This window comes from Abrus precatorius, unplaced genomic scaffold (genome assembly GCF_003935025.1).
Source record: "Abrus precatorius isolate BTA unplaced genomic scaffold, Abrus_2018 Scaffold7, whole genome shotgun sequence".
NCBI lineage: Eukaryota > Viridiplantae > Streptophyta > Magnoliopsida > Fabales > Fabaceae > Abrus > Abrus precatorius.
In genome coordinates, this window is record NW_020874417.1 from 30,050,468 (window position 1) to 30,338,825 (window position 288,358).

A 288,358-nucleotide genomic window follows, 5' to 3' on the forward strand; every position below is an offset into this window, starting at 1 on the left:
AAACTTATTATTGAAAAATATTATAACAACGAATTACTATTTAGATAAGTTTGATTTTTTATAATTAGTTACAATACAATATAATCATATTTTTTGTTTAGAGAGTTTTTTTAAAATCTTATTTCATCCAAACACTGCATTTAAAAAATTTTATATTATTAATGCACTTTTTAATATATAATAATAATAATAATAATTTTAATTATAAATTAAAATTTATTAAATGTTACGTAAAAAATTATTAAATTATGACCAAGAAATTGTGGAACAAATACCATTTTTTTAGTTTTTAATAAATTTCACTGAGCTGAAGTTAGCAAGGAGAAGTTAGCGGAGGTAGAACTTGAATCAAGAGGAAGCAATTATGATTCTCCTTTGAATTGAAATTTCTGGGAAAACTAGTGCTCTTGCACCGCAATCAGCTTCTCAATGGCTCAGATTCCCAATCTGGACAATGCTCCTGTCAATCTCACATCCATTAGGTCAATTTCTCACTCATCCTCCAATTTATTCCAAAGATCATGATCACGATTTACAATTTAATTCTAACTTTGAATTTTATATTTCTCGTTACGTTCAGGGAACAGTCCCAAAAGGAGCTCGTCAACATCCTCAAGAATGTGATAATTGCTTCTGAATTTCACCTTTCTTTTTTCTGATTTGAAATTAGATTTAATGTTTTAGTTTTCCGTTAATTTTGATTTCGCTTGCTTTCACTGTATCGGCATTGAACACTGACTTTGTAAGTGTTTGTGTTTTTTATCTTGTGTTCTCGAAGGTTCGAGGAAAGAAGTGTTTGGTCATTGATCCGAAGCTCGGGGACTCTCTTTCGCTTATCATACAGACGTCCATTCTTAAGGCATTTTTCTTGCCCTCACTTGTTTGCTGGGTTTTGTTTATTTAATAGAAAATCCACACAAAAATACCCTGTTGTATTTTTTTGGGTTACATTTTAATACAATGTTAGTTGGTTGTTTGATTTAATTTTAATAAAATCTAACATTTCTGTGTGCCCACACAGACAAAAAAGAAGAAAAATCATATTTCTTTTACCAATAAACTGTTGGTTTAATCTTTCAATGATATTGAGAGGTCACACTGACTTACAAACAGGAGCATGGAGTTGAATTGCGACATCTCTCAGCTGACCCAATTCAAACTGACAGCAGCAAAGTTGTTTTCCTTGTGCGCTCCCAGCCTAAATTGATGAGATTCATATGTTCTAATATTCACAGTGATGTATCAAAAGGACTACAGAGAGAATATTATGTTTATTTTGTCCCCCGTCGCACTGTTGTTTGTGAGAAAGTAAGCTCTCCTTGGAAATGAATTCATTTCCATTAACTTGCAATTTTTTTCTTTGTAAACATGATATCGGTAGGTCAACACTACAAATAATTATTTTTCTTGTGCAGGTTCTTGAGGAAGAGAAATTACATCATATGATTACAATAGGGGAATATCCCTTGTATATTGTACCAATGGATGAGGATGTTCTATCATTTGAACTTGATCTTTCTTACAAAGTATGCTGCATATTACTACTTTGGCTCATGCTGATTTATTTATTGAGTTTCTTTTGGTGTTATGATTGATTGGCTTTGGAATTTCTTGCATTTAGTATTACTTTGACTTATTACTTATTTTGTTTGCCTTCTCTTTGTGGTAGGAATGCCAAGTTGATGGGGATACAAGCTCACTTTGGCATATTGCAAAAGCCATTCACAAACTTGAGGTTGTAGTTTTTGGATACACAGTGTTGTTGATTTTTCTTAACTAGGAAGCTTAAGACTTAGAAAGATTAGTATCAAACAATAAGGGAGATAATCTGATAGAACTGTTCAATTATGAAATGTCATCAACATCATAAACATGGAACTTTACATGATTCTGATGTGTGTTTATGTATCTTCATATAATTGCCTTGTTTGATTTTATCTTGTAGTTTTCTTTTGGAGTGATACCAAATGTGAGAGCAAAAGGAAAAGCATCTGTGCGTGTTGCAGACATTCTAAATCGAATGCAAGCTGAGGAACCTGTTAACTCAGCTGATGTAATCATGCTTCACTCTTTTTCTTTGCAAGCCAGTTAGCATATCAGAACAAACAAAAGCAATGTTATTAAATCTTATATAATTTAAAATACACCCTACAATCCAGTGATTATTTTCTCTTTGTCTGTACAGATGGTTGTGCCAGAGATAAATACACTAATCCTTTTAGATAGAGAGGTACATCCTGTGTTCCATCTTGTTTCTGTTCATAATTTTAGTGTGTTTATGGATTTTCTATTAGGTTCCCTTGTACTGTGTAATTTATGAATTTATTTGTTACTGCTTAAAGAGGGCATGTCCATTTTTCTCGTATTAATTCATAAAAAAAATTTTAATTCAAGATTTTTGTCCATTAATGAGATTGACTAATTGGAAGTTAAACCCATGATTACTAGTTCTTGCCACACCTGTGCTTAATTTTTATTTTGCAATTAAGTTGTATTTCTCTTAGTTCCTGCTATTCCATTTGTTTGGATACAAGTGGTGCCCGCACTCCACATTAATGATGGTCATTGAATTTGAGTATGCTTTGAATGCAGGTGGACATGGTTACTCCTCTGTGTTCCCAATTAACATACGAGGGGCTACTTGATGAGGCAAGTTAAAGCAGAAGCAGCCTACCATTTATGCATGAATATTTATGGCATGAAAGATTTGATTGCATCATTATTTGACTGGACTTTTCTCTTGAGAGTATCCCCTAAACAAGTTTGGTTATCTTAATAATCTCTTTTTCCTTCAATTCTTCATGATATTTTAAGTTAGAATATTGAAGTTTCTCTACTGCATGCTTTGGTGATTTGGTCAAGGAGTTTTAGAGTTATCTGTAAGCTTCATAGAATATTGTAATGGCATGAATTGATCTTGAGAAAATATTATTATAGTATATGCCAAATTGCTAATAGGTTTCAGGTTTGAAATGATGGCTATTTCTATTGTAGTTTTTGCACATCAATAATGGTTCTGTGGAGCTTGATGCATCTATTATGGGTCTTCAACAAGAAGGAAAAAAAACCAAAGTTCCACTTAATTCAAGGTAAGTTACTTCTCACTTGCTCTATCTAGTTAATAGTTAGTGATGCAATAAGAGACTGTTTTTCCTGTGACATGACCAATTTATATTATGCCTTTTATTACTTTTTCAATCTTTAAGTAAATGAGTAGGCTTCTTTGTCAAATATTCATATTATCTCTCTGAGATATTTGCTGATAGCCATATTCTTATTTGATTCATAAAGATTTTCTGCTTGATCAGTTGAACCAGAGCATAATGTGTGTGTGTATATATATATCATGTTTTAGAAGCAAACTCTAGCAAAACAAAAGGGACTAACCTCTTTCTTGTTGCATTCTCTTTTTAGTGCCATTTAGATAGAATCCAATGGCATAATTGATCCATGTTCCCAGACCCACCCAATTGGGGCAGTGTTTGGTTTCTAGGTTATTGTTATTGTTGTTGTAAACATGATCTCAACTTCAAAAAGATTTCTCTTATTTCATTATTTTCTTTTTTTATTTGATTGAAGAAAATTGTTATTTATTTGATTTAGTTCAATGACATCTTGTGATCCATGTAGCTGACCTCACCTAGTGAGATATGGCTTGGTTGTTGTTGTGATATTAAATAAATATATGGTACTGAGGGCTTTTATGTTAAGCAGTAATTGAGATTTGTTGGAATTGAAACTTTTATGCAATGGGTACCTTGAATATCAGTTTGCATGTAATTAAATTTTAAGGGGATGTGAACCTTGAATGGTGCCTTTGTTAGAATAAAGTATTTTTCTGTGGTGGTATAGTAAAAAGAAACATCTGTGTTTCCTGTTACTCTTAGTCCTCTTTTCAGTCATAGTTCAGACACCCATTTTTCGTTCCTTTACATGTTTTTATTTTCCTTTTGCTCATACTATTTCCTAAAATAATGTTTGCTTGCATGGTTTGTGTTAGTGACAAGCTTTTTAAGGAGATACGGGATCTCAACTTTGAAGTTGTTGTCCAGGTTGATTCAATTTTACCACATATCATAGTGATGGTTATCTCTTTGGCACTCTTGTAGTTCTATTTTCTTAGTTGCTGTCTGCAGTATTGCAGATTTTGCGTCAAAAAGCTACATCCATGAAGCAAGACTACACAGAAATGACAACTACTGTAAGTTGTTGGTGTTATTCTTGGACATTGATTTTGCAAAAGCAACTATTCTGAAGCCAACTTTTCATGTCAAAGTAATCACAGTGGATCCACTGAAGTTCTGTTGTTTCCTCTTATTTCTTTGGAAATATAATACATTATGTTTTCAAATAGTTTTACTGCTGTACTTTATCTTCATAGATAATTTTACAGTTGTATGCTTGTTTGATGGATGCAAATTGCAATATTTAAGAATTAAAAAAATATATTGCTTAAATAAGTGTGTGTTGCTTCAACTTATTTTGAAAAATAATTGCTTATTTTTGCTAGCCTTTTGAGAGAGCTTTTAAAAAATAAACAACAATTTCTCCACAATCAATCCCAACCAAGCATGCACCAAGTGTGCGTGTTAGAAAATTAAAATGGATTTTTAAAGACTGCCTAATTTCTAATATACAACTTTCCACGATATCCAGACACAGACAGTTTCTGAGTTGAAGGACTTTGTGAAAAAGCTGAACTCATTGCCAGAGATGACTGTAAGAACAGTTATGTTGTAATTTTGACATTTCATATAATAGGATTCTCATAGTGAGTATCATAATATGCTTTAAATTATTTCCCCAGAGGCACATAAATCTTGCTCAGCACCTATCAACATTCACATCAAAGCCTTCATTTCTTGGGCAACTTGATATGGAACATACAATTGTTGAGGCCCAGAGTTATGACATGTGAGTTACTTTTTCATGCAGAGAGCTTGAAGTGTTGAACGGCATTATTTTTTTAATTAAGTTTTCTACATATTTATGATGACTAGGTTGTGATACTTGGCTTTCCTGTGTTTTGGAGGTGGCTGATGTTAAAGTTTGTCAATTTGTTCTGGCTATAGCCTGTTTTTTAATTGCTTGCCTCAATTTTGTTGGATTCATTGCAGAACATAAATTGCATAGCTTTCCTTTTAATAACTTGTATTTAAATACCATGTTTGGAAATTAAATTTAGAGCTCCTCCTACTTGAAAACTTTACATTTCTTGTTCACCATGAAAATTTGTTGAATTTTCTGTTGAAGCCGTTTTATGCCCAAAACTTCATTCAATATCAACTTGCACAGTTAAAACTTAAAACCAAGTTGAAGCAAACTTTATGAATTTGCATTGCACATATGAATAAACAATGAGATGCTATTTGGGAATTCTAGCGTCAAATGCTTTGTTTTATTTATAAACAAGGTAGTGCATCCAGCATTCCAGCTTTGATTAATTCTTAACTGCTTACTAAGATTAATTCTTAACTGCATAGGTTATAATATGAAGGTGTTTGACATTAGCATATGATATAAACGAAACAGCTTATACTTTATGGATGAATTTTAAATTACATGGAATGAACTTATAATATGAAGGGTTGATTTGCAAAACCAATTAATAGGATATTGCTATCTGTGTCAGTGTCTGTAGTTAACTTGCTGGATGCATTACAGTTCAAGGATTGCTGCACATACATAAGTTCTAATAATATGAAACTTATCTCGTTCATGTGTGCAGATGCTTTGATTATATTGAAGAATTGATCCATAAGCAGGAGCCTTTAGTAACGGTCTTACGCCTTCTAATCCTATTCTCTTTTACGAATTCTGGGTTGCCGAAGAAGCATTTTGACTACTTCAGGCAAGCTTGCGTGCTTCATTGACACTTTATTCTATTCCTTTTTCATATGTTACTTCTGTATACCCTTAGATCACTAGCCTATAATATTCCCATATTTCTATTCATACAATATGCTAGCAGATTTTATTTTTGGGTACTTAATGTTTTCTTGTATATTTGTAACTCACAAATTAGGAGAGAACTACTCCACAGCTATGGATTTGAGCACATAGCAATGCTAAATAATTTAGAGAAAGCTGGACTATTTAAAAAGCAGGTATAATACACTAGTTGTTAAGTTGCAAATTCAAATGGATTTATGTATTTGTTTTTTATTAATTAACTCTTATTTTGCATGTGATCCTTTTAGGAGTCAAAAAGCAATTGGCTGACCATAAAACGTGCTCTGCAGCTTGTGGTAGAAGACACTGATACGGCCAAGTAATTTCTTTTAGATGATGTGATCCTTAGCACATTATTATGTTTTAAAATTTTCAAATAAGTTCATGATTACAATTTAGATCTTCTGTAGAAACATGGTAATGGATATGTTTGTGACATAAATAAAATGTGGTGTACATTTTTTCATTGTGAAATAATAGAAAATACAGAACTAAGCATCCCTGATCATTTATATGTGGTCATCTCTTTTAAGTGTTAAGGTTAATTTGTTGTTGCAGTAATAAATTTGCTGGATTTCTAACCATGCTTGCTCTTCTGTTGTTTCTTATGTTTATTTATTTATTCTCTGTGGATATACAACCATAATTTTGCCATTGTTTAAAATTTATTCATTTTGCATTGACAATTAATGATGCATCTTGCATTCATAGTATTTTTTTTGTCTGCATGTATATAATGCTTCGATCTAAGCAGATGTATGCATGAAGTTCTTGCAAAACCTCTCTTGGGGCCCTTTTAAATTGTCATTATTGATAAACAACTGTTATGCAATTATCTACTTGTTCTGTTTCCCTTACTTACACTTGAAATGATTTCCGACTAGGACAGTCCCAATGATATTGCCTATGTCTTCTCTGGATATGCACCACTAAGCATTCGACTGGTCCAGCATGCCATTCGGTCTGGATGGTAAGTCTGAATCTCTTATACTGAAAGGTCTTCCTTGCTCTTGCTGACTAACACTCTTAATTCATTATTTTCCTTTAACCATAACTGTATATAAATTTTATAGAGATGTTGAACTTATGGAACTATAAATCTCGTATAATGCTTCTATGTCTTAGGTGGTTTTTGTTAAATGCTTTTCTGCTATTAAAAATAGATCAATGCTGCCATAAAGTCTAGTTTAAAATGTTAAATACCCTGCACTGTCGGTAGGACATTATTTTTTTGGTGAAAATATGACAACAATCAGATTTCAATAAAATATACTAACTGGTGTATGTTTTATGGGCTTTGTATTAGGTATGTCAAAATTTGGTAATTTAATGGGCAAGGCTCCAAAGATTATTGCTGCCTGTACATGTTATTGTGTATTACTCTCAGCTGAGGGTGGATTCCAATGTTTACTTGATGCAATACCATTGTTGCTCAGCTCCTTAGCTCATTAAAAAATTGAAGGCTGCTGGATCCTTTTGTTTTTGTTATATTTCATTGGGGAAGAAAAGCAAAATACAAAGAGGATAAGAGAACCTTACTTGAAAATACAAAAGAAACGCCTAGAGATAGAGTCATGTGACAAGGCATGCCAACATCTCTACATGTCTAACAAAGAAACACCTCTAAACAGTCCATATGATAAAATACAAGGATGTTTGATAATAAACAGCTATTAATACCCAATTACAGTATCTTAACTTTTATTTTTCTCAAGCTTCACGTTTTCCCTTTTGGTATACTATCACATGCAAATACATTTGCTTTTGGTGGAATAGATCTACTGATTGGTTCAGTGCTTACATTCATTTTTAAAGTGAATTATGAATTTCTATGCTTGGGTCATGACTCGTGAATGTGACCTTGGTATTTGACCAACTGATGCATTACTGAATGTGATGATTGATCTTTTAGGCGTCCTGTTGAAGAAATTTTGAAACTGCTGCCTGGACCTCATTTGGAAACCAAGAGGGTTAGTACTTGTCAAGTTGACCTATGGAAAACTTTTGCAACTCATGTTATAATTAACTTTTACTGAACATGTTTTCTGATGTCATGTTTCCCTGTTCTTGAACTGTTTGAATGAAAGTCACATTATCCAGTATTCACCTCTCTCTGTAGTTATAGTTTTTAAGTTTTGCTTGGTCTATTGCTTATACAGGGTGGATTCTCAAATAGCCCATCATTTGACACCTTATCGGGGGTTTCAACCGGCATAGCTAAGTATGTTTACATCAGTGCCTGTTTTTAAATTCTGCATCTTTTCATTTGTCATTTGCTAATTGCGACTAGTATATCTACCAGAAAAATGTCAAAAATTCCAGAAAATTCAGCTTATCATTGCATGTAAAGTTAAATCACTAAGATAAACATTTCAAAATTATAGCAGCTAATAAGGTTAGACAGATCCAACAATGTATTCTCTATTTTATTCTGAATCTTTTACTTGTGGTTGTGGACGACATCAATTATCACCAAATGTGAGGTTTGATGGCTGGCCAAATTTCCTAGCTGGATGAAAAGATTACAACACTGTTTTATTTGCTTTTAGTTTTTTGGTAATAGTAATAGGTTCTTGTAAAGGAAAACTTTTAGAGCTGAATGGTTTACATTTGACTTTGGTTTGTCAAAATTTACTCAAATTCTGAGTCTCAAAGGATGAAATCTTGTAATTTTGTCAATTACCTTTTTTTCTTTTTGACACTTCACATATTTCAGAGTACCTGATGGAAGGCGTGCCCTGGTGCTTGTTGTCTTTCTTGGGGGTGTTACCTTTGCAGAGATTTCTGCACTTCGATTTCTCAGTGCTCAGGTGTGATAACAGCTGTTGCCCATTTTTTATATTTCTTAGACAAGTTGTTAGTTAGCCAATGCATTCTTCCTATAATTTAAATCTACTTTTTCAATACTGTTATCGGTCCATAATATATCATGTAAACAGACTTCCCTGTTCAGTAAATTTTTGTGGCCCAGCTGATGAGCTTTCTTTAATTATGCAAGTCTGCAGCTGTCCTCTCTTATCTTCATTCTTTAGTAAGAAGAAGCACTAGTATAGCGGAGGATTACCTTATTCAGGACCTTATTTGTTGTAACATGATGCCAAGAATGATTAAATGGATAAAACCAAAAAGGGTAAAACTGTTAGGTTCAAATAACTAAAGTAAAGGTTTTATTATAAGTTTAGTCTATAGGACTAAGATTAACCAATCAATAAGAGTAAGTTTTTGTTAAAAAGATAGTATTTATTACACTTTTGTATCTCAAATATAATAAATATTTTTTCAATAAAGTTTACTACTTTTAGTTGCTTAAACTCAACTTTATGGGATAAGATTAACAAAACTGTTAAAATAACATCAAATCCAACCAAAGTTGAGTGCATTTCTCTAGTACACATCGTAAAAGGATTTTAAAATCAAATCAATTCCTATTTTATAATTTTCCAATAACAAAATTTCATTTATGAATCAAATCAATTCCTAAATTTTGTTTTCCAAACATATTCTCAGCTAGATTCACCAATGAATTTTTGACACATCTCTCTATGATACATGATACTGACTCAAATGATGAGAGACTGAGTCTAGGAACATTGGAACATCAAAATTCCAGAAGACTAGAGTTGATTGGGTCCTAGAATGGAAGGATAAATATAGTGCTGCAAACAAAATGGGTTCTAGGAAAAAAGTTGGTCTTTAGATTTACGTTACAAGATTTTGCTCTCAAGAAAGAGACAAACAAGGAATGGAGTGAGTATTAATATGGATCTCTCTAGAAGGAAACACTAGAAAGAAATCAAGTTATCACCATAATGATAATTCACTGGAACGAAGCAGTAGATATTTTACCATATATCCCCCCTCAAATTGGACTAGATACTTAGACCTAATTGGAAATGGATTTCTTTTAATATCTATAAGGGCTTTTCCAAGCTATCCCAGTAAGAGAAAATAAAATTGTTGGGTGAGGGAGAAGAAATAATTTACAAGGGCCCCGTGGGGGATATGGTTTTGTAGAAGAAATGAGGGAAATCTATTTTGGACTTTATAGTAGCATATCTGATAGTTAGTATCGTCAAAAGTAGGATGAGCATGTTATTACTTTAACAAATAGGGACACAAAAATAATATCATTCAAACTTTGTTTCCAATAGCATGGTGGTATGAATGCTCAGAGTACACGTTTGTTTTGGTATACGTTTACCATACTGGTATTGATTTGGTTTACCATTGAACAAACCCCCGTGTATGTCTTGCACTGGATAATTTAGTCTCTCCTTCCTTATATCCCGCTTTATCCAATCGACTATAAATAAATTTTCTTGTTTGGTTCTTATCTCCTAAATCTTGATATGGTTTATTTTGCAGGAGGGCATGGCATATGATTTGATTATTGCGACAACAAAAATAGTCAATGGCCAAACCTTGGTCGAAACATTTATGGAAAAGCTAGGCTGATTAATGTGTAGTTTATTTTGGTTATATCATCTAGACTCTAGAGTGCCTTTGTTAGTTTAGGTGAGTTTATCTTGATGACGCCTAACCAGCGCTATGCCTAAGCGAGTTCTTCTAGGACGATGCTGAACTGATGCTGTGAAAAAAGGTTTAGTAGTGCTATAAAATCCTCCGCCGTTGATTTTCTAAGAGGAACAATTAGGGGTTTGGGAACCTAGTCCTTGGAGGGGACTACTTGTAATTAATAGTTCGAGAACTTTTTTCTCTATGCTCTATTTCGGCTTGTGGCAAATGATTGAGCATTTTATGCAACGGGTTTGCGTTCTTAATTTTGGTTGAACGGCGGGGATGTCCATTGCAGACTTTGAAATCCCCCTTTGAATTGTTTTACCAACTATACTTTTGGTGTGGAAGCCTAAAATTATTTATCATCCTCATCACTATGTTAAGGTGTCATAATGTTTTTATAAAGATATGGGATCAATCTCCGCTCGGGTGTCACCTTGACCCTAGTCACAAGGCGATTACATGTTATATTCTCTGCATGTTTGTAATTATTGATTTTTTTTCTTTTTTGGTTTAATGTTTCATTACTAGATGTACGTACGAATGATGCGTTATAAATAGTCCGATAATGTTTCTTTTATGTGCTAACATGAAAGATTGCTCAGTGACAGAGCAAAGTTCAGTCTGGTTTGTGTCTACAAACTAATGTGTGCGCATATTTGAGTATAGTCGAGGTGTTTGGACTATAGACGCTGAAATCAAGACGAGAATTTTGCATGTGGTAAGAAAAGGTTTGGTGTCAAACTTAGTAAAATGATATATATATATATATATATATATATATATATCAAAAGTTGATTTTATCAATTAAATTGTTAATTCATGTAATATTATCACAGATTATGTACAAAAAATTTTATATGATTTAAATATCCGTTGATATATAATTTAAGAGTAATTATTTTCTTTTTTCATTTAATCTTGATTCTAAGACATACATGTTTAACAAACATATCTTAAGTAGTATTAAATATATTATATTAAATACTTTAAATTATTATCAACATTATGTATTAAATGTTTTTTTAATGATTATGAGATAATAAATTTTCTGACAACTTATTTTTATACAGGACCTAAAATTAAATTTTAGCTAAAATGCTTACAGTGGGTTTAGTAGGTTTTACAACCAAAATTGTATCATAAAAGTTATCATTTACTGCAGCAGAAAGTTTAAAAAATTGCTACCTTTACCTGAGTCAAAATTTATTACATTTTACAACATTTCCCTTTACAGACAAATGACAAACATAATACAAAGTTCCTGCACAATTTGCCTGCTTATCTTCCAGCAACTAAAAAAAAAGAAGAGAAGGAATAGAGTATTATCCCAGACTACTCGGGGCCATGGTTTATAAATACATAATTTTCTAATCTTCTATGAACAGTACAATGAAGTAACACCCAGACTAAGAATTTTGAAAATTATCATTTCCTTCCATTCGCTGTAAGAGGTCTAATATACTTCCAGCTTTTCTCTTAGCTCTATCAGTTCCATTTTCTGATAATTCCTGTAATGCTTCTTCTGCACCATGCTCCTTTGCTAGTTTTAACTGCAGTACATCTCCCGTGCAAAGTGACCACAAGACAGCAGCAGCATTCTCCCGGTTGCGTGGAGATCCGGTTCGTATAACATCAACTATAATAGGGATTGGCTCAGCCTGACCAATTGCTATCCTGCCTTCATGATGGCTTGCAAGAATTGCCATTATAGCTAGTGCTTCATCTACCATCCCACCTCCAGCATCCTTCAGAAATTGTATCAGTGGGGCTACTATGCCGCCTTTTACGGCTCGTGCTTTGTTTCCCTGATATATAGACAGATTAAATATAGCAGTAGCAGCATCCTTCTTACCTCTGGGAGTACCTTCACAAAGTAAATTTATAAGAGCAGGGATAGCACCAGCTGCACCTATTGCAACCTTGTATTCATCTAGAACGGATAAACTAAAGAGAGTTGCAGCTGCATTTTCTCTCGCCTCCATGCTTCCATTTTTCAGTACATCTACAATATCTGGTATAGCTCCTGCATTTACTATAGTTCCTTTGTTACTCTCATTAATGGACAGGTTGAGAAGTGCTGTAACAGCATGTTCCTGAGTTCGAGGATCTGAAGAAGACAACAAATCTACCAGAAGCGGTATTGCTCCTGCCTCAGCAATACACACTCTGTTATCTGCATTCCTCTTAGCCAGCAAACGGAGCTCACCAGCAGCTGCCCTTTGCTGTTCTATATCATTACTCATCAGTTTATCCAATAAAGCACTAATGGCAGTTTGATCACAGTCTGAAAGGCTGCTTCCAGATTTCTTTGCTCTACAGCTACCTTGCTTCTTTGGTAGCTCAACACCATTGCTTTCACACCATAAAGCTATCAGACTCTTCAAAACATAGTTAGGTGTAAGGGCTGTATGCAAAAGTGTCTGCTGTGTCTTGGGACAGGTTTTATGACCAGCATCAAGCCATTTCTGAATGCAGGCTCTTTCATATGTCTGCAAAAAAGGTAGAAAGTTTATGAATAATCATAACTAATACCATTAGAACAGTGTTGTACACAGACAATGTTGAATACCTGACCAGTAGAGACAATTACAGGATCTTTCATTAGTTCAAGAGATATGGGACATCTAAAATCATCCGGTATTACAGGAGACCTGTGCTTAACTGAGACTTTTTCACTTTCAGTGGCGTCAGTTTCAGGATTTTCTGTGAGCACACAGTCCTTTAGTTTCCTAAGAAGGGACGAGATCATTTCTAAAGAGTCCCCAAGTTCTCCGCTTGTGCTAGTAATAACCAATTCATGTAATTCGCTAGACTCTTTCTTTAGGTCATTTATTGTCCTAAGATGCAACTTCTCAGAAAGTCTTTTAAGTATAGCAGGATCAGGGTCTTTTTCTTTCTGTGCTACTGCCATATCCAGGTCTAATTGTATATCAGCAAATTCTGTTTGAGCTTTGGCTCTTTTGAATTGAGCATGCACCAATTCAATCTGAGAAAGATTAAAATAGTTGTGAAAAATATGGCACACAAATGCTGCCCCTTATCATTGCCAAAAACATTACTCAGAGAAATTTAAAAGCACAGCAATGAAATATAATCAATAGAAATGATGCCAAAATATTTGAATTGCCATGGAATTGTATAGAGTATTGCTAGTCTCCTAATGTATAATAAAAATTACCTGTTCTTGAACTTCCTCTGATATCTCAAGTTTGTCATATGAAATTTCACCCAGCGCAGCTTCAATTTTTTCGGTTATTTGTCGGAACTTACCTGCCGTATCAGTCCTCCGCAAAGCCTGCACATGTAAACAGTAATTAGATTAAAATTAACAATCAGGATCAATTAACATGTTTGGTAACAAAACTGAACCAGAAGGCATAGAGCATCTGCAGATGTTATAATCTCTTACTCTAATTTAACAATATTCATCCACAATGAAATATGAAATAGTCAGCTAATGCACTTTATACATATCAAGAAACTTGCACAGGAATGGCCTGGTTTCAGGAATGCACTATTTTATACAATTTAAACTTCATACATCTTTTCTGTTCAGTTCATAGGTTTTCCTGAGGACTATGCAGATTAGAGAAAATAAAAACTGATGATCAGACTGATCATGTAAGAAGAGAAAAACATACTAAAGAGTGCCTTTAGTAGATTCATGATGTCATCATGGTGAATATGAAATATAGAAATAGGAGTACCACTATATATAATTCATAATGAAATGAAAATAAGAGCTTTTATAATTTCCACGAGTTTAAAAATCCTCGCTATATTTCTGATATTTCAAAGCCATGTGAATAAAGGAGTTATTTTTCTAACCGAAAGAGCTTTGCTATATCCTCCTAATAATCCTACATCTACTTTATAAAGTAAACATTAAATGAAAAGGTACATGCATTTAGTGTCTTGAAAACATAAAACATATTTAATTCTTTCTTCATTTAATAATTCAGATGATTATAGGTATAAAAGGTGAGGGAATTTAGAATGCTTTACTAGATATCAGTATTCTATTTTGTTTTAATTGACATAAGAAAATATATATGAAGCTGCTAGGTAAATATTTACATACAAACATACGCACGTGCGCCTTAAATTCAGAAACAACAACTTAAGTAGTTGGATACTCCTGAAATTGTACTTGGGAACTAGTGCATACAAATTAGACTCATGCACCTTGTACCCACACTTCAAATTCAAGAAACAACTCCCACTTAAGTAATAGGTATTCCTGCAATTAAATTGGGGATTTTTTTGCATATACACACACACACGAACACCTTAGAATTGAAGCAAATGAAAACATTTTCTAACAACGTCCATCAAGAAATATACTGGTAGAAAGCATTGGCATCTCACATACAAGAAGAAAAGAGTCCCACCAAAAAGAAAAGGGAAAAAGCGTAGCATGAAGCTTTGGTTACTGTGAATTTGGCACAGGCAAAACATCTAACAATGTTTAGTAGGATACAGGCAAATCACAAAAATAGAATTTTATTCAACATCAATCTCTCGTATTAGGAAAAAAAAAAGAAACAAATTTTCATGAATTTTCTCCGCTTGAAGAAAATCACAAAAGCACACAAAAAAAGAAAAAAGAAAAAAAGAAAAAAACAGAAAGGCATACCTGATAAAGCTTACTCCCTTGGTTCACAGACTTCAAAAGGGTCTTAGCTGAATCCAAAGCAACCCTGAGAGATTCAAAGGCTTGAAGCTGTTCATCGCTTAAGGACTCATCACTATCCTTGAGTTCCTCAAACAGAGGACTCAACAGCTTCACCCTGCGAACCAAATTCCCATACATAGTCTTGCAAAAGTTTTGGCATTCTGGCAACCCAGAAATGTCCTTCACGGACTCAATCAAATGACCCACAACAACGCCCTTCGAGTTCTCGCTCCCACCCATTTTGACACACCAAGAGAAAAAGTCAAAGCTACAAACTTTGACCACGGGATCAAGGGTGCTTCAAATTTGAAAGGTGATTTAGAATACCCAGATGAGGGAACTGTTGGAAATGATCGAAAACGAGAAGGATCACGGTGGAGAATTAAGACCCACCGTGGATTGAATGGAGCAGAGGGAGAAGGTTGTGTTGAGAGGGAATTTGGGAAAGAGAATTGCAACTGGAATTGAAATTGGATGAAACTAGGAATGGAATTGGAATTGAAATTGAAAAATAAACGAAGAACAAGTGTTTATTGTTTTGCATTTGACTTTTAAGGAAAGGGTCTTTGCCTTGTTCCCAGTTAAGACTCAAGACAATGAGAGAACCAATGATGATCCCCTATTCCCCTTCTCCTGTGGTTTGGCAAAATGTTTTTTCATTTTTTTAGTTTGTGTAGGAGAAAGATTTTTTCCCCCGACCAAATTGCACGTAACAAAATAAAAGAATTTAAAATAATTGATAAATATATGAATCATGATTCGATTTTTAATTTGTATACAAAACACATTTTATTAAAATGTATAAAACTTGCTTTAATGTTTTTTTACGTTTTAAATAAATTTTTAAAAAATACCTTAATTTATACTTCAATTTAACATGATAAAAGTATATATAAATTTTGAATTCATTTTTTTGTGAATACTAAGTATGTGAACTTTATTAAAAAAATAATAAAGATATTAATTATAAAATTTAGTGTTAACTGCACGTGCATTGTATAAATTTGAAAGAAATTTGTTTAAAAAATAATAATATAATTGTAACAAGTATTCTGTAAATTGTACTAGTAATTTTCAATTTAAGCAAAAATTTAAAATATAAATAAGAGAACAAATATATAGTTAAGTTAAATAAATAAAGAAAAAAAATTATGAATAGTTTAGATTTAAGAGGAAAAAGACATTAAAAAATGAATGACAGTTAGCTTGAGAGTATAAATTATTGAAATTTAATATGATAAAATAATATAAAAAATTGAAAATATTCAAAGCTGGAATTTGAGGAAAATATTTTAATACATAAGGAAATTTTGAAAAATAATTAATAACGTTAAAACTTTTAAAAAACATTATAAATAGGTGTTAAATAATAGTAAAGCCGCATGTTACAGGAAAAAACAGATTATAATAAGAGATGTCCTCAATTTTTTTCCCTTTAAGGAACCATGTAGTCATACAAATAATTAAAAAATTTAATCTACTAAAATTTAAACTTATAAACTATTTCTTCTTCACAGAACAATATATACAAATAAAAAAAAATTAAGGATCAAAACAACGAATTATAATTTGGAAATCTGGATTACCTCAAGTTCTACAATGATTGGCTTTAAATTCTTCATCTTTTGACAATTTAAGTTTTTAAGGTGAATTGTCAAATCCAGAAGACTTATTATAATTGTATTAATTTGTATGCATTTTGAAAATTTTCATTTTAATGATGATTTTAAAATTTCTTATCAGACAGTATATATGTATCTAGAGAAAACGTTCTCGAGTAATGATTTGAAAATTTCCCATAACAGAGATGCATTTAAAAAATTTCCAATAAATTTTACTGATAACAGAGAAGCATTTTGAAAATTTCCAATAAAACTTTGCCGACATGTCAACTACGTGTTACATCAAGACGCGTGGCCAGTCACTAAAATAAACGAGAAATTGCAACCCTAAGTTCCAATTTTATTTTATTCAAACAAAATTGAATTATAAAAAAGTGAAAAAGCAAAGACTCATTGTACGTCATTTTCCATTTGACATGTTCTGTACTCAATAGTCATTGCCAAACTCACCCTTAGCCATCCCGAGTTGGCTGCGTAAAAGAAATGTAAGTGTAGGTCGGATACATACACTTCATTAAAAGAATTCTTAATGTTTTAAAAACTTATGTTATTGATTATATAATATACAATTTTGTTAATTCAAACCTAATTGGTAGCATAGTTTCAGTTATCCGAATATATCAATCAAGCCTTTCTTTTTTCTTGGATCAAGCTTAATGTTAGCATTGGGTAAATTGTAGGAGTTTACAAAGACAAAATGTGCAAATACATTTTTTTATATATATAAATGATTTGAAGTTACACTTTGATTTAATTCGTAGTCTCAAAATTTTAAGCTTTAACTCGTATAACGAAATAAATATCTATTTAAATAAACATTTATAATAAAGTATTTATTTAATAAACTATTATCAAATATAAACTTATTTATAGAGATATACAGTAAAATTTACTGAAATAATGTAAAAACTTTAGTAAGTTATAAATTACTTTCATAAATTCAAACAAATTCTTTCAAACACCTATGCTATAGTCTAAAGTAGTGGTATTAAAATTAGAATTACACAACCACCAACATCCAAATATGTTCAATTTAGCAATGATTTGTGGGTCTTACAAAGCATGGGCTACAACAACCAAATGCATCGTGCGTTTCACTTGGCATTCTTCATATTACAATCTTAATTAAAAACGAGGCATGCCAATCAATAAAAGACAAGGGATATGAAATCATAATAGACATGACTCATATTTGTGGGTTGCACAAAGCATGGCCTAATATATATCACCTATCTATCTGACATGATGTCCATGACATTATTACAGGTTGATTAAAGACCACAGATATCTAATCACAATATACATAAACATAACCCATACATTACAGCATTGAAGGATCCCAAAGCAAATGCTGATCCTTTACTGAACTGCAATCTGGCTACATCAACTAACTGATGGGCGAGGCAGTCTTTTAGCAATTTCCTATGAAAAGAAACATTTCAATCGTTAAGCCTAATGGGAATGCCCAGGAGGATGTAAAATTCATATATATATATATATATATATATATATATAGGAAATGATCTTCTTACACTAATATAAGTTTAAAAACTCTTATATTCAATCTAAACCTTTTATTTAACTTACATCTAATTATCAATAAAATAATAAATTATAACTCGTTAGATGTAAGTTAAATGAAAGACTTAGATCAAGTGTAAGAGTTTTTAAACTTATATCAGTATAAGAATCCTGCTCTGTATATATATATATATATATAAAGGTGTCGAGAAAAGATACACTACTCATAAAATCAAGGAAAGACATCATCATTATAAGACGGGTAGACCAGCAAAAGCCAAAATTAAGGTTCTATTTGGTAAAACTAGCTATAATCTTATAGCTTATTGAATTAAAACTGTTTAGTAAAACTATTAATATAATCAGCTGAAATGTGTTAAATGACTAAAAGAAGTGTTGAAGATTATTTTGCATGAGTGTAATTACTTAGAAGGTTAAGGATAAAAATAAAATAAAAATTATTGAAAGCTAGTTTTCAATAAGTTAAACGCTACTTGAAGTATCTTTTCATAAATTAGCTTTCAAAAGCAATAAAGTTCTTATATTTTTTGTCTACTAAACAGCTCTATTAACTTATTGACTAAAAGAAAAGAAAAGAAGCTCATGTTATCAAATACAGCCTAAATACTACACTAGCAATTACCATTTAAAGTCAATATTTGAGGCTAAGAGTAAACAGTGATGATATCTACTGCATGTTCAAGTTATAGTAATCATCCAGGTCTGGAGAGTAATTACCAAGAGAGAAATAGAGAGAGAGGAAGAAGAGACGTTATCTATACAAATATGCAGTCATGATTATAGAGATTAAATATTAGTATGTTGATCTTTATCCTACTGAGGTTAACATGGCAACAAAAGGATAGTAATAAAACTTACATGAGTAACATGACATCAATCAAATTCAGCTCAACAAGAATTTTAAATTTTGCAAGATGTCTGTAAACAAGTTAGCTGACAAATCAAGCATGCTGACACAAATTACAATTTAAGATGCACTTACACCACACCAATGCATTTTTGACAAGGGAACAAAAAAGAAAGAGAAATGTTCCTGTCCAAAAGCTGCAGCTTATGTGGTAGTGACTACAGGAGTTTCTCATGAGATTACAAACCTAGGATTCAATCATAGCCAGATCACTTGGTCAACATTTTAACCTTCTGTCCACTTCCCCATAGAACAACATAGACCTCCTTTTAAACCCAAAAGAGGGGAAATGAAAAATTAGTAGAGATCCTAATCAAATTCAAGGTTTTGTTGATATTAAAATACTCCTTGTAGGCTACATCAACCAAGTAGTAAAATAAGCACCTCTTCAATTGAAACACAACAAAATTAACTAATCTGTAACTAATGTTATATAGCCTGAATAGAGGTACCAATCCAATTCAGGGATCTCTCTCAACAAATTTTAATTATTATAGGTCAAAACAGGAAGCACTTTAGAAAAACACATCAATAATTTTTTCTTAATCATGTGTTGTTAATTTCAAACCAAAAAAATCATGTTTGGTTGCAAACTACGCTTATTATCTTTCTTTTATATCCTCAGTGTATCATCAGCAGGCATCCAATGGTTGTTATTCTTGAGAGGCTTGGTCCTTTTCATATGTAGGAGGCTACCTAGCATTTGGTGATTTCCAGCATGCTTGTTTAACATGTCTACAAATAGCAATCATGCATAACCTTAAAATGTGACCCAGGCCATTATTCTAAAGAGGTTTTGCTAGCCTTCTGTTTTCAGTTAACCCCCTGCATCCTATGTATTTCAAGACCAAGTATTACATTATTACCTTTGTCAGAAAAGATTCAATCTTGGATTTTTGTAGGATGGAATTCCTACTCCAAGATCATTTTTTAGCTCCTCCAATAGGTTATATGAGTTTGTTACAACTATCTTCAGGCAGCAAGAACATCATGGGGAAGTTTGCTAGTAGCATAGTCAACAATGTCCTAAGAGACCAAAGATCAGAGTTAAAACTTAAAATTTACCACTAGCATAGCCGCTGGAAAATCCCATAGATTTGCAAGTCAAATATCAAACAGAATTCCAACAGTTCCTTAACACTTGAGCATGTTTTGACTTCAGCTTCTTGTAGCTTGAGTGTAGATCTTACATTAAACAGAGTAAACTTCATGCCACATGACTAATATCAAAACAGGATTATATCATTCTGGCACCTTATATTCAATCAAAAGAAACATGGATTCCCAAATCATTTTATGATACTTCTTTTATGTACAAAAGACAAAACTGTGATTGTAGATTCAAATTAATTGTAGAATTTGCCAAGGTAAGATGTGATCACGTCCATTTCTAATTGCCATAACAATCACAACTGCTGACTACTTCCTATTGTTCATCCATTCTCATTCTTGCCAAATACAAACATGTCATAATTAATATTAAAATCTAGTAACAGGAAGGAAGTAAATATCAACGTACCTCAAACAGTTCATTTATATTATCTGCTGTCTTTGCAGATGTCTCTATGAAAAACATGCCATTCTTGTCCGCATAGTCAATGCCATCCTTTATGGAAACAGTAAAGCAACTACATGAGAAAAATGAGATATTTTGTTCATATGACAGCTATATTATTGTGGACTGTTGCACTACCTGGGCAGCAACTTCCCGCTTCTCATGAAGATCAGCTTTATTACCAACCAATGCCATCACTATATCAGGGCTTCCATGTTTTTGTAGCTCCTATAAAAATACTAATATTTCAGCTGCTAAAACAAAATAGACAGAAAACGTAGAAGCTTAAAGCTGTCCCTATCAATTGATTCGTTTTAGTATATAACATTTATATTATATTATATTATATTATGCACGTGTGTGACAGCATAATGTCAGTACATTCAAAGAGATGCATATTATGAATTTGTTACAGAGAACTATTTGCTATTTTTTTCATTCTCCGGATAGCTTTTCCAACATATTATTCCTTAGAGAGTGTTCAGATTTTTTTCCGACTCCATCATAACCCAATAAATGCAATCTCGTTTGTGAAAGCAAAAGTGAGGGAAAACAGTCCATTGCAATCTTCTGTACATATTAAATGAACCTTACATGCAAATATTACGAACATCTTGTGGCTTTCTAAGTGTAATGTGAGACATCTTAATACATATTCCCTAGTTTTAAGAAGCTAAATCAAGAAGTTGAATCAAACAAGCACTTAGTCTATAATATATTGCCTACTTTCCATAGTTGTCTATGCATGGGTAATCCTTATGTGCCTGTTACTAGTACTTGTCACGAACACTTAGGTAAGTAGTAGATATATGTTTTTCTTAATTTCACATCAAATATACTCAGATAGATCGTGTTCAATGCATTGCAATAAGCAGATATCACTCCAGCACACGTCAATCAATGCAGCACACCAAGTTTTGCAATTATATTGTTTGGTTTACTTCTAAATAAAACAAACTGCTACTTTCATCTCTTCAAATATTATGCTTTAGGTATTTTTGCTTACTTGACATATCTTTTGAGCTTTAATTTGTTGGAAACTAAGAGTTAGAACATTTCAAAAATTTTATTTTTCTTATGACTTAATATTGTTTATTATTTTATATTTTTATCCTCTCATATCCATACTCTCATTTTAAAAATTTTCTTACACCTCGTACTGCACCTGAAGCGGTTCATGCACTTTTTACCCATACCTATGCAGCCTAGAAACAGTATAAATTGACCACATACTGTAATAGGATGAAACAAATTCCTACTGCCATTACAATCTTCTTGATTTATGCCAACTCAATCAGGACAAGTTTTCAGCACCAGGAATTGTTTCATTAACATATTGATGGCCATTGCAGAATGCAGACAAAACACAACAAAGCATATTTTTTCATCTATGGTTGAGACTTCCATCCTCGATGTATACTTATGAGCATAAGTAATGCAGATTTACATGGAATTCGAATTTTACTTTTCAGATCTTTTAGAGCCGATAGCTTTCTGCTCCTTCAAATTTTCAAGTCAACATTTCATTCCCGAATCCCTGTCTTACCCCTTAACTCTCAATCTCTCATCTATCAATACAAAACCTTGTAGTATGAGAAAGCTTTCAATTCTTGTACATCCCAGTCCACATCACCATCATCCTATTCCAGATCAAAGAAGAGCATCTGTGTCTTTAACTTCCTTGTTACCTTGTGCTAGGTAGGCATATTGGCATCAAGTCATGATACACATACATCTAGAGACTTATCATTACCAAATTACAATAATTATAAATGATGAACACAGATTAAAATAGGATTACATTTTATTAATACTTGTTCAGTTCCAGACTATATATAGGGAGCTGTTTCTTATTCATATCATTTGAAATTTCAAATAACTAACCAAACAAGAAATGACAACATTGACTGTGAAATAACTTGAAATATACCTTAACCCAGTACTGTGCTTTGCTGAAAGAATCTGGGCTTGTTATATCATAGACAATAACCGCAACTGCTGCACCACGGTAATAGAGTGGTGCTAATGCAGCATACCTGAAATAGATTATGAGCAATCAAATTTTACTTCAGAAAGTATTTGTTGTTGAAATAAGAATTGAGAGAGGGGGGGGGGGTGTTATGAGAAGCAGAATATATAGTTGAGCTCTCCTAAAGATTTGTAAATAGATATGCATAAACTGGAAAGATAAATGACAGACCTCTCTTGACCAGCAGTGTCCCATATTTCAAACTTGACTGTTGTAGAGTCTTGCAGAGCAATTGTTTGTGACAAAAAAGAAGCTCCAACGGTTACCTTACATTACAAAGTCTACAACATATAAGAATACTAACATGGAATAATTAACATATCAAGAACACAATAAATTTATGTCATGACCATACAAGGAAAAATTACATAAAAAAATAGAAGCAGCATATTTTTACCTTGGATGTAGGATCAAACTGACCACGAACAAATCGTAGAACAATACAGCTTTTACCGACACCAGAATCACCTAAGAGAACAAGCTGTTTTTGGTGACATTAAGGGTTAGTTATTGTTTCCTTTAAAGGTTAAACAAGGAAATATTGGCGGTATTACAGAGTTTGTTATGATTTAATTTCAGCTAAATCCCTTCATCCTTCCAGGACTTTTTAAAGTCAAAAGTGTTACCAAACACAGAAATTCCAGTGTGCTATATCAGTATTAATTCTCAATGGTTTACATAAACACTTGTATTGATTGGTCTCCTGGCCCTTCACCTCTCTAAACTCCTATTCTAGCAGAACTGATTGTAAATTTACAATTAGACAGAATAGGAAGGATACCTAAATAATATTTGTTTGAAACTGGTACTTGCAACCTAGCAGGTACCAGATAGTGTGACACAAAGGTTACAACAAATATTAAATTTCTATCTATGATCATATGGAAACTGTCTATAAAATAAAGACAAAGGTAGTATCAAACACTAGATTTTCGTCAATTGCCATACATTTCCCATTCATTCATTATGTAGATTGAAGACCATAATCATATTAACAACGGCAATCTATTTTGTCAGAAGATTAAATTTCCACCTAGTTAGTCATATCAGCATTCTTCACTAATAAAAGTATCAAAATTTATGACAACCATAGTTATTAGCACGTTATAGCAGTGCAGAGTGACCATGGGCAGCTACAAAGTTTTGAATAACAGTGTTTTATAATAGAGGCCACAATTGTGGCCAAAATAGTAGATGTAACAGTGCTAGAGTGCGGATTTTTAAAAAAACATTCTTCACCCTCAAAACAGGGTCGTTTTAGGGAGGGTTTTACGGGAAAAGTCGAGAATTCCCCCCCCCCCAACCTAAAGACCTAATTGGATGTAGCTTCCCAATCCAAAAGAACAAAAATGAACACAATTAAAAGTGCATTTAATTCAGTGTTTATTATAAAAAAAAAAAAAAACCGTGTCCTCTTTTTTCTTTAATGTTTTTGAAAATTAATCGTTCAATCATTCAATAGACACCAGTCTAATGCCAGACACCAGATGATCACAATAACTCAAAATTAATCATTCACAGCAAAAAAATGGAAATTTCCCCAGATTCCCTCTCTTAATATTTACTTTTTCAGTCAACAACAACTCTAAAATCTACAAGAAACATGCATATGAATGAAACAATGTTGAAAAAGAGGGGGGGGGGGTGCGGAAATACTTTCCTAATCCTTTTCAAATTTAAAGAATTAAGCAAATTAAAACATCAGCAATCTAAGAACTTTGCGCATAAAATACCTTGACCCTTAGATTCTTGGCGTCTTGCCCTCCACTGTTCTCGGAACTGGGTCGACCCATCTGCCACGAATCCCTATCTGAAAACACAAAATTTTCCCCCCAAAACCCCATCAGAGCTAAAACGCAGTAATTGCTTCTAATGACCGAACCCCATTAAACAAAAACACCAAATTTGCAAATCAAAACCACAATCAGTAAAAATAAAATAAAATTTTTTCAACCCCTTTTCAGCCCCAAAGCTAAATCAACAAGAAAATATGAGAATTTCATTACAAGTCTAAGACTTTACCATAAAATTTACGAAGAGAAGAAAAGCCAATATAGATAGAATTTGATTACCTGGAAAAGAGGAGCCGCAACCCATAGCGAGAGGAGGGGTTTTCGAAATTCCAAATGAGCGCAAAAGGGTCCGTTAATAAAGAAGAATCGAAACTTGAAAATGTGACCCTTTTTATTTTTGTTTTGCTTTGTTTGTTTGTTCCCACAAAAATTGGTGGTGTACCAACAAAGCACAATCTGGGAAAGTTGATCGTTAATGGAAGCTTGAAAATAATGAAATTCTGGCGTGGTTTGCACAAATATTGGCTTCTCTTATCGTGCCTTTCGTAGGGACGAGGATTTCCACTTCCACTCCTCCTAAAAGTAGAGGCCAATATAGAAATATTTTTTAATTCTTTTACACTATTTTTTTTTATTTTGTAGAAGTAAAATGAATTTTAAATTTATATTCAAAAGAGTGTTTATTGAATTTATTTAGTTTTTAAATTGTTTCAATGAATTTCAGAGAGAGAAAATTGGATTTACTATTTTATTTCATAAATTTTATCCAAATTCTGAAAAAGAGAGAATTTAAAAAGTCAAGAGATAAAAAAATTGTCACATTTTAAAGTATTAAGAAAGAATTATGTCGAATGCCTTACATGAAAAAAAAAAAAAACATCCAACATCAATCTTATTATTTTAAATAGTTAAATTATTTAAAGAAAAACTAGTATTATATAATTATTTTTTATTTAAATATATTTTTTTACACACTCACAAGTATATCCATGTAATATACTCTAAATCAAATAATTGTTTTGTTACTCTAAATATGTATTAAAATATTATTTAAGAAAACTAATTTAGTCATTCTCATACTAATTCAATAAAATGTATATATTTTATAACAAAGTTTCACATTACCTTGTAGAATTATTTTTCTTTTTTACTTTCAGAATTTGAAAGTCGTATTTTGATGGTCCCAATCAAGAGCTTAAAGGTAACAATAATTTTTTTTGCAGAAAATAATACTGCTTTTATTCATCAGATTTTTAAGTCTATAAATACACCAAAGGAAATAACTGACTACCTAGTGATCCTACAAACAAGGAAATAAAGCATAGAGGGAAATCAATTTTTGATAAAAAAAAAGTAAGACCGATTCTTCCTCTTTTATTGAAAGCAGTGAAATACCGAAATCCTTGCCTCCCCTTTGACCCAGCTGATTTCGGTTTAGTTAAGGTATCTTGGGTTGAGTTTTTTTAATCAGACTGGTCGATTAGCATCAATACTCCCTCTATTGCTAGGAACCTTGTCCTTAAGATCCAGGTTAGGGAAACTGGAACGCAACTACTCTTCATCTTCCCAAGTTGCTTCCTCGATAGAGAGGCCCTTCCATTGCACCAATAGTTCTGACTTGAACTTAGACCCCTGCTTCATCCATTGTATTTCTAGCACTTTCTCCGGCTCTAACTGCAGACTTATGTTTTCCCGTAGAGGTGGAAGTTTCCCTTTGATTGGTGGATCTGTCCCTATTCTTTTCTTCAATAGAAAGGCATGGAAAACATGATGAATCCGCAATGCTGCCGGTAATTTCAGCTTGTAAGCCGCTTGTCCAATGCGTTCTTCCACCTGAAATGGATCGAAAAATCGGTTTGATAGCTTCTGTGATGTCCAACGGAAGACAGATTGTTGCCGATAAGGTTGGAGGTGAAGAAAGACACAATCGTTGTTGTTGAAGTTGATGTCTCGCCACTTGGAATCAACAAGTTGCTTCATTCGATTGTTTGATGTCGCTAAATGCTGCTTAAGTTCACTAAGTAGCTCATCACAAGCTGCTAACTGCGCATCCAACTCATCCACCATTGTAGAGCCTGTTTCATATGTCAGAATATGGGTACAAGGCTTGGAAAGGTGCCATACCAATAGATGAATAAAACGTGGTGTTATATCGGTATTCTGCCCAAAGAAGAAGAGCGCTCCACTACTTTGGTCGATGATGAACAAAACATCACGGATATTGTTCAATGCATCGATTAACCATCTCTATTTGGCCATCAGTTTGAGGATAGTAGGCGGATGACAGTTGTAGTTTAGTCCCTGACACTCTCCAAAATTGTTCATAGAAATTGCTGACAAAAATCAGGTCTCTGTCACTTACAATTGATCACGATATTTCGTGGAGTTTAACCACATATTCCATAAACTTGGAAGCAACAAGCCTAGCTGAGTAAGGGTGAGTCAATGGAATAAGATGAGCAAATTTACTTAACCTATCAACAACCACCATAATTGATGTATGTCTGTCTGATCTTAGCAACCCGTCCACGAAATCCATGGAGATATCCTCTCATATCCGACATGGAATAGGCAGTGGTTGGAGCAATCCCGCCGGTAAGAGAGATCCATACTTTGCCCGCTGACAAACATCGCAAGCAGCAACATATTCTCGAACCATGCAATGCATAAATGGCCAATAAAATTGTTGAGACAGGCGTTTGAGCGTACGTAGGACACCAGAATGTCCTCCTCTCGGTGTGTCATGATATTCTTGTAACAATTGTTTGATTAGTGGGGACGCAGGAGGTACAACAACACGGTTGTTGTAGCAAATCATACCCTCCCTCCAAGAATATGGTTTGCCGAGACTTTGCATGGCCAATGCCACAAACTTTTGAAGATACGAATCTGTTGCAGCCATTGCCCGGAGTTTGCCTCATATCTTTGCCTATTGAATGAACAACCCTTAAAGACAAGGGCTCTCAGGAATTCGGGACAGAGCATCAGCCGCTGAATTAGAAGCTCTAGGCTTCTATACTATTTCATAGTCGTAGCTGACTAATTTTTCCACCCACTTTTGTTGTTCAGGTGTTAACACCCACTGCTCTAGCAAGTATCTTAGACTTTGTTGGTCCGTTTGTATTGTGAAATGGCGACCAGTAAGTATGGCCTCCAAGTACAGATTGCAACAACAATGGTCAACATCTCTCGTGCATATGTAGACCAATTTTTCTTCATAGGACTCAATCCTTGACTCATGAAAGTAATGGGTTGTCCCTTTTGGGTTAGAATAGCCCCGATGCCTTCACCCGAAACGTCTGTTTAGATAACAAAAAGTTAGGTGAAGTTGGGCAGGGCAAGAGTGAGCGTTGTTGTCATTGCTCTTTTGAGTTTCATGAACATTGTTTTTGTCGTCTCATCCCACAAAAACTTTCATTTCTTGAGCAAATTTGTGAGTGGTCTTGCAATTACCCCATAGTTACGTACAAACTTTCGATAGTAGCCGGTTAGGCCCAGAAAATCACGAACCTCCGTGACGGTCGTTTGTCTTGGCCAATCCAACATTGCTTGAATTTTTGCACGGTTGACTTTTACTCCTTTGCTTGAGATGATATACCCCAAATACTCGAGTTCTTGCTGCCCGAATGCACATTTTTTGAACTTAACATGCAAGCAATGTTGTCGCAAAATGCTGAAAACTTCATATACATGTTGGAGGTGGTCCTGCCATGAGGGGCTGTAAACTAATATATCATCAAAAAATACAAGGACAAATTTACGGAGATGTGGCTGGAAGATTGTATTCATCAATGCTTGAAAAGTTGAAAGAGCGTTGTATAAGCCGAAGGGCATCACTAAATACTCATATTGTTCATTGTGGGTGCAAGAAGCAGTCTTGTGCACGTCGTGTGGATGAACATGTAACTTGATGGTATCCGGCGGTGAGATCGAGTTTGGTGAAGAAGGAGGCCCCGTGTAACTCATCAAGCATATCTTCCACAGTTGTTATTGGAAAACAATCCTTGATAGTTACTTCATTGAGTGCTTGATAATCTGTGTAAAATCGCCATGATCCATCTTTCTTTTTTACAAGCAGCACAGGTGACGAGAAGGGACTACAGCTTGGCTGGGTAAACCCAGATTCCAGCATGTTCGACACTTGACGTTCAATCTTTTCCATCTGAAAATGCGTGTATCGATAAGGATGAACATTCACTGGATTGGTTCCTTCTTTCGAAAGGATATAATGTTCAACCTCCTGCTTCAGAGGTAACTCCCGAGGTTCATCGAAAAGCTCTGCAAACTTGTTAATCACCTTTCTCATTGTTGTCGGTACTGGTGACAAAGTGGTCTACTCCTTGTTGATGCAGAGAATGAACAAGGTATGTCCCTGTCTTGCTTCTTTAAAGACCTTGTTGGGTTTAGTGGCTCTAATCGAGGCAGCTCCCAATCCGTGCAGTACGTAGTCCTTCCCGAGCCATTTGAAAGCCATCGTTTGAGCCTTCCAATCAAACATGGTGGTTCCCAATTCTTCTAACCATTGGATCCCAAGAACAACACCTAATCCACACAATGGCAGCACATATAGTGTTATAGGGAAACTAATACCGTGCAGCGAGATTAGTATCGCCTCATAACGTCCTTGGCATGTTAGCGACGAGTCACTGGCAATACGAACAGTGAATGGTGTTGTAGGGGAAACAGTGAGATTCAGTATTTTTGCTGCTCTCTCACTGATGTAATTGTGAGTTGATCCACTGTCAATGAGGGCCAATAGGCGATGTTTCCCAATCGTCACCTCTACTCGCATAGTACGAGGAGTGTCCCACCCAGTTAAAGGGTACAAAGAGATCTTCGGTTCCTTGGTCTCATTGTCCTCGGGTTCATTAGACCCCTCTTGTTCTCCTTCCATCAGTAGTAATTGCGGTTGTCGGCACTTGTGCCCAGTGGTGTATCGATCATTACAGCTAAAACACAGTCCTAGGCTTCTCTTCTTTTTAATTTCATCCCAGCTCAGCTTCTTAGGATTCATACCTGTGTTTCGTGCTTGATAACTACACGGTACTAGACTGCTCAGTTGACTTCGCCTTTGCCGTTGAAGCAGTTTATCTCGCATCTTGGCCAGCATGATGGCTTCCTTGAGTGTCTTAAGCATGAACATTCTGATTCCATCCGCAATGGATGGTTGGAGACCTCCAATATATATCCCGACAAGTGCCTTTTGGGTCCACCCATGGACCTTGTTCTGAAGCCATTCGAATTCCCGCTAATAATCCCTTAAACTGCCATCTTGCTTGATCTTGGTCAGGGCTTCGTCAAAGTCTTCGCATTCGGTGGGACCAAAGCGTGCCCACAGTGCCTCTTCAAACCCCTCCCAAGTGATCACTGCCGCATCTTCATCATAAGCCTTTTTCATAGCCTGCCACCATTCATTGGCGTCGTCGTCAAGATGATACGAGGCATAATGCATATGGTCATGTTTTGGTGTATCTTGGTAGTCGAAAAACTGCTTGCCTTTACTTAACCACGATGTTGGGTCACCTATGGTGAAGTGTGGAAACTCCAGCTTGGCTATCTTGGATTGGAACATCGGTTTTGGGTGGTCAGGTCGATTGGCAGAGTTCTTATTTTGGCTCCCTTTTGGTCATTTCCTGCGATCCGAGTTGGAGCTGACGTGAGTGCCAGATAAGAATTTCATGAGTCAGTTCAGCGATGTGTTCAGGATTTGAAATTTCTCTGTCAATGCAATCTTCAGCTGAGCGAGCTCATCCTGTACAATTCTGAGTCCGACTTCAAATGATTCAATCCTGTCTTTGTTGGTTCCCATCTTGATACCACCACGAGGTGGTCTAGGTCAATAATGAGTAAGGTGATAGTTGCAAGCTTTGATACCAATTGATGGTCCCAGTCAAGAGCTTAAAGGTAACAATGATTTTATATTTTTTTTAGAAAATAATACTGCTTTTATTCATAGATTTTTAAGTCTATAAATACACCAAAGAAAATAACTGACCACCTAGTGATCCTACAAACAAGAAAATAAAGCATAGAGGAAAATCAGTTCCCAATAAACAAAGTAAGACTAATTTTTCCTCTTTTATTGAAAGTAATGAAATACCAAAATTCTTACTTCCCCTTTGACCCAGCTGATTTTGGTTTAGTTAAGGAATCTTGGGTTGGTTTTTTGAATCAGATTGATTGATTCACATCATATTTAAATTTGGTTAGTTTAAGTTGAGCTGATTGCACCAATTTAAGAGGCAAAACTCTTATAAAAATTATTTTTCCATTCAAAAACTTGAAATCAAGATTTTTAAAAAAATTATTAAGTATTGGTGTATCTAAGACTTATGTGGCCCACCAAAACTAATAAAAGTTGCTTGGTTTCACTTACATTATGTTTAGTTAGATAAAATAAAAGAAGTATCTTTCCCAAGGGTCCATCAAGTGAAAGGATTGTGTATATATATTTTTATATATATTTAAAAGCTTATTTTTATAACAAAAAAAAGTTAATAAAAAAAAATATAATCAAAAGTTTAGATTTTATTTAACCTAAAATTAATTTTTAACTAGTATAAAAAATCATATTATCTATTTATATTTATTTATTCTTTATTCTATTCATCCAAATAAGCAAAGGAGAAATTTCTCTACTTTATCTATTTTTATTTCTATCCGTTTAAATAATATATTTTCTACTTTATTGTTTTTATTTACTTCTCTCATATTTACTTTTTTAATCTTATTTCACTACTCATATAAGCAAACGCAAATTTTTAAAATTAAAACAGAGCATAAATATTAGATTAATTTTTTAGTTTTTTGGTGATAAACAGACTAATTGGTGGGCTTGCACTGCCGGAGCCCAATACTGGATTTGGGCCAGCCAAATTGACATCAAGAACTAAAAATACTAACAGGCTAATTGGTTTGAGTTACTGAAAGATGAAGCTCATTATAGTCTATAGAGGTTGGTGTCATAACTGTGTGTGCATGATATTCTATTATTTGAATCATTTTAGCCATCTTTCAAAGTTTTGAAGTCACCAATCTGAAAATTAGTAGTTTGGGTCGAGGAATGCGATTCTTTCTAGAACACAAAAAATCAGAAATGGAATATATTGTTTAACAAACAATATTTTATGAATTAATATCTTGTTCTGCATATTCGATTCGATTTTTCTTCTTTGCACTGAGCCAGTTACTTTCAACATCAAACATTGGTTAGTATCTAGAAAATACCTCATAATTTTTCTGATGATATCTTGGAGTAGTTTTTGTTTTCATATTTAACTAAGATTATTAGAAGTCTGGTACTAGTATAAATAGAGATTAGTGCTTTGTCTTTGTTATCACATCGTTCTATTCAAAAGAATATTATTTAGTTCTCTCTTTTTCTCCTTCCCTACTAAATCTCTATGGCTTCATGTACCAGTCAATGTTCATTAATTCCAAAGGTGACTATTCAGTCTCTTAATTTTATTTTTTTTCTTGCTATTATAGGCTTCCAAATGTAGTTCTTACACTTAGACAAGTTTTAATTTTTGCTGTATAATTTTTTGCCAGGAAATTTCTGTCGATGATCATTTCAGTGAAGTTTCTTCTTCCTTGGTCAATCATTTCAGCCATTTTCCTGAATTATTCTATTCAACATTGTTTATCTCTCCAATATCTCTATTATCCCTGCAATATCTTTATGTTACATGTTTGAAGTGTTAATTTTTAACAAGCTTAAAGTTCAATTAAGTTTTGGAATTGTGGAATGTTGATTCAAAATGTTCATTTACATTAAACCATCAATGCGATATCAGAATCAAAATCAGAGTAATTAGGATTAAATTATAATATCATTAACTATTAGCTGGCCCAGTAAAATTAAAACAATACAAAATATCCCTTTCCTCTTCTCCCCCAGATGCATTGCATTATCAAATTTGCATCTCCCTGTGACAACTTAAGCCTTTTGCTTTCTGCCATATCCAATCAATATAAACCTACTTAGCATGTTCAATTATTAAGTTCTCCATTCTCTTTGTTTCCCCTTCTCTATTTAGAATTTGCTTACTTTTAAACTAGCCATTGATAATTAATGATCCATGATTGTTCACTGGTGAGTGAAATGAAACCAATCAAAGTAGTTGTAATCCCCAGCTTGACTACAGTTGGAGTGGCTTTTATATCCATTCTGGTAATAGCAACACTATTAGTAAATTAAAATGAAGATATATTAAATCAATGAGCTTATTTTTCAACCTTGTAGTTTCCTGCTTTTTAAAGAATTGTTTTAAAATTTGTCAATTGAACAAACTAATAAAGCAATGAATATTTACCATCCAAATCAATTATCTGCTCTTTCAAAGAGTCATTTTCATCTTTTCAGAGCTTGCTTTCCTTCTTCAAGGTATTATTTCACATGTCATGTTAGCTTTAAGTTCTTTAAAGGAAGCATAATTGCTGAAAACTGCATTGGAGAAAGAAGCATCCAGGCATTAGAGTTAGAAATGAAACACATGCGATCAACTTCTTCCTCTTGCTCATGAGAGATAGAGAGCCCTTCCTCGTCCCAAGTTGCAAATATGGTTTTTTCTTTTTCTTCTTGCTTTTTGTGATTGGTCTTTAAGTGATCATTTCTTCAACTTTCTTTTCAGGTGGCTTTAGCCTCGGTTGATTTCAAACTTTTTTTGGTTCTTCGTTATTCTTTTCTTCAGTGTTTTTAAATTTCTTGATCACGAAATCAACTTCTTACATTCAAGAATCAAGGCTTTGAAATGGATGGTTCATTGTCATCAACATACTCTTTAATGGTAGGTCTAAGAGATGAAATTCGGCACATATCTTTATCTTTAAAGAAAATTTACTGTATCATATTCATGAGTCAAGAAGTTGCCTTTCAGATCATCTAGCGTCGTGACATTGAGGTCTTTGGGCTTCACAATTTTTCTCACAGGTCAAAAATTTGTTAATTTGTGTAGTCATATTTGAATTCTTCAGAGGGAAAGAAAATAGAAGCGTTTGAGGGTAAGAAAAATTCTACATTCTTGTTCTAAAAAATATTGAAGGTAGTATAAATTGATATCATCATGCTTCTTTATAAGATTTTTTTAACTACACTTTTTCATACCCTTTGAGTTTAAGGCATCTTGACATTGCAGATCGATTCTATTTGATTTGCAGGGGTTAAATCTTTGTGGGTGATCTCAAGTATATTTCATTCACTTTTTCTAACACAAGTAGAGAGAAACACATTTTATTTATATTTTAATGTTTGATTTTTTAAAGTTGTACTTTTCAGCATTGTAAGCTTATATTCATATTCATCATCTCTGAAATTTTTTTTAATAAACACCCAAATCCCTAAATTATTGTTCACAATTCTAGTATATACGGTATGATATCATTTATATATGCCTTCAAATAAAAGTATAGTATGAATAGGTAAACGTTAATCAATATTTAGGAAATAAAAATATTTTTTTATCAAGAGTTTAATTTAGATGTATTAGTAAAGTAAAAAAATTATACTATAAATCATTTAGGAATTATTGTAAATGTGACTTTTAAAATATTGATGATAAAACTTAACTCTTCTTAATTATATAAGAATTTATTATTAGATGAAAATGTAAAAATAAAAATAAAAATTATACTGTCAATGTATTTTAATTAATTTTTCATTAAACAAAATATTATTAATGTATTTATACTATGATTTTTAATTAAAAAATATGTTGTATTCCTTAATTAGTATTTTTAGGACACTTATAAAAAGATTTTGTAACTAAATATGTTAAATTTGAGGATTGGATTTTAATTTTAATTTTTTTTTTGCATAAATTCAACGTGCATAGCTGTGAATGCGTTGGATCAGTTACAGCACAACTTAGTACATACTTGTTCTAATTAACTAGTATACAAATTTTTTACTTTTAGAAAAAATATACATATTATTTAATAATTAAAAGAATAAAATATATTTTTATAAATAATTACATATATAATAAAATTATTTTAAATAATAATTAAAAAAAATATTTTGACTTAACTCTTTAACATGTATTAAAATGATAAAAATTTAATAAAATTAAATTATTTTAAAATAATACTTTTATCAGTGTAAAAAAACTTTAATCAAATATCAATAATCAATATATATTAATAAATTATAAATTTAAGAGATAATTAAGACTCTCAAAGTAATTTTTAAATTTTAAAAATAGAAAAAATAAGATAATTTTTATAAATATAAAAATAAGTATTCACAAAAAATTTAAAAATTTATATAAAATAATAATTTATGTAACAATTTTAATCTCTAAAATTTAGAACAAAATTAACAAATATAAAAATAAAAAGCAAAGTTATTGTAATAAAATAGAGCATAATTCACATACCATTACAAAGAAGAGTAGCTTTGCTGAATATTTCACTTCCTGAATTATAAATTATTGTTTATAATATAAGAATTGATTAAAAATAATTATATATATTTTATCTATGTGATAATATTAGTTAAAATGGTTGTTTGACATGACTCTGACATAAATGTCTATTTTGTAATCTTCATCTTTGAAAACTAAGCCTGATATGGAGAAAAAATATGTATATAATCATTAAATACAGGAAAAATTTATTAGGAATCAATGTGGTATTGTGTGCATAAAAGATGGTGGCTGTGGTGGCCCCATAAAGCTGGAAGCTCAAAATAATAATTAGGGCAAAACTATTTTTGGCTAACCTAAGGACTGATGATTAGACCAACCAACCTCTTAGGAGACAATTCCACCTCAAGTTAAAATAGAGAAGTATGGGTTATAATGCAACTTTTTTAGGTCATTAGTTATAATGCATCTTTAAGCAACAGTTCTAGACATATGGTAGGCAAAGAATTGACTCATACCTCGTGTGCATCTTAATTAGTCTTGGCAAGAGCATTATAACATCCTATTCATGTCAGCTTCGTGGTAAAAAATATTTTGAAAAAGAGAAATTGAATTATAATGTATTTTTTTTTATTAGATGGTGTGAGAATTAAATTTTTTAATATTAAAATAAATAAGACTACCACTGCCCATGTTGATCAATGAATCCTAATGAACAATGATCACACACTTTTATTTTATACACATGCATTCTAATTTTTTTTAAAAAGGCAGATTTTTATTTTAACAATCAGGGTGGAGAGATATTATAAAAGAAACGTAAATGATTACTATCTTAAAAAGATATAAATATAGTACTAATGTTATTAGTTACGAAAGTTTTTATATAAAAATTGTTAATTTGTTATGAGGGTGTAATGACTAATATTGCACTTTTTAAGACAGAATAAAGTTTAAAAGTAAGTAAATAATCAATAAAAGGCAACAACTTTTTATTTTTTTTCTAAATATCATTATTATTAAATCAATTATTTCAAATGACTGAATGAGTGAATTGCTTTAAAAAAAAGTAATAGGCTGTAAGAGAATGACAAAAACAACAGTGTATGGTTTTTTTGGGTAATGAATGTGAGTATTTTCTTTTAAATGAGACTATGTTTGTATGTTATTTTCTATTCATTTAGAGGATTAGGTTTGTTAATAGGAGCTTGTCTCCCATAAAATGGGAAATCACAGTTTGAATCTTTACTAGACAAGCACCAACAGTTAATATTTGGGATTTATTTTTAAAAAGTCTTATAAAATATAGTTTATGACTCTTATATATTATTTTCAGCATATTTTAATAAATTTTATTAATAATTTATAGCATAAGTGATTATTTAAAAAATTTATTGAATAAGCATTTAAATAAATTATATATTCATGCGCACTCTTAACTCTGTTTCATTGTTAAGTAAAATTTATTTCTACAAAAAGTACTAATGAAAAAATGACAAATTCATTGGCATATTTTAATTTCTACACTAATGACATACTGAGGAGATAATAGTAATTTTTTTTTATTAAATTACAATTATACAATTAAAACATACAATCATTACTTTTTTTTTTCAAACTACATATATTATTTGTCAGAAACAATTATATTTTAGCTGTGTATGACAACTACATGCAGCATAGCTACAATTCTATTTGACACACACTATATATAAAAAGATAAGAAATTATTTGTGCAACAAGTTCAGGGTTATTATTATTACAAAAATTCAAGCTTTTTAAGAAACAATGTATTATTAAACAACAATATTAAAAATTTTACTTATTTTTAAAAAAATTTGAGTGTTATTATTCTTGAAGCATTAACGTTTGGGAAAGATAGATGAAAGTTTATCATTCTTGAATTTTGAGGCTACCTAAAAACTTGGTACTAGAATTGCATCTTATTCAACAACTACCATTAATTATTAACTGACACTTCAATTAATAATACTAAGCTGTGGATAGATTCAAAGAATCTTAAAAATTTAAAGTTTCATTTGTTCTGTTGCTTATGATGTTTGTTCTAAAGTTGTTTATTGACCTATACCTAATTAGGTGTGCATGGCCGAAAAACAAAAACCCAAATAGCTACGAGCAATTTGGCATTAATTGTTTTGTATGTTGTTTTTGTATAAGCTGTCACTGATTCTTCTTTCTTACTGCTACTTTGCTGGAAATGCATGCACATTAATGGTTCAATGAACCAACATCAGATAAATCAATATTCAGTGCCTTTTCCATTTTTTTCGTGAATTATCATTTCACCTAACACCTGAACGGTTTTATTAGGACTAGCATTTTCACTGCCTTTATGGCATATTTATTAAAATCAATCTAGATACTTTTATATTATTGCTTTAGATTTTTTTATATAAAAAATATACAAAATATAATAATATTAAAAAATAATTATATGTTATAAATTTATAATCTATTTTAAAAATATCTATACTGTTAATAGGTAAATTAATGTATATTAAATAAATGAATATATTTACTTTTATGAAAAAACAATGAGAATCTCTTGCTAACAAAAATTTTAAAATTAATAAAAATATAAAAAAAAAAACTGATCAATTAATACATCAAAAAAGGTTAATCTTTTATATTAATGATAAAAATATTTACAATTATTTTTATAAATAATATTAAAGATAATATATTAATTTTATTTTAAAGAGAAAAGGATGTATCTTATTAACTTAAGATTTCTTATGATTATTTACATAACTTTTTAATTAAATTTATTAAAAATTAATTGTGTTTTTTCTTCACTTACATAATCATATAGCTAATAATATAAATAATCTAGATCTAATTAAAATCCTTATAATTATATTCCAAAAAGGAATGCATAAGAAAGAAATTGATATTAGATAATACTATTTTTTTTTATCATCCAAATTTTTTTATAATTTTTAACCGATATTTTATAAAATTTTATAAGTGCTTATTATTTTCTCTAATCAATTTCATAAAAAAAAACATTATTGATACAGTTTTTCATGTATTAATTAATATTTGTTTATATTTTTATTTATTATAAATTTCATATTAACGAGATACACATTCATTATTCATATACTTCATTCAATTATTTTTTAAAAAATAAATAATTTATCTATCAAAATTGTTCTGCTCTCCAGTCGATCCTCAACAAAGGTCAACGTGGTTGGTAAATGTGAAGGTTTTTAAATATCTTGATAAGTAATTCATGACTGAAAAAGACTACTTAAAAACGATGTTGATTAAAGAATACTTTGATACTTATAAATAAAATTATAGAATTCTTTTTCTCCCCATCTTTTCTACTAAACCAAACTTTAATATGGCCTTCTTATTAAAATTACAATTAGCTACTTTACTGAATTGCTAAGATATTGTTAAATTTAAATACTTTTAATAAAAAGTAGAAGCATGTTGTATTATTATTTTTAAATTAATAAATTGTATAAATTAAAAACTAAATAATTTTATTATTTATAATAAATATGTATTATATTAAGTATGGGTAAATTAGAGAAATTATATTTTTAAAATAAAAAATTATTAAAATATTGAAGTTTAAAATTAAATTAAATTTTAAAAATAAATATTCAACATAAAAGAGGTTACATTGTATAATATTTTTTTTTAAAGAATACTCTCATTTAAATAATAATAATAATAATAATTTAAGAAAATTTGAATTTAATATATACAAGTATACAAAATTTCCTTTTTCTTTTTATCTTTGAGCTAAAAGTAATATTAGATATTTAAAATTAATTCTGTTCACAAAAACTTTTTTTCTTCATTGATATTATATATCTTGTCAGTTTTTGCTGCCATAACATAAAGTTATTTGATATAATGATTTTACATGGGCCCCTCTTACGTTAATTAGTATAATACATTTGAAAAACTGTTAAGTATTGCGAGAAATTTATGCAATTAAAGTTTTATTTGGATAGTAGGAAGAGTGTGTTTAGATATAATTATTTAAATATGTGAATACCATTTTTTTTCCTCCCAAGAATTACCTTCAAATTTTTTTTTAAAAATAAAATAAAATAAAATCGTTTTACAGAAAAATAGAAATTTTTGAAAAAAAACAAGTTTGGCTCACAGAAACGGAAACCTGCAATATACAAATTCATATCCTTACATCAAAAATTGATTTAAGCATGAAAAAAAGAAAAAACTCAGATTCATATAGAAATTTTTGAAAAAAAACAAGTTTGGCTCACAGAAACGGAAACCTGCAGTATACAAATTCATATCCTTACATCAAAAATCGATTTAAGTATGAAAAAAAGAAAAAACTCAGATTTTAGCGTTTCGTAAAAACTCTAAATAAACCCAATATAAAATCTCAAGTAAGAAATTCGAAGAAAAGGGGTAAATCTTTTAGAGGAGATAACGAATTTCTTTGAAGAAAGATCTAAAATAAAAGAAGGAGAAGAAGAAAAACAATTTCTACCATTTTGTTGTCTTCTATTGCTGGGTTCAGGTACTGCCTTCTCCTCTTAACATAAGTCTTACATTCATTTGTTGCTGTTATGACTTAATTTTTTGCTATGCGTAAATGTGGAAAGTAAGATAAGAAAAGATGCTTTACATTTATTTATTGCTGTTATGGGTTAATTTTTTTTGGCTATGTATGGATGCGAAAAGTGAAATAAGAGGAGATGCTCGGTGTATTTATTCAATAGCTTTGGTTTATTTATCTATTTAAAAATTATAACATAACGTTTAAAAAAAAAAAGGAACTTGAACGTGAGGCTCGATGCTATGTAGCATCTCATCTCAAATGCAACATCCAACGCCATGCACCTAACAATCATATCAAGTCAAAGTTCTGATTTACGTTACTCTTTTTTTTTTTTTTCCTTCTTCTTTCTTCTAAATGATTTAATAACAAACATTAATCAGAAATAAAAAAAAAATATTAAATAAATTGGCCGATTAAACTTAGCACTATTATTTTACTTATTTTATTATTATTATTGTTAGGCATTTTTATTATTATTATTATTTTTAGTTCAAATTACTATTATTATTTTCTTTTAAAAAATAAGATTCTTATTTTTCATATTTATTTATTTTATCTCAAATACAATATTTTACTATCTATTTATTTTTATTATTTAGTTTTTATTTTTATTATTATTCTCATTTTATTTTTTTAATTTTATTTTTACCTTATTTATTAATTTTTTTAAGTAATCATAATTAGCATAATAATAAGGAATGATTATAATTGACTTAATCTTAATATATTATTTATTTTACTATTTCATCATTTGCATCTTTATTTATTTATTTTCTTTTTATTTTTATTTTTTTGTGTATTTAGTTTTATTATTATTCATTGTATTATATAATTTCAAATATATGATGATGAACAAATAATGTTTTCAATTTAACAAGTAAATAATATAACATAATATTTACATTAATTTATAGCATCAACGTGTAGCTTATTTACCGTTGTATATTATAAATTGATAAAGTCTACGTGTACCTACGTTACCGAGACTTTAAGTAATATTAATTTATCATATGTTATCTTTAATTAATTATAAAATTATCTTAATCATCAATCAAAATATATTTCCTATAATCACTATTTTACTAATCAATCAATTTAAATAAAAATTATTTTATTAATACAATAATTTATAATGCTAATGTGTAGCGACTCTACCTTTACGTTTATAAATTGTTAGAACCTATGTATACTAACGTTACCTTGAGTTCTATATAAATTTATCAAATGAAGTTTTAATCTTTTTATTAAATAAATTTTTAATCAATTCAAAAATATTTCTTCCTTTTATTAAATAGAATTAATTTCATATTTTAAATTTTCTTAAGTCATATTTCAAATTTTGAAAAATTAAATTACTATCATTTCTTCATTTTATTATATAAATTTTTACAACATCAATGTGTAATTTACATTACCTTTGATTGTCTAACTATTATAAGAGATTTATGTTTAACTTCACTATCTTAAATTTTCTTTTAATATTAATCATAATTTAAATATAAATTCAAATTTTTTATTTACAAAAATAAAAACATCTTTTATTGATTTACAATATAGTTGTGTGATCTTCCTTCACCTTCCATATTATTTCTCATTGGATACGTGTATAACCGCGTTATCTTGTATGCTAAAAATTATCTTTGAAATTAATTTTAATCTCGAAACAAATTTTTTTACTAAACTCATAATTCATTTTAGATAGAATTACGTGACTTTGAGTTTCCCATTGCACCCTGGGATACATAGGAGCAGGAACCAGACCCGTCAAGTCAAAATAATTTTCAAAATAACCTAAATAATATCTCAATAAATAATATTTCTTCTTCTAAAATAAAAATAATTAATGTTTAGGAATTAAATAAATATTTTTCAGAATTTAAATAAATTTGCACAATTAATTTTAGGTAACTGTTTTAAACGGACGTTGTGAGGTGCTAATACCTTCTCCACACGTAAATGACTCTCGAACTCATTTTTTATTTCAAAGATCATATTATTTTAAAAGTTTTTCCAAGATTTTCTTAAAATAAACTTTGGTGGCGACTCTTCTGATATCTTTGAAAATGTTTTTTGCTGTACCGTTGCGACTGTCCGGTTGCGACAAAATATTTTGTTAATTATTTTTAACTGATAATTTTTCATAATTTTAACAATGAAATTCGTTAAAATAAGTTAAAATTAACTTATTTTAATAAAATATAAACTGAAAAAAGCTTATTAAATTTATAATTTCTTTCGAATAGATATTAAAAAGTTAACCGATAGATAAAACCTAGCTATAAATTTTTAAAATTACAAAAAAAATAAAAATAGGAATTAAAAGTTGAAGATAAATGAGTTAATTATTTAAATTAAAATTATTTAATAAAATTAATTGATTAATTAGCTTATACGTATAAAATAAGGCAATATGATATATTTATTGATGCATGTATATATAATCATTAAAATTTTGATAAATCCATTATCTTATAAATATCGTGTGCTATTTTGATTAGAAGAGAATTAATTAGAAGAGGGTAAAAAATATTTCTAGAAATTAATAATATAAAAATTAATTAAAATACTATAGTTCACAATGTATAAATATCGTGTGCTATTTTCATAGTTTCTCAAATAAGAATTTTTAAGTTAGTGATTTTTTAACCAAACATTTTAAATATTTTTTTATAAAATAAGCTATCCGACTAGTTTATAAACTAATTATCTTATTATCTTCTTAAACACACACACTAATGTAGACAACTAAATATAGTAAGACCTGGTCATTTTCACTCAACAAATATACTACATTTAAAACAATATAACTAATTACTGAATTCATTTTATATCTGTTATAAATATATTTTAAAGTAAAAAAATATTTTAAGAATAAAATATGATTATAACTGTTAAATAAAAAATGATGAATTTAAATTATAGGAAAATGTGTACTGTAAAGTTTTCTCTGGGTAAACACAGGAGGAAATCATGATATTGAGAAGTGGCACATGAAGATATTGTGGGACCACTCTAAATAATTTTGGGTGAAGGGTTGGAATATAATTAATTTCTTAATTTATTTCAATGACAAAAGAGATAAGGTAATGAAAGTGAAACCCTGTCGTTCCAAATGAATGAATGACGGAAAGTGAAGAAAGGAAATCAGTGTACTTTTTTTTTTCTTTGTTACTTTTACCAAGGAATTTCAATTAAAAGGATGAAATTTAATGTATTAAATTTAAGTTATGTTCACTTTTAAGTGAGACCTCAAATTCAAATTTTGTGTATGAAAAAACTATTAAGAACATTAATCACACTTTGTTGTAAAAATTCTCAAATTGACCATGGTTGTCCTTTTTAAATGATATTTGTAATCTAAATAAAAGAAGTATTTTGTTCTACAAATACAAAAGTTTTGCATTATTGTTTAATAAATATGATATTTTATACAATTATCAGTATAGTTGCATTTATTCAAAATATCAAGATGGAAATAAATAACATTTTTAAAAAACAAATAAAATATAATTTTTAATTTAAAACTATAAACAAAATTTAGGAGTTAATAAGTACGTATTGTAAAAAGCAGTTATCATTTTTGTTTTCATTTCTAGAAAATATAAAGTAAAATTATTTTCTCAGGATAAAAAAAAACATGTACTGTTTTTTTTCCTCCGAACCCCTTCATATTCATATGTCCTAAATAAATATTGAACACGTGATAATTAATAAATAATTATGTTTTTAAATTTTCAATCTGATGCACGTACTCCTAAAAATTTTATTTTTTTAAAATGGTAGAAATTCCATAAAACGAACGTACAATTTGATAATAAATTTTAAATAAAATCATAACTTCAATTATGAATTATAAATAGATATAAATTTTTAATTAAGAATTTAGCTAATCCATTAATTAAGAGATTGTTAATAATTTTTTTATTAAAAATTACTTTAAGGATATATTAAAAATAATATTTAGCGTCTATTAATGACAGTTTTTAATAAATAAACATTTCAAATTTGTATTCAATACTATATGGATAATAATTAATATTTTCTAAATTTAAAGCCATTGATCATAGATATAATCTTTTTATATGTAATAAACTAATACTATAAAAAGTCATATTCTAATACACCAATCATTGTAATTGTTAGATTTGTTCTTGTGCGTATAATATTAATTGTCTAATGGAATTTTTTCGTTAGTAATTGTATATGAAATTCTAATACAGCAAAAAGAAATTTATTGTTGTTTTTTTTTGTAGTGTTTATGAAATTATTATTTAATATTGATATATCATACGTATATTTATAATTTCTATACCAATAGATTGAGTTATATTAAATAAAAGTTTATATTGACAAGAATAAGTCTATCAATTAATTTACTTAATAAGTAATAATTTTCCCATATTTAAGTTTAACTAAACAAGCTAATATTTTTTTATGTTGAAAGTTTACATTAACTTTTGATTAAACTAAATTAAGATAGATAAGCTTATTTAAAAAATAAATATAAAGAAAATTTTATCTTTTCTAAAGGTCTTGTTATTCAATACCGGCTAAAGAATAAAAATATTATTTTTATTAAAAAGTGTTAAATTCATATTAAACATTATAATCAATTTATTTTAATAATTTTTACTTAAAAAATACGTAATTTATTTTTTGTAATGCATTAAATTTTGTAATTTTTAATAAAATTTATTGATTTTATTAACCTCATTTTTAGGTTGAATTTAAATAATTACTACTAATAAAAAGTTATTAAAAATTTATATATTATATTTTATATCTTTAATATAATAAATAATTTTTAATAAAAATAATCAATTTTCATGCTTAAACTTATCATTAAAGCTGATTTTAACAAAAATAAAAAGCATATTATATATAAGTTGTTATTATACATCTTTAAAAAAATTATTTGTATAAATTCTTAATTTTAATTAATATCCATAAGATTTATGCTTTGAAGTTAAGTTTTGACCATTGGCTCATAGCTAGCCACAAATTTCCTCCATTTTTTTCACCTCTTTCTATGTCACTCTTTATCAAATATTATTTGTCACTTCCGAGGTTGATGGCCCATTCGATTCTGTGCCTATTGTGGACAATTATTCAAAATGCAAGTCTTTGCATGGGCCACAGTTTTGGTACGTAGCTTATGTTCAGGAACAAATTCAGTAACTCGTGTTTATACTCTACGACTTCCATCATTATAATTAAGCTCTGTATTTATATTCATTTTTAAAATATACTTTGATAACATGTATTGAACGTATTATAAACAAATTTTCATGAAAAATGTGGATGAAACTTACGATTTACTCAAACTTGCACTAAAGAAATCAATTTAAAAACGTACCAAATTATATATGAACTATGAAATATAATTGCTCCACACTACTAAACAAACAAAAGCTATGCATATATTTGTATCTTTTTGGTTGCATTGGACAGATTTCTATCACAAAGTCTTGTGATTTGAATATGAGAGATTGATCAATCAATGAATGATTTAAATCATGGTTTCCATATCCACCGACTGATCTGATCTTTGCATTTTGTATCTCCAACTTGAGTGTGTCAACATGCAGCAAATATGATCAATCAAACTTTAAGTACTGTGGCTTATGCATTTTGCCTGTGCAAGATTTAGGGCAAACTGTTGTCTCTAAAATGTTTGGACAATCCTAAAATCTTGTAAGAACACAAGAAATACTTAATGATTGACGTGTTTGAATGTATTTTCACCGACAGAATGAACAAAATTAAATGGAAAATTGCAGAAACAGGAATGAATTTATTTTTATAATATTGAAATATTACACAAGAAATGAAACAATTTTGTATATATTATCATGTTTGTTTGAGAGTGACTTTAAATAGAATGAATATCATTGTCAGCTAAGTTTATCTGAGACCCTAAAAAATTTCAATTAAAGGGCTTTTGAAAATGTAAACTATATTTTAAAAAAGTGTTTAAAATTTATTTTTTTAACTTATTGTGATGCAAAATTGATAATTAAATTTACATAATCAAATTTAGAATTATTTCTTTCAAAATAACCAAAATTTTCAATTCTTTTGACATATCTAGACACAAATAAGATTTGTTAACGAAATTTTAAAGAAATTTTTACAAAAACTTATTATAACAAAAATAGTTGTAGTTAATGATATTTTATAAATTATTTATAAATAATAATATTAAGGAAGTAGTCAGTTCCTCTTGTCATTTTGTAATTTGTTGATATCTTCTCAAATCATTGCAACTTGAGTCCAAACATGACATTTTAAATAAATAAAATTAAAGAGGTTGTTATTTAGTTGAACATAAACATTTTCTTTACGATTTAGAGATGCTGTCCACTCTTTAATTCATTACCGTCTTTAGTGATACAAATTACAAGTTTGATTATGTGACAATAATGGCATGCAAATTTGAATACGGAATGATCCATTACTCATATCTTTTACTAGGAGACCATTTAGTTGGAGATTAACTCTCATTTATCTGTTCTGGTTTTTGTTTATACTTCATTAATGTGTAATGAAAAATACAAAACAATCACTTATATTTAATAAATTTAACTTAAATTTTTTTATTTACATTTTAAAATTTATATTAAGAGGAAGAGAATAGCTTTTACCTCATGATTGATGATTCAGCCTTTTCTCCTGTTTAAACAATTTGAGCATCTTTTTGAATGATTAAAGGTATGAATGCATTGCATGAGTGGCTGGTGATGAGTATGCTTGGTAGCTGTGACTTTGTTATTACATTACAACTGGAAATTCTCTGGAATTTTAAGGAAATTCACTTATTTTGATTGTGTTCACGCCGGAAATTCACTCAAAAGTTTCATTCCTTTTATATATCAATAACTTTTCATAAATATTAAATTTTAATAATTCAATGAATCATGTAATATATTTTTATAATAATAATGCACGTCAGATTTTAAATAAATTAAAATATTTATGCATATATAATTTTATACACAATATTTAGTTATAATTTAAAAAGTTTATTATAAATTAAAATGAAGTCTTTATGAAATATTAAATACTCCTTAAAAATTATAACAAATCACTAAACCCAAATCATCAGCGATCTTCATAATTTAAAGATTGACTAAGTCAGTCACTATAAGGACTTAGAGATCAAGCTTTCAAGTGAAAAATTAATCTATCAATGTTTTCACAAACATGGCTTTATACGCGGGTTCTAAACTATAATGATTCTTGGAATCTTACTTTTTTAGAAAAATAAAATTGTAAAATTAAGAGTTTCATTGAAAAGAAAATTATGAATATAAACTTGAAAACTTATAATCAATTGGAGTTGAATCTAAGAAAAAGGGTTTGATCACCATCAAACGACGAATTGCGATTTGAATTTTCACTGTATATCTTCGCATTTAATGTCTCATCATACTTTGAATAAGCTATTATCTCAAGTGAAAAGTATATATCAGAAAAAAAATTGAAAACTTGTAAATTAAAACATTGGTATTTCCATTGCCTTTATATGAGTCTATTTTGGAAACTAATATCAGTGCGGCTAAGGTCGCTACTTGCTGACCTAATTGCTGATGACAAACAAAGATTAAGAGGGAAAACATTTTTCTTAAAATTTTTCTTTTGTTTATCATTCCTTGAAATGCATTCAGATAATTCTTTGGTCACTCTCACTCTCAATCAATTGATATCAAGTTGTTTTAATTTAATTAGTAATTTTTATGGAATAGGGTAATTTATTTATTTCATTTTTTTTTTATCAAAAACTTTAAAATAAAAAAAAATATATCACTTTAACGTGATTTTTTTATATCTAAGTTCATGAACTTTAAAAAAAAATATTTCAACTTTATAATTTTTAACTGAATAAAATTTTATATATATATATATATATATATATATAAGTTTTAGATAAAAAAAATTACAAACTCTTCCTTAAAGGTGTGAATTTTTATCACCTATATATTATCTTTTTTTTTTTACCTAATATAGAGCTTTTTACTCATTTTTTACAACAAATTTAAGTTTGAATATAAAGTTTCGTTAAATTCTAAAAAGCATACTTATAATAATCTTATTTTCTTTAAGTAAGATTACTTTCTACAAAAACAAAATAAAATAAAATTCTATAATTTAGAAAATAAAAATAAAAATAAAAATAATCCTTTGATTTGCAGCTAAGCAACATGTAACTTCCAAAATCTTAAAAGTTACAACACAACACTAGTTTAGTTTAATTACTCCAGTAAATATTAATGTCACAAAATTTAAAGTTAATTAGAACAAAATGTTTTTGGTCTTACAACAAAGGGTAAGGTAATTTGCATTCTCTTTTATACAATGTATCAATCAATTTAGAAAACAAACCTAATATTGAAGAGAAAGAGGCAGCATATATGCCTAACTATTTGATAATATAAAAAAATCAATTCGATAATGATAGGATAAGAGGAGAATCCAGAGAATGGTATATAATATGGGTGAAACAACTAGAAATCTAAAATTTTGAGAATCTAATTATGTTAAAAGTTTGGGATATTGGTTTCGCAATGGTGCTCAATTGCTCCATGACTCCATGTTCATTGCAAATTGCTATGGAAGCAGCAAGACAACGACGTGTGCTTGGTGGTTGATAGACGCGATGATGCTGTATGTTTGTTTCGGCGGCCATGGAGACACAAAGCAACTTACATATCAAATCAAAATAAAAAGCAAAGACTCAAATGACAAATCACTTCATTCTTTTCTTTTTCTTTTTAAATAAAATTCATATTCAAACGGCTCCATTTGTCTCTAACCCCAATAGTTTTTTATAAATAATTTCAACTAATTCAGATTAGGACAGAGATGAAGCTTAGTTTTTTCTACGATCACATGCGAAACTTGGACTATTCAGTTAATGTGCAACATTTCAACACCGCTTACTTTCTTATTTTACTCATCCAAAGAGGAAGCTAGTGTACAAAGGAGCCTATAAAGGAGCTATCTGTTTAGCTCATTTTTACAGTTTATGTATGTTGCAGTTGAGCCCAAAAAATAGATAATCCCATCCACTTAGTAAGATATATCTATACCACATAAACTAATGTAACATTATATACTTTCATTCCGTGTATTTATTTAATAAAATTAATTAAATTCATAAAAATTTTATAATTCTTTTCAAAATTTATAAAAATAAGTTTCATATTTTGTGTATACAAAATTATTTTAAAAAAATAAAAAATAATTTATCCTTTTAATGTGAAATTATTTTTAAATAGTAAAAGAAATTTCTACTGTAAAGTGCAAACATAGCACATGACAAAAAAGTTTTAGACAATTATTTTTAATTTATTTTAATATTAATTATTAAAAATAAATAATCCTATAATTCTTTTTAAAATATCATATTTTAATATATAATATTTTCAAATTATATATATATATATATATATATATATATATATATATATATTTTCTTCTTCTTACACTCTACTTTATAATTTTTTTTATTTCACTTTCAATTTTTTACCCATTTACTTTGTTCATTCTACAATTTATATCTAAATCGAAAGTAAAGGTAGCCTGTATACACAGCCATGTGCTCAACAGATCCAATAAGTATTAGTTCGGAGCAATCCAAGTAGGGGCTACCCTATATTCTTGGGAAAGAAGAGTACAGGATCTAAAAGCTGCTAGGAATATTTAAATAAATTTTGTACAACGTATATATAAAATTATCTAAAATTTTGGCCACTTTTTCTTAGAAATATTTAAATAAATTTCATATTTCATGTATACAATCTAAAATTTTGACACTTATTATTACTTTTTAAGTTTCGTCTATCAATAATATAAAATTATTTGAAAAATTCATCTTTTTAATGTGTGAAACTTTTTGATAAATAATAAAAAAATGAAATTTTACTACCACTATAATATAATAAAAAAATTATTAAACAGAAAATAGTTTAATTTTTAAATTTTTTAATAATTAGTTATTAAAAAATAAATAAGTCGATAATTTTTTCAAAATTTCATATTTTAATATAAAATATTTTTAAATTATATATATATATATATATATATATTTAATCTGAACATTTTATTTAACTTACTTTAACAATAAGTGAAATAATAAATTATAACATGTTAAATGAAAGATTCAGATTAAGTATAAGAATTTTTAAATTTACACTATTATAAAAAATTATGTTATATTTTTTTTACACTTTATTTTACTTCTTTTTATTAGACTCTCAATTTTTTTTCTTTCTACCTATATACACCCTCAAACAAACAAAGTATTAAATAATAATAATTTATATAATATTTATATTTTATTTACCCTATTTTTATTATATTAAAATATTTATACATTTTTAACAATTTTTTCAAATTTCATCGCTTTATTCATTTTAGAGAGTACTATAAAATTTATTAAATAAATTTTATATATTATATATATAAAATTATTTAAAATTTTGACATATATTAATACTTTTTAAGCTTTGTTGTCAATAATATAAAACTACTAAAGAAACAAAAAACAAAAAAGTCATCTTTTGAACGTGTAAAACTTTTTAAAAAAGTAACATTTTTTTTTACAAAGTGCAAAACCAACACAATGACATGACGAAAAAATTTTAAACAAAAAAATAGTTTAATTTTTAAATTCTTTTAATAATTAGTTATTCAAAAAATAAGCCTATAATTTTTCTCAAAATCTTAAATTTTAATATATAATACTTTCAAATTTTATATATATATATATATATATATATATATATATATATTCCTTTTACATATTTTATATTTATTTTTTTATTTCACTCTCAATTTTTTTTACCCATTTACATCTTTAAACAAAGTATCAAATAATAATTATTCATATATTATTTTAGATTTTATTTACCCCGTCTTTTTATTATATTAAAATATTTATTATATTTTTAATATTTTCTTAATGTCCATCACTTTATTCATTCTACTTTTTATATCTAAAATAAAGTTAGTCTATATAGGCAGCCATGTACTAAAAAGATCCAGCATCAGTTTTATGAGTTCTATGCAAGAGCAATCCAACAAGTATCAGCTCTGTATAGGAGCAATCCATCAGCTAGCCTATATTCTTCGGAGAGAAGAGTGTAATATATCTTTTTAAAGAGACAAAACAAAGGGTCTTTCAACTTAAGAATATTTAAAATATTTTTTAAAATAAATTTTGTACATTGTATATATAAAATTAACTAAAATTTTGATACGTGTTGTTGCTTTTTAAGCAATACGAATTATTTAAAAAATAAAAATATAAAAAATTTTAAGACAAAAAAATAGTGTAATTTTTAAATTATTTTAGTAATTAGTTATTAAAAAAACACATAAATCTCAATTTTTAGTCCAACTTTACTGTGAGAGAAACGTAGGTTATTTATTTACTTTTTTATTTATATTTTCGATTTTGAAAAATGTATTAGTTGTAATTTTTATTTTTATTTTTTTCTATTCTTAACAGATATATTAAAAACATGTACGCAGTCAACTAACAAGTATTATATGCGTTGCATGTGCACTAACAAATATATAACTTAAATAAGTTTTTGATTTTTATAGATGTTGTTGCGTCTAAAATTTGCCTATATAATTTTTTTTATTAATACTTAGTCCTTAATATTCTTAAAGGGTCAAATATTAGTTTTTATTGTTAAAAATACTGTCAATATTTTTTCATGGGAACTAATTTTATTTAACCATTTAAAAATATTAAAGACTAAATATTATTAATTTTTAAAAATATTAATTCTAAAAATAACAAGATATATATAGAGACTCAGAATTCATTTAAGTCTAAATATATACAGTTTGTGAAAGAAATTATAAATGTAAAAGATATTAATAATTTTTAATGATGGTACACATACAGATTAAGAATAAAACATATTTTCGTTTTTGAACTTTAATTGACTTGATAATAAAATATTATTTTAGTTATAATTTACAACATTCTCATTAAACTTAATTTTAAGGAAATTAAAAATTTCATTGATTAGATCACTCAGAGAAAAAAGTTATTTTAATTTAATATAGAAACTCATAAAATATGTGTTGTAAAATGAAAAAAAAAACAAAACAAAACAAAACTACATACAAATAAAAAAAAAGTATAAAAACTATCTTGTTTTATAGAAAGAATCTACCTTAGATTTTGTTTCAATTAAGGATGAGAATACTTATTGTTGAAATAATTGAAGGAAAGAACCAGAAATTGTTTAAGGTTAGAAGGTAATGCCGTTACCAAAGGTAAAAGCGACATTGAAGCAACCCAACTTACCATATCTTCTGCCTGGAAATGGCTACCACTTCAATTAATGTAGAGTTTGATTGGCTGGCTAAATTTTGGTGGGGTCAAAACATTATTTCATTCCATAATTCATTGATTAAAATGAGACAAGCTAACCTCACATTAAGGTTCTGGGTTTCAAGAATTTGAAAAACTTTAATTCTTGTCATAGCTTGTCAAACAAGGATGGGACACACAACTACCCGATTCTTTAGAATCCACCATTCTAAAGTCCAAGTATTTGCTACATTATTATATATGAATACTTTTCTAGGACTAATGTTTTTTTTATTATTTGGAGAAGTTTGTTGATACTGATGGATATCATATTGAAAGGCATCCTTAAATAATTTGGCAGTGGATAATCCATTAAGATTCGAACAACACCCATGGATCCCACACATCCTTGCTTCGCGGTCATTCTTACTGGCTATTTTGGTATCACACGTTATGCTACAAGGTTTATGTTGTGCAGTACGTGCCATGTTTCTCTAGTTCTCTTTCGGTGCCCAAATTTATAAGGACAACTATAGTTAAGCTCACAATTTAGGCAATTTTAGCTTTATATATCTCCCTCAATGCTAATTACTTAGCTCATGCATGGGATTATTTAGATCGAGTGGGTTCCTCTGTAGTAAAATCGTATTCTGCCTTTATTCATTCATGTTAGTAAATAGTATTCATGTGTAACTTATCACACTAAATCTGATTAAATATCTTGTGTCTGATAAAGCAAAGTAAATTTCAAAGTAGAATTGAATTTAGTAGGATAAGATACATAATAACTATTGCTTTCATATAAACCAATAAATGATTTATCATGTCAAATATTGCATGATTTTATTACAAAAAGTTAAATTCAAATTTGATTTTGTTTCAAAAATGTTAATCTAGTATCTTTTAGTTGGCAGAGAAGTGTCTCTTGATACACGTCTTTTTGGAATACAAACCAAACGTCCAAACACAAAAAACACTGTACGAGGAATTGAGATTCATTTTCATCGAACAGATCCAAAATTTTCCGTGAGTGATGTGAACCACATGGATGAAAAAAAGGCCAGATTGCCAGGTAGATTGGAAAGAAGTGGAGAATCATTGGTCCAAAATTGCAATAAACGAAGTTTTAAGGATTGTTAGATAATAACGCGTTTCTGCTAGACTAGTAGATATTCAGCCACAAACCAAATGAATTTTAGTGGTGACTGTAATTATCAAAAGCTAATTTCTCACTTTTGAATTTCTATGGCGTTAAAACGATCAAAGTCTGTCAAGTTGGGGACTTTTCAATAGTCCTTCACTCATCTCTCAAAACCCATTCGTTGAAAGTCACTCCTGTCAAAACTATCGATTCCCTTCACAATCATTCTAGTCTGATAAAGAGAAAACGAAAAACAAAACCTTAGCTTGATTAATTACTAACTGTAAAAAGCATAACAATAGTTACTATTTCATTTCCTTCAAAATCCTCTCACCAAATTTCTATCCTAATGCATACAACATATGTACAACACACAATCACAGAGCATGGAAGAAATTAACATTCATGGGAACTAAATTTTGTTTGCTTTCATTCTTGCCAACAAACAAGCATTGTGATGCACCTCCTAAGGATATAGAACCTTGCCCTTTGCTCCTTAGCCAACCTATTACATCTCCTTCCAAAGGATCTAAAGGGTTCACAAACATGCTTAGTGCACGAGCTTATGTCTTCTTGCTTCATCACTCTGAATGGTTAATTAATTCCTTGTGATTCTTCTTGAAGTTGATGCAACAAATTAAGTGCTTTGTGCTACGTCACAGAGTGAGGATTGAAGGAAACAAGAGAAAGAAAAAGAGAGAGGCAGAATGGGAGTATTGAGGTGAAGTTTGCAACTATTTTGGTGGTGTGATTGTGAGGGAAGTTTGTGCTTTATAGGTGTGGTGCACGAGGGGACTTGAGCTGATTTGGGTTTTGTCTAAGTTTGATGATGATATTTAATTATTTACCACCCTATGCGAGTTCCATATTACATACATGCCACAGCCTATGTGGATTAATAAACCAATAGCATTGCCCATTCGCATCAATTGGTATACATTGTGTATTGATTCCAAGCCCCATCTTATCTTCGGCAAGAATTATTGATACGTCAAACTATTTAATTTTGCTGTCGTGTTATTTCAATTATTTTTTTAAATAACTTTTATTGTTTTGATGGAGTTATTTAGTGAAAATATAATTATATGTGAGAATAACATAAATCTAAAAGTTGAGGTGCAAAAATTATAAATTTATCCCCATGTATTTTTTTTTCTATCGAACCACTCAAATAAGTGTATGACTTATGTCTATTATAAATAAATAAGAAAAGAACAAGATGAATATGTATACGCAATTAGTTTAAACCATATAATTAAGTTTAACTATTTTTATGCTAAGTTATTTTTTTCCTCCCTCCTTGGAACAAGTAAATCTTAATTTCTTTCTCACTACTTTTAAGGCTGAGGAGATGAATATCTATATAAGAGACTTTGATACTTAAGTTAAAAGAGAATTTTTTTAAATTTAAGTTTGTATATCTGGGAGTAAATATGTACTTAGAAATATTTGTTGTTCTCTCCTTTTAGGATTGTCCTTTCTTTGTCATGTCGTAAGATCCTTTGCTTCCTTAAAATCACACACTTATCGTTTGTTAGTAATCTCGTCACCATTGTTTTGTCAAAGGAATTTAGGTCTTTAGTTGGGTTGGACCATACCGATGTTGGTTGCGTAAACACACCGAAGGGCAAATGTAATACATTTTTTTGGCACCTAACTTTGCAAAATATTGAGCAACATGCATTGGTAATACATATTATGGAATGGTTTTTTAAACTGAAGGACACGACGGGGTATTTTAACTATGTTTCAGAAGTGGAAAAAAAATTCATATAAATAATATTTAAAGTTTTACAAGATTGGATGCTTTTACTTTATTACAATATTGAGGATGTTTTTACTTTATTTTAGATAATTCGTGAAGTAAAATATACGATAAGTAACACATATTTTTAAATTAATTTAAAATAATTTTTAAAAATAATTTATTGTAAGTTAAATTAAAAATATATGATTATTATATTTATATCTAATTTAAAAATGTCTTTACAATGTAATATAACTTAACAGTTTTTGGATCAATTAATTCTCACTAAATAATTTAAAAAGCTTGTGTGATAAAGATTGATATGTGATAATGTCATCAATCTACACTAGACTAACATCAAATAAATATTCTTAACTTCGATTAAATATAGTTTAAAAAAGAACAAGTGTCCACAATATATGTTCCATCGTTGCACAATTTATATACTTTACCCTTTGCAGAACTTACAATGAACATTAACTCACATTTGAAAATTTCATTATTGAGCAAACTCTGTTCAATGACTCACATCAATGTAATGATGAAAAATCAAATTAAATAATAAAATAATATCTATATAAGAAAAGAGACTTAGGTTGTCAATGTTGATGAGAGCTTCCATAGACATAAAGAAGGACTTGTGGTAAAAGTTTTCTTTCAAATAATTAGCATTGATTTTTCAAAAACTTTTAGTTATGTGGTTAAATCTGTCATATAGTAAGGGTGATTCTCACTCTTGCCCTTTCCTCTTATTGGCCTATTCATCAAGTAGACATCACTAATACATTTTTGTATGGAGACCTATAAGAAACTGTGTACATGGTTCATCGTCTTGACTTCTCCACCAAATATAAGTCTAAAGTTTATAAATTGAACAAAGTCATTTATAGCCTCAAACAAGCACCAAGTTCTCGGTTTCACAAACTTAGTCTCACCCTTCAACAAATGAAGTTTAATGCAATAAAAAGTGACATGTCTTTATTCACTAGATTTACCTTTACTTCTATAACTTTAATAGTCATTTATGTAGATAATATCATTATTACAGGTAGTTCTAAATCTAAGATCACTTCCTTGGTTTCAAAACTAAATACTTTATTCTATATAAAAGACTTTAAAGCCTTACACTATTTTCTTGGCATAGAAGTTCAATACAACAAAGATGGTATCCTCTTCTCCTCTCTCAGGCCAAATATATTAATGAGCTTCTTTGTAAAGCCAAAATGGATTATTTTAAACCTTAACCTAAACCTATGGTGGCCAACCTTAAACTAACAGTCAATGGATCCACTTATGTCCCTGATCCATCCTTTTATCGATTAATAGTTGAAGCACTTCAATACGTGACAATCACTGGACTTAAGCTTTCCTTCTTTGTCAACAAAGTTTGTCAATTTATGCACTCCCCTCAAGATTATTGGATAGTTGTGAAACATATCTTGAGATGCTTGTAAGGCACTGCCACTTTTGGACTCCACCTTTGTTGCCCTTGGCTTGGCTTTTGTGATTCTTATTAGAGTTCAGATCTTAATGATAGAAAATCAATCGCATGATGCAATGTCTTCTTGGGTTCTAATATCATTTCATTGTCATCAAAGAAACAAAATATAGTGTCTTGCATTAGCACTGTAGCTAAATATAGAAGTATAGTAGTTGTTACTATAGATATCATGTGGTTTCAATTGTTGTTAACTGAATTAAGAGTACCTTGTTCTCTTCTTCATTGTGTTATGATAATTTAGGGGTTGTCTCAATTGTAACAAATCCTATAATGCACTCAAGAACAAAATGTTTTAAGTTGTTGTAGAAGGACAACTTCAAATTATTCATCTTTTTAACATAATATCAAGTAACTGATCTTCTTACCAAGCCCATTTGATATGGTTCTCAATTTCTCTCCTTTAGAAGCATATTCATGGTTTTCTCTTTTGAATCCATGAGTTTAAGAAGGATGTTAAGAGAAAAGAAAATAGTTAGTTAATTAGCAATCAATTAGTATTATAGTTTTACAAATCTATTTAGTTATAGATATAGCTTATATGTTAAGTTATAAGAGATAGATTGTTATCTCTTCATTTTATATAAAAAAAACTATGTCCTCTTCTCTTTGAAATACAATAATATCAATCATCTTCTCTGTCTATTATTCTTCTCTCTTCAAATTTTCTTTATGCTTAAAGTATCTATTAGAGGTCTAATCACAAATTCCTTTTAATCCAACTAATCCATTAGAATTACTTTATCATACTAGAAGAACATTGCCATTAGAATAGTATTGACCCTTTCTTTTATGCAAGGTGTTATCACCATTTTTTATAAGAAACTGAGAACATTATTTGTATATCATTTACTTATTTAAGATAGATAAATAATAGAGAATATAAATAAAAAATTGAATTCTCATTCAAAATAAAAAAAAAGTTCCTTACAACAAATATCCAACAGAAGAACGTAATATTACATTTAGTTCATAATACTCAAAATACATAAAATTATACTACATAACTCCTTCTATATGAAGTCTCAAAATATAAAGAAAATGACTTTAATGTAAAATTACTCGACTCCAGCCTTCTAGCACTTCTTCACTGACCCCTCAGCTTGTGAAGTAGATATAATACTTACTACATCTGCTTATGTACCACCGTACAATCATCACAATACACACACAATAGTAGAGATAGAAATGCAAAGGTGAGCTTACAAAAGAAAAATTATATATATATATATATATATAGTAAATTATTACTCACAGTAACAACGTCATGCATTCTTAGTCCATCTAATGCACAACATGAAAACGATTTCAACAAGTTTCATAGCCTAAGTAATCCAGAAGAAACCGAGCCAGTCTGGGAGCGACCTATTCTGATATCTGGATCCAGCATAGCATAGCACAACTCAGCATGCTTTATTGTTACACTTCTACCCATCTAAACGTGTAACTCGACTCTATAATGATGCAAGACATATATCTTAGCATGATGTAGCAAAGACAAAATCATATTCTCAACAGCTCAGCTAAAATAATTCATAATATTTTAGTCAAATCTCAACTTTTAAAGTCAATTAATAGCAATTACAGCATAAAAAATAACTTTTATCCAAGAAATCTGACAAAATTATCTCAAAATTTCTTGTAATAACATACTAAATCGTTCTAAACATTATTTAATAGTTAATAACGATTCATATTAAATCTATCAAATATTACTTATTTTAAAGCAAGATTCACAAAAAATTTAGCTTTACAATGAAGTTTATCCTAAGATATCATCAACTATTTATAAGAAAGAGAAGAAAAAGATAAATAAACGGTAAATTTAACTTTAAATTTATAGAGATTTACTTTAAATCTTTCAGAATAGGTGTAAAATCTTAAATCTGACAATAAATCTAAGTTTAGAAAGGTTTAATATGAGAGAAAATAGTGATATATGGCCTTGAGTCTCTCTAGAACCTTTGAAAAGTGTGAAGAAGTGAGAATTTCCTGCAAGAGGCAAAATTTCAAAGAAAAAAAGTTTACACTGTTCATGCCAAAGTTACTATTTACTTTTTTTTTTTAACTTCATCTAAATCTATTCCAATACCAAATAATCTTTCAATTAACATTTAACAAGTACAAAATATTATAGGTTACTTAATAATAAATTACAAGTTTGACACGAGTTACAAAATAATGATGTAGTAAATTAATTCATTCTTCTAACAGGTCATTATGCATTGTTTGGAATGACAAAATCAAATAAGAAAAAGGTAAAAAAAATAAAATAAAAATACAAGAATGAAAGATAAAATAAAAAATCTATCACTTAAATAACTATAAATAAATAAATAAATAAAAAGAAAGAAATTACATTTGAAGAGTGAAAAGAAAAAAAAAGAAAATCATAAAGAAATTATAATCATAATAAATATAATTTAATTTAATTAAATAAGAAAACCAAATCTTTTAATACAATAATTTTTATTTTTAAATATTTTTAAAAATTTGACAATAAAATAAAATAAAATAAAAAAATAAAGGAAAATTCAAGTCTTTTTTCACGGTAAGAGATAAGTAAAAATGAAGATAAATTTCTCTCTTTGTTTTCCTCTCACTGAAAAATAACGTAATCATATGAAAAATTACTCTTGGTACACAAAATCATCCCTCTTAAATTATTTTATCTCCAAATCACTTCATCCAAATAAAGCTTTAATATTCTCCCTCATCGTTGTGCTATTACCAGACATTGAAACAAAAGCTTATATAAAACACATAACTACGAACTACTCTGGTTTCAAAATTCGTATGACATGAACCATTTATAGTAACTTTTTTCTTCAATATTAACATTGTAATTTCTTTCCAAATGAATGAGGTGTCCCTACGCTATTTAATTGTTTTCAATTTGTCTTTGCTAGTGTTTCTAAACTGCTAACAACATATTTTAAATAAGATTGGAAAAATAAATAAAAGAGGCTAACCTTTTTGTATTTTAGTCAGAAGGGACTAACACCTAAATCTGATAAAATACACAGTTTGATTCCCTTCAGCTCCTCCACCTTATTTTAGTCATAAATACACCATCATCATCATTATTATTATTATTATTTTGGAGTACGTGGAGTATTTACCTCTATGAATATGACAATATTATTAATTTCAGAGACAGAAACCTCAAGTCTACTTGTTTATATGATTCGCAGATTGCATAAAAAGTGGTCGAAAGAAATTGTTTTCTTTCTCAATTCACCCTGATCAAGCTTGAAAGCTTGATTTCATAATTTACTTTTTGATTATCCAATAGATTTATGTGATATGTCAACCTTTTTGTTTTCTTTTGAGTAAGTTACACATTTTTCTGTGGAGAAATGTTATCCTTCTCCTTTTTGAGAGCTTCAATCTATTATACTTTAATCCATTTTAATACAAAAAATATATATAATATTCTTAAACAATAATGAACGAACATCCTAGGAAAAAGTGTTTATTTTACAACTTTTAGTATTACGAGAAGTTGAGTTTAGGCGATTTATTATTTATTTTAAGATTTTACAAGATTAAATAACACTTTAAATATGTTTCTGGTCTACTTTAATTTGGAACTTTATGCAAAATAACTATTTCATATTCATCTCTCGACAAAGCTGTGTAATTTTTAAAACTAAAGAGGAAAAAAGAAACAGTGTTGTTGGTTCGTGAAACATAATTTGATAAAAAGGAGGCCCAGTTATAATATTTTGTTCTTGGTCAAGTAGTCTGAGCGAGGCCTTTAAAAATAAGGCTTTTGAGCAGGGCTTTTGTAGGCCCCAGGAATTCTTGGCATTTGTATAGTATGTAGTTTGTGAAAAGAGAAGGGTTATAATTCTTGGATGTCTTGGTTATTATTAAATTTTTTAACTTGTCCAATTTTTATTAAAAAATAAAAAATTGTAGTATAATATTTCAAATATGATTTTTCTTTTATTCAAACCACTTGCCCTGTCATACACTATTACACTTTGGCTTTCTATCTCTATGCTTTTAAGTTTAACCTAGGAATTTAACTACTTGTTCATCGTGTATATACAAAATAAGTTGAAATATAATTTTAATACTTGCGCATAATATTTATTTTTAATTAATCCCTATTCATAATTACATATAGTTATCTTTTATTTCGTCATTGCTAATGTTATAATGCTGGAGTTTTAATAGTAAGAATGTAATGCCGTAATTTTAAAAACAAGCCATAATTTAATAAAAATAAATTAAGATATTCTCATAATAAATAAATATATAAAATCAATAATCAATCTATTAAAAAACTATTTATAATTTTTATAATTTAAATTAAAAATATTAATTATTATTTTTTGAAAATGACTAATTTAGGAAAATGATATATGCTGAAGTTTGGCCCTCTCTTCAACATTCCCCAGATGTCAGCTATGACGCCCTGCAGAGGTGATGTGATGTCTGGGTGGCTCTATATCAAGCCACTCCAAATCATGATTTTGTACAATAGAAAGCTTTTAAACACATTTTTATTAGTTAAATAATTTTTAAAAAAAAGACATTAAACATAATTTTATTTGTCTATATGAAGTCTTTAAACAAATAAAATTATGTGGTAATCTAATGGGTCCTAAAAAACATTTTTCTTTTTGACAAACATATTTAGTTATGATTGTAATGTCAACTATGTTGGGAGACAGTGCCCCTTAAGTTCGGATCTAGCAGGGTTGTATGGCCTTTTCAATCATATTTAAGCAGCCAAAACATCTTCATCTTGTTGCTTAGCCAATACACAATCATCATTTAAATTAAATAAAGATCAACATTGATTCCACATGTTTAATCCCGTTCAAGCATTAATATTTATCTCAAGTTACTTTTCATTCATTGTTAATTATAATATATATACAGCTAGTAAAATGAGTTGAATACACAACTCTAATTCCATTTTTTTCTAGTAGTTTTCATAAAAGATAAGTCTGTCAGATAATATCATTATAGGAAATAAAATTCTTTTCTCAAATATCAAATATAATTACATTCACTAAGATACTCTGCACAGTAAAGTTTCATTGCTAAGAATATAGAAAAATACAAAAAGCGAATGGTGCCAGCAGGGCACGATAAAGTGTATATGAAAATAAGAAAACAAAAATAAAAACTTCTTTACATCGCATTTTAAGATATTAAACGAATAGAGGAATGAAAAAAAATGATTAGTTATGTGATTGAAAAAAGACAAAGATAAAAAAACAACACACTCATATCCTTATAAAATTTAGACACTTTTCTCTTGTAGTGATATGGGATGATGAGTGTTACACCTAATACATTTTTTTATCATATATATTTAATTAAAGATTTAGTTAAAAAACAAAAAATTAAAGATTAAGTTATTATGATCATAGTTTTATTATTAAACATTTGTTTATATAAATGATGAGTGTTTTTCTTACCTTTAGACAAGGTCTTCGATTCTAATTTCGTGAATGAGAAATATAAATATTTAGTAGAGCTGTTAAAATAAAGTTTAGCTCCTCATTAGTTTATAAAAAATTAGCCTCAAAATAATTTTAAGTTACCATAATTCGATTTACTTTTCTTGCAATCGATACTAAGTTAATTTGTAATGAGTTACGTTTAATCCACCTTTTTATTTTTAAAAATTATTTTATCATTAAATTTATTATTTAATAATTAGTTAGTATTTACTGTTAAGTATTAAATAACAATGGTAAAGTTATACGAATTTTTAAATAATTTTTTAATTATTTTGTTATTTTTGAAAATTATATTTTATTTTTTTAATGAGCCAGCTCATGAACCAACCACCAAATTAATGAGTTAAACTGAGTTTATTTTTTTCTTAGTTTATTAATTATTGCGTTTAATCAAGTCAAGTTATCTCATTTTAGAGCTTCACTTATATATATAAATGTAATGTTACATGTTATTTTAAAAGATGGTTGATATGACACAATAAAATCACGAATAAGTCATGATAATATTTAAAAATATATATATTATATGGATCAAAATTAACAAAAATTCATTGACAAATTTAAAATAAATTAAATTATATTTATAAAAATTAAAAATATATTTAAATTTTTTTAATGAATATGTGTTAGTTAAAGTGAAAGGAGTTTAGGTTATTTAAATATGCTGAATTGCATTCAATCACGAAATTTATACTGATAAAAGAAACACTATTGAAAGGGATTTATATTTTGGTGTCCGATTGTACTTTAAAAGACTAATTTCTCATCTATCGAGAAAAAATCTTTTGAAAATAAAAATATTTAATTTAACTAATTATTGCTATTTTTCTCAATTAAAACGGTTGATTCAAGTAATGTATATTTAAATTTTTTAAAACAAAATTTTGAATTCAATTTTATATGTTATAGAATAACCCTCATAAAAAAAGTTACTCTATCAAACTATAAATATTCTTAACTCAAATTAGAAAATATTATATTTTCATGTTGATCCTTAATTAATTGACCAACCTAAATAATGCAATGACAAGCTGTTTAGCAACACTTTCTTTTTCCTTCTTTTAAATTTTACAAGCTGTCTTTGCTTGGCAATGTTTTGGATGTGTATGGTTTTTCTACTTTTCTTTCATTCTTCTTTCATATTGCCACTTTTTGTTGGCCACCCATGAACATCAGTAATAATATGCAACAATTATTACACTTTTATATTTATTTATCAATATGTAAATATTCAACATCATTCTACATAAACCAATTTGACCTGCTTTCCTTTTTAGTGAACATTGTCATTCCCTTTATAGCATGCTACTGATTGAGATCAATGATCACTGTGAAGCTATTTCTAAAGTGTATTATTATTTTATTTTTACATTCGGAGTGCATTTAAGTGTACTATTTAATTAATTGTTTATTTAACTGTTTTTTATATAACAATTTATATTGCAATTTTGATCATAAAATTTAATAAAATAAAGTATATAACTTATTTTTATTAAGTTATACAAAAAATATATATTAAAGTAAATTTAAAATATATCAAATTAATACTTTTTATGATTTTTTAAGAATTCTTCTAAATGTTCTTTTATTAAATCAATTATGTTTATACAGACCCATTAAATTTTGGAAGTAAGAATGGTGAAACATTCGTTTTTTTTTAATGATTATTTGGAGGTTAAACAACTCAAAACACATAAGTTGTAATGCAAAGTTTGTTCAATGCCAAAACTTCTAATAATATATCGAAGCTTCACAAGCATTATAAAAAAGAAACGAAAAACAATGTCCATACACAAAAAGAAGAACAAAACCTTGAATTTATTTATTGTCATATTGGAGTGTCTTTCGCTGTTGACAGCTGTAATATTTTACCGTCGTAATTTCTCAATATTTTTCAAATATCAAATTCTATATATATCTTAGAACAGCAATATAACTTCTATCCGGTAACTGTGAAAACTAATTATTAATTTCGAGGTATTATATATATATATATATATATATATAAACTAAATTATAGGTATTTTTTACATAAGATGATATTTTTTAGTCAAGTAAAAGTGATATGAGACAACTCCTTTAAGTTTAATATTTAAGATTGTTCTTGAATTCATTCCTATGTTAGGTCAACCTCTAACTAGGAGCCTAATAAATGCACACATTTAGCACTTCATATAATTTTATTACAAGAAATTGTGGTCATAGGTTTTTTTTTTTTTTTATTAATATTAAGTATAAGAAATACTCATCCCAAAATCACAATAAAAGCAATTATGAAGATTATAAATTATAAAAAATCATAAAATAAATATAGACCTGTTATAAAGCATATATGTAATAACTTCTAAAGAAATTACAATTTGAAACTTTTTAATGATTCTACGTATCATATACGTTACAAGAGAAACAACTTATTGAAGAGTGTGTTATAATTGTGAATTATGTTTTGTGTATAACGTTCTCCACTACTAAATTTAGATCCACACTAACTTGTGAAAAAATGATTACATTTCTATGCTTCTAAATACTTCTAAATTGTGATCATAAGTTATGCTTATAATCATAGATACATAGGAATCTTTGGCAATTATGCTATATACTAATGAGTCGTATCACTTACATCTACGCATTATTTAGCCAGTAATATTTTATCTAATAAGATATCTAATAAGATATGTAATTTATTTCTACTTTCACTTTGTAGTTACAAACATTAAGTATTATATCTTCTAAAGAAACATTCTCTTGTTTTACATTTAACCTTAGATATCGATTCTGTGACGATATTTTCTAAATGACATTGGACCTCTTATTGGATTCAGTATATATAGATGAGATCAAACATTATATAAACATCACAATTTTTTTTAATATTTAATACAATTAAAAACAATTATAATAGACAGTGTTTGAATAATTAATATTTAATGGTTAGGTATATCAAATAAGAAAATGTGGTGTGAATTTGTTAAGCCAAAATTGATTATAAAGTTTACGGTGATTCCTGCAACACACTTGAATTTTTGTGTTTATTTAACTCATCTGTTTATCCGCTACAACGTTACACCATTCCTGCAAGAGTGCTTGTAAAAAGTGTTGGCTATATGGTAAAAATCAGATTAATGAAATTTATACAAATTACGTGATAGTTATACTAAAACACTGATCACGGTAACAATCTAGCACACCACATGTACATTAATCAAAGGCAATCATCCATTTGTACCCATTTTGGCATACAAGTTTTCACACTATGATCACCATTTCCCTCTATTCGTTTGCTCTCACCACACAACATTGCTCTCACTAAGAAAGAAAATTTATTAAGGCAAACACTGACTACTAGTTATTTACATGATGCATCTCATACAAAACGCATATATAACTTCATGCATGTTTAATGTTAAATCAAGTATATATTATAGATAGCATCTACTCAAAATCATTTTGAGCTTAGTACGTATATATTGTGGGAATTCATTTATTTCCCCATTTATATTTTCCTTTTGCTTAATTCCTTTTAATCATCATCATCTTGCCAGCAAAGAAGCATTGTGACACACCGCCGGAGGATATAGAGCCTGGCCCTACGCTCCTCCACCAGTTTAATGCATCTTCTTTTCAAGGATTTAAAGGGTCCACAAATGTGCCCGTTGCTGACGTTGTTGTCTTCCTTCTTCATCACTATATATGAAATATTCCAAGCTTGTGCTTGATTTTCTTGCTGCTTCTGAAGTTGATCTAGCAACTTCTTGGTGCTTTGTACTACGTAAAAGAGTGACATTTTAAAGGGAAGGAAATGAAAGAAATATAAAGAACATGAAGAAGGGAAGCAGCATGGTAAGTGGATTTCCAAAATCTAGTTTTGGTGGATGGATGTGAAGTATATATGTATGATCTACTTGTTGTTGTACTGGAACTTTTAGGGAAAAGAAATGCTACTTCATTTAAGCATGACACACAGAATAACAAAACATTTATAGTAGTGCTTAATGTCACATAAGAATAAAGGAATTGGTAGCGGGAAACCTATTCAAAGTTTACAAGTGTTGCCTTACGTGAAATATCTTGCATTATGTGGATCAATTTCCTGTTTGCTTGAATTGACATAGGATATTATTTCATTATATAGCTGTCATACAATCACTTTCTTTATTGATATTTAGCTAGAATTATTGGTAGTTTAAACTTTATTATTTTTCTCCCCTGTATGTTTTACTTTTAATTTTATACATATATGTGTGTGTGTGAAAAAGCAATATCTTTGCATTGTCTTTTACAATAGTTGTCAGTCGAAAGAATCAGCAAAATAGCCAAATAATTTGTCGATTGCAAAAATAATGATTGTGGTTGAACAAACGATGCTATTAATGAAGAGGCATTTTTCCGTAGTTGTAGGTTTTCAAGTTATTCTAAAAAAGAATACATAGCTTAAAGTTGACTTTGTAAAGAAGTTTGATAAAAATGGTAAGTGAAATGCAAAGCTGGGGGTGGAAAGTAGTAAAAGATTGTAGAAGTTATTGAAAAGTAAATGACTAGAGAGTAAAAATTAATGCAAAATCTTGTATTCGATTGGTGTGATTGGATGCTTTATATTTTATTGTACATTTAGTATTTATAAGCTAAAATTACTCGTTAACTCTCGCTAATAGCATCTTACCACATTCTCAATCATTAAATTCATGATTACAAACATGTAATATCATGGTTAACAACTAAACTAAGATATAATGATGATAACTACATCTTACATAAAATTACAACAATTGACTATTATGGTAAGATGATCATCAATTGATCACATCAACCGCATTCTTATTTGGGATTCATTCAATGTGTAGTGTGCTCTTAATCCTCAATCCTCATTCTTTTTACCATTGATTATTGAACAGTCTCCTAGTTCAATTTGTAGTTTTATCCCTAAAATATATAAAAGGTATTTATGTAATTGTGCTTCCTTATTCTTTCACTTGATCAAATCTAACCTCTAGAACTTCTCTTTAGCAATTAGATATTCTACGCCCAATATAATAACCTCAAGGCCCATTAATTTGTAATTCAGCCCAGTCTAAAACTATCTCTTTCAGTTATCATTTGAACAAAAATATAGAAATAAAGAACAGCTGACAAAAATCAACATTTATCATTTGAACTCGCACGCATCAATTAATAACCTTCTCAGTTAACGTTTCCCTTTTGACCAAAAATTAATGTTGAAGTGTCCCTTGGCTTGTATTTCTATTAATTTTATTTTTGACTAATCTTCATATTGATTGCCCCACAATTCGAATAACTCTTCTGCTTACAAACTGTTTTTTTATTTTTTTAATAAATTGAGTTCATACTAGTATACATAAAATAGTAAGTTAGTTTTTCTTTCGTGTTTCTTTAAATTACCATTATTTTTTTAAATTTGAGAGAGTCATTAAGTCAGTGAAAATATTAATTCACTTGTTTAATATAATCAAACATACGATAACTAAATATATAGTTTTTAGTATTATGAAATATATTAAATAATGGTCTATCATAAAATTATAGCGTATTTAAATTAGGTAAAATTTTAAATGTTTTAAAATATCATATGCAATATAAAATATTATACTGATATATCCAGTTTCACCAATGTAAATGACATAATTTTTATACTACCAATAGTTTTATATAAAATATCTCAATTTAACTATTAAATTTATTTTAAAAATTACTTTAATTATTTATTTTATTAAAACATAATCAATTTTTTTTTTATATATTTCAACTTCTGTTTGTTTAATTCAAAACATAATTATAGTTTAATCCATATAATTTAAGGGCTGCTTCTTTGAGTTTCTTTAAAAAATATTTAATTGAAAAAATATGCTTAAAATATTTATAATATTTTAAAAAAAATAAAAATAATAAGTTTTTGAAAATCTAAAAATATTTAGTATCACTAAAAGAGATAAAAATATATGAAATAAAATTATTTTTCAAAAGTTGAAACAAATGTACCTTAGTTGAGTTTGTATTGAGCTGTTTTTTCAAAATTTCGTTAGAATTTTTAACATACAAATTCATTTAAATGAAGAAATATTATTTAATCAAAATACATCAAACAAAAATCTAAATTGATTCATTAAAACATATTACATTTGAATTTATTTCACTTAAGATGTTGGATTCAAAATCTGAAATAAACTGATATGATTTAGTTAATATTTTAATTATTTTTTCGATTTGCTTACAATTTTTTTTATTTTCAACTTGATTTTTTGGTTGATTGACAGGTTATTTCTATTTTAAATACCATTATGTATTAATAAGCCACCATTTTGGCGGCACCGCAAGTGAATCCAAAATTAATAACAGAGTGTCATCATTTTGCAATAAAAGCCTACCTTCTTGTCAGACAAAATATAAAAGAAACATATTTTTTTAATATCAGTTCTCAATTTTCTTAAAAGAAAAGTATTTTTTAGTAAAGAAAAAATTAAAAAGATAAACTACTTATTTAAAATTAAAAGTTTAAAATCTACGTATCAATAATTATCTATCGATTGAAAGTACAGAAGTCTCAAATTAGTTGATTTACTAAATAGTTACTAAATTAAATTCGTTAACAATATAATATACGAAAATAAATTTTGTATATGATTATGAATATTTTATAAAATAAAACATGTAAGTGAAATTAATTTTAATTTTTCTACTATATTCATCACTCATTAATAATTAGATTTTAAAATCAGTTTATAATAGAGTCAAGTGGAGAGACACGTTATATATCCAAAATTTAAAATAATTAATTTTTATTACAAAAACTTATAACATCTCATATTAATAACGTATTAAATTTTATAATATTTTATTTTTTAATGAAAATTTATTATATATGATATTTTATTATATATCCTTGCACGTGTCCAAAAAATAGTTCAGTTATTTATTTATTTTTGCAAATACAGATTCATGCGGTGAAATTACCATCCGTACGTGTTTTTTGTTTAGGTTTGATCGCATGCTATATATTTTTCACACAAATACATAGCATTATTATGATTTTTTTAATGAATTCTACTCCTAAAATTTAATGAATCTTTATTTAGTATTTTTTTTATAAAAAAATTACACAGAAATTGTACATATATTTGCGAAGTTTCGATGTTTGAGAAGTTAAAAACAGTTGGACAGTGTATCCATGCAAGGAAGAACAAACTTAAACATGAGATAGAGGAGCTAGGCAAAGAAGAAAGTACTCATAACATAGATTACTTGATTCATTTTCAAGTAGGTAGGTTACATTATACTTATCTCACAGTACTATTGAAATACCCTTTAACATAGCTGGAGATTATACACATATATGTATGTTAAGTATGATTATACATTTTAACCAAAGCTTTGTTCGTTCAATAAGATGTTCCATTGCTTAGGGTCAAGGACCATTCACTACCTTGCTTGAAGAACATGTTGATCCTAGAGGCTGATAATTAATGTATCTGCTTGGGGCAGAAGAGCGTCGAAACCCTTTTGGCAAACAAGCTTCCACGTTCCCACCTTGGAAGCCATTTCTTCCATGACCCTTCTTAGTCTTCAAGTTAATGTACTTAGGAACATTATGTTCCAAGGGTCTTGCTGCAGCCACACAAAGTGTGGAACAGCCACTGTTGTTGTTGGCATGAGGGTTCAAAAGTAGGATAAGAAGGAGCATAAACTTGGAGAGAAAAATGGTAGACATTTTGGGAGTGTTTGAAATTTGATTTGTTATTATGCTTAAAATTTTTGTAGGTTTAAGTGTATAATGCTTGGATGAAGGTTAAAGGGGGAAGTAGGGAAGTCTTAAATAGGCTCATGAGGAGTAGAAGTAGAAGTAGATATGACCAACTCATTGCTAGCAAGGCATTCTTTGCTTATTCAGCAAGAATTGTGACTTTGTTCACTTTTTCAAGATGCAAGTAAGACTGCTCGTGCTTTCCATAACTATCTTCTTTAATTACCTTTGACCATCCAAACTATTCTTAATTATTGTTACATTTTTGTGATATTCCTAAATGAAAATGAAACATTAAAACTCAATATATATTATTCAATCAACTTCCTCTATTTTTTTTTTAATAATTTTATAAAAAAAATGTCAAGAATGTTTCATTAGATAATTCTGCTTTACAAATATTATTTATTAGTACTTAATTTACATCCAACCATGGAAGACGTGTGTGAGAGAGATTTATACCATCAACAATGGTTCATTATACAAAATTGAATCCCAATTAAAGTTCATTACTCAAAAGGAAAATATTTGCTTAGGGAAATCTTGGAACAGTTGACTTTCAACAACCTGATCTTGGCACATGGAACCATCTTATTGGGCCAAGTGGTGCGTAGTAGCTTACCTGTGTTAAATTATTAGTTGTGGCCGGTCCCTTATCTATCTCGTATTGCCTTACGTGTCTTCATTGCTTTTCTGCCACGTGTGCTCTCTATCATATTGCATTCTACGTCGGATCTTAGAATTCACCAACCTGCCAACCGGTGTATTATTAATAGGTAAATGCTAATTTGGACATTAATTAAGAAATTGAAAATATAAATTTGTTAAAAATATTATTTATAACTGTTCTTTAGCATTTCTTATCTTCTAACTACTATCTTAAAGAAATTAGCTAGCAATACCCTTATTAATATATGATATTAAGTATGAGTTTTCTGAAGAAATCTTCACAATCGCACTAAATTAGTTTAGACCCAAATTAGATCAGTTTTTTTTCTTGAAATTCATATAACTAGCCCAAGACATTACCTTTTTCAAACATGCATAGATCCTAAGGGGTTACGAAGCTTAATTTCAAACTTCTAAAGAAGTGAAAAGTTAGATTCAAGAGCATTTCCAGTTTTTTCTTTTCACCAAAAAGAGACCATTTCCAGTTCAATTAATTAATTTCTGGGTTGGACTTCAGCCTTTGGAAATCACTGATAGATGATCCACTGGACCACTTTAATCATATGCAGGCTGAGTCTTTCAAAGAAGAAGGAAAAAGATAACAAAAGACAGAGAGAAGAAGAAAATGAAGAATAATAAAAAATGAAGAAAGAGAGAGAAAGTACACTGTGATTATACTTTTGAGAATTTTATAATTTATTTTTAATTTCTTCATATAATTAACAAGAATTAGTTTTTTTAAAATATATGATTTTTTGTTTGACATGTGATGTGTTTAGAAGATAACGGAGTAAAATGAGATAGATTAATATGGAATAGAGTGAAATTTAATGGAACTGTTCGGTTATGTTATGATAAAATGAAATAATTTTTTATTCTATTGTTTGATAATGAATAAAACAAAATAAAGTATAATATTTTATTCTTATATTATCTTATAATACAAATAAGTGAAAAAGTGAGATTAAAATTTTATAAATATAGATTAAAGACATAGTAATAATTTAATAAGTATAGAAATAAAATCAATTACGATTCAATCACATACCTTTTAAACTGAAGGGAAACAAGTGTAAGATTTTTAATATTTCATCAATCTAAACAGTAAAATCATTTAAACTATCATTCTATTGTACTCCATTCTAACTTCTACCATCTTAGACTTTTGCTATGGTATTATATGTTCTTTAAATTTGTCTTACGAAACATATTAAAGAGATTGCTAGAATTGTTCTTGATATCATGAGAAATACATCAAACATTTTCATGGTATTTTCTTGCTAAGTAATTTCTATTTTATTTTACATAAAGTGAAGACATGCCATAAGTCTTAACAATAATTGATAATGGATTTCCCTTATCTGTGCTGGGTATCCCAATTTAAAAGTATAGCAGGCCCAATGCAAATCTTGTATTATGTGACATGTAATTACCATTCCATTAGACAAAGCAACATCAACGACTATTCTATTGTTCACTCTAACCTATCATCCCCTTGTTGTGAAGGCCCATTCACTCTCTCTCAATCTCTGTTTTTCAGTATTAGGATGAGATTATTATCCTCCTTGCAAATAGATCACAATACTTTTTTTCCCCTGTCATCACTATCTGAAGCACTTTTGGCAATTGTTATGACACTCAATAGTATGGTCTATTTTATTATTATTTCTTTTTGTAAATGCGCTATGGTCTATTCGGCTACATGGTAGTGGGATAGTCTTTCAAAATAGAAAGTATGATTTTATTTTTGGACTCCGTTTGTTTACTATCAAAACTTCATTTCCAAGAAGTTAAAAAACTTTACTGCAAAAAAATGCTTTTGGGAAAGTGTGATTTTATCCTTTAAAAGATGAAAACTCCATTAATATATATTATAAATAAGTGTTTTGTTAACATTAGTCTATGAAACTTGAATTTAAGCATATACAGATTAAAAAAAATTATAATTATTATATTAAAGTTATAAAAATATAATAAATATTTTTTTCTGATAAAATTTTATTATTGTTAGCTGTTTATCCTCTGTCCTTAGAACTGACATTAACAAAATCTTATAAAAAAAATAAATTTTAGGTTGTTGATTTTTATAATAGCTCATTTCTAATTTTTATTTTGCTAAAAAGTAATTAGAGTTTTATTTTCGTATTGGTATATTTACCCTTCAAAATGAATTAAGAGTCTATTTGTAAATCATATAATTAAAATAAAAATCGACCACCGCCATTCAACTAAGCATAAGAGATTCTACACTACTTCTCTTTATTGTTTATCTTTTGTTGAAAATCGATTATGGTTGAAAAACAGTTTTTCAAACATGCAGGCTATAAGCATTTCTATTAAGCTATAATTGTTTTTGGTAATTGTTTTTGGTAAATGTTTTAATTTGTACTTAATTGTTTAACGGTTAAATTAGTTCTTGTGTTGTAGTCCTTTTAATAATTTTTTTATTCTGTATGTCGCACTGTAAAAGAAGAAGAAGAGGTGATTAATTAAGAATCTATAGAATATAATTAAATTTAAATTAAGAAATTATGAATTTCAAATTAATATAAGTGAGATTTTGATCAAACTTACACTTTTAGACTATATAGTGGTTGTTTAAATACGTCTCTAGTGATGATTAATGGCAAAGAATTTGAACCACAATGTGGTTGATGTAACCCTCTGCCAATACTAACAGTGGTCAAACGACTATATAATTAATAGCAATTTGTGTGGTAAGATGAGAGTGATCAGAGAATAAATCATGCACATTAGCATCCATGGAGCAACTTTTAAGAATATTAGACAAAAAACAAAAAAATATATAATGATAAAAATTATGAAAAGACATATATATTGATAATATTTTTAAAAAATTTCTTATTAGTGAATGAAATTATTTTTATTGTATTGTATTCTTATTTTATCAATATCTAAACAATAAAATAAGATAACACTAGCTTCATCTTACTTTCTTCCATTTTATTACATTTCGTCAATCCAAACATAATTTTAAAAATTTTAATTTGATTAACTATTAATATATGAAGCCTTTTTAAACTTTTAATCGTATACTATCGTTTTTTTTTACTGTACTTAATTATGATTTATCAACACATCTGATAATCCATGTGACAAAGACCTTTTCTTTTAACAAATTTTTAAAATTTTGAATCTTATAAATAAAAAAATATTAGATATTCGCGTCTTTCAAATTGGTCCAATTAACTCAGTTTAAATTTAATATAACTGGATTTGGTAAAAAAAAAAAAAAACTATTTCTTATTATCAATAATGTAACATATCATATTGTTGTGAATTTAATTCTATTTTCTATTGTACATTTTTTATATATTATCATTCAAAGATGTATTATTTCACCATTATAATTTTTTATAATTATTATGAGCGTTGAAGTTTTATGAGGCGTGATAATACATGGTTGAATAGCTAGCTAGTGTACAATAACTTTTATATTAGAGAAATTTGAACGATACAATGTTTAAATTAGTTGTTTATAATTTTTTATAGAGTCCACCGTAACACATTATTCTGTTATATTTTATTACGACTTAACAGTTTCATGTCTAATGGTATGATTATAAAACAAACTAAAAACTACCATTATTTGTAAAGTAAATACGCACTTGGAGTTGAAGTTATTTTTCAGGAAATTATTAAAATTACTATTTTTAATTATTAATGATTAAAAAGGTTAAATCTGTTGACTCTTATCACAAAGGACAAAATTGATTTTAAAAAGTGGTCAATTAATTGTAGACCATCATTAGACTCATCAACTGAGAATTTGAGCATCTTTCAATGATTAATATATAAATGTGTAGTGTGTGTGTGAATACATTAACAAGTCAAATTAATTAAGCACAATTTTTTAAGAATGAAACCGCCCACTGTTTCAAAGCCGAAAGCCTAAAACCACGGAGAAAGCGTTATGTCATCCTAAAGTGTTGGATTAGTCATCCTCAAGTCTTTGATCAAAATAAGGTTGAAACGTGTTTTAATATGCATTATTTCGTACTTTGATGAATACTTAATTAGTTTGAGATCGTTCATTTGAGATTCGCTAATTGATTAATGCTTTCTGATTAATTCGAATGAAGATACATAACATGATCTCAGAATAGAAGTGAATAAAATATTTTATGAATAATAACAATATTGGATTAATTAATCATTATATATATTCATTGTTATGCATGCCATGTGAAATCGAAGGTTGAACCTAATCTACATTGGATTTACCTGTTGCTTTTTGTTTCAACACATATGTAAAAGTAGATCATACCGTCAACCTTTCCTGATTTGTTTATTATCTATGTTTCAGCAAACTTTGTTTATTGCTTTCAAATCATAACAATATATGAAATGAAAGCCATAGTCAATCTATTAGGAAGAAAAATATTTATTTTTCTGCAGATACATTATAGTAGTTTTCTAGTTTAATTACCTGTCCACTGTGTTGTATGAAGATGTTTTATGCTAAACTATATTATTAAGTCCTTAAATTTAAATATCTATAGTATTTAATCAATTAATAAAAGATGAGATTAACAATTTTAATTGTTGAATCATTTTATATCATCTTCATAAAATATATAAAATTTTATATAATTTAAATATATATATATATATATATATAAGAATGTTGTTGAGAATTTGATTTTTTTAAATTTAAAAAAGCTATTTATTAAAATAAAATAATGTGATTATTATTAATTTTATTTTTTATAAAATTTTATAAAATTGATATATTTGACAAAATATTCAAATTAATAAATTTTTTATTTTATGAAAAGTTATCAAGTAATGTGAAATTTTAAATTTAACACTGTTTTCAACTCTTATTAGCTAATTTTAACTTTTAAAGCTAGCTTTAAATATTTAAAAATAAATATTTATTTAAAAAAACAAATTTGTTCTTGCTGTCATATAACTAACACTTTTGTAAATGGAGATTATTTGGTATCAGTAGTTCTTTTTTTCAATATAAATGTTCACTTAAAATCGTTAATAATTATTCATATTAGCTATATTTGATAACAAAAATAATCAATAAATAATTAATAACTTACTAGCTAAGCATAGGTTAATTAGTCTTTTCGAGAATCAATTTTCTTTAATTAAAAGGAGAGACAAAATCCTAACTTCAATCAGTGTAAGGTCCAGTAACAATATATGTCATACATAACACAGCAAAATAAATATTTAATTATAACTTGTGTCTGAGACACATAATTAAACAATTATATATAATATTTTTCTTTAACATCAAATAATCTAAATATATTAATAATACTAATTATTATAATTTTTAATAATAAATTATTATTCATTAGTTTTTATTACATATTATTGAATATAAATGAAAAAACTAAATTAATAAATGCAAACTCGCGGGTAGACCGTTTGAAAAATAAGATATTTTAAGAATTCATGACGGAACAAAATTATCATAACAACTCCCCAAATAAATAAAAGTGTAATAGTTAAGACTTAATGATGAAGATTTCTTTGCACTTGCAGACAAATGTTGAATTAACTAATCTTTTAATCATGCAAATTTAGTTTAGTGTTTGATTCGACCTAATCCTCAAAAAACATGGACATTACGTGGAACCGTATTTCATTTCTTATGCATCACTGTAATTTTAAAGTTTTTATTTTACGAGTATTTAAAAAATAAGATTACATTTCATATTCAGTAAAATAAGAATTTCATTCTCTCTGTGATATTTAAACTGTAAATCTCTTTCATTAAATATAATTAACTTTTTGAATTCAACTATTTTTTATATATTTAAGTTAAAATAAATTTTTTAAGGAGTTAGATATATTTTGATTGATGATTAAGTAGTTAAGCCAATAAAAGAATTACACTAAAATGAAGTCGCCATAAATTTTTAACTCCAAAGAAATAATAATGTTATAAGCCATATATTTAAAAGAGACTTTTTGGCCTAGTAAACTAATCTTTTGATTTATTTTATTTTTAAGTTCTAATAATTTACCAAACTAAAATTTAATATTATTTTGTCAATTCATCATAATACTATATTTTTATTGTTAAGACTTAACTCTTTCAAAAAAAAATTATTTATCATTTTTTATAAGATTCTTTTAAATTAAAATTGAAATATTCATTTCAAATTTAATATCTAGAAAGTCATCATAAAAAATGAACTCCTAATTATCAATCATAAGAAAACTAATACCATGTAAACAAATTCAAATTCTCTAAAAAAAAAAAACTTGAATATTCGTGTATAAGATTACTACTATACAAATTAAATAAATAAAAGTAACTTTCCTCTAAATGATGAGAATTTGATATCATCCTCTTTTGTGGTACTTAAAGTTAGATCTCAAAATGACAGCCACCTCAGGATTAAATAAAGTAGTACTAGGTTGTTCGCCATCAGCGAGGCATTTTCCCCCTTTTTTAATTTCTTAGCATATTAGGTTAGAATTAGATACCAAAGTGAGTTGGCTGCCCAAGACTGATATTTAATCATTATTATCTGAACCCCACAAAAGTATAGAGCCCTAAAAGGGATCATAACTAAGAGAGAAGGAATCCAATTTAGTAGAATAGTACAAAGGATCATAACGAATATTGAGTTAGTTTATATATATGATTTTGATTTTAGTTTTTTTATTTTTATTTTTAAGTTAATGCATTTGATCCATTTACTTATATACCATAAAAATTTAACACCTAGTAATCTTTTTAATTATTATGTCATTATTAAGAATTAATAGTGTTAATTAAAAACATTAAAAATTAAAATAACAAATTGAGAAATTAAAATTAAAATCTCATAAAATTATAGAAATAAAATATATATTTAAGCTTAATTCATTTTATTTGTTTTATAGCTGTTATTTTCTTAAATATTGGTATATAATAAGTTAGTTAGTTAATAAGTATTTATCTATTATTGATTTTACTTGTTACACTTTAAATATTTAGTAAGAAACAATAATTAATGAGAATAATGAAGAGTAAAAACTTAAAACGGGACTACTTTGGCAGGAGATCTCGTGTATACAATGTTTTCTTATAATTCAAACAATTTTTTTTCTCCATTAATGTAAGTTATTAAAAAAAGAAAAATAGTTATTGATTTTGTCTCCATTAATGTAAGTTATTAAAAAAAATCATATATCTACGGAATCAATAGGTATTAACTTTATCTCCATCAGAAATTTTCTTTTCATATATTGTTGATTTACATTTTTTTATCAGCAAAAATAAATACCATTAAAAAGGGCATAAGAAATGCCCAACCTGTCTTTAAAAAAAGATGAAGTTATAAGTTGGAAACAACTAAAGCATAAATAAACATTCAAAGGAGTTACTGAATCAATCATTTTTTTTAAAAAAAAAACAACATCCATTTATTTTTGCATATAGTTGATTTACGGAAATTATATGATTTGAAAATATATTTTATTTTTTATATACAAAAAATATATAATTACCAACAAACAATTATATTATTATAAAAAAATATTATATATCATTAATAAATGGTATTATAAACATGTAATATTCATATTTAGATGTTAATTTTTATTAAATAAAAGTTATATTTAGTAAAAGCAAGCCGAAGGATTAATATTTATTTATGTTAAAGCGCATTTTTTCAATAATGGAATAAAATTTTGAACACATCGCAAAAAACTTACGCTGTTGACATTATAAGCTTACTTTCTGGCCTGTCTTTCACTAAAAAATATTACATACTAACAAAAAAAAATGTTATGATTACTTTTTGTGAGTATAATATATGTTTAGTAAAAATTAAATTATTAAGATAAATATTTTAAATTTATATTAATAATACGATGTACCGTTATTATGTGTAAAATTTTTTAGTCTCAACAGAATTGTCTTTTAATATAATATATTATATTATTAACATAAATTTGTAATATTTATCTCAATAATTTATTTTTCCAAATAAAAATTATATCAACAAAAACAAAGCCTTCTAGTGTTTCATCAGAGTGGAAAATTAAACTCAGTTAAATATGTGAAAATTACTCAACCATCCACCAAATAAAGCATCAAGAGATGAGAATATGTTTGGAGAAACTTTATTCATAATATTATTTATTTTATTTAACAATTCTTGCATTCTCTTTTATCTTTTTTAATTTAAAAATATAATAAAATTATATATTTCTCATATATATTTTTTAGTCAAAATATACCCCTCCCCCCTTTTACTCTTTAGATTTTATTTTTTTCCTGTTTGGATGTCTTCATTCTAAAAGTAAGGCATTTCAGAGTATTTAAGTGTCATGGCCATATATATTGATGTAATCACCATGTGGGACATGTGATGTACCCAACAATGTGAGCATGTGGCCATGTTATTATGTATAAGATAGTAACAATTAATTGCAATGCTGACGAGAAGCAACAATGATATATATGGGTTATACATGTTGATAACGGCAACTTTTTCTTTTTCCTTTTTTTATGGCATGAATGTATGACTAAATAATGAGACAATATCAGTAAAAATGACAAAACGGTAACAGAAGTATTGCAATTTATAATGATGATCACAGTGATAATAAGTTAAAAATGATTTGCAGTGAATACCCTTTCACTTTCTCGTTGAGATAAAAGTTAATTAAACCGAAGGAATAGTGCTTCATTTCAATGCACTTTGATCTTGTCATAACTAAGTCTTATAGTAAAAAGAAAATATTTTTGGTTGTGGAGAGTTTTTTTGAAATATATGTATATAAAAAATAAATATTTAAATACCCAAAACAGTCAACGAAAGCTTACAACATTGCAAAAGGATAATTAAGGGAACAACTGACGAAAATAAAATTTAAAAGGTTAAATACTTTGAGTCAATATTTGAGTTATGTGATATGATGATTGACGATTTTCTTCTAAGTTGTGTGATACTGAAGATGAAAATATATTATATTTTTTTTTGTATTATAATGTCTCTCTCAAACTGTGATACATGATCTTTGAATGGTTTGATGTGAGTTTATGCTTACATGTAAATTTATACGAGATATTATTAAGCATGAGTGAAATTTAATGTAAAAAAAAATAGAAAAAAGTTATAATGATATGGTTTACAATAATATAAATAATTTGGTTTCAACAAAATAATATTCTTTTTAATAATAATATATTAAATGTTACTAAAATTTTTTATTCTATTAAGTATCGTTCTTAAAAATAGTTTTCAGTAAGATTTTTAATAAGATCGATTAAATATTTAAATTAGATTAATAATTTCTTAATATATATTATTAATTTTTTTTATAGTTGTAATGGATTAGAGTATAATAAAATATTGATATTTAAAAAAAATAAAATAAAATACTTGAGTCAATAATTCTTATTTGGCAGTATAAAATCTCAGCAAGCCAAGCCTTAACGTACGGGATGTGCAGCGAAGAATAGAGAGGGAAAACATTATCTTACACAGTACAGCAGTTCATCTAATGTTTTTCAGCATATTAAATTGATTATCTTCCAATGTGAACACAATTATAGTACAACTTCTCCATGTGAACACAAATCTTGGCATGAGAACCCGATTAATAAGAAGAGACAGAAAAACTCATTTGAAAATTAGTACAATGTTCTTGAGGCCCGAGCATACTTTGAAAATAAATAGCCAATTATGGTTTGCCAACAGACACACTATTTTTTCTTTAAAATTTTCCTTTCCATTCAGATTCCACTTTGTTTATGAAAGACGAGTTCAGAGTGAACTTGAAAATAAATAAAAACCTTTCACATTTTTTTTATCTTTGCTTTTTCCCTTGTAATTCATTAGTTCTTTTAATGAATGATTCATTCGTGTTACATCACAGAAGTTATATATTATACATTATAAATAAACAAGAAAGTAATAGTCGTGGAAGTAATCAATCTTTATTTTGACATACAGTTTTTAATTTCCAAACTGTTTATTGTTATAATTTTCTATGAGATGTTTACAAAGTAGGTTATTAATTTTGAGTTTAGTTTTGATACATCACGAGCGTACACAGAATATAAATTTCTTTCTGCTATTGAATATAAATTTCTTTAGTTACAATCAGTTTACCCAATTATATAATATCAAATTATTACATAAGTATGATCAGGGTAATTATTAACTTTATACTTGCGACTTGCTTTATAAGAGTTCTATCTAAAAATTTAATAATTAAATTGATACAAGAATGTTAAGTCCTATGATATAAAAAAAATACATATAATAAGGTGAAGTTGTAATAAATTGATCTAAATAATAAGATTATATATATATAGATCTAAATAATAAGATTATATATATATATATATATCTAAATTAGATAAACTTTATTATTAATAGTTGCATGATTTAGGAGAGGTTAATTTTTTTACATGCTTTTTATCCAACATACGCTCATCATTAAAAGAAATGTGAGTAATGTAAAATTCTTCAAATTAAAGGTCATTAAAAAAAAAAATACTAATACATGTTATGTTAAAAAACCATAATTTATTTTATTAATACCAAAATTTTTTAAATTAAGAGTATATTTAAATATTTTTATATGGAAATATCTTTGAATATCCTCTAAATTTAGCATTTCTTTATTTTCTTATTATGTTTTAATACTACTTATTGTATTGCATGGCGCACCATGTCCTCTTTCTAAAAACATTTTTTTAAAATATTATTTATCTTATTATATTTTATTATGGTTTTCTAATTAGTAAAAATTATCATTAGTATAAATAAATGTTAGTACAGATTTTGTGTACATCAACTGGTCATATTTTTTACTTAACATCAGCTCCATGTTTCTTTTTATTTTATTTTTTTTATCTTTCTCCTCTATACTTAAAATTCCATTATTTCAACAAGGTATTAGAGTTATGTCATCTTTTGTGATTTATCTCAACACTATTCCCTTACTTTATCTTCATGGTTCTTCCTACAATCTCTTCGACTATGTCTTCTCTAGCATCTTTTAGCAGTTTTGCTCTCTTTCATTTATTGTTTCCTTCTATAGAGTAACCTTCTTCTAGACATTTAATTTCATTTTGAGTGTCTCCTTCTTCATATTAGCTTTATCATGCATCTTATTGGTATGTTGCAGACAACCTTTTGGTTGTTGTGTCTTTCTTTTGACAATCCTTAAATGTTTTCTTTATTTTGTTCATCTCTATTTTTATTTCTTTCACGTACTATCATGACTTAACATCCATGTTCTCGCTAGGTTATGACCTTCCCTATCATGCACTTACATGTTTGAAATAAATTTTGGATAGGTCCTCCATTGTCATGTTATTATTTCCTTAGATTTTGGATATGTATTGTGAGATTAGGAGACATTAGTGTAATCCCATGACTTTCATAAGAAAAATAATTTGACTTGATGATTTTATTAGAAGTATATCATCTAGCCCTCTAATTTTCCTAAAGACATTAATTTGCTTTTACATCTGTGCCTTTTCCTATAAAAATCAAGCTGCTTTCACAACTTTACCAGAAATATTAGTTTACACAACAATTGTCCCATAAAATTATCTTAATTCCTCCATTCCACAATGTGAACTTGTATTATTTTGATTTATTTTATTTTAAAAGTGTTTTTGTAAAACTTAAAGCTTAAGACTTGTTTATGATGATCATCAGTTTAATGTTTTTTAAAAAAAGCATTTTTTAGTTTAAATTTTTAAATTTAAATTAACTACATAAACCACTCATTATTTCTTCATTCAGATTCATATGGTGACAATAACAGTTATCTAGTGGTGGAATAATAGGAGTGAAAACAAAGATTGCAGTGACCAGTGACAACAGCAACAACAACAAAGACAGTAAAGGTTGCCTTGCAGTAGTAATAATATTAATAGTTGTGGTAATAATAAAAGCAATAATAGCAAATGGGTCATTAAAAGGATAGGGGATTGAATAAATTGCATTTCTAGCTAAAAGCCTAAAAATACCGTTATTTAGTATGAATTTCTATTTTAAGTTTTAAATTAAGAAAACTAAACTAGTTTTTAGTTTAATAAACTTTAGTTTCATTTTTTTTATGATTTTAAATTTTTAAATTTAATACTAGATCGTAAATTCAAATAACTTAAAATTATTTCTTAATTCATACTTTGAATTCTATCGGAAAGCAGGGTAGAAGGGATAGTGACAGCGTTGGGTACCTTTTACGTATCCAATAAATCCTAGAAAAATTTTACTATCATAATTATTATTTAAGAATTGCACAATTGTTTCAAAAATATGCAACATCTTATTTGATAAAAAAAATGTAAAAAAAAAGCACTCATCATTTGGCTCATTTCACATGGATACTTTTTTCGTTTATTCTTAATTTGTGTACGTTTCACATTTGGCGCCTTTTGTTTTCCGTTAGTTGTCGTTTTGATTTTTAAAATAATTTCCCGTACCTTATTCACGTGGGCAAGATGTTTGAAAAGAAGAACAGCAAGATTTACTTAGTCTTAACAAATTCGATCCATATGATTGCTTACCAATAAAATTTTACTTTTTATACCCTTATCATCATTGTTAGGCAAGAGGGAAATTTTCAAAAATAAGCACCATTATTAACTAATAACTATACAATACTTAAATTTTTCATGAGTTTAAATTAAGTGATACCGAGTCCTGTTTCTTAAACAATTAATGTCAGTTTGAATTTCATGAATGAAAATAATTAAATATAATCATGAAATTAATAACATAAATGTCACGATAGCAAATTATAATTGAAAATTTTCGTCCTTCTTCTCTTCGCTGATAGCGAAACCTTGGTTACACAGCATGACCTGTGTATGACAACCTCTCTCTCTCTCCCTCTCTTATGTTTATATATAGGAGATTCCATCGCAGCTAGATCTTGACCTATATACCTTCTGCTAGTTTGTTTATATATATATATTAACCAAAACTTCATATAATTTCTTAAGCGAAACCATGCTATCTCTCTTCCATTTCTATTTTGTTTCAATCTTCCTTGCCCTTTTTACTACTGACCCACTCATAAAGAGATATATAGGGCTCTAATAAATGGCCAATTTGATGAATACTTCACCATCATCAAAACCACCAAGTTTATTGTGTTATTACTTATTAGCATAATTTATATACTTATATAATATAAATATGATGTATGCCAAATCACCGCCAAGGATTCATCATGCCCAGAAACACACAAAAACCATGAATCATCAACCAAATAAGGGTCGTTGGCTTTTAGTTTGTGTTATTTTGTTTGCTTCCCTAAATTATTCCTCCTCTCCTCTCTTTAGTTTACAGCTTTGCTACTCTTTACAATAGTTTTTAAATTTATTCTCTCTCTCTCTCTCTATAAATATATATATTGAATCACTGCCCTCAAGAAACCGTATATTCTGTTAGGGTTCCCTAAATTGTTCACTTATATTCTGCTATATATATAGATATATCTGTCGTATATTAAGCAAAGGTACCATGTGTTGAGAGTTCATGGTAATCTTGTTCTTTCACTGAATCAATTGGACCCAGAATTTGATAGCACAATAAAGGAGGTTGCAGGCAACTTTTGGAAATCCTACAGCAACAAGGATTTATACATAGTCGTTGTTTGCAGGTGCAGCAGCATCAAGATTCACATACAAATTCTACCTCCTTGTGGGAGTGTTTTGGCGCTGAGAATCTTGATGATGCTGCATCAGCAATAAACGATTTAACTTTCAAGGGATTACAATACATCTTTCCAATATAGAGAGAGATCTCGGACCCGTTGCTGTTTTACATCGAAGTCTCAGTCGATAAAAAAGGATTGTGTGTTTCAATATAGACTTTCATGTCTGCGGGGTAAGATTCTAATTGATAACCTTATTTTGATAATTGTTTTTATATAACATATTTAAGTTCTGTTGAAAGTTATTAGTCTGTTTCCCAGGAAGCTGATACAAGAAAACTCAGAATACGTATCAAAGTTTGAAATAAAGTGTTCTTTAAATTATTTATTATTTTTTTTTCTGATGGTTATAGAGAAGAAAAGTTTCTTTGATATGATGATTTCCTGGTTTGATTCTTAGGGTTTAAGAATGAAACCAAAAAGGTAATTTCGTTTGTATATATTTGCCATCATAAGAAAACAAAATTATGCACAGAAATTAAGTTTCTCTGTTGTAGATTTGTTCATAGTTTTGTATTTAAGATTTGAAAATAATATTCATAATTTTGGTTGTTTTTATCATTTCGGTTTCTTTAACTTGTTGATCACACTCCCTGCAAGTTCATCTTCAGGTACACTACTTTCTCTGACACACATACACATATACATACGCCTTTCAGATTTTATCCCAAAATTATCATCTCTGCAAATTAGTTTCATGCCAATATTCATGAAATAAAAAAGAATGGTTCAAGCACTCCTTCATTATATAAACTCTCTACATTAATTAACATATGCCTCATAACGTGTACCAGGAGCATGTATAGACTGTTATATCTCTAAGATGTTCTCATCCATGATGAAAAGAAAGGATCTCAGGTATAAATAAACATCTTAATTTCCTTTTTTTAATTTGAAGGCATAGTGTCTTCTGTACCAACTGGATGCTGGCTGTCAGTGGTACTAATACTGTAATACCCAGCTGGACATTATATTACACTTTTTTCTTTTATTGCGCAGTAAGGGTATTTCTCAATTACAAATTGAAGACTAATCGTTTCCAAGCATAAGTATTACTGAAATTGCAAAATGGGTTTTGCCTCTTTCAGCGAAGTCTTCTTTATATACATGACTAAGAATCGAATTTTTGTCTACTAATTATGTCAGATTTTTGTTGATGATATAGTATGCTTTGAGCTGCCACATAAAGTGCGCAAGGAATAACTATATATATAAAGCCTTTAGGTGCAGGTGCTGGTGAGAAAACTCCACTTTAATCTTGTTGCGTTGAAAGTCCAAGTACGTATAAGTAATCCATTTTATGGATTATTATATGCTTGTAATCTTGTGAGACAGTTTCAGTTGTGATTGTAGGGATTGGGTATCTCCATAACTGAATGTTGCAAAGCTCAGTTTTAAACCTTTGCAAAGGCCTGCTTTGCGGAGTAATGCAAGTTTTTCTTTTTTAATTTGTTATTCTAAACAAAAGTTAGGAAATGAAATTAATTAATTTATAAATAATCTGTTCATGAAGTGAGAAGAAGAATAGTGATGCAGTAAAATTGACAATTAAGGACTGACGTCTGGGTGATGAGACATGTTATGTAGGCAGCTTTAGTGCCACTTCATGTCCCGCCATGTAAAACGAAGGTTGCAACATAAGAACTACTAGTTTTTGCCTGTTAGTAACATAATAAACGATATCATAATGGTTTTTGGTACCGCTATATTTCTGTTGAATACAATACACGGAGACTCGAGATGTCTTTCTGATGAAGTTGCAAAAATCATGATTAGTCTTGACAGTTGTACCTTTTTGCTCTCATAAATTTGGAGAAAAGAAACCGCTTCAAACCAATCACAATTTGGCTGAAGGCAACTTAGAGTATATGTACCTTGCAACCCTATATTACACACTAGCGCCCGGAATCACTCCATCGAATGATCCAAACTTATTGCGTTATGTTATTGAATTGAGTGAATGTATCTTACTCAACCAGTTCTGGTATTTATTTTATTAAAAATTGATATCATATATAATGCTGTATGCAACTATTTTTATTTTTTTCTCACCTTTATATATATATATATATATATATATATAGACACACACACGCACACACATCTTAAAAATTCATTTTAATTAATGCACAAAGGTTTAGGATGTTCCTCTTTAGATGTTCAACAAACATTTCCTTATTTTGATTTCTCGAATTCTAGATCCAGATAATGGCTTGCTGACAAAAGCTTTATATTCTTGATTACAATAATCAAGAAGCAATATATTTTAATATTGGTTAAGCATAGTCTAAATTTCCTATATAATCACTCATAACATTATGAGCATATGTTTATGGCTCATAATAATTTCATTTCTCTATAGACATGACTGTAACCAAAACGCAATAATAATGCAATCACAATTCTTCTCAATCTTGGATGGCCTATATAAATTACCAATAGCTTTTAGTTTCTTTCTCTTTTTTCTTCATTCTTATCATCTATATATTGGTCATCAAATTTTTCTTTTCTATTCGCAGAGACTTAAAATGTAATTGCCCTGACAGTGGGGGAGACACATTGTGAGTGTGTTAAGTAAGTGTCTGTGAAAGAATATCCGCAGTCATGAGTGCTTATCACAAGCCATGTCATGGAGTGTAATTAGTGACAAAGCTGTTTTGTGATATTGACAACTAAAAAAGAAGGTCGACGAATCATTCTCACTTTCGAAGGTCCACAAAAAGCTCCCAAGTCTGATGAAAGAACCATTGTTGAAGAATCGAATCATTAATTTGGGGTTCATTTCACTATTATCCTTCTTTTATATATAAGTATGATATTATCTTTTATATATCTGTTTTTTTTTAGAAATTTTGTAATTTTTTAAACAATCTTGAATTTTCTTGTGTGTAACTTTTAAGGAATAAAAGTGACGGAAAGAGAGAAAGTAAAAGATAAAAAAGAGAGTGAATAGACTTATAAAAGAAGTTATAAAACTATTTAAGAAGTTACATATATTTGAAACAAAAAATTCATAATAATTTTTATAAAAAGTTAAAAGGTTAGAAAAGGTAATATATTAATTTTGTTTGTTTTAGCAAGAGTAGGTAATTAACTCTTCAACTTTGACGTGGTTATTTGTATAACATTACCAATAATAAACACTTCACTTTAGCTAGATCAACAAGAATATCTATTGAACAGTGCAATTTACTTTATAGACCACTGATTTAGTTTGATTATTCACCGCAAGGATTATAGCTTAGATTTGCTAGCTAGTAATACTTTATAAAAGATATAGGCGCACATAATAAAGTATTTTAGTCATTCCCCAGCTAGGCTTGCAACATCTGGCATCTTTCTGTGGGATGCATTTGGGTAGGCTTCTAAATATATATAATTCTTTGTGTCAACAGATGCATTAAAAGTATAAAATTATCCGCGAGTCTTGATTGGCTAAGTGCTTGAGATTTTATAAGAGAGTCGGTTATGATCAACACGATATCAAGCCTTTTGGAACCAAATAATTAAGAATTTGAGTCTTGTCGTCAATTGTTCTTCTAATTTAAAAGTCACATCTCAAGACCCAATATAATGTGTGTGTGGATCCTTTATTCCTTATTGTTTCTGTTCTTCAAAATAAAGTTGAATGTTGACATAAAGTAAGTAGGGGTATGAACTGATCATGTAAGCTTAAAAAACTCGAGTGAATGCGTTTTTTTAATTAGCTTAACTTTTTAGGATAGTCCTCGATTCTTGACGCACAGAGGTTGAGTAAACAAACATGCTTTTTGTTCAATCTCAAAGAACCGTGGCACGAGGGATTAAGTTAAAATTATAACATAAATCTTCACCTAATAGCTTAAATTTTTTTAAAAGGTTGTTTTTATACTAATTTAGTTTGTGTTTTTGTTCTTAACCTATTGAAAGATAATTTAATACCTTCTCGTAAATTTTAACTTGCCAGTTCAATATAAAATTCAAATTTAGAACATTAAAAATATAAATATTTTCTACGCTTAAATATATCTGCATATATGTTTCAAAACACGATAACACTTTTTATTTTGTTAAAAAAATTTTAGAAGATCAAGAGAATGATACTCTATTAAAAAAAAAGGCAAAAAACAAAAATCCTGTCTTATTTTATTTGACCAATCCCTTAAAATTAAGGTTTTTCTTTCTCTTTCTTTATAAATTATAAAGGGGAGCAAGTTCTATAAAATGATATAATCTGTCCATGAAAGGTGGAGGTAATTAACATAAACATTTAACCATAGGATATTTTTCAAAGTTGAACGGGAAAATGAAAAGAACAATCAAGAGTAAATAAAAAGAAAAAGAAGAAGAGATCCCATTATCTTTTTTTAGATTTTTAAAATCTTCTAAGTAGTGTAGGAGGGAGGGTTGTTGGTTATATAAAAACTATTATTCACTTCTATTACTTAAAATGTGCATATAAACGATCATTTGCTACTAAATAATATATGAAATTAACCTCTATTTGACAGAAGCACTTTGGATTGCTGCTAGTCTTTCGCAGTTTCAACCAGTATCCCAAGAACTTAAGATATCATACTGTGTACAGATCCGTAGGTAGAGCACATGAACTATAGTTATCATTTTGTACGGCCAGCACCGACTCTATATAGTAAGATTGGTTGGTCACTTATATTTTTTTTAAGAATTTTTATAAAATATAAAATTAACTGATTCAACTATTAAGTTATTAAAAATTAAGAAAAACAGCAGATATCCAATCTTAACAGTGAAAGAAGTGTAGTTGGGTCTTATTCTTAAATAGTTTTTTTAAAATGTCCCCTCGATCATATATCATTATCTCAATATTCTCATATATATTATCTGTTGTGTCACACATAATGTATTCAAATATTGAAGTGCTTTAATATTTTCTACTTTGTAGTGTTCTATTCTATGTACGACAAATTGGTTATATATTTCCTAACTTAGTTTAAATAGGCTAAAGAAATGGGCTTAAAGATATTAGGGACTTTGGTTTATAGTTATACACAGCACAGTGAAGAGAGTTAATTATCATTCTCGTTAAGGACACTGTTCTCGCCTTGATATTATTTGTCCTTTGATTGTGATACATCTTACCTTAATGCATACACTTTTGTAGTTAGCATTTTTATTCTGCTCATTTTGGTAATCTTTTTTTAGCCAAAATTAACGGAAAATGAAAGTTCATCATATATGCATGGTCCCCCAAAATAGACCGTGATCCTGGTCCCTATATTTTCAGTGACTTGTGCCAACTGCTGTTGTACCTCCTTAACTTTGCATTGTTTGCCAAGCCCAATTTCACCACTCCTTTTAATTGGCAGTGCACAGATTCTTCTTTACAAATGTTGTGTGTCCTACAGCAACCTCATTTTCATTAAATTATCAACAACAGCCAAAATTATGTGTACTGTAAGGGTCCACATAGAGAAGAAATGCTATCCCCACATTGAAGAATGATCCTCATCTCCAATGTTCAACGTTACAGGAAACTATATGATATCAAAATTGACCACTGTTATGGACCTGAATGTCTTTTATATGTTATTTGGCGCCACAAATAAGAGTGTTAAAAAGACAGTTTTGTATGTAGTGTGACAAACAAAACTATATAAGATGGAAATATGATATTCATATTTAAGAAGATAAAAGAAAAATAGTGAATGATATGATATGTAATGTAACGTAACACAGAGAAAAATAAAGAAAAAGATTAAAATAATGTGCAAGTATATGACATAATTCTTATATGATGATTTATTGTGTAATAATGAGTTAAACGAAATATTGGAATTAGATAAGACATATGTAGCTATATAACAAGTGTATGTATTATATTTCATATATGATTTTTAAAATTAATTTTTTAACCTTTGCAATATTGTAGAGAATAAAATTCATATATATAATTATTTTTTTATTAAAAAATATATAATTTAATACAGTAATAATATTAAATGCTTTAATTTTTTTATGAAAATTTATCATATATAATTTTTTTCTATTGTGCAATGTTACACATTAAAAAAATATTTTAAAATATAGTGTGACATTGTTAAATAAAATTGTCAAATCAATATATATTTACCTTACTAATTAATCAAAATAAATGTCTTCTCTAATTAATCATGAATCAACTAATCTAGCCTCATGTTAGAGAATTACATTTTAGAAGTGTATATAAATATATATCAGACCGTATATGCCCTGATGCATCAATGTGTTTGATGCAAACATGATTAGTGCAATAGAAGATCATATCCAACTAATCTATCCCTGTTAGAATCTACTAGTGAGAGGAATAGCATATTTATTATTGAAAACTGAAACTAGATAGACTTATGATGCTGATGTATTAAAAAATAAACCCACTTAAAATTTTCAATTTAACACCTAAACTTCAGTTGATTGATTGCCTATAGAAGCTACAACAATATAAAAATAGGCTATAAAGCAATAATAAAACCTACTACTTCAAACAATTCACCATGTTACATAAAAAAAAAGATGCAAGACAGTTAGATGATCACCGGAATGCGGTCCTTCAATCCCTGCAACAATTAATATTTTTCAAATTTCTTAAAGCTTTTGTTGTATCACAATTTTGAGTTTTTTTCTTTTTTTTTTTCAGATTAAATGCACCCTAAACAGAGATTAGTCAAATATACGCAGTTGCAGATGGCTAGAAGAGTTTCTAGAGGTTCATCATTCACCCATATATTCCCGAGTCATTGTGATATGCAAACTCTACAAGCCTGTGTGTTTGGTTCACCTTATTTTGGTGAAACAAGCACTTATTTCTGTTAACTTTCTAAAACATTTTTTGAAAAATAAACAATTATTTCTCTAAATTAATGTTTTATCTACACAAACTAAGGGCTCATTTAGTGCACAACCAACCTGTCTCTGGCAAAAGATGGAAACAAGATTGCAATATCCATGAGTGCCAGCATGAATGCCAGCTAAGGATTCTGTGATAGTGATCTTCATCTTGAATTTGAAGAGTTGCATCATTATTTAGCTTTTCCTTCTTGAGATGGAAACAAGATTGTCACCTTGTTGGTAACTGTACTTGAGAGACAACCACATAAGTGTATGTTGAGGCTTGATAAATTGATAATCATTTTAATAATGTCACCCTTTTACCTAAGATATATATTCTTACATTGTCTTTGTTGTATATATTACAAGTAATACGTGCAATTTTGAATTGCATAGCCCTGAAATATTATATTTTTCTTCTTTGGTAGCTTCAATTTTCATTTTCAAATCCTCCTTTTCTTACTCCAGTTGTGAGATTAATTTTTTTTTAGTTCAAATGCTTCTTGATCAACTTTTACAATCAATCACTTAAATTATCAAATAATTCAACACTTTGATGTTAGAGCATGATATCTTAATATCGTTGTCATCATCAAGGGCAAATTACAATCAATGAGACAGCTCCCTCCAACCCGGTGTTAATCTGATAGATGGAAGCAAATATCTGAGAATCAGAGGCAACAATTTTTCCATTATTTCAAAGGAAAAGAATGCTAAGAAGTTTATAGGCCTTCAATTTTCTGATAAATCATGAGTTATATCTTCTTTTTTTTCTGATAAAAAGAAAGTCTGATAAACTATAAACTATACTGTCCTTACAACTGAGATGGAAAAGGAAGCAATAGCTAACAATTGTATACGCCATGCGAAGGGATGATTGAAGATAAATGACACGAGTAATATTTAGGAGGATTAAATAAGTTTATAGTCGTTTAAAAAAATTTATTTTATTTTATTTTTTATTTTTAAAATAATTTTCTTATTATTTTTTTAAAATTATATAATTTCTTTATTAATGATTTGTTGGATTTTTGTTATTTACTTGTGTGGTTTTTGACATTGCTCATGCAATGTACTACTTGGAAGAACTTAGATTCAAATAGATAAAATTATTATGTTAAACAAAAACGTTAGGATTAATTCCTACTTGAACCCAAGATTTCCTTCTAATTATATTTGTATGAATATAAGAGACTTTATATCACTATGTCAACCTTTCACATTTTCTCAATTAAATTATATAAATCGCTGTTATATGAAGAAATATTAAACTAAATTAACAAATCATTATTAGAAAGATTAAATAAAAATGAATAATTTTAAAAATAGAATAAAAATAAAATTTGTAAATTTTTAAAAGACTAAATCTCTTATAATTTTTTTTTAAAATCTAGGTAATGCTCTTACTATGTAAGGAGCACTGAGTTCTTCTCTTGCTTGATTTCCGAATGAATTCAATTAAAGTTGCATTCTCTCATTTTTAACTTAACAAATGATTGATTAATGATAAAAGTATTATTTTTGTTACTTTTTTTTATTGTATAAGAATTTAAAAATATTTATACAAATATAAATGTTCACTTTAAAAATATAAATATACGTTTTTTTTATTATAATACATTATAAATATATTTATATTGTTTTTATGTTAATTAAAATCATATGTATTTAATTTAGTTTATTTTATAAAGTTAATTAAAATATAAGCCAAAATAAACATATACTTATCTTTTAAAAGAAAATTAAAGCCCAATAATTTGTAAGCTATAGCTATTGATACTTAACTTTGTGATGAATGTCATGTTAAAACCTTGTGAATTATACAGGCTAATATTAACACTCAGTAATAATTAAAAAAAAGTGAAATTATAACAAAATGAAATCTATTTTATCTTAAAAGTATATTTATACCGGCTAATATAATGCATCGTATTATTTTTTAGAAAAATTAATTATAAATATTTTTATCTTAATTATAAAAATTATATATATATATATATATTAATTACAATATATATATATATACACACATACTCTTATTTATGATAAATTAGTTTTAATAAAATATTTATTCATTATTTATATAATTATATATGTTAATTCATTTAATATATAAATTATAATTTTGACCACTAAATATTATAAATATTTAAAATATAGTACAAATTTTTAATATACATCTATTTTTCTATTAATTTTAATAAATTTATTATTTAATTTAAAATTTTAATATACTGTTGATATAAAAAATAATATTATCAAATGATTAAATATTAGTATATTACTGTGAATATAATTTTAAAAATACTTATTAAAAGATAGATAATTTTAGTAAAACAACAATTAATGATTGAAAGACCATGTAAAGTATTTAAATTAAATTATTAATCTAAGTTATGTTAAAAAGTTTTAGAAAAGTGCTTGAAAACGGAGGAAGAAGAGAAAGAAAGAAGGGGTTTTTCCTTTGGCATGTCCATGAAGGGGAGAAGGTTCCTATCATTGCCTGTGTTGGCAGTGTTGTCGTTGATGCTTTTTCTGTATTACACTTCAATCTTCGTCTTCCTCCATGATTGGCTCCATTTGCAGAGTTCCCCTGGCGCTTTGAATGCTTACCTCTTTTCTCTCTTCGCCTTTCTCTCTCTCTTCTCTTTCTTCACCTGCGTTCTCACCGACCCTGGTCACGTCCCTTCTTCCTATGCCCCTGATCTCGAATTCTCCAAAGATGTAAGCTTTTCTCACTTCTCTCTCTTGGGTCTCTGTTGAATCAATCTCAGGAACCATTGGTGTTTTGGGAAATGTGTCCCCTGTGTTAATCAAGTAGGAAATTTGACTGAATTTCTCTTAATCTTTATAAATTTTGTAAATTCCCGCTGGATCAATGCCGCAGGTGTTTCAATTTAGGTACTATCTGTGATTATTTAATAATTTGCAGTGCTTAAGCTATAGCTGTTCGCACCCCCATCATGATTTTTTATGGCGAAGGAATGGTTTAACTTGATGTATTTGTGACGGAATAAGCTCTTGATGTTATGTTTTGTCAATTCTTACATGTATGTGATCATTGTTTGATCTATTACTGAGATCCTTAACAAATTTGCTGCAGAGTGCACAAGGGAAGAAATGTGACAAGTGCTTTGCTTACAAGCCCCCGAGGACTCACCATTGTCGAGTCTGCAGAAGGTGTATTTTGAAAATGGTAGGTTGGTTGCTTCTCGGCAGTGGATGTTGTTTAGAGTTTGAATTTTGCATTTGAGTTCGTGAAGTTTGACCTTTTTGTTTGCTTGCTCAATTTGATGTAGGATCATCACTGCTTGTGGATAAATAATTGTGTTGGTTATTGGAATTATAAGGCTTTCTTTGTTTTTGTATTATATGCCACCATAGCAAGTACTTATTCTACGGTATGTAATGGACAGGATTCTTATTCTACACCATATCATCACTGCTTCTACTTGTTTTTGTAATGGACAGGATTCTTATTTGACATAAGCTTTTGCAATGTGCAGGTCATATTTATAAGCTGTGTACTTCAGAAGGACTGGGAGCTTATTAAAGGGAATTCTCTTAGGATCTTCTATGTAAGTTTCATGCTATAATTGATGGATGTTCTAATGCGTGTGTCATAGATTTGTACTCATATTAGAGACATATATAAAACAACTTGTCGGCCATTCATATTTCTCCTTTCTAATGTTCAACTGCATGAATTTGTCATTTTTACTTGTATTCCATTCATGTTATTACATGTTTGCCTCTGGTCCGTTCAATTGCTCGTAATCCTAGTTGCCTTTTTCCTCCAATTTTAAGCTGAGGCATTGTCTAAGGTTGAGATATAATCCTTATGCATTTCCTTCATTAGTTTGCTGCAATTACATTTTAACTTCGTCATACTTGACATATACATTGTATGGACTCTCTTCTTTATCCACCACAAGTAATTAAGTAAATGATGAAGTAACCCTGTTTTCTTTTTCCTTTTTTATGATGATTATAAACTTACAATTAGAGATTGAGTCACAGAATGGAACTTTTCATGGCTTTCTGTTGAGAACTGAAAACTTGACTAACTCTTTCTTCTTGCATTAATACTTAAGTTTCATAACTTACAAATTAACAATAAGACTTGTGAATGATGTTTAGGTCTTGTATGGAATGATGGTGATGGCCTTGACCGTAACTCTTCTGACTCTTTTTGGATGGCATGTCTACCTTGTCCTTCATAACATGACAACAATAGAGGTGGGATTTCAGTTGGATGCACTTCATTGAAAAGCCTTTTGTCTTTACCAATGTCTTATCAGATGTCATTTTGTGCCTTTTTTCCAGTATTATGAAGGAAATCGTGCAAAATGGCTGGCTATGAAATCTGGGCAGAGCTATCGACATCCATTCAACATTGGTGCATACAAAAACATTACTTTGGTCTCTCACTATTCTGTGGTCTTGACTGGCACTAATTTGCACATATTTGCTGATTGTTATTACCTGACAATATGTTCATTTGTTTCTTGACCAGATTTTAGGTACAAACATGCTGAAATGGTTATGTCCCACGGCAGTAAGCCATCTGAAGGATGGAGTTAGCTTTCCTACATTACGTGATAATTCTTAAACCTTTCTGGTTTGGCCTAGTTCTGAATCAACAGAAGGTCTGGCCTCTGGGTCTTGAAGTGAAGAATTAAGAGCTTCTTCATCTGAATTTGATACTCTGAAAAAGGGTTTAAAGAGAAAAGGCAATTGATCCTTTAAGCAAGCTTTGAAAATTAAGCTTACGCAATGAGTTGACAGATCTCTTTACTGTAAATGTTTGAATGTCGGTCTTTCACCAGCTAGGCTCCATCATAGATTGTTGAAAATGGAAACTTTAAAGAGTTCAGAGGTTTTCTTTTATTTTATTCCGTACAACAGAATACAGTTTTGGCACGTAGTTAGAATAATTGCATGTATGTCACAGAGAACTTTTTATAGTGTTAATGAAGAGTTTATAGATGTTTTCATTGGTAGGTTCAGTCATACTGGTTACAGTATCCTTTCTTGTCATCTTATTATTGAGAAGTGACTCCTATTTTAGATTTCCAGTGTATAAAATTGATGATTACACTTATTGTATCATGACTTCTATATATGTTCTCTGAATGATTTCCATCAAAACTCAGGCAAATACATTATTATGCCCATCTCTGTTCTAGAGAAAAATAACAATTATTTTGGAACACTGCCTCTCTTCTTCTTTTTTTCCTTTTTTTTTTTTCTCCCTATTTCATAGATAAACTCTTTCATAAAGTTGCCTTTAAAATCATTAGTTGAATGCTGTCTTGTGGTTTTACATTTTTTAACAAAATTATATTTTTCTAAAATCATAATAAGGATTGTCTTCATAATTTAACCTAAACTTACATTGATTTTTTTTGGGTTAGGATACTGTTGGCATTGATTTTGAGATTTGCCTTTGTTGTTTATGGTATACAGACAGATACAGTTTGTTGACAATAGCTGATATCCTAATGATTTTACTATAATGAGAAAGTAATTAGAAAGTTGGAAAAGGATGTATCTGTTCAATCTATTAGAGATGTAAAATTGAAATCATTTGAGTCTTAAACTTTTAAGCGAATTAATTATTGACATGATGTCACTACCTCCCAAGTGGTCAAGTGCTCCACAGTTGCAATCTCTGTGTTTTGTTATTTTAGCATTTTAATTTTTTTCACAAAAGAATTTTGTTTTAGATTTTTAAAACTTACTTAATTCTTTTTTTACTTGTATCCTTATTGAATGTTTATGGATGGATTTTAATTTAACTAATTACCTTTTTATGTTTTTCTCTTAAAATTAATTCTCAACAAAGAGTAAATGAAATGGTTAGAGGTATAAGCGAGGGTATTTTCATGAAAATATAACAATATATATTACATCAATTAAAAACTAACAAAAGGAAAGAAAGAAAGAAAGAAAGAAAGAAAGAAATGGAAGGAATACGTAGTGGTTTGGGCTTTGCATAAACCCATATCATTGTCCTCTACAAGAAATTGCAACAAAAAAGATTACAACAGCTACAATTCTGAAGATGGTAACAACAGCAAAAGTATATCGTTTTGATTTGAAATAATTGCGTATGTTCCGATGTTGTGAACAAGCAGACAGGACTTATATACACATATATGATATATTGCAAAAGTATAATTTTCCAAAAAAGACGACATTTAAGGAAACAGCAAGCAATAACTTTTGCAAACATTTACTTGTAATAAATATTAAACTGTTATACATATGTTGCATATTTTATTATAATATTTCTAAAAAGCTACTCATATTTTCAGTGCATAGAATCATGTGAATATCGCGCAACTGTAACTAATTATTGTGATCTTAGAAAACAAGAGAGAATGATTGTCTCAAAGAAGGCTTAAGAGGCATCATATTCCAATTTGAAGAAAAGAAAAAGAGCAGAGCCCATTGTTTTTTCCTTTTTCCTTTTTTTGTTCTTTGGAAATTGATACTTGTATTATTACTGATTGGCTGAATTTTCTAGTTGGGAATACGGGAAGTTAAAGCTGAACATAGATTTGGAGATTACTATATATATATAATTTTAAAAAAATTAAAACTCATATATGTGATGCATATATGGATTGTTATCATTTAACTATTTATTGTAGGTCTTTAATCTTAAAGAATGTGTCATATGATATTTTTTTATGTTAATTCAAATTTTGCTTAATTTAATATTTTATAATTTTGTATCAATTAATTATTCAAATATATTTAATGTTAAAATTATTTTTTTTAATTAACATAATTCAAATCGCAGTTAAACTATTAAATGTTTTTGCATTTCTAATGCAACAACTGTTTTTGTAATCTAGTGGTGATGGACTTAAGGATATTAAATAATAAATATTTATTTTACTAGAAATTACTTTTATTATAAGGTCATTTCAGTTTTAATTTTTTGATCAGTCAATATCCTTAAAGATTTCTTTTAACATACTATTTTGTCAAAGTACGAGGTGGAAAGCATGATCTGTTTCTTGTAATGAGGTCTACAAGTGAGCAATAATTTTCTTTTGAATGGACTTATTATATAGTCACTCATGTTCATGAATAGTCTTTCCAACTAATTAAGCATAAAATGATAGAGATACCCACATTGCAGAGATTGCTAATAACTTCAAGAAAGCTCTTATTACTAACATCATGTTCAAGCAACAGGTACCCAATTATTGATATGAAACTACGAAGAAAAAGAAAATGGAACAATAATTGATTCTATGCTGCAATCGTGTTCACAGAAATATTGTTACGTGATATCATAATATTTTTTTTAATGAACTTCTTGCAATATTAAATAAAAATATATTTAATATTTTTAGGTGTATAAAAAATATTCAGTATTTTTTTTTTCATTTAATAATTAAGAGAGTTATCAGAATAATTAATAAGAACACTTAAAATTGTTGGGTTATAAATATTTGACATTTTGCACTTTATGTGCAATCATTTGAGCGATGAAGAAGATGAATATATCAAAATTTGAATGGATATAAGATAATTGAGATGGGTGTTTAAGGATGATATTGTCATGAGCACGTAAATTCCATTATCAAATTCTTTGCATGATGGCCTTAAAAATGTAATTTATAACTATGACATATCACTCTCAAGTCCACGAGCCATAAACTCATCGTTGAAGCTAAGGAATAATAGCCCATGCCATAAGCAAAACTAGTTGTGATACTTCTTAATTTATTATGATTATAATCTATAATTAATGATGTTATTGGCCTAGTGTTCTAATTCAAGTGTACTAAATTTATGTTAAGTATTTCTTTTTTTAACATAATTAAGTTTAAATTCAAGATCATGTTTTTCATTTTATAATTTGGGAAAGATAATGCTAATATGTTCTTTTAGCTTAAGTTCATATATTATTCAAACATTTGCATGCTAATTAAGTGTGTGCATCACTAGCTCTCCAAAAGTTATCTCTGAAATATTTTTTGTATTATATATGAAAAAAAATGAATATCTCAAAGAATCAATAAATAAAAAATTTTCAATATAAATTATGAAAAGAATATATTGATAAGAATATTGTTACACTTTTTTAAATTTAAATTTCTTAATATCTACATTAGCAGTATCTAATATAAAATAATTTTCAAAATACATTTTATTCGATATTGCATACGCTTGCAAAAAGGAATTTAATTATGAATAATTTAATTTTTTTATAAATTTCTCTTATTACTGTTCCAACTTATTAAACAAATAAAATTTTAAGTTTTTTATATTTAAGAAATTTTTTTTAATAAGGAAAATCTTCCAATTTTTAATGAAGTTTAGTTTGAATTTACTTAAATAAAGTTTTAATTTAATCTGATTTGATTAATAATAGTTTTAATTAAATAAATTAATTTATAATTTAGTTAAAACATAATAACTAAATTATTTATTATCTCTTTGTATGATTTTTAATTAAAACTTATTTTATATAAAAAATATTATAGCTAAAAATAAATTTAAATTAATATAAAATTAATATAGTTATAAATACATTAAAATAATAAAATCTAAATTAAAAAACTATAAAAGTATTAAAAATTATAATTTAATAAATATAGAATTATATAAGTATAAGTGATAATATTTTTCATAAATAGTTTGTTTTAAAGTAAATTGGATTAATTTTTAAAATTAAATCTAAAATCTTGTCTAACTTGATTAAAAAAATTAATTTTAATTTTTAAAATATTCAAAATTTATTTAATTTTTAGGATTTCAATTATTTTTTTTGACAAAAACGCTGATACAATTTGGTGGACATCAGATAATGGGTGGGATTGGATGAGGAGGGTGCAGATGGTAGTTGACAACTTTCATCACGGTCACATGTTTTGCCTAAAGATAGAATAAGAACAATTTAGTAAGATGAAATGCAATAATAAATAATTTTTTTAATTTTAAAATTATTAAACAACAGTTATTTTATTTTTTAAAATCAAAATTAATTTCAATTTATTTTATCTGCTCAAGGATGGTATGGATTGTGAGATAGGTTGGTGGCAGAGCACTTGTCACAGACTCTGCTCTAATGCCATGTTAGTGATTGAAAATAAATGTTTTCATAATTGATAGTTTTAGTACACATATATAATAAATATAAATGGTGAGTTTGTTGTTACTTTAAAATATTTATTGTTGTTTTTTTAATTACTTTTATTTTTTAATTCAATTAATAATAAAAAATGTAGGTCGTGAATGATAATAAATATGTTAGAGTGATAATAGATATTTCTCTTCAACAAAATTACAACTATATAGTGCATCTAGTTGTTTATAATGATTGGTATTTTTTTTTCCAATTAGTCACAAGATTGATCATTGTTAATGAATATTAGTCAATGTTATTTAAATATTGGTTATTCTTAAAAACTTTTATTAACATTGATCTAAATAATCAATTGCAAAATAAACGATTAAAAATTACTAAATATTAAGATATTTTTTATTTGTATAATTTTTGTTTATATCAACAAAATAATACAGTATATGAACATTTGTATTTTGATAGCATATACTAATATATTTTTGTATTAATGAAATTATTTATTAATATATTATATTATTTTGTAAGTAAAAATTAAAATTTATTAATCATTCAATTATTGTTAAAAAATTATATACTAATAAAAGCTAATTTATTGAAAAATTTTAATTTTTATAACAAAATTAACTTATCATTAAAGATCATTAAATATAATACACGATTATAATTTTACTAAGTAGAGACTAAAGTGAGAACCAACAGAAGAAAATTCGAATTTACATGTCTTCTTCGCCACTAATAGATTGCAATTTTTTCCCCACATGCACAGGAAAAGATATACACACATGCAATTTTTTAATTTTAGTATTAAAAATAAGAATAAGCAACTAATAATAATAAAATTTGATTAAAAATAAAAAAAAATTATAATTTTATAACTTTAATATAATAAATACATAATTTGTTTAATAACAAAATATTTATAAATACTTAACATTAACCCTTAACAAAAACCCATATACTCTATCACATAGTTAATTACATTAATTTTTCAAATGATTTAACTGTTGACTGATTTGCTATATTACTTGACTTTAAAACTAGTGTGACATAACTAACTAACAGTGTACAGTTGTAGAAAGATGGATAAATTTGCTTCATATATATGATAATATGACGGAGGCAGAAAATGCATATGGTTTTCTCTTTGGCAGTGTGTAATTTGAGAGAGGTTAGAACAATGGGACCGACAGAGAAAAGAAGGTTTTGATCCAATAATGCATGAAAATTTGATTGGTGGGTGCTATTTTTTTTTCTCTTCGGTAAAATTGATGATGCTATTTAATTTGAAGCGGAAAAGTGTCTTATATGTAAAGTTGGTGTTGTCAAGTAGCCATTGATTATTGACGAAAGGGTATATTAATTGGTAGGTTCTGAAATGTGGATAAGCATGTGAGAATTCTACAAAACAAATAAAATATAATTGGTGGGTCTATTTGGAGACTTGTTGTTTTTAAGGCCTATGACAAATCTTGTATAACCAAACAAGGTGTGGCTGCAAAGCTGGTTGTTGGGATATCTATCATCACAATTATTATTATTATTATCAACCATGTATATGCTGTGTGGTCAAAACTGGATGTTTGATCATGTTACCCCCAGTTAAGATGTACTCAACAATCTTGTGTTACTAGCTTAGCAGCAATATTTGAATGCGAAATCTTGTGTTGTTTTCAATTTAAATTTTGAAGAACGTTGTACAGAAAAACATTCTGTGATACTTAATTCTCTGAGAGTTTAATTGTCGGATTGAATATATATGAAGTACATTTCTTATTTTAAAATTGTCTGGCAATGTTTTTCTCATAAGATTTGAAGGTATAATTGTCATTGATAAGCCTTCACGTGAAATCTTTGCTAACTTGAGTCTTGCCCACGTATAATTTTCATTTTCTTAAGTTATATATTATAATATATATCTACCATTATTTGGGTAGAACTCATCATATGTCTACATTTGTCATAAGATAATATCATCATAAAATATAACTTATAAAACATTTAACCATTATGTCGTGTATTTATTTATTAACATATATACATGATTTAATATAAATAATAATATCACCAAAAAATGTTTCTCCATAATAGAAAAATAATTAAATTATCATTTTACTAAGTATGGTAAATATTATAATATAACACGTTAATAATAACATATTCAAACATTTATCATATTTTATTATAATTTTTATAATTAAATTATATATTTACGAAATTATAAACATGATATTTATTATTATTATTGGATAAAAATTATATTATTTACTATATATATATATATATATATATATATATATATATAATCGAACACTTTATTAATTACGGTTTAACTATAGTTAATTTAATAATTTATAATTAAAATAATATTTGTACTGATTAATTGCCCGATCTAACATTAAAAATATATGAAATATTTCATTTCAAATGGTAAGAGTTTCTTGCAAACATGGGTAGGGTGTCCAAGTTCAATGCAACATTTATGTGCCACCGATCCAGCTAGGCAGCTACCACGTGTAATAAAAACCAATATCTAACATTTTTATAAATCTAAATTGTATCACAAGCATCTTATCAGCAGTGTGGAAATGATGATGATAATTATTATTATTATTATTATTATTGGAGATTTGAAAAGTTCGAATTTCCATGTTTGACACAGTATATGCTTGGCTAAACATACCTGAAATGCATATAATACGAGATGATAAAGATCAAATTGTGGCACTGATCCCAGATACCATATTATTAATGTATAAGTTTGAATGATTGATGCTGAAGGTCCACAAGTATATTCGCCAAGCATCTTTATCAACAGGATTGAGGAGATGCATTCCAGATCTTGAAAAAAAGAAAACCTGCAGATCTGAAACCCAAACACATCCATATTTCACACAATGTGTTTCTGCTTAGCATATTTGACAATCGTAATATATAAAATAAAAACCCATTATTGGCATTGCCAATTAGATTACCAGGTTTTAACTGGTCTTTCCACTAGTTGTTCTCATGATAATTACCCTAAAATATGTGATTCTAATGTAAAAACTATTGTTAATGATTTTATGACAAAATAATTGCATTAATTAGAAGAAAATAATTATTTCATGGCTTGCGAATTTTTACTTTGGTTTTATAGAGTATGCTTTCTTTCTTGAAACGAGAGATTTTCTTAGGCTGTGCTGCTGAGGCACAAAAACTAATCAACCTCTCAATAATATTTTTTTTTATACACAAATCAAAAATAAATTTATTTAGAGGGAGTTATATATGAGTAAAAAAAATTCATTAGCCTTAAATTTTAATTATAACACTAACACTGCTGTGTAAAATTAAAAGTTATTTTCGTTGAAAATATAATTTATAATAATTTTATCTTAGCCATTTCTGTCGATATCAGATCATGAACATGTCCACAATATACGAAATCTAAAATTACAATAACTTTCTCAACAAAATAATTATAGATAAACATAGTGTAAAATGAGATAAAGTAGTAGTATTTGCTTTCACAGAGATTTATAATAGTAGTTCATGATAGTATAAGAAGAAAACTTCATGTAAGGTTAAATTTAAAAGTTAAAACATTAGTTTTTAAATAACTAATAATTACAATTTCAAAGCCTAAATAAAATTATACACATATTTAAGGCGAAGCATTTAACTATGAAAATCAAAGCATATGATTTTGATGATTGGATACGCAACGCACCTTTCAGACATCTATCGCATTAAATGATACAGCACAGCACTGATCCATGTGTTTCAGAGGAAGTGGAGAATCGACAGCGTATTCAAATAATTGATTGAAAACATCAACATTATTAACGAAATTAACTGGCAGATGTAACCCAAGTCAAGTTTATCAGAAACCATTATGATGATGTGGCCAGATAAAGATAATATTAATAAAATATTTCGAAATTTAAACCGACATTTCCAAAGGACATACGATATTCTAATCAACTATTTAATTCTTAATTGCAAGATATATAAAAGTTTTAACGACACAATAATTGAATATTCCTTCTTATTTATATCAACTACATCTTATTTTGAGGGAAAAAAAAACACACTCTCTCTATTTTAATTTTAAGTATATTTTAAACAAATAATAATTTAATAATTTTTAGTATTATTAACCTCTCACGTTAACTACATATATGACCAAATGAAAACTTGTAAATGATAAATGATTATTACTTCATAAATTATATTTAAAAGTTGAGTTCGACTTCAACTTAAGTTTAAAAGGTATTATATACAACATTTTTAAATAGTTAACTAAACTATTTTAGTAAATGGAATGCGTTTAAGTATGTAATGTTAAATGTTTTAGCATTTGATCCCCAATTCTCAAGCAGTTGATTTTGCAGAATAGTAGCGAAATTTCAGCACGATACTGTGATGCCGATGGATATTGGCATTGATTTTGTCATGAACTTGTATCTTGTCTGGTCAAGACAAGGGTATATATGTACTGGTTTAAAGTTTGGAACGCTGCTCATAGGAAAACCACATGTTCATTGTCGTGGTTATGATTGTTTTGTTCTTTCTTGGATCTAGCAACACAATCACATGTTTGGGATATTTTTTTTAATAGTTCATGCAATAAACGTACCCACTTTATTTACATATATATTGAATATATTAATATAATAACTAGTAGGATTTTAAAGAGTAGCTGTAAAAGGTATGGTTGTTTATGATTTTGCATGTCGTCATGAAGAAAAACATTGTCAAGTTGAGCTGATAAACAATCTTTATATTCTTAAGTAACTTTCAACGAAATACAATAAAGAGAGCAAGCAATTTGTGTACGTACAATGAAGTATGCATGTGTTTGTTTTAGATTTTAATATATACAGTTGATTTTGAAAATTTTAATTTGAAAAGAATTAGTTTTTAGAAAGAAATTGAACCAATCTGTGTTTGATAATATTATTATAAAAGTAAGTAAAAAATTAATTTTGTTTAAATGCATCAAACTTGATCATTTTTTAATTATGAGCGTGTTTGTATGTAAATATGGTTGAAAGTGATTTTGAATATAACAATTATAACTTTAGGTTAGTAATATATTGTGGTGTTATCAACTATTTTTTATGAATTTATTTATCTTTTATAATAAATAAAAAAGTAAAAACTTTTGATTAAAAAAATGACGACCTAGTCTAGTCATTTAATTAATTAATTTATTTTAAAAAAGGCATCTTTTGTTTATCCGCTTGTCTGGTCCAAAATTTAAGAATGTGTTTAAATTTAATACATTTTTAATAAGTTTAATACAGAAAGAGAGAATTGAAAACAATTTTCAAGATTTGATTTTTAAGTGCATACAAGAATTATTGTCAAGTTCTGCCCATGCAATGATTTTTTTTTCTCTCATTTATTGTTGTTAATATTATTATTATTTTAACTTTTTCTCATTTGTTAGTTATTTTTATTTTTATTTATAACTTATAAATTAATTCTTTTATCGTAAACTTGTATTAAAATGTCTCACGTTAATTAAATTAAACATTTTTTTAAAATTTAAACAATGTTTTTTATTTTGTTGAGTTACATTATTAAGTGTGAATCAGATTAAGTCCATTTTTAATAGTCATTTTGAAAAAAGGATAATTTTTTTTTAAATATTAAAAAAATAAATTGGCATTTTCAAATTAAAATTAATCAACTTTCATTTACATTGTAAAGACTGTGTGACTTTAAATTTTTATTAGATATTATAAATGTCAGAGGTAAGTTTTTTTTTTTTTTGAAGTCATGTAAGAGGTAAGTTAATCAAGGTAAACTATAATTTTTCAGTATTTTACCTTTTGATTCGTCTGGTTATTGTTTAGTGGGGTGGACTAAATATGTTTAAGGCTATTATTTGATACAATTAATTTTGAGACAAATTACTATATAAGGAAAATGTATAGGGGGTGGTGGAGTTCATTTTCCATTATTTTTTTATGCATAATTAACTCTTAAATCAAATAGTTTTCACTAGAAATCCATTCTACAATTTCCTTTTTCCTAGAAATCTCATTAAGCTGCATCAACTGTACTTTAAATATATTTTAACCTCTATGAAAAAAATGAAAATCGTTCAAGAAGTTAAGTAACAAAAGAAATCATCTAAAAAATAGTAACTAACAAAAGAGACCGAAAAATAGAAACACAATAACGTTGGAAAATCAAGTGATAAAACTAAAGTTTAATTAACGAAACCTGAGAGATGAGAGAACATGGAAAAGAAAAAAGGTTTGGCCTTATTACTATTTATACTTATAGTAGAAAAACCGTTGGCATTATTTCTTTGTGTCCATTCAAAATTGTTAGTAATATACTTTCGGGTCCCCATGATAATTAAAATTTTATTAAAAATCAGTTGATATTGACACAAAAATAACAGGATATCAAAATTAACTAAAAACCTCAAAACTATAATTACTTAAAAATACATTTATCTATAAAATAATAGTAATATAAAATTTATATTAAATTGATCTTTTTTTAATTAGTTTAGCAAATAATTTCACCAAACATTTCTATTCAATAAATTAACTTATTAACAACTTTGAAGTAAAAATTAGTATTTCGGTTTTTACTTAATTATTTTTTTTGGAATCTTTAAGCTAATTTATTACCTTTTTCCTTTGCCAAATATACTCTTAAAATTAAGTAGGCATCAAGACATTATTGAAAAGATAATAACTACCATTATTTTGCCTATCTAAAAAGACAAAATAAACTACAATCAGAAAACCTTCTTCTGCTTATTTCCAAGACTTACATGAAAGTTGTAAGTCCCCTTATATATATCTAAAATAAATTGATTACTTGAAAGGCATGTTTATAAGTTAAGTCAATAGGTACTATTTAATATTCATTATCATCACTTATGACTACAAACAAAAAGAAGGGCCCATGCCAGCATGGACATTGGCAATTGGCGTCTATTATTACACAAAATGTACGGCTAAGATTTTGTTTGATGCCTGCACTGTCTTAGACAAAGTACAAATACACACACATAGCAATTAACTGCTAAAGCTTCCTTATGTTCTGTCGTCGTGAATGTTAACGTTTTTCAGTTCACACTTCACATAGAGATTCTGAGAGACCAACCATCATTGGATATGCAGAGAGAGAAATAGTGAAAGCAAAGTACGTAGCCAGCCACCTGTTTCTTTTCTCTGTGGAATCTATCCCTTGGTTTTATCTTTTCACTTATTTTGTTTCTTTGGAAATACTACAAATTTAAGGAAACAAAATACTAAGGAGGAAACTTAAAAAGTGCTATTGAATGACACCCTTTATGGTTCTATTGTGTGTGTGTGTGTGTGTGTGTGTGTGTTTTATTTACTTTTTTGTTTTTGTTTAGTTTTGCTTAACCAAAATGAAGAAAATGCATGCACAGTAGTAAAAGCAATACTTGGAGCTTAGCACATTTGAGTTTGAGTGTTTAAAAGGGTAGCTTCAAATCGATCTCATCCCACGTGTTTTTTTTTTTTTTTTTCAAAATGAAGAGTTAAGATTAGGATACCCATTAATCCAAACCCGGATTTTTTATGTTGCAATATTACCTTATATTTCTCCTTGATATTTTATTCTGTGATGTTCTTGTTGTCTTGTGTTGTATAATTTTGGGTCATTTTTGGTGAAGGTGAATTGTTGAAGAGATTGTGGAGTATCCTTGAATTATAGAGAGAATCCAGGATTTTTGAAGAGGTTGAAGGAAGATGAATAACTCTGTTTCAGACAACAGTTTTATTATTGAGAGTGATGAAGAAGATGAGGAGAAGGATTTGAACAAAGTTGGAGATGATGGTAACGATTCTGATTCTTCCAATTACTCAAACGAAAATCCACCACAGAGAAAACCCAGTTCTTACAACATCTCATGGCCTCAGAGTTACAGGTAAACCCCTTCTTCTTCCTCTGCTTCGATTCCACTGTTTTCTTATGATTGTGTTTGTGCGCGTGTAACTTCAGGTGTCCTTTTTTTTTTTTGTTCTGGAAGTGTCAAAAGGGAATCCTCTGATTTCTGGGGAAAAAATGGTTAATTGTGTCCCTTTCTTTTCTTCACTTTTTATCATGGTTCTTGAAAAGTCATTTTGCTTTTTAGAGGGTAAAAGTAAAATTTACTAAAGAAATGATTAAAAGAGATCATACAGTAAATAATAGCATCATGTGATCTATTTTGTTGTTATAAATTTTCAGCTTATGAAGAAAAGAGAATATGTAACTTTTTTGTGTTGACTGACAGAGTCAAGAAACCATGTCAAACAGTTGACAAATTTCCCTAACCATGTCATTGAATTACAACTTTTTTTTTTCACCATTTATATCTTTTGCTGAACAAAGGTCAGTGCGAATGAGTACTTATGACATTGTTATGATTGATGGTATTTCAGGCAATCTATTGATCTATACAGTAGTGTGCCATCACCAAATATTGGATTTTTGGGCACACCCTCATTGTCAAGATTGAGCAGTTCCTTTCTTTCTTCATCTCTAACAAGGAGGCACACTCCTGAAACACTTCCTTCAGTGACAAAGCCTCTTATACAAGCAACAGAAGATGAGCAGCAACAGAGGCGTAGCTCTCATACCTTGCTTCCTCCTCTTCCTTCTAGAAGGTCTTCTTTGATCAAGAAGGATACAAAGGTAGCTCATGAAGTTCCTTCTCGCCAGTGCTCTTTTGGACAGGCTGTGCTTAATGGTAAGTAGTTTAACTTTGAACCTTGGCTTGCTATACTGTTATATTGTCAGGTGTTCTATGGCACGAATGCTATTAGAAGGGGAAAAAATAATGTTAACCCATTTCTTGATTTTCTTCCGAGCGAATAAAAAGGACAGAAGTATTAGCAAAGGAGGAAATCATGATATGTGATTCTAAATTGTATACAGCTAAAGAAGAAATGCGTGTCTATAATTGAAATTTGAGACAATGCACAGCATGCATTGAAGAGAAAGCTAAGAAGCATGATAATACTCCAAAGAACAGTGTCTGAATGTGTTACATGGCAAAAGAAAAGAAATACAATGAAATCCTTAATTTGGTCTTCCAAAGTTATATGCGTAGTAAGTTGTCATATTATTTTTTTAGAAATTTAGTCACTAAATTAGTTGTTTTACATTTTTCTATCACTACTTTTACACTTCAAAAGATTTTCATTAGATTAATTTTTCAAAGATTTACTCTAGCTAAATTAATCTTTCTAAGATTTAAAATAGAGGACTAGAGTGGTGGAAAAAAAAACTCTGAAAAATTAAATTGGTAACAAAAGTAATTTGAAAGGGAATATTTTGTTGACAATAATTTGAAAGATTAACATGATACCTGCCCATCATTGACTTTGACGGAAATTTCATATTGAAGGTCAGATTTTCCCGTACATGTAAATGACAGGGTGAAGATGGGTTTTGGATATAGATAGCTGCTCCCAACATGGCTTGATCATATTTAAATTATAATAAAGTTGAAAGATTAACCTTGCATATTTGTAGTAATAATACAATTTGCTTCTCAAGTTCTTCGCTTTCTTAAGGTTATTAGCAACGTTTGATCTAAAATTACTCGATATATATTTCATTTGAAGGGGAAAAAACATGGGGTGGGACTTTTTCAATGAGAAATTATATTCTCGTACAAAAAATTATGCAATAAAGAGAGACGTGAAGAAAAGAAAGAGTGAGACAAAGGTAATTAAGGTGACAGTGAAAGATAAAGAGAAAAAAGTAGTGTTACAGTGTTGTATGAACAATACAACTTTTCTGGGTAAGTGATGATGGAGAGGGGTTGGATGCTCCCAACTGGACTCTTTACCACTTTATCAGTCCTCTGACATAGTTCAGGAGCATTCCTTTTTTCTGCAATTTGTAATTAAGAAGTTCAAGAACCACAAACTCAATTGGTCCCCTGATTGGGGGGACCATATTAGCCAATGATGTAAATTTTGTCAGCATCACTTGCTCAAAATGGTTCAAAAAATTCATTTTCTAATTTCTGAGTTAACCTTGATGTTATATTTGAATTTGTACTATAGCTAATAATGTGCATATAAACACTTTCTCTTCAGTAATTTAAATATTTTCCCTTTTCTCTCTGCATTTTTATATTTATAATACATTATAATTTAGGGTCACTGTGGCTGCATTTATTTGAAGACCTTGAAACTTGAGAGACAAAGTTTATGCATTATATATCATAGTTATCCTGTCTGATTTTATTTTATTTTTTGGTGTCACTTTTTCATCTTCAGAAGAACCAATCAAATATACATGCTACAATGCAATAACATGGTTATTTTGGGGTGAACTAATCCTAGTTAATCGAAGAGAACATCAGTTGATTATGAGTCAGTAAGTTGTATGTAGAATGTCAATGGATGTTAGGATTTCGTTCAATTTTCATGTGTTATAGAAAAATTTTCCATCCTATCTTTTACCATCCATGTTTAAAAATTATATGCATGCTAAACTTGAGATATGTTGATAGGAGAACATGTATATTTATGTACTGAAACCATAAACCATGCATTAAAAATATGCCAACCACGGATGCCTTATTAATACTTTGGATTTTGCAGGCATAAATGTTCTTTGTGGTGTAGGAATCCTTTCTACCCCTTATGCTGCCAAGGAAGGTGGATGGCTTGGGCTTTCTATTTTGTTCATTTTTGCAATTATTTCATTTTACACTGGCCTGCTCCTGCGTTCCTGCTTGGACAGTGAACCTGAACTTGAGACATACCCTGACATTGGCCAAGCTGCTTTTGGTACTACTGGACGTATTGCCATTTCAGTATGTCTGCTATCTCCATACTTATTTTTCAATGAGTTTTTCAAAATAGTAGTCATTGCTGTATCTCATACGCATTCGTGTACACTTTATGTTTATTTTTAAACTTTGATATCAAAATCAATACACATGACAATATCATATAGTTAGATAAATTATATTACATTAATATGTCTATAATGACTCACACTTACTCTCTTAAAATTATGTTTCTGTCTTAAAAATTTACACAATTTTCTGTATTCTAATGTTTGGATCATATTGTATCTGTGCTTTCTCGGGGAATATTGCTATGTTATTAAAAAACCACAAATATCTAATCCCTTTCTTATGCTCTCTCCTTTTTTCTGTGGATGCAGATAGTATTGTACGTGGAATTATATGTAAGTACAGCTGCCTTCACTCAGTGGTATTGCACTTGGAGTTTCACCCATTATAATTTGTTAAAGCAAATTAATTATAATGATGAAATTCCAAGTGGTTACCTTTTTGGATTTCACAGTTGCATCTTATTGGCACATGTTTGGATCTCATCAACTGTTACATTTTCATGAATTTGGCTTTCCATTAGTCATATGATAAGTAACAGTGTGCTTTTAGCCTTCTTCGTATGTTTGGAAGTTTCCCAATTGGTATAGCTGCATGTAATTGGGATTGTCTATTCATGTTTTAGTTTGTTCAAGTAGTCCTGCATGATAAACTCTTCAGTCCTACAATTTAATAACATATTCTGACACTACAATTTTCTTTGCTGCACCAAGATGTTTTGTTCTCATATGTACTCTTCTGGTAGCCAGGCACATTCAAGTGTGAGATAGCGATCCATGATACCATGGTCTTATGTTCACTTGTAGTGGTCTCATATTGACTGCTTATGTATTGGATACCATTTACCATATGTTCATGTTGATTAAAACAATGTTGTTATTTTTTATACTAGGTGCCGGTGGATCATACAACTTATCATCACTTCTTTTAAGGTTTTTAATATTATAGCAATTACTTTGCCTATTAAATATTCCTTCATGCAGGCTTGTTGCATTGAATATATAATTTTGGAGGGTGACAACTTGTCTTCCTTATTTCCAAATGCACACTTAAATTTGGGTGGAATTGAATTGAATTCACATACTCTATTTGCTGTGATTACTGCCTTGGCTGTTCTTCCTACCGTTTGGCTCCGAGACCTAAGCATTCTCAGTTACATCTCAGGTAAAAAGCTTATTCTTCTGCAAGTAATGATTAGTTATCCATTCTCTGATAATAGTTAAACCTAGGTCTTATTTACCTTTCTCCCTATAATCATATTGTTCAAACAAGATTTTATCACACTTCATGGTGTCCTTTTTTCTATAACTTCTTGTTCAACTAACCTCACTCCTTTGAATAAGGCTTTGTTGTTGTTGTTAAAGGAAATAATAATATGAAAAAAAAAAAAAGGTTCCAATGTATTAAGTTATTAATTCTCATTTGGAAGATCTTATTATAACCATTAACCATGTTTGTTATAGCTGGTGGAGTTGTTGCATCAGTTTTAGTGGTTCTCTGCTTGTTATGGGTTGGCGTAGATGAGGTTGGCTTTCATAGCAAAGGGACAACACTCAATCTTGCAACTTTTCCTGTTGCTATTGGTCTTTATGGTTACTGCTACTCTGGACATGCTGTCTTCCCAAACATATATACATCCATGGCAAATCAAAACCATTTCCCTGGAGTGCTCTTAGCATGGTAAATAACTTTTAGCCATAATCTATAATAACTCAGGTGCCAATAGTCCTTTCACTAAATATTATATCTCCTCAAGTCTTCTTACATGAATTGTGATTGACAAGTATATTCAAAAAATATAATTATCGGTGATAGCAGTTAAGGCATGAGTGTTTCAAGATGTACAATAAATGATATGTACATGTTGCATAAGATTTTATTTTCTTCTGTAGAAACTCTCTCTCTCTGAATCTAATACAATGTATGAATTTTTTTTTCCTCACAGTTTTGGTATTTGTACCTTATTGTATGCTGGAGCTGCTGTTATGGGATACACAATGTTTGGAGAAGCTACACTCTCTCAGTTCACTCTTAACCTGCCCCAAGAGTTGGTAGCCACCAAGATTGCTGTCTGGACTACGGTATACTCATTCTACATTTTATTAAAAATATTTTCTTAGTGGAAATGTGGAATTATGTTAGTTAGTGTTAAGATGTTTCACATTGGTCACGAATATACCAAAATTTGCACATTAAATGTTCAATTTTGAATATAAAAGGACACGTTAAAGTCCTGCGTGAATTAGAAATAGAGCCAGATATTCCTTATAAAGCTTGGACAAACCTCGTTATAAGCTAATTTTAGGAATAAGTTAGGCTTAATTCTTAATAATTAGATTATGTTTATTTTCTATTTTAAAAACAGTTTTTTATTTTTAAAAATATAATATAATACAAATTTGTAATATATTTTATTTTTAAAATGGGAAACAAACATACTCTAAATATTCCTTTTATATTTTTTCCTTTTCCCCATGGAAATTAATGTTAGAAGAAAAAAAAAAACCCATCTTAATCCAAAACCCATCTTGGGATAATTGGTTCTTGACTATTTCTTTTCCTGTTTTCTGGGACGGGGTTGGGGAAGAGCTTCCCTATTTTTGGTTCATTTATTATTCTCGTACTAGGTTTAATTCAGTATCAACATATTGTTAATGTTCTATTAACCATATAAATGACCAACATTACTCTTATTTTTGCAGGTGGTTAATCCATTTACCAAATATCCTTTATACGCGCCTTCTATAAAATACACATGTGCATGCATATCTACATATACACTTTGGAAAAAGTCATTCAGCATGAAGAATGGTTTTGTTTCCATACTGCATTTATTAACTTGTTTATTTATTTGCGACAGCATTTATAAGTTTGAAGTTCCTTTCTTCTTTTAAAATATTGGACTGAAATACGAATGAGAAATTCTGTTGTGAACAAATATTTCCAAGTAATTCAAGCATTTTGCAACATCAGAGCAAAGAATGGTGCAGAATTGAGAATAATTTTAGTCAGCATCATGCTTCACTTAAAGTTGTAAGAAAAAAGTTCATAGAAAATATAATTCAAGATTAATGTATTTACCAGGAAATAATGTTTTTATAGCATTTTTAGTTTCACAAGCATCTCTGGTGAAAAAGAAATAAAGAAAGAAAGCTGTTAATAAAATTTCCACTATCAAGAAAAATAGTTCACCTGGATTGCAATTATTTATGGAAGATTATTTATAACTATAAGCCATTCTGCATGGCTCGTTTTTTTGTTCCTACAATTAATATCTCAGCTCATTTAAGCATCCTAACAAGCCCTTGAAATTACAAACTTTGAAATGGTATTTCAAGACATGTCATTTCTCCTTCATTCTCTTCATAAAGTACTCTTACACTGAGAACAAAGAAAGATGCTTTTTCTTAATTAGCACCACGTATGCATTGACTATATCTCCAGTGGCAATGAGTCTGGAGGAGTTGATACCATCAAACCATGCCAAGTCTTATCTATATTCCATCTTCATCAGAACAGGGCTTGTACTTTCTACCCTGGTTATTGGTCTGTCAGTTCCCTTTTTTGGTGAGTCTTTCTACTTCCTTTTTTAATATGCTTGCTTGTAACAGCTCAATTTTACTTGCAAAGGAACTGTCTCTTCAATATTAATGCTTTACTACATATGGAAATTATATATAGACCAACAGAGGGAATAATTAATTGCATCATTTTCTTATTTTGAAAAATCATTGTACTATGACATAATTTCACAATTGCATTATGTTATATAATTATATCAACAGCATATCTATTTTCTTTTTTTGATTTTGCAGGTTTGGTGATGTCATTGATTGGATCATTACTCACAATGCTTGTTGTAAGTTCCCTTCAGTTTATCTGTTCTTGTTCCTAGAGTTACTGAACTCACGCATTTTTTTAATTAAATCCAACCTTGATGACAGACTTTGATACTACCATGTGCTTGTTTCCTAAGAATCTTGCGGGGTAAAGTGACACGATTACAGGTATGATGATTTCTCTCTGGTGAAATGCGTATTGAACATGGTAACAGACTAATAATGTCCCATCAGAATTAAGTGAACTACTCAAAGACTTAAAAAACAAACTATATTGATATTAATACAACTTAAAAAGTAAAAATGAGAAGGAATTTTGACTAGAAGCATGCCATTTTCATATCAAAACATCTTAAAACAAGACATCCAAAGGATTGTTATGGAAATGCCAGAAGAAATATCAGCATATATTCTTGTTGCACCTCTAATTAATTTCAAACATTACTTGTATTGTTATGATTGAACTCTACTTTTGTTTCATGTCTACAGGCAACTCTTTGCATTATAATTATCGCAGTAGGTGTTGTATGTTCTTCTATTGGAACATACTCAGCCCTTGTTGAGATTGTTAAGAGTTTGAAGGGATGAAGTTTTGAGGCTTAAATCCTGGAAGATTAGAACTTTTGCTGTTATCTACTCTGTCCGTTTATTCTATCTATTTTGAGTGCTCTTCCACAATTTTGAATTGATTTTTCCATGGCTTTACCATTTTGTTTATTTGTGGTTATTCTGATTCCTAGTTACCATATCATAAAAAGTTTTGCTCTCGTTTGAAGTATTGGCAATGGCAATTGGTAATCATAGAATGTGGCAGAAAGACACTTGAGAGTTTGTAAGGAGCAACCAAATGAGTTTGTAGAAGAGATTTTTTTCTCTGTTTGAAGTGTCTATTGCAATATTTTGGTGATGATAAATGATATCCATGACCATTTAATGTAGCAATATTGTGCTTACCAAAAGGGCAACAAGGTAAATGACATAACACAATGGATGAAACTGGCATCTGAGTCATGTTTTCATTCAAGACAGCAAGGTTTGTTAGCTGCGTGGCAGTTTATACTTGTTGCTTCACTATACTTTGTTTCATTGATCTTATAATTTATGGAGAATAATGGTTTGGTTGAATGATTTATAATCTCATCCGTGGAGATGTGGTTGCACTAGTGAAGCAAGTTATGACTAATTAATTTCACTAACCAGCACTCTTTCGTATCACTTTCTAGTCATAAATTTTCAAGACTTCAGGTTTATTACTCTGAAGAACCATGATTAACTTTAACAACCATTAAAAGCTCCAACTTATCTTCAAAGCAAATGCTGGCTTGTTGCTTTTGTTAACTCTTATGGGGATGATCTAGAGATACCATTTTAGTTGATAGAGTCGGTGATCTTATTGTGTTATTGGTCACTATTTTTTTTACCCACTTTCACTTATTTTTTAAATTTCGTTGGTTATCTTATTGCTATTTTCTTTTCCAATACAATCTAAGTTTTATCAGTTAGATTGGGTTGAGTTAAGAAAAGCAGCTTTGCCAAACAGCATGAACTATTTTAATACGAAACTATAAAAAAAAATTGTGTATTTTTTTTGTTAAAAAGATTTGAAAAAACTAAGGCCTAATACAAGCAATTAAAAGTAAAAAGAGTTAACTATTGAGTCATCACTAAAGGAAAGTACTTGAGATTACGAAGGTTGTCCATTTTAGACATGCCAAAATTAATTAAAAAATAAATACAAAAATATCTTTTCTAGAAGTATAATCAACGAAAATATATCAATCTTTGCAAACAAAATTTTGAATCTGCATAATAATAACATCATAAGAATAACATCATACTTATAAAAAGTAATTTAATATAATAGGAAATTTTGCAAAAATATTGTATAAGAGCTGGTTGCCATAAAAAGCTTAGAATCAACTTACCAAAATCATCAATATTAAGATTAGCTTAAATACTCTCATAAAAAAAAGTGTATTTCTGCTAATAGATAAATATAATAAGTTAAAAAAATTGATATTTGCAGAAAACATAGCAAATATTTTTGTTGATAATTTTGTAAGACAAAATTTACCCTATCTAGTATTTTAAAAAATTGCTAAAACTAATCTAACCCAACTTGATTCTAATTAATTAGATAACATATTTTTTTTAAAAAAAAATTGTCCTGATTAAATTTTTTGTGCTCCTAAGTTAGACTAATTTTTTATATATTTATTTGATTAAACCTACTCAATGTAAATAATTTTATGAATATGTTTAGATAACTACTTATTTAAATCTTATTTAATAAGATGTTTTTTTAAATAATAACTTATGTTTGAATTTTAATACTAAAATTTATTGAAACAAGTTTTATAAAAATAATCATTAAAATAAGTTAAAAATAAATTATACGAGAATGATAAATTATATTTTTATAAATAAATAATAAATTTTTAATGAACAGAGAGAAACCATATAAAGATAGAAAAAGATTTTTAAGAGACTCATTTTTTAAAATACCAAATAAAAATATTAAATTTTTAAAAATTAAATGTTCATTTAATCCAAAATATATATATTAAAATTTCAAAAATACATGTTAAAATAAAGTTTACATGCAAATTTGAACATCCAACACTCAAAAGAACAAAAGAACTAGCTGGCTAAGTCACTAAATGCATTAACTCTTAGTAAATACTAAGTCAACATTTTTTAATCATCCAAAAGGACTCAATTGCGTATTTATATGGCCATTAATAGTCTTTTAAGATCCTTGCTTTGTTATTTAAATTTAAAAATTAATAAAATAAAGTTTAAATAAAAATATAATTTTACGTCAGCGTAAAAAGTTCATATTGAATTTTCTAAAAAAAGTACTTTGAAGATACAATATTTTAAACATAAAACTACTCTACTATACAATTTTTAGGGAGGAATATATTTTTTTCTGTTGTAATTGATTATAAAGTCATTAATTTTTTCGTGTTAATCAATTGTAAATATAATATTCTTAAAAGAAATTAACAGTAATCAAACATCAATCATATTTATTAAATTTCTCATGAATTATATTCTTGCCAATATTATTTAAAAGAATATGGTTGGAAATGAAGAGAAAAAAAAAGTGATATTAAACACTGCCTTAGATCAAATCAGTGCCTTTCATTCTCGTGAAAGATATGTTTGACAAAAATTATGGATTATATACAATTGCCTTAATTAAAAAAATTCTTAAAAAGGTAAAATATGCTTTCAGAATTTTTTTTCACGAAATTATAAAAAAAGTAATAAAAATAAAGTAGAAATTTTCTAAGCACCAAAACGAAAAAAGAAAGAATATGTTGTGAAACGGCCCAAGCCCACGCCATCTCTCTGCAAATAATTCCTTTTTCCTCAGAATTCTTTTTTTTCGGATTTGGAAGAGAAAAAAACGAAGCATTTTCTTTTTCAGCTTCCTCATCCTCAAATCTATTCAAAGCGGTAACTATTATTCCTCTTCAATCTCTGCAACTTTTCTCTGTTTTATTTTTTTCAATATAAAAAATCCGGGTTTATTTTCTGGATGTGATTTTTGTGGAAATGTGCAAAATTGATGTGTTGATTTGCACATGAATTGTCGGAAGTGGTTATCTTGTCTTTTCTGAATAATGGGTTTCTCTATTTTGATTTCAGAAAGGATCAGATTTCGGGTTTTGTTTGTATTGATGTGAAGATTTCCTTTGAGCTGTGGAGTCTTAGGTATGATTCTATTTCCCCTGTGATTGGAATTTCTTTGTTTGATTTATGCTTTGTCCCATCTGTGGGTGAAAGGAGGTTTATTTGGTGTTATTATATGTGGGAATTTAACTTCTGGAGGTTACTGTGAAAGAAATGGAACCGTGATTATTGTTTTCTTCTTGTGTTTTGTTTGGTTTCCTTTAATTTCATAGCACCACAAAGTGGATTAAGGTATGGATTTATGTTTTGATTCTTATTTTTGTTTTAATTATTTTGGTTTTGTTTAATTTCATGGAATGTGTTTTTGGCATTCTTAGGTGACTTCTGGTTTGAAAATGGAAATGGCCAGTGGGAGTAAGTTGGATGTGCAAACTTTAGATGAGGGTTTGCAGCCTTTGCCGAATGGGACTATTGAAGACACTTTGCAGAGTGAACTGGGAAGGATCTTGCAAGAGCAGCGAAATCAGCAGTTTATCAATCGAGAAAGGGATCTAAATATTTGTAGGAGTGGAAGTGCTCCTCCAACGGTTGAGGGATCGTTAAGTGCTTTTGGCAGTCTAAGGAACTCAGATTTTGGATTGATCAATGGTAGGAGGAGCAATAATAATGGACTTTTGACTGAAGATGAGATCAGATCGCATCCTGCATATCTTTCTTATTATTACTCACATGAAAATATAAATCCTAGGTTACCTCCACCATTGTTATCAAAAGAAGATTGGCGTGTTGCACAAAGGATTCATGTGGGTGGATCTTCTTCAATCGAGGGATTAGGGGACTGGAGGAAGAATGTGCCAATAAATGACGTTGGTTCATCTCTATTTTCAATGCAGCCAGGATTTTCCGTGCAACAGGCAGAGAATGATTTGATGGAACTGAGGCAATCTGGTGGACGGAATATCTCTAGGCAGTGTTCAACCCAATTGCTTGACAGACAGGTGGATGCTTTAACAAGAATGTCAGGTGCTGGTCTTGATGGGAGGAGGCTGTGTTTCTCGGACATTCTTCAGGTAATTAATTTTCCCTGATTGCATGTGCATTATTTTTAGTTTTGGACAAGACATTTTCTGTGCACTATTAACTGTGCAAGGTGTCATTTTTCCTTGCAACTTCATTTTGACGTGAAGTATATGTAAAATTTGATTTCATTGTCAGTTTTGTGGAATTGTATGATGTTTACTAGTTGTTGGCACGTTATGATTGTTAAAGAAGCTTGGGTGTATGTCATGAAATACAGGTGCTTTGATCTGACAGTTTTGGTCAAGTTCTGCTTTTGACATTACACAATGTATTTAGGATATCGGTATGAATGTCTGGTGTTGCATACATGCATATCATAGTTTATATGGGCTTTCGATATAATAGAATGAAGATAATGCAGTAGCCATTTTATTATCTTTGAAGTGGAGAAAACCAATTGAGAAGGCTCTTTATATGTACTACAAAGAAGTGAACTAAAGTGCAAATTTGTCTTTCTTTAAAAGTAAACTTATGAACTGGTATATTTTCTGACAAATATTGGTCAAATAAGTTTTGATAAACTAGGTGAGGCATTGATTAATTGTGGTGTTTGCTATGACAGAGTGTCCATAATTATCCATAATAATATTTCCTGGTTTTCTGGGTTAAGTATTTATTTGGTATTAACATGTCCTTCCTGATTCATGAATTGTTTGAAATTGTGAACTGTCCATTTGTATTGATTTGGGGGTTGAATAATTGTTGTTAAATGCATCTTTGTGGTCTTGATTTCACCCTCATCCTTCAATTTCCAACGCTAATTATAACCATTCAATAAGATGAAAAAGTTTTTTGCTTTAATAATTTAAGCTAATAAACTGATGGAGCATGGCCTACTACTTTCTTATCTCTATCACTGGCGTTCTGTTACACTTATAACTGAAGTTAGTGTTTTAGCAGGGAGGACTTGAGCAACCTGCTCCCCTGTCTAGCTCCATGTTGCGTCCAGCAAGTCACAGTGCATTTGGTGATATTATGGATTCAACTGGCATTGTTGATCGTGAGTCCTTTGAGGGGTTGCGTTCTTCAGCTTCTATGCCTGGTTTGGTTGGACTTCAGAATCATGGTGTAAATCTTTCTAATAGTTTGGCATCTGCTGTTGGTACTTCTCTATCAAGGGTGAAAACCCCTGAACCACAGGTTATTGGGAGACCTGTTGGATCTGCAGTTCCTCAAATGGGTAGTAAAGCTTTCTCTGCTGAGAAAAGTGGTATTGGCTTGGGCAACCAGAATGGTCACTCTTCCAGTATGACTGATCTAACTGATATGGTATCTTCTTTATCCGGGTTAAATTTGTCAGGTGCTAGACGTGCAGAGCAAGATAACCTTTTGAAATCTAAGCTACAAATGGAAGTTGATAATCATCCTGATGCTCTATTTAGCACACCAAACAATGTTAATTTGGCCAGACATAAAGAGATTGTGACAAACCTTAACACCTTTGGTTCAATTGAGCAAGTCAGTCTACTGAAAAAAACTGCTTCTTTGGCTAATCTTCACTCAAAAATGCATTCTACTGGAAATGCAGCAAGTTTGCCTAGTGTAGACTTCAATGGCCATGTTCCTAGTGCATATCTTGTAAACTCAAAACTGAATGCTATTTACAGTAATAATCTCGAAACAGGTCTCTCTCTCTCTCTCTTTTTCTCCTCTTGCATATTTTTTTGTGTGAATAAATTTAAGCTCAGTGGAATTTGGCCTTACTAGTTTCTCTAACTATTCGGTTTGTGGATTCCAGCATTGAGGGGTCGCAGAGATGGACAAAGTTTAGATGCACAAGGAAATCAAGTTGGTCCTGAACTTCATTCCAGAATGCTGGACCCACACTTCATCCAATGCTTGCAGCAAAGTTCTGATTACTCAATGCGGGGGATGAGTAGTTCTGGTGATCCTTTTCAAATGAGAAATTTCTCTGATTCTTCACCTGGAGACTTGGAAGGACTTAGGAATGCATATCTTGAAACACTTCTTGCTCAACAAAAGCAACAGTATGAACTCCCACTTCTGAACAAATCTGGGCTTCTTAGTAATGGGTTTGTTGGGAATCAGCCATATGGTCTTGGCATGCCATATTCAGGGAAAAAGGTTGCAAATTCCTCACTTCCTTCTCTTGGATCTGGAAATCCACTGTTTGAGAATGAACGTATAGCACGCCTAAATTCTATGATGAGAAGTTCAATGGGAGGTTCGGCTGGTTCATGGCATGCTGATATTGGCAATAATATGGAGGCAAGGTTTACTTCGTCCTTACTAGATGAGTTCAAGAACAACAAGACCAGACCTTTTGAACTTTCAGATATTGTTGATCATGTGGTCCAATTCAGGTATGAATCTTGCACCTCTGCTGTTGATTCTAGTGACATGGTTCTGTAAGTCTGAACTGATAATCTATGCCATAATGCAGCACTGATCAGTATGGTAGCCGCTTTATTCAGCAGAAACTAGAAACAGCTTCAGTAGAAGAGAAGACCAGCATATTTCCCGAGATCATCCCTCATGCTCGGGCCTTGATGACTGATGTCTTTGGCAATTATGTTATTCAGAAAGTAAAATTAGCTTCTACTGCTGAATACCGAGTTTTTGTTTGGTTATTGATTTAAGAATTTCATGCTTGACATTACACTGTTGTAGTTTTTTGAGCATGGTACTGAGAGTCAAAGAAAGGAACTAGCCAACCAACTTACCGGTCATGTTTTACCTCTAAGTCTACAAATGTATGGTTGCAGAGTGATTCAGAAGGTGTGACTTTCAAACCTTATATTCTCCCATTATTCCTTGTCCATGTGCATTAACATATTCCTGACTCTTAAAATCACATTTCTTCAATTTTTGCATAAGATTGTCCTTTTTTGGGCCTCATCAAACCTTAGTGCTCTGTTTATATGTACAGGTGACCTTTTTTTGGCATATCGTTAATTAATTTTAGTTCAGTTATTTAAATAACTGATGAAGGCTTACCTTAATATCAAGTAAATAATATTTGTTGTTACAAGATTGAAGTTTAAGGAACTGAACCCCCTCCCTTTTCACTTGTTTACTCTCTTGATTGCTTTTAGATAAACTAAAATGAATGCATTATATCAAATCTTAGCTAACTTTATAGACAGGCCTTGGAGGTGGTTGATGAGGATCAGCAGAGTCAAATGGTGTCTGAGCTCAAGGGTGCTGTAATGAAGTGTGTACGTGATCAAAATGGAAACCATGTTATTCAGAAGTGTATAGAGTGTGTCCCTCAAGATAAAATTCAGTTTATTGTCTCATCTTTTTATGGGCAAGTTGTTGCACTTTCTACTCATCCTTATGGGTGCAGAGTTATTCAGGTTAGACTATTGGACATAGCGCACCTTCTGTTGAGGCTGTGTTGAACTTTGTTTCTTTTAGCATTTTATTTGACAATTAACAGTTTACATGGATGTAACAGAGGGTTCTAGAACATTGTGATGATCTAAATACGCAACAAGTTATCATGGATGAAATCATGCAATCTGTCTGCACTTTAGCACAGGATCAATATGGAAATTATGTTATTCAGGTATGTACCTCAGAGTATATGAACTTTTTCATATAGAATAAGAAATACCCATCAGCAGTAGAGATGCACATTTTATGCTTTGATGCTTCTGTGCTGATTCCCTCACTTGTAATATGCAGTGTAGTTTTGTGACTTTGGTTGTTTCTCCCATTGTAGACAAGAACCAAGTTCATGTTTGTATTTTGACAAACAGGTTTTTCTACCTCTGTCATGAAAGACTAAGTCTGAAGCAGTGATGATCTATCAGAATTGTTGGATGCATGTTGCTTGACTTATTTGGCCTGAAAATAGCATTTTAGATCTGATGCACTCTTTTTATACTCTGTTCATGTGGCTTTCCTTATTCGTCATCAATTTATATTGAAAAGCTTCATACCTTGGGCATGTTCATATTTCCCAAAATTAAATGAACAGACAGTGTTGAGCAAGCTAATAATTAGACATTTATTGCTGTTGTTATATGTTATATAACACCTGTTGAAACTGTTACTCCTGTTTCATATTTTCTGCTTGAGTAAATAATGTATGGAGGTTTCATTCTCAAGTGATGCAGAACTAATATTACAATTAGCAGATTGAATTTTGAGATGTCTTGCTTTTTGTTTTGTTCATTTTCACTTGTGATACGTTAACCCTGTTTTTTCCTTTATTCTAAATAAATGTTGATTATTTTTTATTTATGCTGATTTGATTATGAGTGCTGTATCGTGATACTATGTTATGTTGGCTAATTCCTTTGTTACTTCTATGCGATACTTTTCTTTGGTAGCATATCCTGGAACATGGTAAACCACATGAACGGACTGCTATTATCAACAAGCTTGCTGGACAAATTGTCAAGATGAGTCAGCAAAAATTTGCTTCTAATGTCATCGAGAAGTGCTTGGCTTTTGGTACTCCTGAAGAACGTCAGATTTTGGTGAATGAAATGCTTGGTACTTCTGATGAGAATGAGCCCTTACAGGTATGGCGCCTTTCATCTCTTACTGTTCAAAATTTCAATTTTTCCAATGCTGGAGATTGTCAACTCATTCTTTTTCATGTCATTTAATTTAGTATCAGCTGAGGATATTAGTTTTTAACTTGTATTCTTGTGCAATCATTGTCTAAGAATCTGTTCATGTGTGTTCACTTTCTCTTCCTAAATGTTTCATCAGCATTGCCAAAAAAATAAAGCCTTTAGAAAGAGTAATCTATATAGGGAGTCCATTTTTTTTCTGATAAAAGTTAAAGTATGAAATTAAATTGTGTTTAGTATATTTATCAAATCAAAGGCGGTTAGTGAATGATCATGATGAAATATGAAATTTGCAGGCTATGATGAAGGACCCTTTTGGAAATTATGTTGTGCAAAAGGTTCTCGAGACTTGTGATGATCGAAGTCTTGAGCTGATCCTTTCCCGCATCAAGGTTCACTTAAATGCACTCAAGCGATATACTTATGGCAAACATATAGTTTCTCGTGTTGAGAAGCTCATAACCACTGGAGGTAAAGAATGCAGAGACTTAACATAAATTTCCATAACTTGTCTATGAATTGCTATGAAGTATTTTGATTTCTCATAAGCCCCTTATTTGCAGAAAGGCGCATAGGATTGTTGGCCTAATTTACTACAGCCTCAGGCATCCAATGAAGGTCTTGAGGACAAGCAGTCCTCCTGTCACTTGGTTAAGGTCTTTCTTTTGTACAGCTAACATGGATGTTAATATCACCAAGTTTCCTCTGCAAGCTTTACCTATTATATAAAGCCTTGGAGATAAACAAGGTCAATTGGGCCCCTGGAATAATTTTTTTTTTTTTTCACTTTGCTTGATTTCGTTAATATCACTTCGCAGAAAATCTCCATAAGGAGATGTTTAACTTAGGATGTCAAGATTAGAATTACGGCAATGTGTATTTATTGTGTATGTATATGAGGTCCATTGTCTGTAAAGAAAATAATGGTAAATGATTTATTGCAGTAACCACCAGAGTCATTATTAGATCAGGCTCTAAACTTCTATTTCATGTATGTAAATAATATGCTGCAAGCTTCTTGGGTTGCTCTTATCTCTTTGATTCCATGACCTATTACCCAAGTGAGCTTCTCTTCGATTTATATTAGAATTGAGTTTCCTCCACACTTGAAGGGAAGTCTAGTTAAATTAATTTCCCAGAAGAAAAGTATTTTGTTCTTGCCCGGCCCTGTTTATTCTTTTTGAGACTTCTAATATGCATGCAAGCAGACATGCTAAAACAATTTCACCCGTTAGGAGTAAGTACTCAAGAAATACCCTGAAAAGTTTATAATAGTAGGTTCCACTTGGCATTTTTTATAAGAATCTGTTAATCAGTTTGCTTTAGTCATTTTTTTATAACATCTTATTCAAATTGTGTTACATTATTTTTTAAATGTATAAAAATGTCTTTAATTCACAATTTTTTTTTCTGGTCAATAAATGTGTTGCGTTAATTTCTTGGACTGTCTCATGCGGATAAGAAAATATCACTAACTAAAGTCATTATTTAGAGATGTATTAATTAGTTAGAAAGAGATTAAGAAAATTAAGTTTCAATTTTAAGGGCAATTTTGAAAAAATATAAAATATTGATAAATTTAATATTATTAATTAAAATGATTAAAATTTTGAATTATTATGAAGTGATTAAAAATGGTTTTATATATAAGACTAGAGGCTGTAATTTCAAATACAATACAATGGTATCAAAAGGAAATAAGATTTTATTTCCAACATCATAGATGAATTTTACTCTTTTTTCTCTCTCTCTCTCTTTTTGAAAGATATATTGGACAAATTCACATGTCATGGGAGTACTTGATTTTGATGAGAAGACCAGCTTTGATTTCAGTTAAACATCTACATTTTGTGCTTTTTAATTAACCAATAAAACAGGCTTATTTAATTTGTCACTTTTTATACTATTATTGAAGCTGATTATATTGATTATTTGAAAATATTGATTTATAAAAACACAAGTTTTGATGAAAATTGTCACCCAATTTTTTTGAGCAATGCTCTTGAAATTTATATACATTGCCTTTTTATTATTATTATTATTATTAAGATAGAATTCAATAGTTTAGAATGAAGCAAATTTTCAAGATCTAGCTATTTTTTAAGATCTTTTCCTATTAGAAACGTCAAAATTATAACTTCTATACAAGTATGTTTTAAGATTCGTAACTAATATTCATGTCCTTGAGTTAGAACTTGTACGAATTTCAAGTTTATAAAAAGAATTTTACTTGCAATTTTGAATTTTTTTAATTACAACAATATATTAAACAATGTACTCAGGAGTAAAGCTACACTTGATAGAATGAGCGAGGATGTGAGGGCTGAAAAAGTGATAATAAATAGTAAGAATTTAACTTACTGAAACTTTAGTTTAAAATTTTCATCTTTAGTTTAAATTTAAAATTTATGTTTTACTATCTTGTTCATAATTTTATTATTACTTGAAATATACAAGTATAAATAATTCTTAATTTTTAAAAGTTTGTTAATTCATTAATAATTAATTTAAATACTATCTAAAAATAAAACTAAAATATTTTATTTTGTTCTGAATAATTATAAAATAATTTCCTTTAACATAAAAAAATTGAGAATATTGTATTACACAGAATTAATGTGCATCACATAAGTTTTATTAAATTAAAATATATTTTAACTAAAAAACGAGTATATTAGATGACTTCTTAAAATCTAATAATTTTATAAATTTAAAAAATAAATATTTTCATTAATAATGAATCTGTCACTACTTGTGAAGAAAGGTTTTTCGACTGTGTTTTTAATATTGTTCTCTCATTGCTCTCAGTGCGATAAGGATCGGCACCCTGCCCATTTTGGCTTTTAATCTAATTTCTTCACCAAGAGGAAAAAGAAAATAACAATGCTTTAAAATAGTAATTGCAAGAAGTTTAAAAAGTTTAAACAAATCTCACTAGATGAAAGAAGTTTAAAAAGGTTATACCTTAAAAAAAAAATCATACTTTCTTTCTGTAAATAATTATTTAAAAATAGTTTAAAAAAAAAAAAAACATCAAGAAGATATAAAATTATTTAATCTTTCTTTCCTGTAAATTAGAAAAGGATGAATATTCCTTTGCCATTCTTCAATCTTCTGCCAAGACCAACCAATGGAAGAAGAAACAGACGAAAAGCAAGAGTTAGAAGTAGGATAAATAAAATATATACAAAAGAATAAATGCTGTACAAGAGAAAGAAAATGTTGATATATACAAAATAATGAAAGCAGAGTTAGTGTTAGGAACAACACTAAACATTAAAAGCTCAAATAATCACAAAGCCGATCATACTGAGGAACTGATGCGTGAAATAGTTGCATCCAACCAATGTGACACCGAACCTAGCCACCGAAATTCCACCATTTCTTCTTTTTCTTTGTATGAGATGTGGGCAATTCTGAATATGAAATCACAATACAATCAAATTAAGATGCATTAGCACTTAGTAAGTTTCATCAGTGCTGATTAGAAAACAAGTGTAGCTGCTGCCTCTAAAATATTTCTTTTGGTAAAATTAAAAACATAATCAAAAGTGATTCCCTCTCTCCCTTCCTCTTATTACGTTTCTGGCCTTTCTTTATCTTTCAAGAAATTAAAGATTATCCAAAGAAGCTAACTCACTAGTAAGATTGAGATATCTTATGGAGTCGCATAATGAGGCTGACACAAAAAAATTAACACTTACAGCAATATTACATAAAACTGTAATAATGGCCAGCAAATGAATTCAAAATGAAACAGACTAGACCCATCAAAACATTAAGGGATTGTTTGGAAATGAGGGCCTTGGAGAAGATAGAGGAAATTTTTTTTATTTTAAAATAATATTTTTTTTCCAAATAATAGATAAAAAATGATATATTTACATAAACTTAATGTATTAATCATGCATTTATCATCATAAATGATATATAATTTTCTTAATTTAAAATTAAAAAATATGTCCTCCCCTCACATCCCCTCCAAAAACACTCTCCAAAGCAATCCCTAAAATAACTCACTAAGTTTCAATGTCTATGGTTCTTTTGTTAACTGCCACCCAGTAAACTTACACACCCCACCTTCGAAAAATATTGTATCCAAAGTGGGTAATTCAGCATTTCAATTATTTGCTAAGGAGATCTTAGCTACATGCCTACATGTTGGTAAATAGGATTCATGGCATAATAAATATTTTACCTCCTTCGGGATATATTGAGTTGTAATGCACCTCTGCCCAAAAGCTCAGAAATATCACTGCAGAAGTCACAAGAACCACAAACTTAGCATGTGGCTGAAACAGAACTTAAAATACTATCAGTACATGTCACTTTATGCACCACAGTCAACAAATTACTTTTCTATAGATAAGCAAGATATTACCATTTACAAATTTGGAATTTCATCTCTCTACGAGCAACCAACAAGTTGGTCCTCCAAAGTTATATATATCACCATATCAGTCCTCTAGAAAATTTGGTTACCAAATTAGTACTTTGAAAATTTAAAATATCACTATATTAGTCCTTCAAATTAGTCCCTTAAAGATATAAAATGTTGCTGTATTCATCCTTATGGAAGAATAAAACTAAATTGGTGAAAACAATAGATTAATTTGGAGAACTAAATTTTTTAAAGAATATTTCATGACGAAATCTTTGGAGAACTGAAAACGTAATGACCTAGGGACTAATTTGGTAATCAAAATTGTTGAAAGACTAATTTGATTTGTGTTACAACTCTAGAGGACCAACTTGAGGGTTTACTTCTATATATATATATATATATATATATATATATATATATATAGAGAGAGAGAGAGAGAGAGAGAGCATCCATTGACACACCAGGAGTAACTCTTTAGATTTGAACACCAAATCTCAATGTACTAAATACTAATACAATCTTACCTCTTCCAGATTTTTGTCTCTGTGGAAGAATCTCAATGTAACATGTGTCCTTAAAAGATGTAATAACAAAAATCTTGACACCATACTGAAAGGACAGAAGAGAAACGACCATATCAGTAAAAAATAAATGAGGATTTTACATAAACAAAAAGGCAATAATTACAAGTTGTCATCAGTTGAAGTCCCAGCTCATGACCTCGGTTTAAGCTACTAGTATACAACAGCCATGGTCATTTAAAGTCCCAAATCATTTTTTTATTAAATAACATTATAATTCCAATCATTTAAACCTTGGATAAGTCAGTCAGTAAGTTAACAAAAGAGCTGAAACCATTTGAACTTTTAAAAATGCCCAAAAAACCCACTGATTTTTGTTTTAACTGTTAAGAGGTCAATTTCCGATTCAGATAAACAATGCAGGTAACTTCAGCAAACTCTAAAACAACATCCAAAATCTTTTCAGAAGCAAATCAAGGGAATAAGCATCCATGAATTCAGATAGGTAAAGATTTCAACCTTGAATCAACTACATGTGCAAAGACACTAAGCAGTGTAACCAACAAAAAAAGAAAAGTAGTATAGAGAAGGCAAAAATAAAATGAAAAATGATTATTTCCTCATACCCAATCTGCAGCAGCCTGTAGCGTGACATGATCACCCCATTCACCACTCCTGATATATCACACACAGAAAGCCATCAGTGAATACAACTTATACAAGGACCATGGCATAATGAGAGATATAAACATACTTGCTCATCTTCTTCAAATAATCACTGTAACCCATAGGAACATAACCCGCATATATTTCTGGGTATGACTTGAGCTGATAAAACACAGCAAAAAGCAATTTATCAATAACAAGGACTACAAGGTAGCCAACTCAACAGTCAACACAATGTTGCAAACACCAACAAACCTGTTGAATAATTTGTTCCCGCACAAATTTGTGGTGGTCTGGAGAGCGATAGAGTTGATCTGATAAAGAACGAAACTGAAACAATACGGCACCAATAAGGCACTCATTTCTTTTATTAAGAGTACTAACAATCATGCAACATTAGTAAAGCTCATTAAAACTAAATTTAGAAATTTCAAGATATTTGGTTCTACAACTGCAAATTTGTCATGAACCATAATAATTTATATAAAAATAACTAAGTGGATGCTCGAATAAATTTAAAAAGTTACCGAATGGTTAAATTGCAATAGATAGACAAAATCAATAAAAATGTTTTAAACAGATAAACTGTATCATAACACTACAGAAAAAGGATTTTTCCCCCCAAAAAAAGAAGAAAAATAAAAAACATCTAATTCTGATGAACTTCAGCACGGAGTTTTATACTATCAATGAACCCTGTGGTCCACCTGTAAAGAAATCAGTTTGATTCTGATCCTGTTTACTAATAGTGAAAAGATTTTTACACTAATTATGGACAAAATTTTAAACATAAGGAAACTAAAACATTTTTATTGCAATTTACAATTAAATGGACAGCAGGTGCAGCCTAGGAATGTGAAGCCACACATTTCACAAAGGCTTGGCAATTAGTGCCTGCATCGGCCAACACAAGGTGTTTTTTCTGCCAAAGTTGCGGCTTTGAGGTGTGTTGAGTGCTGTGTTAGGCCAACCTCCCACCCCCCACTGCCCACACCATGTATGAAGTTATTTTTGCACCAGTTATTTATGTTATTACTTGGTTAAATTTTAGATAAAGGTGGCAGAATAGCTCCTATGTCTTTCAAGCAAATGGAATGATGGTTGGTTTCTAGGATGGAAAATACCAGATAACCACAACATTTTGCCGAGATTCCTTCCAGACTGAGTTGGCATCGGTATTAATGTGTGGTCCTCACCACTTTCTTTTATCCCACAACCACCCACCCTTAAATCTTGACACATTTTGGTTTGCATAGCATTACATTTGAAAGATTGTGACTGATTACGCTATTGGATTATTGGTCCAAATATATGTTTTAAGTTTTAATACAAGTAGAATAGTCAAGCAGGTTCAGGTTTTATGCCCATGAGTATCGAGTTATGAGTAGATTTAGGTGGGGTGTAAAATTTGAGATGTAGGGATGCGATGAGTAAAATCCATCCTGTTGCTAAGCCTACTTTCATAATCTACAACACCAATGTTCAAACATGTTTCCCATAATATATTTTATGAAGTTTCTAACAAGGATAAATAAATATATGGGAATTGAACTGCATCTCAGGAATAATCTCACTCATAAAGATAAAGAACCAACCTGGCAGTTACCATCTCCTTGAACCTTACATTCAATCAGATCATATAACTGCAATCTAAGAAAGACCAAACTCATAAATTTAGATAAATGCTCAATTACAAAAAAATTAAAATAAAGATAAGACATGCATTTTGTTCTAATTTAAATGCAAATAAGTGAAGGAAAAATAAAAAGGAGAAAGAACTAATTAGAACAACTTTTCTTGTTTTTGACTTATTCAATCTTGCTTGTCCAATATTCCCCTTTCTTGCTCTTACCCCAGAAGAATTGGATCAAAGGATACAGAAGGTTGTGAAGGACTTCCTGTGGTCAGGGGTAGGGGATCTGAAAAGAAATCATCTTGTTAATTGGGATTGGTGCTGCAGACCTTCAAATGAAAGGGGTTTAGGCCTGAAATACTTTGTTTTTAAAAAATTAAAAATATTGCTTTGGCAGCTAATGTGGCAATTTTTTTTAGAAACTAAATCATGAAGGCACCAAATTCTTCAGCAAATAGGTGTGACAATCTACTCAGGCATCGGGTGATTTAATGGCTGTTCCCTCTACACTTCTCCAGAGAAGCCATAAAAAACTGCAATAGATTAGGCAAGGGATTGGCAACATTGCTGTATTCCTAGTTTTATGTTTCATTGTTACATTTTATTTCCAACTTTTGGGGAGCTATTCTCATCTAGCTTTTACTTCTCTCTAAAAGATACCTTTCAATTTTAATAAAGAAAAAAAAAAAACAATAATACCTATACAATTTTTTAAAACTTCTTAAAAGCAAGAGTGACTAAGTGTAAGAGTTGAGCCTAATTGGATGAAAAATTTGTCTCCCCCCCCCCCCCCGGCGCACGGCAAGAGTTACATTAGCAAATTATTGACTATTTAGGAGAAAATATTAAGACAATTTGTGTGTGTGTAATGGGGACAGGAGGGGTGCGGGACAGCATTTAACATCTATCTACTAGAAAACTACTCAAACCAACAGATATAAAACAGAAAAGAAATGAAGACCTATCTAGCAGCCTTTGATGATCTGATATTTCTTCATCATAGGATGGTATTTTTTCATTGGTTTTAGGAATATGCTGCAAACATAAACAAGATAAGTAAGTGCATGAATTATTACTTAAATTATAAATCCATAACTAGACTGTAATATTGACAATACATCGCTTAAGTATGGTGTATATAAATTGAAATTATAAAGCTGCAGTTTTATATACAGCATATAATGCAGCACATAAATATTTGTACGTTGAACTTTGTTTCTCATGATCTGAGCACTAATTAATATCAATCTGATTCCTACATTTCTATCAAGCAATAAAAAATCTTGTTCTTGATAGACTAATAGGTTAAAAGCTCATCAATCACATTTTACACATGCAAGAATTTTGTGCTTGAAACTTACGAAAAAACACCCAAAAGAAGGCACAATTCAAATGGTAACCGATACAAATGGAAAAACTATAGCAAAGGATGAAATAGGATGAGTTTAAAATGGTAATCAAATGGCTGCAAAAAGCTACACTTACAGGAATGGGAACCATCTGGTTTAATCTTTTGCCAACTTCACCATCAAGAGAAGATTCATCCGATATTTCCAAAGACTGCCACAAGTCATCACTTGTAACAGGTATCTCTCCTGATCCAGAAGATAAACCAAAAACATCAATGTCACGTGCATCATTTTCCCTTCCACTTGGACCATAATTCTCCACTTCTTTCATAGTGTATGACTCGTCTTCAGAGTTTCGGCAAGACTCGTTGTCTACACATTATTGACAATTTATCATGACAAGTTTTAAAAATCCATTACAAGTAAAATAAAATAAAAACTGCAACTCCCTACCAAAGTTATAGTTTCCATTTGAAGAAGAAGGCCAATCTTGTGCATATCGCAATCGCTCATTCTCAAAATCTGATATTCCAGAAGCTCCCATGGAATCAAGTTGAGATAATTCTTCTTGATAAGCACGTGCAACAGCCTCGTCATTTTCCACATACACATCCTGACAAAAGCCTTCTCTAACATATTCAACTCGACTTAAATCAGGATCATATCGAGTTACGATACTTGGCGAACGGTGATGGGAAAGGGTGCAAACATCTAGGAGATGAAGACCCCAGCGAACAACATCAGGATCCATGTCGTGTGTTGCCATGTGCCAGCAAAACACATGTAACTCTATATAGTTCAGTAACCAACTTGATTTGCCTTTATGCTCCTAAAGTGTTCAATTGCTGAAAAACAACAGAAATTGGTAATCAAACTACATAGATGCAATGCTTTCACAAAAAATAATAAATCACAAACAAGGAAGAAAAAGGTAAAATGATTAGAGGATACTCTTTTTGTCTAACCAACAAAACACCATTCACAGCGGAAACATTGAAAAGCACAAGGCATGAATCATCAAATTCACTATAAACAATCTCAGATCAGAAGCTTCACATCTCCACATATGTCTCTCACATTTCTCAATCGAACCCAGCAATTCACAAGAAAAATAAAGGGATATCATCCACCCTTAATTCAATTACCATGCTTATTAAACATGAATCCAAAAACACAAAAAATAACTCTTGATTTTCATCCCCAATGCAAACGAACGAATCATTAGACAAAAAAAAAACCCTAAACCCTTATCCACACGCAAAATTCCACGATCACCCAGAAAAGAAAAATCAAAGAAAAGCATTTAAAAGGATTGCAAGAAACAGAAGAAAGGAAGGAAGAAAGAAGGGAAACCTTGCTAAGAAAAGATGAAGAAGTAAAGAAAGACGATAAAGATTAGAGAATGAAGAAAGGGATGGGCGAAGATCGTTGTTGAATGTTGAAGAAAACAAAGACACGAAAATGCAGAAAATCTGAGAAAAACAAAAAAGACAAATTTTTTGGAACCCGAAAATAAAATTATAATTACGAGACGAAATTATTTTCAGAGTATATACTCCATCGCTTAATTATTAGTATTATCTTTTATTCTTTAATTAATATTTATTCTAAAATGTTAACTGAAGAAAGTAAGTATTAATGGAATACAAAATAGTTACCTTAATAGAATTTATTGAATGCTTTTAAGATTGCCTTCAACTTCAGAGAAAAAAAATAGTTAGGAAATTAAAAAATAATAAAAAAGTATTATCAATTATTATTATTATTATTATAAAGTAAAAACATAAAATAAAAAATTATTATAAAATAATAAGTGATATTAAAAAAGTATTATTTTTTTAACATATTTATCACATTTTTTAATTAAATTTTTATTATTAAAATATTCATTATCAACATCTTTGCGGGTAAATTATACTAATTTATTGGATTTTTCAATTAAATTTTAACAAACTATTATAAATTGTTTTAAGGATAATAATATCTAGGATATTTTTCAAATATTTAAATTTTATTAAATAAAATAAATTTATAAAAAAATTAATGAGACAAATCTCAATTTATTAATAAATAGTATAAAAAAATACTTAAAAAATTACAGTTGTTTTATCTTTATTTCAGATTTTTTAAATATATATTTATTGACACAATTAAAATTTATAGGTAATATATAATATATTAAATTAAATTTTATTTATTATTTTAACTGTATGTTAAAAAAATGTTAAAATAATGTAATTGGTAAGAAAAACGGCGCCGCTTTGACAGCTAGCTGTCATTTCTTGAAATTCTGCAACCGTCACGATTCCTTCACTGTGAGAGTCACAATTTCTGTAACGTTAATGTCGCGTGCATTTCAATTGACATCATATCAGAGTTTTGGACTATCCCACTCAGGCATTGTTAATCATGTTACTTATTAAGTCATTTTTTAATTTCTGTATTATATAAATATATTATATTTTTAATAAAATATATTATATTTTTTTTATCATTTATCTTTGAGTTTATAGTTAAAAAATCAATTAAAATATATTAGAGGTACAGTTAAGTTGAATGTCAGGAAAAAGAATAATGTAACACGCGGAAACATCAAACGTGCAATAACATCACGTCACGCATCCGAATCTTAGTATTTACATTACGTAAGTCATATGTGAGCATGTGATGTTTAAATTTAGTGTCAAGATTTTAAACCAGAACATGCAACATTTTTAAATTGACGTCAACTTTATTATGCCATGCCATGCTTTAATGGTATTATTTACTCATAACTAACAAATGTTTTACTTAAATTATAAGAAATTTTTAATCTAAGTAACATTTATCGAAAATCAATAACCTGTATTATATGAAAATTATACATAACTAATTGTAATTAATAAAAAATAATATAATTATTTAAATTAATGATAAAAAGTAATTTGAGGATATAATAATTTATATATATATATATAAACATAAGATCTGACATGAAAGAAAAAACAATACAAACTAAATAGAACTAACATTTGAAGATAACAATTTCAGAATTTTTAAAATAAAAAAATCATGAATGCTGACGAAGTACAATGCCACGAGAAAAAAAAATAGAATAACAATGTTATCACATTTAAGATAAAACTGAAATTCATAATAAAGATTGATAATTTATGACATAATCATATTTCACATATTTGATGCCAAAAATTTAAATTATTATATATTACCTCCGCAAGTTATTATTATAATTAAATTTTTATTATATATATTTATTTTTATTCAGTTGAATGTCTTTCTTATTCCATGATACATGTCTTCTGAGTTTTTATAATAAAATTAAATTAATTTTTCTTGAACTAATATCTAACTAAAAGTAATTTTTATTTAAAAAATATTTTAAATATTTTTTTATAGATTATATTTGAAATAATTTTTATCTGGTAAGAGAATTGATGGGTTATCCTTAATTAGCCCACAGGATTCGGATTTTGGTGGCCCATTTAACATGTGAGCTTTATTAGCCTCTAAACCTCGATGTTTGTCTAAGCACACAGTAATGCTAAACCGAAAACAGACACAGGAAGAGCAATGGTACAAGTTGTCTGTGACGTGTGAACGTAACATGTTAACCAAAATTTGAGGCTAAATTAACGGAATATCTTTATTTCTTCGACAACTTTATAAGTAGCTGTCTTCTCGTTCGAACGTGGTGTCATGACTCTCCCTTTGGTGGGTCCCCCCATGACTACTTCACTTCTCATTCTCTCTTTTCTATTGCTACGTAACGCTTCCATGTCTTGGAAGCATAAGCTCGAACTAACTCAACAACATGTGTAGATGGAGGAACCATTTGTGGGTACCCATTGTGGTTTTGAGCTTGATTCTTGGGATGATACAGTGCCAAGACATGAATGACTATGATAACCAACTTGATAACCCTTTTGTTCTTCCCCTCATTACTCAGCTTGTCTATGGTCGAATCTCCAATTTGACATCACTTATCAGTCAACAAATAAGCACAGAATCCACTTTCTGTGTCAAAGACCCGTTTGTTTCTTTTTCTCTTTTTGCATCTGTTTGGTCACTTTGGTTGGTAATCTCTTGAGCTTGATTGTGAAAGCTATATTCTTGTTCCAGGGATGCTGATTGGAATCAAGCATTTAATTTTTCATCTGATTTGGGCTTCTTGGCATCTTGCATCAAGAAGACTAATGGTATGAACACTGACAATTCGAAACAAGTTATATATTGCTCAAGAAAAAGAAAAGACACATTTTTTAAATTTTTTCTTTCATTGGTCTTCGAGGATGAAAAATATAGAGATATTAAAACTAATATGGATGTAAATTGTAAGGGATAAATATTTCACTCTATTTTGATTTTAGTACAAGACAAACATGGACTACAAGAATATGTTTATGCTGGGACTATATATAGTTCAAAGTTAACAGAAGATCTCTCTGCTAAAACTGAGATGACTGGATGAGAAAAATGAGCAACATTTGAATTTCTGTTCTCTTCAAGAAATCTTATTCCCTCATGACAAAACTTTACTTATGCTTCGGATTTTGATGATTTAACAGGAGATATTGCAAAACGGTTGTGTACAGCAGCAGAAGTGAAGTTTTACTTAAACAGTTTATTGGAGGGATCTATAAGTGCCAATTACTTAAAGCCTAACAAGAATTGCAATTTAACCTCATGGCTCTCTGGTTGTGAGCCAGGATGGGCTTGTAGTGTTCACTCAAGCCAGAAGATTGACCTTAAAGATTCAGAGGAGATACCTGCAAGAACTTCAAACTGTCAAGCATGTTGTGAAGGCTTCTTTTGTCCTCATGGTATCACGTGCATGATACGTAAGTATAATGAGAATCTTTAACTTACTTTCTTCATTACTGACGACTGCAAATAACTTGTATGAGATAATACACCAACTTTTTATTAAACACTCAAGCTTCTTCAAGAAACTGTCTTATATTGTGCCAGCTAGCAAAAAAAAATTAAACATTTTCTGCTCTGAGAAATTTATAGTAGTGAAGCATAATGACATTATATGCAGCAATAAAACTAATGATTATCTGTATATCCCAAAAACTGTCTCTGATGCTACTATTCTTTCTTTTTTGGGCATTTGAAATATGGTTCTTGAAGCATGCCCTCTAGGTTCCTATTGTCCTCTTGCTACACTCAATAAAACAACTGGCGTTTGTGAACCGTGAGTTCGAATTCTGGCCCAGTGTTTTGTTTTGTAATTTTTTCCTTGAATTGTTGCTTGCATGTTATTATTAAATTAATATACAGATATATTTCTGCAGATATATTTATCAACTGCCTCCAATGCAACCAAACCATACATGTGGTGGAGCAAATGTTTGGGCTGACGTTAGTAGCAGTAGTGAGATATTTTGCTCAGCTGGATCATATTGTCCTACAACCACCAAAAGAATTCCTTGCAGTAGTGGGTATTATTTTGCTCTAACACTTCATTACTAGTACTAGTTTTGCTTATACCAAATTTGGATCCTAATATTACTAGTTTTGCTATATCCTCCTAAAACATTCTCTTCATACTTCAGAAAGAAAGTATTAAATGAAAAAGTAGATTCATTTGATACCTTGGCAATATATGAAAGCATCCAACATTGTCTTAATACTACACTTAGGAGTATTAGTAAGAGGATTTATAATTATTCAAGTAATACAAAGTGCTTTTTGGAGGAAATGGCCCTGCATAGCTTCTTACTATCCTCGTTATACTGTTTTATTATTGGGAATTTCTGAACATTTTCTCTTATAATTTCAGACATTACTGCAGGGTGGGTTCCACATCTGAGAAAAGTAAGATATTATGATTTATGAATTCTTGCGGCAATACATCTGTTTATAGGTCTCATATTTACTAATCGATTTCTAAATGTATATATGCAGAGTACATATGACTATTTACTGATTATCTTGTAGGATGCTTCAAGTTGAGTTCATGTAATTCCAACACAGAAACCCAAAATATGCATGCATATGGAATTATGCTCATTGTAAGTTATTTCTGAACCTAAATGTTAGGATATGAAATAGAAACAACGGGATATAGTAGCACTGATTGGAATTTTGTTGGTATGGACATTTATTAATAATTTGGGTATATTGGGGCATTTTGATAAATTGGGAGTTATTCGGTTCCCTATTTAAGGATTGCTTAGTACTGATTTTTAGGGACGTAAATAAAGAATTGAAAATTGAAAATTTTCCTAGACTTCTATCATTCTACCTTTTACCTTTTCTCTGTCTCCATCTTTCAGTCCCTCTCTCCATAATAAATTCCTTTCCTTTCTTACTTACCTGATCTGCATCACTGAGAAGTTGAACTTCTATTTTACTACATTGCATTCTTTTTTGTAATTGATCTTCAAAGGAAGAAGGACCAACTTTTTTGTGTTTAAAGTAGCTTGGATATGCACTCAGAAAAAATTTCTCAATATTTTATGGTTCCTGTTTTTCATTCGTTTTAGTTTTTACTTAATAGGCAAAGATGATTTATGAATCATGATCAATTCTTAGCATCATGTCGCGTAGAAAACATAGATAGACAAACGCATGCACACACACAGAGGGAGGCTGTGTTGGTAGAAGTTAACACTCTTTAACTACTTATGCAGGCTGCTTTGAGTACATTGTTACTCATTATTTACAACTGTTCTGACCAAGTTCTCACTACTAGGGAAAGAAGAGTGGCCAAATCTAGAGAAGCTGCAGCTAGAAGTGCAAAGAAAACTGCAAATGCACGCCAAAGGTGGAAATTAGCTAAAGATGCTGCTAAAAAGGGTGCAACAGGGCTGCAAACTCAACTATCGCGCACATTCTCCCGTAAGAAAGATGCAGCATATGTGGAAAAAGTTAAAATTTTGAATCAAACAACTGAAGCAGATGTTGAATTGTTGCCTCATTCACTACCTATTACTTCAAGCATGGTTGCAAGCTCATCTGCTATGCCAAAAGAAAAGGGAAAAGAACCCAGTGGTCTAATGGAGATAATACATGAAATTGAAAATGATCCAGATATTAATGACAACCTAAATACAGAAATAAAAACAGGAGATAAAAATGTTACAGCAAATGTGTCAAAGGGAAAACAACCACATACTCATAGTCAAATTTTTAAATATGCATATGCTCAACTTGAAAAAGAAAAGGCTCAGCAACAAGAAAACAAGAAACTTTCCTTCTCAGGAGTAATTAAAATGGCTACAAACACTGAAAAAAGGAAACGGCCTTTAATTGAGATTTCTTTCAAGGATTTGACTCTTACATTGAAAGCTCAAAACAAACATATATTGAGATATGTTACTGGGAAAATTAAACCAGGCCGCATCACTGCTGTCATGGGTCCATCAGGAGCTGGGAAGACAACATTTCTTTCAGCTCTAGCAGGAAAGGCATTTGGATGCTTGGTCACTGGTTCAATTCTTATAAACGGAAGGAATGAATCAATCCACTCCTTTAAGAAAATTACTGGCTTTGTGCCACAAGATGATGTGGTTCATGGAAACCTGACAGTGGAAGAAAATCTCTGGTTCAGTGCACAGTGCAGGTATACTACATTGTTGGACATTTTAATTGTATTATATTCTAAAGTGTTCAATTGTTCACTATCTTCACTCAAGTTAATGCACTTGCATTTGGCTGGCATTCTTGAATATACTTCTAAGTTCTAAGCATGATTGGAATTTAATGCAATTCTGTATCATAATATAATTCAAATGGAATATTCAAGTCATCAAATAGACTTTTAAATTTTCTCTTCATACTTTAATTTTAGATACTCTGGCAAGAAAAAATACTTTTGAATATCTTATCATCATCGTCATTGATGAGGTGTTTACCCGCTATACCAGTTTTTGTCTTGAGCCTTGCATGCCTTGCATGCCTTGCATGCCTTGCTGATCTCTTCTAATACTTGTACATATGATAATGCTGATCTTTGTATATGTGCTAATTCAAATGGATTTTTGTAAAAGGCTATCTGCTGATTTGTCAAAACCAGAAAAAGTTCTGGTTGTTGAAAGAGTTATTGAATTCTTGGGGCTTCAATCTGTGAGGAATTGCTTGGTTGGAACTGTGGAAAAGCGAGGGATCTCTGGAGGACAAAGGAAGCGCGTAAATGTTGGATTGGAAATGGTTATGGAACCTTCACTCTTGATCTTGGATGAACCCACATCTGGCTTGGACAGTGCATCATCTCAGCTCCTTCTAAGAGCACTGAGACGTGAAGCTCTTGAGGGAGTGAACATTTGCATGGTGGTTCACCAACCAAGGTCAATTTTATTGTCTTATTATGGTACATATTCCTTTTTGAATGCTCCTTGTTGGATCCCTGCATGGGAAACCATTTTGAAGACTCATCTCATATTCCATGTGTTAACTTGGATTTGTTAAACATTAAATTACTTTTCCTTTGATTTATTAACGATAACTTTCTGCTTCAGCTATGCTTTGTTCAAGATGTTTGATGACCTGATACTTCTGGGAAAAGGTGGTCTTACTGTCTATCATGGATCTTCCAAGAAAGTTGAAGAATACTTTTCAGGACTAGGGATCAACATTCCGGAGCGGATTAATCCTCCAGATTATTTCATTGACATTTTGGAGGGCATAGCAGCACCTGGTGGAAGCTCAGGACTCAGTTATAAAGACCTGCCAGTTAGATGGATGCTTCATAATGGATATCCAATACCTCTTGATATGAGACAGAATGCAGCACAATTTGATATGTCTCAAAGTGTAAATTCAGCTGATGAAATAGATTCCATTGGATCTGTTTATGTGGAAAAAACCTTTGCTGGAGAATTATGGCAAGATATGAGAAATAATGTGGAACTGAGGGGGGAGAAGATAAGACTTAATTTTTTTAAATCCAAGGATTTATCTAACAGGAAAACTCCTGGGATATTCAAGCAATATAAGTACTTTCTTATACGGTAAACTATCTAATGACCTCAATTTTTTCGCTAACTTGGAAGTCTCTGTTTTTTCTGATTGCTTGTTAAAATCTTCCTTGAGATGGGTTAATTTTTCCCTGGAGGATTACTAATTGCTTGTTTCAGTAGTTATTGTTTTGAAAGTGTAGCATGAACTGGACTTTGTTAATGCTGGAGATTCAATAATTACATTTCTTTCTATGACTTTATCGTGGTCCAAGGTTCTGTATGTTATAAGGGAAGTATGAAAGGAAAAATACAAATAAAATACTTTTTCTAATCATATGACGGTCAATTTCCTCATCATTTGCTTCTTCCTATTCCTTTTATTTTGGAAAAGGAAGCCAAAATCAATGTCAATATTTTAAAACAATATAACTAACTATAAAGGGAAACGAAAGTAGAACTTACCGCTGCTAATTATGTCAGAGTATTTGCTGAATGTATTTATAATTTATGTTCTCATACGCCATTTAGTGTTGTAATCCGCTACAGGGTAAACATTAGCTTATAAACTTCTGATAGAGCACATGTCTGTGCAATTGCTTTTGTTAGTTTCTGGTACTTACTCCATAGCAATGTTATTTCAGGGTTGGGAAGCAGCGATTACGAGAAGCTAGGATACAAGCCATAGATTATCTTATTTTGTTACTTGCTGGAGCCTGCTTAGGATCCCTTACCAAAGCAAGTGACCAAACATTTGGTGCAGCTGGGTACACCTATACGGTGATTGCTGTATGTAAGTTATGTAAAAATCATTGCAAATAGTCTACCACTCTACCCAACATTCATGTGGACAATGCTTGATTCTTATCTATTGTTGTGAATTTCAGCTCTTCTGTGCAAAATAGCAGCCTTGAGATCATTTTCTCTAGATAAATTACACTACTGGAGGGAGAGTGAATCTGGCATGAGCAGCTTGGCTTATTTTCTCTCTAAAGATACGATTGATCATTTTAATACAATTATCAAGCCCGTGGTATACCTTTCTATGTTCTATTTCTTCACCAATCCAAGATCAACTTTTGCTGATAATTATGTTGTGCTGCTTTGTCTTGTATACTGCGTCACTGGCATAGCATATGCATTGTCAATACTTTTTGAATCTGGTGCAGCCCAGCTGGTGAGTATAAGCAGACAGAAAAACCTTTACCAACCCCACGTTTGGTATATACTCATCACTATGTTTTCATTTCAATACTAATATGTTTCTGTTTCTTGCAGTGGTCAGTACTTCTTCCTGTTGTTTTGACTCTCATTGCAACACAACCAAAAGATAGTAAAATTTTGAAGGATATAGCTAACTTGTGCTACTCTAAGTGGGCTTTACAAGCATTCGTTGTTGCAAATGCTGAAAGGTAATTTGTCCAGGATGATTAATGATATACTGAATTATTAAATAATGGATTTTGACCACATTGAGCAATGAGGATGACTGCAATAAAAAGCACAGACATTGGTTAACATTTGATGGGCTTATTAAGTTGTTTTCATATATCTGAAAATTTATTATCAGTGTTGATGTGAAAAATACAAAAATAAAGAGAACAAGAAAGAATGATAAACAATTCAGACATTAGACTGTTAGTTAATTGTTAACAGTCATTCATATGAAGCTGGATACTGAACATGCTATTAATTGCTTTTATACTGCAGGTATGAGGGAGTCTGGCTCATAACTCGTTGTGGTTCCCTTCTGAAAAGTGGCTATAATCTTCATAATTGGAGTTTGTGCATATCCATCCTCATTCTTATGGGTGTAATTGGCCGGGCAATAGCTTTTTTTTGTATGATCACCTTCCGAAAGAAGTGAGGCCAAACTTAAAGCTACCCAAATTTTACGTTTCACAAATTTGAGTTGTACAAATTGGAGTACATAATAGGAATTATTACATTAGGATTCTCGTGATTTGAAGAATGTCGGATAAATTTTTTGGAGCTAAAATTGGTTAATATTGACCTAAATATGCAAGTTACGGTTAACATCATGATGTTAGATGTGATAAATTCAGCTTCAACAAAATCGAACCTTAAGATCCAAGTGTAGCCCAAAAAAAATAGCGGTGAGAACTAAAATAGTAAAGACACAGATACTGAATCAAGAAATTTACAATGATAATATTTATAATGTGAGGAAAAAAAAAAGATTTTCTGGTTTTTCGAAACTCTAGCTTTGTAAATATTGAAAGCCGGGGCCTCTTTAAGGACTGCCAGCACCGATTCTGAAATATCAGCTGCTTCACTATATAAATCTGATACGCCTTAATCTCATGCCGTGAGTCTATGTTTCAACTGCCAGCTTCAGTAAATTGCTAAATTAACCTAACAATATTAAAACCAAGAAATTCTAACTTCAGCATAAATATAAATGGTCTGATCTTATTATGGCTACAAATAATTGTCCAATGACTTAAAAGATAAATAGTACTATAATAAGCTTAAAGGAGCAATTATACTTGAATACCACCATGATAACATATTACCTAATCATTATTTGAGCATCTGTGCGATGGTCATTTCCAAATCATGTCACCCAGAAATCTTAGAGCTGGAACGCCTCTTATTTCAACATCAACAAGTGGTGCCTGGATCAGCACTAAACTAGAGAGTTCTGGATCATTCTGAATTATATCAAGGGCACGCATTTGATCCTGAAAAATGTTTACAGTGAGTTTTCACCTTTCAAATAAAAATAAACAGCACATGCGAGAGCCCACCCCCTTCTCAAGCTTTGAAGTTCTAGTTTGATATAAACAGCCAGCTATTACTTGTCTCGCTTATAGCAACATTATTATTAATTGAATTACATTTTAGTTTCCCATTCAGATTAAACCCACGCAAAAATAGAGAGTACACAGTCAAGGTACCTTTCTTTTCACAGCACAAAACTTGCAATCGGATGCAGATGGTGGAAGAATCTGATTGACAATTAGTCTCTTCACAGGAACATTTTCCTTCTTCAAGGAAGCACTCAATCTGGAGGACTCACTAACTGCCATGACCTTAGAAAGTAAAGACACAAATGATTAAGAACTACATAATGAAGCTATCTATCATTCGGTTAGTAAACGACAGCGACAAAAGTCTTTTTCCACTGAGTGAGATTGGCTACATAAATCAAACAGGACATTGTGTTCCATCAAAAAGCACACTGATAAGGCAGATTCCTTTTTTCCATTAAATGATTTAGCCGAATCTTATAGTGAAAGTAAATTTGGCAAAAAGATTAAGTCTGCTTCCGCTGTATACAGGAAATCACTGAGCTCAAGAGCAACTATAGATGCGTTTTTACTCCTATTCGCCCCTACACATGCCCAGTTCAATACACTTCTTTCTTTCAATTATTTTCCTCTCCTTGATTCTTTTCTTCTTTGTCAAAAGGTAAAAACCCAAAACCCTATAATTTTGCCTGGTTTCATTTTTGTTACTTGTAAAATTTTGATTCCCCTCAAAGTCTTATTCTTTTTGTACTCAACCCCAGAGCTTTTGTCCAGCACACAAATCTTCCTTCAAATTTGAAATTTCTTTTCTTTAAATAGGAAAAATTTACACACCCGTGGATTGTTAGTGGACAGCGGGAGGAGAAGGCGCTGAAAAGTGTGGGGGTGGGACTTCATAATTTCACATAAAGGAACATGTTATAATGGTAATTAGATAAATCATTCACAGAATGGAAGGGTTGGTGATACTACATTACAGGTCAATTCACCATTATATGCACCCGTTGTTCAAATATTATTCAGTTAGGGTACACATTTCCTCGCCATACCGTGGGGATTGTAACAATGACAAATTCTGTCGAATCAGTGTCACGAAAGAGCTCACGCACTTTTATCATCCTCTCCCTTAGCTTCTCCAATTTGTCAGCCTGCACCATCAAGATACAACAACCGCAATATCTTACAGCATATTAAGATGAACCTACATGCAACACTAGCCCCAGGTATAAATCTTACCGCATCTGGTTGAGTTCCTTCTTGCCCAAACACGGATTTAATTGCTGAGGTAGCAGAAGCTATCTTTTGTCTTAGCTGCAGCACAAAAATTGGCATCAATTACTGTAAGGATCCCTCTGAGATCGGAACTTGGGAAGGGAGTGGGGTCTGGTGATGGAGATGGGGGGAAGAGAGACCCTGGATGATGTCCTAACTTTTCACTCAGTAGAAGGAATATTAAATACAATTAACCATTTGTGAAGCATTGCATGCATAGAAATTTTGTTCATTTGTCAGTAAACCTTTTATTAAATCTCACTGAGTCAAGCATTTTTATGTAATGCTTGTCCAGACACAGATTTGTTAATATACAAGCATCAACAATTTAATATTCTGTCTGCTTCTTGCCAGATGTCATGTCAAGTATAAAGAGTTTTGAATCATTAATGAAAAAGATACAACAGAAGACAAGTCTTATCCCACTATGCGATGTTGTCTGCATGGATTATACAACACCATTAAACTTGGTCAAAAACTAAATTTTCATAAATCTAATTAATCAAAAGGTTTCTTTCAATAACTTTATTTATGGTTCTTTTGGGTGTCTTTCAACTCTTTTTTTACTGGACTAAAAGTCATTACCAATATTCCATGAACCAAAGGCAGGGTGGCTGAGTTATTTGCATTCAGTGCTTATAGCTCCAGGAACATAATCGTTTTATTTGAAACAATATCTCAGGCACTGCATAGGATATTAAGTCCAGTATTTTATCCATTCGCTTCTAAAGGAAGTGAATCAATTGTAATTCACATAAGGAATGAGTGTTTGTGTGTGTTGGGGGTAGGGGATGGGTTATTTTATCATAACTAGTAATCTTACCTTCAGTATCTTACCGATGGATGCATCCAAGAAATCAGGCAAGGACAACAATCGTAGTGTATGGCCCTGTTCAGGAATATGCATAAATCCTATCAGATAATGTCCAAAAACAAAGGGGATGTGACATATATATACATTATCTTTAGCTCACCGTAGGTGCTGTATCAAATACTATTCGAGTAAACATGCTATATTCCTGTGATTCAAGAAATTGCATAACCTGGCAAGAGGTTTTAAATTGTTAGAAGAGCACAAAAAACAGTTTATGGTATGAATAATTAGCAACGTAACAAATTATTATGGCACATAAAAAAAAAAGCATGCCTTGGCAATCGCAATAGCTTCATCCAGTCCAGGAGGGGGTGTATCCAGTAATTCTCCCAGTTTGAGCTCTCCCAACTATGTCAACCAAAAGATTAAACAACCCATCTTAGAAAAGCAGGCTTATAGTGGAGCAAAACCAATTATCTTCCAGCATTTCCTAGTTATAATGGTAATCTTGCATAACAAAATTCTATAAAAATTAAAACAGCTAGAGGTATGCAGTCGAGTGGTAAATAAAAGCATATTATATGTTAGTTTCAACATGATTTTATGGAGTAGAAACAAACTTGTTAAATAGAGTTTGTTAAATACTGATTCTAACAGAAGTTATTATTGTTTTCAGATTGATTTTGATTTACAGTGCTCTTGACCTGTCCTAACCCTCTGTATGTGTGTGGCACTTTTTTCCCTTTTTATTCTTTAGTACTTATAAAGAATAGGTTGTTTATCTTATTTATTTCATTGAGACATTGTACAAATAAATACAGCAGCCTGCAATATTTTAGGAAAAATAATAACTTCCTATTCCATTCTAGGATCCCTTGAATCATAGATTCTTTCCTAATTATACATTATACATAGCTGTACAAATAACAAATAAAATAGAATAAATCTCCTAAATTATTTTTTCCTAAATAACTCGGTTTCCCACAGTACTTAATGTCTAAATTAATCAGCTCTTCAAAGTTAATCTGGCTAAGAGGAGTTTTCATTTCAAAGATGTATGACATACAGCATGCCAATATCATGGCAGGTTGATAGCATATGAAACTATAGTTCTAATAGAAAATTTCTGCCTTTAAGAAAATTCATCAAACTATAAAATTCACATCACAAATATCCCCTTAGAAAAAATACATAACCAGAAATGCTGATGATAACATTGCAATAAAGCTTTACCTGGTCTACAATCATTCCAAGTCCCATGCCATCCATGAAGTCTTTGACACCAGTTCCACCATTTTTTTTAGTGGCATTTCGAAACTCTTCCCTAGCGTTCTCAGGGTTTATCTGCATAGGAAGTAAGGAGCTAAAAACTTAAGTAAAATAAGCAGGGACTGGTTTCGCATATTCTCATAAAAATATCAATCATCTCATCAAACAAATTAGATGCTAAATATCAGCTAATCTATTCTACAGCAATGGCAGCTTACTTCGAGAGCAAAAAGTGGATAATCAGGTCCTTCCACTGGCACCAATGTGCCTCCTGTCAAATCCTAGAATACAATAGGCAAAACTTGTGTTACGCTTACGGACAGCACAATACAACCAGATTTTGAAACAGCTAGTGTGCACGCATCATTAGAACTACAAGGAATGCAATCAACCTGAGCAAAAGAATCACTCAAAGAATGCGCAGGATCAGTGGAAACCACAAGAGTGGGGTGTCCATTATTGGCAAATTTAACAGCAAGAGAAGCAGCACAGCTTGTCTTCCCTACCCCCCCTTTCCCACCAAGCATGTAGTACTTCCTCTCAGTGCCAGAAACCATGTCATCAAACCCTGACACAGCTTCTGTGGGAGAAGCCACCGATCTCACTGACAACAAGAAAAGGTAGCAACCACAAAAATGTGTTAAAAAATACTCAATAGGTGTCTCAAAAGCACAAATTGTTTAAGCAAAGCACTCCCTTTTTTACCTTAAAGCATGCACTGCCACATCAGACAATCTCAAATTCAAAGCAAAAACTACAATCTATATTTCCTACGAAAGCAATAAAATGGATAAACAGCATCATCATTCATACACTACACAGTTGGACTAAACTGTGGTCCACTCTAAACTAGTAATATAAAAGTATACTGAACCTACTACCCATTTGATTAAAAATGAGATTACTGCACAAAAGATTATCAGAAAAATCACTAACATATATCCTCTTTCCTTTACTTAACTTACTTCCCCATTCTATACCTCCTTATCAATTTCTAATAACTTGTTAGCTTCTCTTATCCACATTACTTAACTAAATGAATAAAAAAAAAAATAACAAATCAATTAATGGCCATACACACAAAATAAATAAATAAATAAATAAAAATACTGGGCTAGGCTCATTCAGTTTTTAATACACCAACGGCAGCAAGTGACAATTCCAACAATATAATATAAGCACACGAGACAGAATAGATAACAGAATCACAAAAAAAAAAAAAAAAAAAAAAGATATATTTGATTAGTAAACTAAGGAAACCTTGAAATGACTTAGTGGGGGGTTTAGTGGAAGCACGAAACGTAACAAAGGTGAAGGCTTTAGTGAGACGATGGAACAGAGGTGGGGTGGGTGCGAAGGAAAGGACACCCTTCATGGCCATTGAATTTGTTATTCGAAGAGAAGATGAAATAACAGAGTGACACGCCATTCCTCTTACTACTTCGATTCTTCTAATCCTATTCCTTTTCTACCCACTTCGCCTATGGTTCTCACTTTGGTTTCGTTTAACTCTCTTTCACTCTCTCTTACGCCGCCTCGAGGGGTTCGGTTTTTTTTTTTTTCTTTTCTTTTCAAAATAATGGGTTAAAAACATGTAATTACTTATTTTTTCCTTTCTTGGCACAATGGACATAAACGAGAAAAGGAAGAAAACTTGTCATTATACATTTATATATAAATATAACATCATATGCACGTAAATACGTTTTTTTGTTTGATTGAAATCTAGCGATGGAAACAAAAAGAAAAAATGTAGCAATATTTATTAATAAAATGAAGTATCTATTGTGTCAAAATACAAATATATATATATATATATATATGTGTGTGTGTGTTTTTAAAACAATGAAAAGTACTTCATAAGATATACTAAAGTCTAAGCTAAGGTAATCTTTCATTTTCTAAATTTACTTTCAAAATAAATATCATTTACACATATATTCTTTATAAGCTCAACGTTTACTTAATTATTGTATAGCAAATATTAAACATTGTGCTAGAAATACTGATTAAGAATACAATAATAATAATAATAATAATAATAAAGAAAATGTTTGTGATATTAAAACCCAAAAAATCATTTTATCTTTGTTTTTTAAGTAGTTGAAAACATTCAATGAGATTATTCAAACACTCCTTAAGGAATGTGCTTGAAGCACTCTTATTCTAATTATACAATTACAAAATCTTTCAGTTGTACAAAAAATTAATTTTCATGAAAGAAAAGGCAAAAATGCAAATAAAAGAAAATAACATAATGAAAGATTCCCCTATTCATTATCCATGCTCCCCCTCCTGAAATCTCAGTTATGTGCAAATTCTGGCTGTTATATTTTAAAAACGGCAATACACTTTCTCAGTTTTCTTACAGTGGTATATTTTGAGCTTGATTGGTTTACCGTTCCCATATTAGGAATTGATTAAGGATGCCAAAATTAACGGTTGCAGTAAATAGAGGACGATTTACAAAACATGTTCAATGGCATTGGTTATTTTCTGATTCTGTGGAAATCGATTCCAACAATTACATAAACAAACTCTTAGCATAACTCTTCTACGTCAATAAGCACAATTCATTAGCATAACTATCCTTTCTCTAGCTTTCTCAGCTGAAAGCAAACAATCTATCAACAATTTAAGCTAGCTATCAACAATTTAAGCTAGCTACTCTCACATATGTAATATATGTGCATAGACAAGTTACACAAGTCTACCCAAACTGAATACATGAGATCACAATGTAAAATATGATAAGGGGTCGGCATAATCCCTTGAGTAGTAAGAGTAGCTAGACAATGGTATGATGATTTAATGATGCAAGGAAATTTCATGATCGAAGAACAGACATGACACAATCTATTACCAAAGTTGTTTCCTCCAGAACCTCACATCCCAACTTATTATTCCTCTGTGGCTACTGTTTACACAAGATCTCAAAGGCATTCCATTCCTTCATCAGGCACCAAAAATAATTAATGAAGAAAACAGTACATTAATATGTCACTTTTGAATGAGGATAATCAAGAAAACAGCAACTATTGTTACACTCCCTTGCCCTTCCAAACTCTCAGTGATATACCCTAATGGAACCATATATTTGGTCAAATTGTACATTTCAAGGTTTTCTTCCAGCTATATCTTCCAATGTTAGATTCAGTGTATCAACTGAACCTCTTTTAACTTCTTCTCCACGAGAAGCCAGGAAGTCCTCAATGCTACCTGGTTCACCAAACCACCCAAGGTGATCTGCAATCAAGTGAAGATTATTACACCCCCCACATCTGGCTACCACTACACCTTTCTCATACGATTGGCGACAAACTGTCTTAATGGATCTCGTTTCACAGACCTTGCAGGTAAAAACCATAGCAAGATCATGCCTTGAGGATGTTTTCAAACTGGAATGGGCAGAAAACTTTACTGCAGAGTTCTCATTAATGCTAATGGATGTAGGAACATTATCTGGGTTTAGACTTGATTTTAAGGTAGCGTCTTCCTTATTTTCTACATCTTCACTAACATGTTTGATTGGAGTTGTATGTGTGGTGACCCCTCTTTGATGAAATCCATATCTGTTTAATATTGCACTGGCAGGAGAATACCGAGAGGACCCTGCCAATAAACAACATTTCACGTATCAATAAGAAAAATTTACACACACGTGGGAATGCACAAAGAGAGAAGAAGAGAGAACTAGACACCTCTTCATTGTTTTTTAAAATACACAGAGTCCCACATGTTCGAGGGAAAAATCAATGGTTGAGATTAATTTGGAATTTGGATATAAATAACAATTACGCTCAACAATTCAAAATCAATTATATTCAACAATAAAACAAACAGGTAACGAGTTTCAAGCTCTTAAAATCTTCAAAGCGAAAAAAGAATGAAAATTACAACTTTAACAAGACGATAGAGTATACGTAAGTAAAGTAAACGAAGCCAAAGTGTTAAACCATGAGATCAAAATATGGAACTAAAGGCATGAAGAATCCCTAAGAGGAATTATCTACAACAACAACAGATACACAAAGGAATAGGAAAATAATGAAGGGTGAGAAGATGGATACCTTGAAGAATGGGATGATGGGTTTGTCCAGAAAAAATAGAGATGAATCGCCTCTGCAACATCCTTGCCGCCATCGCCATTCCCAAACACTCCTACTCTCTCATTTCTTGGGCTTTTCTTCTTTTCTAGGCTACCACTTTTGGGCTTTTCGACTTTCGTTCTCCCCAGGTTTTGCTTCGGCCCGTGGGTATAAAGACTTTTATACTATACTAACAATTTAAAATTAATCTGAAAAAGGAAATGCCCTTAAAAATACAGGACCAAACAAGTTAATGTTGTTAAAGTGATATTTTCAGCATTTTTCAATAACTTTTTTATTTATAAAAAAATACGTTTAAGAACTTTTAGTGTTTGTTTAGGGTTTTCAAAATAATTAACAACTAAAAATAATTAGTTTGAAAAATTGTTTTAAATTTTTTTTGTTGAATGATGAAATTAATAACAATATTTTAAAATAAAAGTGAATTTTATAATTATAAACAAATAAAATATAACTTTTATAGAAGCAGACAGGATAATGAAGTGAACACTCGACAAATTTGGTTTCGCTATATATCAAATTAAGTTATTTTAGCAAAATAATTCATATTTCATAATATAATTTATATGAAAATATTTACCACGTTTGAAAAAAAAAGTTTTAATTTAAAAATTATTCTTGTTAATTTAGTGGATTGAATTCGACAGTGCACTTGACTTTTTCATTGATTTTGACATGATTTGACTACCGTAAAATAGTTTTATATATATATATATATATATATATATATATATATATATTCCATTCTAATTTAATTTATTACCCAATCAATTATCTTATTATTGGATATTAATTGTGTTAAAAAGAAATAGTGAAGAGGATAGTGTCAACATTTCTTCCTCTTTCTACCCTTCACTCTTTTTTTTCTTGCACTTAGTTGTCTTCTTGTATTCGTATATAATATATTTTTTTTGTTTAATGTCAATACAAGGTTAGTATAAACATTTTTATACTATTAATTAAAATTTTATAAATATAAATCATTATAAAAATAAATAATCATTACTGATTTAATAATTTATAATTAAATAATAGTACAAAATTTTATACTGTTAAATTCTTTTTTTTTCATTTTTTTTGACACAAATGTTGCGTAGAGGTGAGGTTGGATCCCACTTTTAATTCTGATATTGCATTCAAATATTCTTCTTCTTTTTTTTACATTTATTATCAAACAGTGTGTGCTTTTAGTTGAATTATGGGCATAATTCTACGAATCCGTCCGATGTTTTTTAATATTTGTATAAAAATTTAAAGAGAATTTATTTGGAAAACAGATAATTACTTTTCTATGAAAAATAAAAGAAATAAGTTTATAAAAAATAGATAAACAAATATTGTAGAAAAACATTAAGAATAAAAATATCAACTAGGAGCTAAAAATACTACAGTATAGACTCAATAGACGTGGAAGAATCAGGGGGCCAAAATTATACCAACGAAAATGATGTTTAGTAGGGAAAATAAATTGATGAAATGCCTATATTTTTCATCAAACAGTAAAAATTACCTTTTTTATTTATTTGACTCACATTCAAGTAATAAAATTCATTCACGTGTATTTATATAAATTTGTACTAAATTTTATTGTATTGAATAACAATGCTCATATAGAAAACTGCATGAGCACAACTGGTAGTGGTGGGAAAGCACGCCCAATATGGTTTGGTTTGAGTGCTCGTGAATTGTCAACCAATACACCAAAAGTCAAGAAAATTTCTTTGTCATCAGCCGTCGCCGCCGTTTTCATTCCCATCGTCCGGTGGATTTCAATTTCAATTCCCATCATTTTTGTTTGGTTGAAAAATTTGACCCTAAGAGCATTTGTTTTTCATCTCCCCCTCCCCTCTCCCCAACACTTTCACTCTATTCTCCTTCAACATTCTCTCTTGGTTTAAACTTTGATTTTATTTTAAGAAAATCATTCTTAAACAACAAATGCTTATTTGAATGGTGGAATGAAATAAAAATAAAAATACAAACAAATATAAGTGAGATGGAAATAAAAGTTAAGTGAATTGTATTTAAATTGACAAGAAAAAAAGAATGAAATTAATCAACTACCCTACCTGTGTTTGGATGATTTCTAACATGATTTAGAATAATTTATTTCAGTTGGTAAATAATCATTTTATCCTTTCATTTATTGTTAGAATGATATTCAACCTATGATCATGTTAAAAATACAAAATTTTAATAATGGAGACGCATGTTTGCTGAATGGGTGTAAGTAACGATAGTAATGACAATAATAAGAAACCTGCTTAAGTTAAATTTAAGAGAAAATATTAAATAATTTTAGCTATACATATCTCATTTGCTTAAGTAAACACGCATGTATATAAAAGCATTTTAAACAAGCATGAATTTGCTTGCTTTGACCAATAGTTATTAGTTAAAGACCAGTGGCGGAATAAGAATAGCTGTTCTATAAAATGGATGAGATGATTATTACTAGCACTACTGAATAATATTACAAGACACTAATGTAATGATGATAGAATCTGAACTTGACTGAAAAATATATCAAGATAACACTTCCAACATCCAATGTATGGTATCTGCGATGGTTCCTTAATTAAGTTGGCTTAACTTGCGTCCAAGAATGATTTTAAGTTTTTCTATTTTAAAATATCTTCTTGACTATTAAATTAAAAAAAATTTACATTTTTAAAATAATAAATAAATACACTTTTATTCAATATTTACTTTACAAAACAATAGAAAATTTATTAAAAAGACAAATAAAAAATACAGCAAAGCGCAATCAAATATTGGTTGAATCTTTCTAGTCTAAGTATCTGACTATTTCCATAGAAAAAAAACTGAAAAGATAAATAAAAAAATATATCAAAGCTCAATCAAATACTGGTAGAATTTTTCTAATCTGATCCTTTATCCTGTATCAACAAAACTTTACACAATTTTGCAACCATAATCCATAAACTAGTATACGTCAATCTCTTGCCACAATCAGTGCTTTGTTTTTTTTGCTAAAAATCAGTGCTTTTTTTTATATACAAAAAAATAAAAATTTAAATAGAATTGAAAAGAATGCAAATAGAAAGAAAACAAAAAAGAACCAAAATACGTATAAACAAACCCAAGAAAAACGTTACCGTGGGGCCAATGAGACAGATAAGTCAATATCAGTTCCCATGTTCTCAGCCCACTTCTTCGATTCCAAGTACAACTTCGACACCTCAATCGAGACCCGACCCATATCCGGTCTCTTATTCGGGTCATCTTCAACACACTCCAACCCGACCCGAATCATTCTCTCTGCCACGTCCATCGGAAACGAATCTCTCAGCCTCTTATCCACCCACTTCCTCGCGCCGCCGTTCTCCTCCACCGCCACCCTCGCCGTCTCCACCACGCTCACCCTCTTGTAACTGCCGTCGTCATCGAATTCGAACCTCACCGCTTCATCCCCGCTCAGAAGCTCCAAAACCACCACTCCGAACGCGTACACGTCGGTCTTCTGCGTCGCCACGCCGGTCACCTGAAATTCCGGCGCCATGTACCCCCTCGTCCCCTCGAACCTCACCGTCCGGCTACCGGACCTATCCAACCTCGCGCCGGAAACCTCTCCGACGGCCTCGCCGCAGAGATCAGATGTGCCGAAGTGGCAGATCTTGGCGCTGAAATTGTCCTCGGCGACGACGATGCTGGAGCTCTTGATGTGGTTGTGAACGAAACCGGAACCGGAGGAATTGTGGATGTAATCGAGGCCGTGGGCGATATCGGATGCGATTTGCATCCTCGAAGTCCAGGTGGAAAGATCGGTGAAGCTAGGGTTCCGCCGATTTCGGAGGCAATCGACGAGGCTAGCGCCAGGGACGAAGTCGTAGACGAGGAAAATGTAGTTGCCGGAAATTGAAGCTCCGAGGAGTTTGACGAGGCTGCTGTGGTGGCTCCGACAGATAAGAGCGAGGCGGTGGCGGAGCTCTGATAGGTCAAACTGGCGGCGAAACTTGCGCTGGAAAACGACGACGTCTCGGTCGCGAATGAAACAACGCCATGAGGAGGAGGAGAGGCGTGGGGTGGACAAATTGGAGGTGGCTGCAGAGATCTCAGAGAAGTTGTAGATATTAGGGTTTTCTGGGAGAGTGTCTTTGAGGCTTGAAAGAGAGGCACGGCTTGAGATGGAAGATGATTTCGACCAGTCTCTGTTTTTGGTGTTGTCGTATACATAGCTTCTTGATTCTGTGATGGGGACATCGCTGGTTGAGGATTCGTAATTGGACGATGAGGATGTTAAGGTTCGTGTTGGTTGAGGATGAGAGTTGTTCGCGTGCATGTTTCTCTTAGTGTTTCTGTTTCTGTTTCTGTTTCTGGGTTCTACCACGCTGGTGCTCTTTTTGGTCCTGCACATCACGCTAACGTGCGCCTTGGAGGGTCATTATTATCCTTTGGCTTTGTTGTTGGGTCATGGCGTCTTTGATGTTGTGTTCTTCTATTCCAACTTGAAGATTGTGTTGTGTTCTTAGGCGGTCGCTTTGATTGCGTTTGTGAGTAAATATTTATAGGTATGACTTCATATATGCTTCACACGTGCCTGCCCCTCATGCTTTCCTCTTTTCCATTAGTGAAAAAGCTTATCGTTTTTTTAATTTAATCTACGTTCATAGTTTCGCGTTCGTGTGTGATTATTGTTTGTGCTTTACATTCCCTTGCGATCAAGTTTCAGCTAAACCGTTGCGTGTGTATCTGTCACGACCACATCCTTAATTGCTTTAACTTACTCCTTTTTCCGTACAAAGCAAAACTTTTGTCGCTTTAGAGAAAACTCTTCTCATCTTGCTTTTTGCTTTCAATCAGCATGTTCTTCTTCTGCTTTTTTTTTTTTTTTTTCTCTTCTCGGTTTTTTTTGCCATAGGGTAGAAATAAAAACAAATTAACAAAGTAGAGTATTGGCAAAATAATTTTTCTATCTAATGTGATATTCCTCACTTTAGTATAACTTAACTAAAATTGGTCTTCAAATTTGATATTTGAAATCTTAATTTTTAAAATTAATAATTATTAATCACATTATTAATTGAATAAAGTTAAAATTAAGTAACAAAATTGATGATTTGTCATATTAAATAATATGTGACACTTTATTAGAGACATAAAATAGTTTTGTTTTAAAATATTTTAAAAATAATTTATTTTCATCCATATTTTTTGATATTTTTGAGTAATAAATTTCATTCTTGTTTTTGGTGTTTTTTTTATTACATCTTTCTTTTTTCTCTTGGCTATTGCTGCAATAAACTATCAAATATAAGAATGATAAAACTAGTATTTTTGATAAAAAATTTATAAAAAAAAACTATAACAATCTCTTTCTTGTTCGCCTCAAAGAGGTTATGAATTACAAAAAAAAATATTATAAGGAGATATAAGAGTTTCACAAACAGTAAATTTAGAGACACTAGGAAAATCAAAGAGTTTTAAGGTGACAACTCTACCATTGGTCTTAAGAAGAAATTGATCAACATGATTGTACTAAATAAATAATTTTTCTATTTGCAATAGAGAAACTCCAAAATAACCTAACTAGCATTGTGACCAATAATTGCATAACTCTAAGAACCTATACAGTCAAAATACTCAATATACTCATTATCGTACATATAAGACTCTTTTACTAAATCGATCACAATTAGTTGTCCATTGATAGACGATGCCGAGTTTCTATCAAAACAACTAAGTTTTTTTAAAGATTTTATAGTATAGACCCAAACCTAAGTCGATTCACAGAGATACATTCTCAATCAAATTCAATTTTAGGTTTTCTTTTAAAAAATGCAAATAAATTTTTTTGAGTTTTCAAAATTACAAAATAATCGAATTGAATTACGAACAAAATAAAATTGAGTAAAAATGAATTAAGAAACATCATTCCACATAATATCAAATGCGTACAACTTCAACTATCACAGTATCTAAAAATTTAAATTCGAGTTTGAACAATTACCCAATTCAATTATTAATTCAATTGAATAACTTAATTGAACATAGTTATAAATTAAATAAAATAATCATTTAATCTAATCCACATTAATTATCAAATCAAACATCAATCAAGTCTTAATTTAAATTCTAACAACATAAAAGTTAATCACAATTGCAATACTTAATTCTGAGATTAGAGAGAGAAAAAGAACAAACTTAGAACAATTTAGTGCATAATTCAAGTCAGAATAGCGTTTAGATTCTGCAGATTGAACAAGAAATTTAGCCTTCCATCGAATCATTTAAATCAAGTTGGAATAGCATTTGGATTCTGCGGATTGAACGATAAGTTTAGCCTTTCATCGAAACATTTAACTCACACAAGTATGAGAAAAAGAACGAGAACATTCGAGAGAAAGTAAAAGCAATGATTATTATTTCGGCAAAGTTTCAAAATTTTAATATTTTCTCTAAATCAGAACCTTATTAGTCTATTTATAAGTTCTGATTAGAGTAAACTAAATAGCCAAAATTCAGGCTTTAATTATAACTACAAACCCAAATACAATTATCTAATAACAAAAAGTCTAAATACAATCTCGCAACAATATTCAACAAATTTGTCTCAACTTCAAAAAATAATAAGAAATTGAATCAACTCCAAATCCAACGATCCATATATATTTTGAAGCCTTAAATGTGTAGAATCTAATGCAACTGGAATCAGTCAAAAATGATATTTGTAGAAAATTTATGACCGAAAAAGTAATAAGTGATCAGACTTACCAAAAAATACGAAATTAAAACATTTATTTGCAATAGGTCAAATTTATTCTAATAAGTAAAAAATAGTAAAAATTCTAAAAATAAAACATATTAAAAGTGTTTATAAACCAAAATAAAATTATAAATATAAACTTAAAATATGTCACATCATTAACTCATAGATTTGAGACTTTGATCTTGTGATGCAATTAAAAAAACTTAAGATAAAAGACTTGTGTAGCATAAATGTCATTATAGTAATAGTTAGAGAGAAGAAATAAGATGTCTAAAAATATTAAAAGTTAAGGATAAAAAATAAATTATTTTTAAAAAATTTTAAAATAATATTATTTTGTATCGAGAATAAATTATCACGTATTAATTTAATATGACAGATCATCACACTATTGCTACGCGTTAATTTAGGCCCAAAATGTGTTACCAGTGGAGTCACTAAAAATGCAAAACCTCTTTTTTTTTTTTTTACAATATTCAAGCAAAAAATTAAGACAAAGAGGAAGAACAAAGACGAAGGAGAAGGAAAAAGTTAAGGCCAATGCGTAACCATTCAAGCACATGCCATGTGGAGCAATCGTGACAGTATCATTCCATGACAATGCTGATGTTGCTATCATCTCTGACACACCCAACACTCACAAAATTTTGTCACATAATATCATCAAACCATGATCGATGATAGAACTTAATTATTTTTAAAATTTTATATACTATTTTTCACGTGAGATGCATCTTTCAAAAATAAATATTACCAAATTTGAAAATAGTACTTATTTAAAAAATAATAAAAAATTAAGTGACGTCACTTACTTGAATGATACTTATGCCACATGAAAAGTTTTCCTTTAGATAGAGAAAATGTTTTTAAACTTCTATTTTATTTTATTTTTAAATTTTATATAGGCAAATTACCTTGTCTTCTCCTAATATTTTTTGTCAGAATATTGCAAGCACTGAGGGCCCAGGAAAACAAGAGCCCAGGCCCAAAGAAACAAAAACTGCCAGAACATGTAGCATGTAGCACTTCTTGGAGAAGATGAAACAGGGCAAAGATACACCAATATGCAGAGGCCCATTAGAAATTCCAAATAGTAATGATGCTGTAAGTCCTACTAGTATCTTTGTTATTTGAACTACGTCAACTCTATAGCTCATTAGCTCACAACCTGATTACTGGGCCTTCACATTTGAAGTTTTGCTTCTCAAAAATAAAAGCTAGAAGTTTTGAAGATTACATTTTGCACTATCTGTTTTTCTAGCAGAATTACCTCTTTCTTTTTGTTTTTTCATCATTCAAATTTAAAAATATATCTTAGATGTTTCAGAAGACACTACAACTAGTATGTTGTTTTTTTTGTCACCTGCTAAGTTCTTTTAAGCAAATATCTTCTTTTTTTTTTTTTTAAATGTATCACCTGCTAAGTTCTTTTAAGATGTATTAACCATTTAATATTATATGTATATCTGCAATAAAATAAAAATTTATAACATATAACTAATTTTATTTGTTTTAATGAAATTTTTATTTGTTGCTTATAAATAGGCCGGTGTGTAAAATTGTTTTGAATACTTAAGTTCTAGAATATATTAAATATGCTTTCAAATTATGAAAAGAATAATGTAAAATTATAGTTTGGTTTTCTTATCCCTGATAGTAACATTTTTTAATATTACTTTGAGGGAAAAAAAACTTTTCCCCAGGTATTTAACACAAATGCATGAAATTTAAGACATGCACGTATTTTAATACTCACAGACAGAAAAAGAGAGTAAGAAAAGCATGCACGTATTTTTATTAATTCTTAAGGAGTGTTTAGATATGCTGTTTATGTGGTCTTATTTACAAATTCCTTAATTTAAATACTTGGAATTATTAATTAGGACTCATATTATTTTTTTAAACAAATTAGATTCATTTCATTGAGTAAAATGTGGAAATAGATTCATGTCATTGAAAATTGAAATTAATAATATTTTGTAACGAAGAGTTGATGAATAAGGAAAAATTATAGTTTCTCTATTAAAGTCAATGCCGTAGTTCAACGAGACTTTTGGTTTGTAGATTTTCATATATTTTATTTTTTCATTTTCTTACCGATAATAACGCTGCATATTGTCACCACATTATCCTTATCCTCACTTTATCTTAGTATTCGTTTGTTTTACAGTAAAATAATATAAACTAGTTAGTTAATAGTACGTATTTTATTTATATACAAAGAGAGTGTGAGAAAGAGATTGAGGTTATTTTTGATAAATTTTTAAAGAAATATTTATAATACACAAAGGTTAGAATAAAAATTGAACAAAATTTATTTTATAAATTAAAAATAACTTGTTTCTTTAAATTTTTAAAAAATTAATTTAAATAATTTCTCAAAAAAAGTTATTGAGAAAATTCATTCAATTTTTATACTAACACGACTTATTTCAAAATTTACCTAAATTGGTTATGGTAAATTATTTTTAACAATAATTTTTAATTTTTTTTAACTGAACTGTATAACCACGACATATAAAATTATTTTATAAATAAAAAGTAAGTATTTTAAAAAATATATAAAAATTTGTATAAAATAATAAAAAATTAAACAATAATTTTTATCTTCAAAATATAGAATAGAATTAAAAAGAAAGTAAATAAAAATTGAATATGCTGCAATAAGAGAGTATGTAATTCACACACTTAAGTTCATTTTAATTCTGTAAAATTTATGTGTGATATTTTTTTTATTAAAAATAACAAAATATTACTATATAAATAATATTAAATAATATAATTTTTAATAAAAAAATTTAATTTTGATATATGCCCTTAAATCTTTATTAAAAAATAAATTATAATTTTTGCTGTTTATAAGTTTTTCAACTTATTTTCAAAACGATAGACACGTTGACTTGGTCCAATTCCCTTCCTCCATTGGGTTTTGGGTGTTGTTTTCTTCCCATGCATTTGCATGCAAAATGTCTGAGACTCCAAAATCAGTACACGTGATGACTTCTAATACTATCATCTCTTCGCTTAAAAAAACAAAATTATTGAATTGTTTTCTATTTTCTTTCCGTTCAGTGCACGCTTGTGTCTAATTTTTTCTTAATGCATGCTTTCACAGTGTATGAACCTCGTGCACCTTAAAAGAAAAACTTTAATAATAATAATAACTATAGGATATCATTGTTAATATCACTTTCACAATAGTTTATTATGTTAGTTAAGATGGTGTTCTTTGAACTTATTTTTATAAAGATTGCTAAACAATTAATTTATTCTATTTTTATATGTATTTTAAAAAAAATTTACATTACATCTTGAAAAAGAAGAAATGTAAAGCCCCTAAACCCTAAACTAATCAAGTTAGATAATAATTAATTTTTTTTATCTGTTGTTTAATTTACCACATTTTTTTGGTTATATGTGGCTTTCTTGTGTTATGCATTGACTTATATAAAGCATTATCATCTCTTGTAATTATAGAGTTAATTAATATATACATTGTTTTAGTTCTTCAATCTCTCTCTCAATTTCTTTTCTCTCTTTCTTTTTCTTTATATTTTTGCTGCAACTCTGATATTCTTTAAGGAATATATCTAAAAATAAATTAATAAATAAATAATGTGTATCATTAAAAATATTATTATGTAAGTTATATTTTGCTTGAGAGGATTAATTAATTTATTCCTTTAAATTAGGGAAAAAAAGTATATAATTCCTAATTTTAATAAATTTTAATTTGTTTATAAGCAATCAATTTGATTTTTAAAGTTACAACTCATTAAAAGTTAAATTGATCGATTTGAAATAAATGTCACTAAAAGTTTTATGTAATAAATAAATAAATAATGGGTATAATATTTTTACAAATTGTGTGACTTAAATTATTAACCAAAAAGTAAAATATTTTTATTAATTAAAATATTTGTTATTTTTTAAAATTTTGATATAAAAATTGAACAATCATTTTGAAATGAAAAAAATAGCCTAAAAAATAATATATATATATATATATTATTTATAATTGTGAATTTTTTAATATTCAATTGGTGAAAAATTAAAATGATTAGCATAAACAATTTTATAAACATAGATTATTTTAGTATAAAAATTATTAATATATTAATATTAAATATTTTGACAATTATTATAATACACTTGTTTTAAATCTTTATTTAATCACAAGAAAAATTATTTTTTTTAATATTTTGTCATTAGTATATAAAATTATATTTTTTTATAATTTATCAAAAATAAAGATACTTCAAATTATTTCAAGAAATAATTTGCATTACTAATAATTTTTTTATGTTCATCATTTATTTGTTATTAATATAAATTAAAAAAATAATTTATTTTAATATTAATTAAGATGTTTATTTCAATTTTTTAAGATATATTTTTCAATTTACTCATAAGAATTAATTAATAATGATAATAGGTTAAGATAGGTGTTGAAGTGTTATGGCTTGACCTATTAAATAAAAAAATCAAGCTTAAATTTGTTTAAAATTTCATACTTAATTGCACTATTAAATTGGTCATCTTGTAGTTTAGTTCATATAATAAATAAAACCCTATTAAATGAACTAACGAAATTAAGATATCAATACTATAATTTATTTCAATAAACTGACCTGCATCTATAAAACATATAAGATATACCAATAATGAACTCCAAAGCAAGAAGTAAAACGTGCCTATATACTTGGAGATTTAACATTCTTAAGAAATATGTATACAAATCTTCCAATTATTTGGCTTTTGGGTGGCACGAGTAGACAGTAGAGTGGTACACAAATTGAGAATTGGCATCCATTACCAACTCTCTATAAATACTTGAAAGATTTGCATAGACTTTGCATCGTATCCTAAACTGCCACTCAATTATCTCAACACAATGGCCATTTCCAACAAACCCCATTCCATAATTCCTCTACTCGCCTTCACAACAATGTTCCTCATGCTACTAAACACAGTGCACTCAGCAAATTCACTCTCTTTCACCTTTGACCAATTTGTTCCCAACCCACAGGATCTAATCCTCCAAGGTGATGCCAAAACTACCAAAGTCTTAGAACTCACCAAGTTAGACGCTAGTGGGGGCCCAGTGAGCGATAGTGTGGGCCGAGCCTTATACTATGCCCCCGTCCATCTCTGGGACAGCTCAGCAGTAGAAGCAAGCTTTAGAACCACTTTTACTTTTACCATTTCATCCACTAATCCAGGTGATGGCCTTGCTTTCTTCATTGCACCAGTTGACACTAGTATTCCTCCTAATTCTCATGGCAAGCTCCTTGGCCTCTTCCCTAACACTAATGTTCTCAAAAACTCCACTTCCTATAACAAAGTTGATTTCAAAGCTTCATCCAACCAAGTTGTTGCTGTTGAGTTTGACTCCTACGTTAATCACTTAATCCTGATATTGGGGATCCTAATTATAAACACATTGGAATTGACGTGAACTCTATCAGGTCTAAGACAACAGCTAGGTGGAACTGGCAAAATGGGAAAGTAGCCACTGCACACATAAGTTATAACTCTGTTGCTAAAAGGCTAAGTGTTGTTACTACTTATCCTGGTAGTGCTCCTGTGGAGCTTTCACATGAAATTGAATTGAACACTGTGCTTCCTGACTGGGTTAGAGTTGGGTTATCTGCTTCTACCGGACAGGCCAAAGAATCAAACACTGTTCTTTCTTGGTCTTTCACTTCAGGGTTGGTCTTGGGGGACACTGTCCAGAATGAGGAGAATATGCTTATTGCAAGCGTTGTGTGATCCATGATCGTTTGAACCAATCGTTTTTCATCTTCTAATGTATCATGTTTATGTTGTTGTTGTGTCAATAAGGGACAAGTACGTGGTATGTACGAGTCCATTGATGTTTAATTACGTACGTGAATGTGACCCTAATTAGGAAATTGAAACGTAGTGCTTATTTTATTGCCCTACATACACGTATCATCTGTTTGCTTCATTTCTCTATTTTGCCTTTGCCTTTAAATAGCTCATAATTATATTATCTAATGTCCCACACCAGTATATATCATGCATATCGATCTCATCAGTTGGTTGTTTTTAAGTTTTGTATAAGTTATATTATTCATGTTGCATTTTTTACAACGCTGTTTTTTTTTAATATAATTCTTTATACCACATCGATTCTCTTATCCTATATTTATTTCTCTCTGCATTCTTATTATTTTCTTGTTGTATAAACGTTACATAAGAATTTAATTTCTTTTTAATATTGGACTAAGACTGGATTCGATTGCTAAATATTTCCTCCATCCTAAAGTAAGCTAACTGTATTATTATTGATCATATAGTTAATAATTTCAAAACAAGTTAAGTATCGTAACTTATAGAAATAAATAATTATATGGTTACATTACTCTTATTTTAAAAGTAAGTTAATTTTATTATTATTAAGTCAACAAGGATATCATCATGAAATTCCCGTTTTATTATTCACCTAACTAATTCTCTATCTTTTCTTGATCAAAATAGTTGACATAAAGTTATTAAATTTTCAATTCCATTAAATTTGACATGGAGTTGTTCACACCACATTAAGCATAAGAGGGTTGGATGGAAAAAAGTTGTAAAAATTAATCAGATTTTTGCCAAAATTTCACTAGACTTAAGGGTTGGATGGGATAAAGTTGTAAAAAATACTAATCAGTGTGTTTTGCTAAAACTTCAGATCAGAAATTAAATCTAGTTAACCAATTTACTTATATACCTAAGGGAGTAGATTACTTGAAATGACACATTTGAAGTGAAAACTGAACAGGATAAAGATGGACAAAAAAATTCAAACAACCTCATGAAAAGCCAATAAAAGGGTTGACAAGCAGTTAGAATATGCAGTAATCTTACTGTTAGGAATGTTAAACCACTGAATTTAGTAGCCAAGGGGAAGTCAAAGAAAGTAATACATACAATCGTTAGGAGCACGTGCCATGTTTCTTACTCTCAGCATTCTTCTCCTCCATAATAAGTAATAACAAATGACGTTAATCCAAAGTAATGTACAGCCACAATGAACATCTATCCAGAAAGATCAAGGACCTATCATTCTATCAATTGCTTCAAAAGAAGCATAAGTGCAGGCAATCAATACAAGTAAGCCATCAGAGATATGACTAACCAACATGATGTAGCACCTCTAATGGAGAGTTTTCCCTCCTTCAGAGGCTGTTGCTAGATCTCAAGTCTAATAATACCAAAGGATAAAAAATTCTCCGAAGTTACCAACTCTAGTTGCCTTCAAATGAATTGGATATTGGGCACCTACAAAACAACCATGCTATCCTAACTTTACAACTTACCAGAATGCTCATGGTCAGACATAACTCTATGTCTCAGTTCTTAAGAATCTAACTGCAAATATGCACATGTTACAAGAACAAAAAATCCCAAATGAATATTATTGTCTCAAGCAGATTTCACATAGTGCCCCGTTTTTCGTCTGTGCCTGCTAAAATCTGATACAAACCTGAAAGAAAGGCCACATCCCTCAACCTTGCATTGATAAGGCTTCTCCCCAGTATGCACCCGTATATGCTCAGTCCGTGCCCATGCCCACTTGAATGACATGGAACAACCTTTCCATGGGCACTTAAGGGGCCTCTCATCATCATGAACACGCTGATGAAGTAGTGCATATTTATGGGAGCTGAACTTCTTACCACATCCTTTATGAGGGCAAAGGTTTCGTCTGTGCAACTGTAGCTCTGCTTTTGTCTTGAAACTCATACGGCAACCATCAAGGTCACAGCTGTGGAGCTTTCTAACATCATCATTTTTATTTTTGCAAGGAACTGAAACTTCAGAAGATCTCCGTGCCCTTTTTGCTACCTGATTTTCCTTGTCAATATCCCCCCCACTTTTGCATGTGGCGGCAATCTTCCCAGTTCTTGGCCTCAGTCCCTCACATGGACTTCTAATAAAGTTGTCACAATCTAATTGGTTCTTTGTTGGATATTCCACTTTCCTCTTGTTTTTCTTTGCAGCATTTGATCTGGGAACTGCTATAGTCAACTCAAACCTTTCCAGCTCCCTACTATCTTGTGACAAATCAACTTTGCTACCATTTATGCTTCCGCTAACACACGTCTCTTTCTCAATTTCAGAACCAGAGTCCTCTAACGATGTCTCACTACCAGCACAAAGCTCCTCATCAATTCTATTAATTGGATGGATTTCCATTTCCTTTTCTTTATCTGAAATAAATTGAATAGAGGGACAGGTTTCCACTGAAACTTCAGAACATCCTGATTCTGATGTAGTCACACTTCTGTTTTTACCTTTTGCAACATTATAACTAGAAACAGGTTCCTCGTTAATTTTGTTCTTATTTTGGATCGGACACTGCTTTACAGACTCTGGAATCACTTCATCATTCAACTCTCTAGTGTATTCCCCTCTCGTAAATCCACACTGTTGTTTTGCTGAAACATGGGTCTCTTGTTGCATTTCAGCATCCAACATTATGGGATTATGCAAGTCTGCAGAAGCATTTAACTCTTTTTGAACTTCACAAACTTCATTTAGAGTATGTTCACTAATTGGTTTATCATCAATTAGAGGTTCCTTGTCCCTTTCAATCAAGCAATTAATCGCTTCCTCAGTTGTCTTTTTCAAGGGTGTAGGATTGCTGATTCTTTGGGCAACGTAATTACTATTTGGACTTTCAAAACTTCCACCCATAGACGCAAGATTAGGTTGCTTTAACAAAGCAGTAGATAAAGCAGCTTCCTTGTTGCTTTTGCAGGCAGACTGATATTCTTGATTGCCTTCACCATCCAAACATAAGCTATTATACTTGCTATCAATGATAATTGCTTCTGTAATTTGAGTCTTTCCAACCCATTCAATATTTCTATCTGTTGCATTTGTAAGTGAGCTAGAATGTTTCTTCTTGTGACAATCTTCGCTCTCATTGCCACATATTTTTGAGATGCTTGTATTGTGATGCATCTTAGAATGACTGGGTGTTAAATCATTATTTGTGTCTATATCTAATTCCAGCACAGTTTTATTCCCAACCTCTGCCCCACCTTTTTCAATCATTAAAATATGATCAGGATAGTAATTTGAAAGTTGTAATGTAGAAGTATTCAAGCTTGAGCTAGAGGAAACTTCAGCAATCGGGTTTACAGGAGGCATTGGAGACATTGCAGTAGAAGCAGCGATACATGACGATGCACAATCAGTCCTGAAATTCTTAGCTTCAAGCTCATTTTTAGAAGCACAATTATAATGATCCCTGCTTACCAGAGCTGATGCATTTTTCGACTTCTCTTGGAATTCAAGGCCCATGCTTGCTACAGAGAAACAACTTTGCTTTGACTTGAACTTCCTTCTTGAATATTGAATTAGCTTCTTTTCAGCAGTGGAGCCATCTATTCTTCCCTCCAACTGATCATCCTTCTTTCTCTGAATGCTGCCACAGGGTTTAGTCTGAGTTAAACAATTTAACCTTTTTGAGCGAGATCTTCGTGACTGCCAATTTAAAGATAAAAAATCTGAAGCAAGATATTTATCATAGAACAGGGTCCCCAGAGTCCAAGGAACTCGTTTAGATGGAGAATTATTTCTTGCATGGACACAATACCGTAGGTTAATGCCTAGTTTATATGTCCAGTCTTCACATTCATCATGTTCTTCACCATCGATTGCCAGATCTATCAGAGTCAAATTTTCTGGGGATGCAGTATCTAATGGAACCTCATCATAATCAAAAGCACTATGTATCTCTTCTGCAACTGCCTTGGCATGTGCCTTTATTTTCTGATAGTCTACAAAAATGCAGCAAAGTATAAGGAAGAAAAAAAATCCATATTAAATATTTGAAATATATATATATTTGGTTGTTATTTTTCTTGAGTTATAACACACAGCTTGCATTTGTACAACTGATATCAAACTGACGTAAACTGCATTACAACACAATTATATATTGATCAACAGCTGACATGTGCACATGGATTCAATTACTATATTAAGCCCAGCTGAAATTATAAGGTCTATGCAGGGAAAGGAGAGGAGAAACTTGAATTATTAATCTGAAATTGATATTGGTTTGGTGTTATAACATGAGATACAAAAGATAAAACAATAACTCTGATTTATACTTTTTCTTATCAGAAAAGAGAACAGTAATTTGCTTATGCTAAATAGTAGACTCATAATCCTAATTAAATAAGGAAACAGATCAAGAAATATTATGACATATGGAAACCACGCCTAAGATACAATGCCGATATTATCGGATATTTTAACAAATCCTATTTACGTGAAACTTTAGTCTGCCATTTAAAATTAAGACCCACAAGATTTCCTCACTAACTTTAAGTTGAAAGGTGTAGAAAACAAAAAGGCATACATCTCTAGTAATTATATATTTTATGTTACCCAACTTTTACAGAAAGTTACAAGGCAAACAGATTTGTAATCTGCAAACTAACCTGAATGGCAAATTATAAGCACATTCGCTCCACCTTTGCGCTGCAACATCTCCACTATCTGAACAGCATGCTCCAGGCAGAAAATCCGTGGCCTCAAAAATTTGCTGGAGGTGTTCCAGAAATTATTGCACTCGTTTAATGATTGATCTGATAACTCAGCTGATGAAAGTTCAGAAACAGATAGATTCCCTGTAGAAGAGATCACACAATAATTCATTTCAGCACTTCAAAAGTGTCATCTGAAAGGCAAAGTAAAGCACTATCTCAAAAATTCAACATTTTCATCGAATATGTCTTGGCCATCGTGCTTAATATTATAAATATTAAAAAGGAAAGTGAAAATAAGAATGGTACATATTTGATATAATTATCTTCAATTAATTTTCACCTAATCACATGGTACAGGATATGCAGAATTTCCAGTGAACACAATAGAGGATAAATTAATAATTTTGATAAAGTAATTTGGTATTTTGGTTCATTACTATATAGAAGAACCAATTCAATATATCGCTTATAGCCACATCAAAAATCACTAAAGAATCAGTGCAGGTGTGATAGTAATAAAGGTGTCTAGCAGGCTGTAAGAGATCCATAACACAATTGATTTCCTCAATAATATTATATTCTATTTGATCTTGGAATTTATAAGATTTGGATTTAGTGACTAGCAACATAGTAACTCTAGATGCTATAACTTTACAGCCTCGCCCACATCCATAGTGGCTGACAAGTTCAATTTATCACAAAATGCAAAAAAAAAGGCATAAAGGAAAGCCTACATATGAACATGTGATAAAGAATGAAACTAGATAATATGACAAAGTATGAAGGCATTACTTGGGACTGAACTATGAACACAAGCAGTAGTGTTCGGAGAGGAAACTTGAACTAGATGATGGTCATCAGGAAGAACTTCCATTATCAATTTCTCAGTTGGTTGTATCACAGTCATAAATGGAAAACCGAGGATTCCACAACCCACACAAGCCAATGCTCCTGAATCAGTTTGGAAGTGGCAAGGAAGATCATCACCACCAAGATCTAAATCAGTCAAATTCTCCAAATACAAACTCATCTCGTCAACCAGATAATGACTACTATTTTCAGCCGAACTAATGTTTGACATGTCTGTCATAGAGGTTCCAGTTGTAGAAGTTAAATCAGGAAACTGAAAATCTTCGCTGGAATCTGGCAGCAAATCCGCATTCCATAAAACAGCTTTTTTAGTTGCTTCCTTTCCAAGAAGAATAGAGAGCAGCTTGTTTTCCTGCAGCATATCTTCTATAAAAGCCTGTTTTACTAACAACTCTCTCTCTTCTTTCTGACGGTCCTTCAGACGAGAGCTACGCACACCAGGTAACAGTGTTCTTGGAACTCTATAAAATCAAACATATCAGGAGCAATAGAAAATGAGCAACCCACTTGATGCTTAGAAAAGCAACACACATGTTGCAATAATGCCTCTGAATGTTAGAACAAAATTTGTGATAGAAAACCAAGAAATGCAAACTGATCTATATCTATACAATCTACAAGCAAACCGAGAGATTCCACTATAAGATCAAATTGAACCAAATATATATTACATTTTAAATCTAAAATATCCCTTAAAACTGTGTCTTACGTTAATATTTATTTAAGCTGATAAATTCACAAAACATCTCTATTTGGACTACAGTTAAGGTAATATCAAAGTACATGTGAGTAAAATATAATTGAAAGGAAAACAGAGGCAATTATTCATTCAAATGATAATATAATCTCTAGAGAGCAGTACCTATGTATACAACAGAGGTGAAGGTTAGCTTACCTTGAAATAAAAGACATGGTCAGCAAGTGAAGCAGTTGCTGATGGGAAAGCATGGGAAGATAGTTCATTGCAGCTCTACGTACTGCAGCTTCCTTAGCTACCCTAAGCCATTCTGGAGTTCCAAAGTTAGCAGCTTCCCCACAGTTAAAACCTTGATTCACCATATGGTAAACAACATAAGAATTAGTTGGCATTTTAAGAGAAAGAGACACGCTATTATAAGTCAGATAAAAATGAAAATACAGAGCTTTTAAGATCCCATGGGCATATAAGTTTTTTTTTTTTTTTTTTCCCCAATATGAATGCCATGATTAAGACTAAAATAACCATTATTTGGTCCCAATGTTCCTCATAAAAACTTCCAAGCCAAGAAAAGCTGAAAAAGAAGGGACAGAAACAAATCCACCAGATTATAAAGACAAAAGAGAAAACAGACAAGCAAACTATGCAGAGAATAAGCCATCAACCCTCTGAATGCCAACTGAGCACAAAAGCTGCACCCTTTTCAATATTCTCTTCCATCTTTCTCTGCAGACATCTTTCCCCAGTTTTATAAGTTCACCACATCATATTACATTCTTAAAAAAATACTTTATTAATTCCATATATTAGCGCTACATAGTTACTAGTAAGAAGTAGGTAGCATCAATTAGCCAAAAAGAGTGGATATCAAAAAGAAGAGACAGAATATCAAGTCTTATCTCTACTTATATAATATTAGGTGGATTTTTAGAAGATAATATTTTTAATATATGTTATCCCATATCTTGTCACATTATACTCTAGTTTTAAAGATATACCGTATCCTCATATAGTACCAGGGTCATATTTGATAGCTATGCATAAAAGCATACATAAAAGATGTCTGACCTGCTTCCCTTAGCCCTTTGATAAATGTTTTTTATGCTTAATCCTCTAATGTATTTCATGAATAATGATTGAGATTTTGAACTATCCACGGTAGGAATTTGTTATTAATCATATTGTTATTCATGTTTCAAGAAGAATGAATAAGAAAAGAGAGTTTTTGAAAAGATAATGGATAAAAAGGAAAACAATGTTGACTTCCTTTGAAGATTTACAAAATCAGCAAGATACATGGCTAGATTCATGACCATATATATGCATGTATACTTTTTAGTTTGAATAAATTATTATGAGTGCAAAGGGGTTATGAGTGCAAAGGCAGAAATCTACACAAACAAGTACACACCCATAATTCTGCTCAGGTATTTCTTGAATTAAATAAATAAACAAAACCTTTGAAGTAGAGAGTATGCCGATATTCACACCTACATATCTATGCATGAACTTCATTAGTCGTGTTTCCAAGCGTATAGTTTAATGGAAAGCTTAAAAGGCTGAATTATTATGAAACCAAAGATACATAGTCAAGTACATGACCATGTATCTGAGAGTGTAAAATGATACACGTTAGATTTAAATGTATGCGAGATAGTGGACAGTTGGACTGCCAAATATAAAAAGAGGAGGATGCAAAAACCTAAGGGGAACGATTGGGAAGGAAGTAAAACTGATGGCTACAACTGAGGATGACAACAAGACTTTTCTCTCGTTTTCTAATCTTGGACTGTAGTTTTCTTATATTTTATTTCTAATTTACTTTTAGGGTACTTAGATATAATGAATACTATGTAATCTTTTCTTTAAAATTCTCCTTCAAACTATTTCATGTTTTGTTTTCTTAAATTCAATTAAGTAATTTTGCTTGTTGGTTGATAATTCAATTTATCTCCAATCTTATTTTCACGTTTCCGATTTTAAATAGAAATCTAACATTAATTAATCATTGCTCATTTGAAAAAACTTGCTTGCAATACTAGATATAAAATTACAATACTAGATATAAAATTACATAAGTCTTCTGTATTAGGGACAACCTTAATTGTGAAATTCACAAATCAAATTTAGTGCAACCTATGAGTGTTAATTAGGAAGAGATTGTGGTTAATCAATTGAAGGTTAGGAGTTGTTTATCGTGAGAAAGGTATTGACTTATTTTAAAAATTCTTGTAACTTTAAAAGATTAAAAATAAGTAGTTGACGGAGAAATCTAGTATGTTTGGATGCCCAGGAAGACTTACCATCTAGGTGCTCGTTTTCTTACAATGTGGAGTGGATGTTTTTGATTGCTTGCGCTTGCTTTTTGTTTCAATCTTGAGCATATTTGAGTTAGTTTTGCTTTTTCATCAGAGATGATATTCCTGGATAATGAATATAAATAAAAATAAAATGATGATGAATAAAAAGATAAAGTGTTTGTGTATAGTTGTTTTAAGTAGTTATCTGAATTGTGTTTTAATTTGTTTCTTGATTGAAGTATCAAAGGACTTTTCTTATTTGAGGACCTTGAATTTGTGCAAATAAATAAACAAATAAAAATATATGAAAAAAAAAAATTGGAACTCTGCTCAAAGATATAAGAGCATGTTATTGAAGCATAACTATTTGAATGTGGCTTGTAGGCGATGTCCGAGTACCACATCTTAAAACACCGAATTTGTTTGAGGTACCGATATGGAAAGCAAAGAATGGAATTTCCATTAATACCTCGTGCTAATTGGGATGGAGCATAAAATGCATCCTATTAGTCGATCATGGCTCAAAGCCAAAATAAATATAAATAAATTAATATCTTGTGAAAAAGTCTAGGTTTTTAGTCCTTATATAGTTCTGTGTGAAGTTATAGAGATTAAGAGCAAAAGAATGCACAATTTGGGTTTTAAGAACTTTTAGGAAATTGTGATGATAAAGTGAAAAAAATCTTATCCAGGGCTTTGATTCTTTGTTGTCAAAAGTAATTTTAATCCATTTATTTGCTTGGGGACAAGCAATTGTTCAAGTTCACGAGTATTTTAGCACAACATATTAGTTCAAGAGAAGTGAGCAAAGATTTTTTATTTTTTTATTTTTTTCTCTTAAAAAACTCAGTTTACAGTATGTTAGATTACCCACAATTAGTGAAATAATTAGTTAGTTAGGGAGTTAGTTAGCTGAGGGCTGGGATAAGTTGAGAAATAAGGCATGTTACCTAAAAATAAGAAAAGGAGCATCTTGTTATTTGTGAGAAAAAATTACAGCCTTTTGGCATTGGGAGATGCAGACCCTCAAAGTTTGGCAGAGTTGTAGCTGTATTTAGGGAGAGGGAGAATTCCGTTATTCCATCTAATAACATATCAAGTTTCTATCAAATAGTTCAGAGCAAGAATGAAGAAGCACATTCTTGGAGAACTGAGGAAAGATATTGCAAGTTTGAAGAGAGAACTCAAGAAGGCACATCTAGGGAACCCAGTCTTTCATGGAGATGGCATATATGGACGGCTGATTCAACTGCAGCAGGACCTGAAGGGAAGGAGGGAGAGTTTCAATTGGCTGTGGAAGCATTGGAAGGATGTGCCTACCAGTGGTACCAACAATGGGAGTTTAGCAATCCTGAGCCCTCAAGGGTGAGTTTTCAGAGGACATTACTAAAGCATTTACAGCCTAATTATGACCCAGCTCTGCTAGTTTGAGTCCAAGAAAGGGAACAAGAATCAGGGGAATATGAAAACAGAAGAGGAAATGGAGATACTTGGATAGTTGGATGCACGGAAATAAAGAAGATGAGAGTTCTTTGGCACAAGAAGACTGAAGGGATGATGAAATCTTGAAGGATGGGCCAGGAACCAATCTCAAGAAACAAAGAGAAGAAGCTGATGGGCCAATACTGGAGACAAGAACTGAAGTGAAAACAACCTTTGTGGGTGGCTTCAGAAAAGAGTAGTGTTGGAAGGAACAAGTGACTGCTGCATAGGTTGGGAGTTCAACAATCAACTCATCATCACTGATAGGGCCATAACACTTGTGTCATCCATACAGAGATGAGGATTTGATTGCAAGAGTTGCTATCCAGCAACTCCGAGGCAGAAGCATGGCTCACAAGGAGAAGGCAGCAAAAGGCAGGACAGAAATCCCAAACAGTTAGTCAATTGCCAATCTTTTGGGCAACATTGAAAGTTTAGGGAGTTAATTAGTTGGGAGCTGCTATAATTAGAAAAATAAGGCATGTTACCTATAAATAAGAAAAAAGGTTGAGAGGGAGGGACATCTTTTCATTTGAAGGAGAAAATTAGAGCCCTTTGGTATTGCAAAGCGCAAACCCTCAAATTTAAAAAAACACAATGCCGCATTATTCTACCAATCAAACATCACAGAGAATATATATATTGATATTCTAAAATGAAAACAACAAAACATTTGATGAACCACTGGCATTTTCTACCCATAGTTTTCAATATGCAAACAATTTCTTGATTCACCACATGTAAAACATCTCTACAGCACACATTGTAGAAAGGCCAGTACGATCAATCCATCAATCATAGACTAAACACCTACAACACAAGTTTTTGGCAGATATCTGGAATGTACATAAACTTCAGAGTAATTACCATGGCTGAATCCTACATGATAAGCTCTTGGAAAAGTCACAACAAATTCACCAGGGTTCTGTACTAACCTATGAAGAAAAATCAGCATAGACGTAAGTAGAAGTTCAGCAAAGGGAGTAAGAGATTCGGCAGAAACACCAGCAACAACATCTAACTATAACAACATATCTTAAATGATAATAATTTTTAAATTATATAATTTAACATGATGATACATTCATGACTTCAAAGCATATCAAATATGTCAAGCAACTAACCTGCAACAAGGAATCCCAGATGCAACAATTACCTCGGGTGATAAAAGAGTCGTTTTCTCACCCAAAAGTTTCAAAGCAGCTGGCAACAAAAGAAACTGTACTTGAGTTACAAATGCACTGTAGACCTTATGAATAAAATGGATCTACAAAAAGGAAAAATAAATGAGATGAACAGGCTTTATTCAAACAAAAAAATTCTCTCATTTTGAGGTGATTTTATTGAAAACCTTTAGGTTTTTGAATTTTGGATTTCCGGGAATTTAATATGCAGTATCAATTTAGAAATCTTGTTTTGCCCTAAAACAAACCTGTCTGTGTTTGAGAGATAACAAAATAGACTCTTGACGCAAGTGTTGAAACTTCAACACTTCTACATAGTAAAGTTAGACTTTTAGGCAAAAAAATGAAATTATATTTTACAGTTCTTAGCTACTTTCTGAACATATTTAACCGTAAAAAGTACATATTACATAATTTTTAGCCACATTCTACTATTTTGGATTTTCTATATTGCTGTGACATTGTCAAGTTGTATCTTGTACACTGCAATTTCACATGCCTTGAAAACTACTTATGTATGGAAATGTAACAGTCAAGTTGCTCCAGAACAAAAATCAGAACATGAAATGATGTTAAATAATTGAAGTATTAAGGCCTTCTCCTCCAGCATGAGTTTTAAAAATTGGAAGAACAAATATAAAACAAAGAAAAACTTATTAAACAAAAACATTTGCAGAGTTGCATGTTTTCATATCATTTCCAATATGTCAAGTCCCAAAAACAACTAAGAGAAATTACCACATTTTCAGAGGAATATAATACCAAAAAAACATTAGCTATATCAAGAGAAACGAACAAGAAGAGACAAACTACCTAATTTACCTACTTACTTTATCATCTCGTGTAACTTAAAATATTCATAGTGACGGATATTAAAAAGGCAGGTATATATGCAAGCAGGAGAGCCATTTGCTAGCAAATATAAGAAAAACTGACACTCTAGAATCATCATGAACTTTTCTTGATATGCCAAATATAAAGATCAATCAATTTTTTCCTCCCATATGCATGAAAGAATTTAAAGCATTTTAATATAAAAAGTGGTGAAAATATTCAATGTCTTTTCAACCATTGATGCCAAATCTTCTGTAAACAGATAATAGTCAAAGCACTCACATACCTAAGTGATCAACATTACCACCATAACCCTTGGAGCGGATGACTTCCTCAAAAGCAAAGGCATAATCTCCAGGAACAGCATACCAAGTCTTTGATGAGCCAGTGTGAAGAAAATTCATGCTGTGAAGCTCATGATCCTCTACATGCCAAGCAAACCAACTGAACAGCATACCAATGTATACCATGGGTGAAGTAACACCAGGAATATCATCCGGCATAAAACGAGTAAGTGAGCCAGATGAGCGTGCAATAACTTGCAAGTTCCAAGGACTGTTTGAAAGCTTCCAACCAGCAGTGCCTTGCATATCATTGCTGGCTTCTGAACTCTTTTCCTTAGGAGATTGTGAACCTTCATTTGAAGAAAATGTTGACGCAGTCGTAGCTGATTTGGTCATCTGTAAGCATGCGTCTGCATGACTTTGGACTGAAGCACCCTTAGTCACATCAGTTTGGGTATCTCCAAGGCTACCTATTTCAGTTTGTTTACGATCAGAGCTGTCTATCCTACTCTTATAATAAATCCTTTTCCTTCGCCTTCTACGACTACAATGAAAATGACCTTTGGTTTCTCCAAAGGCAGACCCAGGCACGTCGTTGGCGTACTCCACGTATATTGGCTTCTCCAAAGCTGCCTTCCAAAACATAGACTCTATAACCAGTGGAGAAACGTCCTTCACCGAACCAAGTATACTTCTTGCAAAAGACTTAGATTTAGACTCAAACTGTTCTAAAGTATAAACCTCCCCACTCTGCCACACTTGCCTATGAACACTTGATAGTGGATTCTGAACTGTCCCTTTGGGTTTTTTCATACTCGGACTCTGCCCTAGTTCTTGATGCCTTGTAGTAAACACAGCTCGCAACACCCTATCATCACCACCATCCCCAAAACCCGTTTTCAAAGAATTACTAACAACTAAGGAACTGTTATCTGGACCTAAATCAGGGCACTTCAAGAGGGACCTATTCAAATTAGAAAATACATATTTTTTTGAAGGTTTGGGCAACGGTGGGATAATCTTACAAATCCCAAAGTTGGAAGCTTCCTTCTCAATCTTTGAAATATAAGCAATTGGGTCGGCAAATTCAGTGTCTGTAGGGCGAAATTCTGGTGCCAGAGGCAACCCTTTAAGCCAATTGGGGATTTCAACACTACCCATTACATGAAAAATGAAAAACAAAAAATGAAAAGGAAAACTGAAGATTAGAAACAACAATGCAAGTTGGGGAAGGAGGCTAATTCAACTAAATCACGTGCAGCACCAGTGTCTCAAAAACCCTAAATTGATTAAGGCATATGGTGAAATTTTGCATAATTTCGAAGCAATTGGGAAAAGCTTAACGTCATGGGTTAAGCATAATAGCGAAATGCAAAGTGAAAATTGAGGAGAAAACAGAGTTGCATAACCTGTAACTGCAGGGCACTGTGCATGATTTGGCCTCCAAAGTTCAAACCCACCGTGTAATTTTTGGAGAGAGAAAGAGAACGGTGGATTTTGTCTATGTTGTGAGTGAATTTTGCCATCCGCTTATTTTAACTTATCCTAGCTCATTGAGCTAATTTGCGCCGCAGAAACTCAGCAATAACCAAATCCTCGTTTGATTGTGGACACTGGAATTTGGTAAGTTCAGAACAACAAATTTAAACATTCAAAAGAACAACTTTGTATTTAAGAAGTATTTATTACATTAAATATATACAAATATAATAAATATTCTTTAATAAAATTTATTACTAATTACTTAAACTTTATTATAAGTTAAACAAAATTATTTTTTAAGATGTGTTTATTATAAATTAATTAATAATATTTTTTATTACAAATTATGATATTTAATATTTTTAACACATTAAATTTTATTATTTTAATAAAATTTTAGTATATAATTTTTATTATATTTCATTAAATTTACATTAATTTTTTTTATTCATGTATTTGTTTATTTATAAAATGAGAAGATATACTGTGTATGGTTATGCTTCCACAAATGGAGAAAATAATTGAAATTCAGTAGATACTTTAATATTTTTTTATTTAGTACTCATATATATTTTTTAATATGTTAAATGAAAAAATTAAAAGGAACACTTTGCTTGTATAATATTATTAATAAATTGATGCTAGATTACAATATTTACATATTTTATGTTTTTCATCTCAAAATGTTGCGATGTAATTTTGAATTAATAAAATTTATTTTTTATAAAAGTATTGAATATATTATTTTATTATATTTAACATTTTTATCTTGTCTCAAATAAAGAATAAATATCTAAATTAATTAGTCCTTAGGATTGTACATGACATTATTTATTAGTTTATAACTTTGTAAAATATTATTATTACAGGATTTTTGAGAAAAACAATATAAAACAAATAAAATTAAAATAAATTACTTTTGAAAAATAAAACTAACAAAATATTTTTTGAAATATTTAACTCTTAATCTTAAAAATTAATTAAGAGGTTTACTCCTAACATGTATATACACATACAATTATATATTAATACTTACATGGGTTTGATGACCAATCTTATTTTAAAAACATTATTTATAAGAAATTTTACTATCATTTTAAGGATAATATTGCTAAAAAATTAATTAAAAATTTTACATTAAAGATAGTATATTGATAATATTAAATGTTTTTTTTAATAAGATTTATTTTTATAACAATAGTTAAAATAATTATATTTTATTTTAAAAATTAGAAAAAATATAAAAAATTAAAATTTATTTATTACATTAAAAATATGACAAATATAATTTTACGAGCTTAGTTGAAATTCACAGATAATTTAAGAGTTTTTTTCACAATGTTATTTAATATAAATTTTCATATATTAGCAAGAATTATTAGTTTTTGTAATAAATATCATTAAAACCATATTCATGATCCGTATACTTTAATTAGTTAGATAATGTAAAATTTGTATATTAATAGTATGTTAAAAATTAAACTGCATTTTAAAATAATTTTTTACCTTGTTGTATTAATCAGTTCTTGACATTAACGTTAGTAAAAACCATTAAAAATTAATAAAGCAACCATAGTTTCCTAATAGTATATAGGGATTGCTCAAAGTTCCCATTTTGTCCCCAGTGGTTTAGTTTGTTCAAGGTCTTCTTGCCAACGTTCCTTGTTTATTGAACATAAAACACAGAATTATTTTGGTTTTGTATTTTCTCGGAATTTTATTTTCAGAAATGAATTGAAACTCTTTTTTGGTTGAATGGTTTTCTATTTAGTTTAGGAAAATGATCCACATTCCACATCTTTTTTATATATATGATATTTAAAGTCTAATAATATATTCAATAAAAATGGCTATAATCAATTTAGCACAGTGGATGGAAAGAGCAAACAACCACTGGTTAGGGTTTATGGGCAAATATATTGCATGGACTATTTCTGCATGCAGGTAGATTCAGGCGATCCCCTATGTTCAATTATTGTTCTGATGTAAAAGAATAGAATAAATATATAATTGGATTTTTAAAGGTAACATTGTTTTCTATCTTTGAAAGTTTTATTCTTTTAAATATAAAACATATTTTTATATGTCATATAAAATAACATATTAAAAAAAATACCGTTTTGTGTATTTACCTCAAAGGAATGTTGAATTATTATTATAACAGGATCCAGTTCAAGTGTTGCCTTGTGTCCTCATGAACATGGATAATCCCTTATTTTTTAATGTGAATCACGATTTCTAAAAATCTTTCCGTTTTTAATGCATCAGGGCTATTTCTGAAATATATTTTCAAATATGTTTATTTATTTTTAATTTAATGATTTTTATAAATATTTCTAATTACGATCATTTTATCTTTTTGTGAAAAAAAAATGTCAATTATATAATAGAAAAAGTTAGCTAGACTATTCTTCGCAGAGAAGAAGGATTTAAAATTCTAAATATTAAATCAACCTTCTTAAATATGAACATGCTTTATATTAACCTTAAAACACTAATTAAGGATCACAAAATATACACTATTTAATTACTTAAATGATTAATAGTGATTTTAAAGTTTTTAATATAATATTTTATAATATACATATCTTTTATTTGTATTGCTTTTAATACGAGAATTAATGTAAATTCAAAATTTTTTTGTCATGTGAATTTTGATTTTCTCATTTTATAATATATGAGAATTGAATAAAAAAATTACAGGATAAGCTAACAAGTTAGATACATAATTTTATTTTATTCTATCTATTTTTAACTTAAACCTTTTATGTAATAAATTTTATATTGACGAGTAAGATAGGATGGACTCTTAAGATAAATTTAGTATATCACAATGATTAAACAAATGCTAAAAATAAAATAACATAACAAAAAAATAATCTTGTTATATTATTATATTTTATTCATCAAATAAGTCTTAAACGAAGAGAGAGAAAAAAATAAGAAAAAAAAATAAAATATAGTAAATATTATGATGTGATATGATAAAAAAAAAAAAGAGCAAATATATAAATATAGTTGTTGTTATACAATTACAAAGGTTGCAACTGGGTCACACCTTAATGGTAATTTGGGCAGAACGACCAAATGAAGGAGTCATAATTTAAGAGAATTAAATTAAATAAATTTTTTTTTAAATACAGTGCGAATTTATCAGTGCTAAGATTCATGTATAGGTGTTAATCGAGATTTTGTTTTTATATTATAAACTTATTTTTTATTATTAATTGAAAGCAGTTTTTAATATACAAGTTATCACTTTCTTCTTAAAAGTTTTATATTCTTTTGAGCATTATTTTTTTTATTTACAATTTTTATTTATAAAACAATATTGCTTAAATTAAATTTAAATTATAAACCTTGATATAATATATTTAAATGAAGATATATATTTTAAAATAAATTAAAATTTAAGATTACTATAATTTTAATTAATCTTAAATTTAATTAAATCTTTAAGTTTTGACACATATTGGTCATATGTTTTAATTAAAATAATTATATTACTATTAAGTGCATAAATCAACCATAAATGAAGGACTGAACCATTAAGTTTAAGGCTTAAATAATTTTAAATATTTTTAACCTGATTTAATTAAACTTAAAAAAATGGCTTCATTGTGGGCTGACCTGCATGAGTTGTTATTCTTTTTATCAGTATTGCTTGTATTTTTATTATAAATTGTAGTGCAAAAAATCAGTTCACTTAAGTGATTACCAATGTAGGGTCAAGCTGAGCTTTTACTTTATAAGCTTAAATAAATTTAAATTCTTTAGTTTAATTAGAATAATTCTGTTATTCTCATTGAATTGAGTTAAATTAAATAGTTTAAATTGGTAACTCTATTTTTAATTTGTAATATTTTATATAATGAAGTACTCATTATTAATAATAGAAATATTTATTATTTTTTAAAAATTTTGTATAAATATTATTTAAATTAAAAAATTTCATGTAAAACATGACATTTTTATAATAATTAATTTAAAAAATATATTTAACTTGTATTTTGAATGATTGACAGTGTAAAAATTCTTATACAAAAAATGCATTAATTTTTTTTTTAAAAATTAAAATTTACAAAGATTAAAATCAACTAAAAGATTTTAAAAGTAATCAAATTAAATCCAATGTATAAAGATAAAAAGTATATTTTACCCTTAAAAATTACTCAAAACTCTAAAATCATGATATTATCAAGTAATTTTTTTAAAAATGATTTAGTTTTATAATTAAAAAATTAAATATGCAATTAGTCTATAGTAAAATTATTGTAGACAACAAAGTTTTCACTATGAATCGCTAATACAGCTGTACTCACAAGAACTCAAGTTGGAGACCACAAGTTAAGTTGTAATAATCTCCTACCGGTTAATTTACTTGACAGTGATATTTTTGTTTGTTTTAAAAAACAGTTAAAAAGTTAAAATAAGTTAAACTATTTTAAATTTTTTTTTCAATTGAACATTATTTATTTGTTAAAATTTAAAACTTCTATTTAAAAAGTAAAAACTTGCAAACATCGCAAACAAATCTTAAATGTTTGATTTTAGATACATGTGAGAAACGATGGCATGACATATGAATAATATTTAATACTTTAATTATTAATAATATCATTCCCTTAGATTATTATCAAAGAAATCTCAAATAATTAACGGGAGTAGATTTAGTGAAAGGGTTAAGATCTCTTATGGACTGGTTTGGTGAAACGTGATTTATATTTCTCCTTAGAGAAACATTGAGAATTAACAACAGATTATATCTCAAACAAGATTATTTTAATAGAATTCACCTATAAACAAAAAGCAAATCTCAAACGAAATTCAGTACTTAATAGAACACAAGGCTAAAAGGGGCACAAATATCCATTCATTAAGGTTGATTTTATTTATTCAAAACAAGATTGTAGAAAAATCTTCTCTACATATATTTTTGTCGAGGGTGGAGTTCAATATACATTTTGAAATTGCTAAAAAGATAATGCAAAAGAATATTAGACCGTGACCTCAAAGACCCTTCCAAAATTGCCAGTTATCTTATCATGTGAAAGAGACTTGCCAACCTCTAACCATATGCTTTGTACTTTGGATGTCGAATTGGTAGCTAGCCAAAATTATTGACATAAACCCATTAATATTTTTCAAATCTGTTCGCTCTTAAAGAATAAAATGTGTCTCATTGAGGATCTCTTGTTTTATGATAATTCGGAAACATAAATCTGTTGGCTCTTTTATTTGGATTTGTGTCCACGAAAGGGATCAATGCATTCATGCATTGTACTCGATTCATGATGCCTGCATGTGTGAATTATCTGCATCAAACAAATCTATGATCAGTCTCAAAGATAACACGTATAGTATATCTAACTATTTACTCTCTATTTTAAATTATTTGTCTAAAACAACGCATGTATATGTGTATTTTAAAAAAGACTACTTTTTTTTATATATATAAAATGACGTTATTATTTTGGAAAAGTGTCTTTTTAAAGATCAATATTTTGTGCTTTCTAAAACGATAAATATTTTGAAACTAAAATAAGTGACAAATATATCAAAATAAAAGGAGTATAATGATCATATGAAGGAACTAAAACATTTTATTCCTTTCCCATATCTCTCCAACAAGGACTCACAACTTGTACTTTGATATTAATTATATTCTCGCCACTGTACTTCTTCCAACCAGCAATCTTTTATCCCTCATGCATGCCTTTTTCCCGTCACTCCCATTCTCTGCAAGTGTGGGGTTTTTCTCTACATAAACCACTTATCAACCATATCATAAACAAGATAATTAAGGTCCTATTTCGTACAATTAATGCATGCAAAACTCCACTTGTGCTAAATTAAAATATTTGGGCCACGGTCCAAACCATACCCATTATGATTCTTTTTAGCTATTAAAATATTAAGGTTAATCTTGTACAGTTTAGCCACCCGATTTGTTTTATCCTTTATATAAGAATAACTCTCTTCTCCCACTTGCAATGTCTACATATATAAACATCACTTGTGCTTAGTTTGTTGTGTGTCTCTCTCAATTCTACATGTGATGAAGATGAAGGTCAAACTTCTCAAAAGCTGCGCAAGGGAATTTTCAAAATTCAGAAAGGTAAGAGCTAATTTTCTAAAATGTGCAATTTTGGAACATATTTGCATATTTGTTACATGTTCCTCGCATGAGAAATCACACTCATACGTACCCAAAGATGTTCCAAAAGGTCACCTAGTTGTCTATGTTGGTGAGGATTGCAAGAGATTTGTCATCAAGGTAGGCATACTCAACCATCCACTATTCCTGGCCTTGCTGGACCATGCAGAGGATGTGTTTGGATTTACCAATGGTTCTAAACTCCGGATCCCTTGCAATGAGAACATTTTCCTTAATATTCTTCACAATGCTGGTGATCTTGTACAGGATCCGAGGCTCTTCTTCAACTGTTTTTAGTATGCTAGCAATTTTTCATTGAGTCATAGAGAAATCATGATAGCTAGCTATTGGAACATGTAACTTTCCAATAAGCTCCTATAAGCTTCAATTGTACATTTTCTGCCATGATTTCACATAAATATATTTTGTGCATCAAGCATAATTGAAAGAGAACTGAAGAGATATTTGAAAGAGTTCAAGAAAAAAAATTATAAAAATAGCTTATTGTTTTCACAAGTATTTTCATCTAATATACTTATATAAAAAAATATTGAATAAACGTTTAATTAAATCGTGTTAAGTGCAACCATCAAGTATTCAATAGATTTGGCATAACATCATTTTTAGTTTTCGTGTATTAGTATTATATTAAAGAAGTATTTGAATAAACAACTTAATATAAAAGGCTTTATATGATAACTTATTAATAAATTTAGCTAGAAAATTTATTAGAATAATTAAAAAAAACTCATAAACAGGTTATGGACTATCCTTGGTGGATTTCATGAGCTAAACTAAAGCAGCAGAGTTGATTTAGTTTCAGTGATTCATCCATGGGTTTTTTGCGAGGAAACTTTGTTCTATTATTTGATTTTGACAACACGGCCACGTGGAGAGACTCAAGAGAGACGTTGACTATGTCTAATAAAACGCAATAACTCAATGCTCATGCTCCATATCTGGTAACACACGCCAAACTGAACCTATCTTTGGGTAATGGTTCATAGCTAACTAATGTCAAGTGTATCAGTCATTCTCAAGTAGTGTAAAGTGGATTAAATATTAATTGTTCTAAAGAATTGATAATCAATAAACTAAATCAACGAGTAAGCAATTTTTTGAGTAACAAATCTAGTAACACGATATAACAGAATTCTTTCACATTATATATTAAATTTTTTTATGATTTTTTATAAAATAAAAATTAATTATAAAAAATTACTAAATAATATAAGTATTTAAATTCGATAAAAAAATATGAATTAAAAACGTCAAATGTGTAAAGATCATTTTCATTTCATACAACCCTCACTGTTCATTTCAACTCAAGTTTAGAGGATTATATTAAAGATTAAATTATAATTATGGAAAATTTAACAAATTAAAAAAGAAGGAAATAATTTGTTCCATGTCGTGTGTTACTCGACATTAAGTCATTGTTTGTATATTTTTATTCTGTTTATGATTTCATGGTGATGGATCTTCTACTTACCAACATTGAGATATGCTCTGGTTGTTCACCAAATTCCATTATGCAGAGCTTGGGAATTTGCAGACAAGTAAAATATATAAAACTGAGACAAATGACTTATTACCTTAGTTTCAAATACATGTTCAACAAACATTACAAAAGTATGCATTACATAGAAAAAAGAAAAATAAATATTCTTAAAAAACAACATTGATAGTTAGCATCCTAGCAGATAGGTAGAGGAGTGCCATTCCAATCCTTTAAACAGTCCAACGTGGGTTCAATAAAACTTCCATCACACAATGCAGTGAATACCTTATCACAATCCTCATCAGGTGACTTGGCTTTCTCACCTGTCAACAAAGTTGTACCCAAACTTTCTCTCACAAACTTGTATAATGGGTAAGACCGGCATTCCTTGATTCGGTTAGGAAAAACAGGATTTCCACTCTCAACTTCGATCCTTACACTTTCCACCTCTTTGGGCAAAAGGGTTTTGAGCTCTTCCTCAAAGGCTCCTATCTTTTGGAAAATTGAGGTACTTGAGTTTGCCTCTTTGTCAGCATTTTTCAATGCATGATCAACTAGGACCATCCTCAGTTTCTGCATTAGAGGGTAAGTTGCACTGCATGGGTCATCAATGTAAGCAAACACATACTCACGATCAACAACTTTGAGCAAGTCCTTCTCACAGAACCTGGATAGATGCAGCTCATTATTGACATCCATTAGGAGAACTCTCCTAGCCACATGATTCACAGTATTCTTGACAGTGTTCTTCAAGTTTTCCTCCAAATGTCTGAGATCAATGGCTTGACACAATGCAACTAAGAAGGTGGAGGACATGAGTTTCAATATCTCTATTGCTTCAGCTGTCTTTCTGGAGGAAATCAAGCCTAAAGAATTGACATCTTGATTATGTTGTTCTGCACTCTGCACATGATTGGTGACAGGATTGGCAAGGTACTGAAGTTCTGAGCAGTAGGATGCCATTGCAATTTCTGCCCCTTTGAAGCCATAATCCAAGCTTGGGTTTCTACTAGCTGTTAGAGTTGATGGCAACCCATTGTTGTAAAAGTCATTAACAAGCTCAGAAAATTGAGCAAACATGAGTTTGCCAATTGAAGCAATGGCCAGACGTGTATTATCCATGGAAACACCAATTGGGGTACCTTGGAAATTTCCTCCATTAAGTGTCTTATTCCTTGAAATATCAACCAATGGATTGTCATTTACAGAGTTGATCTCCCTCTCAATCATTTTTGTTGCATGCCTGATGACTTCAATCTGTGGCCCAAGCCATTGTGGTGATGTTCTGAGAGCATACCTATCTTGTTTAGGCTTCTGAAGTGGATCAATCTCATGCAAATTTTGTGCAGCCTTAACGTATGAGCTTCCATCTAAAATATGTTCCATTATAGCTGCAGCCTCAATTTGGCCAGGATGGTGCTTCAATTTATGAGTTAAATGGTCAGTGAATTCTGGTTTTCCTTGCATAACTTCAGCAAAAATTGCAGACAACACTTCAGATAGTACAGCAAGCAAATTTGCCTCAAAAAGAACCATTGAAGCCAAGCCAGATCCTACTGCAGTGCCATTCACTAGTGCCAAACCCTCTTTTGGTTGCAACTCAAAGAAACCACTCTCAATTCCAGCAAGTTGAAAGGCCTCTTCAGCATTGAGAACTTGGCCATTAGGTCCAATAGACTTGGAATTTGGCCTTCCAATTAAAAGGCCAGCCACATATGCCAAAGGGACCAAGTCACCTGATGCAGTGATTGTGCCACGCAATGGAAGGCATGGAGTAATGTTGAAATTCAAAAACTTGGTGATGGCTTCCATGATTTCAAATCTGATGCCTGAATATCCTTGAAGTAAGGTGTTAGTCCTAACCAGCATGGCTGCTCTTGTGGCTGAGTGAGGTAATGTGTGGCTTGATTCTGTGCCATTGCCTAAAATTCCAGTATTCAAAAATCTATTGCAAATTGTGTCAGTGTCAATGACTGAATTAAAATAACCAACGGATAAGAATCACATATGATAACTAATAAGTTCTAAATAATTAACATTGTGCTTAGGGATGGAAACAGGCCAGGCCGCCTGACAGGGGCTGTGGCCTGGCCTGACCTTTTTAATAAACAAATCATACTCAGGTTTTTTTTAAAGTCAGTTTAAGTAAACAAGTCAGGCCTGAACTGTTTATAAAGCCTGTTAAGCCTGACAGGCCCGCTTGTATAAATAAATAAATATATATATATTATAATTTAAAAATAGAGCTATCAAAATATATTTAAATAATAAAGTTAGTTAATAATATATTTTTATATTCTTAATTCTGTTATTATTAAATTAATATATTATGTTATAATTTTATTTATTTATGATTATAATAAATAGAAATTATATTATATTAAAAATTAAAAATATTTATACCTGATTACACTTTTTAAATAATAAATTTATTTAATAATAAATTATTATATTTAAATAATTTAAAAAATAGTTAAGTCTTTGAACAGGAATAAAATGTAATCAAAACTAAACGAAATAAAATTTAAAAATAAAATAATAAAATTATATTAACATATTTTTTATACTCTTAATTTTATTATTATTAATTTAATTATTTAATTTTTATATTAACATATTATGTTATAATTTTTTTTATTTATAATAAATAGAGATTGCTTAAATCTGAATTATATTTTATTTGAAACTAAAAATTTATAAAAAAATAATAACAAAATAAAATAGAAAACTTATTATAATATATATTAATATATATATATATATATATATATATAATCAGACCATGTAGCAAATAATATAAATAATATAATTATAAATAAATTATATAATAATATATATTTTTATAACTTGCACATGTTTTAATTAAATTATTAGTCAATTTATCAATTTATATGTAATTTATAAGTATGTGTTTTAATTTATTGAATCAGTAATATTTTTTATATTACATTAATATTATAGTGTAGTTAATTTTACATTTATTTGTTAATTTAAAATAACAAATTAATGAGACAAATAAAATTAAATATTTTGTAATTATTTTTTAATTTAATAGTTATTATTGTTTTCATTTTATATATATATATATATAGTACATTAAATTTAAATTTTTATATTAAGTTTTATCACATATTTTTTAATTAAGATAAAAATTTAGAAATATAAGTTATTTTAATTTAAATATAAATTTTAATAATTCTTCCTATGCTCATATGTTATTTTTCTGCATTTATGAATTTTATAATATAAGTATTTATCATGTACAATTTTTATAATAACGATATTTATTTACTTTTTAAAATATAATAATTTTTTGAGCTGATTTAATAAATTTTATAAGTGTTATTTTTTTAATTTAATAGTTATTATTATTGTCATTATATATATATATATATATATATATATATATATATATATATACTGTAGTAAGTTTAAATTTATTTTTTTTAAAACATATAATTTTCTTTTAATTGATTCAACAAACTGTATGAATGTTTTTTTTTTTTATCAATTTTATATATTTACTATAACTTTATTTGTTGAATATAAGATGATTTTAAATCAAACAAAATATGTTTCTAAAATAAAACTAAAATATTTACTATTTATATAAATTTAAAAAAAATATAAATATAAATTTTATTAATATAAAATATTTATAATTAATACTTAAATAATATTTTAAAAATTATTTATAAAATTATATAAATATTATTATAATTATTTAATAATTATTAAGAACATAGATAAAAATTAGAAAAATATATAAACTAATTTAATAATAAAATATTTATATTTTTATTAATATTAATTTTTTTAACATGCTTCAGGACAGACCTGTTTATAAAGCCTTTAACAGGTAATAGGTCAAACTCAGATGTAATAATTATGTTACAGGACAGGTCTGTTTATAAAGCCTAATCTTGCCTGTCCTGTTTTTACCACAAAAAACAAGGATTTTTTCAAATGACTCATCAAAGTTAAACAAATGGGTGCAATAAATGTCCATAGTACATTAATAACCCGAGTATGTATAAAACAAGCACCAACCTAGTCCTAACCTACAGAACGAGTGGATAGCTCAATTGCAGTAATTTGATTTAATACCTCAATTATGAACTTTGTTTTGGATTTTCTACACCTTTCCCTTATACCTTGTATTAAAATAGAAACAAAACAGTAGAAAGATAGATTTACCATACGCTTTTTTTCTTAAAAGAAATTTGTATAAAATAAATACATACTCACGCACACGTCTATACATACATACTTGTGCAACAATAACAATAATCATAATTATCAAGGTTTTTTATTTTATACATTTTTCAGATAATCTTGTTGAATGGAAACAAATCAGTATACGGGCCAAGTAAACATGCATCAAATTATTATCCTTTTTCTTCCTTTTTTCCTTACAGCAATATAACGTTAAATACGGGTCAAGTAAAGTTGTGGTATCCAACTTTTTTACACTCCATTTTTTTACACTCATCTTACATTATTTTTTATTTCGACATATTAGTATCAGTCCTTTTTTACAAAGTTTAAGAAAAACATATCAAAGTTGAAAGTTATTTGAGTAGGCATCGCATGGAAGCTCAACAGAATAATTACCTAATAAGCTCGTTTTGGAGGGCACCACCTTGTGTGGTTCTCCTGTGAGAGGTTGCACCAAACCCTCTGCCAATTCCGTTGCTATCAGACCCTTTATTCATGCTATCCATCACCCAATCACTGCTCGTCTTAACGCCGTGGCGCGTCTCGTTGGCGATCTCCACCGTGACGCCGCCGTGTTGGGTGGCAACCGCCGCCACCTGAGAGACGGTGAGGGCCTTGCCACGTAACGTCACCAACGGGTTACGATAGTCCTCCACCATGCGCTTCACCTCATCAAGGTGGCTACCTTTCAAAGCATCCGCAGCCATGTCCCAGTTGAGTGGGTCAGTGGTACCATTGCAAAGGTTGAAGGAGCCATTAGCATTTGTGCCATTGCTACTAAGCTCCATCATCATAATGTGTCCCTAATTAGCTATATGTTATATTGCTGCGTAAATGGCAGTTATAATGATCATCAAAATGGAAAGGTGAAGAGAGGGACAAATATAAGATTGTAGTTTATGATTGCACAACAATTAATGTTAAAGCCTAATATTTTCTATAGTTGAGTTTTGGTTTGGATTAGAGGAACAAAATTTTAATTTATAGTATGGTGATGACACTGAGAGTAGGTGGGTAAGCCAATGGTGGCTGTGGCACGTGCATGTGTGAGTAGCCTTTCTAACACGTGGGATGTAGGTGGAGGTAGAAGCTGCATTACTTGGTCCAAGTTATTGCACTGTAAAGTTGGAACAAGCCAGTATTCACATGTTTGACAGTAATTATTATTATTATTATTATTATCATTTAATAAAGTAAGCAATCAACTGTAAAGAGTTGTTTTAACTTAATTTATAAATTTAAATTTTATAGTTGTTTTAAATATTATTAAAAAATTCTATTATATATAATAATAATTCTATTCAATTAGAATAAGATTGTCTCCACATGTGTTCTAGATAAAAATAAATAAATGATAATAAATTAATTTTTATATTTAACCTTTTTATATGTATTTTTTTTTCATTTTTCTTTATCTTTAGTACATTCAAATACTATCATCAAAGTTATTGAACGGGGGATTTTGTTCACTGAAAAGTTGTGGTTGCACAATCTATGTTTAGTGAGAACGTGCAAGAAAGAAAGATTAAAAAAAAAAGAGAGTTATTGTATAATAAAAAAAAATAACAAAGGTGAAAGTAAAATATAAATATTGTATAATTAAGTATGAAGATAATTGTTCTTATTTACTGGTCAATGTTAAAGCAAAACGTAAGTTAGGTGAAGGGTAGGGCAGCGGCTCAAGAAAGAAAGGGATTAGTGGAAAATAGACGTTTTCAGACAATTGTGTATAAAGAAATTTATTTGCAACTAATGATCAAATCTAGTACCAAAATTCACTTGTGCTTTGTTCTTTTTAAGCTTACGTACGACCTTGTGCTTAGTGCTGTACATTAAGCATGATACTTGAAATTGGATTTGATGGATACTTCGTATAATAAATGACTTGATCCTTACTATACAATGATTTAAAGTTTATTATTGCATTCTAAAAGTCACAAATAAATTTGTTGATTAATCATTTTTAATTTTCACTTAAGTTTAATTATATTTATTCCTTGGATTGTGATCAAATTTGATATTTTTATCCTTTTTCTTGACTGCTCTGTGACCTTTTAGAGTAACTTAGGCCGTCACAATGTTTCACAATTTTTTTTTCTATAAAATAACGATGGTTAAATGTCTCCATTATAAATAATCACCACTATTTTTTTTATAGTGTTATATTGATGAAAGATAAATTGTGAGTATAAGTTACTAAAAATGAAACCTATATTGGGGAAAAGATAAATTATAGGTCTAAACACAAGTATTTTACTAATAATTTTTAATTTCGTCACTGAAACTTATAGTGATAGTGTCAAAATCATGATTATAACGAATTATAATAGACAGCAGAAACGAGTGTTTGTTGGTATACTTTTTTTAGGTTAACTTAATGATGGTCATTCGCTTATGATTTTTTGGTTGACATTAAAAGTCTTTTTTGTGTGTGTAATGTATGTTAAAAGAAAGTTATTTGATGAAGTAGTAAATGTTTTTTAAGCTTTATAATAAATTGTTGGTTTAATTTACTTATTGAGAACTTAATGATTAAATTAATAAAAATTAAAGATACACTTCTTTTATAGAAAAATAAAATTTAAGAGTATTGTAATCTCAGTGAATTTTAATTTATAATTTTGACATATTATATCATAAAGAAATGTATTTTTATTTTAATAAATTTCTCTTCTATTTTAAATATCTTATCTTTTTTGTTTTTTATATGGTATAATAAAATATTTATCATTAATAATTAAAATTTATACTAGTCTTTTAATCTATTTTATTAATAAATTTTATTTAAATTTAAAAATACTTATGTAGTATGTGGATAACTTGTTAATTTAATTAACAGCAGAATATACGGTATTTATTTTAAAAAGATATCATATTTTAAGAAGCCTAAATATATATAAGCTTTTTCATAAGTATAAAATAATATCTGTAAATCCTCTCAACATTTGTCAAATTATAATCTAATTCAGTTGAATAAATATGATGTGATTTGTTTTTCATACTAAAAATACATATATATGTTTTTTTTCTGTTAAATTATTTCATATTTTCAATTAAAAATTAACATCATGACATAAGGTAATGATTTTTCTCGAAATCTATTTAAGATGCGCTTTTGAGTGCACATCTTTTTAAATTATTATTTAATTTTTTTAATATAAAATTTATTTTTATAATTTATAACAATTTTATTTTATTAATTATATTATAAAATCTATTAAAATAAGTTTAAAAATTTATAAAAATCATAAATTATTTCTAAAAATTTTCAGTAAAGTTTTTCAACTTCTTGTTTAATTTTTTTATAATTATAATATATATATATATATATATATATATTTAAATAAGTTATATAAACTAATAAAAGTAGATAAAATTGGTTATTTTTCTATTTTTTTAAAAAAATATTATGACATAACAGTTTTATCTTTACATAATTTAATCTAACTTCATTATTAAAATTTCTTTTTTTATTTTAATTTGAATTACCACTAACCTTATTTATTAAGGACAAAAATAATATAATAAATGGTTCATAAAAATTATAAAATGTCTTATAAAAAGACTATTAAAATATATTTTATAAAAACTAAAGAATATAAATTATAATAAAATTAGGTGCAATAAAATTACACAATAAATAGAAGACAGCTAAATAGTAAGAAATCGGCAAGGATAAGTAGTAGTGGCATCGACAGTGCCACTAAATTCTCTGATACATTGGGAAATCTCCTTATCTCAAAGACTCAAACTAAGAGAGAAAACAAAAATTTCAAATTTATTTGTGAAAATTAATAAACAGAACAAAGATTAAAAATCAATGGAGAATGATTCCCTCAAATAATGAAGAAATATTTATTTCAAGAATAAAGAAACTAATACTTATTCTAAGAAACTAACCCACAATAAATTTTAAAAAATATATTCATTCAAATATATATTTTAATCCGTTAAATATATCAAAGGAGACATTAATTATTTCAAAGATATTAGTAGATATGATCTAGATACTCAATTTCTTAACCATTAAGAGCTACTACTCAGTAGACAAAAAAACATAAACTGGTCAAATCAAGTGTGAGATACTAATTAATTCATTAATAACTAGTTTCCTAAATTATATTGAAGAAAATGTTGGAGATTTATAAGGAGTGAAGTATCACATGTCTTTTCTATAAGTACACTTCTTTTCTTTTCTTTTTTTCCTCTTGTACTATCCATTCACATGGGTTTCTAGTTTCTTATTATGGGTAGTATTTCTAAGACTCCTGTCTTTAATCAAATTTGTACTAACTTGACGCTAGGTGTGTGCCCATGTAGCAAGGGCCAAACTTGCCCTTTAGATTCTTTGGCTTAGACAAAATCTTGCACTAAAGAATCCGTTAATGGAAGGAAAAGGCCAAAAAGAGGAAAACAGAACAGAGACATTATTGGGGCTATTCATTAGATTTGATGCTTTATGATGACCCATGGAGGATCAAGAAAAAACTCACAGAGTGATCATGGATACTTGAGTAGACTTTTGCCACCTAAAGAGTTGGTAGAAGACTTGGTGGTACCTGTTTTGGGTCATGAAGCTCAAAGAGAGGCTGAGACTGAAAAAGGAACTGAAGTTGTGATTTGGGACGTGGACACCCAATCCATGCATGCACTCCCTTTTTCTCAAGTTTTGGGCTTCTTCAAAAAGTCATGTTTTCATTGATGGTTGGAGTAAATATTTTGTGAATAGAAGAGATCTTAAAACATGAGAGGAAATTGGATTGAGATCCTTACAAGAATTGCTTTGATTTTTCTGTTCTTTTCGTGCTTAAATGTGCATTTTGTTTTAATGTTGTTAAAGTAACTTATTTATACAATTAATGTTATTATTTTTACTTTTATTTTGTGATGACAAAGACACGATGTTAGTGTTCTTGATATTTAATATAGAATGTATTTTCATACTTAAGAGTTTGTTTGTGTTTTGATTGCACCAATGAAACACACAATGCCATGATTTCACTTTGCTTTGTTTGAAATTCTCCAAAATATATATATAAAATTATCAGTGAACTTCTTTTATAATTTTGAGGATGATAAGCATGACAGTATGTTGAAAAGTCTCTTTTAATTATGTTGTACTTTGCAATAGTAAATTTTGTTTTGGCATATATTATTATTCATGCTTAATAAATGAAATTGACAATGATATTAAGTGAAATAAAATTGTCTGTTATAATATTTTTTTTAAAAATTAACTCAATTTATTAAGTATAAAAAATATTAGTATGTTATAATTCTTTGATATTTATAATAAATATTAAGTAAAGTCACACAATGAAAGTAAAAAAAATAAATTATCATAATAACAAAATATTCATCTAAGAGTCAATAAGCACACCAACCCGGACTCTCATTGAGTAGCATTTTCGTGTTTTCTTGATTAAAAAAAGTCAATGACCAATGACCATGTAATACACAAACCAAATTGAAGGCATTTTACCTCTTATAACCACAATCGCAATGTGAAAAAACATTCATGTAGTCCAACAACGAAATCACACCAAATTACGGTTTAAAGTGCTGCATAATTGTGTTTTGACCTCTCAACATTATTAGTTCTTTTAAACCTCTTTCCAAACACACTGAAACACAAGTTCTGTTTTTAAAATAAAAATAAGAAAAAGGGATGTGAGGAGAAGAATATTTGGTTTGGTGAAGCAAGATTTAATGATTCACAAAAGCAGAAAACAATCTTTGTCATGTGTTGCGTGTTGCTCTGACTTTAAACCTTTGTTCATATATGTCTATTTTGTTTATAATTAAAAAACCCTGATTGTTTGTAGACAAAGAAGGTATATGAAATTGAGACAAAGTTTCCTATCACAGTTTCAAATACATGTCCAGCAGCTTTATAAAAGCATGCATCACAGGAAAAGGAAAAATAAATTTTCTTTAAACAAAAAAAGGAAAAAAAAAAAGCTTTGATAATGTAACACCATCCTAGCATATTGGTAGAGGAGCACCATTCCACCCCTTTAAACATTCCAACATGGGGTCAATAAACTTCCCTTCACACAATGCAGTGAATACCTTATCAAATTCCTCACCAGGTGACTTAACTTTCTCACCTGTCAACAAAGTTGTACCCAAACTTTCTCTCACAAACTTGTATAATGGGTAAGACCTGCATTCCTTAATTCGGTTAGGAACAACAGGATTTCCATTCTCAACTTCGATTCTAGCACTTTCTACCTCTTTGGGCAAAAGGGTCTTGAGCTCTTCCTCAAAAGCTCCTATCTTTTGGAAAATTGAGGTACTTGAATTTGCCTCTTTATCACCATTTTGCAATGCATGATCAACTAGGATCAATCTCAACTTCTGCATTAGAGGGTAGGTTGCACTGCAAGGGTCATCAATGTAAGCAAACACATACTCACGATCAACAACTTTGAGCAAGTCCTTCTCACAGAACCTGGATGGATGCAACTCACCATTCACACCCATCGTGAGAATTCTCTTGGCCACTTGACTTACAGTGTTCTTAACTGTGCTCTTCAAGTTTTCCTCCAAATGTCTGAGATCAATGGCTTGGCACAATGCAAGTAAGAAGGTGGAGGACATGAGTTTCAATATCTCTATTGCTTCAGCTGTCTTTCTGGAGGAAATCAAGCCTAAAGAATTGACATCTTGATTATGCTGTTCTGCACTCTGCACATGATTGGTGACAGGATTGGCAAGGTACTGAATTTCTGAGCAGTAGGATGCCATTGCAATTTCTGCCCCTTTGAAGCCATAATCCAAGCTTGGGTTTCTACTAGCTGTTAGATTTGATGGCAACCCATTGTTGTAAAAGTCATTAACAAGCTCAGAAAATTGAGCAAACATGAGTTTCCCAATTGAAGCAATTGCCAAACGAGTATTATCCATTGAAACACCTATTGGGGTGCCTTGGAAATTTCCTCCATGAAGTGCCTTATTCCTTGAAACATCAATCAATGGGTTGTCATTAACAGAGTTAATCTCCCTCTCAATCATCTTTGTTGCATGCCTGATAACTTCAATCTGTGGCCCAAGCCATTGTGGTGATGTTCTGAGAGCATACCTATCTTGTTTAGGCTTCTGAAGTGGATCAATCTCGTGCAACTTTTGTGCAGCCTTAACATATGAGCTACCATCCAAAATATGTTCCATTATAGCTGCAGCCTCAATTTGGCCAGGATGGTGCTTCAATTTATGAGTTAAATGGTCAGTGAATTCTGGTTTTCCTTGCATAACTTCAGCAAAAATTGCAGACAACACTTCAGATAGTACAGCAAGCAAATTTGCCTCAAAAAGAACCATTGAAGCCAAGCCAGATCCTACTGCAGTGCCATTCACTAGTGCCAAACCCTCTTTGGGTTGCAACTCAAAGAAACCACTCTCAATTCCAGCAAGTTGAAAGGCCTCTTTAGCATTGAGAACTTGGCCATTAGGTCCAATAGACTTGGAGTTTGGCCTTCCAATTAAAAGGCCAGCCACATATGACAAAGGGACCAAATCACCTGATGCAGTGATTGTGCCACGCAGTGGGAGACATGGGGTTATGTTATGATTCAAAAACTTGGTGATGGTCTCCATGATTTCAAATCGGATGCCTGAATATCCCTGAAGTAAGGTGTTGGTTCTAACCAGCATAGCTGCTCTAGTGGCTGAGTGAGGTAAGGTGAGACATGACTCCGTGCCATTGCCAAAAATACCAGCATTTAAAAATCTGTTGCAATAAAATAGTTATCTAATTGTGTCAGTGTCAACTGAATTAAGAACATGGCAGGAATCTTATATGACAAACAGTAAAATTCTAAACAACTAGGAAACATGTGACTATGCTACATAAATAGGAAGGTTGATCTTTCAAGTGACTAGTACAAGGTCAAACAATTTTGTTCAATAAATTAATAACCATATTATGTTCAACAAGCTACCAACCCGGGTAGTAAAACGAGCAGGTGTATTTTCATCATACCCATTTAATTTAACCACTCAATATTGAATTTTTCTTGATTTTCTACACTTTTCATTTTATACCTTCCTCTTATAAAAAAAAAAAATGAAAGAAAGAAAAATAAATTCGTCATTTGCTTTTCTTTTCTCCTATATAATAAATAGGTTTGAAAGGAACATATAAAAAATTGTGCATAAATATCAGCAAGTTATCCATATCATCTTTTTGGAAACAAATCAGTATATTTTGTCTAATCTTTATAAAAATAAAATCTATTAAATTGCTACTGAAAAAATAATTTAAGCATGCATTAATTCGTTAAACCTTCCTTTCAATTTTTGACAGCAATAAAACATTAAATAAAGTTGTGACATAAAGGGCGCTAACGGAACAACCGCATTATCGGTTACTAATTAATAATCTGCCACTGGATCAAGTCCAACGTGGAATTTTCGGCGCACTCATGACTAAACATTTTGTAACTACAAAATTCATAGCCTTATCTTTTGATTTACGTGTCACATCGTAAACTTTTAAACATCCAATCTAACACTGTTATACAAATCTTTTCGATTTCTTTTATTATTATTACTTTTATTATTGGCCACGAGCATACGTATAAGAGGGGTACAGGAATAGGATATTGAAATAAACATATAATGGGATGATATAAACTCAAAGACAAAGCAACAAAAGCAAAATTCAGAAATGACGAGTCATCTCTTTGTTCTCTGACTAGGAAATTTTGTTTATTTACAGAATTATTAAACAAGTGTCCTCCTAATGCAGACCAGTTTGTCTTTTTTTCTTGCATTGCTTCTTGAAAGAATATGTTTGTTTGAGATATATGTTACTGTAACCATCATCTTTATACTTCATACACTTTAAAGGAAAAAATTTCCTTTCTGTCAATTGGCAGTAATGTATAAAAATATCCAAAGAACACACAGTAATGGGGTGGACCACACACTTGTACTGAGAAAGAAGAAACAAGAGAATTGCAACTTGCAAGGGTTCAATCTCACAAGTCTCTCTTGGATATATAACTGGTACGTTTTTTTAATCTTCAAATTGATATATGTTTATTAATTATTACAAAATTATCATTTTATCTTTTAAAAAACTCTAGAAATCAATAAAATCTTACTTTCATTACTTCCTATACAAATTATTGATAGTAAGAAACAAAACAAAATAATATTTTTATAACTATTAATAAAATATATTAGTTAAAAATAACAAAACTCACCTTATCAATAAAAACCAACCATATTAATTAAATTAAAGAAATATTATTATTTGTTTGACTGAGTAATTAAATTTGCAGGAGATTGTTCCGTCAATAAACACCTACCTAACATCGATTTCATGGCTTAACTTTTGGACAAAGTATTGTCCTATTCTTATCCCAAAACAAAATGTTTTTTTAATGCTTCAGAACTTTGCAATTCTCTTGTTTCTTCATTCACATTATAAAATAAGAAAAAATTGTCAAAAACACTAATTGTTCTAATTCTAAGCCTATAAAATCTTAGGTACTCACTTTTATTTTCTTTTTTCAAAATTATGCAAAAAAAATATTTTTTAAAATAAATTATAATTTCTCTATATCTTTCCCTAAAATGTTTTCCTTTAATAGCTATTTAATTTTATTTTTGTTGCCTTTTCACAAAATTACTATTTAATAAGTGAAGAAAAATTATTAAATAAGAGATATAATTACAGTAGTACCAATGTTAACTGATATCTAAAAACAAATTTTTATTTCATATAATTAAAATAAAAATTACATAATTATTTTTATTGAAAAAATCCAAAGGTAGTATTTTAACAATCTTGTTAAATATTTTAAAAGTCAACAACTCTTGTTAATTAATGTTTTAAAAGAATTAATTACAATTTTTAGTGTTCTTTATTAATCTTTTTAATAGTACAAAACAGTATTTATATTTTTTGCAAAATGAATATCTTTAAGGCAAATCATGTAAATTGTTTCAACCTCGGTGGCATAACTGTGCTAATCCACATTCCAGTGTTCCACGTGATTAAAAAAACAGACAATAGTTGATGAAAGGAAAAAAAATGCTTATTCTAAATAAAAATTCAAAAATATTTTTACAACATATTATATATCTTTTATTATTTTAAACAAATACACATTTTAAACTGTTTTTCATCTTCTTCTTTTTATATACTCTTGTCCTTGCCAAACAAACTTGCCCATAATTTTTTACTTCGATTACATATGCGATTATTACATCGCAGTCTTACCACAACCATTTTTTTTTTATCATGTTAGCTAATAATGAGTGAATGAAACGACTAAAGTTGTAGGAAAGATGACACACCTGTGTCAAATCTACAAAACCAAACAAAAAGGCCAAAAAGTTACAAATCATGACACAACCTTTTTACCTAATTACATCTAGCAGATCACTGGTAACCCACCTACCCCCAAGCATAAAAAACTTCAGTTAATGGTATTAATAACCCCTGTTATTAAAACATTAATTAAAGAATAATAAGAAATATTTTTAAAATATATAATAAATTTATTTAAGTTCCTTAACTAGTCGCATGCTAAAGACAGTAATTAACGTTTATTATTAAAATAAAAATATTTAATATGGTGCATATGATATTTTTGAACATTTATCTTTGTTTAAAAACTGAAAATAAAATCCGCAAAACCAGCAATTAATGTAATAAAAACTAGCACAAGCTACAGATGTAACAATAACGCGTAGCAATGATAGTTATTTAATAGCAATATTAATAAATCAAAGCGTTTAGCAAAAGAATGAATTAATTACCTGATGAGTTCGTTTTGAAGGGCACCCCCTTGCTTGGTTCTCCTGTGAGAGGTTGCACCAAACCCCGTGGTGACTCCATAGCTATCAGTGCCTTTGTTCATGCTATCAATCACCCAATCACTGCTGGCCTTGACACTGTGGCGGGTCTCCTTGGCGAGCTCCACCGTGACGGCGGTGTTGTGCGTGGCGACCGCGGCCACCTGAGAGACAGTGAGGGTCTTGCCACGTAACGTGACGAGCGGGTTACGATAGTCCTCCACCATGCGCTTCACCTCATCGAGGTGGCTGCCCTTGAGAGCATCAGCAGCCATGGCCCAGTTAAGCGGGTCAGTGGAAATGGAGCCATTGCAAAGTTTGAAGGAGCCATTGGCAATGCCATTGATACAATTTTCCATCTTGGAAAAGGAGGTGGGAAATGAATTAAGATCTGGTGAGTGAGTATGGGAATGGTGTGTCGCGAAGCTATATGCTAGGTGGATGGATAGATGGAAGATAGAATAATAATGATGAGGAAAATGGAAAGGAAGAAAAGCAGAAATGTGGGATTGTGAGGGATGAAAGGGGTAAAATGGAAAACGATCTTGTTTGGGGAGTCGGAAAAGAAAATTTTCCTGAGAAAAGAGAGCGTGGAATTGGGAGGTATATATAGATTGGTTGGTGACATTGAGTGTAGGTGGGTAAGCCGATGGGTTAGTTGAGAAAGCGAGGGGAGCGTCGGATGATCATGGGAAGGGAGGGTTGAGATGGTGGCACGTGGATGGGGTTTCAGTGTCTGAGTAAGGAAAGCGACGGGTAAGTGAGGTGAAGGGTAGGGCAGGGGCATGAGGAAAAGAGGGGTTGGTGGAGAAGGGACGATTTCTCATACCATTTTTTCAATTAATTGTTTTAGGATCCCACCCTCAAATTACCTATCTGCCCCTCTCTTAGACATCGTCCTCAGTGCACATGTACGTGTGCAGGTTAACAGCGTCAGATCATGGACACATGTTCATTCACTTTCAAATATGGATAATCATACGTTAACACCCACATTTTGGGTTCTTTTTCTTTAAACTATTCATTATAATATTCTTTTTTTTTTTAAATAATTCCTCTGTCTGCAGTATTTTATGTATTATTTATAGCAATCTTAGATACCATAGAAGCTAAATTTATGGAATCATGGCATGTCTTCAGATCTCGTAGTGGCAACGATAGACACCATAGACGTCTAACACATGACATTCATTTTTAAATAATTTGATTTTGGTATAATCTTTTATTAGAAAATCTTTTCCATATAAATACACCCGATCAAACGCATTTCTGTAAAATATTTGCAGCAATTTGAGTTAATAAAATTCATAATTATCTCCAAATATTTAATACTTTTAATATATGAATTTTTTTAAACTTATTACTTTTAATTTTACTTTAAATTTATTTCTATCAAACTTTTGTGTGGAGTTGTTATTTAAATATTAATTTGAATTAAATTTATAATTATGTTAAAATATTTAATAAATATGTATAATATTAGTTAGTTTTGTAAGTTAATAAATTAAATTAAATTAAACAATTGTTGCAATAAATTTATAAATTATTTTATTTATATTTTTAAATCATTTGAATTTATAAAAAATGGTTTTTTCTAATTTTTTTAATATATATATATATATGTATGTATAATGTTAAAATAATTTATTTTAATTTTATATAAATTTTATTTGTATTAGACTTGTGTAAAATTGTTATTTGCTTAATAATCTTAAGAAAATATTAATAATAAAGTGAATTTAAGAATAATTGCATAAATAGTACTGATTATTTTTTAATAAAAATTATTATTTTCTAATTAAATGATAATCAACTATCTAATGAATTCCCAATATCTAAATACGAATAAAGTAATAATTAACAATGTAATAATTAAAATTAAATAATAAAAATTATAATTAATTACAAGCTTTAAATAACAATAATTATCATTATTATAATTCTTATAACTAATTATTTTTTAAATATAAAATATTAATTTTTAATTAAATAATAATCAACTATATAGTATATTTTTAATTTCTAGATAAAAAAACTGATAGTTAATAATTAAGTAATAAATTTCTATTATAATTACAAGTTTTAAATGAGAACAACAATGTTAATAATAATAATAATATTTTCAACTAATTTTTTTCTAAATACAACACTAATGTTTAATCAAATAATAATTAGGTATCTAATAAATTATAATTTTTAAATACCAAATAATTAATAATTAAATAATAATATTTCATAATTAATTACAAGCTTTTAAAAATTATTATTATTATTATTTTTATATGTATAATTAATTTAAATATAATTAATTGTTATGTATAATTATTTTAAATAAAAATAGAAGCAATGTAGACTTATACGGAAAAAATAAATTTTAAAAATTTTATATGCTAAATAATTGTTTAGTTGTGATAAAAAAGATAATGAAAATACGACAAGGGTGATCTGTTTAGCGCATATAATTGGAATTGTAATTCCTATTCCATTTTTTAATTGAAATTTTTTTGTAATTATAATTATCATATTTAATTTGTGGAAATATTATATATATATATATATATATATATATAAAATTCTAACTTAGATAATTTTATCAACACTTTTATTTAAGAATAATTATGAATACGATAGTGGCCAGTGATGGAGGCAAGTGAGTAACAATGATCACAGTGGTAACATTAATTAACATCAGTAACAAAAATAATAGGGTTTTATTAAAAAATTAAAATATTTATTATATTCTAAGATTGAATCCAATTTCAAAACTAAGTGATGTTGTCACGTTCAAGAATAAAGATTTAAATTTTTATAACATAGGAACATAGGATTGATTATCTTAATCATCCTGGTTTAATTAATGAGTCTATGAATGGTTCGCACATTCTCTAATTTTTCTAAAACGTGTTGCCTCAAACAGTGCAGTTTCGTTTTTAAATGGAAATTATTGTTAACAAAGAGTAGTGCAACTAATGATCATTATAACTTGTTTAGATAAAGATAATAGAAAATCCAGTTCGCGACTTTGATTTAGGAAGGAGACATGCATGCACCTTAATTGGCAATGAGCTGCACGTTAAATATGTCTAGCTAACATGATCTAAACTATATTAAATTAACGAGTTGTAATTTTAGTAACAGGATATAATCAATTTTAATAATACTTCTTATATTTCGATTGATTTGGATTTTTATTTTAAATTAAAATCGATATGACCCGCAATTACTTCTGATAAAACCGATATCCAACTTTAAAACTAATTTTGAAACGGGAATTCCTTATTATTTGAAATTTATTATTATTTTTTAAATACACAGTTATTTATTAATTTATTGTATCGGTTTTGTTTAGTTTTTCTTCTATATTTGATAATAAAATTAATTCATTCAATCTTTATCTACACAAATATCAAGTATTTATTAAATTTAAGTTTAAATAACTTTCCTATACTGAAACAACATTAAATTAAAATATATCTAAAATATAGTTTTATGTTCGATAATACATAGCAGACATAAAGATATATATAAGGATTAAAAATGATAATAATTGATATGAAGAGTGAAACGTACAACAGTATAAGTAACAACTCTGGCACTGTTAACTCTTCACAATAATTGTGAAATTTACCTACTTTTACTTATACAATGAATCAAGATACTGGGAAGCGTGATGAGTGCAGGTAAGGCAAGATTCCATGTTTGGAATATGAAGTACATTATAATGATAGGAAGGAACTGCAGAGACTCAAATCTCATAAATGAGTGAAGCATGTTGAACAGTCCCTATTTTCTGGAACTACTCTTGGTCTGCACTTTTTCGGTTGATTCACAATTTGAACGCTTTCAGGTACACAGTTTTCTATTATTAGATATTCTGGCATGGATTTTCCAATATATCTTAGATATTATGCACTACTAGCATGAGAATTTATACTCGGCATCGTTTTTTATTTTTCTCTCAGTAGATTAAAATTGCAATTTTCGAATAGTGTAAACAAGAAAAGAAGTGTATAAATAATTTGCTACCACCCACATATTTTAAACAACACAGTTAAAATACAACATATTTATGCAGTTTTTTTAAAAGTGTATATATTCTTGTAAGAAAAATGTTAATATAAACTTTTAGAGTTTAATTTAAGCTAACAATAATAGCAATATATTTTATCAAAAAGGGGATTCATTATAATTTATATTTTAATATACAAAAATTTCAACCAAAAAAACTATTTTAGATACTTAAATTTAGTTATAAATATTAAAATTAATAAAATATTTTTAAAAAAATAGATGAGTGCATGCATTAGAGTTTGAAGGGCATGCCAGTTGCTACCAAAATGACCAAAGGAACTGGGTGAATGGAAGAAAAGGAATAGGGTTTGTGTTGAAACAATGGAAGAAGAAGGAAAATATGGAAACTTGAGAAGTTAGAGGGAAACCATAAGAGGGTTTCTGGTTTTTTCTCTTTTGGGAGTGGGAAGTAGCATTCAAGAGCTGAGGTGGGTAAACGCGTTAAGCTGCACCTGCGTGTAGTGCAGCAGAGCTTGTGAAGGCGACAACTGTGTCATTATATGAGTTTTCTCAATTACAGAAGATTTGACTTTTTGAGCGATAGAATTCACACGTTATGTTTTTTTATTTCAACAGAAATATTGGGTGAAAAAAAAAACCAGAGAGATTAGAGGTACATTGAGTATAAATTTTCATTTTACTTGCTTCGAGTATGATAGAAATGAGATATATATATATATTATGTAAGATCCACATTAAAAAAAACTCTCCTCTTTTAATTTAGTAATAATTCTAATCAATGTTAAAATAATAAGATATTTATAAGTTAGCAATAAAAATACTTCTATCATTAAAACTTTGCATTTTTATTGTCATTAAAATAATTTTCTAACTATTAAATAATTTTTCTTTCTTCAAAATTTATTGTTTTTTTATGTTATGCTTCATTAATAAATATTCATACAATATAAAAAAAGAGCTCAAAACACAATTTAGTAAATTTAAAATGTTAATTTGACCAGCTTGTGTATGGGATGTCACAACTACATACGTGGTGCACCAAGAGTATAGCTGTGCCAACCTTGTTGGAAAAAATAGGTGCCAAAATTAATGACTCGAATATTGGCTAATTTCTGGCCTCCCAGATTAATTAAGTGGTGGACTGCAGGGAGATTCTTAGTTTTTCTAGGGGAAAAAAAACATTTTAAAAAGCAAAGTGGATTATAGCAACTTATATTAATATATGTAAGATGTTAGAAACATCTTTATTTAAGCTTACATAAAAAAATTATGAGATTTATTTTTAATCTATTACTTGTGTGAACATTTTCTTTTATTTTCAAGACTATCCCAATTTAATGTAAGATGAGAATTAAATCGTTCAATACTTGAAATTTCGTTATTTTCTTAAAAAATGTACATATATAAAAAAAAGAGTAAATCAATATTCTTCTATTCTAAAAAAAATAAAATACTAGAGTTTATTGTGTATTTTTTTTATTTTAAAAGTATGCCTTTGTTTTTTAAAAGATTTAATATATTATATTTTAATTCACTTTAAGGTAAATAAATCAATTAGTAATAGTAAATAAGCATAAACGAGTTTTTCTAGGGCTAAAAGCAGCTAATCTTAAATATTACATTATAATTTTGTTTAGTGAATGAATATGTTGGTGGTAGTGAATAAGTACGAACCAATCTCTAAAAATTTTAAATATACACTTTATCGTGGAAACTTATGGTCTTTAGTGGCCTTTCTTGTTAATAGTTATCCAGGATTCGTTGGTTTACGCAGTACTTTGTAGTTTTTTCTTTTAATCTGTTTTTTTCTTTCTTTATTTTCTCATAAATATAAAATTGATTATTCAGCAGTGTGTTGTGATGAATTGATGATATTAAATGTAATTTGTAAGTAATATATCAACGTACGTGATTTGATACAAATATAAAAAAATATACGTTGACAATGTATTAAAAATAAATTCATTAATACAGATATTGATGGTATATTTGTTAATCAAATTCTTCTTTTTGTTTGGTACTTGTAGCGAACCATTCGGTATATTTAAGAGGATCTTTTTTTTTTTGTCAAAAGTATAATTAACCCTTTCACTTTTATTTATTTGAAGTTTCAAAAATCTAAGACTTCGTTTTTTGTATTTGTTTTATTAATATTTTTTTAGTTGTTTATATTCTGATTTTTTTATTTATTGTGAATTTAAAAAAATTTAATAACCTTCAATAATGAAAATTTTATGAGTTTAAAAAATTTAGATGCTTAGTTAAATTAAAACTTATGAAGGAAAGTCCGTCAAGATTTTATATTTTACATGAATTTAAACTTGTAAATATTTAAGATATTAATTCGTCTAAATATTTTTATATAAAATTATAACTTAATAAAAATACTATTTGACATGATTTAATAAATTTATTTAATATTTTAATTTTTTAATCCCTAAATTAAAACTAAATAAAATTTAAAACTATTTCTTTTGTAAACAATTTATAATAATTTATTCATTAAAAATTATAATATGAATAAAATAAATTAATTTAATTATTGATAATATATTTTAAATAATGAATAAAATATTAGATATTTTATAAAATATTACATTGTCGACATGAAATCTAGTTTGGTATGTGGTTTGAGGATTACACGTTCGCAATCCATGGTTTGACGAGTAGAGGAATGTCATGGTTGTTTCAAACTCTTTGCCTTTCTCAACTTCCACGTTTTTATTTCCCCTCTAACTATATCGGCTGCGTTGACTTTTTTTCTTACGTTTTTTAAAATATAAAAAGTGTTCACCAACAACTACCAAAAACTGCTTAAGGACAGTAGAAATTTGTGAATGGATGAATTTTCGTACCTATGAAATCTACTAATGTAAATTAATATAATTTATTATGTATTTTAGATGTAAAAAATATAATGGGATACTGGCATTGGTTGAACATTTTGTTTAAGTCCTTAAAAATACCACTCTGCCAACCCAAATTGCATCATACATTATGGGGAAAAAAATGTTTTTGCATTAATTGAAAAGCATTGAAATAATATAAATTTAGTAAAAAAAAAAAAAATCAAGATAAACCACGGAATATCATAACAATTTCAGATGTAAGCTGTTCCCCAGTTCCTCTATTTAAACTAAAACTTTATTCCCCAGCCCCACTAATTTCAAACTTCTACCTAATCATTTGCAGTCCAATGACCATACATTGATAATGGAATTCAGCATCCTCCATTTTATTTTTTTTAATGTCAACAACATTACTATATACACTGTACGACTCCTATGGAAAATGGTTTTGAACATCAAACCGAAATAACAAGTTTTTGTTTTTCATTTTAGAATATAGTCTTTAAATGCGTTTACATGAGAAAAAATATATTATATATTATGTTAATTTTTGATGGTCAATTGATGAAACAGTAACGCATAACGTTCATACCGACAGAAGCAACCTAAACCCTAACACTTATGTTTGATCTACTATATTTAGAATAATTACGTATCTTTTGTAAACAGAACTAGGACCAAGAGCTCTGTTGTTTCACTGCTCGTATTATTATTAAGAAAAGTATGACATGGTTTTCTCTTAATGAAGACTAAATTCTTTGATTCTCTTACATTATTATATATGTATTAAGTTTGGTTTGAGTTGATGCTAACCTCTTGGATATTTTTTAGCAAGAATTAATTAGCTAATGTCTACATTAATTTCCAAACAACCAGATTTTCATGCAGAATCAATGATAGCATATTTAGCCTTTATCATGTATCAAACCCGATTGGCGATAATTGTAGAGTGTTTAAGAAGAATAATGGTGCGTTTTCTTTTCATACTCATCCACTGAATGATGTCACCGATACCAGAAACCCCCACCAACCCTCGTTATAATAAAAGTCGCTTTGTAGTTGGTAGGAAGTTGTGGAGTAAGCCTCTTAATTATGACCTCAAATCACCAATGACTTTTAAATAATGTTCTTTCTTATTCGAAATACTTTAAAATAACATGATTAGTTATAAATATAACGCAATAAATCTAATTAATATCTAATTAAGTAATGAAACTATAAGTTATATCACGTATAAATATAATAACATCATATTTAATAGTATAGAATAATAATAGTTATATTATTCAAAAATAGAAAAGTATTATGGGATTATTTATAGTTGATTTGTCAAATGACAATTTTAAGAAAGGAATAAAAGGAGCACTTATAGGACGCGGTCTATTATTAGGTCGAAATTCATCTTTTCCATTCATAACTTTTCTAGCCAATGAATGTGGACAAACAATATTATATAATACGAATATTTGTTAAAAAAAAAAAAACAAAGGTTAATCTTTTGTTGGGATTATTATTTTCATTTTATGTTCAAAACTTCGAATAAAGTCTTGTATAATATTATAAAAAAATAGAAGTTTTAAAGAAATTTTACGATTTTATAGTTAATATCACTCGTACAAATAATCATTTCGTAAAACATGCCTAAAAACACCCTAATCATAATTATTTTGATCTTACCTATAAATATGAATCAATCGGTGTTTTAAAAATAATGTGAACAAGTTAATTAAAGGAAACACAAAAAATGAGTATTAATTATTCTTTTTCTCTTTCTTCTAAATTTTAAGAGTATGTTTGTTCTTAGTTTCTTTTCTTAAAAACTAAACATAGTCTAAGAGTATGTTTGATTTATTTTTAAAAATAAATTACAGTATAAATTTGTATTATAATTTATTTTTAAAAATTAAAAACTGTTTTTAAAGAGTAAATCAATCATACTTTAAGTTTTTAATTTTCTTTTATAAAAAAATTATTTAAAAAAAAAACATAATCTAAGTTTTCACATCTATGTTTCATTTGGGTGCATGTATTATACCAGAAACATAACTTCCATCCAGAACAAAACGACAAAAAAAAGGAACAAATTAATACCATTTTCAAGCGCAGTGAAGCTAGGGTTTGGGTGTGAAAAGCTTTCACCAAAGATACGTACGTATATATATATATATATATTGCATCATATTATTAGTGTATATTTACAATATCCAAAATTTTAATATTTAGTATTATTTTTGCTAGTATATAACAGATTTCTGTAGCGGCGTATTGGAAAATAATTTACCCTAATGAAAGGAATGTGAAATTTTCTCATTTGGCTTTACCTACCAATAAAAATAAAGTGGGTTGGTTGGCAACCAAAAATTACTTGTATTCATTAAAAATAAAATGATATAATTAGATACCTTGATAAGCATGGGGTCTGCTTGTTGTAGTTCGTGTTCATTATGAGTAAAAGAAAATGTCACTGACATACAGTCTAATAAAATAATAGTTACTTAATAATATAGTGTTATGTTTAAAATTTGTTAATTTAGTCCTTTATAAATAAAATATTCTTTATTTTATGTTGTGGCACGTTCCATTTAATATTGTTTACTAATAGGAATAATAAATAATTTATATGATGAGAAATAGCTAACGAAATAATATTTATTCTTTAATTTCCAGAACATATTACAACACGTTAAAATTTGATAAAAATATTGACGAAATATTTTATAAAATGAAGACATTCATAAATGATAATTGATCACAATAATTATGAAAATAGAGTAATTTTTAAATGAAAAATATCATTTAAAAATATTCTCAATGAACATACTTTCAATTTTCCATAACTAGTTTAATAACTATGACTGGTGTATTACATTGATATTTTATTTTAAAATAAATATGTATAATTTAATAATAAAAAATTATTTTTTATATTTTGTTATAATTATATATAATTTTTTTAAAATAATATTTTTTTAATTTTTTTTAATTTAATTTTATAACTATAAGTAGCATGCATTGATAAAGATTTAATAAAATTGAATAATTGTAAAATATAATTTATTTTAAACCAATACTTTTATTACATAGGGTAAAAAAAATTAATTAAATATTAATAATTAATATATATTAATAAATATAAATTTAAAAAATAAAACAATTAAAAGTAAATTCTAAATTTAAAAAAAAAATTTATAAGGATAAAAATAAGTATTTATAAAAAAATTAAAAATATATAAAAGACAATAAAAAAAAGCTAAATAATAACTTAATTTTTAAATTTTATAATAGAATTAACAAAGATAAAATAAAAAACAAAACTATTGCAATTAAATATGGTACAATTCACATGTCATATATAATTAATTTTAATCATAAAGTGTATACGTAATAAATTATGAAATAAAGTAATTTTACTGATGTTTCCGTTCTCAAAATAGTACATTTTTATTTATAATATAAGTTAATTATATTTGGGAATATTTATTGTATTAATTATTGTTATCATTTATAATAAAGAAATGTATTTTTTTACATAAAAGAATTTTTTTATAAGTAGGATTGGATGACATTAAAAAAAAACTACATTTAATTACTACTTCAATACTCTTTCAATTTTGTGATGTTTATATTTTAAATTGGATCAAGTAAACACATTTGACGAGATTCAATGATACGGACTTCAAGACATTGAAAGGGTTTTTTTTTTTTAATAAGAGATGCTGGAAAGAATTTAATTAATTGATTCATCAGTACTCCTTCATTTTTTTATCAGCTAATTTTTAATTTTGATGTTTTAAACAAAGTATGCTGTTTAAATTTTAAATATATTAAATAAACAAATTATTTGAAAAATTGGACCACTTGATGAGATCTCATGATAATGGTCTCTAACACTTGACTAAAACAATATAGAATCAATTGTTCTTTACATCCAAAAAGTCAAATTATTGTTATTATTATTATTATTATTATTTCATCATCAAAATTTCATGAAAAATAGTGAATAAAACAAATATTATAAAGAAGTAAAAAATAAATGGTTTGGCAGACAATAAAGAGTCGTCCTTTTGTTGGAGATCTATTGAGACTAGTCAGCACATTTGACAAAATTATATTTTTTTCATGTTCAGAAATTCAAAATATTATCATTATTGTAATTAAATTTGATTATTCACTTATCAGGATATCCAAAATAAAAAATTATAATGATAAAAGAAAAAATAATTAAGAGCTCTAACTTGCAAAACAAAAAATAGCAAAAATATAAATCAACTCACGGTTGTTGGTAGATAATTTGCACATATACTTCTTCCGGATTTTTCAATCTTTAATGGTTTGCTGGTACTTAGTTCACAAACATAAAGGCACTCCTCTAATAATTTAATCATGAAAAACATAATTTCAATTATCAGAGCTATGTTTAAGTACTTAGTAATAGCAATATCTTATTATAAAATTAATATTTATTATACTTTTTTATAACTTCAATGTAATGATGTATTTTTCTAGCAAAATTTTACTTTTACTTAAATTTGATGCTAACAAAAACTGTTTAATTATTAATACATTTGATTAAATTGCTAGATTCAGTCGTGTAGTTTACGTTCTAAATTCTCCAAAATTATAAATTATAAAAGGATTAAGAAAGGGAACGACGAAATATTAATGTATTATCACAATATTTCTTTCTTGGATTGTTTTTATCCAATGCAATAGGTTTTATTATGTGATACATAGTAAAAATTAATTTATCATGCTCATAAAAAGGAAAAAAAAATGATATACCAGTATAATGTAATAGCTAGAAAATAATGAGAAAAGACAAAAAAAAGTGTAAAAAATTAGAAAGAAAAATAATATATAACTATTGGTTCCATTCCATCTTGAAACATCTCTCTGAGGGAAAAAAAAAATAAAATCTTGCAAAGTCAACATTTTCTGGGTTAGATAAAAGGAAATCATCAAGATGGGAGTGCATCTTGAACGGCATTTGAATATGCAGTATTTTGTTGACCGTGCATCTTCAAACGATAAAATATTTTTTAATTTTCTTTCAAGGTTTCCTTTGAGTCAAGTGATAATAATTGTTTCGTTTATTTTTATTATTATTTTAGAAAAAAAGAATAATTATTTTTAACAATTAATTTTTATTTAATAAAAAATAAAAAATAAGATAATAATTTTTATAACTTTTAAAATTTAATTATTTTCTGAATGTGTATGCAAATTAAAAAAAAAAAAAAAGTGGTAAGTTTTAATATAAGCACGTGCGCGAAGCTGAAGGGTAGAGGAAGAACTCGGGGTCACACTCTCTCCCGCTGACAGTCAATACTGCCACCGATTCTGACTGAGGGTGTATTCAGATGAATAATTTAATTAAATATTTATTTTTAATCTTTTTATATAAGAGTTTATAATATGAATTTTTTATAAAATTTATTAAAATAAATTGTAAAAAATATAATTTTTTATACATTTTTTTTGTAATTTAATTATATTATAAACACACCCTTACTAATTATTACAATTCGTTTAATGTTTTTATTGAGTCTGTATATATTGTACTATTATAAGTAAAGAATGTTAGTAATATATTAATATTCGCGTATGCTTAAACTAGCTTGTGTCAAAATCATGACTTGAAGTACTAGGTTTCGTGGACGCATACATACCGCATGCAACTTTAAGAACCAAGCTCCCAAATATTATAAAGAAAAAAAAACAGCAATCTTGATTTAAAAAATAAAAATCTACGTACATAAATTAATATAAATATTACTGATTAGTGTCTTTAAAATATTTATTAAAAATATTAAATTTACATTAAAAAATATTATAAATATACATTTAATATTATTTTTAATAATGAAAATATTTTAATTCTTTAACCAATTTTCTTATGATGTGAGAAATTGTCAATACTTTTTTGAAAACTTAATCTAATATATTAATTTCGTTGACTTCTTACATAAAAATTTGCTCATCAATAACGAAATATCAATGAATGCTGCATCATTATGTAAGAGTTTGCTACCAATGGGGCTCGGGGAAAATGTCTCTTAAAATACAAAATAATTCTTATATTTAAAATAGTACTAGCTTCGAATTAATTAATATTTAAAATACAAATCGCATCACGTGGTGTATCCAGAACATCATGGTTGTTTAGTTTCCAGAATGGCACCATGTCATGCCAATATCAGATATGCCTACAATAATTGTAACATCCACCATAATTGTAATATCATCGCATCATGCCATGCAATGATCACATCTGCCTACTATACCATAAATGCAACGTGACTGCTAAAATCCTCTGCATGCATTAACATGATCAATGCAGAGTATTTTGGTTATTGAAACAATTCATTTTTTATTTAAAAGATAATAAATATTATAATAAATGGATAAGATTAATAAATATTTACGATCTAGCCATAATGTCATTCTAACTACTTCAATTTGAAACCTTATTTAGTTTTTAAAAATGCATTTATTTAATTCTTGTGGATATCAGAAATAGACATTTACAGTAGAGTTATATCCCCTAAATCGGTTCAAGTGAATTAAAATTAATCGGAACCTAATATAATTATTGAATATCGAAGATCTAAGACTAAAAAAAGGTAAAAATGTGTTTACATTCTCAACTTAATTCTGTACGGTACATGATATATGAATGAATAGTGTTAAACATCTTTTGAGGAATTCAAACTATTAACACCAAGCTTTTATCCATGTTTCAAAGTTTCTTTTAGACCTTCTTTAATATTTGCAAAAATAATTGAGTGGCCATGCCTTATATGTATCGAAAAAGACAAGATGTTATTTGTTGGCAACAAACTTGAGGGGGTATTGATCATAATGTTGCTGTACTGCGTGTGAATTCAAAAAATACTTGATCACGGGACAGGATTTTCTTCCTGCTAGCTAGATAATCCATGTCAAGAAGGGTACATGGGTAAGTGCATATTGAGAATAGTATTTATTTTTTTAAAATAGAAAATAGTTATTTATATATATCAACCGAGCAAACACACATAAGAAAACTGATATCAAAATATTTGTTAATATATGTTTTTCAAAATACTTTTAATTATTGACTAATTTTTATTAAAACTATAAAAATAATGTGTATTACTCTTTTTCACTCTTAATTATACATTTTTTTTTCATACTTTTAGTTTTTAATAAATTTTAATTAATAATTAAGAGTGTATTATTAAATTTTTTAAAACATAACGAAGTTTGGATCCTTTCCTGCCTTTTAATACTTTTACTTTATTGCTACAATTTGACCAGACATTTCATTTCTGCTGGAGAGGATCCGAAATGCAACACATCATTCCAATGAAAGGCAGCGATGGTACTGACAAAGGACAATAATGTGGTCTTTTTGCTACTCTATTATTGTCTATTATTAGGCCTCAATGTGTAAGGCACTTAAACTTATATACGGCATGTATTGTTGTTTGACCAAGGTGAATGGACACTCACAAGACAAAAGGGTATTTTCCTTTTACTCTAAGTGTAAATTATGTTTTTGGGAAGTGTAAAACTTCTAATTGCAGGAGTTAACAAAGAGGCACTAGTAATTGTCAAGATACGTATACACGATGAGTATTATATATATTAAAATAAATGTCATATGAGGTTCATTATTATTTAAAACCATATGAAAAAGTGAGAGAAAAATATTATTAATAATAAAAATATGTATTGTAATGATAATTTTACTCATTTAATCTACCTATCTTTTGTTATATAAAACTATATAAAGGTTATTTGATGTAATTATAATTTTTTTACTCTTATTTTTAATCTCAACTTAATTAGGATTTTTAATTTTCTCCTCATAAAAAATAAATTTTCATTTGTATTTTTTTATCTTATTTTTGCATTTAAATAAAATTAGAGAAAAAAATGGAATTGCTTAGTGGTCCAATCTGTTCACCTTATTCAAATTAAAGCTCGCCAAAAAGTGGACTAATTGCCTTGCTCTGTCCCAATTTTAGTGAAAATGGATTAAAAATATTACCTTGTACAGCCGAAGGTAAAAGAAAAAAAATTGTAAAATAGACTGGCAGCATATTCATGATCAAAACGAAACTAAGAGACAACATACTATCAAGGAAACATATATGGGTGTCACAAAATTAACTATTAATTGTAATTAGTTATGTTAAGTTGACTATTAATCGAAACATATCAACAATTACGATTTTACATAAATTAAATAATTTATATTAAGTCACATAATTAAACTCAAATTTCATAATTTCTTTGCCAAAGTCATATGAAATTTCTTACCTTCAAACACCCCTTATTACATTGTTGAAGGAGAATTAGAGCTAATGAGTTGTTTAAGAAATTTATGAATTTGGCAGAGAAGTAGGTTGGATACAGCTAGTGATAGTTCTTTTTTATGCAAGTCAATGAGGTAGATATGCGTCCCTATTTAGTTTCTATGTCATGAGCATAATGAACAATGTTGTCTATGCCAGGAAGCACAAAAATGTGGTTCGCCGAATTAAGATGCTTTCTATTTCTCTCCGTTGCACTCATTAAGGGAACAAATACAGTACATGATAATTTGCATTTCTTTACTACATATGATTTAAAACTCTTACATAAAAAAAAAATTAACTTTATTTGTCATCCAATATTTTGATGAAAAGAATAGTAATAATATTTTTTTAACACACTTTTAATTATTAATTAAAAATTATATAAGTCTCACTCTCATAATAAATTTGTTAAAAAAATATATCAGAAAGTGGATGTTATTGTTTCTCTTTTCACGATCAATCTGTTCTCGGACTTGCCCTGTCCCCTTTTTGGCATGGATTATCATTAATCATACACATACCTTCCCTCTCTGCAGAGAGTTCACCACCATACCGACATGATAGCAACTACTATCTAATTGGAAGAATCTCAGTCCATCACGTGCAGCTTCATCCACCCTAATTATGGTGTAGCCTAACAACTACATGCAGTGTCACTCTTTCCCTCATCCGTGTTTGTCCCACTTTCTATCTGAATTTCATGACACAAACGATGATGCCTGTTGAAAAGAGCTTTATGCAAATAGTTTATAATCATCTTAAATTTGCTTTAATATTTTTTTAATATAATTAATTTATCAAAATAATCTATGTTGAGTTCATTTTATAATTTTTATAACTAAATTTATACCCTATTTAGCGTTTTAAAAAATATTAAATACATACTTAATTAAATTATATATTCAAACATATTCATCCAAATGTCCATGATATTTGCCGGTAAGGTCGATAGTATTTTTAATAACATGAGGTAATTTCGACACATATTGTTCATCTCAATGCATTGATGATTTAAGTAGAATTAATATCACTTGTTACATCTTTTTCTTTAACGTTTAAAGTTTGTACAAAAACTTTAAAAATAATAATAATTTAAATTTTTTTATAAAAATAGTACTTAAATTTTTATTATATCTTTATGTATTATAAAAAATATTAATTGTTCATTAATTCCATAAAATGATGATAAAATAATATTTAAGCGTTAAAGAAAAGTAAACGGATAGACTAGTTATTTTTGTTGGGAGATTAAATAAAGATGGAACGTCGAACGTTCGTTCAGGTATAATAAAAAGCATTATGAATATGAACTGTACTATAATAAATGGTTGCACTATTGACCTGTATCTGTTTCTTTTTCCTTGGTGGGTGGAGAGAGTGGTGCATGCGGCTATCCTATCCCAATGGCATATACAATTTAATTACTGAATTTCAGAAGATCACTTAGATCTCTAGAAATTTGTTTTAAAAAATGTTATGCACTTGGAATGATCATTTCATAATTTAAGAAAAGCTACAACTATAAAATACAAAAGAAAATAAATAAAAAGGTAACTTTCACAGATGACTACCTCAAGAAATTCATAAGCTAAACAGCTAACAAGAAACAACAATGATTTTTGAGTCTTTGCTCAGCTTCCAAACACTGATCTTTGGAATGGGATGATGCAACATGCCAATATTAATGATGGATGACAAATGACTGCTTTAAACAGCAAGGACAATATTTTTCAAAATCTGCAAGAATAACAATTTATCAATTCTTTGTGGCCAATACATGTAGAACAACCTTAATATTTCAATTGTTTCTAGTCAATTGATTCATCAGCAGATGTCAAAACTATATGTGTGAAACACTAGGATTAGGCAAAGCCAATCTGAGAAACTCCTCATTCTTCTCCAATTTAGCTATATGTTGAATTTCCATTGTCAACCAAGCTTCCATGCCTTCACCAGTTTCCATGATAACAGCCACATTGGGCAGAGTTTCCTGATCACCTCCTCTAACACCAGCCCACAAAGGCTTCCCCCAACCAAAATCTAGCTCACTGAAATTTAAACCACACCAACTTGTTAACACAGTTGGAATTGGACTCCTTGTTTCCATGCCTTGAGGCAAATCCACACACTGATTGCTCCCTAAGATATTGGGATCACTTTTCACTCTTAAAAACAATTCCCTTGATAGCTTTCCAAATTTCTCTCTAGCAATACTAATCAAATATCTAGCATCAGTGTCAACATTCACTGTTTCACAACATACCATTACTGGCCACAAAATGTTTCCTATGGTGTATTTGGAGAAAGGCTCACCCATCCTCCTCCTCATGTCCACTATATGGATAGCCACTGCTGGTCTTGTGCTATCTCCACATTCCATCTTGTATGCAAGTGTCATATGTTTCCAAATGAAAGCAGCCAGTGCTTCATATCTTGTAGGAGAATTTGAGCTTTCATTATCTTTTGCATCAGCTCTTAGAGTGTTGATGGATTGTGCATCAAACACAAACCTTCTTGTGGTGCAATTTTTTTGTACTTTTGAGTCCTCATTATTTTGACCAACATGGTCATGCAAACTCAAATGATTTATTGGTGGAAAGAAAGAAGAAGCTGAGGTGAAATCAGGAGATGGAGTCTCCTCCCTAGACCCACGGCAGATAGAAGCCCACGTAGTTTGGAAGAGGCTTCCAGAGCAACCATCAAGGAGAGTGTGGAGATTGCAGGTACCTATAGCTATTCCACCACAATTGAACATGTTCACTTGTACTAGTACTTGGGGTAACACTTCTCCATTTGGGTGCATTTTATTTGGCTCACATGGGAGCAATTTATTCAGAAATTCTAGCTTAGGTGGTGTGAGGAACTCAATCATGTTATGGTTTACCTTGGCTTCCAAGTAAAGAGCACCCTCATCATTACAAGTGATAAAGGTGTGGTTTTTTCTTCTACCTGCTATAGGGTAGAAAATGGTTAGTGTCTCAGACAGTGATCTTTTCAACTGAGCACAGATATGAGAGGTTTCCAAGAAGGGTTCTTTCTTGGGGTAAAACAAAACCATTGGCAAATAGGTGACAAGTTGAAGCTGATCAAACAGACAGAGTTGAAAGAATTTGTTTTCGTTTGGTGTGGGCAAGAATGGTTTGATTGTTTCTCTTGATGTGATTGTGATTTCCATACCCAACTACTTATGTTAACAAGTTTGTTTTCAGACATCAATGACCCTTTAAAATGATTGGTTTTGAGAGGGGTGTTTAGTAAACCGGTAAATGGGACAATTGAAGTCATTAATTGGCATTGAATTGAACTAGAAACATATGTGTGATAGAACTCCATATATTTGTTAGGTTATGAATTCCCTGGTGATTGCTGGTATTAATTAGTGGGAGTTGTTAATCGAATTAAATCAATTAATAAAGTTAAGTCTATTTCTAACCACAAAACTTGAGAATTAGAATATATTTAATTTCTGTTTTAAAAATAATAATTTATATTATTTTTTTTTTAAAACAAAAAATTTATGTTTAAAACAGAAAGCAAACAATTCTAAGAACATGCATGCAAAAAGTGAATTTTATTAAAAAAAAATTATAGTACGAACAACGGCAATTTTATCCTACACAGAGGCTCCTCTTTTTTTACACTTTTGAAGTGAGAAATATTTAAAACACACATTAAAAGCCTGTTTGTTTATGTCCAGACGGAGTAGCTTTAGAAAAAATTGCATCGGGCTTTATTTTACCTCCATTATATTTATGATGATGATATCTATCTAAAATTAACAGGTCACCAAAGTTGGTTCAACTAATAAAAATGGAAACTCTTAGTAAGTTTTTCTTAATACAAGTAATTTCCTTAATACATGATACAAAGTGTTTATCGATACACTCAAATTACCTTTACACGTTATATGTTAATCAATATATATTATGTTTTTGTAACGTTATGATGTGCCCTAATTTTTAAAACATAATTATCCTTGCACTCAAATTTTCTTTTAAACAAAGTAATTAGGAATTTTTTGCATGTTACTAGAACTTTTTGGTACATCATCATATTTTGAGGATCAAGTGGCAACGTTGGCAAGACGAAGAGACCATGGAAAACTCACAGCTTCACGTTTAATCTCTTCCTTTTAATCACATTTTTCGGTTCAATTTTCGAAATTTTTTGTCTCGAATGACAAACATGACATCCTCAAGTCTTCCAATTCTAACTTATATTCTTCCTCCTGGATGAAAAAATCGAAGAAGGAATTCACAGTCCCACTAAAACCACGATGGTGGAAAAATCACTTGACACTTTTTCAAATCATCGTTCTTAGAAGTTTGTGGTTTGGAGAACTAATTTTCAAATGGGTTTAGAACCTCTTCTTTCGTTGAAGACGAAAAAGGAAACAAAAAAGGTGATTCATCTATTGGGATGAAATGTAGGCCCAGGCTTTATGGGCTTAATCTTGACAAAGAAAATTTTCTAATGAAAAACATGTTCGTATGTCTTTTAAGGAAAAAGAAAATTAGACATATACATAGTAAACTTTTTCTTCTTCTACATTACATGTGTTTTTTATTTATTTATTTAAGCTAGTTACATTTGAGTCCATTATGAAACTAAAATTCCTTTTTCAAATATTTAACACTAGTTTGATTGTAAAACTTGTTAAAATTGATTAAAATGCATTTATTAAATAAATTATATAAAAAAGATTAAAAATTTATAAATTCTTTAAGTATTTCCTTTATCTTGTATCAGTTAATTAAACATGGTTCGGACGCTGTAAACTTTCAATCAAATCATGAACTAAGTCAAATATAAGATGTCCCGATGCTTTAAAGATGCTAAGAGATGAAAATTTGCATCCTCATCTGACTAAAATAGAGTATCATAATACAAAACTCGCACGTGTCGTTTTATAGAAGGAATATTTTACCAATACACTTGTTTAATTCTACTTTCAAATGACAAGTTTTTATAAATATACAAATATAATAATATCACTTTATGTTATTTTTCCTTTTCTAAGATTTTGTGAAAGAAATTGTAAAAATAAGATGTGTTTTTTATAATTTTTAAGAAAAAGAAAAAAAGAAGCATTTGAATTTGAAAAACCAAACCATACGTAACACTTAAGTCATCGATCTCTTTAAGATAGTGGTTCACCAACCTTAAGTGATTAAAGCTATAAGCAATCTTAAATCCCACAGACTTAACAATGTTTTCAATTTCTTGTTCGTCCACGTGGCATTCATTCATCTCAATACTATCTTTCTTTCTTTGGCCATTTTCCCAAACACAAGACTGGGTCAATGTTATTCCATATAGTTCATTGATACTGTCAATATATAATATATAAAATGAGTTTTAGTAAGTAAATTAGTTTTATAAAATTTAATAAAAGAAACGATAATTGTAATGTTCTCTATCGGCCTTTTTTTTTTTCCATCATTTACGTATTTTATCTTTACTTTCGTTATCATTTTGTACTTTTCAATTATGTTTTTCCTTTTCAATTTTTCCCCCCTTTTTTAATGCACAAACATAACGTGTATTTATTCTTTCTAATCAATGCGAAATAAACAAACGAGTGCTTTGAGTATTTCAACACGTCGATTAGATCTTAAAGATTAAGGAATTATCTCAATTTTTATTGTAGAAAAAAAGAGAGCATATTCTGTGTTCTCCCTTTCCTGTACTTTATTAGTGATGATGGATGCTTGTTCAGACACGCTTAGTATTCATGGTTAATTAATATAATGAAGCTTAATTAAAAACAAGTATTTGTTTCCATAAAAAATGGAAATTGTACATATCAAGAAATTTCTTGCCCAAAACTCCTGGGACCCACTTTAAATGGTTGTATCCCAAACTCCATAAGCATCCAATCAAATCCAAGACTTTCATATCAAACAGTTGTTTTAGAGGACATATTCTTTGAACCAAATATGCCAGCCATTTATTCAATTTAAAATATTGACGAGTGCTATTATTCTTATTTGAAAAATCAAAATCTTTACAACTAATTGTCAAGTTTTATGGCTTTATTTGATTCTTATGATTTCCACAATGCACAAGAAAGAAAGAATAAAAACATGTTCTCGCTTGTTCGTCAATTTCACACTTGCATTTTCGTTTGTTAACGTGAAATGTGACTTGTTTTAAATATTAGATTTTACAGATGAGCTTATCGAGTGAACCATTGGATTTGTTTATGAGAAATTAACATTTATGATAATTCGTGTGTAGATCCTATATTTCTTCTGAAGAAATGGGATTAATTAATGCAGAGAATTACCTCTCATGGAGGGCTATAACTTGCATGTAATAGCGTAAGGTTTTACTTTGTTTGAATTGTGAAAAGTGGTTGATGAGTTGATGGTGATATCAATGGAATGAATTTCTATCAATGTAATAGCCTTAACTAACCTATCCCTCGTTCTGTGTCTTTTCTATTATAATATGGTTGACGCCAACTTGTACATCTAACCACAACCATAATCAACGTTAATTAATTCATAGGTAAAAAACTTAAAAACAGAGATAAGATGGAACTATTTTCTATCTCTCTAGGGTGTAATATAGTAGGTACTATTTCATTGATTACAAATTAAAAAGTAAATTTTTTTTTATTCTTTTCTCTACTTTTATAAGTATTTAAAAATAAAAACCAAAACAAATATAATATTTTTATGATTAAAAAAATAAAATATAGTTTTTAAAATTAAATATTCCTAATTCAAACAACAGTGCTTTTTTTTTTTTTTTGTAAATGTCTATGTAAACTATTTTTATTTTAAATATATTTTATTTTATCCACAAAGTAACAATAATTTTTTATATAAATCAATTTATTTTAATTTTAAGTTCATTTGTATTAGTATGGGTTAATTTGTTTATTTGATTTAAAGTTGAAAATTCAATTTTTGCAGTATTTAATAAAAAATTCATATTTTGATTAAAAAATATATACAGTTCAAATTAATTTATGTATGTATCTTATTTATATTTAATGAATTAATACTTATTTTTTATAATTTTTTTATTCTTAAATAAAAATAGTAAATACCTTTTATAATATTAAAAAATAAATGCATGTATTTTTTATTTAATATTTGTTTTATTAAATAGAATAAACTTTATTAAGAGAATGTAAAAAAAGGTAACCAAACTCATTTAACAATTTTTTAAAAAAATTGAACATTCAGAAACACTCTCTAATTCCTCTTTATTGTTTAAATTTTATTACAAATTATCAAAATGAAAATTATTAAATTAAAAGCATGAGGAATACATTTTTATAAGTTTTAAAAAAAAGGCTAATAATAGATACCGTATCTTAAAAATATTAAAAGTATTGCAATGATTATATTTTAAAAATATATTTTTTAAATTAATTCAATTTTATTCTAAAACAATCGAAGCCTCCTCGACAAAGTGAAAAAATATGCCTTGATAGAACGTGTCTCATAGCCGTGTAATTACAACCGTTAATCTTTCCTTGTCACCGCTTCTGTGACATTGGGTGAACAAGAATTCAATTAACACGCTTCAATTTATACCAAAATCTTTAGAATATTATTATTTTTTAAACTTTTTATATCTATAAATATTTTAATTATTATATATATGTTTTATCTTGAAAATAATAAATAAATTTTTCTTTTAATTTATAATTTTAATATTTTTAAACTTAAATCAAAGAAATGGTAAATGCGTATTAATAGAGTATAAATACATAATTATAGTCATTTTTTTAAATATGTACAACATTATATATGATAATAATTTATATATAATATAGTTTATTAAAAATTTCTAGCATATCAATAAATTAAAATGTATTAAAACTTATAATTTTTAATAAAAATTAATTTCTAAAAATTAGTCTATTTAATCTTTTTAATTTTTTAAATAATTTTAAAGTAAATTTTTTTAACTTTATCCTTAAAATAATTATCATCTCAAAACATGCTTTCTATTTTATTTTTTTATTCATTTATTGCATAAATAAAGTTAAAATAAGTATCATATAAAAATTATCATTTTTAATAAAAATAATAATTAAATGCATTTCTTAATTCTTGCGTCACATCTTTAAATGACTAGTTTTTAGCAAGAAAAAAAATACTATAAATAAGTTATTATATTATTGCACAGATTAAAAAGTAATTATAAATATTCTTATTTTTTTATATCTAAAAATTATCTCAAAATATTAACTGATTAAAAAATTAAATATTTTGTATGTTTTAATGATAATAAATATATTTGTGTTGATCTTTTAATTGTGTGTCAAAAATATGAAATAAAAATTAATAAATAATAATTTTTATTAAATATTATAAAAATTATTTTTTTTCTAGACCATGTTGAGTAGAATTACTTTAGGTCCTAGTAAAACTCGTCCAATTAAATTAAAATAATTCTCTGTCAAAATTAATCTGTATGATTAATAGTTTATTAATACATTTAAATTTATGATATCATATTATTTTCAAAAAAATTATTATATATAGTTTTTATTGCATGTTATTGATCATATATTAAAAATATTAAAAAAATATTAACATAGATTTTTAAAAGTGAATTTAAGAAACTAAAAGTAACAGATATTTATTAATAAAGAATACATTGAAAATGTAAAAACACTCATATTTTAATAAAAAAAACATATTTAATGTATTAAAATAATATAAAATAATTATATATTTTAAAAATATTTATAATAATAAATATTAAATTTAGTGACTTGTGCATTGGATGAGTAAATATATTCATTTACACACTTAAATAATAAAAGTATAGTTGACACAAATTTGATAACAAATAAAAGTATAAAAAATAGAAATGACTATATTTAAAAATGTATATTTATTTTTATAATTTAAAAAAATAATAGTGGTTATTTCTTGTAAATATAATTCATATGAATAATAATAAATATTATATACTTTTAAGATAAAAGCTTACTATCTAAAAGATGATTAAAGTCAATTTAAAGAATTGAAATTAATAAAACTATTTATTTAATATGACTTTGTTCTTATTTATCTTTCAATTGATAACAGAAATTATATTATATAGTCCAAAAATAATATTTTATTTAAATTAATTATTATATTGGTTTTTTATTTATTATTGATTAGATTTTTATCTCCTTTAAACTATTCAAACAGTATAAATATTTAAATAAATAAAATAAATAAAAATTAAAAATTAATATTAACTTTATTTTTTTTCTTAAACAAATAAACTATAACAAATATTTTATTCTCTCTAAATCTATGAATAAGATTGTAGTTAGTATTTAATAGTAAAGTATTTATTGGAAAGATATAACAAAATTTTTTATAAAAACTTTTGCCTTTTGTTTCAACTCTATACAAACATTGTAAAATTTTGTTATAATTTTTTTATTATTCTTCTCTAGTATTCTAATTTTATTTTTAATAAAAAAGTTGATATTTAAAAAATATTAATTTATAATGATATAAGTGTAAATTATTTAAATTGTTGAAATGATAAAATTATTAAAATTTAATTATAATAATTTAAATACGATTTGAAGTTTTTTTTTTATAACTTACAAACTCTTTGTATTTTTATCTACTTTAAAAATTTTAAAAGTTTTTTACAAAAACATTAAATTTTAACTAAGTTGTAAGCTTTCATTATCAAGTAAATTATTAATGAAAAATTACAATATAATATATACTTTTTAAAACAGTATAATATAATATTATATGATGTATTTTATTTTCAAAGTTTTCTTTGGGTCAAAGGATACATTAGAACAAACAGTTTTTTTATTTAAATTGTTAAAATTGACGCCCTATTTAATATCGTACACGGTTTTCAAAAACGTTTTTTATTAGTTTTTTTTTTTTAGCTATATTGGTTCTTTTAATCTATGTCAAATAACAGATAATAAAAACTTGAGCTTATTTTTTTATACATTATTAATGTAAAATTTTTAACATCATCAATCAATTTAAATATACAATAAGTATAATTTTTATATTAATTATTACAAAAGTTAAACTTTATTATTTATACAATAATTTATGGTTCAATGAAAATGTTAAAAAAAAATTATACTATCAATAAATTTCAATTAATTTTTTTGAATCTACATGTAATATATTTTTTTATGTATTCCCAAAAATATATAATATAAAATCAATAAATAAAAATTTTTAAAAAAAATTGATAGTATTAATAATTGAATCTTGTGATATATAAAGACTCTACATATATTTTTTTATCGTTTGATCTCAAATATACATTAAAAAATAATAAATCTAATACATTGATAAAATTAAATATTATAATTTCTAAAAAAAGTTAGGTATTATTTTTTTTTATAGGCAAAACATATATTATTAGAGAGAGTTCAAGGGGAACTTAAAACTCATATACATAGAAAAAAATTACTAACTCAGAGAAATAAAAAGTAAAAATATACTTATACAAAGTTAAGACGGATGCAATTTCGTGGGTTCAAATACCAATCAACTAACAAAATAGCTTCTCCCTTACTAGCAAGTGATAGCCATTTCCAGGACCTCAGAATAATAGAATCTAGAACTTCCCTCTCATCTAAAACACCATTGGAAAATACAATTTTATTTTTCTGTAACCACAAAGACCACACTGTACTTACCTAAACAATTAATAAGCATATTCCTTCTCTTTTACTATAACCAACACCAATACAAGAAAACAAGTGAGTCGATATATCTAAAGGCAAAACCAATGAGAATCCAAGCCAACGCGCAGTAAAGTACCAGATTTGAAATAAAATTGAACACGTTAAAAATAAATGAGTTGGAAGTTCCTCCAAACTATGACCAACAAGTTATATCATCAATTTGAACACCTCGATCAATCAACAAACCCTTACAAGGAAGTGCATTTAGCAACAATTGCCAAGAAAATACTAGACACTTAAGAGGGATCTTTCCTCTCCATAGCCTTTGTAAGGCATCTGCCGTACACTGATCTACATTATTAGGACCACCAACAAGTTCAAATAGTTATGAATACGCAGATTGTACTAAATAACAACCTGAAGAATCTGCCCTCCATACTCATTTATCTTCTTGTAGTAACTTAATAGAAACTCCATTCACAAACTCTAACAAAAGATTAAAGCTTGAGATCTTATGTTGAAAGAGTCCTCTTCGCTAACTAACATCCCAAACTCACCTAGTGCCATCATGAAAACCATTCTCCAATACACATGATTCAGCATTCCTCCCCACCGCAAACAATCGCGGAAATGCTTCACACAATCGCACCCCGCCTACCCACTTATCTCTCCAAAAAAGAGTGTGTAAACCTGCACCCACACTTCTATCAAACTTCTCATCCAGCCAATAATTCCCTTGATGAATAACCTCCATTAAATCACGTCACCACAAAGAATATATGTTGTGGACTGATGGATGTTGAATAGAAGAAGCTAATCTTCCATATCTAGATTCCAACACCCGCACCCACAGTGAACTAGAACAATTAACACCTCGCCACAACCATTTACTAAGAAGCGCCCAGTTAAACCACTGCACATTCCTAATGCCCAAGCCACCATTCTTCCGCGGTCTACATAACGTTTCCCATTTCACCTAGGGAATTTTAGATCCATCCTTAACACCCTTCCATAAAAAATTCCGTTGGATAGTGACAATCTCCTTTATCACGACTTCGACACCTTAAAAAAGGATAATGAGTGCAATGACATAGAATTAAGAACTGCATTAATCAAAGTCACCCTGCCTCCAATCGATAAATACCTATGCTTCCATTATGCTAACCTTTTTTTAAGGGCATCTAATACATCCTTTCATGCACTAGGCTTTCTCGGGTTAACACCTAACTGTAACCCGAGATACTTTAATGGGAAACTACCAATCTTACAATGGAGGAACTCCATAGCCATGTTTTCAAAATCATCACCAGTATTAATCCCCAATACACAACTTTTATGAAAGTTAATTTTCATATTTGACATTAATTCAAAGCTACACAATATTGCTTTCAAAGTCCACAAGTTCTGAACCGAAGCCTCTCCCATAATCAATGTGTCATCCGCAAACTACAGCAAAGAAATATCTGGTCTCTCTATCCCAATCTTCACACCAGAGAACAATCCACAAGCCACTGCCTTCCGCATAAGAACTCCTAACTCTTCCGCTGCCACAAGGAAAAGAAAAGGGGCAAGAGGATCCCCCTATTTTAGGCATCGCTCAATATGAACCTCCAATGTAGGACAACTATTAATCAAAGCTGATAGGCTACCCTCACACACACAAGCTTCCATCCAACTGACCAATTTTTCTGAAAATCCAAAGCTACGTAACATAAACAAAAGATATCTCCACTCGACCGAATTATAAGCCTTCTCATAATCAAGCTTTAACACAAAACATCTCTTGTTATACCTCCACATATAATCAACAGCTTCATTAGCCACAAGCACACTATCTAACATGTTCCTTCCCGGGATAAAGGCTGATTGTTCTTCTGAAATTATTGAATCCAAAACCCCTTTCAACTTATTTGCCAAAAGCTTGGAAACAATCTTATAAAGATAACCTAACAATGAGATAGGCCAAAAATCAGATATATGTTGTAGGTAAGACACTTTTAGCACAAGTGCTACAAAGTAGGATAATAAAGACCTAGGTAGTTTCCCATTTCTAAAAAATTCAGTAAGCATACCCATTACTTCTTCCTTGATCACTCTCCAAAACCTCTTAAGGAACATAAAATTAAAACCATCAGGCCCCGGACTTTTATCACCCTCACATTCCAAAATCATCCTTCCCACTTCCTCCTCCGAAAAAGCATTAACAAACCCCTCATTCTATATAACAGAAACTCTCGGTAAATCATTAACATCAATAGTAGGTCGAAGCCAACCTCTACTACTAAAATGACCCGCAAAATAGGACACCACACCTGTTTTAATCTCATCAACCTCTTCGACACATCTCTCTCCAATTTGAAGCGCATGTATATTATTTGGTCGCCTCTTCCCATTAACACACAAATGAAAGAACTTTGTATTTAAATTATCCTCCTTCCCCCATCTCACCCGAGCTTTTTGGGCTATGAGACTCTCCCTATTCTTCCTAGCCTTCCAAATATCCCCACTAATATCTGTTGAAGCTCCTTCTCCACATTGAAAAGTTTCATCACAGAATTTTTATCATAAATCAAACTCAACTCAGTTGTTAAATCAGAGATCACCTTATCAACATTTCCAAATATCTCAATATTCTATTTTTTCAATGCAATCTTAACATTCCTCAATCTCTGGCTAGCTCTCTGGGCAACCCATGAAAGGATAATATATCTTTTTCATGCTTCTTCCACTACTTCCACAACTCTTTTATGAGTCTGCCAACAATTGTTAAATCAAAGATTCGATCGAGTCTGCTTATATTAAAAGTGGTTAAAACATATTAAATTTTTTATTTTATATATATAACATTAAAAAGAAAAAATAAAACTTTAAATGTCCCTTTCCTGGTGTTAAAAAGAAAGCCATTTACATAGAACAAATCAGTGAAATAAAGGGAATAAAAAAAACCTATGAAGACTGTGTTTTTACTCTTTTGTTTTTATATATAACGACAAAAAGGTGAAATTAATGAAATTCCGTGTGCCAGTTTTTTAAATGCAAGCGCAGATGGTTTCCGAGTTCCAAGTTCCAACCATTCCGTCCCTTTTTTATTTTATCATATTATTATTGTTTAATTGTATTTTTATTTCTATCTAATTCTTAAACAATTTATATACTTATATCATAAGAGAAAAATACAACACATATCATACATTACGATATATTAAAATTTATAAAAAAAATACGTTACTTATATTTTTAATTTAATAATTTTTATTCACATTATTATATATTTTAATAATTTTAAACAATAAAAAGTGATTTCAAGAGCGTTTTTGAGTGCTCAATTTATTTAAATTTGTTAAATAAATTTTGGTGCATTCTTCTTATTTTTTAAATAACTTTGATACTATTTTATGAAATAAATATTAAATAGAGATGCAAGCATTCATTGTCTTAACAATAATTAAAAATGATAAAAAATAAAACTAAAAAATTAGAATTATTTATATCAAATATAGATAAGATATATGCGTAGATTTAGTATTTTTTTATATTTGTTAAAACTCATTCATCTGTGTATTATTTTATTAAATAAGCAGATAAAAAATAAAGGAAATAATTTATTATAATATGACTACATTGCTTTATTATTTTTTATAAAAATATATTAATTTTAATTTAAGGATAGATGATAAATAATCAATAATAATACATTTTTTATTAAAAATATTTATTTTTTTTGTAATTTTAAAATAATAAATATGCATTTCAATTTAGAATTTTTATTTATTTATAGTCAGTGCTTAACGTTGAATTTTTTATTTTAAATTCTAATTAATTAAAAAACATTAAATTTCCAATTTCATATTATTGTAGGTGGATCTACAATTAATAAGGAATAAAATAGAAATTAAAAAAAGCCATGTTGGACCATTTATCTGATGTAATGTGTAACCTTCCCAATCAAGGGACGTTAGGTTGACGTGGAACAAATCGACATCAATGGAGGATTAGTTTCAAAACAATTAACAAACTATAATCAATGAATCTACTATTTTTATTTATTGCACACAAATTATTATAAAATAAATTATGAAATAATTTTTTAATAATTAATAAGAGGTCTTTAAAAAAATTTAAAGGTAAAGAATATTTGTTATAAAAATAAAAAATTATAATAACTAAAGAGTATGTATATTTTTAAGAAATAATAATTATTCATCAATTAATAACTTAAATTTTATATAAAAATATATTTTTAATAATATTTAACCTTGATAATATTAGACAAATTTTAATTTTAATATTTCAAGATTGAATTTAAGTATTTAAAAATGATAAATTTTTATTCAAACTATTATTATAATTTTATAACTTTAATATAATAAATATATATTTTTAGTAAAATTTTAGCGCTTTAAAATTTTAAATTCAACTCTAAAATTTGAAGTTAATAAAATTTATAATAATAATCGTAAAAATAAAATTTAATTAACTTTAATTTTAAAATTAAAATTAAATATTTAACAATAATTAAATTTTATTAAGAAATGTATATATTGATTACGTCAAAATTATAAATTATATTTTTAAAAATTATTATTATTATTATTATTAATTACTTTTACTCAATCTAAATTAATATTTCTTTTAATAATAACAGCAAGGACATTATTTCACAAATGAAAGAGTTTTATGGCATTTGAAATAAGACAGAGTGGCAAGAAAGGACTATTTGGATGTGCAAAGGAAGAAGAGGCAATTTGAAGGGAAAACAGAGGGAGGGTGGTGTTGTGTCTCTGTTTTGGCGCTTTCAGTACTCACACAACACACAACACAACCTTATAGATTTTCTCGCCTTCCTGGAAAACTGTCAAAACATTTTCTTGGGATGTAAAACATTTTCATCTACTCTTTCTTTTGATCACCATTCTTAATTTTGCCAAACACATGGGGTTGTTGGGCAGTTTCTTGGGGATTATTGGTTTTGCTGTTGGAATCCCTCTTGGTCTCTTGGTTGGCTTCTTTCTCTTTGTTTACTCAGAAACCAAACATGTCAAGGTTCGTTTACTTCTTTCACTCTTCTTGCATGTTCATTCCGTTGGATTCAAACTCTCATCACAACTCAAACATGCATTTCTTTTGGGAACTGATCCTGGGATTGACACCCCATTTTCGTTTTGTGTTATGGGTAATCTTCAAAATCTGATTTTTACTTACTTTTTTTATGTTGATTGTTGCAGGACCCTGTTGTTAGACCAATTAGTGAATTGGGCCCAAATGCTTTGCAAGAACTTCTCCCCGAGATTCCTCTGTGGGTGAAGACCCCTGATTATGAACGAGTTAGTTTTATTGTACAATCTACAAGCATTTTGTTCTCTTGCGTTTTGACTTCTAAGGTTTATGATACTGTTACTGTGTTATTGACGTTGCATGTTCTTCAGGTTGATTGGGTGAACAAGTTTTTGTTGGATATGTGGCCTTTCTTGGACAAGGTATTTCAGCAATCCATATGGGTATGTGTGTGTTCTTATTGGATGAGTCTTCACTGGCGTTTCATTTTGATGTATAGGCAATTTGTGAGATGATTAGAAGCACAGCCCAACCAATATTTGCTGAATACATTGGGAAGTATCAGATCAAAGCCATTAAGTTTGAAAAATTAAACCTTGGTACTCTTCCTCCTACTGTTTGCGGTATGTGTATTCCTAATCATCTGATTTTTTTTTTCTGTGCAAATATTTTATCCAAATTTCTTCCCAGAAACTACAAATGTTTTAATTTCACTATCCTAAAAGAATTTCAGACTAAAATATGGTTGCGTGGGATGGTTCATTTGGAGGTTTGAAGTACAAATGCACTATATATTATAAATGCACTTGAATATAATTGCTGAAGAGAAAAACATAACATTGCGTATGTGTTTTTCTCATTCATCCTTATCAAAGGTCAATTTACTCAACAAAGTTCACTCAACACTTTATTGCAGCGTTTATCATCTGATAGGTTATGAGGTATTAAGGTCTGGCTCTGTGTCTCTGTTGTAATTCTGCAGGTATTAAAGTTTTAGAAACAAATGAAAAGGAATTGGTCATGGAACAAGTAATCAAATGGGCTGGCAATCCAGACATAGTGTTGGCCTTGCAAGTGTCGTCGTTGAAGATCATAGTTCAGGTCAGATAAGCCTTGAGGCACAATTCTAAATGGTAAATGTTTTTCTAAGTTCCTTCAAGATTGATGCTTTCCTTCTGGGAATTTATTTTGATTCTTTGCAGTTGGTAGACTTACAAATATTTGCGGCACCACGGATAACTTTAAGACCTTTGGTCCCTACATTTCCATGTTTTGCAAATATTGTGGTATCTTTGATGGAGAAGGTAAAAAAAACTATTGTATTCAAGCTTAATTTCATTTCTATTGCTTTCTAATATTAGTAGTCAGAAGAAACTCCTTCTTATGTGATAGTTAATTATGTTTAATATACAGCCTCATATAGATTTTGGGATGTCAATATCAGGAGGGGACGTCATGTCAATACCCGGTCTTTATAGATTTGTACAGGTGCTGCCCTTTTTATTTTGTTGATGGTGGTTGCTATTTTGTTTATACGCTTTTATTTTTTTAATTTTTATCTGGATTGGAATTTTTGTAGTAGTAAACTTTCTTGTAATATTTTAGAAAGTTTTGTTTTGTTTTTATTTTTGTTTTTTCTTTCTCCTTTTCATATTTTTCTTCCTTTCCCTTTCAATTGGCTTTTCATAATTTACATTGACTTCAAGAGCTAACAAATATAATTGCTTATAGGAAACAATAAAAAAACAAGTTGCGAATCTCTATCTCTGGCCTCAAACCCTGGAAATTCCTATTCTTGATGAATCAACGTAAGTTTGTATGAAATGATAGAGTTCGATGTGCTCAAATATTCATTCTTTCTGGTCTATAAGCTTTATAAATTTGTATCCTTTTTTCAAAAAAAATATATATAAACGAGTAATGCTACCTGCCCTTTATTTAAAAGAAGTTGACACAATTGAGTCTGACCCTAGCCATGTGATTTTGCATTTGGCAATCCTTTTCAATGGTCTACTGTAGAAGGAATCACACAAAACTGCTAGCTGATATCTTAATTTTAGAATTATTTTATTATTTAACACATGATTTGAATATTGTTAAAAACATACTGCAAAATTTCAAAGTTTAAGTTCTCTGTCTATGAAGAGCATGAGCTCCTGAAAATGGTTCTTGATACTTTCCTCACATCTCTATAGGGTGGCAATAAAGAAGCCTGTGGGAATATTGCATGTTAATGTGGTTCGGGCACATAAGCTTTTAAAGATGGATTTGTTGGGAACTTCTGATCCTTATGTTAAATTAAGCCTGACAGGAGACAAACTTCCAGCTAAGAAAACCACCGTCAAGAGGAAGAATTTGAATCCCGAGTGGAATGAGAAATTCAAGCTTGTTGTGAAGGATCCTCAATCTCAAGTTCTCCAATTACAAGTCTATGATTGGGACAAGGTTTTCCTTATCTTTCTTCTGGTTACTTGTTCAATTTTGACACAAGCATAACTAAACTCCTAGCTATAGCAGTCACCATTGACCAAACACAATAACTTGGAAGCATCTAGAGTCAGCCCCTAAGATTGTCAACTTTGAATGGAAGATCGTCATTTTGTGTTTAAACTTTTTATGGCTACCCAATAAAGCCTAAATCATTTTTTTAATGTTTCATCTGGAAAATTGATAAATATTTTTAGTTATTTATGTGTACATAAAAAATTATTACTAATTGGCTGCACTTACCTCTCAGATGGATGGTAACCATGAAACACTTTCTAATGGAAACTTACACAAAACCAATCTCGTGTGAATTTGCTTTTTCTATTTGTTTGGGGATGTGAATTTTTTTTATTACTAGAAATCCTTAATTACCTTAAAGTTTAAACTTCTAAGGAACAACTGCATTTTAAATTTGTTTGCAGCTGTGTTTAACTCATACGGCAACAATCTATCTTTCTTCAATCTTGTTTTTCATTTCTGTCCATTTTGATTAAACGCATATTTGGTATGCAATTTAGTCACTAGAAGAAGCCAACCACTTCCATTTGGCTTTGAGTTTGCATTTGTTATCAATTTCTCATATACTTAGCAATTCTTTTTAATTGCATTCTTAACAGGTCGGTGGACATGACAAACTCGGAATGCAGTTAGTCCCTCTTAAGCTGCTTAAGCCGTATGAGAATAAAGAATTTACACTCGATTTACTTAAGGACACAAATCTGATTGAAACTCCAAATAAGAAGCCTCGAGGTAAAATTGTAGTGGACTTGACTTTTGTTCCTTTCAGAGAAGATAGTACCAAGTTTGGTGGAACTTCGGAAGGATATGGAAGGAAGGAAAGTGGAATTGATATTGTATCTGATGATGAGGTCCAAGAAGGAGCAGGTTTGCTTTCAGTTGTGATACAGGAAGCTGAGGAGGTTGAGGGGGAACATCACAACAACCCATATGCAGTTCTGACCTTCAAAGGCGAAAAGAAAAGGACAAAGGTAAACTTTACCCTTCAGTATAAATACACAACATTTTTTCGCTAATGTTATGTTGCATAGATGTGACTCAGACATGAGTTTACTGTAATTCTTACATTTACTTGAAAGAATTTATTCTAGAATTTTAATGTATGCAGATGATGAAGAAAACTCGTCACCCACGTTGGAATGAAGAATTCCAATTCATGCTAGAGGAGTCTCCTCTGCATGAGAAGATACACATTGAGGTTATGAGCAAGAGGAAGAGCTTTAGTTTTCTGTCAAAGGTACTATTTCATTCTCCTCTTCATTATAAGTCATTTTTCCCTCTAAATTGATTTAATGAAACATTGATTTTGGATAACACCAATCACTCGGTTCAATCCATGTAGTCATCTATTTCAACTAATAAAATAACAATTTTTCTAATGTAACAAAGGATGCAATAGTAAGTTCTGATTAAAAATCACAGGATTTGATATATATAACATTAAATGATGCAATTTTTAATAAGAACTTAGTAATTATTGATTTTTTCATAATTGAATTAGTTGAAATGTGTGATGTTCATGTTAGATTGTCTATGGTATGCAGGAATCACTGGGGCACGTGGAGATTAACTTAAGTGATGTGGTGCACAATGGTCGCATTAATGATAAATACCATCTAATAAATTCAAGGAATGGAGTGATACATGTTGAGATAAGATGGAAGGTGGTTTAAGAAACCAAAACAGTGTGTTGTAAGGTCTTTTCCAATAGGTGGGTCTAAATTGTTACCTGGTGCTTTCCTCACAGAATAAACTAGCTGAGGAGGATTCTAGTTTTTATAGTGTGTATATCTAAATAGAAGAGATGAACAATATCGTTGAGATATCTATAAGATATTGTATTTTTTTAGCAAAATTTATGGCGCACAAGTAATTATTTAATTCAAGTAAGTGTTGTCAAACTTTGTCGTAAAAAGATTGTTTCTAAAAGTCTATACCAAAAACTATATATGGTAACAACATTAATTGCCAAATTGTGACAGCTGACGAACGACTATAAAATAAATATTTACTTTGGACATTATGAATATTATTAATTTGGTCTTTAATAATAAGCACATCACGGGGCCAAAAGGTTTATTGTATTATTTTGAACAACTAAAAGGATCATTTTAATATGTTTATTAACTATTATTATATAATTAAATTGATATACTTATTCCTTTTTTTTTAAATCATTATTTTAAAAGATAAAACTTAGGTGCATTTGCCTAAATGTTGTAGGTATTATTTGCTAATCAATTTTGAAAATTTCTCTGATGTGATAAAATTAAATATAAATGTTTTATTAAAATAAAAATTTAACTTTAATTAGCAAACAACATAAATAGTACTAATAGAATAACGCTTAAGTTTTTTTTTCTATTTTAAAAATTAATAACGTAATTTTTTTTTGTTACAACAACTTTATCTTTTGCTATCTCTGTTAAGTGGAATATCCAAACATTGATACAAAGTGGAAATGGGGATACGTCTTAAAAAAACAAAATCAAGTTGGGTGATATTTAATAAGAATGCCACTAACATGCTATTTTTATCAATTAAAAAATTTATTTTAATAACTTCTTTCTAAAGTTCTTTTAATTTTTTATTGGACTAAAAATTTATTTGTGCTTCAAAAGAATGTTTTTTTACCTGATCAAAATTTTAGTAATCTTTTTTACTATACAATCATTTTTTATTATGTCTTTAATATTCTCATTTATGTTACTCTTATATTTTTTTCATGTTGCTTTGAAGTTCATCATTTACTATTATGTAAGATATTTGATCATATTACAATGTAATAAAATTTCTAGTTCAGTTTGATAGGTATTTTATGGTCACACATAACTTTTTTGGTAATTTTTTTTATTTTAACCACCTAACTTGTAAAACATGAAAAATATATTTATTAATTTCTTTATTATTATATACAATTGATCTCAAATACTTTAACTTAAATATTTATAATATAATATTATCTCTAATTTTAAATTTAAATGCATAATCGTTATTTTATTTTTTACTAAATTTGTAACTATATACTATGTCTTACTTATAATTAAGTGAAATTCTTCAAAGTATATTTGAAAAAAGGTTTTTAAAAGGAAAGATATATTTTTAATTTTAAATTAAAAAATTATATATCATTTATAATGATAAATATATAATTAATTTATTAATTTTATGTTAATATTTCAATTTATATATTTTATTTTATAAAAATATTAATTTTAAATATATATATATATATATATATATATATAAAATAAAAATCTCCCTCTCCTCTCTTTCAAAAATTATCTTCCTAAATTTCTAAAGTCTCCTTTTATATTATAAGTTTAATATTAGTATTTTTTTTAATCATCAATTAACACTATATCTTCTTACAAATAACATATACTTATGCATAGTATTTTTATTAAATAAGAAAAAAAGTATATAATTTCATAACTTCTAATAAAATAATAATAGTGTTTTCAAATTAAAAACTACAACATCAGTTAAAAAAATGTTAAATATATCATGAAATATTTTCATTTACTTAAAAAAATAAAATTGAATCATTTTTTATATTATTTTTTAATAATGTTTTTATTTATATTTTCTTAACAAATTCCTTAAGACATTAGTTAATAATAAATTATATTTAGATCAAGAAATTAGAAATATACCTATTTATCACTCGATTAGGTTGGTGAAATTATTCCCATAAACACTTCTACTTGCTAAATATAAATATATTGAAAGTAGTTTAAAGATTGACCATGGTTCGCACTCCTACTCAAACAATGGCTAATATATAATATAATTAATAAAAAATTAGGGGTGGACAAAAAATCTAGATACAGAAATATAATCTATAACCGAAGCTAAACTGAATTAAAAAATTCAAATTTTAAAAAAAGTGAAATATCTAATCCACTTTATTTTTAGTTTAGACATAGTTTAGATTTCATTTTATAAAATTGAATTTACTTTTATTAAAACTAGTTTTAGTCTTTTAGTTGAGAATAATTTTGAGTTAACCATCCTAATTTTACGGTTTCTTTTAAATTTTTTTCTCAAATATTAACCGTATATTCGTCATGTGAGAAAAAAGTATTTTAGATAAAATTATAAATTCAAAATATTATAATATATTATAAAAATTAAAGATACCAAAAACTTATAATTTCATATGATCATAAAATTAATCAAATATAATATATTAATAAAAATTAAATAAATTAAAATGCATATTATAAAGTACATACAAAAAAAAATTATATATATATATATATATATATTATAAATTTAAAAAAATAATAAATATTTTATAAACTTATATAATATATAATATAATTAATGAATATTACTAAAATCTTTTTAAAACACACTTATTTAATGCAATGGTACATACAAAAAATTAGTTTTATTTTAAAAAATAAATTTATAAATGTATTAAAAATCAGTTTTATCTTAAAAATTAAATTAAAAACTTGATTTAAAACTAATTTAATATAAAATTAAATTTAAAATTAGTTTAAATAAAAATTAAATTTAAAGTTGATTTTAAACAATTTAAATTTTAAAATTACTTTTAAATCAATTTAAAAATATAATAAAATATTTTAAAATTTAATCCTTATAATTAGTTTGTGTGGTAGACAGATGATAAAAAATAGAATATATAAATATATATTAATTTAGTATAATATAAAAATAAGAAAATTATATTATTAATAAATTAAAATATATATAAATATGGTTTTATATTAGTTATTATAAAATTTAAATATTTTTAAATATAATAATTTAATAATAATATAAAAAATATTTATAATATATTTTTATCTAATTTAAAATTGATTTTAAAATAAATTCAAATTTTAAAACTAAATTTAAATTAATTTAAAAAAATAAAATAAAATAGTTCAAAATCTAATCTATATAATAAAATTTTAAATAAATCTAGATTAATTTTTGAGAAATCCAAAATTCATGCGCATCCTTAAGTACAATCCGAATTGAATATTGAAAAATAATACAAAAACCGTAATTGGACCACTATCCATAAATACGTGGGCAGAGAAATTTTCAGAATGTGCAAGCAAATGCATTTCAACTTTCATGGACCACATATTCTCTTTGTTTGGGCTGGACCAAATTGATAAACAAACTGGTCCGTGAGATGTGTGGGAGAATATTTGGGCTCAACATTGGCCCACCTATCACTACCGAGTTTCTTAGTAAGATGGCATGACTGATGAAAACACACAAAGTTTTATCAGAAAAAATAAAACACTAATCCCTCGAACTAATATTAAAAAGATAAAATGAGAAAGTTTTTTTAAGAGGAAAGGAAGTCTTTTTAAATATATTTTTAATATAATATGTTATTTTTCAATAAAAGTAATTTTATTCTTATTTTCTTAATAAAAAAAACCGAAAAAAATATTGCTTGACTCTTCTAAATTGTCACAGTAACCCCAGGAATAAATATTCCCTCTAATCCCCATTGGTGAATTTTTTATTTTTTTTTGAGGTAGATTTTATGAGAAGTTTTATAAGCACTAGAAGATACAAACTGATTCTATCCTTTATGCACCTTTTCCTTGTCAAAGGGTATGATTGAAAAGGGTCTTTTTGGTTGTCCATTTACACCAACCCATGTTCATTTTCTCCCCCATATTTTTCTAAGGGAGTGTTGGGGGCTAGGGTGTCCTCAATGATGTCAATCAATTAAAAAGGCTCCTCAAAATATTAACTATATGGCAGTGTAGGGAACACAAGAAATGCATGTATAGTACAGGAAAATTAATTCACTCTAAGGTAATGCCAACATGGGAATCAAAAGAACCCAATGAGACTTCTCTGCCAAAGATTTACATGAACCTTCTTTGCATGTTTGTCAGGTATTTGATGTGTTTCAGGTATAGCTATGCAGAGAAACATGCAAGCTAGCTAGCACAAACTAAAGTATCAAATAAGAAAAAATTAAATAAAGGGGGAGATGAGAAAAAGACTAGCATTTGCACAATCTCGGACAATGATTTTGAACATGTGGACCCACAGAATGTGTGGATTAGGTTTGACTTGTTGAATATCAATACATGTGACATCATAATTAACAAATACTACTGTTGGTTGGTTGTTCTCCTTGGTAGATCTGCTAGGTTGTAAGTCCTAATATCTGTTAATATCTTTGCAGATTTGCATGTAAATAATAATAATAATAACTTAATAATATCTCAACTTTATGGACAAAATGAAAAAGAACATATAGTGCTTGAGCTTTATATGTGCATATATATATTCTTTCATAATCACAATCCACAATCTCAAACCAGTGGCAAGAAATTTTTATTCTTGGAACACATTGTTAATAAACTAAATTATCTCAAACATTCCATTTAAGAAGGATAAGCGATTAGCAATGGGAAACTCTTATTAAAAATATTTTTAGGCATGGAACATGCTTTGTAAATTAGTTTAAGCTTGGTTTAATTAACTACTGGCAATTTTGTTTTAAGTAATGGATTAGAAAGATGTAATTTAGTGTCTTTAGTGTCTTGAATAAGCACAAAAGTGGGAGGCACCATGAGAGGAGAGGTTCCCTAATACACTAAAAAGGTTCAGCTTTCTCGTTGACTTACCCATAAAGCCTGGCAAATTTGGAGGTAATAAAGGGAATCCTATCCCCTCCCCACAAAGGCTTTCATGAGGATTCTTTGTTAATGGTTCTCCACTCATTGCTTGGAGTAAGCTCTGATGGCATGCATAAACTCTCTCACTCTCTCTCATACACACACACACACACACACACACACACACTCACACTCACTACGCTCTCCCTCAAGGTGTGTGAGGCATGTGTGCCCTCAAAAGGAGGGAGTGAATTGAAAAGTAGTCACTGTCTTTGTTCCTTATTGATGTTCTCTTGTGGGGGTGAGGAATAACTTTTTGCATACTAGAAAGATTGGGTTTTTTTTTCTTTTATCTTTAAAAGGTGGTCTTTTGAGGGAGTAAAGTAAGTGGGAATAGGCAACACCACTCAAAAGCTAGCCAAGTATCATTTTGGTCTTCCTATTCCATTTCATATATGGATGCTCTTTAATTTTGGCTTAGTGCATGAAAAGTTATCATATGGTCTTAAAGATTCTTCATTGGAAGTCCAATACAAAGTAGTGCTAGTTAAAATCCTTTTGATTCCCCCGTAGACAATGGGAACCTGAATTGTTCCAATTTTTTTCAAAAGCAATCCAATTAGTATTTCAAACAAGACCACTGGGCATGGATGTTATGCACTATTCCATAAATGTGACGTGTATGCATAATGCACCAAATTTCAAACAATTCCATTTTCTAATGGTGGACACAAATCCATTGCAATAACCCACAAAAGCATATATTCTCTGGAACTTTCCACGCATCTTAAATCTCATTTCACTATCAACATGAACTCATTGCATCAGCATGTTTGGAAGTTGGAACCCTTTGCCTTAGTTAAAGTCAATGTATTCTGGTTCTTGCAAGGATATGCTCTTACAATTAAGCACTTCATCATCTATCTTCTCTCTTTTTACTATATGTTACCCACACATTAACCGTAGTTTACTTTTCTCTAATAAATTTTAATTCTGACATTTCTCACTCGAATTATGTGTATTTGGTTTTGGATTAGTAGCGTACTTATGATGTGTCACCCAAAAAAGTGTAATGAAAGGTTCCTCAACGTTAATACGAAATGACTAAGTCAAATAGTCTTGAAGTTCGCGATAGCCGATAAATATAACAATCATATATATAACGTCGAGATTCTGTTCATGAGAGTTATTTATTTATTTCTAGAATATCACATGTATATGTTATTATATCGCTATTCAAAAATGGAAGATTTGTATAAAATTCTTCTAATAAATCCAAGTTTTTCATGCTGAAATTTCAAGGCTCTAGAATTTGACCATTCATTGCTAATTTTGAGGCCGGTGTGATACATTGACCGAGAACAGTATCTTGATTTTGATAATGTTAGAAAAATATGTAGCACCACAAATGTTTTACAGTGTTCGAGGAGAACTTTACAGGCGACTTCATTATTATAAGAGATGAAGACGTTTAAATCCAAATCTGACTTACCCCTAATATGTAATTTCTATTGGCCTGGCTTTCGCATCCAAATTTCCAATTAATAATTTGTTATAAAAAAATATTAGAAGGGAATAGTTTTAAAATATTTTTGCAGTGATTATTTTAATAATGCGCCAATAATATGTTGAAGAATAATATAAAAAAAATCACACTAATAACATATAAAAATAAATAAATTCTTTAACTATTTGTAATCAGTAATGTTAAATCCCAAAAAGAGTAGCATCAATTTCTCATAGCAAATCTTATTACCATCTTAGATTCATAAAACCAAAAAAATAAAGCATAGAAGTATTTATTATCTTAGAAAAAAATTAATTATTTGATTTAATAATGAATATAGTTGATTAGTTAATTTATCGGAAATATGTATAACCCAACATTGCTGGTTACTAAGTATTACTAAGTTAATTATGATAATACACTACTCGAGTAGCTAGCTAAGAGTAGCTAATATATTATCAATGAAGATTCTATAAACTATATATACTTACATAACTCATTATGGAAGCAAAAAATTACTCCTTTTGAATATCTCATTAAGTGAGTATGACCTATATTTCATGCAAAAGATTTATATATAAATAAATACTTGTGCCCAAAACTGGAATCAATATAAACTCTCCACTTCTAAAGAAGACCAACTCCTTACACAAAAAAAATCTTATAGTATTGCTAAGATAAAACCAACGAGGCATTCATAAAGATCCTTTAAGAACCGATTGGAGTTAATATTACATATCGTTTCGTATTTTATAGTTACTATAAAATAACACTTTGGTTTCACTTTAACATTTTAATTTTGTCATTTACGCATATATTATAAATATATTTGGTTTTGGGTACGCAGGGTTATTTTTTGATTGTTTATTATGAATAAAGAAAGCTCAATATATCAATTAAAATGTACCCAGATTGGCGAAACACATTCTTCGAGGAAAGGAAGTGGACCTTTACCTATCGTGATTTTGACTTAACTATATTTTGACATATCAATTATCTTGCCAACTAGTAACATAATTAGAGTACTTTAGATAATATAAAACTCAAAACTGTGCTCAATATGTATTAAGTAATTATAGAGTTTGCACGCCAAACATTTGGTTCGATTAACAATCATAATTTGTGGTCAACCTCCTAAATCATATTTACCATTGATTGATGATAAAGTCATTTCATTAACCGAAATAGGTGTAATAATAAAGAGGGGGGGGGGGGGGGGGGAAGATAGAAAGAGAAAGAAAAAGAAAATATAAAAGAATGCAACGCATGTGATGGGATCCATTGGCAGGCACTAATGTCTAATGTCAACAGGGTTGACATGGGTACCACAAAACGACTGCTGTGATGATGTGCACGTGTGGCATACTTATCATCATCACATGTGAATGGTAAAAAAAATAAAAATAAAAATGAATATTTAGAATGATTAAGAAAATCCCACCTTGTTGACTCATGCCAAACAATTATCCTCCATGATATGATGCAAAGGAGGGCCATGGCAGTTCATGGAACCAAGTCATGCAGACACCAATCAGGACAAATACTTTTCTCAATTTATATATAATTTTAGGGCTCTCTAGAAAGGATTATGGCATTTGCCACTTCTTCTTTCACAATACCATTTCTGCACTTATTGTTAATCAGAGAGAAGAGAGGGATATTACTCACTTACCCTTCTCACAAAAATAAGTTGAAGGTGCTTTTAGGGGATTCCACCTCAGACAGAGATTGCAATAATTGAAGAGATGTTTCCATCAATTAGGTTTGATTACGCCCAGTCTTAAGACTAATATCACTGTATTAGATTACATTTCAGAGATCCTGTCACGGTGGCTTAAGCTGTTTGATTGCTAATAACATGCTTTAAAATTACTTTTCGATATAAAAGAAATACCACAGCATACTCCTTTTGAAAAAATTATAGTCATTCCTATTTCATTAGGAATGTCTATGGTTCTTATTCAAGTTGATGTAACTAGTTTTAACAATCTGTTGACCCAAAAAAGAAAAAAAACATTTTATTGGCATAAAGTTTTAAGGATTTTTCATTTTATTATTAACATTATCATCATATTTTATTTTATAAACAATATATCTATTTGGAAATATAAGTTCTATTTTAATATATTTATTATTTATATTTTATATTTTTTTATAAACACGTATTTTAAAGCTGTATTCCAAATATAACAGTAGATCTAAAATATCCCTTTTAAAAATTTATTATGTACCTAAATAAAGTTAAAAAAATGTTTTTTTTTATATTTAAAACAAGACATGTTTTATATATTTTTAAAAAAAAATTGGAGAAAATTTTAAAATGTGTATATCCAAAAAAAATATTATGTATAAAATTATTTTTTAAATAATTTAAATATTTTGTCCTCCTCGAACTATGATGATTTACCAATAATTAATTTAAAAAAATTAAAATGGAAGTATATATGAAGACGCATTAATTTATTAAGTGAATATTTTTGTCTTTTGTACTATCTATATGTTTTTATTAATTGAGTAATGAAATTATATATAATAAAACATTAAATTTAATAAAATAATATTTTTTATCATCAATAATTTATATCATTAATTGGCATAATTGTTATAATTATATTTATAATTTTAATTCAATAAAGATAATTTTCAATTTATATTTTAATAAAAAATATTTAAAATAATACATCACACATTAAAATAACGTTAGACAAAACAATATTCGAGTCCTGTTTAAGTAAAAAAAATAATATAAAAATAAATTAAACTTCTCCCAACTTATATTCCTTTATTTTTCAAAAAGTTTTGAAGAGTTCTCTCATTTATAGCTTATTTAAATATTGAATAAAAATATATTTTAATTTATAAAATAATTGTTTTAAAAAATATCTATAAAAATTTATCAAACTTAATGTTAATAGGAGTGTGAAAAGATCCGAAATAAAAATTTTAAAAAAATTATTGGATGAGAAAAACACCTTAGAAAACGGGATTTAAAACATGAACTAGTAAACAATAGTATTAGTACTAAGCGAGTGAGCATAACAATTGCGCGCGAACTCCACCTATCGCTAAAACAAATATGAATATTAGTATTGTGATTAGGGAGAAGGCAAAGGGCAATAAAGGAAGAAAGACACGATGATATGATACGATCCAAGTAAAGATTAAAGAAAGATGATAATAAAGCACCAACTTTTCCCCATTCAACCAAAACGTGCTTTTTTATTTTTGAAAATCATTTCAGGGCTTTTGCGTTTACCCTCTCTTTCTCTTTAATCTTTTAGGTAAAGCTTAGGAGCCTAAAAAAAAACAGGTCAAAATCCTCTCTCTTCATTCACCGCCAGACACAGTCCATGGCCGCCAACAAAAACTACGTCAACAACGCACACATTAACAACAGCCACATCTCAATAACTTTGTAACACTTGGTTCGTTCATTCATTCCACAACCAAAACAAATGCTCCTTCATGCTACCCCTTCTTCCCTCTTCTCATTGAAGAATCCTCCCACCTCGGTTTTCGTGCTCCGTTCCTACTTTTCATAAAACCCCATTTCTTCTCTCTCCCTCTTTCTCGCCAAAGCTTTTAGCTTTTTATCATTTGAGATCTGGGATTTGGTGGGTGGAGTTTTTTGGTTTCTGGGTTTACGGCATTTTTGAGTTCGAAGGTGAAGGAATGGGAAGCAAGTGGAAGAAAGCTAAGGTAGCGTTGGGTCTGAATCTGTGCATGTTCGTTCCCAGAACCTTAGATGATGAATCGCCGCCGGAGACCTTGGTTTCCGAGAGGCTTTCCGACGCTGCTCTGCTCTCGCCGGCTAACTGGGAAATGAGTTCTTCCCGGCCAACCACGCCGGTGTCGTCTTTTCACGGTTTGAAGCTGTCCAAAAGTAGCAGCAAATCGTCCAAGGTTTGTGTTTCTCATTGATTTCCTCTTACTCCCTCTTCTTCTTTCCTCTCTGTTGCCGGCGCGTGTGTGTGTGATTTATTTTTTAAAAATAAATATTTTGCTAAGCTCTATTTTGTTTGGTTGATTGTAAAAATCAAATGGACTAGAAAAAATGAATCTGCAAGATTGAAATATTTCTCTGGTTAAAATATTTTGTGCGGAAGGAATGATTTGTTTTTAGCGGAATTTGTTATTTTTGCCAACTGTTTAGGCCTCATACCTTGTTATTATCGGTATTATACTATTCTGAATATAATATTTAGTACACATTTATATTTTCAATGTGATAAATGTTATTTTTAATAAAAAATGTTATTTTTAATAAAAAAAAAATGTTGTTTTTGGTTGTTTAAATTCAGTCTTAAAGACTTGAGTTAATGTTTTTCCTATTATTAATTATTATTATTCGTTTGCAAGACTTCGATTGAGAGTAAACTGCGGTTTGGTGCTTGAAAACATATCTCATCCGTAATCTGGTCCCTGATTTAAAATTGATGTGTGATTTAGTTGTTAAATTATTTGAATTCGTTGGGAGTATGCAAATGAGTTTTGAATAATTTAAGGGCGGAATTGTGGGCGTTATTTAAGTGAGGGACTAAATTGCAAGTGTGTGCTACGTTATTTAGGGACCAAGATACCATCTTAGTTGTTTGATTCCTTCCTTTTATTGATTTTTGTTTCCTGTGTCTCTTTCAATCGGTGGTGACATGGGTAGTTCATAGAGCTGTGCTCTTTTGACTTGTTACAACACTGTCATGCGTGATTTTGAAGTTGTGTCAACAATTGTGCTTTTGATGTGCCTTAAGCTTATATTATTACCGTTTCTTGCCCCTTCTTGTGGATAAGATTCTCCTTTTCCTTTTTATTGGTTGTTGTTGTTCCTTTTTATTGGCTAAGTAGTTTTTTTTTTCTTTGCCAAAAGCGACCGTGATATGATATATGGGTTGGCTTGTTCATTTAATGAAGTCATAATAGCAGTTTTTGATGACTGAGGTAGAATTGATTTGCTGAATATTCAATTTTATGTGATTGGAGTATCTTTGGGTCAGTGTAAATGATGCTTTAGTCCCTTTCAGGAGTATTCTGGTTTGTCTGAGTAGACAAGATGATTAGATGTTTTACCACCCCTCCTAATCTCTGTATTTGAAAAGCCTATGGTTTGTTAGAGATGTTATGATTGATATTTGATAGTTAAGTCAATTTTGGCAAAAAAGCTGGAATTGTAAAAGAAATATAAGAATGGGAAAGGGTTGTTTTAGATCAATGTATTATTGCATTGCCCCTCTGCTTTTTCAGAAGTGCTTGTATGAACAGTATTATTAAATAACTTACTGAAATAGTTAAGCATACATATTTTCAATCTATTTAAGATTATTTCCTATTATGTCCATTATATGTTGAATTGAATAGCTAAAATGCAAGAGTGAATGACTGACGTCTCAGTTTGTGCTGGGAGAGGGGGGAAATTGAAACAATGTTAGATCTAAATGAAGAATTGCAACAATTTATTCCAGGATTTGATATGTATTTCATTTGGAAAATAACCTTTACCACTCATAATAGTGGAATTCAATTTGTGTTTGGAGCTTGGAAAATGAAATTGGAGATGCATTGCTTTTGTATGTCAAATCTGATTGATACTTATAGTGGTGCTAGAATCTATTTCATGTGGAACGCTTCATCACACACAATCAGTCCCAGAATTTGAAATAATGTATTAGCTGTGTAACGTGTCAGTTGTGATAAATTAGGTACTAATGTATTATTTGAACTGGAATTCAAATATTCCTGCATTTTTTGTTTTTGCTTGATTTTTCTTATTTGAAGTAGCGTTGTATTTGATATGTATACTGTAAGTATGCCATGCATAATTTGTTAATCGATTTTCTTTATTTGCACGAAGCCATGAACATTTGTGAAATAATTTACAATTTTACATAATATTATAGGTTCTGATAAGCTTTTATTTTGATCATTCAGCAAACCTGCTCAATATGCTTAACCAAAATGAAGCAAGGATCTGGGCATGCTATATTCACTGCTGAGTGTTCACACTCTTTCCATTTCCACTGCATAGCTTCAAATGTAAAACATGGAAACCAAATATGTCCAGTGTGCAGAGCAAAGTGGAAGGAAATACCCTTATCGGGTCCCAGTTTGGAACCTATCACAGGCAGAGTCGCACCAAGTCCAATAAATTGGCCCCAAAATGATGCTTTGATGGCTGTGGTCCACCGCCTACCTCTACCTCATCCTTGCCGAGATTTGAATAGGAGGTGTGTTTTGCCAATTTATCAGGCTTCTGAGCCTGGCATATTTGATGATGATGAATCCTTAAATCATCAACCTGCAATTTCTGAGAAAAGCCCTTGCAATAAGAATGGTGAAGATACTAATGCTGCTAGAGCATTGGAGATTAAAACGTATCCAGAAGTGGCTGTTGCTCCAGGACCCAAGACTTATTCAAACTTCACGATTTTGGTTCATCTCAAAGCTACTGCTGCTGCAGCAACTGATGCAGCCAAAAGACAAAACATTAGCAGAAACCAGGCTAGCTTGTCACAGATTTCTCAGACTCCACGTGCCCCTGTTGACTTGGTCACAGTGCTTGATGTTAGTGGTAGCATGGCTGGAACTAAGCTTGCACTACTAAAAAGAGCAATGGGATTTGTTATACAGAACCTAGGCTCTAATGACCGGCTCTCTGTTATTGCTTTCTCTTCCACAGCACGCCGGCTCTTTCCCTTGTGCAGAATGACTGATTCTGGGCGGCAACAGGCGTTGCATGCTGTTAATTCTTTGGTTGCAAATGGGGGTACGAATATTGCTGAAGGGCTTAGAAAAGGTGCGAAGATAATGGAAGACCGAAAGGAAAAAAATCCAGTTGGCAGTATTATACTGTTGTCTGATGGTCAAGATAATTACACTGTCAATTTTTCAGCTAACCAGCCCCAACCAAATTACGAGTTGCTTTTGCCTACTTCTATTAGTGGTCGTGATAATTCAGGATTTCAAATTCCTGTGCATGCTTTTGGATTTGGTGCAGATCATGATGCTTCTTCAATGCACTCGATTTCAGAGATTTCTGGTGGCACATTTTCTTTCATTGAGACTGAAGCCGTGTTGCAGGATGCATTTGCACAGTGCATTGGAGGACTTCTGAGTGTTGTTGTTCAGGAGCTGCAAGTGGGAATTGAGTGTATCCACCCAAATCTCAATCTTGTTTCACTTAAAGCAGGAAGTTACCCAACTCGTTTGATGGCTGATGTACGAAAAGGATTTATTGATGTTGGTGACTTGTATGCTGATGAAGAGAGGGATTTTCTAGTGTCAGTTAATGTGCCAGCAACATCTGGCAATGAAACATCATTGATAAAGGTCAAATGTGTGTACAAGGATCCCTTAACTCAGGAAACAGCAACGTTGGATGGTGAAGAAGTAAAGATTGAGAGGCCTGAAAGAGTTGGGGAGGTTGTAATGTCACTTGAAGTGGACAGGCAGCGCAACAGGCTCCAAGCAGCCGAGGCAATGGCCCAGGCTCGGGTCGCAGCTGAACAGGGTGACTTAACTGGAGCAGCATTGATCCTTGAAAACTGTAGAAAGATGCTGTCAGAGACTGTTTCGGCCAAATCTCATGATCGCCTTTGTGTTGCTTTGGATGCTGAGCTCAAGGAAATGCAAGAGCGGATGGCAAGTAGGCATGTGTATGAAGCATCTGGGAGAGCATATATACTTTCTGGATTGAGTTCGCACTCGTGGCAAAGAGCAACAGCAAGAGGTGATTCCACTGATAGGTCAAGTCTTGTTCAGTCATATCAGACTCCATCAATGGCTGAGATGCTTACTCGATCTCAGGCCATGTTACTAGGTAGTCCATCAGGCCAGAGGCTTCTGCAGCCATTGTTGTCATTCAGATCACAACCCAGCCCAAGGTGATCCAACGGGGATTTTGTGAAAACCATCTTCAAGTTAGCCTTTCCAGTGATTTTCCCTTTTTGCCTTATAAAATATCTGGGATAGGGTGGTAAACGGGAGACAAACAGAAGATTTCTTTGAGCTGGGATTTTGTTGTTAAATGAATGTATAAATGAATGAATAAAAGTTGAGGAAAGGGTGGAGGTTTACTAGCAATGGAGAAAAGGGCAATAGATAGGAATTTACTGCATTATGTTTCTTCTATTTTGGGGGGTTTTCTTTTGGCTTCACTTCTTTCCTCTAATTATGTCGTTTTTGGGGGGTGGTGTACATATAGAAGAATGGCTTTTTTGTGGGACACCTGGGTATAGAGTTTGTAACTGTGCAAATGGTTGGGATGATCTCATCAGTATAATATATATGTTTTCAATTCTTTCAGAAGTTGTTATTCAGTAATTTGTCCTTGGCATGTCTCCATCTTTAGGCATGCAAATGCACAAGGAAATATGGCAGTGGTGTCACGGTTAATGCTTGCGAATATGTAGGATTTCTTGTTCCTACCAATTTGACATGCCGGAGTAATATCTGTATCCAAGTATATGGGTATTGATGACACCGCTAAAACCCCTTTTTGTCGCAAGTATAGGGTTTGCATCTTGACGCAGAACTCTGCACCAGAAAACCAACAGTGAATTTGCACCAAAAGAAGATTTGATTTTAAATTGTTAATATCAGCCTTAAAAGTTGATTTCAACCATATGAAAGTGATAACATTTTATTAAAAAGATTCTAATAATATTTTTTTTACAGTACAATACAGCCTTGAATTAATTTTTAAAATTAATGTTAACACTCTACTAACAAATTATTTTATTAACATCAATTTTTAAGCATCCAAAAGAAATCATCTTTAGCTAGACACAAAAGGGATCTCCAATTTTGGTTGCTAGATTCATAGAAAATTTGACACTACACTTTTGCAGAGAGAAGTGCCATGACTTTGTTTGAGTAGAATTCTTCTAACCCGAATTCCCTTAGTATAGTCTCTGTACGGAATTACTTTAGCTTTGCTTCCTTATGATATCATTCCTTTACCCGGACCAATGATTTGAAATCGAGTACAAAAGAAAAGCCTACTGAAAATTATCATTTCGTTCCAGGATCCGCAGCAGTTGTTGCTTGCTTCCTGAGCCTATACCTGGTGAACTCCCTGGGGCTGAAAAGAAAGCTTAGAATTCGAGAAAAACATGGGAAATTCAGAACTAGTCTTCTGGGAGCTCAGGATGGGAAATCCAAATAATTACTACTCAATTCAATTCTGAATTTTGGTTTTTGTTATCATGCATTCGGAAGGTGGATGATAATGTCCACCACTCCAGCAACAGATTCTGATTACAGATAAGTAACCACGTCCTCATACAGTAATTCTAGGAGCTGTACGTAATTTTTTAACTAATGCAAACTTCAGTGTTGATCACCAAAACCACTATTTCTATTACATTTAGAATAATGCCACTAACAAGTATTCATGTTAACACTGAAATGAACCATGCGTATTAGAACTTGTGAATGCTAAAGTGGTCCGATTAGCATTGCTCTACGTTAACATCCAATATGCTCACTGCAAGAAAGGTAAAAAGACACAGAAAAACATGACAAGAAACATTTAAACGTTGTCAACCCTTATTACAGTATAACCAAGCATGTAGCTTTTGCTGTTCACCCTGAAGAACTTAAAAATCCTTGATACAAAAATTCTAGATTCAGAATTTATCTTACTTCCTCGCCCATAATTTTATACACAGTCAAAAGTCAAAACACTAACGATGCAAGGTAATAACAACCTCATTTGAAGATGAGAACTGGCTCTTAATTCTTTAATACTTGATTTTGAGCCCGGCACATCAGAAATTCTGAACAAAAATTGTTTTAAGTCCACCACTCTAATCTAGTCTCGCTTGCCCTCGTTTGGTTTAGGAATTTTCTTGTACTCATAATTGTTGATGTCCACTTTTTGTTGCAAAGCCTACACAACAACAAAGGAAAATTAGACTATGGATCTTACAGATTACATTTAATTGCTAATGAAAGAAGGGAAAACAGACCTTCAGCTCATTCTCCAACGAAATATTTTTTGGCTTGTATGCATCCACTGGGCCTGTTCTAGTCAATGCTTTTCTTGTTTCAATTATTTGCCATTCTTGATCATCTTTCAACTTTGCAATATCCTTGCTGGGAAGACACAGTTGCATATTATATTTTATGATAAGAATGGAGCAGAACAAGATCAGCATTGGGAAAACATAAAACTCAGAAATCCCTATACACTTTACAGCAAGAGGTTATTCACAAGGCAAGTCAAATCATGTCCTTGTCCTACAGCAGTCATATAACTCAGATCAACTATGTTACTCTCTGAAGCCTAGGCTTTCCTATTTTTCATTTCTTCTCCCGTGTCCCCATTGCTCAATTCCCAAATATAGCATAAAGGCTCTAAAGTAATTAACAAAATTTAAGCAAGATAGGGAATTTCTGTTGAATTCAAATATTAATCATTCACGCCCAAGTACCATAAGACTGAAAAACAATATAATGAGGTGGTTAATATCCTTGATAATGAATGATAAGTTACTGAAAGATGCAGCTACAAAGTAAGTAACAAACCTGCCTTGCAAGAGATGGGCAAGGCCAATAGAGCCAAGAACAGTGAGAGAGATCATAGGAAGGCCATATCTGACAAAGGGGGTTTTCCTACCCCATCTCTTAAATGAGGAAGTTGCTTTCTGAGTTGCTGCAGCCTCTCTCTCAAGTGTAGTCATTGTTGCCCACAAAATTCTTGCTTTCAAATCTCAGCTTAGGAATCTGATGGATACTGAAAACCCACCCAATCACCAATTTATTTATGCTAATGGATTTGACATTCTATCAAACATGTAGTGTCCATGTTACACACACATTCAAAAGACAACAACCAAACCTCAATCAACCCCACTCACACACAATTCGATTAGAAACTGAACGCTTCTTTTCCTCTAACAATCTATTCGTTAGCAACATTTGGGTTCATGTTTTATATCCTTTGGGAATTGAACCCTGTGCTGCTTAATCGCCTGTTTGACTAACGCAATTTTCAACTAAAACTTATTTTTTTAAGAAAAAAAAGATAAAGATCATATAATTTCTAGCGACAAATAAAAGATTTTTTAAGTGAAAAGATAATTTCTTTTATTTGTTCTGGAAAATAAAACATTAACTCGAGATGAGAATTGAATTCATGGTTTGGGGCATAGAAAGACCAAAGCTGTTTTTCAAGAACATGTTTTATTTTACATAGCCACAACCAAAAACTTACCTCTTCACACTGAGCTCCCCTTTTTTGGTGTTTTATTTTAACGGTGACGAAAGAATGTTATGAAAAAGGTAACAAGAGGGACAAAAATAAACAAAGCCTCTTCAATCGGGGAATGACACTGTTCGAGTTTGGTCACAATTTGAAAGAAAAACCCTTGCTTGCAACACCCAAAAGCAATTAAGCAAGGGAAAATTAATTAACTCCTTAAAATTAAAAATATTATTTTAATTTTTAAAATTACCTGATGTGGATTATTTAATTTTTTACTAGTCTAGTTCAACCTTAAGTGATTTGAAGTCCACAAAATTTAGTTCGCATTAAAGATGATGAAAATAACGTAAGTCTAAAATAAGGCGTGAGTGAAAGTATATGTAAATCGCCTTTTTTTAAAAAAAAAATTTAATTTTTTTTGAAAAAATTTTAAATATGTCCTAAATATTGTTAAAACATAAATCTTATTATTTTTTTAGCATTTATAAATATGTCAACGTGAACAACTTACAATTTAGTACAAGACATTATTAATGAGCATAAAGCGTGCTTAATTAATGTATAAATAAGTAATGAATAAGTTTATAATAGCTTTATGCCATTGCTACCAAATATTTTTGTTTTAAGATTTGAGTAAAATGTGTTATATTTACAAAGACTCAACCAAAATTTATACAATGATAATTTATATTATAAGTCACCCTAAATTAGAATATCTTATATTTTAAACATCAAACACACTCTATGCTTACTAGTAATATGTCTCGTATTAAAGCATAAGTTGCAAATCCTTCAAATGGTTAATGTATTAAGCATAAGTCTAGCAAGTTTGAATGATTTGCAGTTGAACATGTTCATGCTCAATGTTAGCAAGGAGCATATTAAATTGCAGGTTGCACAAACTTGATGTGACTTATATTTAATTTACAAAATATCTAAAAATAGCGTGATTTATGCTTTATCAACATTTAGGATATCTTTATTTTTTTTAAAAAAAAAAAGAATTTTTTAAAATTTTTTATTATATATATAAAAAAAGCAAAACATTCATGCCAATGAATAATTTTGAAGTGATTATTTATTGGTATGAATGTTTTGCTTTGGTCAACAACCATACAGAGTATCTTCTTCCGTTTGTCAATAACCATACAGAGTATTTATATGTTGTTGGTTTCATATATTTAACTTCAAATATAGTTTTGGCCCAAACCATATTAACCTAACTTAGACTCCTCTTATTGTTGTTGACCAAAAACAAAAAGACTCCTCTTATTGTCATGGGCAAATTGATTTAAGACATATTTTACATGAAATCTTTATTTTATAATTTTAAAGATTAAAATAGTTGTTCTTTAATAATTTTGATAAAATCTTTTATTTTCATCTCTTATATTTTCTACTTTTTTTCAAGAATCACTAGATAAAGGCTAGAAAATGTTAAATAGAAGATGAACATTGAACACGAAGTTTATGAAGTTATATATATAATTAAGTGTTAACAAATATTAGATGGAAACATGGCTATTTTAGGATTCGTTTAAATAACCCTAGACCGGTGTATTCTCCTTTTCATCTTGCAGTGAATTAATCTTACAGTGAACAATTATTCCGTAAAGCATATAATTTACCACTGTATTTTACATGTGAATAGAAACTTAAATCTACTTGCAAATTTAAATATGAAAAAAAAAACGTATAAATGAAAGTTTATCTTACATGAAAATGTTTAGAGGCAAATATGTCAAGTGCCAACTTAATGGAAGAAATCATTCCACTAAACAAAGTTATTCTTAATGGTCCAAGATAATTTTGTGAATTAAAAAAAATTATGAAAGAATAATGGAAGAATACAAGTCATAGAGAAGCTTCAGTCTATCAACTAGAGTATAGCTATAGCCATTTATGCAGAGCAAAAGTTAAACTGCATCAAAATTCTAATGTCTAAGTAGCATAACGAAAGCAACTATTCATTATTAGTTAAATTATTGCTGAGAGAAAAGAGACAACTAGGAGAGATTAAAACTTGAAAAAGAAAAAGAAAAAATTGCAAATTTTTTCAAGTCTGTCAGTTCACTTGCATGGCATTTTCTTCCATCTGGGTTGTGGATGCTGGTGAAATTTTGGACTTTTTGCATGGTTTTGAGACTTTGGAATTAGAGGGCTTAGGAACTAGTTTGCAACTCAATTTCTTAAGAATCATGTTCCAACTTCCCTTTGACTTCATCATTTTCTCCAAATCTTGTTTCATGCTCAAGCACTCCTTCTCAAGTTCAGCCACTTTCTCTTTCATGTTGTCAAAAGCTAAAACGGGGTTATGTGGTGTGTTGCCATCATGTGTTATCAAAGCAAGATTTGCATTCAGGTTTTGTGAGTTGTCAACATTATCAGAAGCAAAGAACCAACCAGCAACAGATGTACGAAGCTTCAGTTGTTCAAAGAACAAGACTTGGACTATAGTACGAAGTGGTAACCTCTCATTTTGGGCTGCATGTGTGCTGGCTTCCAATGATAGCTTCTGGCAGTTCATCAGCCTGCATATTTGTTCCTTCTCAGAGTCGGTCATCCATGGATGAGACTGAAATTGATCATCCATTAGTATTTTTCAAAGAACATAAGATAGTAAACTAAACTTTCAGGACATAAACTTCTAGAAGATTGCCTTATAGTCTTGCTCTCAAATGAAAATTAACATTTCTTCTATTTTTATTGAACATATGACTAAAACTTTTGTCACAATTATATAACACAATTACTGTAAGTAGTGAAGGTTTGTTATCATGGAACATGCTACATTTCCTAGGATATCATCACTGACTATTGAGGAACATCATGATTCAATATCATATTACGCATGCACAAGAAACATAACAAAAAAAAGATAATCAAAGTTTTTTTTTTTTAAAAAAAAATTCTGTACCTTGAGATATATATCAATTGCACGGTATATACCATCATCGAGGGTCCTGGCATGATCAGGAATTACAGCAGCAAGTGACTGAAATTTTGGTAACTTCACGTTTACATCAGGTGCTACTTCAGCCAAATAACAATCTATCAGATTAGCCACTTTTGTCATTGGGTTCGTAGGTTGAGAACCTCCAACTAAGCTCCTCTCTTCCTCTATATCATTAGATGTAGAATCAATAACATCATGCTCTAAAAGCATGAAATGATCAAGCATTCTCTGGACGCAGTCAATATCATGAAGAGTCTCCATTGAGTAGCCAATATTTGGAATCAAAAGATCTTCTAGATCTGCTTCATCTAATTGAGCACCAATTCTTTTCTCTAAGCTTGCACAGCAAGATGAACTAGCATATAAAGCCATCGCTGTCCTCAGACACCCAAGCAAAAACTTGGTTGGTGTCATACCCTTTTCATTTGGTAGCAACTCCACTATTTCCTCAATCAGATTCCTTTGATCTGCTTCAGAAGGGGTAGAAAGAGTTGACTTAAAAGCAGATGAGTTTCCATTCTGAGAACTTGTTTGACTACCCAATGAGGGTATGTTCTTTTTTGCATAGTGAACAAGTGATCCAGCAACTCTCTTAGGTTTCATGTTTCTTGCACTAGCACCCTGCATGAACCTTTTATACAATGGCAAACAAAGGGAAGAGACATCCTCAAACCACCAATCTTCACTTGATGCCTTTGGTGTTAGGCTTATTCCGTTCCACAGTTCTGCATCCTCTGGACTCTGAGCAACACTTGGACCAGAGAGAGGCAAGTTAACCAAACTTGGATCCGCAGCTTTCAACACCAAAGAATGTATGCACCGGGAAGTTATGTGAAGCTCTTCAGCCAAAGGTAAAACCTCTTCACATGTTTTAAGAGCCTTAATAGTGTCTGTCCAGAAACCAAATATGTGATTAAGGAAATTTTCAGTTTGTAAGATCAGATTTCCCTCTCCATAGTTCTCGGTCATTTGAAGGTAGTCAGCTGCACATCTGAGACCAACCACATTCAAAGGAGTCAAATTCATTTTAACACCATAACAAAACTTAGCAACAAGCAAAAATGCCTTGGCTCCTCCGGGTAGGTCATGAAGTTCCAAAACAGACTTGTCATTTTCCCTTGATAATTCTTTCATCAAACTTTCTAGTACTTTACTTCTTGATATCAGTGGAAACTGGTAATGCAGCAAGTAAGGAAGAGGTTAAAATCATGCATTATGTCAAGTAATGACAACAAGATAAATAAAAAAGGCAAAGCATCACACACCTTGTGGAGATGGAAGGATGTGTCACCGATTTCAATAATGACATCACTTGGAAGTCCAGTTGAGCAGAGCCTAGAGATGGGCATTTCACAGTCAACAAGATTAATACTTAATAATAAACCAGAACAATATTTCACTGATAAAAAATGGTGGATTATGTATAGATTAGATAGACTCTGTTGATACAACCTGGTTAAGAATTCAGCTTCATTTATTGCTATAGACCAAGAAAACTAGTAAAATGTTCAAAGAAGGAAATACCAGTATCAAGAGGTTGTATAAAAAACTTGAATATGGTGCAGAATTATCTAAAACTTAAATAAATTAATTAAATTAATCGATCTCATTGTTCTGAAGCATAGATAATTATTGCAGAAACATCAGGCCAATATGGGTTGGTCATATTAAGACAGAAAGATTAATGTGACTTAATTCTAAATCACATGAAAATTACCAGTGTCAATTCAAAATATTGATCACGTGACAGCACTACCTCGTAATAAAACAAACAATTACTGTTACATACTAAACAACTGATTTACTTTGCGACAATGCAAACATCTTCATTACCATGCATTCATCCTCACACAAACAGACAAATGAAAAACTTGTCTCCAGTGAACTTCAACATATAATAATAAGCTTGTCAAATGATGAAAGAAGTGAGAAACAACATACCAACTTTGTCCATAGAGGTAAAACATTTCGGATTTTGATCCCAGCTTCATGCATGCCATGTGTGTTACTTTCTTAACATCAAAATGTTCCTTCAAAGTTTCATAGAAAAAAATTAAAAGGGTAGTCCCTGCACTGCAAAATGGGTAGCTATTCCTTTTTTGCTCTCCTTGTTTCTGTTGTGGTACTTCAGATTTTTTCTCCGTTTCTCTCTCACACAGATGCGATCATTTTAGTTCTGCGAATGAAGAGAGTGCACACGTTATTCTAAAGGAGGAAATCTAGGAAGAAGAATAGGTTGCAGCTGTTATGCCAATGTGTAGTGTGTAGAGTGATTCTCTGATGAGGTTGTTACAATAATTTAACGCACGTTCTGAATATGTAATATCTATGTATTTGATTCTATTATTACAACTTCCGTTGCTCTTCGAGAACCAAAGCTAAATATTCATATCCTTAGCTAAGGAATGGTCATAGCACATTTATGACTTCGATTTTGATTCATTGTTTCTGAAGTTTACTATGATTCAATCGTGTTTATATATCAAAATAATCTTACTTTGTGCGTACTTGTTGTCATATAACTAAATGTTTTGTAAATAATAAAAAAATGGACTTATTTTTTATTTTGAAATGTATTTTTTAAAATACATTTATATAAACAATAAAAAATATTATATATACATATATAATTGAATTTTTTATATAATTTATTAGAATAATTCTTTTAACTTTTGTTGATAGATTTTATATTCAAACTTCATACAATAAAAGTTTATTGAATATAATTAAATTATTACCTAAAATTAAAATAGAAAATTATTAATATTATTTGCCTAATATGATAATTAATTATTATTCATACGCAGACACATATATGAAACTGCATATTAGAATTAAATAATATATATTATTTTAATATATTTTATTTTATTTATTAAACATATATATATTATAGTTAAAAATATTTTTATATAATTTTAAAATAATTAAATCTTGTACCAGTCAAATAATTTAATTATATTCAATAAATTTTTATTGTATGAGCTATTTATACTATAAATTTGAATATCAATCCTATTAACAAAATTTAAAAGAATTATTTTTATGATTATATTAAAATTATCATAAATTATTTTTATGTTTTTTAAAACGCCCTTTAGGCTAACAATATTAGGCGGTATTAAGCCGACTGACATGGTTGGGCCGGGTGGAGCTGAAAGAAACAAAATAGGGTAGAAGACCCAATATTTTGACCCAAATCTATACCACCGTGTAAAAAATATAAAAATAAAAATAAAAATATCGACCCAATCTATAGACCCAAAAAATTGACCAAAAACAAATAAAAGAACCCAAACACCCTCTGACCAGAAATAAATAAACACAAAACTCAAGTGTGGACTTGAAGAGAGAGTCTCGTCAACTGCATTGGCAATGGCAATGGCAATGGAAGCTCTGCTAAGACTTGTCTTTCTCTCCTTCTTCCTTCTTTCAATTGCATACTCTTCTCCTTCTCAACACATTCAGATCACCAATGCAGAACGCAGAGTATGTTCCCAATTCTCTTTTCATGTTTTCGCTCAAGATCTGTGGATAAATCGAGATAATTGTTTTCGGTTGGTGCTCACCGTGTAAAAAATTTGAACTTGTGAGATGGGCATGATAGATATGGTGGTTTTGCGTAGCTTTCCCTTCCTAAGAAGAACAAAAGTATCATCCCATAATTATTTGTTTTTGTGTCTCATTCTTCTTTTGGTGCCACTGTATTGTTTTTTAGAGTTATGGGCAATTCAAAGGTCCATTCTAGTTTGTTTGTTGGGGAAGTTCAGTTTTGGGGGAGGGGTGCAAGTGGACTACTTTGTGGTCTTTCTGATTCTTTTGTCCTATCAATGTAAGAGGAATATGGTTTTTGGTAAATTGAATTGGGAATATAGGATTAGTGCTTTATTATTTTCATAACATTGTTGATACTTATGTGTGATTATTTTATTTTATTTTTTTTGTTGAGGAAATATTGTATATCTTCCGCCATATTTTGGGCATCATTCAAATTCTCATTTTTATACATCTATTAACTAGTATGCTAATGATCCTTGCAGATTGATTTGAGTTCTCACATTATCAAGGTGTACCTGACATTGAAGGTAACCCCTCCATACTATTACTCTTTTGATAATAAGTCAATCTTGTCATGGTTGCCGCGTTGCATGTCTTCAGCTTTAAGGGTTTAAATTAAGTACAGTTAACAGATTTTCTTATGTCTAGATGTAATGGGTATACTTATTGGCATATAAAAACCATGTTTTGTTGTAGTCCAGATGAATTTTAATTTAGTTTCTATGAAAAGTGGTTTAAACCAAACTTGTGTTTATGCAAACAATGTGACGGCATTAGCACATCTTACAACCATGCATAATAGTTATACACTTAGGTCACACATGTTACATGAAAGGGGAAGGAGATTGTCAATTAAATAGCTGTTTGGAGATTTATTCTTTTTATGAAACTAAATATCTAAATGAGTACATGACAAAAGTCACAAACTTGGGGGGACGGTGGCATCCTCATGTTCCTCCTCGGCTCTACTATTGACCATTCCATGTGTGCTTAGAGTCTATTGAAACTAAATATCTAAAATTCTAAATCAGTATTTGTTTTGGCCAAATTTTTACTATTATTTGTTATTATTTCTTTTCAAGGGATTGTACTCTGAAAGAACCTCTTAAAAATTTGTAGATCCTATGTTTCATAGAGCTTTCCTTTCAGGTTGAAAATTCAGGGACATCTCCTGCTTCAGAAGTACATCTTGCTTTTTCCCCCACTGAAGTTGAACATTTAGCAATTTTCAAAGCTGCTGCAACTTCTGGGAAGAAGAAGAAGAAAACTTATGTCCCTCTTGATGTCAAATCTGCTGAGCTACCAGATGGACCAAATGGAACTAAGTTTTTCTCTATAACTCTGTTAACTCCACTACGTAAAGGTGAAACCACAACACTAGAGGTGCTTTACATATTGACCCATTCTCTGGAACCTTTCCCAGTAGAAATAAGTCAATCAGAGTCACAATTAGTCTATTTCCATGATAGTGCAATATTATTGTCCCCCTATCATGTCAAGCAACAGACAACTTTCATTAAGACACCAAGTACTCGGGTAGAATCATTCACGGTAGTGGAGCCCACTAAACGTGCTGGTACAGAGCTGAAATATGGGCCATATGACAATTATCACCCGTATTCATATTCTCCTGTACTTGTTCATTTTGAAAATAACAATCCGTTTGCTGTTGTTGAGGAGCTTGAACGAGAAATCGAAATATCTCACTGGGGAAGCATACAAGTCACAGAGCAATATAGGCTGGCCCATGCTGGTGCTCGACATAAAGGCGTTTTTTCAAGGTATAATTTGTTATCTTCTTTTCATTCTCCTCAATGCTTCAGATCTCCATTTAGTTCTTTGGTAAATAACTTCTGTAATTGTATTAAAAGGAATAGAAAATTTACCTACTTGTCAAAATGCTCTCTTCAACATGTTGAAGTGGTTGTTATTTTAGATGTTTGACATGGCCTATTTTCTAATATTTTTATTTATTTGTTGTATGGATGTTATTCTTATCTGTATTGTAATCTGTCAAAGTTCTTTCTTTTCTTTCCTTGAAAAATTATCTTGTTTTTCACAATTCTGTGTGGTTTGATAATTCAGTAGTAACTAAGATTTGTCTATTCCCTACATGTTTTAATTGCAACATTTGGTGGAAATATCAATGAATCATTCTTTTTTAAGGTAGATAATTGTAGAAAAGGATCAATTTAAGATCTTCATCACACCCAAGCAAGAGCAGACAGATTGATATACTCCATAGGCACCCTACATTACTTGTTCTATATTCTGTAGATTGCACAGACTTGTACTGTAATTATTACGCACATATCTGTAGGCTATTGCTCTTGAAGTTATTACTCTTCTACATTCTGTAAAGTGCACAGACTTATATTAATCATATTGTAATTTTTAAATTTGTCTGAATTTGTTCTGATGTTTTTCTCCTTTCATATACAAAGCTTTTCTAGTATGTATAACTGAGGATTGCTGTTGGCAGGGTTGAATATCAAACTAGACCTGGTGGTACTGGTGTTTCTTCATTTAAACATCTTCTAGCAAAACTACCCCCTAGGGTTCACTCAGTATATTACCGGGATGGAATAGGGAATATTTCCTCTTCACATCTGCGTACAGAGTCGCGGAAGGTAACATATATTATTAGGTCTTAAAAAACACATGCCTTTTTTCCTACCTTCCATTTGACAGTCGATCAAATTCATTTGTATATTTTTCTTTCTTCTAATGTCATGGGCATTGTTTCTTTTTCTTTTCCTCCTTTCTTTTGGGAGCCTTAACACTTGAGTTGAAGGGAAAACTAGAAAGCTATTTTACAGTTGTTTCTTCAATAGGTAACCACATGGTTGTATACATCATAAGTGAGGCATGGTGCATTTCACACTTTAAACTTGAAAAGCATCACTATCTTTAATATTTGGTCAATGATTATGTTTTACTGGAATACAGGGTAGCACTGACACCATAATGTCCCAATAATAACAGAAGTATAAATGGAAGAGAGATGACTTGTTTTAGTTTCTACATGTCATGTTTCTATATTAATGAACAGAAGAAGTTGTTTTGTGTATGTGTAGAGATCACAAAGGAGTTTAGTCTTGAATGACAAAAAGATACTTCATTTTTTTAACATGATTTTTTTTTTATAAAGTCATGTGTTCTTATTCTATACTTCTTTACATGTTGATTGATTGCAGTCAGAACTTGAAATTGAACCTCGTTATCCTCTATTTGGAGGCTGGAAAGCAACCTTTGTCATTGGTTATGGGCTACCATTGCAAGACTTCCTTTTTGAGTCTCCAGATGGAAAAAGATACCTCAATTTTACTTTTGGTTGCCCTCTTGTTGAGACAGTGGTTGACAAGTTGATTGTAAAAGTAAGTGTGAACTTGTGCCTTTTTTTTGCATTGTTATTGTTATCATTAAATGAAATTTGTGCTCCTTTGCTTCAACTGCTGTTGCTGTATGCAATAGTTTTGTTTACCCTTCTTGAACCATTTCAGGTTGTGCTGCCAGAGGGGTCCAAAGATCCCACAGCCGTGATTCCTTTTGAAGTAGAGCAACATCTAGAGGTAATGTTCTCTTGGGATAATTCTGCATATGCAACACTGGCTAAGTTTCAATTGTATATACATTATATCTACAATTGAGAGATTCATCTTCATATGCATTATTGACTTATAATTGTGTCAGCTGCATTTTTCTATCTTATCATGAAGATTAATTGTCAATAATGAGTTCAATTTCTCTATATCTGTATATTAAAACATTTGCAGTCAATTTAGCTCATGGAATTGGGAGAGCAGAACAACAACTAAAGAAACCTCATAATTGAGCATTTCAATTTACATTCCCAAAGTAGACACCCTAAAATTGATATCATGGAAACAATCTTGTTTAAATAATTGTAAAATATTAAAGATATGATTCTTGAGAACCTGTTTTAGCTTATAGAGAATTCACTGCCACTTTTTTTATTTTCCATGGAAAATCGACCTTGCTGTATTTTATAATTATATTTGTGGGTAAATGCTTTTTGTTAGTGGAAGCACATGGAGTCAGAAAAAGCCCAATTGTTCCTACACCGACACCCAAGAGATTTTGTTCTAACAAGATGTAATTGTGTGTGAGTTTATGTGTAATTAAGTCTGTTGAATCTGTATCAAATTTCATTGCATGACAGCAGTAAAAGGGCTCCCCACTTATGATTAGTCATTGTAGTCATGCATTTCTATCTGGTTGCACTCATCTTAGTTGCGAGTTTGACATACCATTGTAGCCAGGTTGATAGTGGTGACAAGGATTCTAATTCTTGATAGCTTAGCAGTATTAAAGCTCAACCTAAATGGTACTAGGGAAGTTGTTTATGTCAGTTAAGAGATTGTAACACCGTGGTGATTTGAGGTTGTAATGTATGAATATATGGATTTAGGCCTTTGCTTTATATATAGGGCTTTAGTGTCTGGTCAAATGGCCAACATAAACAATTACAAGGAGATCTGGCCTTCCTTGTACCTATTTGTTTGTATTTATTGTGAAAATATCCTACTATGTGACAAAGAGGGACTTGACTCTGAGGGTCCCTAATAGTAATGCTATCTTATCTTATATATACATTTCAACTCCAATTTCTTCAAGATGTTTCATTTTTGTTCTCTGAGTAGCATTTGATTCTGGCACAGAATTTCACTTCTTGTATTATTAGCATCAAGCATTTGATTCCCTGCAGCTAAAATGGTTTTAAATTTGAACTTTTGCAGACCAAGTATTCATATCTTGATGTTGTCGGCAGGACTGTAGTAGTTCTAGAAAAGAGAAATGCAGTTCCTGAGCATAATACTCCTTTCCAGGTAATTACCAAACCCAATGCAAAGAAAATTTTCTAAAACTGGTTTGGAATGTCAGCAATTCAGGGGTTCTAAGAGTAAAAAATATGTTTGGTGCACCCAAAATCAGGTATTATTGCCACATTTATTAAAATATGATTACACAATGAAAATTATCCTCTAGGATGTTTAGAATTAATTGTTGGCAATGACAGTTTATTCACCCCCCTCCCTCCCTCCCTTCCGAAAAAAATCTGAGTGAAAGTTATTGAGACATCATTGCTTGTCAAAACCAAGAAAATCATAGATTTCTCAAATAATTTTGAACAAAGTATTCTCTGCCGTCTTTCTCAGGTGACAAAACATGCAGCAGTATTTCCATGTTTTCAGTCACTACTTAATTTATGCTGAAATATGTTACTTCCCTACCCATGCCTCCTTTTGCTCATCCTTACTGTTTATTAGCATGTCTTTAAACCTAAAGCAATTCCAATTGTTGCATCTCTGATATTTAAATGATACGTGATGGATCAAGTTCATACAATTAATGTATTTTTAGTTCTGGCCTCTTGAACAAGGTTTGGATAGTTTTTTGTCCAAACCTTAATCGAAGCTGAAAAAGTATTGTAGAACACTTTTCCATGACTTTGTTATCTGCAACTACAATAATGGAAGTCATAGCATATTTCATAAGATGTTATGAAATCGTGGAGTTAATATTCTTAGTAAATTGCGCATAACTTGTCAAAGCTTGGTCTGAGATGAGTACACCTAACATTACATCATAAAGTTATCTTATTCATCATGTCCAGTCGGTCTATGGTTTTCATTCTATAATCTCCTCTAGAGTATGGTCTAACCATGTCTTTTATATTTTGGTAGGTATACTACAACTTTAACCCTATATTTATGCTTGCTGAGCCATTGATGCTGGCATCTGCATTTTTCTTGCTTTTTGTGGCTTCCGTGGCATATCTTCACGTTGATCTATCCATACGCAAATGATGAACATCTAGCTAGTTTACGAAAAGGTATGTGTTAAATCCCCCCTTTCAACTAATTTTTATGATTAAGAGTTAAAACATTATCTTTCGTCTTTGCTCTACGCTTTTAAGTGTTTTGGCTTGTTCAACAGGCAGTGACTGAGCAGATCCAATGGTTCTTATTTGAGAAGGTTATATAGCATTTTGGCAGCATTGTGTGGAATTAAGAGGACAAATTATAATTATAGATTTGCTTGTTTGTACGATTTTCCCCTGGCAATTCTATCTTATGCCATTCATTCAAATAACTTTCAACCATTTTAAAAACAAAGGATATGTTAGTTAAGGCCATCATCCTAAAGGCACGTAATGCTAAGAAACTTCTAAGGTCTTCCTTTGTAGGTGTTAGAAATATTTCAATGTGATACTTAGTAATCAATACCTGAAATGAAAAACTTTTTTGGTGAGGGGAACTTTAAAGTAATTTTTCCTAGTTTTGCGTTATGGCTAAACTATTGCAAATTTATTATTTAATAAGATATTCTTATAAGTGAATAATAATGTTGTCGAGTGCGAAATTGGAAAGAGAAATAGCCATTTGGTCATAAATTTTGCCTTCTATTTGAATGGCATCTTGGTTAGAATTTTACGTTATTAAATTTATGCTTGGGCATTGTTTCCTCTTAAACACTCCTAAAATTTCATAAGTCTGAAAACGTGTTCTTTAATAATAGACTTATTGTTGCGACATCCAATATTTAATAATGCGAATTAGCAAAGAAAACGAATATCATGTAGATTTTTTTTTTTAAAATATCTTATCTTTCAGTGATAATGAGCTAGAGGAAAATGCCACCTCTTTGGAGAGAGAGAAAAAAAAAATGGAACTGTCAAAATTTACATTATTTCCCAATTTTTTTTTGTTCCATAAAGTTCTCCCAGTTTGAAAATTTGTAGAACGCAAAATAACATTTCTTGGGTTCTCTTAAGATTTGAGATGAAGAAAGAAAAAGAAAACTAGAAGTAAAAGTTCTTTAAATTAGCTTTGAAAAACACCTTCTTTTTTTGGTTAAGTTTTCTTCATTAATTTTTTAAAAGTTTATTAAATTTTTGGTCTAAAAGTTTATTTTCTTAAGCTATGACATGTAAGTAATATTTATCTAGAAAGAAATGCCCAAGCCCAACCCTCATGGATTAAAAGTGAAAGCGCACGGTTTTGATGGTAATAATTCAAGCTCTTTCATAGAGTCGAGAAGAAAAAAAAAATAGAGCTCTTTATCTGCAAGCAACATTGATAAGGTAATAATGCTATCCAAATCAATTTATTTGGAATTTCAGCCATGTGTACTACTTCATATGTAACCCTAAGAACATGCAAATTTTCATCTTTAAGAATCCATTAATTGAATCAGCTTGGAACGGAAGAAGCTGACAAGCTTTTCGTCATCTTCTTGAGCAAGCTATATTCAAACCCAGACAGTGCTTCTTCCACACTTGTTACGGAACCAATCTAAGAACCTCTTCATCTTATAGGTAAAGAGTTTTCAGGGATTGTTTAAAAGGGAATTTTTGAAAGGCAAGGGAGGGGCTGATAAATTTATTATTTTTAAATTAAATACTAGTCAGAAATTCGTTGTGACATATTTTATTGATAATATTTACTATTAAAATTTTTCAACAACCATAATCTTCTTTTGTCAAATTTTTAACCTTCTTTTTGGGTTTTATAGCATTACTTTACTTTTTTCACGAAAAAAAAAACATTTACTAATTAAAATATAACTGTCACAGAGGCACAGAGCCATGCAAGTCCAAAACTCAACGTTGTTATATAGAAATATAGGAGCATAAAATGCTTAGAAGAAAAAGAAATACAGAAAGAAAAGTAAAAGAAAAGAAAAGTGAAAGATTTGATGATTGATGTGATAGAAAATAAATGTTAGTTATTTATAAATTATCAAAGATTTTGTATTTATCCAAGAAAAAAAAAACGTTTTGACCGGGTAAGAGAAGAATGAGACATGAGATGGAACACAGGCAACAAAGGCTTATGAAGTACAGTGGTTGAAAACGGCTTAGGAGTCAATACATTGGTTGGGTGCCATTCCAATTCCTTCTTTTAAGCAACCTTTGAAGGGACACCATCCTCATTCTTTGGGTCCCCCTCTCGTGGTAGTTATGATTCAGATAACTAGTTCTTGACTATTACTATTTCTTGAGCTTGTAATTTAATTAGTTATTACTCAATGAATCATACTTATTTTATCTAATATTGTCCAAACGAAACTTGATATCTTTTAAAAAATTTTGTCCAGTCAAAGATTTTTAAAATTTCCTTAATTATTTAAATTAATAATTTATTATTTTCAAACAATATTAGATACAATAAGATAGTTTTAAATCATATGCAAAATAAATTTTCAACAATTATAATAGCATGGAGAATGTTTTTAAAATTAAATATTTTAAAAGTCTGTTTTTAATATTTTTATAAGTACTGTAATAAAATTACTTAATTTTGGGTAATTACAAATACCAGTGAATGCATGGTGATTTGAAAAGAAAATAGCATGAAAAACTAGCATTAATCCCCGCAAGTGATGTTGGTTGATTCTGTATTTCATTAAATTATAATTAAGTATTAACTACCAAATCATGCCATGGACAAAGGAAGCTGCCATCTCCTTCGTATTTAAGTATTTCTCAAGTTTGAAGTTTGAAGCAGGACCACCCTTTTACTCATACCCTATTGCCCTCTTCTATGCCACTAAATTACTTTTTTATTTTAATTTCAAACATTTTTTAACCATTCAGAATAACAATACTACTATGAATCTTCCTTAGGTTGTATAAAAAAAGGGCATGAATAATTGTTTTCATAAAACATGTTATAAGAAAAAAAATTGTAAAATAAAAACATTTTACATTAATACAAACATATATATATATATATATATATAAACATTAACTTTTGTCCTTAAAATTGAGAACTTTTTATCAGATTTCATTTAAAAATATCATTTTGAAATATAATAATAAATATTATATTTTTTATAAAAACATATTATTTATACATACTTAAAATTAACTCTAAATATTAAAGTTAACAAAATTGTATATATTTTAGAATTATCTGTGTCATTTGCAACAACTATGTTGTAATTCTATCAATTTAATTAATCTAAAATGAATTGAACCACTTAAAACCCATTTTCATTTCCAATTCAGTTTAGTTATGAATTAATATAGTACTGACCAAGTACCATACATCTGAGATCAAATTTTGTTGTACCAAAAAATTTGGTCTGTGAATGTTGAAAATCGTCCTCCTATAGTAGTCACAATTAGTGCAATTATTTCTCAAAAAAATTTTAAAAAATTATATCAAAAAATAAAAATATTAAATCAATAATTATATTTGTATATTTATTTTTATTATATTATCTATTATGTTTATTATTATTATTATTATTTTATCTCTTCCTTCTGTCTATTTCTTCACATTCGTTATGGGATGAGAACTTTTTATTGGATCATATAGTGACGTGGGTTTTAGTTTTGGAGCGAAAACGATAAGGGCAATATTGTAAGTTCACTTGGTCTAACATCATGTACAACGAAAACACGGACAAGGTAGTTTATTGTTGAAACCCGGAATATCGGAACAGAGGAACAGAGGAAGAAGACGACGAAGAAAGATCATTGCGACTGCCTTCTCAATTTTGATTCTCTGAATCCCTCTTCTGGGATCAGAGGATCACATTATCATCGTCTTCTTCCTCGCAGGTATCTCCATATGCATCTATCTGCATTTGAATTTGCATTTTGCATTCATTCAATAGAGCCTCCGAAATTGTCATTTTTTTTGGCGTCTGAAACGTCTAAAAATTCGATTTTGAGGCACTATTAGGTGTTTTTTATGATTTCTGGAAATGGGTGTTCCGCAGAGTGAGAGAAAAATGGAAGGGTGGCTCTATCTCATTCGCCCCAACCGGTTTGGTCAGCCTTACTCACGTAAGAGGTACTTCATTCTCAAAGACAATATCCTCAGAAGCTTCAAGATCCAACCCTCTTCCCAAATGGAGGTGAATTTCTCGTATAAACTATTTTCATTTATCTGTTTCTCAAGAGTTTGCTAATAAATCTTTATCCTTTGATCAGATTGAAAGAATGAGGATTGAATACTGTTTAATATGAACATGATCGGTATTGCTTGTAACCGATTCAAAAATGTTAATTTTCATATTTTTCCTGTTGTTTTGATTCTAGGTGCACGCGCAGAAAAAAAATTAAAAAAAAATAGTTTAATGATTCGTTTTCCCATATTTGTTGTGTTATGGATGACAGTTTTAATAAGGTTTTGGATTCATTTACATATTTTTCTAATTTCATAGATTTGCAAAGTACATTGTTATGTTTTATTGCTAGCTAGGTAAACGTAATGCATTGGTTTTATAATGAATGACGTAATATTTCACATTTATGATTATAAGGCACTAAAATTTCTACAAACCATTATGGCATGCAATGACTGAATAGCTAGTTTTGCTAAATGAAAGCGTTTTATTTTCAGGAGCCAGTTAGAAGTGCAATGATCGACTCCTGCATTCGGGTTAATGACAATGGAAGGGAGAGCATCAACAGAAAAGTAATAATGATAGATACTTTTTTTTTCTAATCAATTTTCGGTTCTCTGAACAATAATGCATTGTTTCTTTGAACACTGAATAATTGTATTTGCAAATTTGTTTGCATTGCAGTTGTTCTTTATTTTCACCGTCTATAATGCTACAAATCAAAGTGATAAGCTTAAGGTATGTTAAAACTAAAAATTCAAACAAAATATTGTGACAAGATTGATTCATGGTTTAAATTCTACATCGATATACAGTTGGGAGCGAGTAGTACAGAAGAAGTAGCAAGATGGATACGTTCCTTGCAGGATGCTGCATTGAAGGTTATACTCTTTAACTTAATGAGTAGAATGATTGTTTCGTGACAAGAAACTTATTTTATTGTATATTTTTCAGGAGTGCCCAGCTCCAGCAAAGAATCTTGTGGCTTATTCCAAGAAGAGACGTTCAACTTTGAGGTTCAATATCGACTACTTTCAAATATTTATAATTCTGCACTTTCTTCATCTTCTTTTTGTTGAATATTTGAAACGAAGATAATTACTGTAATACTCCTTCAGTCCTTTGTGCTATATCATTATTTTGAGAGATGAATGTCGATAAATGTACCTACATTATCTTGAACTAGTCATGTTGATCTTGGTGTATGTGTGAATTATATTTATATAAAATTATACTGATTATGTTGTATAAAATATATATGCTTAATGTCTAAAGTGTTCTCAAAACAGATATGGAGGCTCAAAAAGCGCAGATTGGAAATACTCATACTCTGACATCAATTTTCAGTCATGCATATACACTGAAGCCATGACCTCTGATGTTATTGCACCTTCACCATGGAAGATTTTTGGTTGTCAGAATGGTAAATCTTTGGCTCCTAGTACACACATAGCTGGTGGCTTTATATGTATCTAATATTTCATTGCTTGTGCAGGCCTAAGGATGTTCAAAGAAGCCAAAGACTGGGATTCACATGGAAGTGTAAGTTGCCCCTAACTAGGTAATACTTTGTTTCTGTAAACTGGTCAATTCATCCGAAGAAGTGATTTTTTTTTTTTCCTTATTCAGCATTGGGGTGATCACCCAGCAATAATGGCAGTTGGTGTGGTTGATGCAACTTCAGAGGATATCTTCCATACTCTTATGTCTCTTGATCCCTCAAGATCAGAGTAAGCATTCTAAATTTCCATTTTTAACTTGGAAAAATTCTTGTAACATACTCTTTATTATTCTTTGAAATTTAGAGCCACATGATTTACTACTAAGTTACCAAGTTTCTTGTAGATGGGACTTTTGTATTTATCGAGGCAACGTGGTTGATCACCTTGATGGTCACACAGATATTATTCACCTGATGCTGTACAATGATTGGCTACCATGGTAGGATACATATGAAACCTTGTCACCCAGAGTTCATACTAAACATGTTAATATTTTCATTATATATAATGCTCAGGGGAACGAAACCAAGAGATTTATTACTACGAAGATATTGGAGGAGAGAGGAAGATGGCACATATGGTAATGTTTTATGAAGTAAATGATATATTGTGAAGATATGGTTCATTGTTATCTATCACTTAATTTTATTTTTTTTATGTTTGATTCTGTAACAGTGGTATTGTACCATTCTGTATATCATTCCAAGTGTCCACCCAAGAGCGGCTACGTCCGAGCTTGCCTTAAAAGTAATGTATGCTTTAAATTTGAGATTATTGTTTAACCTTTCAATGATACCTATAGATTATGGTGGTCAAAATGCTACTAATCATGACATCCCTAAAATCAGTAATTTTTTTATTAGTTTACCAAAATCAGGAAAATGCCAAAAATAGCACGATCATGGCTAAAAATAAAATTGAAAAAGGAGGTTTTTATCACATTTTATATTTATGGTAGGTGGAGGATTTGTGGTGAGTCCTGTTAACAAAGGAACGCAATCAGTTGTAAGACATATGCTTGCTATTGATTGGAAGTTTTGGAAATTGTATTTGCGCCTCTCATCTTCAAGATCCATAACCATTCGTATGCTTGAGAGAATTGCCGGTACGTTTATTAATTATTAGTATATGATGATAAAGCTACATGGCAGACTTTGCAGTGCCATGTAATATTTTATATAATTTTTTTTTATGATCCCCTTTTTGCAGCATTAAGAGAGTTGTTTAGAACCAAAACAGGAAATTGCTCTGCTGAAGTTGAGCCAATTACAATGACCAAAGATATTGGGTTGCCTCTTAATGTAAAGGAGGAAATTAAGACACAAGTTCCAAAAAAGAATGGAAAGGTTGAGGATCTTATTGTAATGACAGATGAGGAGGAGAAAGAACATGGTGGTCCTACAAGTTTAATGGGAATGAATGATGCTGATGAGTTCTTTGATGTTCCTGAATCTACGGACTATGATCCCTTTGAGAATGAATGGCACTCTGACATGGGTTCAGAACAACTGGTATTTTTGCATTCCAATAACATGCCTTCTCTTACAAGGAATCTCATTACACAGTAACATATAATCATATATGCCTTCTATGTTCCCAACATTGTCACATGTTTGTGTTATTTATTATCTAAAGGATCTTTTTGTATGATAATTGATATACATTGACAAAGTTCTAGATTACAAGGTGCTCTTTTAACACTAGTTAAAGGAATATAAAGTGAAAAGATTTTTTTTTCATAAACACCTTATATTATATTAAAAATTATGAGAGAAGTTTATTTATTATATTTTTTTTACAAACATCTTTGATACTTTAGCAATGCCCTGAAGGCACTTATTAGCATTTGCATTTTGATAATATCAATTGTTGATGGAATTGATATAATGGGATGTGCAGACTGCGTCCCACCCCAGAATATCTTCAGCTGCTGGTTTGGTAAAAAAATTACACGACCTTGCAGGTTAGGGTTGTTATTTATCATTTAAACTTTCAATAAGATTATTTTGAGTAGAACGGATTTTTTTGTTCAAATGAGTTTTTGAGAAAATGGTTCCAAAATTTAAACATATGTTGCATGCAGTTCACAAAAAGGGGTATATGGACTTGCAAGAGGCTGCTAGGGAGGAAAGTGCATCATGCTCTTATGGATCCACTCTTCTTAAAGATCCAAATTGTACTTTACCCAATAGCTGGGCTGCTTCTGATCCATCTTTGTTCTTGGTTCGAGGAGAAAATTATTTACAAGACCAGCAGAAGGTTTTTTTTTAATTCATGTTTTTCATCTTTAATTGATAAGCTATCATTTGCTCTTTATTTGTTAAATTCATTATGTTGCAAAGGAAATGTTAAAAATTACAAAATTTTAGTGTCGTCGTTCTGTTCAGAAAATCATGAACCCTGAGATATCGTAAAAAGAATGCGACATTTTTATAACAATTTTTTTCACGTGTGATCAGAAACATTATAAATAGTAAATTTTTATTAAAAATTACATAATCTAGTGTATTGATAATATTAAATGTTATAATTTTTAATAAAAATTTTACTATTTATCAATTTCTTATAATATGTTTTCGGACATTCATTAGAAAAATTATTTTTATGATTACTATTCAAGGTGGAATTGTAAATCATATCCGTTGTTCTGTCTGATACTTGTGAAAGGCTTCAATGATGCTAATGTTTCCAACTGTAGTAAACTAGTGTACATACTTTTCCCTGGTTCAATAAGTAAACAAATTTAAATTTTTCTTTACTAGATCAAGGCAAACGGCACTTTGATGCAATTGGTTGGTGTAGATTGGCTTCGTTCTAACACACGAGAAGATAATTTGAGTGGTCGTCCTGATTCCATAGTTCAGGTAATCCTTTGCTTCATACTTTGTGTCTATTTACTTTTATGATTAAAGGGTCCCAATTATATTGTCGCAAAATAAGTGCCAAAAATTTATTATATTTTGTGCTTTTGGATTTATTCAGCAATATGCAGCAAAAGGTGGTCCAGAATTCTTTTTTGTTATCAACATACAAGTGAGTATAACCTCATGTACATTATTATATTTCATCATCCTTAAGTGTTGGATCTAATGTGTACTATTGCCATGGATCAGGTGCCCGGAAGTCCCAATTATTCCATTTCACTCTACTATATGATCAAAACGCCTTTGGAAGACAATCCCTTATTGCTGAGCTTTGTAGAAGGAGATGATGCCTATAGGAACTCAAGATTCAAGCTGATACCATATATTTCTAAGGTGCATGACATGTCTAAGATTTAAGCCACATTTGTAAAGTTGGTGACAAGCCATAAATTGAAACAAAAATTCAAGGAGGGTCAAGATGACTATCTAATGGTTTCCATTCCCATGCTATTTGTTTCTCTCAGGGATCTTGGATTGTCAAGCAAAGTGTTGGAAAGAAAGCATGTTTGGTGGGGCAAGCGCTAGAAACAATTTATATTCGTGGGAAGAACTATCTAGAGGTAACATTGCCAAAACTTTATAATACTTTTTTCAGATACACACATAACCAAGCTTATAGTTGACATTTCATACAAAATTTCATTATTCTTTTCAGCTTTCTTCTCTTGTTTTATAAGCTAACATTGAAATTATTTTTATCGTATTAGCTTGATATCGATGTTGGATCTTCAACAGTAGCAAGGGGGGTAGTGAGCCTAGTTCTTGGATACCTGAACAATTTGGTGGTAGAAATGGCATTTTTGATACAGGTAAAAATAATTTATCAAATGGTTACATAACATGCTAGCTATTAGACCAAGACCATGGTCATTAACATTCAAATGCTAACAATTTTGGAATTTGGATTGCCATACTAAAATCAGATATCTGAAAACCTCTGCAGGCTAACACACAAGATGAACTCCCAGAAGTCCTCCTTGGAACATGTCGACTAAATCACATGGATGCATCAAAAGCAATTTTTGTGACATCATAGATTAGACCTGGAATTCCTTCTGTCTTTGAGGAGAAGGAAGAAGCTGATACTCCAACATCAGTAAGAACAAGAGCAAAATCAAAATTAGGGTCAGAAATGCTACATGTAATATAGGAGATGCTTCTTGTTAGCAATTGATGTTGGTGGTAGCAGTTTTCCTATGATTTTTTGCTGGGGCTTATCAATTATCAAACCAATGTTCCTTAATTTTCTCTCTAATGATATGTTGCACCAAAAATAATTCTATGGCTTGGTTGATGCCACGATTTAATATAATATGCAAATCGGACATGAAAAAAAAATTACCAAAAAGAGAAAGAAAAAGGAGTGTACATTAGCACAATTGAAACGCTCTTTACAATACCGATTTTCTGGCTTTGGCTCATGTCCATTTTGATTTATTTTTTTTCATTAGTATTTGTTATTTATTTCCAATTAAATTCAATTTTTCTCTCTCACATCAAAATAAAAATATAACAATAATTAAAAAAAAAATGCTACTTCTATAAGCAGCTCAGTTATACACTTAAGATCAATTTTTTTCAAAATAAGATATGCCGTCATTTTTAAAAATGGTCTAATGGTAATGACCTTAGATTTGTTTGACTCTTGTACAAAACTTTCTTTACTAATTTTTAATTTTATTCATTTCAAGTTTCTTCCATCATCTCTTAAGTTGTTTTATTTGATTATTTTAAAATAAAGAGTCTATTTTAATGTGTTCTAGCTGTTTAGATTATCATCAAATTATCTAATTGTTTTGATATTTCTTAGTTGTCGTTTTTGGTTATTACTTCTGAGGGTTTGGGTTTATTTTTCGCATCCATTACTTACAATAGGATACAATTAATTAGGGTTAGTAAAATAGAAATTTATGTATAGTTGACGTTCATTTCTTTTCTCGCGTAAACCTCCATAGAATAACGTTCTAAGAGTCGGGAGTGCTCTATACAACTATGTTAAAATTATGCAATTTTAAATTTTATATGTATCAAAATTCGATCATTAAATTATGGGCATTCGTACTTCTTAAAACTAAAAAACATTTTTTATATATATTTAGATTAATTTTTTAAAAATAAAAAAACAAAAAATTGTTTCTAAAATATTAAAAAAATTAACGCCATAGAAAAACTACATAATATTTTTTATTTTTATAATTAACAAATCTTTATAAACTTTAGGGTTAGTTTACTAGGGTTTTACTGTTTCGTATAATTAAGTACTAATTTTTAATAACAATTTATCTATAAACAAGTAGTATTCAATTGTTTGTAGGCAGTATGAGAAATAAGATTCCATTAAAAAAAAGTATGAGTGATTGGATATTCTACGAGGTTTCGAATCTTAATTTCTCTATAAAGCTGCCTGCACCTTCCAAGTGTCCCTAAATTATAATCATTTAGGAATAAACATATATATACGCCAATTTTTTTATTATTAATTCTTTTAGGACAGTGTTACTCCTTTTTTAATTTTTTTTTTACAAAACGGATGAAACGTTAATATTTTAACCACAAAATAAAATATTTTGAAATAATATTTTTATTAACAACCTTAAAAGATAAATAAAAAACTGGGGGACAAAATACAAACACAAATCATTTATATTTTTCTTTATTTTGTCACTGTTCTTGTATATTTTATTGGTCAATTCTAGAAAACTATTTCTTTTGGGTCTGGGCTTTTCTTAACAACTTGGGCCTGGGCTAGAACTCTAGTTGACCTTCACTTTGGACAAGGCATTTAACATTTGGGCTTATCCCCCTTTGAAAATGTAAAAGTGCATGGGATTCAAAGTTAGGCCTAGGTTTTTCTTATAAAAAAAATTAAGGCGTATTCTGAAAACGAAGGGTGGGCTACTGGGCTTTTAGGTTGTCTTAGCCAGACCTGGTTCTTATAAGCTATTTATTAATATTAAAAACTGTAATTATGTTAAAAAAATAACAACTGTAATTAGAAAAAAGTAATATAAAAAACTACAACAAACATGATACATTAATTATTTATAAACCAATTACAATTTATGATTATAATTGAAATTATTTTGCCATGAATAGGAAAAGTTTATGATTTCATAGCTCACAAAGTTACTATTAAAATAAACGAATTTCTAAAAAATTAGAGTATTGAATGTGACTATACTATAGGCCTAGCTTTTGATCACTACTGTTCTAAAAACAAATGACATAGTACGGTGACCATACCCCTCCACATTATCTGTGCAATTATTACGAGCAACAGCCAAGGATGACGGGCAGTAGATGTCAAAAGTTTTCAAGTATGCACTGTATTAGTGCAAAATAGTATCCAATGGTGCACCATACTGTTCACCAATCCATCAACAGCCACACCACATAGCATACATTTTGTACATTCACCTTGTTAGTTTTCATCTATAATTCGGATTCAAGTCTGTTCATTTTTACTTTTAGTCTCTTCAAAAAAACTGTAAATGATAATAGTTTTTCTCTTAATTGACACTTTATTTTATGAATTATCATTAAATGCAGGCTAAATGTGATCTTCTTGCTCTTGCCATTATCAAGTGTTTAGTGCTACATGTTGATTTTTGTGATGAGGAATAATGCTATTTCTATATAACATTGCTTCATCTTGTTTTTCTTCCCCCCAAAATGTGTGGGAGGGCTACCAACCAATATCAGGCACGTACAGGTTCTGGGGTGTCAGAATCCAAGTCAAGCTTGAATTTAATCCAAGTAAATTATATGTGGCTAAAAACTTTCTAAAACGTATCATATATACATTTTTTTTTTCTTGTAAGAGTATAGACATCAAACATTGTCTGAGTATATCATTATTGTTGAAACGGACTGTTCTAAAATAATTTGCGAAACATTTTAAAAAATAATAAGAAAGATGTCGGTCGTATGAGTGAAATAGTTCCAGTGATGTTGATTTGTGCATCATGGTTATTGCTTTGCTTCTTATGTGCCTTTTTTGGCATTTTTCTGGTTATGGGGTATACCTATTTGGTTCTTAATTAATTTTGTACATAAACTCCAAACATGGTTTGGGCTTTGAGACAAAGTTGCCTCTAGTAGTAGAACTTGGGTAGGCCCACAAAAATTGATATCCAACCTTCTCACCAAAATCAAGTCACTTGATTAAAAAAATGTAAAAGGAAAAACAAAAACAACTCATAATTTACAAGCTCAAATTTACCATCATTTTTCAAAACCCTTTTGAATACAACATATATATGGTTATAACATAAATGACACCTTTTTAAAATAAAATGTTAGTCTTAAAAAGAGGTCCATCCAAAACTGTTGTGTATACGTTTATCCTACTCTCCATGTTCTATAACTCTTTTATAATTGGACTGTGATTGATAAATACAGTGTTTTGAGACCTTTGGTGTTGTGTCCCCCAATGCCTTTGATAAGGAGTGGGTTGCCACTCTCCATGACACCATGTATTTAGATTTCTTTTTTCCACGTGGTGTTGATGTGCTCCCTTGAATGGAATGCACCCACACAGCCCTTATTTTTCATTCCCCAAAAGGCCCTTCCTTGAGTGGCTACAAAATCATTTTATACAAGGGCAAGAAAGTACTTTGGGACGCATACAAATCTAAAATTACGACGTCGTCCCCACGTTGTGTCATCTGATTGTGGCACCCACGTGGCACATGTCCGCATTGAAAGATCTTTATTGTCTATTGAAGGGCGCACACTTATATTAATAATTGCAATTTTTGTTTAAAACTAAAGAATTATGGAAAATACATTGTTAGTCCTCAGCTCACATGCAACCATCGCTTTCACTTCCCTATTCTCGGCGTTTAATTCGGTGATTGAAATGCTTATGTTTATGTTATTTTCTAAATAATATCCAATTTCTTCACAAATTAAATAAATCTACACCCACGTGACATCATCACGTGTTTCATTTATTTTTCTTTTGCGGTCCAGCACACTGCATGTCGTATGAGTCCGCAAAACAAAGACAATTTATGTCTACAATGTAATAATATTAATAATAATTATAAGAGGGCCCTGTATTCCCTTCTCAACAGTTTTACAAAGGAAAAATAGTTATACAGTACAGTGACAAACCCGAATGTTGTTGCTGTATATTCTCCTGCCATGCATATTATAAAAGCAAGAATATAAAGATAGAATGTGTTTGACAAGGTTCATGAAAGTAAAAACTGATTAGTTAATTAACTATTTTGTACTAAATGAAACCTATTTAACAAAGGAAATTGTTTTAATAATTAGTTTTTGTTTTGAAAAAAATATTTCATGAATATTTTTTGAAAACATAACATTTGAGTTTGTAAGTTTCAAATGTATTTTTTGTATTTATTATCTTATCATAATTTTTAATTTTTATATTATTTTATACTTATCAATTAAATGAAAAGTTAAATTAGTAACTATTTTTAGGTTAATAGTCAGTTTGTTAGTTTTAAATTTGTAGGTTTTGAATTCTAACAAAAATTTTAATTGTCGGTTAATTGATCTACTAAGTTTACCATACATATATAGTTTCAAATTTTAGATGTTCTCCACTTCTACTTATCAATTACATGGTATGGACTGCACAGTTTAGTGAAAACACCTTCATACAGATACAAGTCTACTTGTCATTTCATTTTGTGAAAATAGGATGTTTGGATCATATGTATTTTATTCTGGTGGAAAGAGGCGGATAGTCCAAACTCATACTTAAAAATTGTACTTAAGAGGAGGAACTTTTATAAATAATATTAAAATCTAAATTAAGTATGTTTAAAATCAGATCAAACGTTTTTTTTAAAGAACGATAAATCCGAAAGAAAAAAAAAATCAAAATCCCATTGATTTCTATGCTACATCGTATACCATATGGTTGTTGTATCAATTATTGAAAATTATAATAAAAAAGTGTAATGGTATTATCTGGTTATTTTCAGATAATATATATACTAATGAGAAAAAAACTTTGAAAACAAAGAGTGAAGAATATCAAAAAGAGGAATAAATGTTGAGACTGGTAATGTAAAGATATATCTATATGTTCATAAACTTGAAAATAGTTAGCATACATAAGATTATGACCTAAAAATTTAACACAGTCTATTATAAAATTAGGGTTGGAAATAGCAAACACAGTTTTCATAAAATATGCTTAAATACATGAGTTTTTAATAGATTTTCTCATTAACCATATTATTATTTTTATTTACATTGTTTTTCTCAGACAAAAATTGCGTATAACGAAAAACCGTTTGAAAAATGGAGTCCGAGAAAGTCAAAAGAGTACGCACCGACGCAAAAATGCATGGGATTCAGCTTCGCTTAATTGCTTCCCTTCCTTAACCGGTAATCAACCTCTTTTTCCCGGTTAACCTGTCGGTGCCATAACTGTCGGCACCGACACGCTAGATTTATTCCCGGTCACTTTTCTTTTCTTTTATTTTTTTCATAATTTTATGGTCTAACTAATAAAAATAAAAATAATATTTGCAACGGTGCGCTTTGTTCCTTTCTACGTGCCTTCACTATCACTGGATATTTTTTCGCCTCCCAAATTTAATTTATACTGACGTGACATGTGACTTGGGAGAGAATATTAGCCTACGGTGCGGACCAGGTGGTACGGATTGAAGTGAAATAGTGTCTTTTGATTATGTGGACCCCAGTGTACCATTTACAGTTCTGTGAATTGGCATGTAAAAGATCACGCACGCACGTGACTTACACCCAATATTAGCTAAAAAGCAGATCAATAGTAACGACTCACACATTGGTTATCTATAGGTAAACTAGTTAGCTTTGCAGATTAGAATTTGTGAAAATTTGAAATTATATTGTTAATCTTTTATATTTTTTTATCAAATGTTAATATTATGAGAAAAAACAAAAATATGAATCTGGGTAATAATCAAATAAAAGTATATTATATTTTAATGAAGGACTCCATCAACTAAAAGAATCAATAAAAAAAACTAAAAAATGAAAAAAACTTAAAATATATAATATATAATATCATAATACTTATAGTGTTATATAACGTATATAATATATTATGTTATTATGCTTGATTTTTATTATATTAAATAACATCAGAGAAACATTAACTTTAATTTACTTTCTTCTATTTATATTTATCCTAATAGCTATAAAAATATTTTTTTCACTCGTTTTTTTCATCTTATTTTCTTATTTTTGTTAAAAAAAGCTTAAAATTTAATTAAATCAATAGTTTAGAGTTCAAGTGATATTTATGGTAATATCTCAAATGTAAAAAATAAGGATGAGAAAGGAAGAGAGTATATATATATTAATAATCAGAGGACTAGGTAGTTATTTACTTTTTTTTAAAAAAAAAAATTGACAATATATGGAATAAATTTTGTTTCAAATTATTAGATTTTAAAATAATTTTTATCATCTTAATTTAAGAGTTTTAACATATATATATATATTAAAATCATAAAATGAGCTTATCTAACTAAGCTAGCTTGAACTTAGCCAATAAAATATGAGGTATCGTTTTTAAAATTCGAAAGTTTGAATTAAATTTAAATATTTATAGTCAAATTAAGTTTAACATAGGTTAAAATTACAAATTAGAAAAATAAACATTATTCGTTTTGAACATTTTTTTTAACTTAAATTGATTTTAATATTTTTACTTAAATAGCTGAATAGTCTATTTTACCCGTCTATCCCCCTCACTCTTATACGTTGATTTTAATGTTTTTTGAAGGATTTTCTTTTAGTTACGTATTATGGTTTTTTATACTTTTCAATCTCATTCGACTCGAATTATCCACACATGGCATACAAAATTGTTAGTTACATATCCGCACTTCTTTAACCAAAAGTATGACAGCCTACGAAAAATATATTTGGCGGTGTAATATTTGTTTATCAATTATGAAAGTTCTTAATTAGAATTTCACAGAAGCTAAATTTTAAGTGACATTTATGCTTTTGTTCCTTAATCATGTTATTCCTTGATTATTGGGTACGAATATTTATAAAACATCGTAAATATTTAAGTTAGTGAAAAAAACAAGAATATAAAAATATTATATCAAATTATGATGTTTGAGAATACGTTTTCTTTGTAAGTAATTTGTCATGTTAAATCGAGAAAGCAATATCTTATGCAAAAGAAGATAAAAATATGTTTCACAATTTGACATGATAAAGAGCGAAGAAAAATAGGTTTTATCCCTACGTCAAGAATAAAGTCATGACCCATGTCTTCTAATGATCTTGAATAACTAAGAAAAATTAGTTTAGCCAATATTTCTTGTAAATGTGGATATATATTTTATTGGTTAAAGAATGTAATCTTTTGTAGCCACAGCCTTTGAGTGTTATCGCGATATGGAGTGATATATAAATGGCAATGGGCTATGATATCTCTTCAAATTCAAAGTATATGCTTGGAATGTGATTCATTATAAGGATCATAGCACATTTTAAATTCAACATGGAACACTCTTCAAGACATATTTTTCCTCGTTGAGATATTTTCTTTATCAAAAGATATACATGTTGCATCCACTCTTCAAGTTGTTGTGTTGACTTGTGGTGGGGCACCAACCTTAGCCAATGTTAGAGGCTTGGGCGAACACATGTAAACATTTTGGGAGTAGCTCGCTCAGTCTATGCCCATTAAACTTGGTAACTCGATAAAAAATCAATTACTTGAAGTCAATATAAAATTATTACAAATAATAAATTTACAGTGTATTTTAAAATATACGATAACGTTAATATATTAAAAGAATAAGTGGATGTACTGAAAACGTAACCCGAGTCCAATCATTTACATTGAAATAGTAATTATCATTAGTCAACATGCACTTAAAATGATGCTGGTTCAGCTTGTTGTTTCTCCGGTGTCGTGTTTGTTTCAAGTTTTCATCCAACTGCATTATGCTCGTGAGCTGTACAAGCCTAAATGGATCACACATTCTTATCATCTTGTGCATTTTCTTGCAACCCAACACCTTCCAAAATATTTATTCTCTTCTACCTATTTAGTTTAAGACCAAAACTGCAAATTTTATGTCATTTTTAAATTATCATGGTTTATAATAAATTCTTGTTCATTCTGTGCCACTCCAAGAGACGTGAAACTCATTTGTTGAGTTTGCTTATTTAAAATGTAAAAAGAAAAATTACAGGAAAAAAAATAAGCATTGATCAAGATTATTCAAATTCAAATTTTGCACTGTAAAACTTCTGTAAGTCAAACCATGATTTTTAAAAAATATGAAAAATAATAATTAGTACCTTTCATTAGTGCATTGGTCAAGAAATTAAAAATATTTTTATTAAAAATATTTTTATTAAAAATATAAAATTAAATACAGTTACTGTCATAATTTTTAATGTATTTTAATATAGTTTTTAATAAAAAATATTATTTATTAATTTTTTTATCCATATCCTATAGGCATTTGACTTTAATTATCACAAATCGGAGTGAATTTCTTTTAAAAACATGTAACTGTACAATAATATATATTTTGATGATGGTAAATTAAAATAAAGTTTATTATAAATTAATTTTATCTTCGGGTATACTTAACTTAATATATTTTTAAAAATAATGAATTATTTTAAAAAACAGAAATCCAAACATGAAGTTGGATTATTATGTCAACAATATATCAAAGTCTTAGTGTGATACCGTATATGTTAGTTAATAATTAAAATATAATTATTTAAGTTATAATGATTTGTCGCAAATTAAGGACTGATATGTGGGGGCAGGCACTGTAGGTGGCATGACCCACAAAAGTCCCTGAGAGATCACATTCTGTCGCGGGCATTGTTTAGGTACGGTGCTAGCACACATGGACCCCACCTTCACATGATCCACCCAAATATTTCAAAACAAAATATCTTACCACTCACTCACTTTCCTTCTAAAATTAAAAGTGTTAAAATTAAATAACAAGACATGGGGTACACGGTACTTGCCTTGACGCAAAAAAGTCAGCATAGACACGTGGCGGAATGCGATTTGGTAGAGTGGTAACAAGTGACGAATCAGAAGCGATGGCTAAAAATGGCGATGGCAAGGTCACGTGAGAAGTCCCCACGTCGCGTGCTGTTGCTGAACCAGCTGGAACTCAGTGGGTGGGGTCCACGGTAACTGCGGTAGTCCTTATTCGCCACGTTGATCAACATGTGGACCGAACCTTCGAACATGCAACACGGGACCCACCTCAACATGGAAGGTTAATTACGGTAAAACAAAGGTATGGTAATGGTACTATGCTGCCATGGACACGATTAAGCTTCGTTTTTTGTTACTCACTCCATCACACGCTTTCTCCTTCGGCTCTTGCTCTTTCTCACGCCTTATGATATTAGGTTTCTAACTTCATATTATATTTGGGGATATCAGATTTTATATTTGTGGCCAGTGTTTTAATATTTTCATCTTTATGAGAATAATGTAAATTTAGAGATAGTGAATTATGTACAAATTGGACCGATCATTCATCAAAATTATTAATTCCTACAAATGTCAAAATAAAATTATCTATATTAATTATTATGATATTTTATTTATATTAATATAAAACTTGAAATTGTCACAGAAAGTATATATATATATATATATATGCATGATGATCTGCTATCGGTGTATCAATAAATTTAAATGTTGGTTACATTTATAAATTATATTTGTAGCATTTTTTAACGATTGTCCTGCCTAGGCTACGCATAGTTAAGTTCGATGGTATGCATTTCTGTTTATTGTTGCAAATGTGAATTTTTATGTGTTCCAAACTTATAAGTTTAAATCTTCTTGTATAGAACGTGCTTAATCTTCAAACTTATCCACCAATAAAACATGTTGAGAGTAACGACATATCATTTGACATTTAGAGAAATAACTAATTTACGATAGTTGTCTGCAATCTTTAATGATTAAATAAATAATTCAAAAAATTCCAGCAATGCTAACACGACCAATTATTTAGATGAAGAAAAAAAAATTGAAATCTGAAACATTATATGGAGTAATTCAACACGCATTTTAATTAATTTTTAAAAGAAAAAGTTCTTAAACTTTCATGTATCATAATTATTATGTACAATGATACGTGGTCGTATAAATACTTATATTTCCTATTTAGGGATATTTTGGCATTGAATCTTAGTTTATATATGATGCATGCTAAAACAAAAAGGATACAAAGCCATGTGCCATTTTCAATTCGCACAAGTACTAGGGCATTTTGCTCCTTGGACCGACACAGAGAAAATTAATTTAAGGAAGCAACTTGATTACTATATATATTTTTTGAATATATGCGAAATCCCATTAAACCCCTGATTTTGAAGACTTAGCAGACCATGCGATTCAATGTTCAATCACGTCGTTTATTTAAATTCGTTACATTCGCAATTAGTTAAGGAAGTGACTTCAATTAGTGACTGAGTGAGAAAAGCGTCGGTGCAACTTCTATTGTTGACGGATTTTATTTAATTTTTCATTGGTTACATATTAGTTCAATTATTATTAAATGACGAAAGTTTTTTGGGGCATAAAAGAATGAAAAGGACAGTTGAAAAAATGATGATAAAATACAATAAATGAGAAAGTTGCTTATGATAAATGAACTGTGTTTGCCATGTGAAGTCAAAAAGTATAAAACAGTTGTATTCTACCGTATAAGCGTGTTGAAACATATCAAAAGAAACAAAATAAAACCTCTTTCTTTATCTCTGGCTTCAACTCATCAAATTTTGTTTTTATTTCCCATTTAACGGAATTTGATACTATCCTTCAAATCTGAAGATGATGCCAATTATTTTTATAAATAATTATCTCCTAAAAGTTTAATTCATTGAGGTATATATAATTGAAGAAGGAAAGAACTGGAATTAAGGTACCTAAAGAGGACAAGAAAAAGTTATCTAAAGACACGTTAAGGAATGGTAGAGTTGTTTCCATAAATAGCGTGTTAGGCGCTACCATGCCTTGAATTGTACACATTGATACCAAATAAAAATAAAAGTAAAACTCAGTTGTTGTTTCAACAAACTTTGAAGGCTGGGATTTTTGGAATGATTAATTGCCATAAAGCCTAACACTTGAGTGATTGAAAATGTTATTGGTTTTTGAACCAATTATTAATAGTATTATATTATTATTATTTTTTTTCCATTTAATTTGAAGAATAAGTCTTTTGGAAGAAAGGGATTCAAAGAGTGCAACCCAAGTTAGTTAAAGAAGTAAAGAATGAATGGAAGTAGCACCACTGCACTACCACACACACTGTCTCCCTTTGTTCCCTTTTTAACAGATTTTTTCAGAGAGAGAGTATTTTTGAAGGGATTGATTCAAAGAGTGTAACTGAAGGTAGTTAAGGAAGAAAAATAAGAGATCATAGATTGTGATTTGTGAGAGTAAGTGAGCCCATCATTTCTATTGGCCCAAAGCCAAACACACTTCAGTTGTGCAGTCACTTTTGTCAACCTTTTTCTTTTTCATTTTTAAATCAAAATTCTTTCAGTGGCCACCTGTTCATTTTAAACCTACCCATCTCTTGCTTTACTATAATCAACTTTGTTAACCAAAATTTGTGTCAATCATATATTTTTTAATAAATTGAAAGGTCTTGTATGATCAACATGCCTTCTTAGTTCTTACGATACATATAAATTGGCACTGTTATTACAGTGCAGTTCGTGTAACAAGTTCCACAAAATGGTAAAGAAATGTGATAGTCAAACAAAAAAGGAATGAAACTTTTTTTACACCAACGTCGAATATAGGAGTGGTATTTAATAGTATATAAATTGTGCCTGAGCTTGTTGGTTGTCATGCCAAATAAGCATAAGCTCTGATTGGACATGAAAATAATTTTCTTATCAAGTGGGTTAATTGGGTTGTTACCTTTTATGTCTGGCACGATTCAGTCTTTTGTTTGGTTGCATGTGACCAAATCATTCAATATACTGAAATCTAATTTTGTATTCATTTTCACCCTTTTTTTAATTATTTTTCTCTAGCTTCTGACTTTACAAACTCTGGATACCAGTAATCAACTTAGAACAAAAATATGAATGTTAAAATTAATTCAATCAATATAATTTTTACATGATAAAAAATAATTAATGTAGATATTATGAATCTATATTAATAATGTAATATATTTTATTAATATTTGATATAGTAATTAATTTTTTTATAGTAATGGCGTTATTTATTACTATAATTTACTGATTTTTCCTGCGCTGTGTGTAGATTGAAGATTTGGTTTATTTAAAATTTAATACACAAATTAAATTGGTAAAAAAAAATATAAATTTTATCAAAGAACAGCCTTGATTAATAAATTATTTAATGTTTGCTTCTCAAACCTGTCATGGAATACACGTTATATAAGAAGGGAGAAAAGTTATGTTCGCTTTGCATTTTAGTTTTTCTATGACAAAATTAATTATGCTATATTATTAACTTAATTCATTTTTTATAATAAACATATTTTTTCCACAAATTAAAACATTTTAAAATATATTACTTTTTCCATAAAAGAAAATTGTCTCCTTCCCGAAAAGGAAGAAAAATATGTTAGTGTTTTAACAATCACCATAATTGGAAATAAATATATTTAATTCGTTGCAGATAAAATTGTAAAGATATATTATATTTTATCGTAATATATAATATAATAATTATAACAAAGTTATAGTGTTATACACTAAAAAAACAACTTTTTATTATCAATTTAATAAATCCTTTTTATTATATAATAGCAAACTTGTTATTAATTACATTAACAGTAAATACTTTAGATGTTTTAATTTTTAATATTATGTTGTTATAATGACATTATAATAATTATATTATACATTTTCATAGTCAATTAATTTGACAAAATGTATTAATTTATCATAATAAAAATCTTCAACTATTACAATAATAAGTAAATATTTTTAAAGTTTTAAATAACAAGGTAGTGCTGTAATCATTGACTTTGATAAGTGTGTTAATTAAATAAATTATATTATAATTAAATATTGAGAAAATAAATAATAGTCAAAGTTCAAATTAATTTGAAAGTTATAAAATAAATTACAGTTTTATATTAAATTTTTAGATTTTGTTTTAAAAAAAGTTAGTGGCAACAAAAGTTAATTAAATGTTAATCCTTATGCATCTGTTTTATTAATTTTTAATTTTTTGCATCATTTTATCTAAAGAAGCTTCTAGAATATAAAAAATTATGTGATAATTATAGTTTGCCGTAATTTT

At 29.5% G+C, this 288,358-nt stretch overlaps 23 protein-coding genes across 44 annotated transcripts; 10 read left to right on the forward strand and 13 right to left on the reverse strand.

Moving 5' to 3' along the window:
- Window positions 1–273: 273 nt before the first annotated feature.
- Window positions 274–11,005, forward strand: LOC113872032 (vacuolar protein-sorting-associated protein 33 homolog). The gene is made up of 22 exons (XM_027509203.1): window positions 274–482; window positions 581–620; window positions 779–859; window positions 1,114–1,308; window positions 1,416–1,526; window positions 1,670–1,735; window positions 1,946–2,053; window positions 2,186–2,230; window positions 2,593–2,649; window positions 2,995–3,089; window positions 4,001–4,052; window positions 4,145–4,201; window positions 4,657–4,719; window positions 4,808–4,914; window positions 5,729–5,851; window positions 6,026–6,107; window positions 6,201–6,271; window positions 6,842–6,922; window positions 7,865–7,922; window positions 8,112–8,173; window positions 8,669–8,762; window positions 10,318–11,005. The coding sequence occupies exons 1-22, from the start codon at window positions 430–432 to the stop codon at window positions 10,405–10,407; spliced, it is 1,791 nt and encodes a 596-aa protein (XP_027365004.1). The 5' UTR covers window positions 274–429; the 3' UTR covers window positions 10,408–11,005.
- A 626-nt stretch (window positions 11,006–11,631) lies between these two features.
- On the reverse strand, window positions 11,632–15,806 carry LOC113872245 (U-box domain-containing protein 14). 2 transcript variants are annotated; one of them, XM_027509647.1, is made up of 4 exons: window positions 15,110–15,806; window positions 13,652–13,768; window positions 13,043–13,459; window positions 11,632–12,962 (listed from the first exon to the last, which is right to left on the reverse strand). In XM_027509647.1, exons 1-4 carry the CDS (start codon window positions 15,386–15,388, stop codon window positions 11,880–11,882), a joined length of 1,896 nt encoding a protein of 631 aa, XP_027365448.1. In that variant the 5' UTR covers window positions 15,389–15,806; the 3' UTR covers window positions 11,632–11,879. The 2 variants fall into 2 exon arrangements, with proteins under 2 accessions (XP_027365448.1, XP_027365449.1); XM_027509648.1 differs by having other exon boundaries at window positions 11,653–12,962; window positions 13,064–13,459.
- A 1,880-nt stretch (window positions 15,807–17,686) lies between these two features.
- On the reverse strand, window positions 17,687–25,168 carry LOC113871069 (ras-related protein RABF1). 8 transcript variants are annotated; one of them, XM_027507808.1, is made up of 9 exons: window positions 24,876–25,158; window positions 24,537–24,613; window positions 23,201–23,284; window positions 22,975–23,069; window positions 22,705–22,810; window positions 20,913–21,002; window positions 20,739–20,825; window positions 19,407–19,485; window positions 17,687–18,192 (listed from the first exon to the last, which is right to left on the reverse strand). In XM_027507808.1, exons 1-8 carry the CDS (start codon window positions 24,898–24,900, stop codon window positions 19,429–19,431), a joined length of 621 nt encoding a protein of 206 aa, XP_027363609.1. In that variant the 5' UTR covers window positions 24,901–25,158; the 3' UTR covers window positions 17,687–18,192; window positions 19,407–19,428. The 8 variants fall into 8 exon arrangements, with proteins under 8 accessions (XP_027363609.1, XP_027363616.1, XP_027363613.1 ...); XM_027507812.1 differs by lacking the exon at window positions 19,407–19,485 and adding an exon at window positions 20,285–20,404 and having other exon boundaries at window positions 17,774–18,192; XM_027507807.1 differs by lacking the exon at window positions 19,407–19,485 and adding an exon at window positions 20,285–20,439 and having other exon boundaries at window positions 17,825–18,192; window positions 24,876–25,165.
- Window positions 25,169–26,147: 979 nt separating this feature from the next.
- On the reverse strand, window positions 26,148–27,135 carry LOC113871764. Its single transcript, XM_027508867.1, has 2 exons — window positions 26,989–27,135; window positions 26,148–26,843 (listed from the first exon to the last, which is right to left on the reverse strand). The coding sequence occupies exons 1-2, from the start codon at window positions 27,133–27,135 to the stop codon at window positions 26,148–26,150; spliced, it is 843 nt and encodes a 280-aa protein (XP_027364668.1).
- Window positions 27,136–93,097: 65,962 nt separating this feature from the next.
- On the forward strand, window positions 93,098–95,869 carry LOC113873106 (probable protein S-acyltransferase 15). Its single transcript, XM_027511085.1, has 7 exons — window positions 93,098–93,387; window positions 93,767–93,859; window positions 93,963–94,064; window positions 94,170–94,241; window positions 94,804–94,902; window positions 94,990–95,085; window positions 95,180–95,869. Exons 1-7 carry the CDS (start codon window positions 93,133–93,135, stop codon window positions 95,273–95,275), a joined length of 813 nt encoding a protein of 270 aa, XP_027366886.1. The 5' UTR covers window positions 93,098–93,132; the 3' UTR covers window positions 95,276–95,869.
- A 10,943-nt stretch (window positions 95,870–106,812) lies between these two features.
- LOC113870754 (amino acid transporter AVT1C) lies at window positions 106,813–116,162 on the forward strand. Of its 3 annotated transcripts, none has more exons than XM_027507197.1 (13): window positions 106,813–106,930; window positions 107,430–107,684; window positions 108,181–108,488; window positions 110,359–110,573; window positions 110,930–110,953; window positions 111,602–111,782; window positions 112,082–112,298; window positions 112,564–112,699; window positions 113,321–113,340; window positions 114,040–114,185; window positions 114,434–114,477; window positions 114,563–114,625; window positions 114,947–116,162. In XM_027507197.1, exons 2-13 carry the CDS (start codon window positions 107,506–107,508, stop codon window positions 115,043–115,045), a joined length of 1,632 nt encoding a protein of 543 aa, XP_027362998.1. In that variant the 5' UTR covers window positions 106,813–106,930; window positions 107,430–107,505; the 3' UTR covers window positions 115,046–116,162. The 3 variants fall into 3 exon arrangements, with proteins under 3 accessions (XP_027362998.1, XP_027362999.1, XP_027363001.1); XM_027507200.1 differs by lacking the exon at window positions 106,813–106,930 and adding an exon at window positions 106,950–107,236; XM_027507198.1 differs by having other exon boundaries at window positions 106,928–107,684; window positions 114,947–115,392.
- A 1,612-nt stretch (window positions 116,163–117,774) lies between these two features.
- LOC113870873 (pumilio homolog 4) lies at window positions 117,775–124,813 on the forward strand. 4 transcript variants are annotated; one of them, XM_027507395.1, is made up of 12 exons: window positions 117,775–117,922; window positions 118,115–118,180; window positions 118,477–119,169; window positions 120,080–120,803; window positions 120,918–121,503; window positions 121,584–121,725; window positions 121,811–121,918; window positions 122,287–122,499; window positions 122,601–122,711; window positions 123,481–123,675; window positions 124,026–124,200; window positions 124,293–124,704. In XM_027507395.1, the coding sequence occupies exons 3-12, from the start codon at window positions 118,495–118,497 to the stop codon at window positions 124,316–124,318; spliced, it is 2,955 nt and encodes a 984-aa protein (XP_027363196.1). In that variant the 5' UTR covers window positions 117,775–117,922; window positions 118,115–118,180; window positions 118,477–118,494; the 3' UTR covers window positions 124,319–124,704. The 4 variants fall into 4 exon arrangements, with proteins under 4 accessions (XP_027363196.1, XP_027363192.1, XP_027363195.1 ...); XM_027507391.1 differs by having other exon boundaries at window positions 117,813–117,922; window positions 120,077–120,803; window positions 124,293–124,813; XM_027507394.1 differs by having other exon boundaries at window positions 117,813–117,922; window positions 120,077–120,803; window positions 124,279–124,757.
- Window positions 124,814–126,633: 1,820 nt separating this feature from the next.
- Window positions 126,634–133,764, reverse strand: LOC113870874. The gene is made up of 11 exons (XM_027507396.1): window positions 133,636–133,764; window positions 132,736–133,127; window positions 132,419–132,654; window positions 131,895–131,968; window positions 130,896–130,950; window positions 129,556–129,630; window positions 129,389–129,462; window positions 129,261–129,309; window positions 128,638–128,722; window positions 127,928–127,984; window positions 126,634–127,145 (listed from the first exon to the last, which is right to left on the reverse strand). Exons 2-11 carry the CDS (start codon window positions 133,046–133,048, stop codon window positions 127,090–127,092), a joined length of 1,074 nt encoding a protein of 357 aa, XP_027363197.1. The 5' UTR covers window positions 133,049–133,127; window positions 133,636–133,764; the 3' UTR covers window positions 126,634–127,089.
- A 2,229-nt stretch (window positions 133,765–135,993) lies between these two features.
- LOC113873146 (ABC transporter G family member 28-like) lies at window positions 135,994–143,052 on the forward strand. The gene is made up of 14 exons (XM_027511144.1): window positions 135,994–136,311; window positions 136,402–136,478; window positions 136,848–137,120; window positions 137,416–137,479; window positions 137,580–137,726; window positions 138,068–138,102; window positions 138,226–138,299; window positions 138,921–139,852; window positions 140,280–140,576; window positions 140,748–141,239; window positions 141,830–141,978; window positions 142,073–142,362; window positions 142,464–142,597; window positions 142,896–143,052. Exons 1-14 carry the CDS (start codon window positions 136,094–136,096, stop codon window positions 143,050–143,052), a joined length of 3,339 nt encoding a protein of 1,112 aa, XP_027366945.1. The 5' UTR covers window positions 135,994–136,093.
- A 124-nt stretch (window positions 143,053–143,176) lies between these two features.
- On the reverse strand, window positions 143,177–148,869 carry LOC113872057 (ATPase ARSA1-like). The gene is made up of 12 exons (XM_027509278.1): window positions 148,575–148,869; window positions 147,707–147,918; window positions 147,533–147,595; window positions 147,279–147,389; window positions 146,379–146,453; window positions 146,206–146,274; window positions 146,055–146,120; window positions 145,196–145,270; window positions 145,009–145,107; window positions 144,107–144,241; window positions 143,723–143,890; window positions 143,177–143,561 (listed from the first exon to the last, which is right to left on the reverse strand). Exons 1-11 carry the CDS (start codon window positions 148,741–148,743, stop codon window positions 143,753–143,755), a joined length of 1,212 nt encoding a protein of 403 aa, XP_027365079.1. The 5' UTR covers window positions 148,744–148,869; the 3' UTR covers window positions 143,177–143,561; window positions 143,723–143,752.
- A 913-nt stretch (window positions 148,870–149,782) lies between these two features.
- On the reverse strand, window positions 149,783–151,471 carry LOC113873114 (DNL-type zinc finger protein). The gene is made up of 2 exons (XM_027511098.1): window positions 151,385–151,471; window positions 149,783–150,926 (listed from the first exon to the last, which is right to left on the reverse strand). The coding sequence occupies exons 1-2, from the start codon at window positions 151,461–151,463 to the stop codon at window positions 150,430–150,432; spliced, it is 576 nt and encodes a 191-aa protein (XP_027366899.1). The 5' UTR covers window positions 151,464–151,471; the 3' UTR covers window positions 149,783–150,429.
- Window positions 151,472–154,284: 2,813 nt separating this feature from the next.
- On the reverse strand, window positions 154,285–155,915 carry LOC113873309 (lysM domain receptor-like kinase 3). Its single transcript, XM_027511371.1, has one exon. The coding sequence runs from the start codon at window positions 155,799–155,801 to the stop codon at window positions 154,539–154,541; it is 1,263 nt and encodes a 420-aa protein (XP_027367172.1). The 5' UTR covers window positions 155,802–155,915; the 3' UTR covers window positions 154,285–154,538.
- A 7,089-nt stretch (window positions 155,916–163,004) lies between these two features.
- LOC113872438 (mannose/glucose-specific lectin Cramoll-like) lies at window positions 163,005–164,128 on the forward strand. The gene is given in 3 exon segments (XM_027509985.1): window positions 163,005–163,557; window positions 163,560–163,934; window positions 163,970–164,128. Coding segments are annotated over 2 exon segments (876 nt in total). The 5' UTR covers window positions 163,005–163,047; the 3' UTR covers window positions 163,926–163,934; window positions 163,970–164,128.
- Window positions 164,129–164,986: 858 nt separating this feature from the next.
- On the reverse strand, window positions 164,987–177,760 carry LOC113872286 (probable lysine-specific demethylase ELF6). Its single transcript, XM_027509724.1, has 7 exons — window positions 176,324–177,760; window positions 175,144–175,222; window positions 174,887–174,954; window positions 170,436–170,586; window positions 169,463–170,001; window positions 168,623–168,811; window positions 164,987–167,953 (listed from the first exon to the last, which is right to left on the reverse strand). Exons 1-7 carry the CDS (start codon window positions 177,480–177,482, stop codon window positions 165,588–165,590), a joined length of 4,551 nt encoding a protein of 1,516 aa, XP_027365525.1. The 5' UTR covers window positions 177,483–177,760; the 3' UTR covers window positions 164,987–165,587.
- Window positions 177,761–185,656: 7,896 nt separating this feature from the next.
- On the reverse strand, window positions 185,657–190,470 carry LOC113872797 (phenylalanine ammonia-lyase 2-like). Its single transcript, XM_027510622.1, has 2 exons — window positions 190,076–190,470; window positions 185,657–187,406 (listed from the first exon to the last, which is right to left on the reverse strand). The coding sequence occupies exons 1-2, from the start codon at window positions 190,468–190,470 to the stop codon at window positions 185,657–185,659; spliced, it is 2,145 nt and encodes a 714-aa protein (XP_027366423.1).
- Window positions 190,471–195,494: 5,024 nt separating this feature from the next.
- Window positions 195,495–205,407, reverse strand: LOC113872534 (phenylalanine ammonia-lyase 2). Of its 2 annotated transcripts, XM_027510160.1 has the most exons (3): window positions 205,399–205,407; window positions 200,456–200,781; window positions 195,495–197,411 (listed from the first exon to the last, which is right to left on the reverse strand). In XM_027510160.1, exons 2-3 carry the CDS (start codon window positions 200,764–200,766, stop codon window positions 195,662–195,664), a joined length of 2,061 nt encoding a protein of 686 aa, XP_027365961.1. In that variant the 5' UTR covers window positions 200,767–200,781; window positions 205,399–205,407; the 3' UTR covers window positions 195,495–195,661. The 2 variants fall into 2 exon arrangements, with proteins under 2 accessions (XP_027365961.1, XP_027365960.1); XM_027510159.1 differs by lacking the exon at window positions 205,399–205,407 and having other exon boundaries at window positions 200,456–201,001.
- A 12,150-nt stretch (window positions 205,408–217,557) lies between these two features.
- On the reverse strand, window positions 217,558–218,892 carry LOC113871765 (vinorine synthase-like). The gene has a single exon (XM_027508868.1). The coding sequence runs from the start codon at window positions 218,890–218,892 to the stop codon at window positions 217,558–217,560; it is 1,335 nt and encodes a 444-aa protein (XP_027364669.1).
- A 12,303-nt stretch (window positions 218,893–231,195) lies between these two features.
- LOC113873041 (synaptotagmin-3) lies at window positions 231,196–235,728 on the forward strand. 3 transcript variants are annotated; one of them, XM_027510998.1, is made up of 12 exons: window positions 231,196–231,405; window positions 231,588–231,686; window positions 231,789–231,839; window positions 231,917–232,040; window positions 232,400–232,518; window positions 232,620–232,721; window positions 232,831–232,905; window positions 233,149–233,225; window positions 233,613–233,862; window positions 234,522–234,893; window positions 235,031–235,159; window positions 235,467–235,728. In XM_027510998.1, exons 1-12 carry the CDS (start codon window positions 231,295–231,297, stop codon window positions 235,593–235,595), a joined length of 1,638 nt encoding a protein of 545 aa, XP_027366799.1. In that variant the 5' UTR covers window positions 231,196–231,294; the 3' UTR covers window positions 235,596–235,728. The 3 variants fall into 3 exon arrangements, with proteins under 3 accessions (XP_027366799.1, XP_027366800.1, XP_027366801.1); XM_027510999.1 differs by having other exon boundaries at window positions 233,721–233,862; XM_027511000.1 differs by lacking the exons at window positions 231,196–231,405; window positions 231,588–231,686; window positions 231,789–231,839; window positions 231,917–232,040; window positions 232,400–232,518 and adding an exon at window positions 232,541–232,550.
- Window positions 235,729–245,084: 9,356 nt separating this feature from the next.
- Window positions 245,085–250,354, forward strand: LOC113872131 (E3 ubiquitin-protein ligase WAV3-like). 3 transcript variants are annotated; one of them, XM_027509425.1, is made up of 3 exons: window positions 245,346–245,943; window positions 247,963–248,946; window positions 249,109–250,237. In XM_027509425.1, the coding sequence occupies exons 1-3, from the start codon at window positions 245,713–245,715 to the stop codon at window positions 249,916–249,918; spliced, it is 2,025 nt and encodes a 674-aa protein (XP_027365226.1). In that variant the 5' UTR covers window positions 245,346–245,712; the 3' UTR covers window positions 249,919–250,237. The 3 variants fall into 3 exon arrangements, with proteins under 3 accessions (XP_027365224.1, XP_027365226.1, XP_027365225.1); XM_027509424.1 differs by having other exon boundaries at window positions 247,963–248,490; window positions 248,533–250,237; XM_027509423.1 differs by having other exon boundaries at window positions 245,085–245,943; window positions 247,963–250,354.
- Window positions 250,355–251,482: 1,128 nt separating this feature from the next.
- On the reverse strand, window positions 251,483–253,292 carry LOC113873000. 2 transcript variants are annotated; one of them, XM_027510930.1, is made up of 4 exons: window positions 253,250–253,292; window positions 252,562–252,769; window positions 252,003–252,129; window positions 251,483–251,923 (listed from the first exon to the last, which is right to left on the reverse strand). In XM_027510930.1, exons 2-4 carry the CDS (start codon window positions 252,714–252,716, stop codon window positions 251,846–251,848), a joined length of 360 nt encoding a protein of 119 aa, XP_027366731.1. In that variant the 5' UTR covers window positions 252,717–252,769; window positions 253,250–253,292; the 3' UTR covers window positions 251,483–251,845. The 2 variants fall into 2 exon arrangements, with proteins under 2 accessions (XP_027366731.1, XP_027366730.1); XM_027510929.1 differs by lacking the exon at window positions 253,250–253,292 and having other exon boundaries at window positions 252,562–253,132.
- A 2,013-nt stretch (window positions 253,293–255,305) lies between these two features.
- On the reverse strand, window positions 255,306–258,196 carry LOC113873660 (BTB/POZ domain-containing protein At5g03250-like). The gene is made up of 4 exons (XM_027511897.1): window positions 258,138–258,196; window positions 257,462–257,531; window positions 256,158–257,369; window positions 255,306–255,815 (listed from the first exon to the last, which is right to left on the reverse strand). Exons 1-4 carry the CDS (start codon window positions 258,194–258,196, stop codon window positions 255,306–255,308), a joined length of 1,851 nt encoding a protein of 616 aa, XP_027367698.1.
- A 1,347-nt stretch (window positions 258,197–259,543) lies between these two features.
- Window positions 259,544–267,310, forward strand: LOC113872402 (dolichyl-diphosphooligosaccharide--protein glycosyltransferase subunit 1B). Of its 3 annotated transcripts, none has more exons than XR_003505872.1 (9): window positions 259,544–259,685; window positions 260,237–260,281; window positions 260,904–261,535; window positions 262,237–262,384; window positions 262,952–263,135; window positions 263,258–263,326; window positions 264,515–264,604; window positions 265,463–266,862; window positions 266,976–267,310. XR_003505872.1 is itself a non-coding variant. In XM_027509934.1 (9 exons), exons 1-8 carry the CDS (start codon window positions 259,572–259,574, stop codon window positions 265,583–265,585), a joined length of 1,401 nt encoding a protein of 466 aa, XP_027365735.1. In that variant the 5' UTR covers window positions 259,544–259,571; the 3' UTR covers window positions 265,586–265,611; window positions 265,716–266,040. The 3 variants fall into 3 exon arrangements, 1 of the variants encoding a protein (XP_027365735.1); XM_027509934.1 differs by lacking the exon at window positions 266,976–267,310 and having other exon boundaries at window positions 262,952–263,131; window positions 265,463–265,611; window positions 265,716–266,040; XR_003505871.1 differs by lacking the exon at window positions 266,976–267,310 and having other exon boundaries at window positions 262,952–263,131; window positions 264,515–264,710; window positions 265,463–265,584.
- Window positions 267,311–269,495: 2,185 nt separating this feature from the next.
- On the forward strand, window positions 269,496–275,101 carry LOC113871766 (protein ENHANCED DISEASE RESISTANCE 2-like). The gene is made up of 21 exons (XM_027508869.1): window positions 269,496–269,648; window positions 270,137–270,211; window positions 270,324–270,377; window positions 270,455–270,520; window positions 270,594–270,655; window positions 270,929–271,062; window positions 271,135–271,181; window positions 271,269–271,369; window positions 271,485–271,580; window positions 271,657–271,721; window positions 271,817–271,888; window positions 272,100–272,246; window positions 272,351–272,652; window positions 273,041–273,104; window positions 273,225–273,400; window positions 273,904–274,005; window positions 274,124–274,174; window positions 274,255–274,398; window positions 274,530–274,625; window positions 274,773–274,874; window positions 275,009–275,101. The coding sequence occupies exons 1-21, from the start codon at window positions 269,496–269,498 to the stop codon at window positions 275,099–275,101; spliced, it is 2,202 nt and encodes a 733-aa protein (XP_027364670.1).
- The last annotated feature ends 13,257 nt before the right edge of the window (window positions 275,102–288,358 follow it).

What these genes read in the sequence shown, in the direction of transcription:
- LOC113872032 (XM_027509203.1), top strand. Translation starts at nt 430, where the DNA reads ATGGCTCAGATTCCCAATCTGGACAATGCTCCTGTCAATCTCACATCC. An exon ending in TCGTCAACATCCTCAAGAAT is followed by an intron (nt 621 to 778) that starts GTGATAATTGCT and finishes GTGTTCTCGAAG; the next exon opens with GTTCGAGGAAAGAAGTGTTT. An exon ending in AACTTGATCTTTCTTACAAA is followed by an intron (nt 1,527 to 1,669) that starts GTATGCTGCATA and finishes TCTTTGTGGTAG; the next exon opens with GAATGCCAAGTTGATGGGGA.
- LOC113872245 (XM_027509647.1), bottom strand. Translation starts at nt 15,388, where the DNA reads ATGGGTGGGAGCGAGAACTCGAAGGGCGTTGTTGTGGGTCATTTGATT. An exon ending in CAGAGGAAGTTCAAGAACAG is followed by an intron (nt 13,460 to 13,651) that starts GTAATTTTTATT and finishes AATCTTTCTCAG; the next exon opens with ATTGAATTGGTGCATGCTCA. An exon ending in TAATTGTCTCTACTGGTCAG is followed by an intron (nt 12,963 to 13,042) that starts GTATTCAACATT and finishes CCTTTTTTGCAG; the next exon opens with ACATATGAAAGAGCCTGCAT.
- LOC113871069 (XM_027507807.1), bottom strand. Translation starts at nt 24,900, where the DNA reads ATGGGTTGCGGCTCCTCTTTTCCAG. An exon ending in TTGCGGCTCCTCTTTTCCAG is followed by an intron (nt 24,614 to 24,875) that starts GTAATCAAATTC and finishes TTGTGTTTTCAG; the next exon opens with ATAGGGATTCGTGGCAGATG. An exon ending in ATATAAATGAACTGTTTGAG is followed by an intron (nt 20,440 to 20,738) that starts GTACGTTGATAT and finishes TTTTGATATTAG; the next exon opens with TCATGTGGCATGAAGTTTAC.
- LOC113871764 (XM_027508867.1), bottom strand. Translation starts at nt 27,135, where the DNA reads ATGGATTTCGTGGACGGGTTGCTAAGATCAGACAGACATACATCAATT. An exon ending in CCAAGTTTATGGAATATGTG is followed by an intron (nt 26,844 to 26,988) that starts GTTAAACTCCAC and finishes ATGGCCAAATAG; the next exon opens with AGATGGTTAATCGATGCATT.
- LOC113873106 (XM_027511085.1), top strand. Translation starts at nt 93,133, where the DNA reads ATGTCCATGAAGGGGAGAAGGTTCCTATCATTGCCTGTGTTGGCAGTG. An exon ending in TAGCAAGTACTTATTCTACG is followed by an intron (nt 94,065 to 94,169) that starts GTATGTAATGGA and finishes TGCAATGTGCAG; the next exon opens with GTCATATTTATAAGCTGTGT. An exon ending in ATAACATGACAACAATAGAG is followed by an intron (nt 94,903 to 94,989) that starts GTGGGATTTCAG and finishes CCTTTTTTCCAG; the next exon opens with TATTATGAAGGAAATCGTGC.
- LOC113870754 (XM_027507197.1), top strand. Translation starts at nt 107,506, where the DNA reads ATGAATAACTCTGTTTCAGACAACAGTTTTATTATTGAGAGTGATGAA. An exon ending in TCATGGCCTCAGAGTTACAG is followed by an intron (nt 107,685 to 108,180) that starts GTAAACCCCTTC and finishes ATGGTATTTCAG; the next exon opens with GCAATCTATTGATCTATACA. An exon ending in TATTGTACGTGGAATTATAT is followed by an intron (nt 110,954 to 111,601) that starts GTAAGTACAGCT and finishes TCCTTCATGCAG; the next exon opens with GCTTGTTGCATTGAATATAT.
- LOC113870873 (XM_027507391.1), top strand. Translation starts at nt 118,495, where the DNA reads ATGGAAATGGCCAGTGGGAGTAAGTTGGATGTGCAAACTTTAGATGAG. An exon ending in GCAATTATGTTATTCAGAAA is followed by an intron (nt 121,726 to 121,810) that starts GTAAAATTAGCT and finishes ACACTGTTGTAG; the next exon opens with TTTTTTGAGCATGGTACTGA. An exon ending in GTTGCAGAGTGATTCAGAAG is followed by an intron (nt 121,919 to 122,286) that starts GTGTGACTTTCA and finishes CTTTATAGACAG; the next exon opens with GCCTTGGAGGTGGTTGATGA.
- LOC113870874 (XM_027507396.1), bottom strand. Translation starts at nt 133,048, where the DNA reads ATGGCAACACACGACATGGATCCTGATGTTGTTCGCTGGGGTCTTCAT. An exon ending in CATCAAAGGCTGCTAGATAG is followed by an intron (nt 130,951 to 131,894) that starts GTCTTCATTTCT and finishes GGTCTTTCTTAG; the next exon opens with ATTGCAGTTATATGATCTGA. An exon ending in TATTTGAAGAAGATGAGCAA is followed by an intron (nt 129,310 to 129,388) that starts GTATGTTTATAT and finishes GTGATATATCAG; the next exon opens with GAGTGGTGAATGGGGTGATC.
- LOC113873146 (XM_027511144.1), top strand. Translation starts at nt 136,094, where the DNA reads ATGTGTAGATGGAGGAACCATTTGTGGGTACCCATTGTGGTTTTGAGC. An exon ending in AGAATTCCTTGCAGTAGTGG is followed by an intron (nt 137,727 to 138,067) that starts GTATTATTTTGC and finishes TTATAATTTCAG; the next exon opens with ACATTACTGCAGGGTGGGTT. An exon ending in TATAAGTACTTTCTTATACG is followed by an intron (nt 141,240 to 141,829) that starts GTAAACTATCTA and finishes ATGTTATTTCAG; the next exon opens with GGTTGGGAAGCAGCGATTAC.
- LOC113872057 (XM_027509278.1), bottom strand. Translation starts at nt 148,743, where the DNA reads ATGGCGTGTCACTCTGTTATTTCATCTTCTCTTCGAATAACAAATTCA. An exon ending in AAGCTATTGCGATTGCCAAG is followed by an intron (nt 146,275 to 146,378) that starts GCATGCTTTTTT and finishes ACCTCTTGCCAG; the next exon opens with GTTATGCAATTTCTTGAATC. An exon ending in TCATTGTTACAATCCCCACG is followed by an intron (nt 144,242 to 145,008) that starts GTATGGCGAGGA and finishes TTACTTTCTAAG; the next exon opens with GTCATGGCAGTTAGTGAGTC.
- LOC113873114 (XM_027511098.1), bottom strand. Translation starts at nt 151,463, where the DNA reads ATGGCGATGGCGGCAAGGATGTTGCAGAGGCGATTCATCTCTATTTTT. An exon ending in CCATCATCCCATTCTTCAAG is followed by an intron (nt 150,927 to 151,384) that starts GTATCCATCTTC and finishes GTTTATTGGCAG; the next exon opens with GGTCCTCTCGGTATTCTCCT.
- LOC113873309 (XM_027511371.1), bottom strand. Translation starts at nt 155,801, where the DNA reads ATGTGCAGGACCAAAAAGAGCACCAGCGTGGTAGAACCCAGAAACAGA.
- LOC113872286 (XM_027509724.1), bottom strand. Translation starts at nt 177,482, where the DNA reads ATGGGTAGTGTTGAAATCCCCAATTGGCTTAAAGGGTTGCCTCTGGCA. An exon ending in TGGTAATGTTGATCACTTAG is followed by an intron (nt 175,223 to 176,323) that starts GTATGTGAGTGC and finishes TTTTGTTGCCAG; the next exon opens with CTGCTTTGAAACTTTTGGGT. An exon ending in TGTTCATAGTTCAGTCCCAA is followed by an intron (nt 168,812 to 169,462) that starts GTAATGCCTTCA and finishes TCTCTTCTACAG; the next exon opens with GGAATCTATCTGTTTCTGAA.
- LOC113872797 (XM_027510622.1), bottom strand. Translation starts at nt 190,470, where the DNA reads ATGATGGAGCTTAGTAGCAATGGCACAAATGCTAATGGCTCCTTCAAC. An exon ending in CTCCAAAACGAGCTTATTAG is followed by an intron (nt 187,407 to 190,075) that starts GTAATTATTCTG and finishes AATTTGCAATAG; the next exon opens with ATTTTTGAATACTGGAATTT.
- LOC113872534 (XM_027510159.1), bottom strand. Translation starts at nt 200,850, where the DNA reads ATGGAAAATTGTATCAATGGCATTGCCAATGGCTCCTTCAAACTTTGC. An exon ending in CTTCAAAACGAACTCATCAG is followed by an intron (nt 197,412 to 200,455) that starts GTAATTAATTCA and finishes TTATTGCAACAG; the next exon opens with ATTTTTAAATGCTGGTATTT.
- LOC113871765 (XM_027508868.1), bottom strand. Translation starts at nt 218,892, where the DNA reads ATGGAAATCACAATCACATCAAGAGAAACAATCAAACCATTCTTGCCC.
- LOC113873041 (XM_027510998.1), top strand. Translation starts at nt 231,295, where the DNA reads ATGGGGTTGTTGGGCAGTTTCTTGGGGATTATTGGTTTTGCTGTTGGA. An exon ending in TCTTCCTCCTACTGTTTGCG is followed by an intron (nt 232,041 to 232,399) that starts GTATGTGTATTC and finishes GTAATTCTGCAG; the next exon opens with GTATTAAAGTTTTAGAAACA. An exon ending in GTCTTTATAGATTTGTACAG is followed by an intron (nt 232,906 to 233,148) that starts GTGCTGCCCTTT and finishes AATTGCTTATAG; the next exon opens with GAAACAATAAAAAAACAAGT.
- LOC113872131 (XM_027509423.1), top strand. Translation starts at nt 245,713, where the DNA reads ATGGGAAGCAAGTGGAAGAAAGCTAAGGTAGCGTTGGGTCTGAATCTG. An exon ending in GTAGCAGCAAATCGTCCAAG is followed by an intron (nt 245,944 to 247,962) that starts GTTTGTGTTTCT and finishes TTGATCATTCAG; the next exon opens with CAAACCTGCTCAATATGCTT.
- LOC113873000 (XM_027510930.1), bottom strand. Translation starts at nt 252,716, where the DNA reads ATGACTACACTTGAGAGAGAGGCTGCAGCAACTCAGAAAGCAACTTCC. An exon ending in GCCCATCTCTTGCAAGGCAG is followed by an intron (nt 252,130 to 252,561) that starts GTTTGTTACTTA and finishes GTGTCTTCCCAG; the next exon opens with CAAGGATATTGCAAAGTTGA. An exon ending in CGTTGGAGAATGAGCTGAAG is followed by an intron (nt 251,924 to 252,002) that starts GTCTGTTTTCCC and finishes GTTGTTGTGTAG; the next exon opens with GCTTTGCAACAAAAAGTGGA.
- LOC113873660 (XM_027511897.1), bottom strand. Translation starts at nt 258,196, where the DNA reads ATGGCATGCATGAAGCTGGGATCAAAATCCGAAATGTTTTACCTCTAT. An exon ending in TACCTCTATGGACAAAGTTG is followed by an intron (nt 257,532 to 258,137) that starts GTATGTTGTTTC and finishes GCCCATCTCTAG; the next exon opens with GCTCTGCTCAACTGGACTTC. An exon ending in CATCCTTCCATCTCCACAAG is followed by an intron (nt 257,370 to 257,461) that starts GTGTGTGATGCT and finishes CTGCATTACCAG; the next exon opens with TTTCCACTGATATCAAGAAG.
- LOC113872402 (XM_027509934.1), top strand. Translation starts at nt 259,572, where the DNA reads ATGGCAATGGCAATGGAAGCTCTGCTAAGACTTGTCTTTCTCTCCTTC. An exon ending in CATAAAGGCGTTTTTTCAAG is followed by an intron (nt 261,536 to 262,236) that starts GTATAATTTGTT and finishes TGCTGTTGGCAG; the next exon opens with GGTTGAATATCAAACTAGAC. An exon ending in TGCGTACAGAGTCGCGGAAG is followed by an intron (nt 262,385 to 262,951) that starts GTAACATATATT and finishes GATTGATTGCAG; the next exon opens with TCAGAACTTGAAATTGAACC.
- LOC113871766 (XM_027508869.1), top strand. Translation starts at nt 269,496, where the DNA reads ATGGGTGTTCCGCAGAGTGAGAGAAAAATGGAAGGGTGGCTCTATCTC. An exon ending in GGGAGAGCATCAACAGAAAA is followed by an intron (nt 270,212 to 270,323) that starts GTAATAATGATA and finishes TTTGCATTGCAG; the next exon opens with TTGTTCTTTATTTTCACCGT. An exon ending in AGAGGAAGATGGCACATATG is followed by an intron (nt 271,722 to 271,816) that starts GTAATGTTTTAT and finishes ATTCTGTAACAG; the next exon opens with TGGTATTGTACCATTCTGTA.